The sequence below is a fragment of the Rhyacophila brunnea genome, unplaced genomic scaffold, assembly GCF_057557595.1.
Source record: "Rhyacophila brunnea isolate RB1 unplaced genomic scaffold, BYU_Rbru_1.0 scaffold_1, whole genome shotgun sequence".
NCBI classification, from domain to species: Eukaryota; Metazoa; Arthropoda; class Insecta; order Trichoptera; family Rhyacophilidae; genus Rhyacophila; species Rhyacophila brunnea.
In genome coordinates, this window is record NW_028232751.1 from 59,155,010 (window position 1) to 59,443,367 (window position 288,358).

The 288,358-nt window shown below is 31.0% G+C and overlaps 1 long non-coding RNA gene across 1 annotated transcript; it reads left to right on the plus strand.

Moving 5' to 3' along the window:
- Positions 1-49,460: 49,460 nt before the first annotated feature.
- On the plus strand, positions 49,461-228,001 carry LOC147080009 (uncharacterized). Its single transcript, XR_015072283.1, has 3 exons — positions 49,461-49,670; positions 80,013-80,087; positions 227,827-228,001. It is a non-coding gene; the product is annotated as an uncharacterized LOC147080009 (long non-coding RNA).
- Positions 228,002-288,358: the final 60,357 nt, after the last annotated feature.

Consider the following 288,358-nt stretch of genomic DNA (forward strand, 5'->3'; position numbering starts at 1 on the left):
CTAATAATAATAATATATTCATGACATGTTTTCTTTTTCAAGTAAATAGGTAACGTTTTTTAGTCATCTTTACACGATTTAAGAATGAATTCCCCCGTCGCCATCACCAAACAAATTGTCGTGTTCACAGCTCGACTTTCGCTCTCCGACTGCCAGCCAGTCCAAAATTTCGTCGCACCTATAGTTATAAATTATTTGCCGTTTCACTGAAGTACCGTCTTAACGTATGGTAAAAATAATCAAAAATCACAAAATTTTCCATAATTTTGCAAGTTACTTATAAATCAATACCTATGCATGTATTTTCAAATACATGTATAACTCCGTCGTTGGTGTGACGATCGGATATGAATTTCATTCAAAATAATATGTTGGATATTGGGCAAATACAGTAAACCCTAAAGGTATTCATCTGTCACGTCGGAACGTTTTTTATTCTTTGTTATTTTTAGATAAGAACATACAGATTCACACCACTAAGCTAAATGTAAACATGAGTGTACACCTTTACTCCATATTTTCAAATTGTAAAGCTTTTATCTAGACTCAAACTTCCAAAATGCATTTTCTCCTACATGAGCCTCAAGGAAAATGACATTTTTCAGAGTTAATATTTTATTTTCACTTATAGTGACTGCAGTTTTTTTAATGACCGACTTGGATTTGATGGAAATTTTATTTTCTCTGTAATTTATTCACCTTTTGAAAATCACTGAATCTGTTCATGTGGGTCTATGTGCGATCAACAAAAATCCTTCGAGCGATAGAAGCGTCATGCCGGGTCCACACTGGCAACATGTCGCGCGACAACCTCGTTAAATTTGACGATAAGTATGATAATTATCGTAAAATTTAACGAGGTTGTTGCGCAACATGTTGCCAGTGTGGACCCGGAATTAGACATACCTAGCATAGACGGATATTGCTAACAACTATTAAAAAAAAAATTACAAAGACTTACATCCTTACATGATAATATACACATTTTTTGTATGTATGTTAAACATTATTGTAAAATTATAGAAAAAAAGCTGATGAGAAAATTGACTTTTCCATTTTCCAAAATTGTGAGTTAGTGCTATTTAGTTTAAAGTGGCAGTACTTATACGTTCGAACTGTAAAGAATACTTATATAATTATAATAATACTATTTGCACTGTGAAAGTAAATAATTATACATAGATACAAAAAACTTTCTCTTAATCATAGTTGGCAAATATGGTTACATTATGGCTAACATGACCATTTATTTTTTTTCCTCAAAACGGAACATCTACTAATTTTTAAGTATGTATTCAAGAAAACGCATATATTTTCTTCTTATTTTTATTTATGAATGAAAAGAACACGAATGAACACGTGAATACGCGAAGTATATTTGGTTTTGATTTCATATATGAATGAAATTCTTGGTGGGACTTCTTAAAGTTTGATCTGGTAATTAACATTGCTTTAAGAACACTGTTACTTGCAACTGTATTTTTACTATCATTTTTTTGATTTTTCGCGTCATTTTTTGAAATTGTTACCGTGGGTTGTCCTCTTTCTGAAAACGGGACACGTGTTTGGGTACTGCGGGATAGACCACCTAAAAACGGCATAGTCTCATTCAAAACGGGACGTATGGTCACGTTAATTATGCCGTAAAATTTTATAAGTTTTATTAACAAAACCAACCGACCCATATAATTATTTTGGTACAATAATTGTACCAACATTCAAAACTCCTGCTTCAAAGTGATACGCTCACTATGCCCATATCATATGCCAACAAAAATCTTTTTAGATAGCTTAAGAGGAGCTGATTCAAAAAACAAAGAACCTGGAGAAGTCTGGTGCTATAGACATAGGTGCAGATATACTCAATTATAGCTCCCACGAGTCCAACTCCGCCGTAAATACACCACAGGCCTTCATACACTACGATTATTAAAAACTGTATTATGTGCATAGCTATAAAATGCATTATGTATAAATTAAATCCCTGTATTTTTTATTGTGAATGCCGAAAAATTCAAAAAACTGAGCCTGTTAAATTGAGACTTATATCAATTGCCATCAAGAAGTATCGCTATATTTTGGTATCGATGCTTGGTGGCGCTTTTAGTAGTGGACTGTAATTTTAAGGTGGTGGTGGATTACGGATATATGGGGGAGGGTTAACAGGATACTAGACACTGACCTTTTATGATGTTGATGATGAGTGCGATCAGTCGCGCAGTATTGTTTGTTGGGTTACCCGGTGCGCGGCAGTTGACGGTACACTGCTGATGGATGCTATATGAGGTTGACGAATGATGATGATAGGTTGTATGAATGATGAGAGCCTGTATCACGGCTTGCCAGGTATCCAGAAGCATCGCTTGGACGACGGTCACACTATATCAAGCTGCCCCGGCCGTGGTTCACTAAGAATTTTTGAATCAGTCTGTATTATCGAATTAATCAATAAACTGAGGTTAAGTGGTAACAGGCCTACATGTACTAGTTGTCTTGAGCTTACTGAATGTTATTCGCAGTCACGGTATGCTGATGACCCGTTATTGGTCTGGTCTCGCCTGGTCTTGTGACAATAATAAACAAGGTATTTGGAAGAAGGTGGGAAGAAATGAATTGTGGCTAGCATATTTGGCCCTACTAATTCTTTTTCTTTCGATATAACAACGCTACTAGAATCCTGTACCTATTTATTCTTTGATAAGCAAGCTATTAACGTTCTGTAGTTCAAAAATGTAGTTCTGTTGTCTCAACAATATTATGATTTTGCGCTTTTTACTGCGACAGAGCTTTTGTTTAATTATATACTATGTATAAGCCCATGCATTTCATTTGTACCTGCGTCACTGTCAAATGGATAATTTAATTAGTTCATATTGGGATTTAACGGCTTTGTAACTTAAACTAGAATTGATTAACTATAAGATTATACATAATTTTGAAAACACTTCTGAGAAAATATATTAAAACCAATAGAAAAAATCTTTTTGAAAAAAGTAAAACACCCCACCCCGCAGAAATCGAACCTGAATCTCTCGGGTATCGCGCCCACGCACATAGACTACTATGATAAAGGTCATACTTAATAGCGACAAATTTTGGTAATGGCTTTGAATACTCACTGAAGCGCTTTCCAAATTGAGTTACTATGTTTAGGCGATCGACTTTTGTATTTAAAATCAAAGTAGGTATTACTTTAATTACCAACCGACGTCACGGATCGCTCCAGATTTTTTGTTATAACTTACTTGAACTCGCTAATAATGTTTAAATAACTATATTTTTCGGGCGCGATACCCGAGAGATGCAGGTTCGATTCCAGCGGTGTCTTACTTTTTTCAAAAAGATTTTTTCTATTGGTAATAATATATAATTTTCTCAGAAGTGTTTTCAAAATTATGTATGTTCAATAATCAGAATGTTACATTCTTAAATCTTATCAATTATTATTCGTTGAATAATAAAAAAAGTTAATTAACACTAGATTAGATAAAAGTACGCAGAAACGCTTCCTTTATGCCATATTGAATGCTGACTAGATAATTACTTTTTTATTACCACATTTAAATAGCATGCCAATTGTATCGAATGGCCACCTTCATCGCTACGCGCTGGGCGCGTCTTTAGTAAAGAATTTTGTAAATTTGGCAGGTACATAGTTCTATTTCACGTCATGCAATATTTCTGAAGCGCGCGCATACCAAAAAAAACGATACGTCGTAAGCCGCGCATTATATGAAAATGGTTGAAATGTGTGAAGCAAACCATAGATAATAAAGAAACGCAGAGTCGCTGAGGTTTAGGTGGTAAGTAGGGCTTGCGATAGCTAAACGAGAGTGGAGACGTTTACTGATGGTAGGCAAGACTACATTAAGTTCTACTGCTGATGGTCATAATTAAAATATATATATATATATATATTATGCTATTTGACAAGATAAAACAGAGTTGACGAAATAAAGATTGATTGTTTTAAGTTTGATCAACAAGAGTCAAATAAAACAATTCAATTTCATTCGGTATCAAGTCTGGGTTTAGGAAATTGTACGGTGCACAGGTAAAAAGAAAGCTGTCATACGCAATCAACAATGCTGAGAACGTCTCCACGAGGCACTCGTAAAATGGCATTACCTCCCTGTACGAAAAGCTCGGGCTAATAAAATTTCAACACCCTACAATTTGTCGCCGTGTTTTATTATTAATCTGTTTTTCAAGACCACGTTTTTCCATAAAAAATACATTTTACACCACGATTAATAATAATAAAAATATTTTAAATATACATTATAATAATAATACTCATAAGGGGATAAACAACTCCATATGTATCAGCATATTGATCGGCGACATTAAATAACTGACCGCAATTATGAAGTCCTTAATATCCATTTCCCGTAGTGTCTAATTATAGCTTTACACACTGCAATTATAATTTCCGCAATATCCATTTTTCCACATAGTCAGCCATATCCAATGACATAAACTCCATATAGAGCGGCAGACTCAATTATTACAATACATATATCCTAAATATTCTTTTCAGTATATTATTTTGATTGTGAGTACGTCAATAAATAGCGGACAATAATACATTGGAGATATCAGTCGAATATAAGTTACCGGTCTGTTAGTATCTCAGTCTCTGTATTGCTCCGCACAACATCTCATTCTACCGTGACTCGGACCTCGGTATAGTATCATTAAGTATTGTGACATAACTACTGTGACATACTCTTGTACTGACTGTTTACGCTGCAAATAAAACTCGCTCCATCGGAGCAACCACCAAATCTCGACTTCCTCATCCTCAACATAATATAATAATACCCACACCTATATCATTAAAGCGGACCAAAAGACACGAGATATTAAAGCTACTATAAAGCGTAGACAAAATGCATACTAAGGCCACCTTTCTGCATGTGAAATATAATTAACTTTACGGTATAATGCAGAGACATCATGAAGATCATTTTTAGTACTTAATTTAAATAGCTAGGCTAAAGTTAAATAAGGGTTTGGGGTATAAAAGCAAAGGCAGCAATCTTGGAAAAATTGGCAAAATAACCTATGAATGCAGAAATATAGAGCTGCTCGTTATCCACATGGTAAAACAGTATTTAATGCGCAAACCTTGCATTCTTTCATACAAAAATGATCTTTAAATTTCACATTAGTTGCAAAGGTTTCATTCTTTAATTGAAATATTATTCCCATACAAAAAAGTCAAGTGAGAAAATGGCCGTTCGGTACATTTCACGTGTTCGCTGTGTTATTTTGGCTCCTGTTTGAAATCTTAATCAATAAAACACAATTTTTTAGTTGCAATGTTTTCCTGTAAGTCAATTTATATTAAATGTATTAAAATAGCGGTTAAGTACCTAACATAATTTGGGAGCAAACACAGCAAATTTTCAATTGTTTAGACGCAAAACCAGTAATCTTGATAAATTGAAAGCAAAATACAGCAATATTGACTTTTATAATTGAAATATTTTAATGAGTGTAACGAAATTACTGATTTTTATTATACAGATTATCATTTTAATCTTATTCCTACATTGAAAAAAAAATAGCACTGCATTAAACTTATCTGCCTTCAATTTCAATACCCCTCAAATATGCGTTATTAGAAATGAGTCATGACCAAGTAAATACTTAAACACCATTTTAATAATACCACGGTTGGTCGAAGTTAAACGTGGACCAAGAATCAAGTTAATTCAAAGAATTGGCAACAATTGCTTTTTAATATTGTTGATTTTTCCTACTACTGTATACTGTAAAAGATCATTCAGTGTAATGCACTTCATAAAAAACAAAAAATGTCGAAGCCAGTTGACAGAATGATGTAAACTTAAAAGCAGCCATGCGGCTTGCATTGGAAAGAAGGAATATAGACGAATTTCCATTTGTATTTTTTTTTAAATAAATAGGTATGTACTAAAATGTTCAAAATGTCGTTTATTAAATAAAATTGGCTATAAATAAATTTATTGAAATTATTTTAGTAAATAAAATTCAGCTTCAATTTATCTAATGACAACAAAAGTAAAATTCTGTGCGGCCACCAGACGTTTCCATAGAACTGTCGATGTCAATAATTGACATAATTGTGCGGCCACAGTTAAATTTTACGTGAGAACCACTGTTCTAGACTGATGCTTTTTGATTTAGCGACAATATATCGTTCGTGTATTCTGGTGGAGAACTACTTTGGTCGCACAGCGTTTCGGTCGACGGGAGATCGATAAAGCGGCGGAGTCAGGACGGGCGTCGTGCGAACTGGCGTAGAAAGTTTTTCCGACGCTTTTTTTATGTATTTTTTTTTCAAATTACTTCCGCGCCGGTTTACCTATTTACTTTTTATGACTTTACTCAAACAATCAATGCTCAATTACCTTAATTTGGAGGACGATACACTCGGTAAATATCAATTATTTTTGTCCCGTGGTACCAGCAGTTTTCTTCCAGATGGAGCGATCTGTGACTTACTGATAAAAACCATTGATGGCATTTCGACTGCCTAATCTGCAAACCGGCTAACTCCATTTGGAAAAATTGTTCAGGTAGGAGAAAAAACTTATAAATATATCAATAATCAAATAATAATTTAACTATCGAACGGAATTTAACAATTCCAAAAATACATTTGGAAATTATTTTTGTTTAGCTTTACTATGAATTAATACGTTATTAATGTTAAGCTTTCCTTTTATATATAAACAACATTTATATAAAAATCGGAGTTGTTCTATTCATGATATTGAAAATTTAGCACCTGCAGTTGGCTGTTTTATGTGAAGAAGGATATCGCATATATTTATAGGTTTAGGAATTAGAAATTTTTGTGTGAGCATAGAAAACATGCTTTATAACAAAATGCCATTAGAATATCATTTTTGGTCAATATTGCAGTTAACTGGTTTGCAGATTATGCAGTCAATTTGCAGTCAAACGTTTTTGCTCGTATTCTATGAAACAAAAAGTGTAATCCTTTATAGAGAATGAATTAGTGGTCCCTTTTTTCCCGTAACTTTTATATGTTTACGCTCTATCTATATAAAAAGAAAAGTTTACCTTTAACATTCTCATGTTGTACCTTTATTATTTATTTTTGCTACTTTCTCTCCAAGCAATTAATCATACCTATTGTCACATGGAAAATCTATCATATTATTGAGACATACAAAAAGTTAAAGAGCCGTAAAGATTAAATTAACTGATGAATTAATTAAATTAATACGTGACCATCATTATTATTTTTGGCACTACAACTTTTGGCTGGTCTTGACATTCCTAAATCTCCTATGGCGCAGTCCAGCCTTCTCAATTTCATCCGTCCATGTATTCTGTTGCCCTCGGGGGCTGTGTACATAGCTCGCCATGCTGGTATATCCTACAGTATTCTATGCACGTAGCCAATCCAGCGCAGTCTATAGATTTTCATACGCCACATGAAATTTTGTGTCCGGAAACTTGTGCATGTGCAGTTCGCCGTATCACACATCACCGTGAAATCTTCTATCGGAAATATATGGCCGTATATTAAAGACCATCGAATCTCTTTGCGTCGTATAATACTGAGATTCATGTCTAAATAAAACACGGTTCTTGTCCGTTTACACGTTTCTTACAGGAAGCCAACAGTAAACAATAGCCGATATCTTTTCTTTCAACCATGTCCGATCCTAATAGGATCATATGGGCCTCCACATAGTAGAGGTTTGTATTAATAGATTTTGTTTTTTACGAGAAATGGATGTCAGCCACTTGCTCAACCGATTAGGTCCATACCATGACAGACATGAATTGAAAAACAATATGTGTACTTGCCAGACCCAGGATTCGAACCTGAGACCTACGGCGTGATAGTCCACCGCTTAAGCCGCGTAAGATATAGCCGATATATAGCCGATATACTGGATTATTTGTTAGGTTTGGTAAGCTTTTCATTCTTGAATTCATAAATTTTGCCAAAATCAGCTATGAAAATGTAATTAATTACGGAATCTACTAAAATTGGAGACCGTATAGTATAGGATTATCTCTTTCCGTTATATGTGTGCCACGGTGAAATGATTTACGTACAATTTACATGTAACCCTGAACTTTTTGCCCAATTAAAGTGTATGTAATACGTGACAATATAACAAGTAATATCTAACAAGCTTACGGAAGTAGCTCATAGCTCAAAGATAGATACTAATAATAATGAAATTGACAACATGTACGACATTATACGAATTACTACGAGTATAACACAATATGATTTAAAATAAATGTCAATAAAGATTGTCGTTTTCTTATTGCTCAGCTTCGTTGGGTTCAATCATTACGTAGTATCAAATAGACATTATTAGGCAAAGTTCGTGGAAGTAAACTTGAGCTCAGCTTATACAGACAAAGTATCTTGTAAGCGACTTTCAATAAACAATAGTTCAATCAATACCATGTTTTCCTTTTCCAAAGATTATCTAATGTTATTATTCCAAATAAAGAATCTTAAGGGGCTAAACAGAATTCTTTTCATCCAAGATTCTATTAATATATCCACCTGTCCAAAAAAACAAATATGTGGTAAACACAAATCAACAGTTGTTTATGGTTGTCAGATGTGAAGCTTAATAGATACACAATAAAAGATTATCTAAGTATTAATACATTAGTATAATTATTATAGTTGCTTGAGTATTTGTAAGATAATATAATTTTCTACTGTAAAGCAGCACCGTCAGAAGACTCCGTAAGCAACCGTATACTGAGCTTCAAGAACAGATGTTTGCGGTGAATAATGTCTGTGTGGTGGTATAACTTTTGGAATAATAGGGAGATATAATACAGCAGACCAAGCAGTATATTATCATCACACTTAGAATGGTGTGGTGACGTTGGTCCAGAAATTTCATTCTGATACAAATAAAATAAAAAAATATTTTGGGAATCTTCTCTCTAATTTAAAAAGATAAACGTTTTTGTCACGTTTTTACCTTCAATTGTACCCTAATATCCCTATATGCAAATACTTACTTTACATTAATTTGCTATACCTACAGGTACTAACGTAGTGACAATAAATTCTATAATAATATTTGGAAGTGATCCGGAAGTCCTTCAATAGAACATAAATATTGTATCAGCATAACAAAGGGTTGGCTATAACCGAGGCAATTAGAACACAATATATATCGTCACCTTACCATTAAAACCTCGTAAGTCTGTTTGAGAAGATTGTTGAGGGGAAGAAAAAAACGTAATAAAAACAATAAACATTGGTTGTGAAATACGAAGTTTTAATTCCATGTTTGAAACCACGAGACCTACGAGTTTTTATAAATTTTAGATGGATGGACAGCATTCTAGTCGAGAGAACCGAGGTTTTGATATGATTTGAAATGTTTTTTTGTTTAAATTTTGCCGAACAAACTTCATTTTTCCATAATATTGGACTTACGAGGTTTTAATAGTAAGGTAACAATATACAAAAGGCTTTGACAAATTTGAAGCATTGTTGAAAAAATATAAATGAATAACGGAATTATTATGAACGAAATCAAATACGTGAGAGACTTCACGGTGTTGTACATATTTCTTTACAAAAAAATCATCAATTAGCATCATATTATGTAAAAGTGATCTACACCCTGCTCGGCTGACATGAAAAGAGTCGTGAGATGTAGTTCTATGCTCAGAGACTGGAGCCTATGCTCATATTATGAGGGCTATTAAAATATGAGAAAATAAAAAGTATCATTTTATTATTTAAAATATTAAAAAACTGATGGTTGACTCTGAATATAATGTAAATAAATAATGTCAAAATTTTACGTAATCCTAGATCATAATACAGTGTATTTACATAAATTATAGCGTTAAATATAATCAGAATAAAGCTTTATAACAGAGCTTTTCTGTTTCAGCGAAATTATCGGGTGTCCTGATTTAATTTCTCGGGATGCCCCAAGTTCAAAGCGATCTTGTCTCCCCCTCCTTCCCGCCCCTTCTAAGATGGCGACGTATTGTTCGACAACAACAAGTGGATTTCTCTCTACATAGAAAAATAAACGTCACACTTTTGTCACGCGATAAATTACCGGCTTTAATATCACAGAATGACAAATAGGCAACCATTGAGTCAAAAGTAATGCTATTTATTTTGTATATAATATTATGTACACATACACATATTAAAAAAAAATCATTAAAGATCTACTACAAAAGCAGGTACCGTTTACATAGACTTATTACAATAAGTAGATGTTTATATAAATATTAAACACTGTTTTACCAAGAAAATTCATTGTAAATATAAATTATAAATAGCACAATAATATTATTACTGACAAAGGTATTTTTTACTACCTACAATAATAAATAAGTAATACTGATAGTTTTCAAAAGGCAAAAGGCAAATATTTACAAATAATAATACATAATGTATTATCAACCAACAAAAAACAATACATATTTAATTTATCCTGTAAATATTTACCTACACTAAATGCAAGATTAGATGATTTGACACTTACCTCTAAAGTACCTGTAGTAAATAAAAATATTAGTGACAATAATTATCATGAATTTCAATGAAATGTTTCTTACCGTTCCAATGACTAATTAAATGCTTGGATCTGTCATTCACCCGGTCATTAATTGTTTATTTCACGAACATAATTATTGGTATTAATTATTGGTAACCAATATAATATTATTATTGTTTAATATTATTGTGTTTTTTTATGTATATTTACTTTATTAATTATTGTTATCCACGTCAAATTGTCTAATGTTTTTATTTGTATTATTGTTTATATGAAATGTTAATATTTATAGACATGTACTAGAATGTCGATTATATTATCAATGCCACTGCCGCGGGTAAATAATGAATGACACGATAGTTTTAAAAATGCGTAAATAATTAAAAATTAAAAAAATAATAAAGAAATAATATCACTATGAAGCACATTATGGGAATTTTTTCGCGATTTCTTTTGATGTTAGCCGCCCATGTCGGGTATTGCACAGCAACAAACACCGCGTGAACCTTCGTATTCATTAAAATGTGTCAGTAAAGTGACACACGGCGTGGATTGGAAAATCACGAATGGCCTCCGTACCCCTGTTAGATCGAGCGCCGAAACGCGACTGCTACGAGCATCTACGAAAGGCGGCGTAGACACCCCCTCCCCCCGTTGTAGCAACCCCCACACGGAAAATTCAGCGTCCGGCTTATATTATGAGCGGCTTGCGGACAATGCCTCATTCTGTCAGAGATCAAATAATACAACTCAATCTGTATTTTGGTATGATTAAATACTATTTGATTGTATATTGTATATTTTCTTTAATTTAAAAATGTATGTCAACATGATAGCTTAAAAAAGCAAATATTGTCATAATGTTTGTAATTTAATAAAAATCTACATATCGTCACCTTACTATTAAAACTTTTTAAGTCTGTTTGAGAATAATGTTGAGGGAGAAGGAAAAACCGGACCTAATGAAAACAATATTTTCAACACCTCTCTAATCGACGAATCTGCTAACACTGGTTGTGAAATACGAGGTTTTAATTCCATGTTTGACACCACGAGGCCTACGAGTTTTAAAAATTTGTCGATAAATGGACAGCATACTAGTCTAGAGAACCGAGAGTTTGAGATGATTTAAAATGTTTTTTTTTTGTTTAAAGTTTGTCAAATAAACTTCATTTTTTCATAATATCGGACTTACGAGGTCTTAAGAGTAACGTGTGTTTATTTATTCATCATAATGAAATAACAGTAGTGGAAAAATAGACGCAACAGTAGGTAGATTATTTAGGAAGAACTAAAACAGGCGTAGCCAAACCGTGGCGCATTGGATGATTACAAGTGGCGCATCGCTGAGTGTTCTCAGTTCAAGTCTCATCAGTTCGTCCCATTTTTGATAGCTTACAATTGTAGGAATAAAATGAAATTAAAAATGTTCATCTCTCAGTTAGAAAATGAGTTTTTGAGTCAATGTCCACACTTGAAAGAGCAGAATGATTGTGCTGCGGATAAAAGCAATTTGACCAAATATATTGAAAAAATCATGATATTGCAAGGGTCATTTCAAAGTCGTTTTCATGATTTTGCTAAAGAAGAAAACTGCATACTCGCATTTATAAACCCATTTTCACTTAGTAATATGCACATTGAACTGATTGATTTAAAAACAAATTCATTCTTGAAAATGAAATTTGAAGAGATTTTTCCAGATCAAAATGCTTCTGACATAATTAATTTCTCGCGTTCATTGTCCTGTGAACATTTCCCAGAGCTAAGAAAATTTGCAGAAAGTTATTTATGTTGCTTTGGATCGACATACAGACGTGAACAAGCATTTTTATCCATGAAATTGATTAAAAGCAAAACAAGGTCGCAAATAACTGATTCAAATTTGAAGAATTCTCTGCTGCTCTCAGTAACAAATTTAACACCAAACATTGAAATACTAGCGAAATCCAAACGCTCATAAGCTCTCAGTGCTCTACCCCGCTCAGAGCTCTCTATCTCTTTCATCACACCTAACAACTGTTGTCCGGAGTTATCTTCACCCAATGAGACTCTCCGGCAGCTGTAGCACCATCAGCGGGGTCGACGACAGCGATCACCCTCTCGTCCAAGATATCATTTCTGAATATTGCAGATTGGTGCTCCAATAAACGTGTGTTTTTTGAACAGGCATACATTAATTAATTTAATTGCGTGTTTGAGTTATTCCTTTTCCTCCCCTAAGCGAAGCAGATCCGATCCCTATTTTCCAACCCCAACCGTGAACGTAAGAAGGTAGAAAAGGTGCTTGAGTTGTACGACGCATCTGAACTTGTATGTGAAGAAAATTAGCGCATGGTATGCAACACGTTGGCCATCCCTGATCTAAAACATTTCCTGAAGTTGACCAATCAACAATAATTGATGATTTTGGTCAACTTCAGCCAATTATTAGTTGAAATATCATAAATCAATCATCATCATAGAAACTAAAATCTGACTAAGCCATCTCCAAAAAATATTTCTGTTTCTCATTATCAAGCTTCATCGCAGTCGATTCCGAAGATCGTTCGTAATATATAAAATATTTTTAAAGATATCCAGAATAATAAAATGTTATTATCACATATATTGTGTTATTAGTTACCACCAGTGAACACAGAATTAATGGGAACTGAAATACCTAACAGGCAACCAATCTCGAGTGTGGAAGAATATGTCATTCTACGCTTGTCCTTCGTTCTGACAAGTGCTCTCGGTTTATGCACTGTCGGTCATTTAATATTGGTGTATTTGAAGGTTGCGACACATACTATTGCACGTCTATAATGCGTGTTTCATCTTCGTAGAATTCTCACACATTCAAAATGTAGTGTATTGGGATATAGTCTATGTGAATTCTTTTTATTAGTCTGTTCTGTGGTTACCACAGTTGACTTGCTATCAATTATTGCGCAGTATAATGCCCAATAATTAAAAAGATGTATGCTCGTAATTATATATAAAAATTAAAAATAGGGTCAGTTTTTAATCTATTTTAATCACTTTATATAATAGAAACGATGTTGTACAAATGAAATATACTTTCTGTAAAGACGATTGTTTAAATAAAATATCCAAGTAATAAAATATTATTTCTGCGAAAATGTATCTAACTCAACCGCAACAAGTAACAACGTAAAACGATGAAAAAAATCTATTTTTCAATATTTCACCATAATTGTTGAATGCACTCTTTTAACTTCTCCTGGATGGAGGTTAATGCTCAGTTCAAATAAAAAAAACTCTCTCATGTCTACTTTGCATCATTCGGAAATGTGTCATTGGAAATTTTAAGACTTGCGATATAAAATAATAAAAGGGAATAGGTCAGGGGTATTAATAGGGTAGGTTAGTTTACCTCGTGAAATTTACATCCTCAGATGGTATATTGCGGTTTTATTGGCGTGCATAGTTGATTGAAGTTTTCCATACCTTATCTTCCGATAAGTTTTCTATAAAGCAATCATTATATTGACGTAAATCTACCTCTCAGAATTTGCTCTCTCCTGTTGTCTGTATTATGTAGGACGAACATGACAGTAAAGGTTTCAGTTACCAAAATATTTCTAGAAAGTTGTCTACCGTAAACTTTCAGGAATGAAGAAAGTCTTGTACTTCGACTGCATATATTTCATTTATTACCCACAATATCAATAACACACCCATGTCTAATATCCAGTTAACTGTTAACAAGTGAGTATTAATATACACTTACATCCTACTGAGTAACAAAGAACCTTCCGGTACTTCTGATATCAAGTAGCGCATAAAACTTTTCTGAAAAGACGTAAGCATTGACGGGACTCATCTTAGCTAAGACAACGGCTTCATATAAACTGATACTATTGTATTTCTCAAGTATAATTTCTTTGAAGATAATATTATACCCAATCAATCATTCATGAATTCTTATAAACTGTAACTTTATCCAGAACTCGCACACAAACAGTACATAATAATAATAATAATATATACTAAACTGCACTTTGGTGGAATAAGTATTCTTGAAATCGAATGATTTGACCTAAATATAATATATTAGCGTTTGAACCCGGCTTTGCTCGGGGTTTTTCCTTGGCATCTGCGTATTTTAAGCGTTCCATATTACTTTATGAAAAAAAAAAATTATCGATGTGTTGTTAGTGCTCTTGTTAGTTTGTTAGTGTCAATATTTTATAGGTTGTGATTGAGCATTTTCTTGGTACAAATTACATTCTTTTCAGCCTTGGATATTGAAAATTATTTTTGAAATTTTTCTCATTTGCCAGAACGTTTTTGGGTTTATATTGCGTTATAATAATTTTGTCGTAAGTTATTGCTTGTCACATTGAATGATTGACCTTATTACCTATTGTTATGGCGAAGGTAAGGAAAATCAACAGTCAAAACCGTTTGATGCTATAGACCAGGGATGGGCATACATGAGGTCAACTAGAGAAACATTCTAGATATATAAAGAGCCACACCATAGCCACGTTCTCACGTAGTATTAATACACAAATTCAAATTTTTATTACATTTATACACAAATTTTAACTGCTATATAAAGTATAAAAAATACATAGTAAAATAAGAAAATAAAAAATGAGAAAGAAAACACAAAATAATGAGGAAAGAAAATACCTATATTTGTATCAAGAGATATTGGGAGCTGCACTTAACCTAATGAAGAGCAGCATTTGCCCACGTCTGCTATAGACTATAGATTGGAATCAATATTATTATGAGAATACAATAATACGTCATTCACGTTGAACACCATTACGTAAGATTCCATTGATCTGCCATACATCAAGCCGTTTCGGAGCCTTCGAATTCCGAACAAACTGCGTTTTATATTTTATAGCAGGAGGAGCAGAAGCGAAGGGTTGAGATAGGCCATTTAGATTCGACATAAAATAGTGCACACTATACTTTGCCACTCAAACTTTTTTGTATTTGTTTCATTTAACTAATTTTACTATGTCGTTACCTTACTTTGAAAAGGTTCTAACTGACATTTTGGCCTAAAATGACTTTTCTTGGTGTGAAAAGGTTACATTAGCCATATTCTATCATATAATATGTTCATTTCAGAGTCATCTATTGTCAAATATGGGAATTAGCAGTATGCCGGAGTTCTATCTACATGTCTTTTTATATTGAAAATATGACCATTCCAAATTTCAACCGCTCATAGCTCAAAACATGGTCAAGTGCAATTAGAACCTTTTCAAAGTAAGGTAACAATGTGTAGATAGTGTTTGTTAGTTTTTTTTTAATTCAGCTAAATAGCTAAGCTATAGCAGATAATAGCCCAACATATTCGTTTATCTATAAAATATCTACATAACATATATACAGATTTTTTTATGTTTTATAAATAGAACAATATTTTATATCAATTATGGTTTGGTTAGGCAGTGCTTAATGAATTTAACAAAAACTAACCAGGACCATCTGTACCTAATATGTATTCTTAAATCAACAAAAACAAATAAAAGTATGACTGAAAAGTGTGCACAATTTTTGTCGGATCGCCCATGACATACCTAAACTATTATAGTTTAGTTGACGCAGAGTTTAAATACATTTTTAAAATTAACCAGCACAATCTGCAAATTGTATTCTTAGTTCAATAAAAACAAATAAATATGACTGACAAATTTTAGTGTTTGTCAAAACATAACAGCCTACCTCCACCCTTCGCCACTGTTTTATAGTATAGATTGACAATACTTAATATTACTCCTCTACCGAGGTTATGGTTCTGAACCGTCACTCTTTCAATAATTGCCACATTTATTTCTGCCTGAATTATATCTAGCATTAAATCGAATTTCAAAAAATTAAATCTATCACCAATAATATAGCAACACTTAATTATTTATTTTATAATATTATAAATTGTGCAACTTCACAATACTATTACTGATGACTTTTTCAGAGAACACATTCATCATGCTCACTGGTGGCTTAAATTTCAAGTCAGACTCTGCAGGATCGCTAAATGTGCATGATTGTTACCACTGGGATACTAGGTATTTTGTATATGCCTCAGTTTGCGTCTAGTACTCAATTATGTGTGTATTATTAAATTGGAAATCCCTCATTGTCGACAAGCCTGTCTCTCATTAGTTTGATCGCTTTGAACTTGTCTATTCCGAATTACATCTAGATGTCGTCAATACATTTGGTTGTTTGTTTGAGTAAACTGTGTTTGTCTGTAATGGAGCATCCTTTGAGTTTCAGGTCATTCATGGGTAGTAAGTAGTTCGCAATAGTACCTATATTAATCACTATGTAGACTAAAGTTTAATTCGCACGTTTTTATTCCCAAAAAATATCCTAAAAGGCTAAAAAAATCCGAAATATTACTCTGTTTATATTGATATCTATAATACTATAATTTCGAAAATATATCAGGATGTTTGTACCGTCGTGTCAGTTTTTATTTATACAAATCCACAGGCGCAGTTGGATTTCGACAAAATTTGGAGGGTAGATGGAGGCCGACGAGTCGAAGTGCGTGGTGGGGGTCTCGAATTTCAGATTTAACTCGCTTCTTCTTCTTCTTCATTCTATCTTATTTTATTCGTATGGTTCCCATAATATACCATTAATCTGATTGCGATGAAATTTTGGTGAGTTTTTGTGTGCATACCTGCGAAGGTTTCTGAATTAGTACACAATCTTCTTCTTCTTTTATTCTATCTACTTCTATTCGTGTGTGTTCCTATACGATTCATCCGATTGCAATGAAACTTTGGCGAGTTGTTGTGCGCACGCCCGCAAAGGTTTCTGAATTAGTACACTATCTTCTTCTTTTCGTATACGTTCCTAAACCATTCATCAGATTGTAATGAACCTGTGGTCAGGTATTGTACGCACGCCCGCAAAGGTTTCTAAATTAGTACACCTATCTTCTTCTTCTTCTTCTTCTATTCGATCATCTTATATTCGTATGCGTTCCTATACCAAATTTGGAAAATCCATGCTTCTCACATGGACAGCTGTATGTGGCCTGCTCACGCGTTGGAAAACCTTCTGATTTATTCGTGTACCTATGCACCAGATGCAAAACAAAAAATAGTGTGTATCCAAAAGCAATTCAATAAACAGAATTAAAACACAAACACTTTCTTTCTTTGAGTGGCATTACAACGCATGCCGGGTACTCGCTAGTTATGTTATAAAATACGAACGAATGGTGTAGGTACCCATATAGCGATTTTTGCACCATTATACACTATATAATTATATGCCTACACTATGTAAAAAAAAATATAAATGACAGATATCCATATCTCCACATTCCATTGTCATCAAGCTATTTTACACGTGAGCTAAATATATGAATGCTGCTTGTTAGCATTGAATTATTATAACTCTGTAAGAGTGTAAAAGAATAAAACGTTAGAGATAACATTTTTATTTTATTTTATAAAAGGATTTAATCCAGTACATTTTACTATTTATTTTCTTACCTCTGGATTTATATTTCAAGTTTGTTATTTCTGGATAAATTGTAAATTTAAAAATTAATTACACTTAGTTATTCCAAAAATATTAAAAATACTTTTTAGATAAAGAAAAGTACCTACCCACAAAGAAGAACAATTTATAAGTGTAATTACAAACTTTTGGCTTCACAATTTTTAATCAAAAAACTATATTTTCAGTCGATACTTCATTGTGGTAATCTCTTAAGTAGGTATGATTATAAACCTTTTGCAGTGAAGATGTTCGGTAAATGTTGAATAGTTGAACAAAAATACATTGGTAAGTTTGTACAGAATATAAACATTTTTCTAACCAAATATTGGCATATCTACAGTTTTGTTGTTTTTATTTAATGAAACGCAATTTTTTTGTAGTACTTATTCCACTTTTAATTAATAGATTAGGACCGGTTTCATCCGCCTCAGAGGGACATTTTCAACAATACAATGCAGTTCCACGATGAATTATTGACAGTTAACAAAAAAAAAAAAAAAAATATGTACAGTTACAAACTTTTTTCAATATTACCATAATATTATGTAAAACTACCTTCCACAGTGGCGAAGGATAGAGGTAGGCTATTAAGATCTGCTATACATAGTGCACACTATGCTTTGTCAGTCATACGTATTTGTAGACTGCACTGTACAGATGATGTTGGTTAGTTTTTTAAATTCAATTAAACCCTACGAAAACCTTGCCATAATAGATAATAGTTTAAAATATTCGTCTATCTATAAAATATGCAATTAAAGCATGCATAAGTTTGAATATTTTAAACAAAAAATTATATTTTTATTTACTATAATATGTAGTAGTTTAGTTTAGGCAGGGCTTAATGAATTTAAAAAATGAGCCAACTATATGTGTAATATTATGTAACGAAAACTTTTAAGTATGAATGAAAAAGTGTGCACAATTTTATCGTATCGCTCAAAATATACCAAAACTATTATGGTTTGGTTTAGGTAGGGTCTAATTGATTTTCAAAAACTAACCTATACCATCTGTAAATTATTGTAGCCTTAGTTCAATACAAACCAATACATAAATGTCTATCATAGTTTAGTATACACTATTTATGTCGGATCTTAACAGCCTATCTCCACTCTTCGCTATGGCTTCCCATAGTTAGATCGAATCTATTTTTAGAAACAGATATTAACAGAAACATTCATACATAATTGAATCTTCAAATCGCATGTATTATAAAAAAATGTCAATTTCGTTTATAAAATATGTAAGTACTTACCTACCTATTTAAAATATTAAAGTGACTAAAATGTAAATATTTCGATTTAACCCTGCTTTAGACGACATAATTTTATTTAAGACCCAAAGAAAATGAGCAAACTAACGATATTAAACAAGATTTATTAATTTTTAATAGCTTATATTATTATTCAGAACTTGTGGAAACCGCTAATTAAAAATCCCATACGTATTTTTTCACATTGAGACGACGTTCGCGAATCACGACAAACATTAGACGTTCCTTACCAGAAATAGGTTCCGTGTTAAATACGGCGATGGTTTAGATTTAGAGATATCATGCACGGAAATTCGCGGATAGCCTAAGCAATTCAGTCCAACATAGAAGAGACGTCACAAGGAAAGCGGAACCTAACCGACCACGTATACAAGCAGAGCCATTTTAAGACGACCACCGTAAGGTCACTAGGTCTAGAAACTTTCATTTTTAGAAGAATTTTCACGTATTTTTTTTCATTTGCACATTTATATTAATACAATAATTATGATTCTATTCATTATTCAATATTCGATTCGAGTCGACTTTTATTATTCAAAAAATGGGAACAATTAACACATTTGAAGATAGTTCTAATGATACTGATAAGCAATGTCTTTGACCATGCAAATGTGATAAAAATCCTACGAATAATGATTGTTTTATAATTATTATTGACCTAAGAATAAGGTAGTATTTTTTTGAAATACGCCATTTCTATAGGCATTTCCCTGTGGTTAAGCTACAACATACGGCCGTAGCCATAAATTGACAAACGATAAATAAAGTAGGGAGTAAGATCATTTCAACGCGCGTGTTTCAACATGTACCTAACCGATAAAAACGATTTTTCTTTCTTTATAAATCTAAGAAATCTTAACACCACTGCACATGGATGTACTGAAATATGACTATATTCTAAAACATTAGATCGAGAGGTTTAAAAGAATACTATTTTATGTAATAAATATAAATTCTAATGGATTCAAGCTCTGTACTATTCCGTTTAAGTCGTTTTTTGCGACCCGGGTTTCGCCTTTAGGCATCTTCAGGCATCGTATACACTCACCAAAGGTAAACACACACTGACAACGAACACTCTTAACTCTAGCTTATATAATAAATCAATACAATAAAGTAGGTAAAAACTCCATTACCTACCTATCACGTAAAAGCTCACAAAAAATACAATAAACATGCACCAAAGGAAAATTCTCGCTGTCGTTTTTCTATAAATTTATTTAATTGTGTTCACCATCAATTTTATTTCTGGTGAATATTACCCACTCAATTAAAATACTTACATCACAAAAGATATATTGTCATATTCTACACACTTATGAATACGTACCTACTGAATATTATTTACTAATATAACATAATGTACCTACCTAACACAACGTTTTTAAATTATGTAAAAAGCATTCCTAATAAGTTCACCAAATAGACATAATCTCTCTGTACTTAATATCACTTTTTTCAAAGTTTTTTCTTTAATTTTTCTTATGGACTTTCTATATTCTTTGTATTTCTCATATTCTGTCACGTTATAAAACTGTGATATTAGAATCAGATTTTACCATTTCGACGATTAAAAAAAACAGACATAAGCTGGACTTAAAACGATATTAATAATGAATATAAAGGTGAACGTAAACGTACTTATCATAAAAAATATTTATGTTATAATTATTTTTATAACAATCTAATTTATAATTTAAAATTAAACGAAACAATATTTTGTAATGTAAGTAAGTACTTATATTATTATTTATAATTTTTAGCGTAGGTAGTAATTTAAACTAGACATGCAAATTTTACTAATACGTCAATCGCATATTTATCCACCCCAGCACATAATTATATATAAAACCATCTAAATCCATCTAATGCAGCAATTCCCAACCCTGTGCCCACGTGCGCAGGTGCGCCCACGGACTCACGAGCTCACATCATTATTTTCAAGAATGAGCATTTGAATAATACAATTGAAATGCAATTGAAATACAGATCGCGACTCACTGATGCGAATCCAAATGATTGTTTAAGAATAGGTAGGTATAGTAAGTTTTTATACGTCTTATAATATTCCTAACTATGAAAAATTGATCGAAGGTACCTATCTATCCACCAGAATTGTTGCATTCGACGATCATACAATATAATTTCATTTATTTATCATTTTATATAATTAACATTTAAAACTTTACTAATACAGGGTTTTTGAGAAGGAATTGTTAAAAAAAGAACTAATATTATTTATTTGTCAAATTGAATATACCTACATTTAATATAATGAAGTTTTCTCTGTACATTATATTTAAGTTATAGGTAGGTACCTAATTTAAGTTTCATTGGAAACAAATGTGTTCCTGATATAAATAAGGTTGGGAAAATGCTTCTTTCCAAATTTTTCCACAGTGGCGATTCCATTTGAACAGGTTATTCTGTATTCATCATCGGTGTTCCTATCGTTCATATTCAGACAAGCTAGAGTTAATACGTAGGTATATACTCGTAGCTCTAATAATTTTACATGCTTTTCTTTCCTATTTCTATTGGAGTTTGTTCTTTTGTTCTTTGTATTTGAAGTTATTATTTTTGTAAAGATAGATAAGCAAGGTAGTCTCACAAAAGGGGGGGGGGGGGGGTCCGAACCCCCAGAAACGGAAAAATACAAATTATTTAGATAATATATGGAATATTACATCGTCAAGACTTCACCATTGCTCGGATGATTTGGCTATGAACGGCTTAGCCATACTCCTCTCAGCATTATACGACATGTAAGACCTATTGCCACTGGAAGACGCGTGGTACTCATAAATTGGTGCAACTATCTGGTGCATACAATGTTTGTTTTAATGGTATGTCTAGACAAGATAGACACAGATGGATATTAACGATCGTAATACTTATTATGACCATTCAGCCAACTGCATTCGATAACCACTTGAAGATGCGACAGCTCCAATAGATCGTAGGTATACCCTTAGCTAAACCTACAGGACAGGTATTTATCGCTAGATTTAAAGTGCGGAGAGTCTGGGTATGGGGAATGTATATTGAAGAGTGTGGTATTCATGCAGTATACTGATATAACTGCGTCTATCTTTGACAGTGGCGCACCCAGGAGGGGGGGCAGGGGGCCTTGGCCCCCCCAAAATATGAAAATCATCAGAATGATTTTACACTTTGAAATCGAAAGCCAATAAACTATACCTTGGGCTTAGACAAACAACACGGCAAAAAATGACTTGTAATTCTCCAGCATCCTTTTTAGTAAAATTTCTTAGATTTAAATTTCTAATACAAAAATTTCGAAACACTAATGTCAGGTTTTTTTAGAAACCCATCCCCAATGAAATTCTCGGTGTCCACCCAAATTCCGGAGTGGTATAGGTCATGGCTGGGGAGGGTTGACAGGGCTCTAGCCTGGGGGCCCAGCGTGTTGGGTTGACCAGATAAGTGAGATAAACACACATCATAAATTAGCTTTAATAGTAAAAAAAGTCGCTTGCGGCGCTATTATACTTCATGACTATGAACATTTTAATTTATATAATAGTCCAATATATTTTCTGATTATTATGTGTCGATACTCGACAGCTCTATTATTAAAGTAGATGTATTGAAAATCGCCAATAATTCACTGTATAAGTACCCTCTATTTGAACTAAAACACAATTTGAAAAACCTTAATGTAGTATTTTACACTGCCTTTAATCTAAGCGGTGGATATGGGGCCCGTCAAATACCCTATCCCAGTGGTCAGCAAACTCATTAGTCAATAGAGCCAAATATCAACAGTACAACGATTGAGATTTCTTTTGAGAGCCAAATTTCTTAAACTTAAATTATATACGTAGGTAGTAAGCAGGTACACTGCTAATTTACTTAATAAACTTTTGTTAAAGTTTTAAGTCCTAATTAAATTATAGGTAGGTACACTGAATAAAACTGAATATCATACGTAATAATGATCTTATTTATTAATAAAATTAAATTGTGAGTAAGGTATCCATAAAATTGAATCATGACAATGACTGACAAACTCAATGTGAATAATGGCCTAAGAAAGTTTGGGTAAGTCAGGTTCGTATGTTGTTGATTTAATTTTAAGCACGATTCCAGGTTCTCATCAATAAATCGATTTCTCAATTTACTCTTGATTTCCTCTCTTAGAAATCTTTTTACTAACCACAAAACTTGCAATATTAACGTTGTTGAAAGATTTTATTCAGTACCTAATTAAATACAGAACGTTATTTTTCGTGACTCTTCTCCTCAGCTGCTTTCTTCCTTGCATCATCGACAGAATATTTAGCGCAAAATTACGAGTTTTTAGTTATAGTATCTCTCTAAATTGGAATGCGCCAATTTTTCCCGACACATAAATATAGGTCGGTAAGCCATTTAAGTTTTGAATAAACGCGGAGTCTCGGTCTATTCAACATTACATTTTTACGGTTATCCTCTTCCATGTTCTTTGCTTCTTCTTTGTAGCCATGTCATCTGTGGCAGAGCCGCACTCAAGGGGCCAAAGAGCCGCAGTTTGCCGACCACTGCCCTAGCCTGAGGGCCCGTTTCAGGATGTGGGGGCCATGGTGTAGGTACACCAAGTGCAATAGGCAAAAGACCGATAAACGAGATATTAGGCTATGTTGTATTGAGTAGGTTGTGTATAATTTAAATGCAATAATACCTTTTTTTGTCAATTTTCAATTAATATGTTGGATCCTCAATATTAAAAAACCAAAAATCTGCGATAAACATTCGGCGAAAAGAACAACTACACCCACTACGGTGGTGGTGTAAATCAAAAGAACATTTTTTCGGTGGAATTCGGAATAAATATTGTAGCTCTCTAGACCAGTCTTCCCCAAACTTTCGACATCTGTGTACCCCTTCTATAATTTTCGTAACACTGAGTACTCCTCGTCAAAGAAAAATGCATATAAGTACTTTAATAACAATCAAAATATAGTTATATATTCCTTTTGTAGTACATAAACAAAATAATAATAAACGAAAAATAAAATTCATTCATAATAAAATATAAATAAAAGTATATTATAAAAAATAACATTAATTATAAACCATGAGAAGGATGAAATTATTTATGTTGAAATGACAGATCATCATAATTTGGTTCCCTGGTTATTAATTTTAATCTGAGATGCTGTTCCACACCCAAAAGGCTGTTCCTTTTTTTGACTTAATGTCTACAAATGCTGAAAAAGCAACTTCACATAAATATGACGTTGGAAAAGGCAAGATGTATTTCAGGAATTTCTCTGCTAAAACTGGATACACATGTTGCATTTGCAACCTAAATGATGTTTAAGTACACTCCTTATAGTTATTTTGCAAGAATCCGTCTGAAGTTAATAATTCCAACAATTGCTCTTCTTCCGCCTGAGATAAACCTTCTTGCATGGGTGTTGTATTAATGCTTGTTACACCAGGCGTAGCCATAAGCCGGTGCAGCGCGTACCCCCACCAAACTCTTCCCGTACCCCAGGGGGTACGCGTACCACACTTTGGGAAACACTGCTCTAGACCAAGTGGGTAGCACAGCCTATATTATTTAAGTAATGTTTTAGCATACTAGGTACACATGTTCATCATGGTCGCTGTTCACTTCCAATCCGCCAGTCGCTGATGACACGCTCAACGGTTACCGCCACTTTGCCTCCAATTTAATAAAAACTAAGAGAAACTGTACAAATATATCGCCGTATATTGTGAAAATATGTAAAAATATTTATATGAAGAAGAAAAAGAGCCTATGGGACTAATTTACATTCTCCTCCTTAGGACCCCCCCCCCCAATAATAAATCCTGGGTGCGCCACTGATCTTTGACAGTAATAATAAAACTAACGAATAAAGTATTTTCTGTATAATTTTGGTAAAGTGGTTGTTGTTTAATCTTCCAGCTGATTTTTTTAAACTAAACAAACTCAGTTTACTTAGATACATTTTACGTCATGAATATTCTCTCCTTAATTACTTTTGCTCGGCGAAGTAAGACGAAGAGGGGTAAATTATACTTTTCGTTCACACTTACCCACCAATAAATAAAATTATTGTGATACCTACTTGAAACACTAAAAAGTCAAAATGCGTCCAGTGATTTTTTAACCCCATTTTATGATCTTTTGGACATGGTCTTGAAAATATTCGTTCATGTCCACATTGACCACATTAAAAGATAATATCGTAAGGGTGATAATAATTTTATTTACATCCTTAGAATATTAAAAAGGGTTCGGAACAATGACAACATGAAACAATGCCTGTTGATATGCAAATCATTGTCACCGGTGTATCAACCTAAATTGTGTTATTTCGAAAAATATGTTTTTTGAAGGAACTGCATTGAAAAAGTAAATATTCTTCCGTTTGCTTGTGAAATTTTTTTCGTAAAACCGATTAAGGATACCTATTTGAACGATATATTGGAAAATCAATAATCCATAATAATAAGCAAAAGACACCCATATTAAATAGAATAGAATAGGTATAATAAATAATACTATTTTAAATCTTCATTGTATAACCTTGAAATTATATAAGACATTGGATTACAATTCTTATAATTTAATATTATAAATATTTTCTGCAAATTACTTTATAAATTAATTTATTAGTGATACTAATAAAAAAATATTATTTTTCATAATATCATCTTTGTTTTGTACGCCAAAACTACTTGATGGTTAAAAACTTTTGGGTTCAAAACTCTGCTAATTTTCTTTTTGCACAATGCAGTAAACTGGTGGCATAAGGTATATAATGATTTACAACTATTCGCACAGATGGTACTGTATCGTAAGCCCAAAACTTTTAACAGCTACAATAATAAAATTATAATATTATTTCATCGACACTCCATCATACCCAAATGACAAAAAAATCAGCTTCAATAAAAATCAAACAGTTATAAAAGAATATAATATTTTGAATGAGTTTATTTAAGGGGAGACATGCTCGTCGAAGGTCAAAATTGAGTTTTTATTGTATTTTCAAACCATGATCCTGGACACTCCTTAAACGTTGTAGATAATCTATTTATATACTTTTGAAGCCTTATTATCTTTTATAGTTATTTTAAACATTTGATGACTGCATAAAGTATTTCTGTTACATAAAATAGTATTCTTTTAAACCTTTCGCTCTAATGTTTTAGAATAAAGTTATATTTTGGTACATAACTGTGCAGTGGTGTTAAGATTTTTTACATTTATTAATTTTTAAACGCATTTATAAAACTATTAGTATAATTTATTACGAGATAATTTTTGTAAAATATTCACGATAAAAAATTATATTGATAATCTCTGTGATCCCAAATTTGACAAGAATTAGGCATTTTATTATTCAAAAAATCGGCAATCTCCCTACTTCAATTATAGTTTGTCAATTTATGGCTACGGCCGTATGTTGTAGCTTAACCACTGGGGAATGACAAAAGAAATGGCGTATTTCTCAAAAACACTACCTTATTCTTAGGTCAATAATTATTATAAAGCAATCATTATTCATAAGATGTTTATCACACTTGAATAGTCAAAGACATAGCTTATAATAAGTATCTTTAGAATCATCTTCAAATGTGTTAATCTTGCCAATTTTTTGAATAATAAAATGCCTAATTCTTGTCAAATTTGGGATCACAGTGATTATCAATATAATTTTTTATCGTGAATATTTTACAAAAATTATCTCGTAATAAATTATACTTATGGTTTTATAAATGCGTTTAAAAATTAATAAACGTAAAAAATCTTAACACCACTGCACAGTTATGTACCGAAATATGACTATATTCTAAAACATTAGAGCGAGAGGTTTAAACGAATACTATTTTATGTAACAATATCGCACCTCTAGTTTTAAAGTATGACAAGTCAAAAAACAGCATTCTGAGATAATTGGATTCAAAGATTCAAACCCTCTCAACTAAATCTAAAAATGTATGTACAAAACCGATTTTCTTGCTCAATGTGTATCAGGGCTTGTATTTTTGTATGAAATAATTATTATATTGAAAAATCATACAGAAAACATATTTTTAGTAGTATTTTTGAAATGTCATAGTCTAAAATTGGACTATTTTGATAAATTTTGAAATAACCCACCATGCACACAATACAAACTAATATGAAACTAAATAAAATCTCTTCAATATATTATGCATATCAAGTAAAATAATAAACAAAATGGTTATTTGAAATTTTTATTTCATAATAAAATAACTGGGACAGATAAACCATCACATACCTACCGATTTTTTAAAATATATAATTGTATAAGATTATCATTACCTATTCAAGATTCTTGACATTATGTAATGAAAATTATTATATAATTTAGAATTAATCAGAGTAATTTCCATCACTCTCTTCGTGCACCAAGTCATTTCTTGCCACTAGAGTACTATTAGCGACTTTCAAATTATTGTAAAAAACGTGGTACGTCATCGGTATCAATTTTTCTGCATGGTTATTCCTGGTGGCTCATTATAAGCTTTCAGTATAATTATCATATTCATGGGAACCGGACGACCCATCATGCGATGCCTTGTATTAATTTCCTTGTAGGAAGAATCATTAAAATTGGTTTTAATGAAAAAACTATACAGTAATTCTTTTTTTAAATGCATGACTTTGATTGCTTGCCATGTTACAATCGTACCTACGGTAGTTATAACATAATTTTGTCTCAGCTCATCGGACAACAATTTCAAGTCAAATATCTCATCAGTTGCCATTGAATTTACTCTATAAGGTTCATCATTCTTTTCAGCCATGGTTATAATGGGTATCCATTGAGCTGGTATGAAGACTGGAGCACTTTTAGTTTTCTCTTTTTTTCTTTTTCAATGAGTGAGTGCATCGCTATCCAGTATCCACTGATTTTGGGTGTGAACCGTGATCAAATATTTTTGCGTTATAGACTTTATATTTTCTGTTTCCAATAATAAATACAACGCAACTAAATATTTATTCTTATTTTGTCCAGCACAGTTATCGGACCAAAAATGCCCATTCTAATTTAGAATTCCCTTTTCAAGTAATGGTATATAAATACAACTACCAATTTCATTAGAACCTCTTTTAGCAGTCACTTCGTTCCAGATACAACAAAACCCTTTTTCTCAGCAATATCAAAGAGAGTAAAATATGTTGCAAGTATTTTGGTGTAATAGAAGTTTAAGACTTTACCACAGGGTTATGAAAGAACTGCTTGCAAATCGAAGCATGAAACTATTATATCTGGATCAGGGATAGCTCCATTTTTCACGTAATTTTTTCTCCTCTCGTGGTTTTTCTTTATTTGGGATATGATTATTGAACGAAGTTAATTGCTTTGTTTTTGTGTATCATTTAAATTTGTATATGCTGTGCTGACCATTGATCTTTTCTTGACTGAAAGCGCCCAATTTTAAATTCTGTGTTAGAGATCGTAGAATACTGAGATAACTTCACGAAAGGTCAATCATTTTGTTGGCACTTTCCTTTGTATAGCCTATAGTGTTGCTAAATTTAAAAAGCCATCAATAAATTGTCTGGTAGTTAGTCTGGTGTAAGCGTCGGACTATAGCGTCGTGGGTCATAGGTTCAAATCCTGGGTCTGGCAAGTACACATATTGTTTTTCAATTTGTGTATGAGTCCGAGTATGGACCTAATAGGTTGAGCAAGTGGCTGACATCCATATCTCGTAAAAAACAAAAATCTGTAAAATACAAACCTCCACACCGTGGAGGCCCATATGATCTTATTAGATCAGACATGGTTGAAAGTTTGAGCTCTCAGGAAGTGGGATTCTACCCTAGGAATGCAATTATTGTGATCTCTAACATATTGTTTTAATTCGGTATCAATTTTCTTATGATTTTCATGTGTTCCTCTGAGATCCTTTTCTATGATTCCATCACTGTTTGTTTTATTTATTACTGTATTTATCAACAAACTACTGTCAAATTGTCAATGTTTTCAGAATGACCAGTCACCAGTGTGACCACAACACAAGTTTTATTTACTTTGTCCATTCCTGACCTATGATAATTCAAGATGTCATAGTCTTAAACTCACTGAAATTTTGAATCCTAATTTAAGACTATAACAACTCAAAATAGCATAGTCTTCAAATATCACACAATACTATTTATAAAAATTATAGACTATTCTTTCTGTCCTGTATTTCTGTAGAATTTATTTAGACTTGTGATAGTCTTTGACAAGATAAATAATGATATTTTCAACCTTTCTGCATTATTAACTCAAAATGTCAAATTTTTGACTTGTAATAGTTTAAAACTAGGGGTGCGATATATAAATAGATTATCTACAACGTTTAAGGAGTGTCCAGGATCATGGTTTGAAAATACAATAAAAACTCAATTTTGACCTACGACGAACACGTGCCCCCTTAAATATAATTAAAAAATTACAAGATAAACAGAACTTTTTATATACTTACCACATTTTAAAATTTTCTGTTGAATCATAATCAACTTGACAATTTTTGACCTTTTTATTGTACTTGATAGAAATACTGAATAAATATGGAATACTGTAAATGTCATTTTGATATTTCATATTGATTTCCATAGTAACGCACGTATATATTAATAATTTAGTTGCTAGGACCCCCTTAGCAACCAACAATAATAACTTTCCATACAAAATAGAATGAACTGAAAATGAATTTTATTCTGCTTAAAAATGGCTAAAAGTATTAAAAGAATGCATTGTCGTCGTGTTCTGATATATTCTAAAAGTTTCAAATGTCTAGCTAGTTGGGAAGTTAGTTAAAAATCTTCAATCGTCTAATACAAATCTTGGACAAACAAGAAAAAAATGTACTAGACACACAAGAAAAAATTAGTACTGGACAAACAAGAATACAAGCTAATAAAAACGTGGTAATGAATAACTAAATTTAATATTTCGTTGTATTTCTGCAGTAATATTATATTATAATAATTATAATAATACTGAGTACAATATAATTTTTCACAACAGAATTAAAAATGTACCTACCTACAGAATTTTCAATTCCAAAATCCTAAAGCCGATTCTTATACCTACGGATTAATTAAATGACTACTGTCATTCACATAGAAAAATTAGTCACTTCACTTTTGGTTGATATGGATGTATATTGTGGGTAAGTACCTACTACTTAAGGCGAATGCTCCGCCAAACAGAGACACCAAATACAAAGCTTGATATTTCAATACTAAGGCCTAAACCAGGGGGGGGGGCAAACTTTTTGGATGGAGGGCCAAATTTAAGAATTCAAAATGAGCGGCGGGCCGCAAGTAAAATACCATTTTTAGATATACTTACACTATTTATTATCACGAAAAATAAACATTAAAAAAAATAAAGGAGAAGAATGAAACTATTGTATATTTTTTAACATTTTTTTAAATTCAGGTGTTAATTTTGTAGTTGATATTCTCAAAACTGCTTGTAAATGGGCATCGGAGATATTTGATCGTAAAGAATTTTTATTGAAGTTCATGATCGAAAATGTTTGTTCACATAATATATAGGTTGATCCAAAAGTAACGAACATTTTTCTTGCATAATCTTTAAGTTGATCGAATTTTTCTGAATTAAGGGCATTGTAAAATTTGGAGATTTCTTCACGAAGATGCAATTCTCTTAAATCAGTGTCACACTGCAGATCAATAATCTCAAGTTGTAGCTCTGTCGGGTACACTATCAATATCCATTGAAAATGGATCGCGTGCTATTGCTAAACAAATTTTAATCTACATATTGTCAATATTTTTGAAAAAATTATAAAAAAAATATTCGTAATCAGAAGTACAATTAATGATGGCAGGCCGCAAAAAAATACCCGACGGGCCACATGCGGCCCGCCCTGGCCTAAACAATAACGAACCATGAGTGCGAGTGAGAAAGCATTCGGTACGCTTATATTCTCCGCAATATGCGTGAGAGTAAGATATAATTTCTTCGGCGGAATTGAATATTTTGTGTACACGTCGCCGGTGAATATTGGTTTGGATGCTAGTCATTTAAAAACTGCGAGCACATGTTGCTGAAATTTATTGTTTTAGTGTTAAATAATTATATTTATAGTTAGTGGTAATTCGTTTTAGTTAATTTAGTAGAAGATATGGTAACTATCTTGTGTTTAAATTTGGTAGCCATACTGAGAAGCAACATACTGGTATAACGTTTCATAGGTTAATAATGATAAAATTGAGGTTCTACTGTGCATACGTAATATGGCCATAAGTCCCGTTTTTAGGTAGCCTATCGCGATATCCCCAAGCACAACTTCAGGACGCCAAAATGTCCCGTTTTCAGAAAGAGAGAAACCCACGGTAACAATTTTATTTCAAAAAAAGTCGCGAAAAATCAAAAAATCGATAAAAAAGGCACCGATAGAAAGGGACTTTCCTCTTATGAATAAGTTGTGGACGATCGAATAAACACGGTTGCACGTCGCAGTTCTTAACGCAATGTTAATTACCAAAGTAAATTTTAAGAAGCTATGCCAAGAATTTCATTCTTATTTGAAATCAACACGAAATATAGGTAAGTACCTACTTACTTTGTTCTTCAGAAAAAAATAAGCCACAGAATTAGTAACATCATGACACGAACACGTTTAGTGTGCCCCTGAGAGGACGCTCCCATAAGGAGTGGTACCATCCAACCGCTCGATCTGATCAAAATAGTCAATGTACCACTGGTTATAAAGTAATAAGCTTGCGACCCTCGACAAAGACAAGCCATATATGATGTATGAGTAAGTCCTACAGTTGCCCCGCAGGCCCCACTGCTCCTCAGGGTGAACTGTAGATGAGATAAGTCGGTCATAAGGACCATGAAGAGTGGTGGTAAGAATGTAAATAACGACGGAGTAATAATAAGGTAGTAATTAAAATTCAATTAATAAGATGCAGTACGAAGATTATGTGTCCTAATTAAGATGTTAGCAATAGGTATATAATGTTAGTAATAGATATTTTACCATATTAAATAAATAATTGATAGGTACATAAATATTAAATTAGCATAATACTGTATTGGACTTCGAGTAGATGTAATAATGTAATTAAGATAAATGGATCTAATATTGTATAATTGCGATGATTAGGTATTGTCAGCGTGTGTAATTGTAAACCGACATTAATATATAAATCTGTACCTGTAATTAGAGTATAATGTTGACATAGTTCGATCCACGAAATTAAGCTAGATAATAATTAATCAATATTTTAATTAATTTAATTAGACGAGAATCGGTCTAGACCTGGGCTCTGTACGTAGCATCTACATACCATCTAAGCCACTCACGAGGTACTGTATACCTCTGGCTTCTAATTTTCATCACTCCCATATTAATACCATACGCGTGATCCGCGCATCCAGCGCGAGATTGCCCCGCGGAATTTCTCGCGGATCATGTGTAACATATGAGCAGCCTTGGCGCTGCGTTCGCCAGTCGGTAACCGGACAGTTGTCTCCCTCGCACAACTGGATCAATTCCCTATCCCGACCGCGGCCGCAGCCGATTGGCTCATGTGTGGAGCGAAATCCCGGTTACGCAATTCATGACAGCCGCGAGATCTCCATACAAACACATTATTAATGATAGCTAGAGCTGCGCGTGTCCGATCAACGTAAAACTTAAAATGACATATGCGTCTACGGACCGCGGAGATTTTAGTTATTTTATAGTACGCGTAACCATAAAGGTTCGCGAGATATAGAGCTCAAAAACGGGTCAGATTCCATTAAATTTTAGCGCCCTAAATATAAGTTAATTAGATATAACATTTATATGTATACGTAGAGAATAAAACCGCGTATTTTAATAATTTTTATTTTTATCATAAATATATACGTAGCGCGTGGGCGGCCCGCTTATAGGTCCGAACTTGTGGCTCCCGCCATTCAATCATGAGGAGACTCACATCACGGGGTGCATACTCAAATGCTAGCGTAAGCGGTAACAAGCAGATTGACGTATCACACTCTTTGATACACTGAGTTTTCGCTTGGTTAATTAAAAACTAAAAGTACAATACAAGCTAAAAAACGCATTCATTGTAGGGAGAGCTATGTGAAATCGCGCTCTCAGCGGGATGTCGCGAACGAGATTTTATGCCGGCAGCCCGCGCCTACCGAACTCCGTTGATTTCAGCTCCCTCGCGACTTGCGGTTTCGCGGGGCAATCAATTAAGTCCGGATCTCATAGTGAAAATGATATGTGGATTTTTGACCCGTAGAACGCTCGCCCGAGGGGATGAAATCTCCCGATTCGAATAAAAACCCAGGATTTCCGAACCCGTCGCGAGCGGACGTCTCTTCCCGCACTCCGATACCTGCATACAACCGACCTTCCTACAACAAGATACCGACCAGGCCAATACTACCTACTTCAACCGCCGCAAGTGACCAGTCGACCTACCTGCAAATATCACCAGACGACCAAGCAAGAATTACCTACTTGCTAACTACACAAGCGACCAGACATCATACCTACTAGCTACCTACAGCTATAGGAAAGAGACAGAAGACTTCAAGACGACCAAGCAAGAATTACCTACTTGCTAACTCCACAAGCGACCAGACATCATACCTACTAGCTACCTACAGCTATAGGAAAGAGACAGAAGACTTCACAATGGAGAAAATCAACAATGAGATCAACAAGTTATATTCACGCAAACCATCCAGACTACGGGACCTCCTGACACTCCACCTACTTATCTTGACTGCCTATCAAGAGGAGGCCGAGACAGCTACCGACACACCCGCACGAACTCACTCCTGGAGGACAAACCACGACACCATTTTATCTCACACCTGGATCAACAGGAGCCGCCAGCCACACTACAAATCTCCAACACGCATCACCAGACGACCAGCACAATCGCCGATCAAGAAAGCAGACCCTGTTACCCTCACTACACGGGAAAAAGACCGGATATCCGTAGTCATCAGGGGCTTTCCGATCGGCGTGTCAACAGAGGACATCACCAACGATCTCCTCCGCAGAGGTTACCCGATAGTCAGCGTCACGAGGATGACCCGGGGCAGGAGCCAGCATCCAATGCCTCTTGTCCTGGTCAAACTCCTCGACAACGACCGAGGGCAACTGATACACAATCTGCAGTTCGCATTACGACGCAGAATCACCGTAGAAGCCCCAAGAAGCATCAGAAACACTCACCTCAACAATTCCAGCAACATGACGACAATGCGCAGCTCGACAACAACTACTCAAACACAGACAGACGCCGACAAGCCCATATTACACACGGAGCCCTCACCGGAAATGGACCGCACCATTGCTTCCGTTCCGCTGAAAGTGAAAGCAGACATCAGCCCGACTGAAGAAGCTATAACCAAGACACCGGAACCTAAAATTGCGGTCATATCACACTCACCGACCAGACCGATCACCACAACTGAGCCCCCGGAAATCATCATCATTAAAATAACAGAGACCCCGGAATCGGAAAATCCCGCAACCGAAGCTCCCGAGACACTGGAAACTGCAACTCCGGCAACACATAAGACCGAAAACTCAGAATCCCCGGAGATCAAATCTGCAATAACCACTGAAACAGAAACAAAGACCCCGGAACCGGAAACCCCGACATCCGAAGCAACAGAGACCACAGAAACGGAAACCCCGACAACACCGGAAATCGAAAATGCTGAGACCCTGGAAAGCAAACCGCTGCCGGAGGCTGACAACAGCAGCGAAGACGACGAGAACATGCATACTACACCGGAACCGGACTATACCACCCCGGAACTGGACTTACCTGAGTCACAAGATGACAAGTGGGAGCTTGTCTCCAGAAAAAAACAGACGACGACAGAGGAGGATGACTATGAGCCTCCCAACAGAACACAACAGATCCACAACAATTTCAAAATCATGAAAGAAAAACGATATAAAAGTCAAGACGAACATTACCTAAGATATGAGAAAACATACATAAAAGAGGAAAGACACCATATCGACTCCAAAGGCTACTGGACCTCAGAATGTTCCCTAACATTGAAACTTCTCCAAGAATACGAAGAAGAAGTAAACACCCGCCTACTCAAACTAGGCAAAAACCCAGATGAAGCTCCGAAAAAGAAGAAAGAAATACCGAAGAAGACGAAGAAAAACACAGGAAAAAAGAAGAATAATCGCCGATGAGCAACCACCTACGGAAGAGAAGATTGGAAGATCCATGTCGCGAAACATGGAAGCTGTGTCAGTCGGCGGACGCTGCCGAATGAAGAATGCTCCAAGCTCACTCTTATATGAATTAATTTTTGAAATTGCAAAAAATTTTAAAAAATTGAATATTTTTATACAACACTTGGACTTGAAGACAGCAGCCTCGCCCGGTCCTCATCAAGAACCGGGAAACTCACATCGCCACCCGAATGGATTGTACGGAGGAACAACACTTGACCTTGGAGACTGCTGCTTCCCCCGGCCCTCATCAAGGACCGGAGACTAACATCACCACGTCGAATCACGCGAATCCTTGCCAGCGACCTAATAATAGAGATGAAGGGGATGAGGCTAACTGCCGGAGTGCCCCATAAAACACCAAAGGAAGATCAAAAGTCAAGTCATTCTGTATCCAGTTTTCTACTGCTTCCGAGACCGGGCCCACGTCGGGTGTCGGTCTGATTTATTATACAAATTCATATAATTGTGCAAGTCTGCACAGGAGTTTGGGACCACCCAACTCCCCCTTTTCCTTCTGCGGGTAAAATACCTAAGTTGGACTTTGTCGTTTCGGCGCGAGTAATCGTCTATAAATACCTAACCCCGACTTAGAAAAATTTCGCGAATAATTTTTCGAATATAAATACCTATCTGGTACTTTAAAAATTTTCGAGTGAAAAGTATAATTTCGTACAGCGGTTCTTCAACGGAGGCCCCGAATCTTTTTCGACTTTTATCGGCTATTCATCGGGTCGTGTGTACCTGACTGTCAACTTAAGTTCGATAGTAGTAATCTTTAATACTTTTGAATAATTGTGGAACTTTTCTTCGAATTAATATTTCTTTGTTGCGAGTGTTAATGTACTTTATCATCTGACGGATGACCGTATACCGTGCTTGAACATTTATGTGAATAATATTAACTTTCTGAACATTAATAATTATAATATGATGAACCATTGTGAACTTTGTGAACTTTTGTGAACTTGAACAATATATGGACCATCTACCAACTATGAGTTTTTATTCTGACTTCCAACCATACGAAGACCTTGGCCTGTGACTCCTCTTGGCATTGACAACCTTCACTTCCATACCCTTGGAACTAGCCGCGGCAGTGGAGGCCCCGTCAATCACACAGTGTTCCGTCATCCATTTTCTTTTTCTGACATTCATTTATAAAAATTTATAAATAATAAGAAATAAGAATTATAGGCAAATATTTAATATAAACTTTAATTAATGTATCGGTTAATATATTAGTGATTGATAACTGAATTAATGAGTGGATTATGGATCCAGTATAGATAGTGAGAAAGATTTATACTTGATTTATTTTGCAATAAAATTAGTAGACAAGAGGACCGTTTGTTTATTTTATAAATATCACAATGCAGGTAATACATAAAGTGACCTGTTTTATACTGTTAATTATTGTTCATATTTGGGTATTATTAATCGATAATGTAAATATTTCAAACGTTCGCAAAGCGTTGTTGATCGTTTTTGCATGAATACTCAAGGGTCGCGAATGGCACAATATAATATCACCTTTCACTAATTCTATACACATATTATTTTACCATGCACAACGTATTTTAACATTTTTTTGCCATTCGTTAAACAGCATTTCTACAAATAAAATAATCCATTTGTCATGGATAAAACCAGGGATGGCTTTATTAATGTAGATCTTAACCTATTCAACAATCCGCTGGTTAAATTATTTAACACTCAATGGTATTTAAATACTTAAGGGGAGGCACGCCAGCAGAGAACCTAGCAGAGAAATTTGAAGCTTGCAATTTGAGATCTTTTTTTGATAATTTACAATTTCAAGTGTAATAAGTAAGGGGAGACATGCTCAGCGTAGGTCAAAATGGAACTTTTATTGCATTTTCAAACCATGATCCTGGACATTCCTTAAACGTTGTAGATAATCTATTTATATAATTTTTAAGCCTTGTTATCCTTTATATTTATTGTAAACATTTGACGACTGCAAAAAGTATTTTTATTACATAAAATAGTGTTTTTTTAAACCTCTCGCTCTAATGTTTTAGAATATAGTCAAAATTCGGTACATGAATGTGCAGCGGTGTTAAGATTTTTTACATTTATTATTTTTTAACAGCATTTATAAAACCATTAGTATAATTTATGACGAGATTATTTTTGTAAAATATTTACGATAAAAAATAATATTGATAATCTCTGTGATTCCAAATTTGACAAGAATTAGGCATTTTATTATTCAAAAAATGCTAAAATAAAATGGGCTCGGCGTAGGTCAAAATGGAGCTTTTATTGCATTTTCAAACCGTGATCCTGGACATTCCTTAAACGTTATAGATAATCTATTTATATAATTTTGAAGCCTTATTATCCTTTATATTTATTTTAAACTTTTGATGACTGCATAAAGTATTTTTATTGCATAAAATAATATTCTTTTAAACCTCTCGCTCTAATGTTTTAGAATATAGTCATATTTAAGTACATGAATGTGCAGCGGTGTTAAGAATGGGGAATGCCAAAAGAAATTGCGTATTTCAAAAAAACACTACCTTATTCTTAGGTCAATAATTATTATAAAGAAATCATTATTTATAAGATCTTTATTACAATTGAATGGTCAAAGACATAACTTATAATAAATATCTTTAGAATTATCTTCAAATGTGTTGATCTTGCCGATTTTTTGAATAATAAAATGCCTAATTCTTGTCAAATTTGGGATCACAGAGATTATCAATATAATTTTTTATCGTGAATATTTTACAAAAATTATCTCATAATAAATTATACTAATGGTTTTATAAATGCGTTTAAAAATTAATAAACGTAAAAAATCTTAACACCACTGCACAGTTATGTACCGAAATATGACTATATTCTAAAACATTAGAGCGAGAGGTTTAAAAGAATACTATTTTATGTAACAAAAATACTTTATGCAGTCATCAAATGGTTAAAATAACTATAAAGGATAATAAGGCTTCAAAATTATATAAATAGATTATCTACAACGTTTAAGGAGTGTCCAGGATCATGGTTTGAAAATACAATAAAAACTCAATTTTGACCTACGACGAGCACGTGGGCCGTTAACTTTAAATTTAAAAAAAAATTAAAAATCTGTTTAATGTTTTCAGATACATATTTATTAATGAATACAGTTGAAATTGTAAATTATCAAACAATAATGTCAAATTGCAAGCTTCGTATTTTTCCGCTAGGTTCTCTGAAGGCATGCCTCTCCCCCTTAAGAAGAGAACTACGCTACTGTTGTGAGCTTCACGAGTAATACTAAGATATTGAAATAATATACACCGTCTCGCTCTATCACAACCTTCCTAGATTATAAAAATGTTGTCCGAAACTACATCTTCAGTAACACTTTACCGTTCTAAAGATGGGTGTAGCCCAAAACAGATCTTAACGTGTTTTATCGACTCAGGTAAAGATTATAATAATAAGGTAATATTAACAAAACAATGGTTTCAAAACCACAGAACATAGAAGGTTTTTGGTAACAACCGATAAGGTTCACGTGAATACGTCTAAAAGGCCGTTCTTCTGATGTGTGGTTTGTAGTAGGTAAAGTGCACATAACAGATTAATAAATATAATTCCGATAGGCTATATTTAATATACTACATTTTGACGCAGGGTTTTGAATGTGTGAGTGTCCTACGAAAATGAACCACGCATTATGAATGTGCAATAGTGTGTGTAATACACCAATATTAAATGAGCGTCAATACTAGCAACCGAGAGCAGTTGTCAGTGTTCGACGTATGACGTATTCTTGACACGAGTTTAAGTTTATCTCATATTCTTCCGCACCCCAGCTCGTCTGCCTGCTAGTCCTTACCCATTAGATATTTCAGTTCCCTGGTAAAGTGTTATGGGAGTGCAAATGAATTATGTCAAATTTAACGGTTATTTATTTAATCTATGTGTTGAATGAATGCATTAATTAATAATGATCGGTCTATGGTGAGAGAAGAAAGATACATATTATATAGTACGAGTATATACGATCAGGCGCGCATACAATTAAAAGGTTTGAATGGGGTCAGGCTGATATTCATAATATTTTTTTTATATATAATATAAGAGACAGCGAGAGGGGGTGGGGTGAAGAAAATGCACCAGGTACCACTGACTTTCACATTTACCCGGCCTACTGCTATTTACTTATCTTTGCTTTAATCGCCGACCCTCGCACTTTTACAGATAAGTTCCCTGTACCCAGAAACACCGCACTTTCAGCCGGACAATAAACACCTGACCTGCAGGTTTGATAAAAGTGTTCACTCACGAGTTATTGCGAACTGTTCTGTTCACAAGTGGTTTTCGTGGTTATTTAATGATTAATTTTGATTTTCATGACCACTGTGTGGTGCATTCATTCATTATTATGTTAATATGAATTTAGCCTATTGGTTGTATGCAAGGGCTAATACTGTAACTACGAAAACTTCACTACCACTACTATCGTAATGTGAAAAATGTAATATTGTAGTCTTTGTGTTTTATATTTTGATCTGACATCCTAAATGCGTGAGATGCATTATTAATTATTATAAAAAATCATTACAAAATTATGTCGATGTTTACGTGCAGTGGTAGGTAAGGTAAGGTAATGTGGTGATACAGGTAATTTGGTGATAGTTTGTATTATTACGTGTATTCAAATAACCTGCCGTCCAAAAACTTTCAAGAATAAGTCATAGATGTATATACTATTCTTTGACTTGGAAAATTTATTTTCAAAGTGTTATCAGTTATAAGTTGACGTACACGTGTTTGTATAAAACGCTTTTCGGAGAATTGACACATTTTTCAAATAAAATCTTTCTTTTTCCAACATTTAAGCTATATCAAGGTAATATTTATACTATTTATGTTTTTATAATGATTTTTCATAGTGCATGGCCTATTTATATGTTTCCGTTAATACGGTTTTATTATTATTTAGTGAATTTAAACTTCACAGGCTTACAAATATCATATAAATTTTAGGAGATTTGTCATTATTCGACAGTTCATTTTGAGGCCACTATTAGGTGTTTTTAAGAATGAATAAACCAGTGAAAAAAATTACAACAAATTATTTTATATTGTCGTACGGGTGTTTAATTATGTTTTAAAAAATAATTCCAGGCTATATAGACTATCACCAAATTACCTACCACATTTTTGTTTGCACCTAAATAAGGAAAGAGAAGTGAAGGTGACAACAAATGTTACAGAATGTTTTCATTTGTTGATATACAAAAAGCGGCAGACCTGGTGAGGGATCAAAAATTGACATTATATAAAGCGGCAAAAGCCATGGGTATTCTATGGTCGTCTTTAAAACAACTTATTTCTAAGAACGAGGGAGAAGACAGAAATTCAGCGAAGAATTTTTCAAAAATAGGAAGGCCTTTTCCATTGACAGTAGAAAATGAGCAAAATTTGGTCACATATATAAATAATATGCAGGTGTTGGGCTTCGGATTGACCGTTATGTAGATAAGGGAGATGGCTCATAAAAATTCCAAGTCTGTGGGTCGCAATGCTTTGTTAAGCTCGGAAAGTAATTCAGCCAGTAAGTGGTGGTGGAGTCAATTTTAAGCTAGATATAGTTTATCAATGCGTGTGCCTGTGAAAAAGAAAAGATATTCTTCGGCAAAATGCCTAACTCCAGTTGGAGAGGAGCAGCCAGACGTAGCTGCAGAAGAACGAGTAGTTGTGGTAAAACAACATGGATGTCCTCGAGTTTCTTCATTTCCTCCGCAAGCGACTTCAAAAAACCAATCACAACAAAGTGACGACGAATGGATTTGTGGAATATCTGAGAAAAAAAATTCTCATGACACTAAGAAAAAATGGAGCAAAATGGATTGAATGTTGGTTTTGTATGGAAAAATATCATGAAAAATGACAAACTGGTGCCATTGACAACGTATTCATCTGCGATTTTGTGCAAATTATGATGCTGCATTATAAATAGGTAGACAGGTAGTCAAATCTTCAAAGAAACTCAAAATCATACAATATCACCAAATTAAATACCCACTATCACCAAATTACATATGCTATCACCAAATTACTTATACTGTTCTTAACTCCTTAAACTATAAAAAATCGTGTATTTCCCTGGCTTTTGTTTAATATGTATTTATTGTATGGATTTAATTATATATTGTCCTGATATTTCAACGTCTTTTATTTTTCTATACAAAAGAAATAAGATAGTAAATTGAGCTTTTTTAAAAATTATCACCAAATAACCTTACTTCACCTTATTCCTTATATTTTTTCCATTTGCTTAACTCCTATACTAAACGATTATTTAAATTTCAGCTTGATTAGTATTTTTTTTAATTTGAGAATACAATTACTCATTGCCTAGTGCCCTAGTATAATGCAGGTATAATTATTATGGGTGTTCACTCACGAGTTATTGCGAACTGTCGTATTCATAAGTTGTTTTCGAATCGTCTGTATCATCTGCGCTACCCTGTCTTTTAGATATGACGCATTTGAATATGAATGCAAACTTTGATGCCCCAGATAATTGCACCAACTTATGAGTGGCACGTGTCTTCCAGTGACCACTCGCCTTGCGCGTCGTAGAATGTTAAGAGGAGTGACAACAAGTTCAGAAGCTTGTCAACAGCCTAATCATCCGGGTCACGATCCTCAGGCATGAGGTCCTGGCAAATAATGAGAAGAAGTGATATTAGATTTACCTAAATAAGTCGTTTCTTTTCCGTTGCTGGTAGCGTCTTGTGTGCGCGCCTGTTTAAAATACATTTAAATTATACACAGACGATACATCAGAACAAGTGTTTTGCTTAAGTTTGTAGGTGAAGTTTCCATACAAATCAGATTACACTCAACTCACGCTTTATACAACTAAGCTACCGACTATGGATCTTTTCTGGGTTAACAGTGTTAAAAGTCGTATGTTTAGTTGGACTAGAGATCGTATTGCTTACGTAAGTGGTGGCGAACCTATGGCATGTGTTTGAAGAGAAAAATAACCTATAATAATAATAAATGACAGATCGAATAGTATAAAAAATAGCAGAAAATACTCTTCAAGAATAAAAGTGCATAGGTGGGACGGTAGGCTTTATGCGTTGTATATAATATTATCCCACTAACCCGATCAGGCGGCGTAGGATGCCGCGCCGCGAACCTCTAATTTTGGTTGTATTTACAATACTTAGACCACTATAGCGAATGCCTCGTGTGATCAGAGCAGTTCTAGTGTCAATTTGTGCATAAAATACCAAACTAATTTCTACATTAACAAACAATTTCATTCCTACTTACAACAATGGCTGCATTGAAGAAATAAAGAACACAAACTTGGTGGGGTTTCTGGCTGACAGTTTCAAAATTGATGGACCGAAATGTAGTGCGTAATTGAAAAAAATGATAAAGCTATAAATATGTGTGCTATGTTCTGTGGGTAGTATCTAGAACATCCTTACTTTTTAACTAGAATTCTTGAAAACTATTATTTCCCCATGAAAAACTACTAGGCACGTCAGGCAGTCGAAAAATAATATTTGGGAGATTTTGGCACGCGTACGTAATAAGGTTCGCCAACCCTGGGCTCACGTGTACTCTTATGTCAAGTTGGAGCAACGACAGCAGAGTTTCAAAATGAATTTATAATATTATAAAATAACATGTTATAAGTTTAATATTGATTATAGGATGAATATAACCCAGGCGCGTGCACAGAAAATGGTTTGGGAGTGTCCATTTCGAAAAAATATCCATAATATCTATTTTTTAAGGCTGTGTAAGGGGGCGGGGTTAACAAAATCTATAGGTGTCACTGATTTCCGCATTTACCCCGCGGACCACTGTACTTTTCTGGGTACAAACTTAATACCCAGACACTCCGTACTTTTAATCTAGATGTGAATATTGAAATTAATGGCCCCGCCAAACCACACCCGCCTCGCACCTCATGCAATCTTAATCGGGCGTATAATGAGAACCTACGTTTGTTTTGAAGTATCATTTTTTTAATGACTAGGAATATCTCAAAAGCAGTTATCCAAGACTAAGGTCACCATGTACTTAAATATGCTTTGTCTGAGTTTACATGACTTTAAATTGAGTACCGATGAGAGAGGGGCACGTAGAGACAAAATTAAAAATTATAGTAAGCAACAAAAAGTAATACAAAACTGCTGAACAATCGATTGAATAGAGATGTACAGCTGCAATGGGTACTCACCTTGCGGTTATAAATAATTGTATTTTTCTTATCTTGTCTAATATATTATCTTGTCAGAATATTAAAGCAAACATTGGATGCCTAGAATGGTTTCACCAATTCATATTATGTTCCATTGATACAGACCTTGGAAAATGCCAAGAAGAGAGGGGTTAACCCGTTGTAGAGGCTATTTGACAGACAAATCATCTAGGTCACGATAAATAAGAAGAAGTAATATTGTATTTTTTTCAATCCTGGGGGGAGGGAACGGACCTGAAACCCCCCCCCCCCCTGTGTGCGTACTTGACATCGCATATCTAATTCAAATGTGTATGTTTATTCTTTAAATTTATCAAGAATTGGTCGATTCAAAAAAAATATTAAGGTGTTCATAGGATTAAAAGTCTTATTGAACTAAGCTTACTAATAATAGTATTATTCCATTGCGACTGCTCTCTTTTGATTGTAGTCATTCACGCTTTGGTGGTTTTTGGGTTTAATTGTACTTGTATTAAATTTACTCTATTCAATGATGATCCGACATCTACATATACTCGAAGATGATTTTAGTAAGTACGTACTGTGATACTAAAGCTTAATAGCATACTTTATATTGTATGGCAGAAAACTGGACAATCAAAGTCTCGTATCGAATGGTAGGTAATTGATAACCAGCTCTTCATTTTCCAAGCACACACATTAATTACACATTCGAAAAAGTACATTTATATGATAATAATTATTCAATATACACGGTTATCGAATTGTGTATTTTGTTTACTTTATTGAGAGGGGTTCGAAATTACCTACACATTTTCTCGATCCGAAAAAAAACAAGCCTAGAGAAGCTACATTTTTAATGGAAACTTGTTCGTATTTGCTAGGGCGGATGACAACTGACCTTTTTTCAGTTATCTGAAATCGAGGACTACGTTATAAGTTTTCACCGCAAGGTTGGGTAAAAATATGCCAATTTCAAATAAAATCAAACTGCTCTGAATTGGTCAATCAGTCAATTAATTAGTGTTATCAATATGATACTATTACAATAGTAACATTTTCTACTGCGCTTCATTTTCGTTCATTGAATCTCGTCCGATTCTTGTTATCAATAGACCTTTTTACATTGGTGAGTGGCATATGTTTCGATTTATGTAGCTGAATCTAATCTATTGAATTTTAACCGATAGTTAGATGTTTGCTTGTACTTTTGAAGCATATACAGCGTTATTTTGATTTTGATAGCTCCGGTGTGCGTAAACTTGAATAACATTATTTTGATATTCCAATAAGTTAAAGTTCATTTCAAGGACATCAGAACACGCGTTTTAACGGTATGTGACTCCTGAGTCAATTGAGCGCATGGATTCATGTGACTTTTGATGGCTAATCAATTACAATTTGTCTCTCTTCCTCAATTCAATGGTATATCATCTTTGATTGGTACACTGTACGTAATCTTTGAAATGAACGTATTTTAAATTATACTCTCAGAGTAATGATATAAAATAGAGAGCGCCTATTTATTATACTCATTTTTGTGTCGCAAAAGCTTTCATATTGCCACCCTCTGATAGTGATTTTAAAAATGGAAATACGATTATAGTTCAAACTTGTATTACAAATATTGTAGAATCAACAAAAAACTGTATCTTCATAATCACTTTTCGTTTACTGCTTATATATATTAAAGTCAAAGATAAGGCATATTTAATTGTACTCGTACATTAAATTTATACATTGGTAATACATCGATAAAAACAAAAAAAAAATACACATTATTATTCATACTGGGTATGCACATAATATTATTTCATATTAGCTTCAACCATGTGGCATCATAATTTTATACTTGCATATTCAATTCTATCAGGAGTATTTGGATACTTGCATAAAAACGTTTTGATGTTTGGTTGAGCTATAAAGTAGTATTAGGTTGTAATTGATAATAATTGTGACTTCTTAAATTTTCAAGAATCCTTCGTCTTTGACCATTAAAAAGCGAACAACGTGATTTATATCTTCATTATCGCTTCAACATTGATATTTTGGATCATTTTATATTCATAGCTTTTTATAATCACTTTTACTATTATATTATATTATATGAAATTGTTTATAATAATATTATGTTCGTTACACTAATGTTGTTATATACGTGTTTCATTTTCGGCGTTTAAGTTCTAAGCTTTAGCAACTAAACTTTACCAACACTTTGTATATTCCATAATATATTATTGTAATTCAGTGACGTCCCGTGGGGTAGGCAGATTGAGCGTCACTTGGGGGCGGCAGTTACCCCAAGGGCGGCAAATCGAGGAGAATCATTAATTATACATAGAAATAGCTACCGTTACTAAATTAAGATGGAGCATAATACTTCCAACAATATCTAGCGACAGAATGTGAAGCATGCAATAATACATCTTTTCAAATAATTTAAATCATTCACGTACTTGTTTAAAATCATTGATTTATTAGTACATTAATTATTATTAAAATCATTGAATTATTAGTATGATTATTTTTGCATTAATTAATTCTATCAAAGATTATAATATTACGAAGATTTGTTGATAAATCATAGTTACTTAAATGTATTTTATAATATTGTTATACATACATCGATTTTTATTAAAAAATGCTTGAAATATTGTTTATTAAACTCGAGCTTGAGTATGGTGCCAAGAAAACAGGTGGTCCGGAACCCCACCCCCCCCCCCCAACAAAAAAAAATACAAATGATTTAGCTAAATGACATTAGTTGTTCATCTTCTTATTTTTCAAAACTTCATCATGTCATGATTGAGGATAGTGACTCGGATGATTTGATTGTCAAACAGCATTCTCCGACGAGTACACCACTCCTCTCGGCATTTTATGACACGCAAGATCTGTAGCACTCATAAATTGGTGCAATTTTCTAGGGCATCCAATGTTTGGTTTAATATGCTAATGCGGCAAGTCTAAATAGCAAGACAGCGCGGATGACACAAATAGACACTAACGAATTATGACAGTTAAGCATTCGATAGCCACGTGTGGATGTTAACACCATTACTTACATCTGTCGGTCACGAGTTTGATGCAGAGTATCAGGGTATGAAGAATGTATGTAAAAATAGCGCTATTCAGCATGTAGATGGGTTAATTAAGATTAAGATTTGAAGCTATATTTATGTAAGTATTATTTATGAGTAAAATTTTATATCAATAAATAAATAAATTTTGTGAATGTTGAGTTGGTAAATAATTCAAACAATGGTATGTTGTAAATTTACAATATTTAGACACTTCATACACAAAAATACATATTTTTATAGTTTAGGATAATATTTGTCGTATTTATTAACGGTTTATAATAATTGAAGACAATAATAATATTATGTTTAATCACAAAAGCCAGTATCACGTTTCATTTAAATCATTAAATAGGCTACGTTTTACTTTTGATTTGTAATAAATTATTATTGTTAACGAAAATAGTTATACAGTCATCTGTTTAAGAAAAGATGGGTGAAATAGCGGTTTGCAAAATTTTTCAAATACAGGTTTTGGGATTTTTTTCTTCTAAAGTTTGTAAATTCTGCAATAATATTATTTAATCGCATATTTATTGCTGCCGGTACCTATATCGATAAAATACCTTTGAGACCAAAATGAATATAATCATAATAACACGCCAATAAAATTTGATTTTTTATTAATTTATCATGTGCACTTCTGAATCGATTATAACCGCCGTATGGCAAAGATGAGTTTTTTGTTTTGTTACGCCAAAGAAGTATAACTTCTAACGCTCGTATATAAGTACACACATTGATTTTTTTTAAAATGGACCCTCTCCAAACGATTTCGCCACAATAACATACGTCGTGCTTATTTCATAACACATTGATCACTGATTAAATTATTATGTATCTATTGTTATAGTTTCGTGTGTTATGATAGTTTACCTCCATCCATAAGGCAATGATGCCCCATGTCCGATATTATAAAAATACGAAGCCATTCATCCCTTATTACCGCCCAAGATTCATTTTTCAACCCTCCGCTGTCGCATTATTTTGCACTCCGCGTATTAAATACCGCAGCGCACTAGTCACGCGGCAAGAGGCTGAGCGCAACAGGGCAGGAGGGCGCGTGGGGTGCGCGTGCGCGATTTTCAACTGGGCCCGCCGCTGGCTTATTCAGTTTATCGTTGGCTGCCGATGGTTGCTCGCGCGCCGTATAAGATCACTCTCGCGCGTACGAATTATTGCCACAAGTTTCGCAATGTAAATGTTGTGTGCCGTGCGATTTCCAGGGTTGCTTGCTATAACGTAAAATAATATAGGTATAATCTTAATAATTTAATTTAAATTAAAAATATAAGTACATACTTTATAATAAAAAAAATTTTTTTTTATTAAAATAAAAACATGTTTGATTTTGTTGTAAATTCTATAAGAACCTCACATATTCATATCAATAAATAAAAAGAAAACATTTTTTTAAATGTAACAATTACCTAAAACATTATTATTTTTCTCTATAAATTAAGTTTAAAATTTTGCAATAAGTACATATTGATAATTATAATATTTTATATTAACGTTTAATTGTGTGAAAATATTTTTTTCATTCAAATTTATCTTACAATATTATTGTGTTTTTTTATTTAAATCTAATAAATAAATTTTCGTTTTATTTTTTAACAAAATATTCATTAAAATACTAACCTAGCTGCAAATATTTTTTTCTTTCCTAGAAAAACCGGTCGCAAAAAGTGTTTTTTTTTTAATTAATGAAAATATTATATAACTCAATAAAATTACTATATTTTTCTTATATTATATTATTTAAATGTGTTTCAGCAAGTTAACGACAAAGAATATAAAAATAATTTAATAATTTTAGTCACTTATATTATGAATTGAATGTTAATTGTAGTATTTTTTATCGATACTCATTTATATTGAGTAGGCGCTGCATGCGTAATTACCGGGTTTTACGAACGCAGAATAAGAACACTGAAATATAAAAAAAATGTAAAACTTATATACCTTATTTATATTATTAAATACCCATCTAATATTTATTTGAAATTGTATTTTATGGACAATTTTCAAGATATAATAATATATATTTATGCACTTATATAATTTCAATTATATTGAACAATAATATTGCATTACTTTTATTTTAGTGACCTAAGAAGATGAGCATTCAACAGGTTCTCAAATGGTTCATTTCAAATGTTTTCTGTCATTTGTACTGTCCGAACAAATAAATTTACGAACCGACAAAACGGAAGATTACTTCCGCTTTAACGTCATAATAATATATCACGAGATAATATAACGGCATCATGCAAAATAAACTACTGCGCGTAAAACATGTTGAGAATATTTTGTTTCATGAAAAATAAAAAATATTTATTATTATTATATTGAAAAATCGTTGAATAAAAAAAATATTAAATCAATCTACGTTACTTACTAATATTTTAAAACCTAACTAAAAGTAACTAAAAGTAAAACTAACCTAATATATAAGTAATTAATTTATATATTGAGTAAACATTTGAGATAAACTCCACTAAAACTGAGTGCTGTAATCTTTTTTCAGAGTGTTCGAAGTAGTTTTATGTTATTTAAATATAACAGAACTGTGAAAAAGTTTCAAAAAAATTAACTGAAATATATTAAATTATACAAGTGGCCGTCTGACAGTGAATTCTAAATTCAGCTTTAATTAATTGAATATTCGAATGGATTCAAATTATGGTATTTGTTTAGATGTAAATATTCTGGACAAGTTAGTGATAAATTAGTGATATACATAAAAACATACTATTAAGGTACTATACTTATCAATTAGCACCAGGAGTAACATTGTTCCAAGAAGGGTGAGTTAAAAATATGATAATTTTCATATAAACATTTTTGCTTTTCGTATAATTATGTATCTACGAAAGAAATTTTCATATGAGATTTTTTTAAATAAATAAGATTTTTTCAAGAACATTACCTTCTATAAAACACATGCATATTATATACATTCACTGTAACTAATTGGCAACTGATATCTCAGATCTAATATTATAATGGAAACGATTTTCTAACTTAATTAAATTTATTAAACGTGACACAGTTTGTATAAAAAACTGTGAAATTAAATTATATAAAATATAAATATGCAAATTAAATTTGAGATGAAATAATTATCTCCCGTGTAATATAAGAACTTGTCAACATTGTTTGTATTAGTAATTATGAATGAAATAGGCAAGCTACGTTTCGATATTAATCATAATATAATATTATATATATATAATATATATATATATATATAAATACAATATATAATAAAATATATTGTATTTTTATAAAGAATTACATTGTCGAGTTTTATTGAAAACAATGTATGGCATACGTATCTTTAATGAGCAAAACGAAATTCAATGGTAAATTTTCATATTTTCTTACGACATGTTTTATGTATGTATTATTGTGTTAACTTGATACTCATCATATTTTTTTGTAATATTGCACCCTTATGCTTTCGTGGATATTTTGAAAAAAAAGTTAATCGGTACATGTTATTATTATATGATTTTATTTAATTACCACTTTACAATACAAGCATAATAAGAGTATATCGCATTGTTATGGTTTTTAACCAATGTGTATCATTTTACATGTTTTAATTAATTTTAAGTAGTAATACATAATGCTTTTATAATAACAAATATCGCATTTAAGAAATATGTGTAAAATTGTTTTTTAATTTGATATCTGACTGGCTTTATGGTGGATGGCACTAATGAAACATTCATTTCTATAAATGATGTCCAATTGCCAAAACAGATGTCCATAATTCAATATTGTGGTAAATTAAGTTTTTGTATTTCAAACGTAACTGGTTGGTTTAATTGTTTATTTGTTTTTCTCTATCGAATTTTACATTCAGATGAGAAGAATATGCTCATTTCTATTAGCGGATATTTTTATTAGCACCTTTGCAATAAATATATGAAAAACAGTCGAATATATAAACATTTATTTATAACTTTGACAAATAAAACAATAGGTGACTGTAATAATAATTAAATAGATTTTTTCGTGTGCTTTTGGCTCGGTTTAGAAGTTATAGATCAATATATATTGTGAAAGAATAATATATTTATTCGATTTTGACTATCTTATGTGTAACTTATCGAATCTTGTTATTATATGCTTCAAAATATGTACGATCTTCATTCAATAATACAAGTAAATTATAATACTGTTCCTTATTTACCATTTTATGCCCTAATTTCCATTACCATGCAAATTTGTTATTAGATTGTTGGTTAACGTAGAGCACAATTTTCAATAATTCGAGCGTAGTGATAATTTCATCAATTTTATTGGCTACATCGAAGGTTTTTTCTTTTTTATATTCTTAACTGCAATAACTATGAAATAAGTAAGAAATAGTTTACAGATTCTGTATAAGTATACTTAAAATATATGACATTGTTTTTCGTAAGCGATCAATATAAATATGTGACCCTACTTGCTATGACACCTTCACAAGCTATGCTCTGTTTTGGAGGGCGAAATGGTTATTTTAATTTAATTTTTAATATCATTACTTTGTAAACAATTCGGTACAGACATCTTAATGATGCATTTTACAGGGAAAGATTTCTTTAATAATTTAACTTTGCATTTTTGTGTAACGTTTGAGTGAATAATAAATACTTGGCGAACGGTACGCGCAACGATAAAATGTTTATTAGTTTTTCTACAGAGTTTTTTCTTTCATTTTCTCCGCTGTCTTTTGTTTGCTGCATAAATAACTAGAGCTTTGAAAAAAATATATGAAAAAGAGCGGTTAGGTATTATTTTAAGCAAGCGTTAAACGAAATATTCAAAACAGGATTTAAGTAATTTATTATTTTAATATCTTCAAGAACGATTATACACATTTTATGATACCTCTTAAAAAATCCCCACTCCGTAATTTTATTGTAATTGTATTGTAAGTAAGGATTTCCCAAATATGTTGAAAAAAACCTTCATATTATAACAAACTGGAACTCCTTTCAGCAATTTTGATACTTAAACCATATAAAAGTCTATCTTCAATAATTTATAACATCTTTGGATAGTGGACATAATTTATTAGAGTAGTAAAAACAGTTGTTGGAGAATTAATTAATTTATCATTCTTGCTCGATTTACCTGTCCAAAATACAGTGTTACTTCACCATCCTTATCTCAGCATCTTGATCAGCACTATTGGATGAAGCTTACTTCGTGTTGTATTTACTATTTTGTATTTAACACAAAGGTACCTACTTCCGCTAATATTGATTATTTCATCGATATAATGGGCTCTTGGCCTACTATTTTTTTTTTTAATACTTATCGAGTACTTAGATGATATTATGATCTGTTCAGTGATGTAGGCTGCCAATCTGTACATATACCTAAGTATTAACGCCTTTTCTTGTACGTGCCGAACATAGTAAAATCACGCATAATTTTGTAAAAAGTAATATTTTTCTTATGAAAGGAAGCTATTTTATAGTTAGAATCTACAGTATTTCAAGTTTTAAATATTCATAGATACGGTAAATTAAAATACGTCTTATTTGATTCTGTACAGAAGAGAAGTTCATTTTAATGTCCAATACAATAAATTAATTTATTTATCAAAAACATTTTTTTTACAAAGTACAGTATGTAATTGTAAGTATAAAATTGTTTTTTCACTATTACATAATAAATACTATTTATTTTATTTGTATGTATTTTTCATTTGAAGAGTTTGAATGTTATTCTCCGTGTAAACTATGAAAATAAATAAATGTATTTTTTTTTCGACCATGTCCGATCCTAATTGGATCATATGGGCCTCCACAGGGTAGAGGTGTGTATTAACAGATTTAGTTTTTTTACGAGAAATGGATGTCAGCCACTTGCTCAACCTATTAAGTCCATACCCTGACTCACACACAAATTTAAAAACAATATGTGTACTTGCCAGACCCAGGATTCGAACCTGAGACCCACGGCGTGATAGTCCAACGCTTAAGCCGCGCGGCCACCGTGGATGTCAATAGTAATTGTTACTATTACAGTGTTTTAATGATCAGTTACATGATCAATAGTTAAACCTATGTAATTGACATAACAAAAGGCTCAACATACTACTAATCATAAATTGGTCGAATTACATAATATATTGAATAATATTATACTTTGCTGTATTTTTTTTGATTTATAAAACATTTTTAACCAGCAATATTACATACTTGAATAAATAAAATACATACAGACTGAAAGAGAGTTCTGATTTCTTAATTATATGCCAGAATATTTAAAAATAATATTGGTTCAGATATACTAAATACAGAATATATAAACTAAAATTCATATCGTGTTTAAAGCATTTCTATAATATATTATTATCTTTATTATTGTACCTATCTCCCTACCCGAAACAAATGTTTCAGGATTGACTTTCCGGGCACGTCCTGAATATTTTGTATGTTCCGCATTCACATAAATAACACGGATTGGTTCATAGCTATCGACTTTAACGTCGCAGGGTAATATTTAACAATGGGAAATATTTTATGTTGACCTTTTTGGCAGATCAAATCAATTTAAAATGAGACCATTGGTACTTAACGTTTTTTTAAAGGTAGCCTTTAATAGATAGCTTATATTAATCATTTTATTTACTCAGATAAAATATATTTTGAAAGTAGGTACAACTTGTTTCATCTAACGTAATTAGCCCATTCGCTGCGAACCTTTTAATTAATATTTAATTACCACATTTAAATAACATGATAATTATATCTAATGGCCACCTGATGGGCAACGCATCAGTTGTCCATAAATTTCAATACAATTTGAAATTGTGACGATGCATAATAATTAGTAATAAACATACATAATTTTGAAAACACTTATAACACCTATAAAAAATAATTATTCGTAGGATGTTTATCACATTCTAAAATGCCTAATTCTTGTCAAATTTAGGATCACAGAGATTATCAATACAATTTTTTATTGTAAATATTTCACTATAATTATGTCAACATAAATTTTACTAATGTTTTTATAAATGCGTTTAAAAATTATTAAATCTAAAAAATCTTAACACCTCTGCACATGGATGTACTGAAATATGACTATATTCTAAAACATTCGATCGAGACGTTTAAAAGAAAACTATTTTATATAATAAAAATACTTTATGCAGTCATCAAAATGTTTAAAATAAATATAATGGATAATAATGCTTCAAAATTAAATAAATAGATTATCTACAACGTTTAAGGAATGTTCAGGCTAATGCTTTGAAAATACCATAAAATCTCCATTTTGACCTATGTTGGGCATGTGGACCCCTAATCGAGGAATATGAGTGCACGAATAATAATAATACTTATACTTAATCAGTTTTATTTTGGATCCCCGTCTTAAATGTCGCGTATAATATTATAATGCAGAGGGTCTATAGTATTCATACAGTGCCGATCTTAATGATGCATGTCATTAAATTTGGTACGAGAATATGCTGAGCTGAGAAAACTGAGTACCGCACCACTTTCCGCGAAATTTATTCCAGAGCGGTTGTCAAGTGGTCGGTTTCTAGACGAGTAACTAACCACTTGGCGGGAAGACGAAATTAAAAAAGAAAATTTTAAATTTCGAACAAACGTCAACAAGTTATACAAACATTTAACTCTTTCAATGTCTGTTAAAGACAGAAGACTGCGTTAATGCATATTAGTTATCCTTGGATAACCAAGCTAATGTACGGACATGGACAGTTTTAAGCACATAATAATATAAAATGTTTCTAAATTACCATAAGTATGTTACTTAAACATTTTCTATGCTGAAAATGTAAAGTTTTTTAATCCAATGGCACGCCGTTAGACAATGATAAACGAAGTATGAAAAACTTATAAAAGTTATTTTCACACTTCATAAACAAATAAGAATTGAATTTTGAATTCATTTAAAAATCGATTTATTTATTAATAGATATTATTATTATTACTGCCAAAAGTAGTACTTAAGTCGATAATTTGGGTAGTTAGAGTTAATAATGGATTATGTCTCTATATTTATATATACATAAATATACTAGAAAAAAACAAGGTCATCCGATGTATTAGAGAACATAAAGCACAATTAAATTAGCATTATGCGTGATTTTAGAGGACATGTCAAACTTCAAATTGCAATTAACCCATAACATGATTTCGAGACTTACCAACTTTTGGCAGTAATCAATGATATTATATTCATTATATCTGTAAAGCTGCATGGTTTTTGCAAAGAACAGTCGTATGAAGTATATATAGTATATACCTACTCTATTTATGCTACAACTATACGGAGAAGAATAATTATTATACTTCTATTAATAGTACAGATGTATGATATAATAGCTGATATTAGTATTTCATTGCCAGAATGTAACATATTAATACTATCGACCGAAGGTGCTTGATGGAATTTGAATTTAAATTCTAATCGATTTAAGTTTTGTACTATACCATTTAAGTATTTTTTTTGCGACCCGGGTTTCGCCTTTCGGCATCTTCAGGCACCGTGTACACTCACCAAAAGCAACACACACAAAAACCTATTAACTACATACAGCAATATAAAATAATACCAATTACATATTGTGACTATAAACGTATCCTCGAAATACTTTCTCCTGATAAAGTGACGCGTGAAGTGCGTTGTTTCAAAAGTCTCTAAAACGATGTAGGTAGTGCTGAGAAAAATGAGAAAAAATCAAATCTATTAAATCTGTGAACTTTATGTATTTATTTTTTAATTCGTTACATTCTAAAGAGTATTTTGGCTTTCCATTTTAGGGGTATTTGAAAAGCACACCCAACCATTTTAGCCGGTTTTGAAATATACCATAATTTTTGATCATGCAAATTGACGGTTTTTGGAATTTTTGAAAGTTCAATTTTTGGCCATCATATAGGTATTAAAAATATCCATCTAAATATATATCTAACTCCAAAATTTTCAAAAACTGTTTTAGGGGTTTTGAAACTAGGCGCTTCAAATGTTGGCATTATCAAATAAATAAAAACTCTGTAGTAATAATACTATAAAATTATGGTATTTTCGTCAAAAGTGTATCATTCCCCAATTGGGTATCTAAGAAAATATCAACAGTAAACGCAGCAAAAAAACGCCGCATGTCTTGGCTTAAAAATCTCCGTGACTGATATGAGTAAAGCTCCAACGACCAGTTCTTTGTGGCAGAAGATACAGCAGAAATTACCTTGATGGTGGTAGTTGTAGAAGAAGAATTATATTGAAAAACAACACTTGTGTTTCCCTTTGTTTTTCTTTTAACCATTTTATTTTTATTATTTTATTTTTATAATTCTAGACATTTTGTGCGCGGACGCCTTATAGTTTAAAATCTGTTGAGTTTTTTAAAAATAGAATTCGGAAAAAATTCATATTTTTTATATGTTTTGGCACACCTTCCTTATGGTTATATAATAAAGGCACCTTTAAAATGCCTACGCATTTATAAAAATGTTATTTTATTTACTTTTGAGATAATCTTATACCAGATACCTACAATCTGTACACTACGATACGTATGTGCCAGACCAAGAATTCAAATCTGGAACCCACATCATAATAACGGACACGTACACCGCTCGGCCATCGTGGGTTTGATTGACTGTACAAATTCACCAAAAAAATCATCATAATCCGGGTTAAGCTTAGCTGCTAAACATAAATGACTTGCTTTGATAAGACAGTAGGTCAACCTCCGTGTCGATGGTTATGTAATAATATTTAATAAATTAATTTGAAATAGCACAAAAACATAGCGACGTGTTGTTTTTTTTTTAATATTTGTTCAGAATCGGACACAATCATAACAATCACAATATAGGCGCTATGGTCTACCAATTAGACTATAATGAATCATTAATCACACTAACATTTACATAACAAAACTGAGGTGGCATTATGAATTTCGTTTATATTAGCGATAATGTTTTCTAATGATTTGCTGCGTTCCATTTTTTAAATTAATCTATTTTATACAATGAATATCACATAAGGCTTAAGAATGTCGTTTTCTTTATTGCCCATAAATAATTTGACCTCAGAAATACATAAATATTTGTACCGAACGGTATTTGAATCCACGGTGATTATATTTTTTCTGTAGATGCTATCACATGATAGTAATGTTAAATGCATATGTAATAATTCACATGTATACTAACAAAGTAAAGCTACAATCACAGAACACATTGTAAGACTACTTAAATACTTATGCATCTATTTTATGGTTTCAATATTGAGACCCAATTCACATTCAAATTTCAAGATAACGAAAGTTATGATAATGAAAAATTAATGGTACATTAAACGAGATTATATGAGCCATCAGATGTGTAAATACTGGATAAGATTCAGATGTGTATTTATAGCATAATATCTATACTTTGTAGCAAATCTTAATTTTCAGATATTATTAATAATTATCAATGGTTACTCACATTCTGAACTGTTAGTAAAAAAGGGTACTTGGCGATGTGGTGGATTGTTTTTTTTGCTATTTTAATAAAAAAAAATAGTTTCGTAACTCAAATTCAAATAGTGTCAGCGAAAAATAATTAATACAGTATTTTGATTATTACCATTTGAACACTGTTTAATTAATCTATTGTTATTTTGTATATTCTAATAGTAGTTTAATATAAGCCATCTAAGTAATTAAAACATTTTTTTAACAATGTAAAATGTCCTTATACTTACTGCCATAACTCAGAAATATAAAAATAATATCTCCATTTTTTTATTTTAAAGAAAAATGATAAATTTAGTTGAAAAGATATCATGTTTTTCCATAAAAATAAGTAGAGGAGAAGTGGCATGAAGGAGACAGTTTTTTTTCTATAAGCTGTAAAAAGTTTACGTGAAAATGTTCCAAATATTATGTTTTATGCTATATTGAACATATCATTATGTACGTTACAGTGGCAAAGTTTTCATACTATGCGATTATTTAAATCCCACCTTCTTAAGGGCCCATGTGCCCCACGTAAGTCAAAATGGAGATTTTATTGTATTTTCAGAACATAATCCTGGACTTTCCTTAAAAGTTGTAGATAATCTATTCCTATAATTTTTAAGCTTTATTATCCTTTATATTTATTTTAAACATTTGATGACTGCATAAAGTATTTTATTACATAAAATAGTATTCTTTTAAACATCTCGATCGAATGTTTTAGAATATAGTCATATTTCAGTACATTTATGTGCAGTGGGTGTTCAGATTTTTTAGATTTATTAATTTTTAAACACATTTAAAATACTATTAGTAAAATTTATGTTAACATTATTTAGTGAAATATTTATGATAAAAAAATATATTTTAACAAGAATTAGGCATTGTATTTTTCAAAAAATTGGCACGATTGACACATTTGAAGATAATTCTAAAGATACCGATTAAAAGCTATGTCATTGACCATTCAGATGTGATAAAACATCCTACAAATAATGATTTTTTTTATAATAATTATTGACCTAAGAATAAGGTAGTATTTTTTTGAAATATGAATATATTCTAAAACATTAGATCGAGAGGTTTAAAAGAATACTATTTTATGTAATAAAAATACTTTATGCAGTCATCAAATGCTTAAAATAAATATAAAGGATAATGAGGCTTCAAAATTAAATAAATAGATTATCTACACGTTTAAGGAATGTCCAGGATTATGTTCTGAAAATACCATAAAACTCTATTTTGACCTGGCGTATGTGGGCCGTTAATAAAAGGGATTTTAATAACCTCAAGACATTTATATAATAATATACCTAATACACAAGCAATATTAACAATATATTATTATTATTCACTTACACATAGATATTGTACTATATCCAAGTCCATTGAATCTTCTACTGGCAGACGCAAATAAATGCTCGGTGAAATTAAAAGTTTTTATGTAAGTATTTTAATACGATTTGTCCTTGAGATTTTTTCACGGTCTGTTTCATTATTCATACTATACATACTTCCAAAGACCGCACCTACCTTATCACATAAATATGATTATCTTATTATGCGAGCCGTTTTCTCACTCATTAAGGTATATTGGCTAAGAATCTCAACTATTCAGGCCATAGATTTATTAGCGTAAGTTCGATTCCTGGCTGGACAATACTTTTTTTTAAATATATATTTTAGTGCATTTTTTTAGTGAAATAATATAATATTACTAATATGTTTAAATAAGTAAAATATAATATTTTAAAATACTGAATATAAAATAACGAATAAGATTGTAGTAAAAAAATGTGAATTTGATCCAATTGTGGAATTTCATCTCGCAATCTATGAATGTAGATTCAAATATTCTATTATAATACAGTCGAACTCGGTTATTACGATCACGGAAATAGTGATATATCTGATGTAATGAGGAAACATTCATTGACATTTTGGTTTATGATTTTCTCCATACATTTATGCACTTTTATAACGATCTATTTCTCGGGTATACCAAGCAAAACTGTTAATGTGTCGATCGTTTAAAAACAACATTTTCGACCCTAAGCAAGAAAATCCGACCGGGCAGTTAACCAGACCGATATCGCCGTAATCGACATCATTGAAAAAGTATCCACGCATATGGTTGAAATTGCATATAAATATCCAAGGTTTGTGAAGTCAGTAGGTACCTACCAGCGCACGCGGGTCAGCACTTCATTACAATAAACAACTTCTTTTCTAGTTAATGAATGATATGCTTGTTACGGGGGTTTTTACGATGGTTTTCAGATTTTTTTTATTCGATGCTTAACTCATTCGCTGCAGACTAGATAATGATTTTTTAATTACCACCTTTAAAATGCACGTTAATTACATCGATCGGCCGCCTGGTCATTACGCGCCAGGTGCGTCTTCAGCGTCCAAAGTATTAAATAGAACGTGGCGGGAAATATGTTATATTACGAGTAATGCTTATACCGAGCAAATTCAGTCGATCCCATTTTCCTTATTTTCCTACCAAGTTCGACTGTATTTTACTATTATCGTTCAAAACCCTCCTTATAGAGAAAAAATCGAGAAGCGTTGACAGTCTGTTTTTTTGTTTCTTCTAAATAATGTCCTTCTATAGAACTGATTTTTAAAAATATATTAGTAAAAAATATGAAACCAGTGGCTAATAGAGAAAAGCGAATTAAAATGTCCAGACTTGTCTTGTATTTGGAAAGAATATTTGAAACTTCAAGCGGCTCAGCTACATTGCTTTATATTAGGACATTATTTTACTGGGAAGCATCAATATATAAAGTCAATATTATGTATAATCTGCTGTAGGTCACTTTTTAAAATAAGTAAAGGACTAAAATGAAGAAGATAAGCTAGGAACATAGTTTTTCCGTCAAATATTTACATGTTTGAACGTGAAAGAGGATTCAAATAATAAAACAGTTTTGTACAAACAAATATAAGCATTTAATTACCATCAACCTGAAACTATCCAGTGCTGGATGAAGGCCTCTTCAAGCTGAATCCACTTCTCTCGGTCATGTGCGTTGGGTTGCGACGTACTTTCGCAGAACTTTTCATTTTATCGATTTAGCGGCCTCTAATTCTACTTTGGGGACGTTTCCTACCTATTGGGTACCACTGGATAACTAGATTTTTCCAACGATTATCCCTTCTTCGATCTATGTATCAAGCCCATTCCCATTTGAGGTTTTTAGCAAACTCTATTACATCGCAAACCCTTGTATGTTTCCTTTTCCACTCATTCCTCTCTTTGTCACGTTGTGCTACTCTAAGTTTCTGAATCTCTCTTTTACTTAGGGACATTTTACCATATCCAATTAATATTGTGTATAGTGCAGTTATTATTTTCATAACATATGCATGTAATTTTGACTTTACTTGTCCTCCTTCAAATAATAAAAACATTAATTAACATAAGTATATATTATCAATATTTATAATGGTATAAATAAATGATTATTTGAAAATATTACGTAGGTACCATATTTAAATAGGTATGTACTGTATAAAATAACACATTTAGAACTAGAAATATTTCCATTTTTTTTAGAATTATTAATAACCATATCCTTGTTTTTTCGTACAAGGTGGTTGACAGTAATTTTAAACCATTACAAACATCCAGGCTTTGGAAAAATAAATATTATGCCCTCACAGGAAATCGAACCTAAAAATCACGGTTGGACACCACCAGAGCCACCAATTGCTTAATATTATAAATAAAATTTGTAATCGGAACCTAAATTATTTGATTTATTCTGGAATTTGTATAATATTATATACCTACTAACTCATAAATCGACCAGCTTGACCATTCCTATAAATAATAATGTACATATTAGGTTTATTAATTCCAATACCGACTATCTTTGTATTATTCTAATTGAACAATGTAGGGTCGGCGGTAGCTAGATCGGTAAAACAAAAATATTATTACCTTTTAAGTTTTCAATATATATATTATATCTATATCTTTAAGGGCCCACATGCTCCACGTAGGTCAAAATGGAGGTTTTATGGTATTTTCAAATCATAATCCTGGACATTGCTTACCGAACCGATTTTTTTTCCGGTTCGGTACATGTTCAAACACGCGCGTTAACATGATATTTTTGATATTGATATTGGTATTGATACTTTATTTATCGTTGTTTGTCAATTTATGGCTACGGCCGTATGTTGTTGCTTAACCACTGGGAAATGCCAATAGAAATGGCGTATTTCAAAAAAATACTACCTTATTCTTGGGTAAATAATTATTATAAAACAATCATTATTCGTAGGATGTTTTATCACATTTAAATGGTCAAAGACATATCTTATAATCAGTATCATTAAAATTATCCTCAAATGTGTTAATCGGGCACATTTTTTGAATAATAAAATGCCTAATTCTTGTCAAATTTGGGATCACAGAGATTATAAATATAATTTTTTATCGTAAATATCTCACTATATAATGTTAACAACAATTTTACTAATGAGTTTATAAATGCGTTTAAAAATAATAAATCTAAAAAATCTTAACACCACCGCACATGGATGTACTGAAATATGACTATATTCTAAAACATTAGATCGAGAGGTTTAGAAGAATACTTACATATCAAATGTTTAAAATAAATATAAAAGATAATAAGGCTTCAAAATTATATAAATAGATTATCTAGAACGTTTAAGAAATATCCAGGCATATGCTATGAAAATACCATGAAACGTCCATTTTGACCTACGTGGCGCGCGTGGGCCGTTAAAGACTTATTTTTTGGGTACCACTAGATAATGAGTATTGTCCAAAAATCATCTACTGTTCGAGTGATGTGTCTAGCATATATACTTTGACGTCGTTACACGATGAAAAAAATAGATGAATACCTATCTACATAAGATTATTATAGATGAAAAATCGAAATATACAAATGATTTTTTGACTTTATCAAAGATATTCTAAATGTTTAAAAAAATAATTATAAAAAACGCAAATGATATATTAATTACTTTTTGTTTTGCGATATATCTGAGCTTTCCAAAAATCCACATCCTTCTAAATGCCAGATTCGATCTAATAATAATTAATACTTCTTGCCTATCAAAGTTTTTGATAGTAGCATAGCAATCTATTCATAAAAGGGTTATCAGTTCCAGATTAATGGCGATAAACTTTGTAACAGAATAATGGCTTCGTTACATTAATCTTTACGTTACAGTTTCCCCCAACAATGGCCTCTTTGTGACATTTCTTTTTGAGCGAATCCACTGCGACGTAAACTCTTTATGATTTCCATTGTTACGACAAAATTATCTATAAAACTGAACATAACTGATATCAATCAGGTAGCGAGACTGCCACATTATTGTTTAATTAATAATAATATCCCTTAAACTACCGTATTAATGGATTACTAATAGCAATTTAAGATTTTTCATAATAATTATAAATGCCACGTCATCATAATAATATCGCATATCTCTTATCTCTTACGAAAGAACAAATCTGCAGCATGTATATTGTTCTTGTATCAACGCTGCAGAGTTCATTACGACGATAGTATCCATTTTTGTAATACAATTTCATTTTTTTTTATTTTTAGCATATTGTGGACATTACAAATTATGGTACTGTTCGGTTAATACTTTGGACGCGGAAGACGCACACGGTGCGTAATGACCAGGCGGCCAATCGATGTAATTAACGTGCATTTTAAAGGGGGCAATTAAAATCTCATTATCTATTCAGCAGCGAAAGCGTTAAAGCGGATACAGCGGAAAACGCATTTTGAAAATAGCCGATAAACTGGATTATTTGTTAGGTTAACCTAACCAAACCTAACCTAACCTAACCTAACCTAACCTAACCTAACCTAACCTAACCAAATCTAACCCAACCTAACCTAACCTAAACTAACCCAAACTTATAAATAATCCAGTTTATCGGCTATTTTCAAAATTCGTTTTCCGCTGTATCCGCTTTAACCGAACAGTACCCAAATTATAAGTTTAAGACGTTCACAACATGACATGAAACATTATTATAAAGAAGAATAAGAATAATATAAGCGATAAAAATGAAAATATAGAAAGAGAACATAATGTAAACATACAAAAGCAGTGACAATACTGACAATAAAATTATACATCTATAGAAATTCAAAGAAGTACACCGAGTTTGTAAAGGAGGCCCTATTTTAAGAATTTATAAAATAACGTCCACCTAAACTCATACTCTCACAAGTGGAATATATCAACACCCGTAGCAATTTGATTAAACATGGTTATCGAATAATTCAACGTTTTCGAATTTTAATAAAAAAAACTTAAATGATAACACACAAAATCGGTTCTATGTAGTAGTGACTATTGATCACTAAAGGATTAACATATAATTATTATTATGTAGAAGCCGTGTTTCAATTTTTCCTGATTTTTTACTAATAAAAAAGTAGTACATAGTGTAAAGTTGTGTAATACTGAAACCTTCTGTTGAATTTCTCAATCATACCCTGTGAAAATACCTTTCAATTAAATCGCATATAAGGCGCAATTACGCACATAAGTGACCTTAACTATTTAGTGTCTAATAACGCTACTAAATAGTAGTAGATTTAAGATGCTCAAGTGGAAGATGTGAAAATAGTTGAGTAGTAGCTATTTCATACACGGAATTCAGGAACATATTATGCTATAATTATATTTCGTTTAAATTTCAATTTAGAATAATTTTATCTAATGTTCGAAGTACAACACTATATTTTGTCTAAATTTGTGTACTATTAAGTTGGTTACTTTGACATTTTGTCAGATGCATCATTCAATACTGCCACTGTTCAGTGGTGATGTTACTTATTTATCTATGTAAGTACGACTAATTACCCGGCTCGCACTTAGGTCAATTTATCGGTTATCTCGGACTCTGGCCCTAATCTCTATAATATTAATATAAATAAAATATTTATATAAATATAAATAAAAAGGATTTCAAGTTATACACATTTATATTTTTTTATAAAAATCGATGTTTTTTAAAATAGATATAAAAAATATTAACACTATGAATTAGTCAAATATCTCTTAAGTGATGCTTAGAAAACTTAATAAACTAAATTTTAATAATAAATATGACCATAAAATATATGTAATAATAGGGTGCGGTCCGATACAGCAAATTCACATTTTATCACATTTTTTACAATTGTAAGTTTGTCTTTGACTTGAAATAAAAAATATTTTTCATTTTAATGTTTTCAGATATATATTTATTCATTAATATAGTTGGAATTGTAAATTATCAAAAAATGTCTCAAATTGCAAGCTTCGTATTTTTCCGCTAGGTGTCTCTTTAAAAAAGGCTCAGTGAAGACTTCGCCTTAAGTAATTTTATTTGTACAAAAATACCAAAATAAACATATTATTAATAAAATTAGGCACATTAATATATTTTGTATGACTGTAAAACATATAAAATTTACTGTTGATAATTTATTATGAAAATATATCGTATTTTTAATCGTATCGGATTAAGATTGACATATAATTTTATCATAAAAATTCATTTATGAAATAATATCATAATTAAATTTTTGTATTTTTTTCACGATCACAATTAGAGTAAATTTATATAAAGACATTGACTGAGTTTAAAATTGTTCAATGGTACCGCATTCATAGCAATCGTGGAGATTTTTACGCGAAAATTTTCTGCGTCTTCTTCCGTTGACCATCTTCCAGATCTTTCCTTGGATGCTTGTAAATGCTATAGGCAATACGAATACCGATACTATATTAGTCCTTTTGTCATAAGATTCTGGCTAATTACCTGGAGACTCTAAGTTCAATTCGCAGCTAGGTATCAATACATACATATTTGTGATTTTACCTAAATCTATGTGTTTCTGCAATTTTTTATATGCTATGCTACGTGTTATATTTTAATGCCAAAATTTAAAAAAAATCTGAGAATGCCAATATTACTCACTCTGTCAATGTAAAGAATTTTAAGTAGACATTATCATTATTTAGTCACTAAATTTACTCACACAGTATAATAACATTTTTTTATCATTCATTTAGTGGTTTATTTTTTCGACATTAATATTAAATTTCTTCAGCTGCTTTCTTTTTAAATGTTGATGAAATAATAATAAATTGCTCGGCCTTACAGAAACATCTTACTAGCCGAAAAATTATATAAATCTTGAGACAACTTATTGATACTTAATTTAGGTACTGTTTAATGTATTTTGATTAAACGATACGGTATAGTCATAGTTATAAATGCTAAGTTTTATCTTGCTGTGCTCTACTTCGCTCAATAACTTCATAAAAAATCGATTATTGTGCACCTATTTCTTAAATATATTTTACATCTAAACCAGTGGTAGGCAACTTATTACCCGCGAGTAATTGAATTACCCACTACAATATTTTGAGTTACCCGCCAAGAAAATATGATAATAGTTTAAAATTCACAGCTTCAGGGTAAAAACTTATATGTTTTCCTAAACGCGCCAATAGAAGTATAACTTCAAAATAAAATCTTCTATACCTGCATAGGTTGTATGAGTGCCTAGACATTTTCCAGTGTCTTTATAAGAATGTAGACTAAAGTAAATAGTATCATGACACCTACTTTTGTATTTTATAAACCATCATCTACTACCTACACTCTACAGGGATTTTATAAGAACCTCATACATTCGCCTAGTATGAAAATATCATTATTCATTATTTAAATTTAGTAAGAATGCGAAAATTCTAAAAGAAATTACCATGATAACTATTAAACAATAATTAAAAACGAATTGTCTTTAATTCATTATAAAGCAATATAACTACATAAGTTTATGAGTGCCTAATACATTTTTTCCAGTGCAACGATAATATTTGAAAAATAGAACATTATGGTAATTTTATATTTTTTCACAAACAATCTATCTTATCTATGAGCTTTATATTATGTGAGCCTAATACATTTTTTTAAATATGGAATATCAATATTATTTTTAGCGTTGTAATAAATAGGTGAAAATTGTAGAAGACATTGTCATTTCTACATAAACAATCTACTTGCAGGATCTTATGGGTGCCTAATAATTTTTTTTCAAAATATACGATATGAAAATTATTTTAAGCTAGGTGAAAATTCTAGAAGACATTGGCATTTTTTCATAAACTATCTACCTGCAGGGTTCTATGCGAACCTGATACATTTTTTTAAAAGTATGCAATATGAATATTATTTTAAGCTAGGTAAAAATTCTAGAAGACAATGACATTTTTTCAAAAACAATTTACCTGCAGGGTTCTATGACAGCCTAATATTTTTTTTTCAAATAGGCAAAACAAAAAAAGATGAAAATTGTAGAAGGCATTGTCATTTTTTCATACACAATCTACCTGCAGGATCTTATGACAGCCTAATACATTTTTTTCAAAATATGCGATATGAATATTATTTTAAGCTAGGTGAAAATTCTAGAAGTCAATGACATTTTTTCAAAAACAATCTACCTGCAGGGTTCTATGCGAGCCTGATACATTTTTTTTCAAAATATGCGATATGAATATTATTTTAAGCGTAGTAATAAATAGGTGAAAATTGTAGAAGGCATTGCCATTTTTCATAAATAATCTACCTGCAGGATCTTATGGGAGCCTTATATTTTTTTTTCAAAATATGCGATATGCTCCATTGTTTCAGGACTATTAAATATTTCAATAATGTGGTTGTGCGTTACAATTTGATGTGATACCTATATGATGATTGATATACTTAAATTTATGATAACTCCCGTGTATAATTTAGGAAACACTACATAAGAGCACCACACTACCCTTAACCTCAGCGATAGGTAAGATAGCCCACTTCAGGATGTGGGACCCATGATAGAATCCATTTGTCAATGAACGATGATGAATTTGGACTGACTACTATTGAAATTTATTGTGCCGTTTTGTGTAGCACATTCATCGCATGAAAAACAAATAAATTTAAAAATGAATATAGGTATAATATAAGTAGTAAAACATAAGTAGTAAAAATGTTTATTTTTATATATTTTTTTCATTTTTGTATTAGTATATTGTTACTATTTAAAAAGGTGTCTATTATTTAATGAAATAAAGGAGGAGGCGCCAAGATTAGATTTTTTTAAAAAGGGAGCGTAGTAACATAAAGTTTGGAAACCACTGGTTAACAGTAATTTGTTAGAAATAACTAATCTGTCCACAGTAAAACTAAGGCGGCAAATAAATACATGTTTAAAACCGTAAATTCAATTTTCGACAGGTAGTTAAGACCATTTTCACATTGATTTTTTAAAAATCAGCTTTTCTGTTTATTCTGCTTTCACCGAAGATTCATTCTATTTTAAATAGTTCATAGTTGATTCCATTTAGGCACTGAAGCACTGCATTAAATCATTTTTTACCGGTACCTATCTATTTAGCTTGTTTTCATAATATTATTTTCTTTCATTTGAGCACACACAAAAAAACGTTCGTTAACGGATTCCAGCTTAATATTAAGTACATGTTAATTTTTCGTTATGTTTATCATTTTGATTAATTAAGTTTTATTTTATATTATAAAAATATAATATCTGTATTTGATTTCATAAATAAATACCCACGCGCAACTTAAGCGTCGGACTATTATAGCTATAATAGCGTCGTGGAACCCAAGTTCGAATCCTGGGTCTGGCAAGTACACTTATTGTTTTTCAATTTGTGTATGAGTCAGAGTATATATCTAATAGGTTGAGCAAGTGGCTGACATCCATTTCTTGTTGTAGAGGCCCACATGATCCTGTTAGAATCGGAAATGGTCGAAAAAAATTAAAAAATTACGTACATTTATATAATTTAAAATAATATCGTGGGTCACGAATTTGAATCCGGGGTCTGGCATAATTTTACATGCTATTTTTCAAAATGTTTTTGAATCCAGAGTATGGATATAATAATTATGTTGAAAAAGTGACTAACATCCATTTCCCATAAAACAAAAACCTGTACAGAAATCACTCCGTGAGGCTGCCCAAATCCTCATAGGATTGTAGAGCAGTGGCTCTTACATGAAATTTAACTGTGGCCACATAATTGACATTGACAGTTCTATAGAAACGTCCGGTGGCCGCACCAAATTTCATTTTTGTTGTAATTGAAAAAAATTAAGCTAAATTTTATATACGAATAAATAAATATCCAGATGTTTTCCTAAACATAAAAAAAACAAACAAAAAAGACTCACTGTAAAATTGAACGTTTTTAGATAAACTCTTACTGAAGATAATCACATGATTACAACATGAATAAGCGTAGGTTATCGTCCGAAGAGTCCAACAAAAACAAATTTGCAAATAGTATTACCTCATGTTTGGTGAACAAATGCGTGAAATTATATACCGGCAGAAATTTTGTAAAGTCAGAAACGGACTATTTCACACATGACCTCATCACAAGAACACATTATGGAACATTTGAGAGTGGAAAGAAATTTAAGACAAGTCCATTATTCCATATTCAACCAATTTCATAATTTTATATACCTATAATTTTTTTGAAATATCCTGTAAAGCGCTGGTGGCCGCAGGAAAATACTCTGGTGGCCACACGCGGCCACCAGGTCTGAACATGAGAACCCTTGTTGTAGAATCAATAAAAAATGAAATCCTTTTTATGTATGTAGCTGTAGTATAGTAGCGATCAAATATCTATTGTTTAATGTATCAAATTATTCTGCAATAATATATTCCAAGCGAATCAATTTCCAGTAAACAAATCTTAGCTAGATCAGCAAGTTGATTGGCGATATTAGATACGGTATAATATTACATCATATCACAGCACATTATATCATTACGGTGTATTAGCCGAATAATCATTTTTCATGGTATCATATTTTCTTACGACGGTAATAATAAATAATATTTCACAAGCTACTCGATTTAAAACGCTGACTCTATAATTAGTCCAATATGATTATGTACCAGAATTTAATGTTAATGTATTACTTTTTATTGTATAAATAACGAAGAATAATTTATCTAAATGTCACTCGAATCCATGTACCTACTCGTAACTATCTCAGTAGATTATATGTACTATCATTGTATAATATACTATTGTACCGATACGCTGCTAATAAATCTCACCCTGCTACATCGTAGACTTCATTATCATCATTCTCAACCAACACATCGAACACCACCGTAGTGACCCAACATGTATAATATCGATTCTAGTTTTGCTATGCTGTCAATTTTGAAGTTCGATTTGTATTTTTTTTTGCCATGTGCCTATGGTAGGTTAAGAATTCACTCTAAAATAATATGTATTATACAAATAATTATTCTAAATAAATTAGCAATTTTGGTATTATTACAATATCATGACTACTAGTACGAAAATGAGTAATAATTGTCTTGTTTAAATTTTGTAGGAAGTTTTTGGAATAATGGGCTCGGTGTGATAAACTGTCACAATTATGACGTCCTTCACAATAAATAATTAATTCTGGAAAAGGTAAAAACCATTTAGACACAGTAATGCCTGGTAGAGTATATTTTCAACAAAAAATGCTTTTGTTTTATGTTTGATCGCCAAAAAAGCTGAGGGTGTGAGAGTCTCATAATAAAATAAGGGAGACGCAGGGACAGACAGGCAGACAGACATTTTTGCGATCATATAACGAGCTGAAGATTCACGTCACGCTTATTTTAGAGTTCTCCCAGTAGGCGCGAATCCCCTTCGTCACTATACCCGTGCACTATCCAGTGATTACTAACCAGCCATACCCAATCATAGGTCAAGTAATTCCCACGTTACTGCTGCAAGATTAAACATATTATACAGTCGAACTCGGTTATTACGATCACGGAAATAGCGAGATCTCGGATGTAATGAGGAAACATTCGTTTACATTTTAGTTAATGATTTTCTCCATACATTTATTCACTTTTATAACCAGGGTATACCAAGCAAAACTGTTAATGTGTCGATCGTATAAAAACAACATTTTCGACCCTAAGCAAGAAAATCCGACCGGGCAGATAACTAGACCGATGCCGCCGGAATCGGATTACGTTTATGACACTAGTTAAGTGTCTTAGTACCTAAATTGTGCTTTCGCCGATAACATTGAAAAAGTTTCCACGCATATGGCTGAAATAGCATGTACAAATTCAAGCTTTTTGAAGTCAGTAGGTAACTAGAAACGTCGGCGGCTCAGCACTTTATTACAATAAACAACTTCTTTTGTAGTTTATGAATGCCATGCTTGTTTCGGTGATTTGACGATGGTTTTCAGATTTTTTATGTTCCATGCTTAAATAGAACGTGGCGCGAAAAATGTTATATAACGATGTAACGAGTAATGCTTATAATGAGCGAATTCAGTCGGTCCCATCTTCCTCATAATAACCAAGTTCGACTGTAGATAGATTTGCATATCGTGGAGGTCTCTTTATAGATAAGAATTGGATTTCAGCATCAAACAACTGTGAAAATAATCAAAATTTACTCAAACCTAAAAATAAATTCGATTTTTTTTTGTTTTGAACTGTTTATTTTATATGGTATTTTGGTCAGTTTGATATTTATATCAAACGTAAATAAGCTCTCTCAGCTACTCCCTACAAATTAAATACATATTATTAAATTTCGCCCAGTAATATCATGAGATATTTTACAGGTATAATAATATGTTATTTTGAACAATTTTAAGTAGACTAAAAATACTACAAACTTATAAATCATGTTTCATCATTCATTACCGATTAGTAGTGTGTAATGAAAAGCTCTTGTCTATTTATATACCATTAAAAACGTATTAACGATGAATCATCTAATCATTCTTTGACATTTTAAATATATATTAATCTAAAATTATTGCAATAAATGTTTTTTTTTATATTAAATGAATAATACCTAAGATTGAGGAATGTACCTAGCATTCCTTACTAAAAATACGTAACTCATTAATATTCTTTTTCTTTTATTTTAGCTATGTCCGATCCTAATAGGATCATAATTTATGGACCTCCACATAGTATAAGTTTGTATTAACAGTTTTTTTTTTTTTTACGAAAAATGGATGTTAGCCACTTACTCAACCTATTAGGTTCATACTCTGAGTACGAACATAACTGAAAAATTGTTAGGATTAATACTTACGATCAGGAAAAGTAAAAAAGTTTGTAATATTATTACTATCGACTGAAGGTACTTAATGAAATTTGAATTTAAATTCTAATGGATGTAAGTTTTGTACTGTTCCATTTGAGTCGTTTTTTGTGATCCGGGTTTAGCTTATTGTTGTTTTTACTTAGGTTTTTTATTGTACCATTAATTTGTTATATAAGTTAGAATTAATAATTGTATTTTTGTTGAGTGCACAGTCATAGTGCCTGAAGATGCCAAAAATCGAAACCTGGGTCGTAAAAATGACTCAAATGGATAAGTATAAAACTTAAATCCATACGAATTTAAAACAGTTTGTAGTGGTTAACTTTGCGTATCACAAAATAATTGCGATAATACACATTATTTAATAATAACTTAAACTAACACAATATATTAAATGTATGACAGATGAGTGAATAATAAGTGTATTGTGGCTATATAGTATATTATTATTCCAACAAAAATCAATATGTGTATTTGCCAGACCCAGGATTCTAACTTGGAGCCCACGACATTATAAGCCGACGCTTACCCGCTCGACCATCGTGGGCCTTATCGTCGCTAATATTTCTACAAACACTTTGTCAGTTTTGAGTTGTTTGATGTAATTAATTCAGAGTTTGAATACGTACATATTCCACTAACACGTATCTCAAAACATACTATACAACATAATATATTTAAGCAATAACAAAAACTCGTATGACAATAAAAGACTTTTATAAATATTATAAACTGTATCTTGAGTTACGTGTTTGTAAGTATACAGAATTGAGAATACTGTACTCCGACAGATGATTGTACTGAAGCTCTTTCTCGTAAATCAAGATACGTGTTTACTGCAGTAATATTCACAGTAAAGTTTCAACGCATTCTCGTATCTCCGACAATATGACTGATCAGTTGAAAGTATAGTGCGATAAATTGGAGAAACATAAAATTTTTTTCATGAAAATATATGTAACTATACTAAATGGATATTTCATAGAAAAAAATTTATTTCTAAATTAAAAACTGAGAGAATAAAGTTATTATTTGCCTCTCCTGAAAAGTTGCGTTTTTTGAGAGACGTGTTTGTAGAAAATTAAAGACGATATGGCCATAAGAAAAAATATTGGAACCGAATGGAACTCGATCTGCATCCATTGGATTTATTTTTCAAATTAAGTCACTTGTACTACACCTAATAAGGTACAAAATACTTACATGTGTCAAAAGTGTTATATTAATTTCAGTTAATACGTGTAGTCGATTTTTTTAGAGATATGTTGCAAATTATGTATACCCAATAACTATAAAGCTATAAAGATTATACAATGAGTTTTTCAACAAAATATATTTATAAGTGATTGTTAATTGCTTATAGTTGTGTATCACTGCTATGTATTCTGGCAGTATCATTCGGCTAAATAGTAAATCTCTAAGGACTTAGCTGTTCGTGAGAGTTAAATAAAAGTGGATACATGTATGGCCACTAAGTTTCGCGGTAATCTATATACTTAGAATGTTTTACTGAATAAGAATTTACATAAGGAGATAATTAAATATTGTACATACATGCTTAAATACCCACCCAAGGAATATATTCACATATTATTAGTAATTATCGTGGTTGTACATCTAATATGAAATTGTAGTCTAATGTATAAATAAATTAATGGTGTATTATCGTTCATATATTTAGAAAGTGTATTATTATATCATTTATTATAATATACACTATAATGTATATAAAAATCTTTCTTTTAAACCATTGCATAACTATCTGGAAACTCCACCCTAAGACGTGCAAAATTCATAATTTTGAAACTTGCGTCACGTAAAATATTCCGTAATGTACAACTATAAAATTAGTAGGTACCTAATCCCATCGTCATTTTTTATCACTGCTAACGATTAATATCTCTGTAAATTCATAATTATTAATGAAATCATCCAAATGCTCACAATGAGTTCTAAAACGTTTCAATATACCTTCTTCATGATTTTTAACATTTTCTTAAAGAGAGTGACACTATTTTCATTTGCTTTATTTATCTATCATTTTGTCATAATTTGACGTAAAATAATGTTTTATTAATAATTGTAACTCAGCAGAAAGCCCGTTCACATTGCATGCTTCAAAATTTGTTAACGTAAAATTGTAATATAAAAACTCTATGAATGGTTTGACAGAAGCATAAAGGACAGAGCACTTTGTTGCGCAAATTTTAAAATTGTACTTATTATATTTATGCATGTCAGACGTTTAATCGACGTAGCATTTTAAGAATAAAAAGGCTCTCGTAAACGACATTACTCATAGACATCTGGATCTGCTAATATAACAATATATTTAGTAAATTGACACAAAATAGATATATACGATTGAAAATTGTTCGATCTACCTACATTGGAATACCGCATTCATGACGTTTTATTTTTATTGAAGTTATACTTCTTTTGGCGCATTTGGGAAAACACATCAGTTTATTTTTGGCGTGTGACGAAATTGCGCGCGCCGATGCAATACATAATTTATTATTATGATTATATTCATTTCGGTCTCAGGGGTGCATGCGCATGCGCATAGTATCATTTAGTTAGTCGTTCAATACAACCAAGTAAATAGCACGTGTTGTAAACATAACAAATATTGTGTTATAATAAATATATATGTTTATAAACAAATTTCTGGAGACTAACATTCTACACTGTTAATTTATATTCATACAACTTTATTTATATTAGAGTTTATATTTATTTTTCATTGTAAAACTTGTGTATCAAGATTTGAGGCTGTATTTATGTAAGTATTATTTATGAGTAAAATTTTATATCAATAAATAAATAAATTTTGTGAATGTTGAGTTGGTAAATAATTACAAAATATATTAAAATTTGGTTTTTTATTAATTTATCATGGGCACTTCTAAACCGATTATAACCGCTGTATGGCAAAGATGAGTTTTGGTCTAATACAATAATTAAATTAGAATTATCATGTGCTATATGAGACACAGATGAATCGCGTACGTTTTCATCAACCTAATCCACTGTAATATTAATAGACTCAGGTTACGGTTTATTTTGTTTTATTACGCCAAAGAGGTACGTACATAAGTACACACACCGATTTTTTTAAAACTTGAAATGCAATTAAAAAGTTAGTGTTACAATATTTACATTCATGACAAACATATTAGTTGTACTTATAAATTCTACGGATCATATCGCCATCCCAATACGCCATCGCCATACCAAAAACGTCAAAACAGATTATTACACAGCTACATGAAAAATTTGAATATCTTTATCCTGCAAGACAATCGTAACTCTAGGTGGCCTATATGAGTAGGTATTACAGTTATAATAGTTTAAACCTGCATTACTATTAAAATCTTCTCAGTGCACGACTATCAATGATTTTATTGAATGATTAAAATTTTTTGTATCATGGCAACTCAAATTTGATGTTATGTTGCAATGCTCCTTACTGTCATTTAGAGAGGTTGTGAATTTGATATTGTGTTGCAATAATTGAGTTTATCTATAGTTCTAATGATTATTTCAATTGAAAAAAAATATAATTTACCGTGGAAACCGTAAATGTCTATTATTGCTTTAGCGACTCCAGGAATATCTTCAATTGATATAATATATCAAATATATATAATAAAAAAACCTCAAAATATAAATAATAAAAAAAAATATCCGTGTGTTTATTTCTACTTTATAATAACGCTCACATAATTTTCTTTTCATCTCTGTTCGTAATTTTACAATATACTTGCTAAGGTACACGTTCACAAAAGACATATAAACTTCAGAGCTCATTATCTTCCAAATTGTTAGTTGGTATCCTTTTGTATGTGTTCACCCATTTCAATTTATATAATAATAAAGCGAGGACCTACATAATGTGCATATTAGATAACATAATATACTGGAAACACACTCGAAACTGGGACATCATTCATAAAATTAAATAATAACGAGTTATAGGTACCTATTTGAGATATAAAATAATATTTTAAGTAAGTATGGAAATGTTTTTTCGTCGGGCTTATTGCCACGGTTGAGTAATAGTTGAACGTCCGTATCTAAATCATTGTATTATTTTTGTGCGTATCACGCGTTTGGCATATTCAAAAAATTGTTTATTCAATCAATGGGTGTTTACATCCAGTAGTGGCGAAGACTCCATACAAGGCTATTATTTAAAGCCTACCTTCCTAATAAAATATATATTTTTTTAATTGCATATTGAAATTTATAAAATCACGTGATTATTTTATATTCTTTAAAAATAATTTAATTTGCCAACTACAGATTTCGTATAATATGTAGGAATGTATTATACAGATTACAAAACAATCTACAAAGGTTTAAAAAAATACCACAGCGCGCCATCTGTCTTGACGTAAATAAATGTAGGATTATTTGTCAAGGAATGGTGGTATTTTACCTATGGACCTTACGTCACGTAACCTCAGTCAATCTATCGAATTGTATGAAATATGGTAGACTCTTATCGAAGAGCTTAAAACGTTCGCGCATAATATTGTTGTCATGACTGCACTCTGTCCACAATAATTGACAATTAGATAATTTAAAAAAATAATATCTTTGGCATTTAATAGCATATTAATAAATATACTTAGACTGTTTTTAAAAATAAAAAGAATTTTTATCTAATGATTTTTGATGACGTGTATACATGTTTTGTGTCTTTGTCGTTAGTGTGTACCTATTCATTATTAGTAAGTTAGTAACATATTAGTACTCGTAATATCGTATTCTCTTAAGTACGTATATCTGTTGAGTGTACCTACTCTTTTTCTCAGATCTCCACAGCCCACCTCTTTCCAAAAGTCACCCTTCACCACTGAGATCCAAACCATGCACATAATGTTTTGAACGTATGGCTAACAACGTTCTAAAAGAAACATTTTTAAAAATCTTGTAAAAGCCTGAAAAAGCATTCTACGACGAATAGTATTATAACACAATAACTTATGAAGCATACCATTGTTATAGTTTTATATAATATAATAGATAATATCATTCGATAAATAATATAGACAAAAACATACTTCTGATTTCACACAGAAAATGGTTTTGCGACGGGGGCGGTAATTTATTCTTAATTTTTAATGGAGCAGAAAGGGAAGGGAGTATTAACAAGAGGTCTAGCAGGTGCCACTGACTTAAAAATTTACACCACTTACTAGCTTCAACCATGGACCCCTTAGCACTTTCCAGGTACTTTCATCATACCCAGACACTCTGCAGCTGTAACTAAGGTGATGACCTAGGAGTTATAGCGATATATCGCATTCACAGTTGATTATCGAATGCACGTGGCTTAAAAAATATAATAATTATTAGGATCATTCGCGTCCATTTGTGTCATACGCGCTGTCTTATTCTTTAGTTTGGTGTGTCGGAATATGAAAACAAACAAATATTATTTTTAATAAAACTTTCTATTGGAGTTTATAAATTAACTAATGCGTTTTGTATTGACTGTAATATATCTATAAATATTTTAAGATGTACAACAGTATTATTTCAAGCTGAAAATCATTCAATAAATGCTAAAATAATTAGAGAAAGATTAATTTTATATGATTGAATATGATTTTATAATGGAACGTGATTAAATCCAAATGATTAAATCCTAATGCCCCGTTGGCTCTTAAATTTGACAGATTCAGAACAGATTTAAATCAAGAAATGAAAATATAACTCTACCAAGTAAATGCTAACTCAATTAATAGATTTAAATCACTTAAGTATCTACATAAACACCCAAATCATTCAAATCGTTAATTTAAATGGCAAAATACCTGTCATATAAATTTAGAAGCTACATGATTATCACTTCTTATTCATTTTCACTTTAAATATGAAATAGTTTATTTTCAATGGGGTAATAAATTTTTCCTTTATAAAAATAATCCCGCCTGTCTTCTTACCGACGCAAACAATAGAATAATAATTCACGCAAGTATTTTTTCGATTACATTTCGTGTAACCAAATTTAAAGAAAATGATCCCATCTGTCTCGTGTCGGGTAACAATAATTATGTTATTTTTCTAAAGGTGAGATATAAGATGGATCAAGTTAGTCAGTCCGAACACTTTGTTATTCACCTTGCAGATAATAACTTATTGTGCCATAATATAGGACTGGCATTTAAATTATAATCATTGTCATTAATCTGATTAAACTTTGACAAACACTTTTAAACTATATTTCTAAAAATAATGTTAATTGAATTATCGAGCTATCCAAATTTTTATTGTGGCTCTTAAACACAGCATTGATATCGCCTTTTATATATCGCTATTGTTACTAGAGTTTTATGGTTAATCATTTTCGTGTTGAGAATTCTCAAGAAATAATGATAAAACTTGTTTTTCGTTTCTCAAGTTTTTACTTATAAATTTCGATATTTTGATATCTCGATAAATTTTTAACGAATTTATCAAGAATTCTAGAATTAATTCAATCAGTGAGATTTACCTTCGAGTGGAAAATATGGTAAAATACCGTATGGTAATACGAAATATTTTCCTCGAGAATAATTAACATTTCTCGTGAATCTTAGATAAACCTAAGAAATTAATAAACTAATCTCGAATTTTCAAGAATCGAATATTTTTATTTTCAAATTCTCGCTATTAGAAAATTGAAAATATCGAGAAATCACAAGCTTTAAATTTAAATATACTTATTGGAATCGATTAACCTTCAATTTTTAGTAAATCTATGATACTATTAAACTACTATGACATATGATAGTATCAGATGACTTGCTTCATAATTATTATCACACTCTTGTACCAAAGTATAAAACTAAACACACGGGCGCGTAATTTTCCTAGCTCCAGCGCTACATACAGTGGTTCTTAGCATGTGGAACTTGTGAATAACTGCTGCCTATGACTAATATAGTACTTGGAGAACTAAAAAATATTTTCCTTAATCGTATTTATTACTAAACAAATTAAACTCACTTTAAATTAACCGCTTTCACACAAATTGACAAATAGCTACACAAGGAATCTGTTTATTGATCGAAATGAATAAATCAGTTATGTGTGATTTTTTTAATTTGTCCAGTACTTGATACAAAAACTTACATGAATTGGCGGTCCCATTTGAACCCTTTTACTGTTATGTTTCATAATTTAAGAAAAAACCCGCAATCAGTATATATAACTTTCTTATCGATAATAAAATATACTTATAGATTTAATTATAATACTTATTTTATTTTCAAATTGCTAGGTTATCAAAATATATTTGTATATAAGATAAAAAATATAATATTTTTTATTATAAATTTTTTGGCCAACAAAAACTGCTCTATTTCATTAGACAACCAATGTAATAAATAATACATTATTTTTATATTAAAAGTATTATGAAAAATTTACAAAATATTCTTCAATCTTATTCTTGTAATTATACAAACATTTTTATAATATATTTTTATAGTTGTTAATTTTATTTAAATACTTAATTAAAAATATAAATTATTGTTTTACACTATAATAACAATGAATGAAAAATAAATCTCAATTATTCTATTATTTTAAATACGCCACATTCTAAAAAAAGTTCACGATGATAATAAAATCTTGACAATTGCCATCTAAGTGAAATATATAACCAAAAGTTTCGGTGAATGTCAATAATATTTTTTTCCGGGTTCGTTACCCGGTTAGGTCACAATATACATTATTTATATTACAATTTTCTCAAAATATGGTTGTTTGTGATGGTTTCACTACTTATACTATTAATAACCTCACTGTTTCATTGTAATACTGTCATTGGGACTCTTGGCCTAATGTAGTGTTGAAAAAAAATATTATAAATTATAGTATAACTAAAATTAACGAGATTAAATAGAGAGCGTTAGACATTTATTATATAATGGATAAAAATATACTAAGATTGTTATTAAGAGTATAAGTCACGACACTTACTTTTCATAATAACATCATAACAATTTTAGTTTTAATAAACTATGGCTAGTAATAATTAAAGTAATACCTTCTTTGATTTAAAATACAAAAGTCGATTGCCAATCGTAACTCAATTTGGAAAGCGTTTCAGAGAGTATTATAAGAGCCAATAGTTAAAATTTGTCTTGAGAGATGCAGGTTTGAATCCTGCGGGTTGTCTTACTTTTTTCAAAAGGATTTTTTCTATTGGTTATAAATACATCTTTCGGAAGTGTTTTCAAAATGATATTTCTTCAAATTTTAGTTTTAGTTTGTTCTAGAATCAAGTTAAATTTTATTTATTGTATTTACGTACTATAAAAATAGATATTATATTTTCAGTTATAAATATTATGCAGAATATTATTTAATTTGTAAATTTAAATCTGTGCAGGTATATACTTGGTGTCAAAAAATAGATTAAATTTGTTAATTTTTTATTCTTTTTCAGATTCTAAGTTTTGAGTCAATTTGAGAGAAGAAAAATCATCTTTAGGAAGATATTGAAAACTACACACACAATAAGGTAGGTAACATAATTTACATATATATTTAATAATAATACTGTATTATCTATTGCAGACTATGTATATAACTAAATTAAAATATTTTTATTTTATTTTAACATAAAAAATTCAGATTAAAATGATAGAATAGCGATGATTTTAGTGAAACATTTCAAAGAGATGTGTATTTTTAATAAATCCATACGAAGTGAAAAATAATTGAAAAACTATGTAAAATTTGCATATGTTGCAGTTTACGTAGTATCCAATATGCACATTTTCCAGCGACTAGTAGTTCTAGAATATGAATAGTCGTAGTGATTTTTATTGGTGAAAGCATTTCACTATAGTTGAAATTTCAATGAAGTTTTGTAGTCTCAATATATTCCGGAAGTGTACATAGCATATTTTATTATTGGAAATAAATCACAGAACTTTGAATCAAAAATGCGTTCACTGCAAGAATTCAATATTAAGTAATATGATGTTTCCAATAAATAAAATGGCAATATTAATCGTCTGTAATTTGAATCATCACAAATTATCTTGTAAAAGCAATTTAAAACAGTAAACATCTTTCACATAATACATAAATTGAATTTAAATGTTTTTAAATAGTACTTTATATTAAATCATCAATAAACCAAAAAATATACAGACTATATAAATTCGAAGACAAATTAATGTATTCATAATGATTAACGTGACCAGTTTCCCTCAATTAGATGGAGCATTGTCAACTGATTTATATATCGACCGTGCTTAGGAAAAAGGACGTAACCCTCACTGAACAAATTTTACAGGAGAGGCAAAAAACGTTTTTTGAGAGTTTTTAGTTTAATATTTTTAAAAAAATAGCCATAGACATTGGGTGCATGATGATTGATGATTTGGTGTAATATATTTTCGATCTAATTATAATTAAAGAAGTTATTACAGAAAAATCATTAAAATTGCGGATAAATGCTTTTTTCCATAAATTAAAAATTAATTAATCTCAATTAAAACCTGAATTTAGAATTCAGCATTTGCGGCTTACTTCCTTTTTATAGAACGTGTATTGAGTTGTATACATTGTTAATATCTAATAAAAGCACTTTTCAAAAAATTGAGGGTTGCGCCCTTTTTCCTAAACACAGTCGATATGTTGTATCAGCTGACAACGGCCTCATTGATGCAAATAAAACTACCCTTAATGATTATTTAATTATGTGCACTTACTGCATATTATTGTGTTACATTTTGATTAGTACAATGTTTTTCCATCAAGAATAATTGACAGTTGAAATCAATAAACATATGATAATGATGATTTTCATTTCACTTATTTTTATTCAAAGGAAACTACAGCGTGTTCGTATTAAAATAATGTATATCGTCATATCAATTAATACTAAAACTAGATAACTTGATTTTCACTGTTTTTGAAATAGCTATTGAGTATGATTTTACATTATTTCCTTCTCTACAAAATGATAATACTAGGTAAGTCAGAAGTTAATGGGAACTGTATTAATTTTGTGTTTGGAAATATTAGATAACTTTAAAACCACAAATGTATTAAATAAATAAAATAATATATCTACAATATTTTTTCATACAATTGAACATTATTTAATTGTTTCCAATTAGGCAAGCACAATTTTTCATTTTTATTTTAAATAATAATTATAGCCTAGATTTATGTTAATCAAGTAAAGTTTCAATTTCATTTCCTCAACAATGACCTAATCAGAGTTATCTAGTTGTAGTATTGAGGTAACGATTAATAATATGCTACTAATTAATTTTAACGGATCTCTTATTCTGTAGTAGTACTGTTATTATTTTAGTCAACAGTAGATCGTGTAGTGAAAAATTAAGCTCGACTATATATAAAATACTTATTTCCTGTGAAACCGTTTGAGCTTCGAGCTTTAAACTCGTGAATCACCGCAATTAATTATAATCTCATGGTTCGATTTCATCGGCAATTGAGCTGATAGCCTGAACCACTTAATTATGGCCGACAAGTTGGTACTATTTCGATAGCAGTGCTGTATACGGGATAAAGTGTACCCATTTGTGAACTGCAAACAGTATCATGTTACTGCGCCTCCAGGGAAAAGTTAGCCCACGCTGGAAACAATGCCAGATAATAAAACACATTCCGGTAATTGATATTGATGAGGCCTTCAAACACTGAAAAGGCTCATATCAACATATCTCTCCGGGAAATAATGCCAAAAACAAAGAAAGAACAGGGTTTATGATAAATGAATATTGAATGATTGCTTTGGGAGGTACAGTTTCAAACAAAGTAAAAGAAACAGAAAAAAGAATATATTGATAAAAGCTTAGATTAAGAATAAAATAAACTAAACGGAAATTATTGAAAATGGCCATAGGGATAATCGATAGTAATGATTGTAGTACTTATCAGTTAATCCTAATACATTTTTATAAAAAAGTGTTTTAAGTTCTCATTAATGTATGACAACTAACTGTGTACGAAATTTCTACTGTCACTGAAATTTATTTACATATTTACACTATGGTTTTTCGCATACTGACTTAAAGTAAACTTTATTGTTCACATCATCGTCAATCAATGTGGTTATATATTGCTCTTTGTCGTTCATTGCAAGCCCATATCACTAAGAGTTTGTACTAAGTATTAAACACTAAGATGACTGTGTCGTTTTACACAAAGTTATAGAAGAACTTTTTGGATGATTGGGTATCTACTGGTTTTTTTTTTTTAATAATTTTAAGATATATATTGCATAGTATAATGGTTCCAATTACATGTGTGGGACACTTAAGTTAATTATATATAATAATATATAAAGATTATTTTGATACATAATATAGGTACACATAATTTAATTTAAAAGTAAATCGCAGTGATAATTATATTAAATGAGAATTTTTGAGATATGATTTCATTATTAGAACGTTCATCTGAAAATACTAAAAAATTCAATTCTAATGTAAATTTATCTTTTAACTAGTTTATTCTTCATATTAACATAGAAAATTCAACTAATACTAACACCATAAAATTATGTTATAGGTAAGTCGTTCATACACCGCATTTAACCCACCCAGTACTTTACTGTCTCCCAGTTTTAATGGTGAGAGTAACGTTTTTGTGAGACTAAAGTTAATCACATTTTACTAATAAATTTCAATTTACATAATCAATACTTCTAATAACATTAAAAGCTTTTGTAGTTTAAAAACAAATCTACAGAATAAGCTGTGCGTATATTGGAAGAAGGTTTTTAGCAAATCAAAACGATTTTTCGAAAATTCGCGCTAAAAAAAGTTTTTTTCTATAATAAAACACATGTTGCTTAGAGCTGAAAATTGAATATTTTTCTCAAATTATTGTTGCCATTTCTGATTTGCCCATATATACGGCGGAGATTTTTTCTTTTGAGAATTCTTAATACATAATATTTTCATTTCATTCATTTCGATAAATTAACACAATCACGGCTGAATTTTTAATTACATTTTAATTATCACATTTAAATAACACGTTAATTATATCAAATGGCCAACTGCTCCAAACGCGTCAGTCGCGGAGTTAGCACTAAATGAGTTAATATCTAACTTTACGAGGTACCTATATATAATGAGGACATGCTTTATAAGATTATTCTAAAACATTATTTCAATTTCTACTATAGGTGGGACATAATATTATTTATTAATTGACTTAGTAGCCATAATATTGTTCATGACTGACATGATTCTCTTATTATTTTACTATACAATTATTATTAACAGTACAAAATTGAATTAGCTCATCACAAAATAACTGACTGTAAAGAAGTGATGTGCAACCGGTTACTCATGTAGCTTTGCCTAGGTTTGAAATATATATCTAAACGATTTCGTAAATTTAATAAATAGAGTAAAAATTACATTATATTTATTGTAATATATACCTATATGTTATAATTATATAACAGAGAATAAAGAAGTTTAAAAAATTAATCGAAAAAATTATTAAATATGACGTAATTCAATATCAGTGTTTTTTACCAGAGGGTTTCTTTAAATAATGGGGTCTAAAAGATTTTTTTGACACTCTTTTACTTTAGTAACAGCAAGACAAATATAAGAACAATGATTCATATGCCTACACCAGCTCCCAAAATCCCAAGTATAGTCAAATAATCTGGAAACAACAAGTACTTACAATGCGCTATATGTCTAAATAAGCTCTCAGCCTAACCCAGGGATCGGCAGTTTGTCAAGTGAGAAGAGCCAAATTGTCAAAAAAACAGGATAACAAAGGTACCAGAGAGCTGTATATATATATATAATATACATATGTATATGGATTTTTAAAAATTGTTGGCTTATGATAGTTATTCAATCCAAATCAATAACTTAGCAATTTTATACTATGGCTAAATATTACGACTAAATTTTACTTGAATTGAGTATCACTACCGTACAGTATCATAAACGATTTCCTGCCTAATAGCAATCCATCGATGCAGTAAAGCATTCATCTCCTACCAGAGTAATAAATGTAAATTTATGCACCATTTGATAACATGCTAACTTAATACCAGCCTATTGCTATTGGCCCGGAGTTCCGTCATAATCATATTATTATTAGAGGCTTCCACTAGAATCGAGAAGGATATTACTATGCAGTTATGGTGACGTAAAAATATGCGATGCCTCTATGAAAAGGGTGGAAAAGTATTAAAATTTCTTTTGTACTGAGGTACTGAAGACACACCGTAATACTTATCTAGTGGCATGAATCACATTGTATTCTTATTCATTGTATATCTAATATAATATATATTATATCATACTAGGTACTAAGTAAAAAAAATCCAGTTGAAGTATTTCTTTTTTTATATTCGAGACATAATATTCATATCAAATTATTGAAAGTACAAGTCATGGCATTGTATTGTATCACAAATACTTCTAAACGTAATAGATTTACGTTTTTTTTTATTATTAATAACCATGTCCTTGCTTTTTCGTACAAGGTAGTTGTTAGTTATTTTGAACAATCACAAACACCCAGGCTTTGGGAAAAACACAAATATTGTGTCCCCACCCGGATCGAGCCCAGAACTCTCGGGCGGAAGGCCAGCGCCTTACCCACTACACCACGAGAGCCGCAACAATAGATTTACGATTAATAGATATTCGTTTTAGTGTAGGTACTTAATGATTCCCCTAATTTAAAGAGGATAAATCAAACGGAGATCTAAATAATATAATAAAGTATATACTTATTATACACCAGAAATTCTATCCTTAATGTTGTCATTGACGTAGGATGTAACAAAATAATCTTTAAGTTTTATAGCAATATAAGACATGTGTATATAACAATGAATTATATCGATTTAATAGCATTTTCTAATTTGATATAATGTACAGAGGATCAATATTTCGTTCTTTGAGTAGATAAACCATAGTCCCCACATTCTGAAGCAGGCCCCCAGGCAAGGATGTTTGACGGCCCATCCTCCCTATCGCTAAGGTTAAGGGTAGTTCGATGCTCTACCGCAGCGGTGCCTAACCTTTAGTCTATCTCGAGAAATTTTTTGTAAGTTGCTATAGAGTCTACAGCAACGTTTTCCAAAGCGGAAGCCAATAGTTTTGCGGGATAAAATTAAGGATATTCTATGTATTTTTTAGTGATTTTTTGTATTTCTGAATAAATCCACTTGAATTATATCAGCATGCTGCATCATATAAAGTACTGATCGCGATTTCCTTTTGAAATAGCCAAGTAATATGCGACCTCTCGCCATATTGCATAAATAGTAATTTTTATTAGACTTAAGATATCCACTAAAAATAATTATAAAACAAAATTCTACATGAAGTGTATCACTTACTATAATATAACATCAAATTGCATCGCACAACCAAATATTTACTGACTTTTGTTTACTATGAGAGCAAAATTGTGATCTATAGGTATATCTGACTTAGCTGGTCGATGCCCAACACCGCCACCTCCCCTCCCCCAAGGCTAGAGCCCTGTCAGCGCCTCCCTTGTAGGGCCATAAGATATACATAATATAGGTGATATTCTTCTTAATGTCATTGAACTTTTCCAGGCTATACCATGGCCACCTTTATGGCAACGCTATCGATCCTTAACATGTCGTTAATATATCATAGTTGAATGCGGTATATCGTCATCTCAATACTACAACTAGATAACTCTGATTTGGTCATTGTTGGGAAAATGAAATTTAAACTTTATTTGATTAACATAAATCTAGGCTATAATTATTATTTTAAATAATAATGGAAAATTGTGCTTGTCTAATACTTGGGAACATTTAAATAATGTTTATTTGTGTGAAAAAATATTGTATTTTATTTATTTTTATTTTGGTTTTAAAGTTATCCAATATTTTCAAAATAAAATTAGTACAATTCTCATTAACTTACTTCTGACTTACTTAGATTTATCATTTTATATAGAAGGAAATGTAGAATCATATTCAATAGCTATCTCAAAAACAATGAAAATTAAGTTATTTAGTTGTAGTATTGAGGTGACGATATGAATGTAATGATATATGAATTTTATACATTTTAATATACCACATAATATTATTTTGCATGATTCATGAGCGTGCATGGACGATGTTCGTATGTGTATATAACGGTATTATGGATGAATGTTTGATGTAATTGTTCATAACCGCCATCGCATCCAAAAATTAAAAAGGCTCTTCTAGAACTGAAATATAAATTTTCCGTTGTTTTGAAATTAGGGATTTTCTCCATCATTTATTTGACGTTCAATTATAAGTGTCAAAGGCATTGACCACAAATTGATCGATAGAGAAAGGCCCATGGGTACGAATGTTAAAAAACCCTGATTTGGAAGGTTTAATGTAAAAGAAGGGTTTCTTCGAAACAAATGAAGAAAGATTTAAAACTTTTACTCGCCCACAAATAAAAACAGTTCTTTAAAAATATAATTAACAATCAATCAATGTTTGAAAACTTTTCTTTTTTGTTTGTCACTTAATAAATTTTACTCTCGTTTGTTCTCTTCTCTTCTCTTCTTAGCACAGTATTTCATAGTAGGACCTATTTATGCAGAAAGACACCAACCCACACCACAACCATACACATAAAATTTATTTTTGTAAAATTTTATATAGTCCTTTCTGACGAAATTATGTCTTAGTAAGCTCAGCGCTCGAAATGGAAAAGTTCACGAACCGGAGCGCTCGACAATTTTCTGAAGATATTACATAGTTATCAAATTTTATGTGTACTTCATAAAAATAAATGTGTTAAATTTTTTTTACATGACCTATCTAGCTCAGACGGTCAAAATATTTTTTCCACGAGACGGAGCGATAATTTTATCGATGTCACGAACCGGAACGGCGCTCCGGTGCGTTCCGGTCCATTTCGAGCCCTGAGTAAGCTCGATGTTATAGATTTGCGAATAAATATAACATAGATATTTAAAAAAAAAACATTTTTTTTCTATTCAACTAATAAGAGACAAGATTTGAAAATGTGTCAATCTATATATTGAATATACCTAATTTAAAAACATCTCATGCATATAAACATAAAAAATCATTTTGTAGAAAAAAATACGACACCCATCGGTACTTGAACCTGTATCTGGTATACTGGCGCGAATCCAGCGGTTACAGGTTCAAGTCCAGTCGTATTTTTTCTTCTTCTGCAAAATGATTTTTTCTAGTGTGTATATGGATGAGATGTTTTCAAATCATGTATAATTTAAAATAGATATAGTGAATTACACCTACATAGGCAAATTATTATAATTCAAAGTATATTTTTTTCAGACAAAGTTAACAAATATATAATAATCAATCAAATATATTATCATATAATAATCAATCCTTAAATATCAATAATTATCGCTTTATTTAATATATATGTACATATAGTAAAAAAAAAATTCTTATAAAAATCGAGTTGCTCTTCTATAATAAAATAAACCAATAGTTTATGGTTAAAAATTGAGCATAGAATATTATTTCATATTATGTTTATTTTTATACACATTAGTAAGTATTCTATACAAAAATATTATTTATCATTTTTTCTACACTTAACCAATATATTTTTATATACATGACGATACAAGGAAAATATTACAAATGTTAAATAAAGTGTCAAACAACTTTCAGAACCTCTTAGTTATAACCTATTAATATCATTATATTATATTTATAATTTGACTTTTCATTATTGGGAATGTATTTTAAAATATTTTTTTATATTTCAGTATCAAAGTGAATAAATTAGTAAATAATTGATACACTATGAAAACAATAATAATCGTGTATTTTTTCTAAGTATTTTTTATCAATAAAACGGTTTATTTACATTTTATATACAGAATTCTGATTCTAAAATTCCCCTTATATACACACCAGTATAGTATACCGTAAGAAATATAGGTAAGTACTAAGAAGTTTTATGTACCATTTTCACAACCCCTTAAAATTATTGAGCACAAGCCCATTGAATAAATTTCGTGAATCGACTTCAAATAAGAGCAATAAAAAAATATTCAGGAGCAATAAAATAAATTTTATATCGACGTTAAACTTGAAACCTTCCACATCATATTGGTCGTAAGGGACACTATAGACGCAAAATATATATATTCGAGGGGATCGAAATACGATTTCTCTAATATTGTGGAAGGTAAATTTAAGCGTCTACTATATCGGCGTACATAAAATTTCACGACGTTTTTAAAATAGTACAATATATGTTAATATAAATATTTATACAACATAGTATATTATTTACCTTTGAAAAATATGAGACTATTTTATTCATCACAATCTACACTTCCTTCCCTTCACCATCGGTTACACTTATTTTGACATACATCGCCCTATTTGCAAGACTATCACACTTAAAAAATGTATTTTTCTTAGTGGACTATAATAATTGATTGGTGGAATGATTATGATAGTGAATATGGATGCTGGGGGGGGGGGAAGGTTATACGTAGGATACTAGGCACTGACCTTTTATGATGTTATGCGGTAAGGCTGAAGCTGATCCCTGGTGCATGCTCTCACTAGGCACCCGCACTGAATACTTTTGATGAATAAACGCGTGTAATAAATAAATGTGTCAGTAAGACAAACTCAGGTGATTTGATTAACAGAGTTTGCATTGAGACTTGGATAAAATTATGGATTCCACGATGGTTGCACTGGATACGGTCGTGGTATGCACTTAACTATTTGAATCAGTCTGTATGCTTGAAATTATTCGTTAAACGACGGTCTAGCTGTGTGTTTAGTTGTCTTAAGGTAACTGCCTATTATTTAATCATGGTCGATTGATGACACGTACTTGCCAATCGCCTGGACTTGTGACAATAACTGGGGATTTGAGGTATCAAGGATGAAAGCGACCATACTTGACCCAACCCGTTAAGCATATTATATACATACGCACACTTTATCAGTACTTGCTACGTATAAAAAGATACAGTTTTATGATCCTTCATTATTATTTAACAATGAAAAAAATATATTTTAATTTCAAGACTATCATTTTTATAATATGATACTTTCGTATGAAGATTTTTTAATGAGGCAGAACGAAGTTTTTTTCGTTCAAAAGTATTACCGACTTTTTAATTACTCATATCTTTGCAGTATTACTTACTAACTTCGTGTAACTTTTATTGTCTAATCAAAGGAATGATTCATTATGTATTTTTTTTTATATTATAGTGTAGATAATTTCATACATAAATCATTCAGAAAAATAAAATGTATATCCTAAACAAAATGTATACGTAAATAATTATAAGATAGAATTCTGTTTATTGAAGTGCTTTTGGATACTAAATATTTTTTGTTTTTCCGTCTGGTGCGTAGGTACACGAATAAATCAGAAGGTTTTCCAACGCGTGAACAGACCACATACAGCTGCTGTTCATGTGAGAAGCATGGATTTTCCAAATATGTATAGGAACGCATATGAATATAACGTCACTGTTCTGGCAGAAAACACTAATTCGAAAAAATGACATATTGGGTTAGTACCAAAATGTTCCTTATTTCAAACTTTACCGTCTGGAAACCTTCTTAATAAATAAACAGTCTTTATTTTAAAGTCATCCTTTTTACGATTACCTAATAAACTTACACGATAGACCATTATTTCAAACATTTTAACACCTTCAAAATCAAATTACTCAAAACTAGTATTTTCCAGCTAGTGTGTTCTGCCAGAACAGAGACGATAAGATGATCGAATAGAGGAAGAAGAAGATAGTTGTACTAATTCAAAAACCTTTGCGGGTGTGCGAACAATAACTGACCAAAGTTCCATTACAATCTGATGAATGGTATAGGAACGTATACGAATATAAGAGAAGATGGTGTACTAATTCAGAAACCTTCGCGGGCGTGAGCAAAATAACTCACAAAATTTTCATTGCAATCGGATGAATGTTATAGGAACGGATACGGGACAGACAGGCATTCATTTTTATATATAAGACCTACTATAAGTTACTATGCGTATAACATTTGCGCAAGTGCAAGCAATAAGTTGACAAAGTTTTATCGCAATCGGATGAACGGCATGGCAGCGCAAAAAAACGGACAAACAAATGTTGATTTTTATATATTAGATTTATTATTAAATGGTAAAACTGTAACCTTTTCCGTGTCTTTATCACATAGGATTAATTTTATATGCACCGTGTTGAATATGTTAAATCATGACATGATTCACAGTAACCATGCCGTGCTCACGTAAGATTATTTTAATACTGATCTATTCCGGTTACGTCCACGGTGGCCGCGCGGCTTAATCGTTGGACTGTAACGCCGTGGGTCCCATGTTAGAATCCTGGGTCTGACAAATACACATATTGTTTTTCAGTTTGTGTGTGTCAGGGTATGGACCTAATAGGTTGAGCAAGTGGCTGACATCCATTTCTCGTAAAAAACAAAATCTGTCAATACAAACCTCTATTCTGTGGAGGCCCATATAATCCTATTAGGATCGGACATGGTCGAAAGAATTCCGGTGGACGCTCACATAGGATAAATTACGGTGCATGATTTTGGATGCTCTCACATAGTATTAATTTAGTATGGATTTTATTTGATGATTTAATTTTTTATTTTGATCTTTCCACAAGTGATATTATAATACATACGGTACAGAAAAAAAATGCGCATCACGTGGTATCAATAACTCATTTTCGTAAAAATTACCACATAGGAGGTATTTAATATACAGCGACAATATGAAAACACTCTCAATTGATGCTATGGGATATGAGTTACAGGAAAGTTATCAAATCGTGACTTACATTATTATGTAACTTAACAACTTTTAATCCCAAAGAAATGTTACACCTTACCCCAGTGTTCTTCAACCCGCGACCCTGCATACGCGATATACGGGTTCAAATCCCGTCGAGCATCGTATTTTTTTTCAAATGTTATTTTTCTAGTGGGTATAATAATATAACTAATTTATTGTTGAACATTCACCAAATTCCTTACCTCGATATCAAGGATGTAACTTCATATCATATTGACTGAAAAATAATTCACGCGTTTTATGTAATATTTAAAATAAAATATAAAAAAGTTTCACACTTTTATCCCATAATAATGCCATAAAAATATCTAAGTCAGCTGTCCTCTCACTCGTATTATGACCTGGCTAAAGTATCTTTTTAAAATTAAAGTGTTTTTATAATGAAGACAAAATTTGAAACGCGTCAAATGTAAAGCAGTATTTTAATGAAGCAAGGAAAATATGACAGAAAAGAAGAGTTAGAAAGCTATTACTAGGGCAACTCCTACTATATTATTTTTGCATCATAATATTTCGAAAAAATTTTATTACCATTGGAGTGATAATCTACTACATTTGACATTTTATTGTTTCGTACATAAATATTATAAATACATATTATTATGATTCAGTGTATTTAGTTACTTTTATTATTATATTGACATGCAACTTAATTTATAAGCTACTAATTCTGGCTGATTCCATTATAAATCGGTCACACATGAGGGCTCTGGAATCAAAAAGGGCAGTCTCCATTTTTGCAATATATTGGCGATTCATTAAAAACGTCTCGCATCTTTCTTATAGGTATAATTTCTGAAATTGATAACAGTGTAAAGAAGGAAGAAATTTTAATATAAATGTAGTATCACAAAAACAGTATAAAGAGTGAATAGGTACAAAAATTATAAAGCACGGAAGCACACCAAATGGTTTAAGTGGACCCTATTTTACAAATTTATAAAACAACAGCCATCTATATTTAACCTCACGCAAGTGCAATATATCAACACCCGAGGCAATTTGTTTGAACATAGCTATCGCCCTCCAAATTGGCATCATCAATGGCAGGTTAGTTCTGCACCTTGGGAGAACAAATAACTGATCCTCCCGATTTCTAAGATAGTAATCAGAGACACACAAGTCAATACATCCATGACTGGCAGAGTCCTCATTTACACCACGTTTAAGTCAAAAACAATACGAATAATAAAAAATACTGTATAATATTATCGAACATACATAATTTTGAAAACATTCATGAGAATATATCGATTCCTGCCGGGTGTCTTAAATAAAAATTATAAAAATTATGTATGTTCAATAATTAGAATGGTACATTCTTAAAATCTTGTGAATTATCCGTTGAATAAAAGAAATAGTTAATTAAAATAACATTATATATCAAATGTTAATACTCACTACGCGAAATGTTGTTTTTGTAGCACTTTCATAAAATATTTAACATAAAAATTCACTATATTTCGACAGATATTATTGTTTATACATTTATATTATTGAAAATTATTAAGAGTTTTTTTTATTGCAAACAAAAACTTACATATTTAATATATTACATTGTGAATTACAAAGAGAAATGTTTACAATATTTGTAATTTGTAAAAAAAATGTAAAAATAAATACTTTATTAACCAAATTAATAAGATAAAAAGAACTTTTTATATACCACGTTTCTAAATTTTCTGTTGAATCATATAAACTTGACAATTCCATGTATTAATAAATACTTTTTTTTTACTTGATAGAAAAACTGAATAAATATAGAATAGGTACTGAAATGTCATTTGACATTTCATATTGATTTTCATAGTAACGCACGTATATATTAATAATTTAGTTGCTTGAACTGGACACACAAGAAAAAATGTGTACTGGACAAACAAGAATACGAGCTAATAAAAACGTGGCGAAAATAGAGTAAAATATAAATGATTGGTGAAAGGGGATAAATAGTATTTACCTATCTAGTGGAAAGTGGCTTTCCTGTGTTTAATAATAGACTAGTAGGCAAATATTATAATGCTATATGCTATGCCTGGGAGGAGATTTTTCATTTAGTGGATTGAGACGGGAAATAATGATAGCATTACTAAACACAGAAAAGCACCCCAGCTTTTCTACCGAGCCAACCTAAATAGACAAAAAAAGAATATACATTTATAAATTCGTTGCACCTGCGGAGAAGAGATGCTATGAGAAGAAAAAAAAACATGATTCCTTTCCATGCTTTATGTATGTAATGTAATATTATTATTTTCACGAATAAGTAAGTCGCTTTCTCTTCATTCTGTTGTTAATATTCCATCAGGAAGATTAAATTTCATATTATGGAAGTAAAAACACTTTTTTCTTGTCTGTGTTTATATATTTTTAAATTACGTTGTTTATTGTCAAACATATTTCAAACATCTTGTACATATCATAATACAACAAATTAAATAAAGAATATATATTTTAATATAAATGGAGAATACCTGAGTCATCTGCGCTTTGCCGATGACATAGTAATTTTCTCGCAAGACTCAGAAGACCTCCAAAGCAGAATGCAGGAACTCGCTGAAGTAAGCAACAAAGTAGGTTTGAAAATAAATGTAACAAAGACGAAAGTCATGTTCAACTGCTTTGCAGGCCAAAAAGAGATCCTCATCAATGGCACTCAGCTCGAACAGGTGAAAAGCTACATCTATCTGGGACAACAAGTATCTATAGATGGATGTATATTTGATGAAATTGTTCGCAGAGTAAAGCTAGGCTGGAGTGCTTTTGGCCGCCTGAATAATGTCTTCAAAAGTGACCTTCCACTGTGCCTAAAGCGCAAAGTGTTCAACCAGTGTGTGCTTCCCGTGATGACATATGCGTGTGAAACATGGACCCTAAGTAAAAGAGAGATCCAGAAACTTAGAGTAGCACAACGTGGTATGGAGAGGTGCATGCTGGGCATAACGCGAAAGGACAAAAAGAGGAATGAGTGGATAAGGAAGCAGACAAGGGTTTGCGATGTAATAGAGTTTATTAAAAGCCTTAAATGGAGATGGGCTGGACACATAGCTCGAAGAAGAGACAATCGTTGGACAAATCTAGTCATCCAGTGGTATCCAAGAAGTACAAAACGTCCACAAGGTAGACCTAGAGGCCGCTGGATCGATGAAATGATAAAGTTCTGCGGAAGTACGTGGCAACGCAATGCACAGGACCGAGAGAAGTGGAAGCAACTTGAAGAGGCCTTCATCCAGCAGTGGATAGATTCAGGCTGATGATGATGATGATGATGACATTTTATAAAAAAAATCCTTTAGGTTTTGGGAAACGACAATAATAAATAAATTTATTAAGTAAAATAATAAAGTTCTGCTAGTTTTGTATTGAGAAGATTACAAAGTGATCTACAAAAAAGACAACCAGTAGGTTTGATCATAAATGTCTCGAAATCAAAAGACGTGATATTGAAATTGGCTGATCCAACGACAACTACTGTAATTAAACTCGACTAGGTCTATTACTACAGTTACATGTAAATTTTACGTATTACATTTCGTCGTAGGACAGTCAGCCATGAGCTTTCTTATCGAAAAGAGATGACCGCATGGCACAGTCATCTCTGATTTTGGCAAAATTCATGAATTCAAGAATGAAAAACTTACTTAACCTAACCTAACAAATAATCCAGAATATCGGCTATTTTCAAAAATTATTTGCCGTGGCTTCCTGTAAACCGACAAGTGTTTAATTAAGACATGAATTTTATCTCAGTACTCAACGACACAAAGAGATTGGACGGTCTTCAAATACAACCATATATGTCCGATATGACATTTTCACAATGAAGAGCGATACGGCGAACTGCATACGTACAAATTTCCGGACACGCTATTACAACATATATCTCGAATACCTAACCTCACCTAACCTAACAAATAATCCAGTATATCGGCTATTTTCAAAGCTTCCTGTAAACCGACAAGAACCGTGTTTCATTTAGACATTAATTTTATCTCAGTACTATACGACCCAAAGAGAATGGATGGTGTTTAAATACAACCATATATTTCCGATACAACATTTTCATTATGAAGAGCGATACGGCGAACTGCATACGTACAAATTTCCGGACACGCTATTACTACATTTATCTCGAATACCAAGTGTCTTTAGATATGGTATACATAAAACAACTGTCCGCCCAACAAAATTAGTATGGAGTGCTGCAGTCGGACGTTATTTTTAAGAATGACCACGCGTTGTATGTCAAGCGCAGGGTATTTAACAAATGTGTGCTTCCAGTTCTTTGTGGGTATGCTGAAAATCCTTAAATTAAGACTTGCATGACGTGGCATGGATAGGTGTATATTAGGCACCACATATAATTATACACACAAAAAATAGAATGGATAAGGGAGTAAACAAAAACCTTTCTTTCATCTTTACATAGTGGTTGCGCTTTTTATAGTGGACTGTTATCTATTTTGATGGAATAATTATTTTAAAGGTAGATGTGGATGCTGGGGAGGGGGTTACGTTAGGATACCAGGCACTGCCCTTTTATGCTGTTTAGGTTGGCTCCGTGGTCTGGTTGCACTATCACTCGCGCGGTATCATTTGTTCGGTTACCCAGTGTGCGACACTTGACGATACACTTTAGAATTTAGATGAATTATATATTCTATGAGGTTGATGAATGACAGTAGCCGGAATCAATGCTTGCCAGGTCTTCAGAATTATCGCTTAGACGATGATCACACTAGGTATATCAAGTTGACCTGGCCATGGTCTAATCAGCCTGTATGCGCTTTGAATAATTACTCGCGGCGGTCTATCTTTCACAAGCCTAGTAGGCGCGCTCGTTGTCTTGAGGTAACTGAATCACGGTCGACTGATGACCCGTAACTGCTGGTCGTCTGAATTTGCGACAATAACTGAGGATTTGAGGTAGGAGGAAAATAAAGGTATGAAAGCGACTATAATTGGCCCAACTACATATATATGATCTGACACACAGCTCGTATATAATATTATAGACACCGAAACAAATAAGACATTTTAAAGGGTACAACAAAGTATGCTAGATTGACGAAATATTAAGTTTCAGCAAAAATACGTGGTAGCAAATAACAAGTAACTCAGAAGAGTAAAAAAGAAGAGACCCTTTATCCAGTAGCGGATTAAAATACGTTGATAATAGTGTTTTAAATTAACACTGTTATGAAGGTATTTAAATTGTTGACATAATTAATTATGTAAACATTTATGTATAAATACTAATTAAGTTTATTTATAGTATTAATATGACGTGGAATAAAATTTTCCTCTAAATATTGAGGTTAGTATAATAATTATTGTTAATACATATGTATTTAAGGACGTCTGGCAATTGGTGCATAATTCCAAGATGAATACCAGCGTTGAACCTCTCTTTATGAATTCATTGTCTTGAAGACCACGAAAGCTAGCTATAATTGAAAACCTATTGTCGACTAGATCAATAATATAATGGTCTGATAATAATATTAGAAAGGCTGTAGAATGGTAACTAAGACAATTTCAGTCAGAACACCAAATTGATTAGTTGGGTGACCACTCTCACCCATACCATACTCCATTTTCTGTAAATAAGAGCAGCAGCTCTTACCAACATTGTATTAATGCATATTGTCACCAACTGTTTAACTAATGTAATCCTATCCGTGTCATTATATCATAATAAATATGTATTGCTTTTCCTTTTTCTAGTAGCCACTATGTATCAATATTTGCGTCCCGGATTTCTACTCTACCGTATATAGAAACACTGTATATATTTCGATTCCACCGTACTTAAAAACTAATAAATATGATAGATAACAGCTTCTTCTTCTTTTGACCATGTCCGATCCTAATAGTATCATAATATTGGCCTCCACAGAGTGGAAATTTGTATTAACAGATTTTTATTTTTAATAGAAATGGATGTCAGCCACTTGCTCAACCTTTCAGGTCCATACTCTGACTCATACACAAATTGAAAAACAATATGTGTACTTGCCACACCCAGGATTCGAACCTGGGACCCTCGATACGAGAGGCCAGCGCTTAAGCCACGCAGCCATCGTGGGTGTATGATAACAGCTTACTGTCAAATTTAATATTCACCGGCAGGGGAGACAACACAGTGACAAGAAAGAACAATACAACATGTGAATTAGACACTGTCAGATTAATCTAAAAAAAAGCAAAATCGTGAATAAGAAATGATTTCAAATTAATCGTCATTATTAGCCTGGGTTGATCCACTGATGGATGAAGGCCTTCTATCGCTTGTTTCACTCGTTTAGGTTTATTTTCTGCCACGTATCTACATCCACCGAACTTGTTAATACTATGATTTAAAAAAAATATATATATTTTTGGTGACAAACTATTATTATTGTATTTTAGTAATTAGCCGTGATTTATTCACTGCAGGATGTTGGCGTTCTTTAGCTACTGACGTTCTTATATAACTGATTTTTTTCAACGTTTATTCTCTTTCACCACTTTAATTACACAGACTAAGCTTATCTGCCTTAATACACCATTGGTTATTATTGTATATTACCCAACATGTACATTTATATGTTACATTTATACTACTTATCGTATGTATTTTTTGGGTATTGTGACGTATTTATATAAGTAAATATTAAGTACATATATAAAAGTTAAAATATGTTTGTTTGATTTTCTTCTCATACATTTGTCCTTCAATACATTTATTTTACTTGAGAGATATTTTGAGTCGGACAAAACCGGTCCAAATATAATTAATAAAAGAGGAAAAGGTAATATAAAATTTTGCGTTTTATTAAATTAAATTAATAATACATTGCATTTCCATCATGAATTGTCAGTTAACGCAATTAAAAAAAAATGAGATCTACATAATAAAAAAATACTGTAAATTTTGCTTATTCAAAATAATATGTTGAATTTTTACGACAGATAAATTTTTACATATATTTTTATTCGATTTTAATTTCTTGGGTGTAATTTTTACATGCTGTATGTTGTATGTTTTGAAAAAGATAAATTTGATTATTAATATTTTGTTAAATAAGACAAATTAAATGTTTATCGATCAATAAAGTGACCTCGTGCAAAGCCCGGTACTTACACTAGTAATAATATTATAAATAAACAAGCTTAGAAATGTTTGTTCTATAACTGTTGTACTTATAATATTTTGGAAAAAAACCGTAATTCAGCAGAGAATAAGATGTAAAACGTAGTAGATTTAAAAAAAAATAAGATTACTGATTCAGATTCCTTCGATAGGCTTTTCTAAGAATTTGAAAAATAAAACGAAACTATAAGCCCGGGTAAGCTCGCCGAAAAGCGATTAGGTTTATCAAATTTTCCTCGCCTTTGACCCGCTCGAGCCTTTGATATTTGATATTCCGGTAGGTGCGCGCTGCGCCGGTTGACAGAATTAATTACACGCGCGTTTGTGCTCACTAACCAACTGAAAAATTCAATCCGCCCAAAAATGGAATCGCCAATTGAAGGGTTAAGCTGCCATGAATTTTTGTTTAGAGCCTGTCAATCTTTATTTCTATTTTTGTCACCATCATCATCTCAATCACTGATCTCCAAACTTCTCAATCATAAATCTTATTGGCTATCTCATCTATAAAATACAATCAATAATATTATTAATGGACAACACACTCAGTACAGTAGCTAGCAAATAAATTCGTGCATAACGACATTCGCATATGTATAGGTAGACGTCACTTGACAGAATTTCGCAATTTCCATTATGTGATATCACGCATCGAGAATTTATAGCAATATCACCTTTATTGTAATGGCTTTAGAAAAGTGTTTATCGGTTACATACAATGTTACATATTATAAAATCCGGTGAATGAGATTAGATACTGATATGCTGAGATGATATTGATATTAAAACATGAATTATTCCATTCGGCAATTCCGACAAAAAAGTGAGTGTCATTTTTTTCAAAGAATACTATTTTATGTAATAAAAATGCTTTATGCAGCATCAATGTTTAAAAGAAATATAATGGATAATAAGGCTTCAAAATTATATAAACAGATTATATACAGTGTTTAAAGAATTTCCAGGATTATGCTTTGAAAATACCATAAAAACTCCATTTTGAACTATGTGGTGCACGTGGGCCCATACAATTTTTCCAGTTGAATTTAAAGCAAGTTGGCCTACGCATATACTCTAAACTTTGAAGACTTTAACGATGATACAAAGACTAAGTTTATTTACTTATTACCATTCCTATTTATTGTCATCCACAATGACTGACTAGTCACACATCATAACATATCGTGGGTCCCGGGCTAGAATTCCGGGCCTGGCCAATCAACGTGTTTTTTTTTCAACTGAATGATTGGGCCCAGAGATAGGATCTCATATGATGAGCAATTGGTTAACATCCATTAAAAATCGTAAAAAAATCTGTTAATACAAAATATTTATCTATACCTACGGTTTGTGCCCAACACGCATATTTCAAAATCAAATAAAATTGTGTGAATAAAATACTAACACTATCGACTATTATAGGATGGAATTTGTATGTAAATTCTGATTGACTTAGGTTTCATACTATTTCAATTGATTAGTTTTTACCAACCAGATTTTTATCTTTTGGCATCATCCAGTATGCATATTTACTTGTAGTATATACAACTGACATTTATTATAGTAAGTTATTCCTTATAATATGTTATTTAAGTATATCGCAGTTAAGGTTAACCATTTTACGTATTTTTTACATAACACTTATAAAATGATCTATACATTTTTTGAAATTTTAGTAAGAAATTTGAGTATTTATTTGGCAATAACTCAAAAATACTCTAATGTTGTGTCATATTATATACTGTACAAACAATGCAGTATTGTTTAATCTACTATGACTGAAAACTGCGCTGGCTAAGTCATGGGAACCATATGTATGAAAACAAATGACCCCGAAAAGATGCAAGTCAAAAATGATATATGTAGCTAACTACCTATGATTGGCGTATACTGGGTGTACCCAGATGGATGATGGCCACCTTAGATATAATAAACTAACGAAAAGAGACATTTTGGTGAAAACGAGTAATGTTGTTTACAATGTAATCTTTAGCATACTGACAGTGCATCACCAAGACTTATTCCGTGACGAATTTACAAAGTTTTTGGTTAAAAATATAAAAGATATTATAATGTTGAACTTATTAAATTCGATAGTAAATTAAAATAATCTACCAATTTGCTCGAAGTGAAATATGGACGGTAAAAATGATTACTATTGACCATCAAAATATTATTCCCTTTATTCTATTAGAACTTTCATATCACCTACTTCTGAATACATATTACCTATCTCTAATAGCAGGTTCACAAAGATTTTATATGTGGCGATTCGATTTAAAAATAAAATAATTTGAAATCAGATAAAATACGTATTACTGTAATGCATTCAAAGGTCTGATATCCATTTATACGTACTTACTGTATTTTGGCAGGGTAGTTTGTGGAAAATATACGAAGAAACCAATAAAATTCATTTTTCAAATTACCCTTCTGTGAAATTTCAAATTATCAGTTACGCCTTTTTGAATTAATTTAAATTTTCCCTTCCGTTGGCTTCGGCGTTTAAACGTCAAATCGTTCATAAATTTGAATCAATAATAACTATTGGACTATAGTAGTGGTGTGCCTACAGATATTGATTTTGGTGTATATTTATTTAAAATATAAGAATAAAACTGCCAAGTCAATACGTTTCCTAATCAATAACAAAAAAAAATCGTGATAAAATTAGTGACCGAATAATCAACAGATGGAGTGACGTGTCGCGATAACAAAAAAAAAACGTTTCTCAGATAAATGTGTTAAATATTGCGTGGCAAATAAACAAAACTCGGAAATGTTCTTTGAAAGATAGAAAAAGGTTGTTTTTGTTTGTTCTTTTGTTGTGGCTCTGCGGAGCGTCAAGGGGTGACAAGTGTCTCTTATTCCATGTTTTTGGTTCCTACTCACTCATTCCACGAATCGTTCGTTCATGAATTTAGTATTTTTACCGGTTCTCGACAAAAAAATGTTATAATGTATAAAAAAAACTAGACCACCTGTCAAAATTCTTGGATGTGGCTTATTTCTGCATATGTCAAACTATTATGAGAGTATCATATAATTTGTTTTCTTTCACGGCCCGATTAAAAATTTTCGTGTCAGTTTATTTTTTAAATTTAGAATTTGCATTGATGTGTAGGTATTTTTCTTTCACCTAATCCCATTTAACACGTCTTCTCTCTGTCGTCAGTTGATACTGTCATTCTAAGGAGACAAAATCAAAATGTCATTAAAATATACGTGTCCGGAAACTTTTACGTATGCAGTTTACCGTATCACTCTTCACCGTGAATATGTGGCCGTATATTAAAGACCGTCCAACCTCTTTGTGTCGTATAGTACTGACATAAAATTCATGTCTAAATAAAACACGGTTCTTGATGGTTTACACTTTATAGAAAGCCAGCAGCAAACAAATTTTGAAAATAGCCGATATACTGAATTATTTGTTAGGTTAGGTTAGGTGATGTTTTCATTCTTGAATTCATGAATTTTGCCAAAATCAGCTATGAAAATTGAATTAATGTTCATATTGAATCTAATAAAATTGGAGACCGTATGGTATAGGTATGGGCATCTCTTACAGGTAAGAGAGCTCACGGCAAACTATGTCATGGTGAAATATTTTACGTACAATTTACAAGTAACCTAAAATATATTATAATTTATATCATGTATATTGGTAATAACTAAACTTATACCATTAATGTTTATATATTAGAATAGTAATTAAATTTAATGTTATCACCTATTTGACAATTTTATAAATCGAAACCGTATATTACATTACTTGGAAAAAAGTTAATAAAAATAAAAAATATTAAACTGATAACTTTCCGCAGTCAAAATTATGGAAGTTTAGCGAGAAAAAACTATGGAGTACTTTAGATTACTGATACCTATGTAAAATCAAAAGTGGACATACTAGATATCGCAAGAGGGTTGTAGGGTGTGTTATGCCTATTAATTATTGAGGAATTACGTTTTAGATAATTTATTATTTTTTATCCTCTATTAAAAAGAAAAATTGGTCTTATATAAAATTATAAATTTATTGTTATATTTTATTGGTAAAAAAAGTTCTTCAACATAAATAAATAAATTAATACTGATAACAAAATATAATAAAATTTAAAATCACTGATATTTTCAATTTCAATTTATTTATTCTTAGCATATTGTGGACAGCACAAAGTATAATTAGTTTAAGACGTTTACAACATGACATGAAAAATTATAAAGAAGCGAAAAAAAGTGATAAAAGCGATAAAAATGAAAATATAAAAAGAGAACGTAATATAAACATACAAAAGCAGTGAAAATATAATTTATACATATATAAAAGTTCAAAAAAGTAGACCGAGTTTGCTAAGGAGGCCCTATTTTAAGAATTTATAAAATGGCGTCCACCTAAACTTACTCCCTCGTAAGTGGAATACATCAACACCCGAAGCAATTTCTTTGAACATAGCTATCCCCCTCCCAATTGGCATTACCAGCGGCAGGTTGGTTGTGCACCTTGGGAGAATAAACAACTGATGTTCTCTATTTCTAAGATAGTTATCAGGAACATACAAGTCAACACTGCCTGAGGAATGTTAGAGTTCTCATTTATGCCTCGCATAAGTCGAAAAACATACGTAACTCAATAAAGATCTCTTCTAAATAATTGCAGGCTGCAGTATGTAAGCATACCTAAGAGAAAGTCAGTTGAATAAAGCCACGGATAGTATACAAGCAGTCCTATTCATCGGAGTACTAACTTTTGACGTTTGATGGCATGAGTGTATTTTAAAATAATATATTATGTACCTACTTAGTATATTAAAAGCTACAAATACGTGGACGACACACTATATACTTTGTAAAAGTAAGTGTATCTTATAAAGAGACAAGTAATATGTATATATAGATTGATTACATAATAAAAAAACACAACGGTAAATTGACAACGCACTTTTTTTTAGATACTTATATGTATGTAAATAAGGAGCGCTTGAAGACGCAAAATATAACTCAGAGAAGAAAATGTCATTTTTGGCACAAAAGTTGCTCGGAACTATCCGTAAGTGTGTTTTTTATGTTGTCTGAACGAGTTTCCATACACACGTGTATGAAATTTTTCCGCAGCGACTACCATTGCCGCTGGTACATGATCTTTTGAATTTATTTTCAGTCGGAAAATGTGCCCAAAGTACGCTGAGTTTTCTTCTAGAGTCTTTTCCAATTTTTTCTGCAGATACTTATTTCACGTAACTTTGTTTCAAATTGAAGAGAAAACTGGATTATGATTAATATTATTGATAAAACAACAACAAATTTAATTTACTATTTCGTTTATTCAACGAATAATTCATAAGATTTTAATAATGTACCATTCTAATCATTGAACATACATAATTTTGTAAACACTCATGAGAAAATATAGCCAATAGAAAAAATCTTTTTTTAAAAAAGTAAGACACCCGGCAGGAAATGAACCTGCGTCTCTTTTGTATCGCGCCCTGTGCATTACCACTATGCTACGACTCATTAATTAGAATGGTATATTCTTAAAATCTAGTGAATTATTCGTTGAATAAAATAAATCTTTAATGAAATTATTAGCAAGTTCAAATAAGTTACAACAGAAAATATTTGAGTGATCCGTGACGTCGTTTAGTAATTAAAGTAATAATTAATACTTTTATTTAGAATACAAAAACCGATCGCCTACCATAACTCAGTTTGGAGAGTGCCTATGAGCAGGTATTAAAAAGGCCTACAGTTAAAATTTGTTGCAATTAAGCATGGAAGTCGTAGCATAGTGGTACAGTTCGCGATACCCAAGAGACGCATTTTCGATTCCTGCCGGGTGTCTTACTCTTTTTTTAAAAAAGTTTTTTTTCTATTGGCTATATTTTCTCATGAGTGTATTCAGAATTACGTATGTTCAACAAATTTAATATTTCGTGAGATATTAATTTATAGTATTGTCACTATCACCCAGGCAAAGTTTACCTATTATTGGTTGAAAGCCTTTCCACACTTCTTTTACTATTATATTTTTACAGATTATGTTTTTTGTATTATTAATATATACATATTATTATGAGGTATTTACAGTGATGAAGTTACCGTTAGACAGGGTCTATCCAATTCTGATTAAAGGCTTTCCCACGTTTAGTTACCAAAATAATTATTAGAACCTATAGAAGGCGGCAGGGCTTCGGTGAAAATTTTGAACGTGGTGCGACTACCCAACTAAAATACAATGTGATATAATACTGCAGTGGTAATTATGATGGGATGGAAGCGGCGCCTAATAAAGCCTGGTATATCTTTTTGCACAAGCAACGAGTGGTCCACTGTTCAGCTGTCAAAATTAGATCCCAGATTGCTTGACATATTGATTCGCCCTTTCTCGTTTCAAATTGAATTATGAAAAAATCTCAAATCAAATATATAAACTATCAGTGTTATTTATAAATACTATATATTCCTGTTATTTATCAGCTGTCAAAGTCAGACTAGTCCTTCACACAAAAACCGGTGGCAATATCGATTTCCAAAAAATTGTAGCATTGATCTATGCATTATGTTATTGTAGAAGTGTCTTAATGATAGTGTATTATTTATCAATATATTAAGTGTCTTAATGATAGTCTTAATGAAGTTGTCTTAATGATAGTGTATTATTTATCATGTAACTCATCTATTCAAATGAAACTATTCCCTGTGACTGTGTCTGAACACGACAGACGCGTCAGTATGAGCACTCTATAGAACAATGACAGTTTATCCATAAATAACAACGGGAGGGGCAGAAAAGGTAGGACCAGTCGTTGTAAATGTATCAACTTTCAACTTGAGTCGGCAATGGGTGGGAGACAAACACGGACCACTCACCTTACTATTTGTCTATTGGTCATATTTCCGCCAATAGATTTTTTAGCTGGCTATGCAGTATGGATCTGAGCCGCCTCATAATGACGATGTTTCTTAACAGATTTTTGTTTTACGAGAAATAGATGTAAGTCACTTCCTCAAACTATTGGGTCCATACTCTGAGTCTAAACACATAATGAAAAACAATGTGTTAATTTTTGCTAGACCCGAAATTCGAACCTGTAAACGCTGTGAAAACTACCGATAAAATTATTAATCGAATTAAAAGTAGAAGCAAAAATTTAAGACAGAACCCCACGGCGGCGGCGTAGAGAAGTGTGAATGTTTTTTACAAGACATTGCTCAACACATACAAAAAGTAAGTCATTTTAGCAACGAAGTATTTAGTAAAATAATTGTTTTTCATTATATTAGAAAGTAATTAGTTGTAACGACACCCACGATGGTCGAGCAGTTGTTTATCAGATATATAATATAATTCCAGGTTCGAATTCTGGGTCTGGCTAATGCACATTATATTATTTTTCAATTTGTGTTCGGAGTCAGAGTATGGACCTAATAGGTTGAGCAAGTAGCTAACATCCATTTATCTTAAAAACAAAAATCTGTTAATACAAATTTCCACTATGTGGAGGCCCATGTGATCCTATTATTAGAATCGAACATGGTCAAAAGAAAAAGAAAGAAAATAATATATTGTCTGCATTCAAAAGATTTATAAAGTCCTTAACATTTCTTGGTAGTATAGGTAGAAGTTTTATATTTACTGCCATGGATGCTAAAATACCTTGCAATGTCCTTGACAGTACCTGTTATAAATATGGCAAACCTAAGGAAATTTAAATTAGATGTTCGCTTAATTGCTGAGAAAAAATGTTTCTGCATTATTGCAAAAAGCTTCCGGAAATAGAGAAATGTTTAACGACCTATTTTTCCAACACCGAAACTTTCGCCAGCTTAATTTCAGAAGTATTCAAAAAATTCTTCCCTTGTATAGATTTCATTCTGTCTAGATATTTTGGGAATATTTTAGATGAAGTAAATCTGGTAAAGGAAATTAATTATGCCCTGCAATTTAATTTGAATTCATTAAGACAAATATTTACATTGTTTGTAATTTGTTGAATTGTAAATGATTATTTTGAAATGAAAAATATATTATTCTGACAAAGAACCGAGATATAAATGCTCTGTACTTACTTTGAAGGTTTTTATATTAATAATTATTATACGTAGAAATTTTATTCTTACCGTTTATTTTGATAGCATTAAAAACGTATTCTATAAAAATGAGGTAAATAATTCTTAAACTTTTTACCAAAATACAAAAAGTATAATTACCGTTTTCGTCACAAGTTGTATGACATATCAAAATATTCATAATACAGCGATTGTCTTCTCCACGAGTCTTTGAGGATGTATATTGTTATTGTAAGTTGCTTCTACTAGGCTACCGATCAGGTCTGAATATTTAATGCCTCGTTGTCTGGCATTATATCAAAATAGTTTTTAAATCTTTGCAGCCGACACAATATTTTATTTTTCTTCCATATCCAATCCAAAGATGATCGTATGGGCCACCACCGAGCAAAGGTTCGATAAATACATTTTTATTTTTACGATACATGGATATTAGCCACTTGGGTACTCAGCGAATTACATTCATACTCTAAGTCCAAATACACATTTAAAAATAAAATATTTATATGTTTTCCATTACTTGGATTCAAACCCGAAACCTACGACAGTATATGCCTAGACGTTACTACTTGGCCAAAGCAATATTAAAATATCAATGATTTAACGTTTGTTTATATTATTCGACTCATCTTTTTCTGTAGTGTGGTTAATGCAAACCAATATTTAGATTTTAATGACACACAATATGTGAAACATAGACACTAAGTAAAAGAGAGATCCAGAAACTGTAGCACAACGTGGTATGGAGAGGTGCAAGCTGGGCATAACGTGAATGGACAAAAAGAGGATCGAGTGGATAAGGAGACAGAGAAGGGTTGCGATGTAATAGAGTTCGCAAAAAACCTCAAATGGAAATGGGCTGAACACATAACTCAAAAAAGGGACAAACATTGGACAAATTTAGTCATCCGGTGTTATCCAAGTAGTATAAAACGCCCGTAAAGTAGACCTAGAGGCCGCTGGATCGATGAAATGATAAAGTTCTGCAAAAGTACGTGGAAATGCAATGCAAAGGACCTAGGTAAGTGGAATCATCTTGGATAGGCCTTCATCCAGCAGTGGATAGTTCAGACTGATGATGATGATGCTGGTTTAAGCTACAAATGTATTATTGAGTTATTTAAGGCAAACTCCTCAGACACGTTTAATCTGCTGATTTTTCCATTTAAATAAAAGTAGCTATTCGCCTCTTGAATATCAAAAAGAAAAATAAGTCTAAAGGCTATCTAGCCAAAGGAACCTCTTAAGATGAAAACATCTGTGAGGCAGCTGTCACGAAGGGTGGGTCCGTACATTTCGTGGGGAGGTAAAACAGATGTCAAATGACACAGTCAGGAGTTATCTAGGCGTGGTCATTGTTCAACGGGTTACGTCGTAAAGTAGGTAAGGAAAGGTTTTTTTTACATTGCCAATAAATGGATCGTGGTTTTTTGTTCCGTAATATTATTTTTTAACCGAAAAATAATTACATAAGATAGTTTTATTATAAGATCATGGTATTATACCTCATAGGTACTTAATTTTATACTTTATTTATTTTGGTCAATTATTTTTTCAGTTGACATAATATTACTCACAAATTATTTAATGTGTATACAAATAAGAGATTTCTGTATTCTTACTTCTGTATTCTAATATTGTTTTATCATAAAGATGCAGACTATAAATTATTGATATTCACGTTAGTATTTTTATTACAAACAAAATTTTCATATAAGATTATTAAAAAAAATATTCGTTTACCAAGGACTGGACAAAAATATACCATAACTGTGAGTGAGAAAATATTTGGCATGCTTATATCTCCGCAATATGCGTTAGAGTAAGATAGAATTATTTATACGGCTGAATTAAATATTTTTTGTACACGTCGCCGGTAAATATTAGTTTGAATAACTCAAACTGCGAGCACGTATTGCTGAAATTTAATATTGTTGTGTTAAATATGATGTTAGTGGCACATAATTATTTTTAGTTAATTTAGTATAAAATATGGTTAACTATGTTGTGTTAAAATTTGCTAGCCGTACTGAGAAGCAACATGGTGATATAGCGTTTTATTAATAATACAATAATTTATGTTCTACTGTGCGTTATATGCAAGAAACATGGCTTCATATAGCTGAGCAATACACACTCTCTATATTATTATTACTCTGAGGCTTTTACATTATTTATTTCTACAAAATCTTTACATTATTAATATTACAAAATTTGATTTTTTCAATATTATGTTTGAGACTTTTACGGTAGTTTATTATCGTATTTATAGATTTATAGAATTGTCTCTGCAATGGGCCTGAAACGTCGAGAAAAGAAGGAAAACGTACACAGTGAAAACCTATAAATCTATAAATTAATTTATCAAAACTACATGTATATCAGTTAACTTCAAAGTCGACTACTTTCCGTAGAAAATTTTTCGCCGATATACATCACACATCCCAAATATACAATGAAGTATTTCCACTGTATATATATATATATATATATATATATACCAGCGCGATCTCGCCTAAAATCTAGGAGAAGCTTTTGTAAAACATCCAAGAGAATTTTGGAGCTACCTTTGGTATAAAAAAATGACAAGGTGGAGTAAGAGATACAACTACCCAGCTTTCTAAATGCTGACTGATGAGCAGATTCCACCTTGAAGTATGCATGACTTTGAAATATAGATGACAAAAAACGTATACAAACTGTAGTAACTATATAGAACCTAGTGGGGATACTCCTTCAAACAGTGAATATGGCGCCAATGAAACTGCAGTATGTGCGGTATATATGCTCGTTGCAATGGCCATGGCATGGTTGAGATGAGTTTAAGCACTCTCTCGAACAGATACGGCATAAGAATAATTTTAATGTTAAATCGATATGTTCATTATAATTTTTTCGTTTATTATAATATTATTTGGTTGCGTTTTTAGCAGTGGACTGTAATTTGAAGGTGATGGTGGTGGTGGATTACGGATCTAGGGGGGGTTTACACAGGATGCCAGATACTGACCTTTATGTAGAGAAGACTGGCGCGTGCTGGGGCCGGTTTGGTGTTCACGCACTTACACACTGGTAAACGGATGATACACTATGATGGATGATATATTATGAGGTTGATGAATGATGATGATAAGTTCAGGATGGATGATATAGACGAGACGTTCACTCAAACCGTAACAGATTTAGTGCAACGATGGTCGAACAAATACGTTTTGAGTCACTTGGTAGTTAACGACAGCTAAGCTATCAGGAGCCCGCAACGCGACCGCTTACTTGATGTCACCCGAACTAACTTACATGCGGCGGTTATTTTGAAGTAACTTTTGAATAACTCTGTATAAAGCAGTGCGGCAACATGCACCTGTTCATTCTCTTGAGCTAACTTTTGAATCACTCTGTATAACGCGGTGCGACAACACGCGCCCGTTTGTCTTCTTGAGCTGCCTCAATGTTATTCCCAATCACGGTCGTCTTATGACCCGTAATTGCTCGTCGTTTGGTTTTGTGACAATAATTAATAAGGATGTGAGGTAGGTGGGGGAATATGGAATGACGGCAAACATTTTTGGCGCAGCCAGTATTTTGAAAATATTTAAAAATATTTTAGTAAAAAAAATATGCAGAAAAGGTTTTGATTATAATGACGTGAATATAAAAATAAGTTAAATACATATGAAAAAGACTAGAGCTTAATTTATGCTATAACTTCAATATAATAAAATATAATGGACATATATTCGCATAATTAATACACGTGTAATGTGATGTTTTAATTTATGTAAATTTTCAAAGAAAATAGTTGTGAATTTATAGACAAGCTTTTATTTTTCCTCAGTGACCTTTCTATTAATTTGAATGGAATAAAATAGAATTTATCGATTTTTTTTATGACGCTCGTGTTCTTAATATAAGAAACAACAAAAAGATTTAAAAAATACAGCTGCTAATAAAACGTAGGTAAGCAGGTACTTTAAATTTAACAAAACATTATTTCGTAGTAATGCAAATTTGCGAGATTAAAGTCAAACAAACCACTTGAATAAAAGTTTAAGATTTACCAAGCGCAGATTTACCGTGAATTATCCAACTTTATGAATCCACATTGCCAGAATTTATGATTCACGAGATTTATAATTCTTATAAACTTCAAATAAAACACTAAACAATAAAAAATTGATACTATCTTATGTTTTAAACATTATATAGGGTGTATAGTTAGAAAAAAAATGGACTATATAGATAATGCTGTTCTATTCAAACAAAATAAAAAGACTGTCTTAGTGATTATAAATGTTACTATACTATTTATAATTTCGATGAAGTCTTACAAATTGAGCTGCTAGGGTTTCCAATTATTTACATTTCTCGTTTCAGAGTTTATATTACAATACATTAATTATTGATGGTTTTATTCTATTAACTGAAAGTATTTGATGTAAATTGAATTTGTATTCATAATATTAGGACGCTTCAATTTTAAAGTAATTTACGACGCAAAATTTTAATCTCTTTTTTATATTATTTCATTGACAACACATATTCACTAAACCTAATGATGCAGGTACTACGGTTGCAAAAACTCAACTGCATTTTATTTACATCAAACAATATATATATGAATAAAATTTCGTTGATACATTATCTTTTCCGAGGTTTTTTTATTGAATTGATTAATTTTAACTTATTATTTTATTCAGCTATAATTAATTCATCTGATTTGTTCCCTAAGTCATCGAAAACATTTATTTTCTTAGTGTGAATACACATGTTCAACCTATACCGGAACCGATATATTGTTCTTTCAGTACCCATATAGCAATAATTTCATGTAAATGAAAAGTTTTTTGACTTGATACCAAATAAATTGACTTTTTGCTATAAAAAATATTTCAGAAACAAAACTGTCATATATACTTTATAATATAATATATATTAAAACCAAGTATGCCAAAAAAATATGACAGTTTCGAAACGGACATACAATTTTTTTACAATACTTTCAATTACAAATAATTTTGAAATACTTATTTGAAAAAAATATATTAAGTATTTAAAAAAAAATCCAGAAAAATAGTTAGACCGAAGGGATTCAAACTCTTTATATTCGATATCCTCTTATCGTAGCTGTCGTCCACAAAATAAACGATAAAAATAAAATTCAGTTCAATCATTCTTCTAAAAAAAAAAAGAAACTAATATTTCGAAATGTTCTGTGAGTATGTTTAACGTTAAATAATAACAAAAGTTAAATCAATTACAGAAAGTTCTATTGCTTTTGTACCAAAAACGTTCTGAAATTATTATATTATACATAATTACATAGTTTTTACCGTGAAGATAAGAATTTTGTAACTTTTTTAAATATTTAGTAAACGGTTACTACCTGTTTTCAAATATATTTTAAAGACTCTCACACCAAAAATATTTTCCATCTTAATAAAAGTGTTATAACATTGAGTAATATATTATAATGATTTGGTGAATATAATATATTATGAAACATGAATAAGGTATAACCAATAATTATTTAACATTAACTTTTGATTTTTGAAAAAATAACTCGATTAAAATATATTAAGTAACACAATATCTTTACATAATTATTTATAAAAAATATGAACAATACATCAAAGCATGATAATTAAATTCTAAAAATATTGACGGTATAATGACAAAATAAATTTTACGTAAGAACGTTTTAGTAGAAGAAGACATTATATAATATACATTAATAAGGTATTATGAGGAAATATAAAAATCTTTTCAATTATAAAACAATGCATAAAATTTATTGAATTTTTTATTGACAAGTAATAGGTGGCTTTAGCTTGTACATATTGTCTATAATAAATAACTAATATTTTGCAGTAAATATTGACAGTAAACGAATAAAAAATATATGTTGATTTAGCCTGTATTCAATAAAAAATTAAATTCGGCCGTATTTTTATGCCATTTTTTTACCATTTTATTTTTTCCACGTTTTCAAACTGTTCATGGTAATAGGTATATAGCTTAGTTTGCAAACAATAAGGTCTGGGTAAACAAAATATCAAAAAATCTACGAAAAGCTTTTGAGTGTTGATAAAATATAATATTTTCAAATTTGTTCGCGCAAACCAAAGTTGGAGGAAAGCTCACAAATGTTTGACACCTTTCGCCAGGGGGGTTCAAACTTTTTCGACGTATACAAATTATTGTTGATTTTCCGTACGTACTGTTTTAACATTATAAAACAATACTGAAATACGCCATATTTTTTATTATAATTATTAATATACATTATATTCTGTATTCTGAAAAATTTCTTTATCAAATTACAAAAAATGTAAATCATCTGCAGATAAAAAAAATAGATTGTTTTATTTCATACCATTTCTGTACCTTATATTGTTTTAAATTGAGAGCAGTTTATAGAAATTTAAATTGTTTATAATATATTCTTATTGTTCCTGTGAACATATTTTGGCATACAGATTTCAATAAGATATACTTTTTGGTGAGAAACTATATTCAATTATCGAATGGTATTTACAGAAAAAGGTATATTTTATGTCGATGTGATGCACCTTTTGTTAAAATCTGCTATATTGGTTGAAACTTTTAGGGTTTTTTATCATTTTATTTTATTAAATTTTGGGCCATCATCGTGTAAAAAGCTGGATATTATGACAATTTAAACGTAACTCATAATATTATGTTCTTTAAAATTATCAGATTTATGGGATATATCGATGGCTTCCTTCAATAAATGTAAAAATTGTCGCTATTCTCCTCGAAAATAACACACACATAAAAGTCCAGTTTACTATATGATTCTTCCTTTAAAATGGCATCCACTGTCAAATATTACTTCAGATCAACCTATCTAATAAAAACCAAAACATTGTGTACTATATTAGAATTGTTAAACCCAAATAGTGTAAGTGACATATTATGATGATAATAAGTTACACTTTATAAGAGAACATTAAGAATTATATCGCTATCGTTTTATATTTTCATTGATATGGGGATAAACAACTCAATCCGTATCAGAATATTGATAGGCGATATTAAATATCCATTTCCCGTAGTGTCCAATTATGGCAAACTCATTAAATAGCTTACTGCAGTTATAATTTCCGCGATATCCGTTTTTCCATATCGTCAACTATATCCGATGACGCAAACTCCATATTATAGTAGCTGACTGAATTATAATAATTATTTCATAAATATTATTTTTAAGAGTACGTTAATAAATAGGGGATTATAATTCATTGGAGATGTGACTCGAATATAAGTTCCCAGTCTGTTAGTATCTCAGTCTCTGTATCGCACCGCACAACATCTCATTCCAGCGAGACTCGAACCTCCGAACAGTATCATAAGTATTGTAACATAACTACTATAACATAATTTTGTACCGACTATTTACGCTGCAAATAAAACTCGCTTCTCCGTCCATCGGAGCAACCACCAAATTTCGACCAATTCATCCACCACACAATGACTCTCACAGTGATGATCTCCACAGTAACTATTCTACGAAAAAAAAAATTGTAACTTTGTCAAACAATAACTTCTTGCTGACGCTGAGGATGACATTCTGAAAAAGCTCTACCCATACATAGCGTCACCTTACTATTAAGACCTCGTAGGTCCGATATTATGGAAATATGAAGTTTGTTCCATAAAATTTGAACAAAAAAACATTTTAAATCGTATCAAAATCTCAGCTCTTTAGACCAGTATGCTGTCCATTTATTGACAAATTTTAAAAACTCATATGTCTCGTGGTTTCAAACATCGAATTTAAACCTCGTATTTCACAACCAGTGTTAGCAGATTAATCGATTAGAGAGGTGTTTAAAATATTGTTTTTATTAATATGTTTTTTTCTTCCCCTCGACATTCTTCTCAAACAGACTTACGAGGATTTAATAGTAAGGTGACGAATTAGGTAACAAATTTTGGTTAATAAATTTTATATGTACTGTTTAATTAGTAAACGTTTTAAAAGTCGTTTTATGGCTGCATAGTGTACGCGGGTGGTACAGAGTGATGATAGAACACAAGAGCAGCCATGTCGGTAATATAATTTAATGTTTTTATGTGCAAAGAACCTCAGTATGAAAATATCTGGCTTATACAAAGAGAGACTCGGAGAAGCCATTCGACGTTTTTGGCCAATTATTTTGCGGGCGAGATAGCGCACGAACTTCACATCGCGCGACGCTCAAAGCAAACCAACCTATTTGCTTTTACGCTGTTAGTTAATACAATATAATTATTTCTTATGGTCTAACTGAATATAAATATTTCATTATGAACATTTTTACGCGATGCTTACCTACGCCAAATATTCTGCAAAGGCGTCGCTTATTACAGCGACGCTCAAAGTGCACTTCTCGCTATTATTCAAGTGTGATTTCTACTACTACTACGATCACCTCTTCGTTACCATAGAAAGGCCAGGTGCATATTTATAGTGAATATAATGGCCCCCACATCCTGAAGCGGGCCCCAGGACAGGATCTATGTTGGCCCTCCTACCTATCGCTAAGACTAAGAGCAGTGTGATCTTCTACAGTAGTTTTCTCCAAGTGGTTTCCACGGAACCCCAGGGTTAAGGGTATTCCGTGTATGTTTATCGATTTTTAAATAAATCCCGATGATTTATTGAGTTGTCGGTACTTAGGATTAGATATATAATGAATTACTAATTGCAACCTCCTTTTGTGGTAACCAAGTAACATGCAACTCTTCGCGAAATTGGATAAAAAGCCATTTTGTAAGTCAGGAAACACTTAAGTTAATTATAAAATAAAATTTTACACGTAATTATCATTTAATTATATCAATCAAATATTACGTCAAATTACATCACACAACCACATATTTTTTAATGTTAATAATTATTAAGGAAAATAGCGCCGCCGGCGACTTTTTTATTATTAAAGAAAAATTATGGTGTGTGTTATTTTCACTTATTTACGTGGAGTCGACCCGCCATGCCGGGCCCCCTCTAAGCCGGGTCCTAGGCTAGAGCCCTGCCAGACCTCCGTTGTGGGGGCCATGGTCGATATATACAATCCATCGAGTAGAGTTGTTATCCCTTTGGATTACTCAATTTACTGCATTGTTTATCATTCTTATGTATCCAACTTAGTGATATCTTTTGATAGTTATAATTTCAATATATAATCCATATCATTACAGACACTTCATGTGCAAAAAGCTGGTGCCACCACATAATTATTTACATTTTGGTTAAAAACAGGGACCCCAGAAATAATAGGAACTGAAATACCTAACGGGTAAGGAGAAGCAGGTAACCGATCTCGAGTAAAGAATAATCCGGGATAAACTTTAACACGTGTCAAGAATACATCGAATACTGACAACTGCTCTCGGTTTATGCATTGACGCTCATTTAATATTGGTGTATTACACACACTATTGCACGTGCATAACGTGTGTTTCATTTTCGTAGGACACGCACACATTCAAAGCCCTGCATCAAAACGTAGCGTATTGAAATTCTATTTATTATCTGTTCTGTGGTAAAAAAGATCAATCACAATTTGTGACAACCAGTAAAGTACAGCATCTATATTTTGAGGCTATTAGTTACAAAGTCGGGGACTTCCATATTCCACACTTTTTGAGATATTAGATAAGAGCCGTCAAGTATAATATTTATGATTACTTAGTTAGTTACTTCATCCTGTCGTGCCCCGATAATAGGCCATAGGGTAAGTACAAGTTCGCGCTATTTCCCTCGATCCTTCACTAACTCTCGCGACTTCCAGCATGCCAGACCCGCAGCGCGTAGATCGCTTGTGTAGTACCTCTGCAGCGTAAGAGAAGACTTACTCTACCTCTTCATTATTATGATTTCCAATAGAATATTTTCTTTTTCCTTAACAGAATTAGAGAAATAGAATAGATACCTCAATAAAATAACGTATTATATGACATATTAATAATATTATTTTTAATTGTTAGATAAACCGATTTTGCAATTAATCTTAGATTATGACAATGTTACCAACACATTAAACTGGATTTGGCAGTAGTTTATGAATATACTTCGATGAAAAAGTGCTTAGAAAAAAAAAGAATCAAAAAAATATCATAAATATTTCAAAATAAAAACCTATATCTTTTTTAGTCCCGTATGACAGCAGCATCGGTCTTACCTGTCTTTTAAAGAAACTGTTCTATTTTAAATATTGACCTAATATAAGTATTTCTGATGTAAGAGCTGATGTATTTAGTGGTTAAATTGATAGTTATGATAACAATCTCAGAATAAATTACCTAAATCAATTCATCAATCAAGATTAGTATGAATTTTAAATAAAATCAATAGAATATTATATATAGATCGTAAATACGTCATGTTCATGCACATGTTAACTAAATAATATGATAATAGTTGTAGCATTTATATTCAGTTATGAATTGTCTCTAATATATTTAATCTTAACCCAACAGTACAGCAAAGGATAACATTTTATTTTTATTATGATTTATTATTAAAACTAATATTCTGGCAAATTTAATAAAAATAATTATATTCATTATCGAGCCACGAAATTATAATTAATTTCAAAATCAACCCTAGGTATTGAGAATGGAGAATAAATAATACACATGGATATTGCCAATAGAAATAGACTAATAGGTCCGGGACAAAGTACATTATGGAACCCATACGTTAATACTGTATGAACTGATTATCAGCAAAATATTGTATTCTGTGTTCCTCTGTCATAATTATTTGATTCTTTAGAAACAGTGTTTACCGTGATACAGAAAGGTTTGGAATTTAATTGTTTTGGGGCATGTCAAGGCAAACGCTGATTAATCAAAAGTCTTCACCACAAAATTACAGAGTATACAAAAAGTTGATAAAAAGTGCACAAATTCAATCATGCGTGCGCCGTCGCCTTAAAAAAGTTTAAGAAGCGGTGGAGTATTAAATATTTTTTTTGTACGGCCAATAAGATATAAGTGCTTTTGTTAAACCTCTTTGGAACCGAATACAGGTACACCATCCATGTATTTTTGTAGCCGTTTCCAAATTAGCATAGCCGGCTTAAGGGTACACCGATACACAATACTGATAACAAAAAGAATAGCATATTTTTCGTTTATGAGGTGGTTTTACGAACCGAAAAGCGATCGAATGGAATAATAATGTTTTTATGCGAAAAAGTAAATCAGATAAGAAAAAATTCATTGGTGCATTGAAAAATAATTTAATGCTGATGAATTTCAAGTATTTTTGTTCATCATTTTTATCGGATACTTTATTAAATACTAAAGTCTAGTCAAGAAAACTACACGTCTGCCCATAAACGAATAAATAATTATTATTGTTTAGAAACATTTGAAATATTTTTAATCCGAAGTATTGGACTGTTGATTTTCTTTGAAGCGGGTGAGAATTGAATTGAAATAATTGTTTTATAAATTTTCATTAAAAAGAGCCTATTATAATTTTTCTGGACAATGTATTGTCAAAGATTGTCCTGTACAATGCTGGCTTTATTAATTAATATAACTTTGTTGTACAAACAATATTTCAATTCTCATATTTATTTTAGACAGATACAACGATTTAAAAAAGAAACAAACTGTTTAAGTATGATTTGTACAGATATTATTAAAAAAATTGATATTATATATTTATTAGAATTCCAAAAATTCACTCATGCTATAATATTCAAATTTATAGCATGCATAGGTTTGGTTAAAATTCGTTTCATATAGGTATCGGAAAATCTATATAACTGCGCACTTCTTTGTGAATTGCATCCTGTATACATTTCCTAGAAGACTTTCTACCATTTACTTAACTGACTATAACGCGTTAACATAGATTAAAACCCTAACTGTACCCCTCTAGAACTATTTCTAACAATTTAATGTCATGTTAAAGCCATTAGTTTTGTTCACGTGATTCTATGTCACCATGGAAGTGAATGAACAACATTATGCATATCGACGATGGACCGTATAACCATTCCCAGTGATACGATATGTTCGGTGTATTGTTGGCATAGTTACACTGAGAAAGCCGGTAATGGTGGCATCTCATCAGTGACACATTGATACAACAAACAATGACGTAGCGTCGCGGCATACACATACGGGCATTGCATACGATTAAACTAATTACCTTTGAGTTCAAATTGCTACGTTTCTGTAACCGTAGAGGCGTAGACCGGCGTAGACGGCATTACAATACCAGCCATTATAATTGACATTGTATCTCAGTACGTTAATATCTACACATTTTAAACAGCAAAACTTTTGAACAGGCATTTCCAGGAGAAATTTGTTGAAATGAATATAACTTGCTTTTCTCTCAAACACCCGCCATGTCTCCACACAGGCGTTCTTTAAATTTGTGTTTAAAGTGTTCCAGGAGCAACTTCTCAAGCCTTTGGTTGGCATCCACTAGAGTGTGCGTGATTTCTACTTCGATATTATAATGTATTAAGTACCGTCAATTATCGATGAAAAAAGACCTTCTCGCTCGTCATAAAATGCCGCAAAGAATTTTCAAAGTATTAGAAGAAGAGTAATATTCCCTCGTAGATACCAAGTCGCAATGGCCGACCGGTCCAACTGAGGGTTGGACCGACTTGACAAGCTCTTTCGTTTCAAGCAAAATATGGGGACACTCCCAGAGGATGTGATCGGCATCCTGCAATTCGTCACAATATAAGCAAGTCAGAGATTCTATTAGGCCAAGCTGACAGAGCTTGAAGGCAAAACCACCGTGTCCGGTTAAGAACTGAGAAGTCCAATGGTCTGGAGACAATCTGGTTATCTCCATGCGCCACTTTAAAATGAATATAACAAAAATGCATATTCGTATAAATTTAATATAATTCAAGGTAATTCAGTCTCTCTGACAGCCTCTACGAACATGCATGCAGAATCGTGGAACTATAATGTAAATCTTACGTTGTTAACGTTCTAAATTTTTATTTTTTATGTCCACAATGTTTTGTTTTTTCAAATGAATAAATAAATATTCCCACTATTGAGTTTATAGCTTTGCGATCAAAGCTCAATTATCAACAATCTGTGGTCTTCCTATTAGTTTTATTTTACAATCGACATTACACTCAACAAGCCGTAAACCTATGTCAGTTCTTATTTTAGGTCTAGCGTAAAGAAGTTGCGATACTTTTCGACTTATATTTAAAAATTGCGTTATCGGATTCATAATTTTGTCTTCAATCGTGTGTTTATTCAACTTAATTTTTAAACTCTATCATAATTAATTATGGATAAATTTAGTTTTATAATGTCTATAAAATTATTAGGTAATGTGTAAAAACCCAATATAATAAATTTATAGGAATGTATGAATAGCTAAGCTACCTGTTTTTCAATATATTTTTATTTTATGGTTAATATACCTACATCAACAGAAAAATCACGTCGATATAGATAAAATAAAACCAAATAATTACAAGATAAAAAGAACTTTTTATATGCCATGTTTTTAAATTTTCTGTTGAATCATATAAACTTGACAATTCTATGTTTTAATAATTTAGGACAAATAAGGCAATTGTCAACAAATCATTTTTTTGCTATTTTGCAACAAACAAACAAATATAGAATACTGAAATGTTATTTTGATTTCCATAGTAACGCACATATGTATATATTATTTAATAATTTAGTTGGTAGGACCACCCCTTAGCAACCAATAATAGTGGATTGGATAACGGATTTATTCCGAAATAACTTTTCATGAAAAACAGATTTAACTGAAAATGAATTCAATTCGACTTAAAGATGGCTAAAAGTATTAAAAATGCATTGGCATCGTATTCTGATATATTCTAAAAGTTTCAAATATCTAGCTAGTCGGGAAGTTAGTTAAAAATCGATAAGATAAGCTTACGACGATGATAACTAATTATAAAAGTGATCGATTTAACAATATTTACTTAGCAGATAGATAATAATGTTCTTAAATACTTTATTGTATTATTTTTATATACTGTATTTATTCAGCCTCAGTTATTTAATCAGTGTGTATTCATTATTGGTGAGTGCGCATAGTGGCTCAAGATACCGAAAAGCAAAATCAGGGTCACATAAATGACTATAAATACTATAAAACTTAAATCCATTACAATTTAAATTCAAAGTCCATGAAGTATCCTTGGTCGATAGTATTAATAAAATAATATTTTTGAATTAATTTCATTGTCCAGTAGCTATATTATATAACCTATATTTTCCTGCATTTAAAAAAAAATTATACTTATTTTAAATACGTAATATTATGTTTTCTCTAACTATTCACGAGAGAATGTTTACCATTATTATTATTAAGCCAAATTTAGCAAACTAAAGTATTTAATAATTTGAATTTGTTTAAGCTCTTTTAATTGGTTCATTATTCAAATCTTCGGATGATTATTGGTTCTGGAATTTGCATGGATGGGTCGATGAAGTTGTTTATCAGCTTTTTTAAACAGGCGTAGTTGTTAATAGTATGTTTAACACGTCAGGTCAATATTCACGATATGTAACAGTCTACTACTTGTAAATATTAAGTAATAATACTTACATATTAAAAAAACTATGTTGTCCCTAGCAGATAATTCAATTTGAATGTTGAGGCACGCTGCATTAAAAGGTACAGTTGGTACATTGGAAGCAAGAGAGATGTCTTGTAATTATTGTTGATACATCTCAATACAGGCGAGCCTTAATGCATATACATGATGTCACGCATACCCTCAGATAGAGAGAAGGAACAGCATTTTGTAACCAATTGCTTGCATACCTAAAGTAATTGAAATGTGCAATAATTATTTATATACACTCACTCTGTAGCGCAGAACTATAAACGCATGCTTACTCTATACATACATTAATATAAAATGTAATAGATTAATTTTCTAACGTAATTAAGATGTCGAATCAATTTATATAATAAATATGGGTATTTGTTTGTCAGACAATTTATTTAGACTATATGAATTATCTACGGAATCTAAGCTCTCAATAATATCCAGTATCCAGGTTAGAGGTTCGATTGATGTTTTGTTTCTTATATTCTACGTTTAAAATATTTCTTATTTTGTTTTTAAATTACTTATAGGTATATAGTACGTTTTATATTCACTGGATGCATTATTACTCTCACATGATTATAATTTAAAGAAAGCAAATCGATGGAAATTTTTGAATAAAAAATGATTTATTTCACAATGTTTAGTATACATAATTCAAAGAGAGCATTGCCATCTCAACAAAAAATAAAACGAATGCTATAATAATTATACTAAACATACTGAATTTACTTTTTTTTTATTTTAATTAGAATTTAGATTTTTACCTAACATGCCATAATAATATTTAAAAAATGTAATATATTATTGAATTTAAGTTTCCTGTCATATTTTTGATCTGTCTACATCAATTCAAACATCCCATATTCACCCACTCATCAGTAGGTATCTAAAAGTCGTATTTCAATGAGTCAAAAATTTTGCAATTGGTGAAATTAAAATGAAAGAAAACTAGTATATATAATAATAAAATTGTAGTACCTATGTGGATGGATTAATAAATAGAAAAAACGAACACAACAAAAAAATAAATATTTTTCCATGTTTTTGTAAGTATAAATAAATTATAAATAATCAAGTATTTTTAATATTTGTAAAAATAGCAATTTTAGGGTGATTTGTTTTTCGTGAAAGTATTTTTTATTTATGGAAGTATATTTGCATTTTTGATAAATTTACCCGTACCTTTTAGTGTTTTTAATCCTATCCGTATTATCTCGTCCGTACCGCAATATTTTTTTAGCAGAAAAAAAATCCAAATTTAAAAAAATAATAAAAAAACACCTACTCAAAAAATATGAGTTACCAATTCATAATAAATTAAATTTGAGTTCTCTCAAATTATTTTGAATACTCACCCAGACGCATTTTTGAATGGAAGAAAAAAACACAAAACCAGATTGTCCCAAAAGTTTCTATTGAAATTAGTATTTTTGCAATAATTACTCTTTTATTTAGTTAGACTATATCTGCGTTCTTCAACATCTTTGGCTTTCTTCAATATTAACTAGACATTGACTGAATTGATTTAATTTCCTGATCACTGACAGAACCAAGTTAACTCGTCAAAGCATGTATGGCTTGTCAGGCCATGGACAAGTTAATTCGTGCATTCATTAAACGTCAGAACTTCTGAATAAACTTTTTGTGAATATTTTCTAAATAATATTTTATCATTTTAGTATGAGCATAATATTAACGATAAACTCGAGTAACATGTTGAATTGTAAGTTTTTACAAATATTTATCATTCTGTTCCTGTTTCATATTTTTAAGGGGCTTATTTTATTCCAAAAATAGCTGGTAGTGAAAAGGTTAAGGTTACAATAGTTTAACCAAATTCTGTCAAGAATTACTAGGTATAGATAAACTTCTAACACACATATTTAAAAAAAAAAAAAAAAAAACAGCTGCATCTACATAATAATAATATACTTTAATTTAAAAATTTGCAAAGAATTTTCCTGAAGGAAATTACATACTACCGTAATGATTTCATTTTTCAATAGACCCAGACGTCAAATTGGTTTCTTTTGAGAATCACAAAAGAATTTTGTAAGAAAAATATTAATTAAATACCAATGTTGATTGGGGAACGAAAGAAAGTCATCAATTTGATGATAACAAAGAGTATTTTCTTTTACTTTGTACCTCATTGTATCGATTCTTTCACCCTTGTTATCTTAAGCCAAAACTCAAGACATTCCGCCAACGGCGTAGTAATGACAATACATTAGGGGACTTGTCTTCTTGCACACAGCCTTTCACAATTGGTATTTTTTTGCTATGATAATTTAAGCGCTAGGTAAACTTTACTGCTGCTAAGTATAATAATATAAATAATTAAGTTCTTCACACAAATGTAAATATATATTATTTTAAATACCTTTGTGTAGCGTTAAAAAATAATATAATAAATATACTAGTAAATTTACATTATTACTTAAAGACTATAATATAATATATCGATAATTATTATATAGTCTAGAGTCGACCCCGCATCTATTGTTTTTTAATTTATGTGGTTATTATTTTTTTTTGTGGTGGTCCATATAATTATTATGTTTTATTCAGGAGGAAAAATGGTTTTTATTTTAAGTATGTTTTTTTTTATGCGAAAAATATGAACCTGCACAGATTGGATGTTACGTTAACATACATAGTTTTGTGCCCTTGCAGTGGATTAATCATAAATAATTGCAAAATATAATATTATGCAATTTTTACCCAACCATGGAGACAGCCGCTTTGCCAACTAGATCATGATTAGTTTGATATGTATTTTATGACAAACTTTAACCTTCATTAAATTTTATTATGGATTTTCATACAAGAGCATTTATTATGAGAAAATATAATCGACACAAATTAATAAAATAAATAAATCGCAGATGTTTTGTGCGACGAATTGTCCGTGGCTTTCAATGGACATAAAACAGAGGTCAGTAACATTTTGAGCAGGTGTTTCACCTGAGGTAGGCATTGGTGCCCGACCATTCGCTTCCATTAGCGTTACATATGGCAGTGCTGAATTTCCGCCACCATCTCTGGGCATAATTGTATTTTTCCCTCTCTTTGCTGCTCTTTGGGGATGAATCTAAGGGTTCTTTTTTGTATTACTTCCTAAATAAAATATTGTAAAGTGGCACTCAAACTACGGCACAACAAAATAATCAGTTTTTACGTATTAATTGTACCGCTATTGTATCGGTGAAAAAAATAGAAATTTAGAATACTTTGCTATCTAACAAGCATATACCGTACCATTTATTGATTAAATTTGTTAAGGTAATGAAAAATAAAAAAATGAAAATAGTTAGGTACATAACAAAAATAATATTTTATTACGTATTGATACTTACAAGTTTAGGTAGCTATCTTAATGGTTACAAAATCTATTTTTATACTATTTATAAATAATTTACTTTAACAATATAAGAGTAAGACAATAACTTATAAATATAAAATACTCGTGAATTCATGTTAATTTAATATAATATTTATAATTGCAGTGAAATGAAGTATCGGAAATAATTTAATTGGTTTTACATAACTACTAACTGTAGTATCATTTTTTAACAAATTAAAGACAGATTTATAAGTAAGAAAAGAGCGGATCTACAGCCAGATTAAAATTTAAAATAAATTTGACGAGAGTTTACTAAAACTGATGCAATAGTTTTTATTATAATGTTTAATTTCAATATTTTTTTTATGTATTGAAACACTTATATTATACTTACATTATTTTGAAATATATAAGGTTCTAAGAATTATTAAAAAATAAAAAGAGACAATCGGCGTTGAATTGGTGCCGATTGCCTTCAATGGATTAAATAATCAAAAAAATCAAAATTTACTAAAATACTATTTGAAAAAATATTCTATGATGTCGTAAAATACCTTAGTATGACATTACTACAGTAGGTATAAAATGTTAAACAAAGTTAATTGCATTACAGATTTAATCTCCAAAATTCTACTTTCGTACTTTATTCTAATACACTTTAACATCGGGGCATAGAGCAAGCACTAGCTCGCGCCATTATCCTCGATCTACGGCGTTCCGTTTTATCTGTTTCACGAGACTCGAGGTGTGTAGATTGATTTTCCAATATTGCCTGAGGGCGATGAAGGTTATATCATGGCAATGAAATCTCTAAAGTTGTTCCACAAAAGCGCCTGTCCTAGACATTTTGAACGTACACATCACAATATTTGTCAACAATAACTAACTTGTCAGCTCACAAATTAAAGTGTATGTAATTCTGTCATACCATTGTACCCATAAGAATTGATGACAATATAATTTATAAATTCTCAGTTCACAAAAGTCGATACTTTTAGGATTTCCACGTCTTATACTCATACAGGAGAATTTATGACAAGAACTCGTTGAAGGGAGTATTATTTTTCCAATATTCGATGCATGGCTCAGGGATATTGGCATTACGTTTGACAACAAACTGTTGTATCGTAGCAATATGTCAATTATTTTAAAAAGTTTCTTCAAGGTTGGGGTTTGTCTTATGTACCTAATTTCTGGGTCTTTTTGGATGTTACTTTATTAAAAATGCTTTGCAAGTCCTTAGTTAGGAGCCGGCTTGAAAATGGATCTATTGTTTGACTTTTAGATCCATGGTGTATAAAGTTAAAAAGTTTTTTTACTCCTTTACTTGATGGTTTATGTATACTTTGCATGGATTCGTTCAACTGTACGCGGTATAAATTATAGTTTTGCGATTCTTGGTAGTGTTGATTTGTGTGTTTCTGATAAATATCTTAAAAATCACGAGCATTAGTTGTTTGTTCTCCAGGTTAAAAATTAATCCGCCATCAGTGATGCCAATTGGAAAGGCAATAACTCTGTTCAACCAAATCACTGTAGATCTTGACATATTTCATATACATGATGTTGTTTTATAAATTTTTAACATAGGGTCTCCTTATATATTTGGAATACTTCCATGTATCTACATTACAATTTTTGTATTTACTCTCTGTACTTATTTCTAATACTGCATATTTACTATTACTTGTGTTTTTTGTACACTTTTGTTCAATACCATATCTTTGTTTTTAAATGTAATGCTTTAAATTTCTTGCATTTATTATTTGTATATTTTACTATAATGTAAATAAATTATTTTGATTTGATTTGATTTGTTCAAGCGTCATTACTTTGATCTTCATATTATAATACAGTTGATATTTGTTAAGTTGTTTGAATGCAGAATGATTCTAAGTTATCTTGAAAAACTGCCTTCGTCGAAAATTGTAACACGGTAAGGATTTAGTTTAATAGTCAGAAGCCAAATAATGTTTGAGAACCACTACCATATAGAGTACTTTTGATTCCACAGTACACATCCGTCTAGCGATTAATAAGTGAAGAATGCGAATGTATTTCGAAAGACGGCATGACGTAATTCTTCCCTTTTCCCTTTGTTGCCAAATTATTGCGTCCTACTGGAAACAAATTGTCAATTATGTATTATTTATATGAAAAACGTGCGGTTGCCTGAAATGAAAGAGATTATGGAACCTTGAAAGCGGCCGATTACATAAATATTATATTATACATATACATAAACCCACTGTATGTGATTACTGCGGCTTTAATTCAAATCAGCAAACATATAATAAGAAATACATGTTGCGTATATTATAATATGTACGTTTTTATACAAGGTTCTTTCATTTGTTTTATGAAATGAAACATTGGATTGAAATGCAAATCGCCCTCATAAAAATATCATATACGCATTATATGTTTATTAAAATAATGAAAAAATAATTTATAATACATAATTTATTATTTCGGCATGTTCTGATTGGTTGCTTTTAACTGTATTTTTTTAAGTGGAATTATTTTAGGTACGAATATATGAAATTAAATATTTGTGTAGGTAGGAAGGTATAAAAATTAAATATTGAATATTATGTTGATGCTGTTTAGTTACATCCTATACATCATTGTTGCTTCAAACCCATATTATATAAAGCCTTTAATAATACAATCTCATTATATTAATAATGATTATAGTACAAGGTGGGGCACAATTATTATCAACCCTACTATAAATAATCTAAATATCGCATTTGTTTTTTTCAATGTTTTATAATATAATGTTTTGCAGAAAAAATGAGAATAAATAATGTTTAAAAATTGAAATATTTATTTTCAAGTTGATCAAACGGGTTAGAATAGTATTCTTGTATTTAAGGTGGAATTTTGTGGTTATAATCCAATGGGTATGAAAAATGGAGGAGTATGCGTTGTTTCAAAGCGATGATAAATTACTCTGATCACTGTCCCTATTTTATTTTATAAGTATGGATGGTAAGTCTTAATTTAAACGTAACCTGTATCATTAAATCGTCCATCGGCTGGAATAATTGAGTTTATTAAAATGCCCGTTGGACCACAGTTTCTAAGTTATTCAGGTTAAACTACACTACTCAAATTGTTTGTTCATATTCATCCCCTTTCTCCTAAAAATATTTAATACTTATTATTATAAAAAAAGTGTTATAATTTTTTTTATAAATTTCCCGACCATGTCAGATCCTAATAAGATCATAATATGGGCCTCCACAGAGTGGAGGTTTGTATTAATAGATATTCTTTTTACGAGAAATGGATGTCAGCCACTTGCTAAACTATTAGGTCCATACCCTGACTCAAACACAAACAATAATATGTGAATTCGCCAGAATCAGGATTCGAACCTAGGTCCCACCACACTATAGGCAGACGCTTAAGCTGCGCGGCCATCAATATGATGACACCTTATGATATTGGTACCATGAGTTATTACTAAATAAACACTGAATTTTGTGAAAATATTAAATTATCCATTTATTGTGACTTTCATAGTAAATAATGTACCTATGTATTATATTTGTAACCCTCAAAAATATTGGAGAAGATAATAAAAATATTATTATATCCCATCCCATCTATAAAACATACATTAAATGTATCTGTTATTTAATAACTTTGATATTATATTAAAAGCAAAATATACTCAGGCCAAAATAATATAACGAAAATATTTTATATGAAAATATCATATTGCTTTGTAGAAATATAATTATTTTGACTCGGGTTTGACTTTCGAGACGTTTCCTCAATTATTCTATTCGCTTACGTCCAAAATGTCTCCGCTGGTGTACTTATGTCATCCATCAATTAAATCCTAGGTTTACCAGTCTAATTTTGTTTCTATGTTTTGGCAGCCATCCATCATTATCATTTAGCATATTGTCTGAAAGCTTCTATTACCGAAGTTTTACATTTTTGCTTAGATAATGTTATTTTATAAAATAAAAGAAGTTTTTTTTTGAATCTAAAAATAGGTTTTTTCAGTACATGAAAAAAAAGAATATTATTTTTGTCTCCCATTCTTTCCTATCATACTAATACGTAAAAACATGTCACTTATATCAACCTAACACACTATGCATATTATGTATTAAAATAACATAACTATTAAATAATTATGTTGGTACCTATAATATTTTCGTTTTGTAATCGACTGGAAAGGTTTTGCGTTTTGCAGCGTAGATACCTCTCGCACCTAGAGTTGGGTATTCCCCGAGAAAATTTTCATCTCGAGATTCGGGATTTCCATAAAAGAATTCTCGAGATATCGGGGAAATTAAAAAAAACCTGTAAAAATCCTAAAATCAATATAAAACAGTCAAATTCCAAAAAAAAATTTTTTTTTTTTAAATTTAAGAAGACAAACAAATAGAAGTAGAAAAACAAAAACAATTCAAAATATTACTTATTAAAATAGAATTTCAAAAAACTATTGCTGCGTCTGATAATCGCGTACGCTTTTGAGACACAAAATTCCCTGAGGTTGGAAAATTGCGTTCATTTTGAGTCGACGTTGGCTTAATTGTATTAAATTCCCCCCCCCCCCATGAGTCTTTGAACGTTTTGTGTTTTCTGTCAACTTTTTTCATAAACATTTAGTTCATAATCGTTTATCTATTTGAAGAACTAAAATCACACGATCGCACACTCACACTCACACACACTCGAACTCAAATTTTCTTAATTTATTTCAAATTTAAAAAAAAAAATACTTAATATTTGATAACAAAGAAATCCCAAATCTCGAGAAAAGATTCTCGAGATACGGGATTTCCCGAAATGTTAAAAATTTCAATTCTAGAGATTCGGGATGGAAAATCTCGAAAATTTCTAGAGAATTCCCGTCGGGAAATTCCGGAAACCAACTCTACTCACATCCAGATTAAAAAATATAAGTAATATAAATGTATACTTTTATATATATATATAGAAACTTGATATTTAATCATTAATATAATAATATATATTAATTACATAATATTATTTTGCTACTGACAATGTAAACTATACATTTTTTTTCCATAAATATAACTTAATCATTTTAACTTGATCACTGCCAGAGCCGAGTTAATACGTCAAAGCATGTATGTCACGTCAGGCCATCGATGACTTAGCTCATGGGTTCTTGTGGACGTCATAACTTCTGTAACATTTGTGCATATTTTCAAAACAATATTTATCATTTTAGTGTGAAAATATTCACGATAAACTCGAGAAACATGTTGAATTGATAATTTTTCACAAATGTTTATCATTCTGTTCCTATTTCATATTTTTAAGGGATTTATTTTATTTCAAAAATAGCTGACCTACAAAAGTGTCAACCTAGTAAAAATTGGCTAGCAATGAAAAGGTTAAATAAGTCATAACAATATCTATTAAATATGTAATATTTTAATGGCCAATTATATTCTTAAGATATTAAAAATTTCGTTCGTTCTAATTCTTCTTTGAATAAAAAAATAGTTTATTAGAAAATATCCCTCAATATATGGATATTGTAATGGCTAAATTATTAATGTACAAGAAATAATAATTGTATAAAGGTGGAATCAATAGAATATTTTGAATATACATAATATGATATTAAACATTTTGATCTTGTGCTTTCAATAAAATACACCACTAACAATTACCCACAATGATATATTTTCAAATAGAAGCATCACTTCTAGAATGCATGTTCTATTTCACATATTTTGTTCTTTATGTAATGATGTACACTCGAAATAATTCTGCGATAATAGTTTTGATTAAAACACATTCGGAAGCGAGCGATGCGTGGTATTGTAAGCAAATGCTTGTTCAAATTCCTGTATCGGTGCATAGTATAATTTACTTAGAACATCTCCAGTAGGGCTTGTGCTCGAAATAATCTGTTTACAGTTTATATTTTGGATCAAATGGTTTGCTGTTCACACTGAAACTCATCTGCACAATGAGTTCCCATGGTTGTAAATCGTGCCGCGCACTGTGTCGTTGTTAACTTATATTAACAATATTATTTATCATTGAGATTATTAAGTTAAATGGACGTTAAGGAGTTTGGAAAAAAAATACTTATTTATGTTGATAATTGTAACTTACGCTCTTTTGCCTTAAAAAACCTTAACTATTGCTCAAAAACACAGTACTACTATATTTTATTATAATTTATATTACTGACACTTTACTATTATAGTCTTCGTTTCCTACTCTACTGCCTGAAGGGCTCGGCCTTGTCTCCATCCTTCAATGCGCAGTTGTATGATATCATCTTCTTCTTATTGTGTCATCCCCTAGCGGAGGTCGGCCACCATCAAGGTTATCTTAGCTTTGTCATCTGCTATCCAGAACAATTCAGTTGAGCTGCACTCATATCAATAGCGGAGGTTTTTAAGCCACGAAATGCGACGTCATCCTCTGCTACGCTTACCACTGATCTTTCCTTGAATGACAAGTTGGGGAATGCTGTACTTTTGTCCTCTCATAATGTGGACAAGGTACTGTAGTTTCCTGGTTTTAATACCATACAGAACTTATCGGTCCTTTTCCATTCGATTGAAAACTTCAACATTTGTCACCCGGTCAGCTCAAGGAATTTTGAGAATGCGTCTATACAGCCACATCTCGAAAGCTTCAGCTCTCCGTGATATCTCTTGCTTTAGCGCCCATACTTATATACCATAGAACAAGGTTTTCCAAACCTTTTCTGCAATGGAACACTTTGCAAACCCGGAATTTTTAACGGAACACTTAGCTTATTTTTTAGGTTGGGTAATTCCTACTAGTAAAAATATAAAAAAAATATTATTAAAACACATCATTTATTTAGTAATTATTTTTAAATATAAAACTATGCGCACCGTGTGAGCAAAGATGGTCCTCCGCCTGTACCTAGATACTTGACGTCATAAACATCAGTGGAGATTGATTATCACTCGCCTATCAATATGAAGTAGATTCTTTACTTATTTTAATTTTACTTATTTTACTTCGAAATTTATATTAAATGTGTTGCAGTGTATAAAACCTTTCCAAATTGTCGTGGAACACCTAATCAGGTTCGGCGAAACACTGGTGTTCCACGGAACATAGTTTGGGAAACTCTGCCATAGAAAATAATTGAGAGAATATAACAACGTACCACACGCAGTCTCAATTCTAGTTTTCATCTACACATCGTATTACTATTAAGTATCAAATTAATGGATTTTATTTCAGAATGAATATATTTTTTAGCTTATCAATTATAATTTTTACTTTAAAACTGATATTATACAACTGGATTTTTCACTTTAGTTTTTTGTATGCAGAGTTATTAAAAAAAAGTAAATAAAACTTGACTATAATATGTTTATTTTTTTCTTGTGACATTTCAACTAAAATCAAGAATTGGACATCGCAATTTTCGTCAGTCTCTTTGGCAAGCAGTTCCATTACGCGCCCTTTTACTCTATTGATTAGGCGATATTATGATATTTCCAACATTCGTTTCCCACTTGAGTCTTTGATAAGAATTATTTTAAAACGATTATATTGTATAGCATACGGTGAACATACCTTGTATATATTATGTTAATTAAACTGCAGCAGTCTTTGTTTATTATAACTGTGGGATTTCACGGGTCATAATAGTTATTTTGCAAGAATTTTCAAAATCCCAAAATACTATAGTAAAAAAGGTTATACATAAATTCTTTTCGGCAATGAAGCATACAATTTACCTTGATCAAATATCACGTCATAGTAATCATTAAACAAGTGATAGTTTTACCTCGTAGCAAGGAATAATAATTGAGGAGCTCATTATCAAACATGGCCAAGTCATGTTCACTTATTTTTTCAGGAGAGGCGAAAGTTTGTTTGACTACCTTTTCGTGACATTTTATGTTTTTATGCAATCTTACAGCTTCCTATACTCCCAATAAGACAATTTAAAATATACAATTTTATTTAAGATGCTTAGTTTTGTCAGAAAATTAGCTTGAATACATGACTTGGCCGTGTTTGATACTAAGGTGTGACTTGGCCGCTTTTGAAACTAAAATGAGTTGAAATGGCATTTAAAATTAAAATTTACATATGGAATTAAGTCTTACATCAGTTATTTTAGCTCATTATCAATCATTCGTTTATTTTTATTAATTAAAAATAAATATATTCAAATGCTTTATCAAACAAAAAAACATTGAATTGTGGGCATTGAAGTTCCGTACCGGAATCAATCAAAAAATGAACATCGGCCAAAACATGACTTGGCCGTGTTTCATAATAAGCTCCTCAATTAAAAAAAATAGTTATCAGTAATGAACTGATAATTTTATTTCGGTAATAGTTCTTTTCAGTTTCTTAGTTTCATTCTATTAGTTACAGCAGTTGCATCATTATGAATTTGATTTATATCTACACTATTTATTGCTAAATGTGTTCTATAGGCATGTCTATTAGTTTCGAACAATTTGGAGATAACAACGTAATTGTGAATCTTTTATCCAAATTATGTATGCAGATTAAATAGGTATATGTAATGAATGATATTTCTTTATTTAAAAAAAATAATATAAAACAGGTATATCATTAATTACTATATACCTAGTTAAGTATTATCTGTGCCGGTACTGATGTTATATAAGTAGGTCATGTGCTCCGTAGGTTCTTTAAATATGGAAGAAGTGCGAATTAATAATACCAACAACCTTCAGCATGTAGAAATGACAACATATTCTCACAGACTATAAACAAATTTTAGATTTGTTTATAATTTTTTTTTTGTGTGTTAGATGTATCTGTTTGAAATAATCACACCACAGAAATAATAAAAATGTTTACTTATAAAATTTTGTAAGTATATAGCGGAACAAATTTATATAATATTTGAAATAAAAATAACATGGGGTGGAATTTTGAGTCTGCTTAAGAGTGGCACTTTGCCTAGATATGTAATTACCTAGTGGTTTGTAATTTATCTCTCTAGATCTTAACATGACGTGTCAGACGGGTAGGGGTTGCCTGAGATTTCACAAAATTATGTAAGGGTTCTACTACTTAAAAAAGGTAGAATTTATTTTCCCAGAGGCTTATTCTACTTTCAATAAAGAAGTTTAAACTGTTTTTGAATAAAAACAATAATTATTTAGGTACTTTATAATATTCGTCCTCTTCTTTTGTACCATAATTATTATAGAGAATAGTTTAATTGAGATTAAACTATTTTCTGAGATTCTCAGCTTGCACATTCATCTTCTTCCACGGCCTCGCATATGGGAGATCTTCTCTTGAATGATACGAGTAACATGCATAGGTTGATGTCTCTTGGGATAAAGTATACCAACTTTCTGGTTTTTATTATTTGTACTGTTAATTTTCCTTTTTCATCTTTGACATTCATTTTATTTGTCGTTCTAGCTGATACAAGGCATATGTCTGTCCACCCACATTTCAAAAACTTAAATTTGTATAGCGTTATACATGAAATAAGATGGCATTTATTAACTTAACATTTATTACATAAGAAAAATTAGTATCAGTAATTTTAATTCATTCGTATGATCTGTCACATTATATGTTATCATACATATTATAATAATATACTAGACGGGTATAAAATATGTTCTCTTTCAATTTTCAAGCAATAGTTTTTTCCGAGCCTTCTCAACCCGTTGCCAGTTTTACGTAGTAATATTTCACGATGACGTCACCGGGTCACGGAATATAAAAAAAAACCAGTGAATATTAAAATACATGCGTAGGAATCTGCGCCCGGCCTAAGTGTCGCTCGTGAAAATGAAATATTCACAAACGGCAATTTTACAACTCCTTGGAGCGTCAAAAAGATGTTTTGTTTGAGAGAGAGGGTAAATAAACATCACGCCATCTTACATTGAAAATGAAAAGATTTTTTCGACCTTCTTTGAGATAAAATTGAGAAACGGCGATACACAAGCAATATTTTGTATGTTGAATTATTCATTAGGTACATACGGTATGATGCTAATACGATCATACTTTCATAAACAACCTTCTCTAAGCCAAAGAGATTAAGCCAACTAAAAGAAATCATTTGAATATTATTGATTATAATACTCAATGATGGTTGAGTAATATTTTTAGTTTAGTTACACTGGTAAATAAATATAGATATAGCCATAAAAAATATTCCATACGTTTACGCATTAAAAGATGATGGCCAGTTTTAACATTTTGTTATAATACATGACATATCGATACATACTTATTGTGTGACGAGGTTCTGAGCTAGAGTCTGTTTATTATGATGATAGAATGTAAGGCTGTTCCAATAATCAACACATTGTAAATAACGGTGTTTATTTTACGTTTCTATGAGCTGCTATTTTCTTTATATACCTGAGTGGTAACTATGATTATATTAATTATAAATGACGTGTAGTCACCATATTTTCCATAAACTGCCATACGGTTCGTTAATATCTTTGGTAAAGGTCTTCCAATACTCTTTGATGGTGCTGATTGATCGCAGAAGATGTTTTTAATCAGTAATCACACATTTAGGTTGTGTGTACCGATCGCTTCTACGCTGCATACACCCAGTGGTGCATTCATTGCACCCTAAGAAATCCGAAACAGAGTTGAAATGAATGTAATATGGTAGTATAATTACTAATCAAAAGTGGCGAGGGGTGGAGGTAGGGTGTTAAAATTCGACATAAATAGTGCACACTAAACCTTGTCAGTCATACTTATTTGTTTTCATTGAATTGAGATAATACAATTTGCAGATTGTGCTGGTTTGTTTTTAAAATTTAATTACACCCTGATTTAACCAAACCATAATAGTTTAGGTATGCTACGGGTAATCCGATAAAAATAGTGCACACCTTTTCAGTTATATTTATTTGTTTTTGTTGAATAAAAATAAATAACATTATAGATGTATTTGTTTAGTTTTTAAAAATTAATTAAGCGCCGGTTAACCAAACCATAAACAGTAAAATATTATTTTATTCTATCTATAAAATATCAATAAATATGTATAGTGTTTAAAGGCATAATTAAAAATAATTTATAATATATAAACGATTTTTTTTACTATTATTCACTATGGTTTGGATTGGATTAATTTAAAAAAAGCTAATAAACACTATCTACAAATTCTAGTCTTAGTTGATTAAAAACAAATACGTTTGACTGAAAAAGTTAAGTGTGCACCATTCAGATCAGATCTTAACAGCCTGCGTCCGCTTTTCGTAAATGATAATCACAAACATAAAATATTGATGAAAGGAAATATTTTCAATTTAATAACTATAACCATAACTAAACTGAATAATTAAATATTAATAAGTATAATCTAACAATATTTTGAATTATTACGTACATTTTTTTACATTGCATAGTATCAAACTTGAGAGTGTATGCCAAAGTATAATAATATACCTACTTTATAGGTATGGTTTTATTTTGTTATCTGTTGGCTCTGGTTATTTGGCTAAAATTATACGTTAACAATTATTTATTAATATGTAACTAAATAATATTTAAGTTTCCATCAGGTACCAATAATTTATTTTGTATAATTCTATTAACATTAATTGTAATATACTATTAAATACTTAATATATTGATGATAGGCTAGAATTCTATAATCATACTTTTCAATCGAATGCTATAAAATAAGATACAGTAACAGGAGTGATTTAACACAAAGAATTATTTTCGTCGTTGATCACTCTTCTAAGTTGAAGTAGAAATCTCAATTAAAATTTACTGGCTTCTCTTTGCTTTAAGTGTCTTTTTGCTTGTTTATTAATCGGATTGTTTTTGCTACAAATTAATTAATTAATTAATTATGAATCGGAAAATTTTCGGTTTTACAAATAACTCAGATACATATTGTTTACAATTCAGTTATAATTATCTCAAGATAAATTTATTATTGATTCAATTTCAAAATAATTTAGAAATCACAAAGTCAATAAACAAATACACAATGATACTTATTATTAACGTTGATTTTATTTCTTTAAATTAAGCCAAATAAAATGATTTCCTAGCTTTTAAATAAATATATACTTACAAAAACCCAGTATAAGAGGAGGGCAGAATTTTTTGTATTTATTTATTGATAGGACACTGAACCTTCGTAGACTGGAGGTTTTTTTGATTGGATCTATGCAAGGTTTATGGAATAATGATGAATCAGGAGCTGCAAGACGTCTTTTAAGCACAAATTATTGTTATATTTTGTTTGTCACAAAGTGTGCAATATTCGAACCTTTAGGCATAAAGCCCACCAAAAAAGCACTCGGTGCGCTCACTACTGAGTAGGCCCCCTCCCACCCGCGCATTACCCTTCATCTATGTAATAAGGAGCCCAAGAAGCACAAAATAATTATTATTATCAGCGTCTCTCATAACAAAGCAATAAAAATATTATATTATTTCTCGGGGCTTGTAATTACGCAATAACTAAACAATGAGATCTCTGTTATTAAATAATGCCTTCTCGCCCATCTATCGACGATGCTTCCAGAGCGTGATTTTGCTTGCCGTGTTCAATGAATGGACTACGTTGTATTTTCGTTAATTCGTGCAGCTGAGAAGCCACACAACGGTGACTCATGGGACAGGCGGGCACAATGCGTCGTCAAACCCAGTGTGCACTCGCGTATTTGATTACGTTGTATTTTCGATGATTCACATAGAAAATGCGCGAGCGCCCCGCAAGCCCGCTTTAGTGGACTTTATGCCTTTGAAATAGATTTAGGTAATAGATTCCAAAATATTTTAACCTGTTAATGTTAATGTCCCATTAGAAACTACTTAAAGACAGACCATGAAAGACGTGGCTGAAAGAAGAAGATTGAAGAGGTACAAAAGCATGTGCAAAATTAGAGTGGGTTATATCATCAAACAAGTACACTATCTCAATCGATGTGGTATTCCATACGTGGAATCATTTCCCTAAAACCACGATTTTTTTCATCCACTACGCACGATTATTTTCATGATTGAAGTTTTATGAGTAAACTAAAATATATTACATATTTTTAGACCTTAAAATAAATTAAACTATACTTTGATAAAATTCTCATTACAGATTACTGTATCTAATATTTTTTTAGTATATTTTACAATCTTTAATGTACTTTTTTTAATTGAGACTTTTTCTTTAAACGTTTTGAATAATTAATCGAATACTTTTTAATTTGGAATTATTTCGTTAATTTATAAGTAGAATTAAATGAAAAATAAGAATCCAAATTATACCTACTTAATATAATATACTATGTAAAGCTTACAGAATTCTTAATAAGTATTTCATTATCCTTCGCATACATACTTAGAGTCTGTTCAAACACCAAAAGGCATACTTAATAATATTATATCCCCATTGGATCCCCAAAGTTTTTAATTATGTACCATATAATGTGGAGTTTCGCTAATTATACTGTCGCATTATTTCTTGATATTTATGCAAAAATTTTCGTAATGACCCAAAAATAAGAAATAGACGAGTAACAAATTCAAAAATCATTTCGAGGTCTTAGTGTCAAACAACACTATCTACAAAAGTGCAACTTTACAGGAGAGCCAAAAACCGTTATTTTAGATTCTTGTAACTCAACAAGGGAAATGTTTATTTAAAACTAATATTAATATTTTATAATTTATTGTGTATTGTACATTTATCTTGCTTATGATGATGTTAAAATTTATAGTTTTTAAAAAATATGAAAACAAAGGTAACTTACGTAGTTAGCGTTAAACTTTACTGACGATTTAATAAGAAATTAGAAAAGGTTGACATAACGTTGTTTGACTACCATGTAGCCGTAAATGTAAAATAACGTTATCTCAAAAAAAAAAAAAAAAACTTTTTTGTAGATAACGTTGTCTGACTTTAAGCACTCGAACTTTTATACGTTACTTAAATTAAAACTAATATAATAACATACATTGAAAAAATCAATGTACCATTATGACTCCAGTTATAATTAGTGTATTAATAAATGTAGGTATTACAAGGAATATATTTATAATCCATTATTTTTCCAACTCATTGGGTCTTTACTCTAACAAACATTAGCATGTGATTTTCCTCCATAATATGCTATATTTGAACTCGTGAACTCTGCCACTACTCTAAAGTGGCTGATAATATTATAATAATTATGTTAAAAATCATTTACTATCTAAGATATATCACATTATAGGTCTATGCCAGCGATACTCAACCTGCGGCCCTTTAAGCTTTTATGTGTGGCCCGAAACACATTTATTATCAGGAATTTCGTATATCTTGAGATTCGTTTCGACTTTTTCGACACCCGAAGAGGATTGTCATTATGGTTCACATCAGATCTGGTATAAGAGTGTTGCTATTGCACACGATTAATTTAAAAAACATGCATAATTTTTTAAATCCCAAAAATGTTTTGTAAAAAAGGGGGGGTTTCATGATTTTTTTCGTCACACCAGTAGTGATGCGACCCGCGTTACTTTACATATATATGTATTTGGCCCGAAGAAAAAAAAGGTTGAGTATCATTGGTTTATGCAGTATAGAAAAATTTCTTTTACGAGAAATGGCTAGGACATGTTCGCTTAGGTTACTGGATAGAGATATAAAATTATTAAAAATTCATATTGTGAAATTTATAAAAATGCAGGATTCGAATTCCCGATACATCGATCAAAATATGAGAGGGTCAGGCCACTACTCAACGGTGAGTATTATCAGGAAAATAATATGTTACCAATTTACGATATTATGAATATCAATCGTGTTCTTTTTAACAAATCATGTTTCAATATGTAATCCAGGCATGTTGCAGTAACTCATTCGCTGCTGACTAGATAATGATTTTTTAATTACCACCTTTAAAATGCACGTTAATTACATCGATCGGCCGCCTGGCCATTACGCGCCGGGTGCGTCTTCAGCGCCCAAAATATTAATTATAAAGACGTATGTGTGGGTACCTTATATTAGAATGCAAGATAACAGCACCAACATTGCCCCCACAAGGGAGGGGGGGGCTGAAAGGGCTCTAGCCTGGGGGCCCGGGCTCAGGAGGGGCCCGGCGTGGTTTGACGATGAGTTAAGTGAGATAAACACAAACCACAAATATGCTCTAATAGTAAAAAAAATCGCCTGCGATGCTATTTCACCAGTGAATTAAAATTTTTATAACTATTTTTAGTGTGTTTCTTGACTAATAAAAATGACTATTTATCCAGTATGGCTAAGGGTCACATGTTAATTGGCTATCACAAAAAGGGGTCGCGATCAGTGCTTCATAATAATGATGCCGAGTGCCGACAATTCAAGCGAATTTATTTAAAATCATCAAAAATCGCTTAAAAACACGGAATACCCTTTATTTTACCTCGAGTTCCACGGAATATTATTTGGGAAACACTACTGTAGAACATTACACTGCTCTGAACCAAAGCGATAGGTTGAGGGGCCCGCTTCAGGATGTGGGGGCCATGGCCACCGATATTAATTAAAGAATCATGAATGAATTTGTAAAAAGCTATAAAATTTTATTTAATAAATGCTATTAGAAAATATATTAAGTTCGTAGGCTTAAATTATTCATTTATAATGTAAAGTACTCTAAAAATCAACATCATTTATAATTTACTCTTTATTCAAAACTATTTAAAACGTATTTCTACAACACAAATATATTTCTTAATTTACTTACAGTTAGTAATTAAAATTCTGTGAAATACTATATTATAAAAGAATGTTTTATACATGTTCGTCTAGCAGGCACGTCCTCGTGACCGGGCAATTGCTACGTACGGTGCCGCAGAGCTGGGCATGCAGGTACACATATATACGAGAGTACACGAACGTGGACTAATTTGATTATTTATTATTTATACAAGAGGAGAGACTGAGAGCGGAGAAAGAGAATTCGTTGTGGGGCAGAAGCTCACAGGTGTTATAAAATCCATGGCTATGTACAGGAGCGGACTGGGAAGGTGCCCGTGCAACACTTCAAAGCCACGCCTACCTGCAAATACAACATGTTTATTTGATGAGGCTTCTTCGCCAGTCAAGGGTACTTTGAAGGTTGGTTATTGATAAACAGGATTCTCTTTTGGTTGCCTTATGAAGTTAAATTTCGTACCTTTGACTACATTAGTCAACGTGGTAATTATTTATACGTTCGTAGTAAGATCATTTTCAAAGATAGCTCCCTTTAATGAATATTATAATATTTTCCTCTTTAAGACATATCAGATGCTAAATCAAAAGACGTATGTACCCTTAGTTTCAGTTTCTAATTAAAAAAGTCATTCTGAACATATTTTTTGTGAATATTTCAAAAAATACGATACTAACTTACGACGATTACCATAAACATACAATTAATTCATAAATATTTGGTTAAAATCTTTGAAAAATTATTGTTTATCTGCTGTTGTTAACTGAGTACCTACCGTGTTATGTAATTTTCCATAAAAAAATAGCCGCCGCTATATAAATATAGTTGGGCCAATTATGGTGGCCATTATTCCTTTCTTCCCACCTACCTCAAATCCCCAATTATTGTCACAAAACCAGGCGACCACCAGTTACGGGTCTTCAGTTGACTGTGATTGTAGTTAAATTCAATTACATCAAGACAACGGACGCGCTTAGGCTTGTTAGAGCTAAGCTATCGTTAATCACAGAGTGCCTCATCTAAAACGCATCTTTTCGACCTCCATTGCGATAAATTTGATACGGTTTGAGTGAACGTCGCATTTATCACCCATCCTAAACGTGTCATAATTTATCCCAAAGCCGAACTGAAACCGTGAGAGGCATTCCGAAAAGTACGTGAATACCGAACCAGCTCCAGCGCGCGCCAGCCCTACCAAAATAAGAGGTCAATGTCTGGCATCCTGCTTAACCCCCCTTAAAAGTGCAGCCAAAAGGTATCAGATTTTTTTCGTCAATAAACATAATAATTATTATTATAAAAATATGTTTGTTTTTCTTGACAAATTAACACAATCAATCGGCGGTGAATAGGTGATGCAGATGAAAGACGGTCGTGGTTGTTCATGATGATAGAGAAGCGAAAGTTTATTTACTGTTACATAAGTGCAGGGGTACAATTGGTACTATATAATAAATACAATAAAAATACGATGCGATATGTTTCTACCGGACAATCGAATTACCTTTCAATCAATATTTTGATGCGCTATTTATTGACGTACTCACAATCAAAATTATTTTGTATTTAGGATATAACTATAATAATTGAGTCAGCTATTTTACAAGCGTCATCGGATATAGCTGACTATGACGTGAAAAACGGATATGCAGAAATTATAATGGCAGTCAGTTATTTACTGAGTTTGCCATAATTCTACACAATGGGAAATGGATATTTAATATTGCCGATCAATATGCTGACAAGGATTGAGTTGTTTATCTCCATGGATATTTATTTATTTTTTTTCCATCATGGAATCCTTAGAATGTGCTTCCAATAACACATCTTAAAATCATTAATCTATAGTCTCAGAATTATAAAAAACATGCTGCACAAGTAAATTTTAGTCCCTTTTGATATGGCACCTTTTCTGAATATTTGAACAAGTTGTTTTATAGTTCTGCAGTTTATCTCCTTTTCTTTGATTGAGATAAATACCCTACGTAGAGGTTTTAAAATAAAAATTTTACCGTTAAAACATGTACCTATGTCTAGCTGGACGAGACATCGTATTGCTAATATTGTGCACTCGTATGTCAAGTTGGACTTGGACAGAATAAATTTCTAATAATTATTATAAATTATGTGATAAATTAATTATAGGGTGTAAGTACATCGCCTTTCTAACTGTATTAATTTGATATACTTACGTAATAAATTAATATATTCTTAACATCCAACTTAAAAATAAATTAAAATAATCTTATTGCTGATAAAGTACGAGTAAAATATATTCACATTATTATTATGATTAAATTTGTAAAGTTCTCGCTGTTGCATTAAGTTTTCTATCCGAGAAACTTTGCACATTTCGGAAACGCCCACATCCAGGTAAATTATTATAACCTAGTGAAACACAACAAAATGCAGTTACTATTTATTGCAAAAGTAACGATATAAACCTACTAACGAAAAGGTAAATAAACTATTCCAAGTTTTTCCATAAACCCGTAGTTGCCAAACTTTCACAAAGCGCTTTTTACTCATACGACTGCGCTCTCGTTTCATTCCATTTGTGGGAGAGCTACTCGCCGTTGCTTGTATTTCTTAAACTATGGCTCGACATAAATATTTTTAAAATATACTATAATTAAAACATATGTATATATATTATTATATGTAATGTCTAAAAACCAATGAAACCATGAAACACTTATCTCAATATACATTTTAATACAGGTTTAACTAAATCACTATAATATGAGCACCTGACCGCTTACAATTTCGTTTAGCAATATTTTCCAAATCTATTTAACGTTAAAGCACATCAATATCTGCTTTTAAATGAATTTATACAATTTAAATAAAAAATAAAATAAGAATACTTATTTATCATCTTTATCAGTCTTATACTTAAGAAAAATATATATTATATGAAGTATTAAAATCTTTTTTGTCCGCTCAATTCGCTAAAATTTTCTCAGATCTTGGACCTATTTCGTTCAATTAATTTTTTTATTACAAATTGACATAGATAATTATAACATATTGGATATTTGTATAATTTTAGTCTTCTAAGTTATTATCGTTATATTTCATCAATCGACTGAAGTCTGTTACTTAGAATTCTACAATGAGTATATAATACTATCAATATCGTATAATATAGTTTAATTCAATCTCCATACAAATAAATCGCACTCAGAATATTATATTAGATCTGGAATGATACAATATCTATGTAACTATATTATTTAAAGATCTTTTGTAATATTTCGATTCATTGGCTAAATTAGTGCTATCCAGATGTCACCGCTATAATATTATAATATACACACATAACGTACAAAAATCAGACTGAAACTTGAAAATCGGTTTATCAAAATTATTTATCATTTGTATTTGTTTTTAGTAATCATACTTCTCAGCATTACAAGTGTGACACACTTCGATATTCATGTTTTGTTTTCAAAACAAATCAGAGTGGCGGAAGCGGTTGTCAGCAGTTTTTTCGATCATACAACAGTGTCTATTATGATTTATTTGATTGCGAAAATGACTCTTGTTGTGTATTTATTTTATGACTATAAATAGCGAGGATGATCCACAACTCGTTACTCCACTCGAGTCCAGTCACTCGACTCAGTCACTTAATCACAGTCTCTTACTGTCGATACTCGTCATTCGACATTCGCCTTTCAAGTACAGACTCTCAAGCTCGTCACCTGATCATCATTACTACTGGATATGTAACGTTAGCTTACTCCAACCATTGTAACTCTCTTATACTCTGCACCAAGATAATAAACATCTACATCCACCTACAATCAACTCACCTGCCTAAACACGTCGATACCCAAATTTTAGTGATTTTAATAAAATTCTTACTACTGTTGTATCGGGTCATGATGTACCTACCTAAGTAATGGATGATTTTTGAATTCTCAAGGGGGGGTGGGTCACGTAAAAAGTTGTATCGTCGCCAAGCGAGGCTACACACACAACGTCAATTTCACCGCAAATTTAACGCGGCGAAGTTATGCTCCAAGACTCTGTAGTCATTTTTGTTTATAGACGATGAAATTCTCAGCGCTGTTACAAATAAATGAATATCTGCAGAGTGGAAAAGATCTTCCTGAATTATTCACATTCTTTGTCGTTTAAAATTTAAATTTAACTTTTTGATAAAATCTGGTATAATACAAACTGACGACGGCAGAAAAGAGCATGCAATTTTTTGTTTATAGTGAAAATATTAGTCAAACACTCTTCACTTTAATATAAATAAAACATTTTAATACATATCATCATCAGTTAGAATCGAATCACTGCTAAATAAAGATATTTTTTAGCTCTTCTTATGTGTTTGGTCTTATACATTTTACCTAGATTTCAACTAGCGCTCTGCCGTGCGTCCTATCTAATTCTGAAGTGCTCTCTAAATTGCGTTAATTTTTGGTTAATTTATATCCTTATTTACGTTTTTCATAAATAAACCTCTACTTCTTCTTCTTTTTTGATGGCGCTACAGCTCAAGTCGAGCCCTGGCCTCCTCCACCGCCATCCTCCAGCCGGTTAAGTCCTCCGCACGTCTTTTCCTGTTCCTGATTTTTAGCAGCTGGTTGGCATCTTTTGTAACATTATCACCTCACCGTGTACGTGGCTTTCCCACTGGCCTTTTCCCCTCTGGGTTTCCTTCGAGGATCTTCTTCGGTATCCGTGACTCAGGCATGCGCTGCAAATGGCCTGCCCAGTTTAGCCTCTGGAGTTTTATGAAGGTGGAGAGTTTTGAATCTTGGTATAAGCGGTATAGTTCCATGTTGTACCTAATTCTCCACTCCTCACTATCATTCATGGGTCCGTATATCCGAATCAGTATCTCTATATAACTATAACTCAGAATCTTTCTCTCAAAGCAGTCCACCATTTCAGCTGCTTTCATATTTAGCATCCATGACTCGCACCCGTATGCAACGACTGTGCGTATGACGGTTTTATAGAGCCGGGTCTTAGTTTTTCTGTGGACATTTCTTGATTTGAATATGGGCAGCAATGAGAAGTACGGTACCTAGATAAGAACTTCTACTTATAACATTAAAACTAAAATGAATTAAATTATTTTGATTAACACCTGCGGACCAGTGAAAATAGAAGAAATATTACGCGGATCGCTACCACAAAATAAAAACAATGATTTATATAATATTTTGTTTATTATTAACTGATGGATATAACAGTTTGATTGTGAATACTAAATAAATTTATTCTATTGATAACAGGAATAATCAAAAACCGATCTATAAATAAATTGTTAAGTACGGAATCTGTTGTTGCATCCTTGCTAAAATAATAATTGATAACCGATGCTTCAGTGTTGTTTTAGTGAGACGAAGCACTCCATTGACATTCATTTGGTTTCTCCATTTAGTTTTTTTTTTATCACCGAAATGGTGGAAAAAGTCTTTATGAATATACAGTCGAAAATCCGAACAACAATTTAAATAATTTTAGTGTTATCTAAACTGAGCCAACATTTGTATTTTATGTCTGAATACCAGAGTGACATTATAAAAATAATAACTCTGTTGAATGACGATTTGGCATATTATGCATTTTAAAATTTGTGACAATACTATTTGCGGGGCTGTATAGTTTTTTTTTATCAAATTCCAATTGTTTTATTTTATGTTAAGATTAATTACATTTAATGTAATATCGTGGAAACATTTAAATCAGTAATTTTGTTGTTCACTATTCACAAATGAACATTTAATTGAAAGAAGAAGAAAATAACTATTTTCTACGTCTCCCTGTATACAAATTTCATTGATGTTAATCGAACACAAAATGTTTTTAATAACTCCTAAGTGAATTAGGTACATTCACATAATTTTATTGGCGTATTCCACAGTTTCCACTCTACAGTACATACAAAGAAAAAATATAAAAACATTTATTCAAAATCGAATATTCGATAGTAAACCTTTTCTTTTCCGATAATATTAAATAAAAAAATATTCATTTTAAAAGAATGAACCGATTTGTAATTTTTCACCTTATTTGTGATATTGAATAAAAATCTATACCTATTTAATAGTTAGATACTCCATCAATATGTTACATAACAAATAATAAAATATTGTGATTGAACGAAAAATATGAATGACAATTTCACAACTGTTTTAATTTGAATGCATAAAAAATGCTATAACCTTAAAATTTTCAGTCAGCACTAACGCAATTAGCAAAAAATTGTCATCTATGACGATGTGTATTTATGATCGGTTAATCACTGCTTTAAGTTTAAAATGTTTGTTCATATTGATTTAACCAATGCTGTTATTGTCATCGTATATATTCATTTAATAAGCAAAGATTTTTCTTAAACAATAAACTTTCTGTTTTCTTAGTTTTATTAGACATAAGAATAGTTTTTTTGAAATGATAAATAGACGTTTATTATGTGAATCCATATTTCATGATTGTATCTAAACTATAACGGTAATAGGTATAACCCAGATGAAAGTTTGTTATTTTTTTATACTATCATCAGATATAGCAATATCAAAAACCAGTTTACGACTATGAAAACTAACAGATAAAATTGTATGTATTTTAAACTGTATTTTAACCAAACTCTGTATTATACCCGATATTAATCAGGCGTATATTATACATGTACAGATTTTTTTATATATAAAAGCATGTCAGGATGCTTTTTTTAATATAGCATCATTATACAATATATAATATAGCAATATTTTAATAAAAAATATTATTCTCTGATCTTAATATCAAATTTATTATTGCAGTAGGTACACGCCTACATTGGGAGGTAGGATTTATGCGGCCGTTTCTACCAAAAATAAATGCACCTACCCCACATAAAAACTTTCTAAGCCCCAATTTAAAAGTGGTCAGTTCTCAAAAGAATCACCACTCGTAAAAAGTTGCGATGTACGTACTTAACTAAACGGTGGGAGACATCCCTAGGTACGCAAATTTATAGGGAGCATTTTTGTGGGAAGAAATCGCATTATGACAATATAACCGCATGACAGTTTATATTTATGTACCCCTAGTATCATTATCAGGCTCGACATTGCCGACTCTAGTAGAAAGCCGATACATTCAAAACGACTGGTCCTACCTTTTCCGCCCCTTCTGTTGTTCTCTATAGATGACCTGTCATTGTTCTATAGAGTGCTCATACTAACGCGTCTGTCGTGTTCACACACGGTTTGATTTGAATAGATAAGTTACATGATAAAAAAATAATACACTAGCATTAACATACCTACAATAATGTAATGCATAGATAAATGCTACATATTTTTTGGAAATCGATATTACCACCGGTTTTTATGTGAAGGACTAGTCTTACTTTGACAGCTGATGTATAACAGGAATGTATATTATTTATAATTTAATAATATATTTAATTTTAGATTTTTTTATAATTCAATTTGAAACGAGAAAGGGCGAATCAATATGTCAAGCAATATGGGATCTGATTTTGACAGCTGAACAGTGGACCACTCGTTGCTTGTCCAAAAAGATATGATCAGGCTTTATTAATTTAAAGATGGCGCTGGGCTCAATCAATCCACTACTAGATAAATACAAGTCTTTTCAAGTTGATTATAAATACAATTAAAAATGATTTAATATACCTAACACATTACAAACATGCCAATTAGAATAATGCTTTTGAAAAAAAACTTTCTTCGATAGAGATGGAGTCTAAGCATATTATTATGAACGTGAAGCAAAAAAAGACTCTTAAAACTCTTAAGAGCGACTACGGTACTCATTATTTGTTACGTAGAGAAATAATTGCAATTATGACAAACTGGAACTTTCTTCAGTGATTTTGATTATTGAAAAACCATAGAATTCACTATGCGGTAGAATTTACATTAATGTTGAATAAAAAATACTACATATATTTATTCTTATACCTACGTTAAGAATTATTCATTTGAATACAGATATAATTACAGAAAAATATAAATCAAACATTACCAATCATATTATTGTAAGTATTTAAAACGTTCATAAGTTCACATGCAAAAAACAAAAAAGTAACATTCGAAACAACATTTAAAAATAAGAAAAACAAATTCAGATAAACTTTAATCTGTATTTTTTTCATCAAACATAATATTATATCCATAATATTTTGATTCTATCAGATATATTTTATTTGGTTGTACGTTTTAATTAGAATATTTTTTTTTTGGTCAACAAAACAGTTTTTCTAAAGTAAATATTTTAGACAAAATAATATAGTATGACATGACGTCATCTAACTAAGCTTCAAAGGACTTGCATTTTCAGCTTTGAAAATCTTTATCTTCACCAAATCAGTACATTGGTACAAAATAGTCGAGTTCGTAAACGGACACAGAGACCTCACTGATTAAAATAATCTTACTAAGTACCCGTGTGGCTTATTCTCAATGGTGCCATCACCATAGCCGACTCTTCCTAACTGTACAGCGGTACTACAAAAGCGATTTACACCATGCAGATCTCAGGTTTACTGCCCAATGCCTCAATACTAAAACGTGTCAGGGTAAATAGTTTTGTGCTTAGCTGACTAAACGGGCCTACGCAGAGTGAATTAATTGTTTTCATTTCAATAACTTAATCGATACAAATTACTATAAGAAAAAAAAATTATCGCATATGATGCGAGCACACTATTTTGCTTGCTGTTTATTTCTATGTCAAAACCACCATGAATAAATTATTAATAAAAAATAATTGAATTTTAAAAAATACACCTCAGTACGTAACTGAATAATAATATTACTTCTACCAAGCAAGTTTAAGTGTCTCAATCAATTAATATAATATTATGAAATTTATTCATACAATAAAGAATAAATTTTATTGTAAGGTATTATTTTACCTTCCAAATTATATTCAAAATGTAATGGGAAATCAACTTGGTCTAAAGAACAAAGTTTGATATTGAAATAGATGTTATTATGTTTCCTCCGTTTAACTTGTTATTTCTTTGTTTCTGCTTCAAAAAATCTACCAGCAAAATAAGCTCAAATCAATTTTTTTGAACCTAATAAATACAAAATAAATTTGTGTTATATTTTAATATACGTTAGAAAATTGAGGAAAAGAAAGGTACACACAGTGTTTACACAATTATCAAATAATACATCAAAAATTCACTTCTAGATAATATTTGTCTAAGTAAATGTAGCCCACGGTGGCCGCGCGGCATAAGCGTTGGACTATCATGCCGTGGGTTCCAGGTTCGAATCCTGGGTCTGGCAAGTACACATAATGTTTTTCAATATGTGTGTGAGTCAGGGTATGGACCTAATAGGTTGAGCAAGTGGCTGACATCCATTTCTCGTAAAAAAAATCTGTTAATACAAAACCTCTACTCTGTGGAGGCCCATATGATCGTATTAGGATCGGACATGGTCGAAGAAGAATGTAGACCGGTACTAATAATCGTTAAAATTGGATTGATAAAAAAACTTTATTCATCCTCTTATAGTGCAGCATTGGATCATGGGGAAACCACAAGGTCGCGCCAATTCCTACATTTCATCGTCACATCTAGCGTTGTCTGTCGTTTAATCACTTAAAAATCAGTCAATGCGTGGAAATCATACTTGCTATAAAATATTTAATTTACGACATGTAGTTATATTAAAATTTAGAATAAAACTCTAAAATTTCAGGGAAATAAAATGTTCAAAAACTTTCTAAAATAAATTCGTATTAATATTGTTTGTATAATGTTTAATAAAGAACGTATTATTAATTAGATATGTGCTAAGTTATTATATGTAATTATATCATCTGCTTCGTCTAATCGCCAGTAGTATTATATTATATCTATTCAATCCGAATACATGACTTTGATTAACATAATATATTATATACTTATATAACTTTGCATGTATAACCTTATAGCTTTTCCGTTCAATCCTATCATTCCGCTTTATTCCGAAAATAATAATGTAGCCAAACTTCAATTGGCTTATTTCTAACTGGCTTTGAACCCAGAATTACGTGTTAGGGATTAGATACTCGAATATCAAAGTTCATAATATAAACAGGAGTATACCAATATTATACCCTTTGTATCCCAATCCTTTCTCCTCATTCATGTCGGTTGAATTCTTTGCGCTCTGTGCCACGGGGCCGGGCCGCCCGCGATGCAAATGAGAATTTATATCCGTCCATTGGAGGTAAAGTGCTTGAAATAATTCAGAGCGCGGGCAATCCGAGAAATCGAGAGCGTCGATAAAAATCTCTTGTCTAAAAAAAGCAGGATTTAATTTGATTATACTCTAAAGATGAGATGAAATAAAGCATGCTTGACCGGATCGTTTGACTGAAAGGAGAATTTTATTCGCGTTTTCCCTATTGCGGTGGTGGGAGAAATCCTGAAATCCGGCCCGCGGGCCAAAGTTTTTTGACCATTCAATGTCATTTTAAAAATCACTTATTATAATATATACCTTCATATTGGCGTTAATGCCAAAAGTTGATTAGCCTTCAAATCATATTATGAAGTAATTATAATTTGAACGTTGACATGCGCTCTAACATCAGGCACAATGATGATTTATTTGTGCTTTATGTGCATGTTTTATAATATATTAGATGTCCTTGATTTTTTTATAACATACTTATTTATATATCAATGTATAATCCGTTGTTACTCTAAATATCTTATAATATATTCTTTTTTAACATAACAGGCCTAAGGCCAATAATATAGTGAGTTATGTTAATGATGTTAGGTATTTGATACATAAATATTTCATAATTCAATAAAGAATAAGAATAAAGTTATTTTTAATATTTTTTGGAATTATATTATAGGTGTATAAACCACATTGGACAAATCTACCAGACGTCTTTTTATCATGATTTAAGCTCATGTAAATCAACCAAAAACTGTGATAAATTTCGATTATAATACAAAAATTCCATATACATTCATGTGTGGGTGTAGTAGGTACTGTAAAAGTGATTTTGTAGATTTTTAGGTAAATTAGGTACTTTAAAACGTGTGTATCAATAAATTACAATTTAATTTGTATTGCGTAGCGTATTCAGCACCATAGTACATATTTAAAAACTGATAATCAATCAACTGCTACATATTGGGACCATACCAAAATAAAATAAGTTATACACAATTATATTTTTATAAAAATCGATGTTTTTTTTTTAATTAAATATAAAAATATAAAAAACTATGAATAAGTCAAAAATCTCTTAGGTGATGTTTAGAAAACTTAATAAACCAAATTTTAATATTAAACATAACCATAAAATATATGTAGTAATAGGGTGTGGTCCGATTCAATAAATTCACATTTTATTACATTTTTTACAATTGTAAGTTTATCTTTGACTTAAAATAAAAAAATATTTTTCTTATTAATATTTTCAGATACATGCTTATTAATGAACACATTTGAAATCGTAAATTATCAAAAAACTGTCTCAAATTGCAAGCTTCAAATTTTTCCGCTAGGTGCCTCTGGTAGGTAAAGACATTACCTTAAGCTTAAATTCAAGTAAGTAACTATAAAACTATACTATAAAATGAATTAACTGAAAATAAATCGAATCAGACGATTATTATGGAAAAGGAAATTTTAGGCGGCCGTTTAAAAAAATGTAGGTGATCTTGAGTAAAATTATAAAGCGGTGCAATATTTAAAAAATAGCCATGAGAATATTATTTTTGTCTATTCATCGAAATTATTATGTTTCTAATAATTTATACAACATACTCAATTATATGTTTTCCTTGCAATATAAATAAATTTTGCAAATAGTATAAAAAAGAATTAACAAAATATATTGCGATTGCCTCTCTCACTTCTCCACAAGTCTGGTTGAATTATTAAAACAACCTTCGTAATATTATTATTACGAGGTTCAGTATTTCAAATTCGCGACCCCTGGCGGTGTTTTGCATGATGGATGGTACGAATTTTGCGAAGGCTATTTGGCATTCGGTTGAATTATGATTGTGTTTTAAAACTTTGCCAACTTCGGAGATTTTACGGATTCAAAAAGATATTTTTTACGGATTCCGTGTAATCATAAAACGGTCGGTGATTTATTTAAAGTGTACCATCAACTTTTCCTGTTTAATTATGTAACAGTTTGGGAATCGATTCTTTTATAATAAAGTTGGACAAGGACGTTTATATTTAAGGTATTTTTATTATCATACTAACCATAAAATTACCTTCCTTATATTATTAATTAAAAATGCCATTTAAATACCTAATAATATATTATATAGTATTTATATAATATACTAAATTATACTACCTTTTCACAAGCCTTGACTTATATTAATTTGATATCAGTTAACCTCAGTGTACCTTAGAGCTCAAAGTCTGGAAGTCACAATATACTCAATATTTTGCAGGAGAACAGTTTTAACAATATAGTTTATCTAATCCAGTTAAAATACTCACTGGCGTTCGGACTAAAACTCCGAATGTGGCTTAAAGTAAAAATAACTTAAATTGGACATCCACTCTTTCAGCTCTAAAGTATAATTATTGGACTACCGTCGTTTTAGAAGTAAGTATTTTGAAAATCATGTGACATTGGACTCCCAAACTCTCAGCATTAAGAGAACATGAATACACATTTAAATCTGCATAATTAACTTAAAAATGATAAAAATGTGACTTCCCCACTTTAGGTTCTAAGGTACAGAATTTTGCATAGGTACCGAATTGAAATAGATTATTTTTATACAACTGAAGATAATTGGAAAGATTCATTAATTCTAATGGATTTAAGTTTTGTACTATTCCATTTGAGTCGTTTCTGCGACCCGGGTTTCGCCTTTCAGCATCTTCAGGCCACCACTCCTGTTTCATACTAGGCCTGTTCACTCACCAACGGCAAACATACACTGTAAATGAACACTCTTGATTATTCTAGCGTATATAATACTATAGGTATCAATACAATAAATTAAATTCAATCAAGTACCTTTGGTCGATAGTATTAATATGATTCATTAGCTGATCTTTAGTAAACTATGATTTTCTAATACCTTTACATAATTTTTATAATACTTCTGAGAAAATATAATAACTTATAGAAACATACGAAACCAAGAAGGAATCGAGCTTGCGACTCGGGATTCGCACCCACGCACATCGACCACAATGCTATAAGGATCCAATCAAATTGCGACAAATTTTAACTAATATCTCTGACAATACTCTCTAAAGGAGCTTTCTAAATTATTGAGCTACTATTGACAATCGGCTTTTGTGTTTTAAATCAAAGTAGATATTAATTACATTAATAATTAATGACCGATGTCACGGATCACTCCAAGATTTTTTGTTGTAACTTATTCGAACTTGCTAATAATTTAATTACTATTTTTTTATTCAACGAATAATTCGCAATATTCAATAATGTCACATTCTTTTTATTGAATATACATAATATTTAAAATACTCCTTAGAAATTTTTTAAAAAATACGACACCCAGCAGGAACCGAACCTGCGTCTCTCGCGATTTGCGTCGAAAAGAAACTATTCATTCTTAAATCTTATGAATAATTAATTATTCGTTGAAAAAAAATAGTTATTTTTTAATAATTAGATTGTCTTAGAGATCACAATATTTTGATATTTTCATATTATCAATATTCAATCATAACATTTTCAAAACAAATATTATATTGCAGTCATTTATTTTGTATGATTGAGCGATTTTTAAAAATTTCTAGTATATAGCTGACTTGTCTATAAATTATTACTATCCACAATTAAACCTAATATACATGCGTATACGTTCTCTGGAGTAGTTTACCCCACCATTCGTATCTCTTGTTTTAGCCCTTATATGGACCGATCTACCATTGCCAAATTATATGACAAGAGTTTTTGACTTGGAGTGATTTTGTAATTGAGATGGCATTTGTTTTCGTTTGCAATTTTTTTTATTCTCTCTGTAATATTATATCAATTGAAAAGGAAAAGAAAATCACGTCAGTTCGAGCGTTGGTTGAGCTGGCTAGCTATTAGATATTGGTTCAATGTTCAATATGTTCAAATACGCGCGTTAACATCATTTTACTCCCTACTTCAATTATAGTTTGTCAATTTAAGGCTACGGCCGTATGTTGTAGCTTAACCACTAGGGAATTCCAAAAGAAATTAAACAAAAAGCGTATTTCAAAAAAACACTACCTTATTCTTAGGTCAATAATTATTATAAAGCAATCATTATTCATAGGATGTTTATCATACTTCAATGGTTCAAAACATAGCTTATAATTAATTCTTTTAGAATTATCTTCAAATGTGTTAATTTTGCCCATTTTTTGAATAATAAAATGCCTAATTCTTGTCAAAATTTTGGATCACAGAGATTATCAATATAATTTTTTATCGTAAATATTTCACTATAATAATGTCGATATAAATTATACTGATGGTTTTATAAATGCGTTTAAAAACACCACTGCACATTTATGTACTGAAATATTACTATATTCTAAAACATTAGAGGGAGAGGTTTAAAAGAATACTATTTTATGTAATAAAAATACTTTATGCAGTCATCAAATGTTTAAAATAAATATAAAAGATAATAAGGCTTCAAAATTGTATACATAGATTATCTACAACGTTTAAGGTATGTCCAGGATCATGCTTTGAAAATAGAAAAAAGCACCATTTTTACCCACGCTGAGCACGACCGCCATTAACTATTTCTTTTATTTAACGAATAATTCACAAGATTAAAGAATGTACAATTCCAATTATTGAATATACATAATTTTGAAAAACACTTCCGAGAAAATATATTATAACCAATAGAAAATTTTTTTTTGAAAAAAATAACCCACCCGGCTGGAATTGAACCAGCATCTCTTGGGTTTACGCCCCGTCCGCGCATTATCCTCTATGCTACAAGACGACGTACTAATTTCGACAAATTTTTACTATTGGCCTTTTTATTACCAGCTGCTCATCAACGCTTTTCGAAATCAAGCTACTTTGGCAATCGGTTTTTGTTTATTAAATCAAAGTGGGTACCTACCACTTTCATTTCTAGCCAACGTCACGGCTTTCACCAATATTTTTATGATGTAACTTTCTTGAACTTGCTAATAGTTTTTAATTAACTATTTCTTTTTTTCAACGAATAATTCACAAGATTTAAGAATGTACCATTCTAATAATTTAATTTAATACTTTGATTTAAGGCGAAGTCTTCACTGAGCCTTTTTTAAAGAGGCACCTAGCGGAAAAATAGGAAGCTTGCAATTTGAGGCATTTTTTTGATAATTTACAATTTCAACTGTATTAATGAATAAATATGTATCTGAAAACATTAAAAATAAAAATATTTTTTATTTTAAGTCAAAGACAAACTTACAATTGTAAAAAATGTAATAAAATGTGAATTTGTTCTATCGGTCCGCACCCTATTATTACATATATTTTATGGTCATATTTATTATTAAAATTTAGTTTATTAAGTTTTCTAAGCATCACCTAAGCGATTTTTGACAAATTCATAGTTTTAATATTTTTTATATCTATTTTAAAAAACATCGATTTTTATAAAAAATATAAATGTGTATAACTTGAAATCCTTTTTATTTATAGCAAATCAATTATTTTTATAAATATAAATAAAATATTTATATTAATATAAATAAAAAGGAAATTGTATCCTAGATGCCAAGAGATGCTGGTTCGATTCCAGCCGGGTGGCTTACTTTTTCCAAAAAGATTTTTTCTATTGGTTATAATATATTTTCTCAGAAGTGTTTTTCAAAATTATGTATATGCAATAATTAGAATGGTACATTCTTTAATCTTTTTAAGAGTTTTTCAAAATTTTATAATATGTTGTAAACAATAATTTAATTTGTGTCATACATTTTTCCTTGACTCCTATACCAAAACACAATATTAACTTAATCACGGAATACTCTCATTGGTGTACGTTTAGATAGATAAAGATGAAAAAAATATATAATGAGTCAACAAGAGTCTTAAGTTTGATAGGAAGCAGAGAATAGTAAAGTTAAACCAAATAAAATAGTAAGATAATCCGGATCTGGTCCAATAAAGTGTACTTTTATGTGAAGAAAATGTGATGTTTGATAATCCACTGGTGGCGTTTTTGGCAGTGGACTGTACTTTGAAAGTGATGTTTGGATTACGGATCCAAGAGGAGGGGGCAGTTTAACAGGATGCCAGACACAGATCTTTTATGATGTTGATGATGGCTCTGATTGCACTATCACTCGTGCGGTATGGTTTTTTGGGTTACCCGATGCGCGGCACTTGACGATACACTGTTGATTGATGATAGGTATATTATGAGGTTGATACATCTTAATGATAGGTTGCATGAAAGATGAGAGCCGGTATGACGGCTTGTCAGTTATTCAGAAGTATGGCGTTGACGATGATCACACTATATCAAGCCCACCCGGCCGTTGCCCATGAACAACTTTTGAAGCAGTCTTAGCGGTAACAGGCCAACACGCACACAATGTCTTGAAATAATTGAATGTTATTTACAATCACGGTCGATTCATGACTCGTAACTGCCGGTCACTTGGTCTTGTGACCATAATAAATAAGTATGTGAGGTAGGTGGGGGAATAAGGAATGTCGGTCACCGTATTTGGTGCAACCATCCACATATAAATTGTTATTTTATGAATTCTTTACCCTTTTAAAAATACGTTTATGCAAATATTCTGACGATCACAGATTACTTGGTTACTATAAAAGGAGGGCATGATCAAAAAGGATTGTAAACTTATAATCTAGCCAATATAGTCCCATAAATAACTTTTTTTTTCAAAAATCTTTATTACGACCTTATGGCTCCCAAACTTTATGGAGTTACAACAAAGACAATGAATGAGTCTGCCGGTGCAGTTTCAAAGCGATGATCCACTCCAAAATCTTCAGTCTGTCGGAATAAACTTAGCAAGTGCATTAAAGTTTCGCGCATAATCTGGAGAGGCAATACAATCGTCGCGCGAAGTTAACCCGCTACCGACTCACAGAGGATAAAACAATTAGTATGAGATAAATTGAATTAAGCGTGGACGCGCCGAATCAAAGCGAAATAACAGCTCGGCACCTGGGGCTAAAAGTCGGTATACATTTTAAAATACCGGATTTTTTTATTATAAACCCGGTTATTTTACCGGTTTTTTGTATTCTTATATTAATTATCCGGCATTAAAAAATAAGGTTCACTTAAACTCATAACAACAAAATAAATATTCATAGATAGTAAAAATACAGAAATTTATTTTTCAGTAATAAAAAAACGATTTTCTAAAATGTATAGGGAAGTAAAAGTTTTTTTTTGGCAACGCAACCACCGAAAATAGCACAATGTTCAATGCTTTGGTCATTTGGGGATGATAAGTTAAGTAGAGGGATAAAGTTGTGGTTGTTTGGATGTCGTGATGAGAGAGATTATTTATTTTATCGATACAAGAATAAATACATAAAATGATAAAGATAACAGAGTAATGTTATAATCGTGGGTACGGATGTACTGATGAGGTTGACTATATTACTGAACTGACTGGCGATGTACTGAGATGTCAATATAACTGAGAGACAATTCTAGTGGAATGACGATTGACTGTGTCGAGTAACCGGACTCGATGTGAGTGATGAGTTATAGAATGTCTTTGCTATTTATACAAATGCATTTTAAGAGATATTGTCGTAAATTAACAAACAGACCTTGCTGATCTAGTTATAATTAAAAAAATGCTGACTATCGCTTCCGTTCAATTGGTTTGTTTTTATAACAATGCATACATATTAAAGTGTGTCACCATTGTAATCTTGAATGGTATGATTAATATATTTATATTACTTTTCCTGGATATTTAAGAGATGTATCCTTTGGCAGAAGATGATACCAAAAGTTGAAAAAAACTAAAATTAAAAGGTACTTTTAAAGATTTTTTTTGCATTTAATAATTGTATTAATAACTTTACTTTGTATTGATACAATTTAAACTTAAAAGATAAATAAATTGGATATTGATAACCAAACCAAATAAACATGGTAATATCCATTGTATATTGTAGCTAATACAATCATTACTATGTTTTTTTGTTACGGTATAAATATGATGACTATTTAAATTGTAACCGAAAGAGAGTAAGTATTATATATATTTTTTCGATTGAAAACATTACATTTTTTGGTTAGTTCAGTTTACTACATACTCAGATGAAATAAATATATATCGGTAAATAATTATCAATTTAAATAATATATTATAACGTTATCTAATGTCTGCCAATAGGATATAATATGGATGACAGGAAATAATAATTCTCTGGAATGGTATATACCAGGATTTGCGAATCTTTTTATGTACGCGTGCCAAAATTTCTCAAATATTATTTTTCGACTCTCTGACGTGCCGAGCATTTTTTCATGAGAAAAAAATAGTTTTTAAAAATCCTATAAAATAAAAATGATATTCTAGATATCACACAGAATATAGCAGACATATAGCTTTATCACTTTTTTCAATTACGCCAAACATTTCGGTCCACCAATTTTGAAACTGTCTGCCAGAATTACTACTAGACTTTACCAAGTTTTTGTTTCTTATTTGGTGCAGTCATTTTTTGTTGGTAAAAATAAAATTGTTTGTTAATGTATTAATTATTAGTTTGGTTCTTATTACACAAAAATTGACATGAGAATTGCTCCGGTCAGATGAGGCTTTCTCTCGCTACAGTGTTCTCAATCATTGTAAATCGATCAAAATTAGAGGTTCGTGGTGCGGCATCCCCCGCCGCCCGATGAGGTTAGAGTGATAATAATATATATGACGCATAAAGTCTAAGGACCGGCCTATGCAATTATATATTTAAATTAAACGTAATGCTTATTCTTGTATTTGCTTTTTATACAATGCGATCTGTCATTTATTATTATTATATGTATTTTTTTTCTCTTCAAACGCCTGCCATGCAAAATCATCTCGCGTGCCACCAGTGGTACGCATGCCATAGGTTCGCCACCCCTGGTATATACGCAATATCACAGGATAATACAAAATATTTTTTATTGATTAAATAGCCTAAATAATATCAGTATTAGCTTTAACAATTAAATTATATATTTGTGATATATATATGACAATATGTAAAGTTTTATTGTACTTATTTTTAAAATGAAAAAAAAACCGGAACACTTTTGGTCACAATATCTGATTTCAATTTACTGTTTATCGGTGTTGCAATCCCTACCTGTGAATCTCGCCTTCGCATTCCCTCACAAAACTCCATTTACCAGGCTGCCATACCATCTACGGGGATACAGCAAAAAAAGAAGGGTTAATTTCAATTTATGTTACTTACCGTATTAAGCCGGCGCAAGTTTAAACTTTATTTCTTTACTATAAAATCGAAATTGCTCGCCGGGCTTTATACTTGCCCAGGAGTTTTGCCCACTTTCTTTTGTTTTTCCGTCCGCAGCGAAAGGAATTTCGACTCTCTTTCTTTCTTTCGCTAGAAACAATTTTCGTATTAGAAGCATAGCATGCCTTAGCTGAAAAGGCGTTCATGTAGTAACTAAATTTTCAGTTTCGACTCTGTCATAATCAGGGTTGGAGTATTATATTTACTAGTCATTAAAAATATCAATTAAAAATATGCACAAAAAACACTTTTCATTCAACACCAAATTTCCTCCTAATCCGGAAGTATAATATAATTTTTCATATTATACTTTCGAGGTTGCTAAGCCAAAATGATATAAGGAATAATTTGAAAATTCACAGAAGAGTAACTAATTTAAAATAAGATTTCATTTGGTTTCGATGATTAAGTATTGATTTCAAAAATTGCTATTATCTAAGTGGAGATGAATAAATTGATTACTAAGTATATTCTGCGAATCTAAAATATGATTTCTTCGGTTTCTTGGATCAACATATTGGACTTGAAGAGAAATATTATGAGCTGTCTGCATATATTTGAAGTATGGTTGCAAAGAATATTTCTGCTTATACCACGGACAGATACGGTTACAAAAAGCTTGCTATTTCGTAAAAAAAAAGAATTAATGACTGAAAAAGACAGAGCGCAGCTTTTCAAGGGTGTGTAATTTTCTAGAAGATATATAAATGAATGCATAACGCACACAGCTGGAGGCTTTTGCACTAATTTTTGCAACTAATAGCAATGTTCTAAAATGTTTGATTTTAATTGATTCATACTTAACATCCAATCCAATGCAATATGTATAAGATTGCACAATAATGATGAAATAGTCGCAGTACTTGCGTTATTGCCAAGTCGCATTTTGTGGGCTTAGCGCCTAGTATAAAAAAGCGCAAGGTAAAAATAATACTATCAGCCATGTTTTGTTAGTGAGAAGTTCATTTTCTATAGGGCATACAATAATGAAGGGGACTTTTTCTTGAATTATTATTCAATATTCTGGTTTTTGACGTAATATCAAAACATTTACCTTGATTTCACACACCTATTATAAATATTCATAGTATGTTAAATAAAAAGTATAAAATTTAATAACACTACTCAGTCAATACTGACAGAAATTGCTATCATTTTATTTTGTATCATAAGGAGACGTTAATATAATACGGTATTGCATAGTTTTATTAAATAAATTATGTGTTAGTTGCAGTGAGAGTATTATTAATTATATTTACCAGATGTGTTTTTATAATATAACATTAGATTAATGAAGTAAATACATGAAATCATATTTTTTTTAAAATATAAGTTTAACGTTTGAAACATTATGTTTTTACCCAGTTGCATATTTTATAATAATATGCAATGTTCTAATATTATTTTTTTTATTTTGACCATGTCCGATCCAGAGTGGAGGTTTTGTGTATTGTTATTATGTGTATCAGGTATTGTTTTTACGAGAAATGGATATCAGCCACTTGCTTAATCTATTAGATCTATCCTCTGACATACACAAATAAAAATAATATGTGTACTTGTCAAACCCAGGATTCGAACCTGGGACTCACTACGCTATAGGTCGACACTTAAGCTGCGCGGCCATTGCAGAATATAATAAGGAGTAGAATTTTAGAATGGATTAAAATAATATAATAGCGCCTACTATATAGAACGACCAAAACTACACACATTTGTAATAACAGATAATGGCACAAAAAGATTATGTAACTTTACAGCAATATACGATAATAAAAATACATTTTGTAATTAGCCGCTATTAAAAACATCCGATAAGTTTTAATAATATGTAATAATACATAATATAAACAATAAAATACGTTTTCACGTATCTATTGATTTGACACATAATTTGATGAATATTCAAGATTATTGATAGTATTTTAACACAACCAATACGTGGTATTCTCAATACAGGATCACTACCCTGATCCGGTACGTTCTGGATGCCAGCGAAGCGATAATCCGGTATTCAGATCGCCAAGCACTGGCAGACCAAAATACCTCCAAGTAGAAAAAAACGAGTTTCTAACTAATGCTTAGACCCGGTTTACGGAAGTATTCCAGTGATCAATATACGATTTTAACTAAATTAAAAACATCTTTAATATATTATAAGATACACTAAATTTTTATTATAAAATGATTAATCAAAATTATTTTGCTTACTTTTGAAAAACAATATTTATACAGAATGAATTAGCAAGGTTACGTTATTTAAGATTTTCAAAACTGATATAATAATAATAATATATTCAATGCACCTCAGTTCATTATGCAACGGTATATTGTAGAACAAAAAAATATCGTAAATAATATGCCCCAAAATTTTTTAAAATAGATTAAAAAAAAACTAAATAATAAATGAAGAAAATTTACAAAGATCATTTATATAATGAAGTTAGAAAAATTTAAAAATTATTCAACTCTTCATAATGTTTATGAAAGAATCCCGTTTGGCTCCCGGCTCCTTTGCCACCCTCAGTAGATAAGAACGGACAAGAGGGATGCGGAGAGTTTAAAAATGTGACTGGATATAGAGAGAGAACTTCTGTCAGAGATGCCTGTAAATAAGTTATTGTAGTCAGCAATAGACCTGAATAGACTATAGTAACCGTATAATTTGACTCCATATAGTGGTGATTACCTCGATAGTAGAGGTAATCACAAAGAGATGTTTCACGTGGCTGGGACATTATATGTTCCGGATGCCGCCATAGAATTCCGTCGCCGTGGCCGGTCCTCCCCACTCTGCAGCGGTGCTACAAAACCGACCTACGCGCTGTATATCTGACATGGCGGGAGGCGCGAGTGTTGACGATGACGCCATGAGGATAGCCCAATTTGAGGCTTATCTGCCTATTGACACGGACCATTCATCGTTACTCTCTGAACAGGAGATCAATCGCACCATAAGTACGTTGATTGCTAGCAAGGCCCCAGGCCCGGACTGCTTGACAATTTACTTGTCAAACGCATATGGGCCATTGCTGCGCCAGAAATTACAGCCCTCTTCAGTGAGTGTATTCGGAGCGGCACGTTCCCCAATTGCTGGAAGCGGGGCTTATACAAGGTAATACCCAAAGTCGGCGGTCGGGAACCATCCAGCCCCAAACCCTACCGCCCTCTCACACTTCTGCCCGCTCTGGGCAAAGTGATATTATTCCGTAGGATTGAAGTTCACCTGGAAGACCACTCGCCGCTTTCTGATAAGCAATTTGGGTTCAGACGAGGCAAATCAACGGAAGATGCCATAAGGAACGTGATTGCCATTGCTGAAAATTCTCGTCGTAAATACGTCCTAGGAGTTTTCCTGGACATTACGGGTGCGTTTGATAGTGCGTCCTGGCCTTTGATGCTTCAAAAGCTCCGGCTAAAGAGACTACAAGGAAATTTGTTCACATCAATTCAAAGCTATTTCACAAATAGATCGATCGATTTTCAAGTTGGATCAACCACCATAGAGAGACGCACCAGCATGGGATGCCCCAGGGCTCTGTCCTCAAGCCCCTTCTCTGGAACTTATTCTTCGACGATCTCCTTAGAATCCCGCTTCCAACCGACTGCACTCTCATCGCCTACGTTGATGTGCAGAGGGTCGGCCGCATGGCTGGCGATGGATTGGGCGTTATAATAAGGGCGGTTAAGATCGCCTACGGCGCCATTTTCATGGGAATCGCGGCTTACGCCGCAAGCGCGTGGTGCCCGCATAGGTATTCCCAAAAGTGTCAAACTTAGAAGCTCTCTATTACGAGGACATCACAGCGCGCTTCTGTTTATTACCAAGGTCTACCGCACAACTTCAACTGTTGCGCTCCTGTTCCTGGCCGACATTCTCCCACTTGACCTGCATATACAGGTCAGCGGCGCGTCAACAATGCTCCTCAAAAGCGAGAAGGCCGTTGCTGATGACTTTCACCTTGCCCCGCCTCCTCGGCTTGCTGAAAAAGTTACCTCGTTGAAGCGGAAAATACGTCTAATGACGCTTGACGCGGCGTGAAAGACCTGGCAGCGAAAGTGGGAAGAGTCATGTTTTTTCCAGATATATAGTGATAAATAGAGATAACCAAATATCTGACTCCTGACCATCACACCAGTCAATTTGTGACTGGACACAGTGGTTTTGCTGGCAGGCTATTTGAGCTTGGACTTGCATTCCATGCGGAGGGGAAATAATACAGGATGCTAACCACATCCTTTGGGAATATCTGAGAATGTGCTCCGAATGGGAGGATATATTCAAGTCAGTCCAACCAGCTGCTAGGCCTATCTGCTTGGTTGCTACTAAGGCCAATTATCTTGCTTTTAAAAAATTGCGGCGTCTTACTGCGGGCGTGAAGATTTCTTCACATAATTTTTGCTGTCCGTATGATTAGCTTCGCTTTCTTTTCGTAATTTCCATGTTTTTCTTTCCTTGGCACTTTGCATTAAGAGCATACTTCAGTGAAACGGCAAATCATTTTCAATTAGAGGTGCGACGAAAATTCGGACTCGCTGGCAATCAGAGACCGAAAGTAGAGTTGTGAACACGTCAATTTGTTTTGTGATGGCGACGGGGGAATTAATTCTTAAATCGTGTAAAGATGACTAAAAAACGTTACCCATTTACTTAAAAAAGAAAACTTTTCACTGAATATATTATTAGTATCACTAATAGAACAATAAACATAACATTAAATGGACGTGTGTTGAATTTTTATGGCAAATTATGTTTTGTTCTGCATGCGTCGTTTGCACAATCATCGCGTCGCGTAGTCACGATCGTTTTAGACCGTGCCCCGGCTGAAGTATATCCTTAAAATAAACTCACCAAGCTCAATCAGAGCTTACTTTGAGCGTAGCAACCGCATCTACTCCCAGGACACTCTCAGTCCAATTGTTTCAGATGATTCACATCACCAATTGTAGGGTCCCGCGATATGCTCGATTAAGACCGAGAGTGGTGCGGGGCGGGTTTTGGTGGAGGGCGATTAACTTCAATGGACCGAAAAAAGTGTCGTGAATGTATGTTTGCCATAATTGCCCCAACGCTTGGGCGTGACAGTTAATAGTATGGTGGTATAAACAAAACAATAATTGTTTTTTTAAGTTTTTTTTAAATCCAGTTCAATATATTGCAAGGGAATACATACTATATTAAAAGAGACAATATACGTGAATAACATAAAATACATAGATAAAATTAACCCCAAATGCGGTTCAGTCTTATTTGGTATATTATACCTTAAAAATTGCGACCATTATGTTCTACGTTATATAAAGAGAGGAATATTGATTGTATAATAGGTATATCATAAATGTAATAAATTAAATATTATGTAAGTGATAAGAATTCTCGGATGAAATAGTCTATATACCGAGCGAGAGAGCAAGCGCAGTGCAGATGCGATTAGACTCCCGACTGAACATTGCGGTCCCTTTTTCGATAATGGTCTTTTGCAATGAAACTTTTACTTACAATTTGATTGCGTCCGGCTATTTTGTTTTTAATTTACCAGACATTTTAAGAGGCCACTTTAAAAAAAATGTTAAGTAGTACATTGCGACGAAAATGAATAAAATTTTAATTTCGTCAAAAATTCGTAATTCATTAAGAGCTATGATTTTTTTCTTTTTCCTTTTTAATTAGTCCCGGGAGGTTAAGCTTTCTCGACAATTTTGTTAAACAGAATTTTTCATCTAAACTCTAAAGATAAGTTGAATATTATCCGTTTAAACTGCCACAATGCCAAACAAAACCGTTCCGAATACAGAATTGTAAAATAAGTACTAGATTATTAAAAAAATATCACTTAGTTTTCTCTCAGTTAATGAATACATACCTTCATAATTTAAAAATAAACATTTTTACCGATATTTAACTAGTTGAATACAAAGAAAATTATATAGACCATTAGAAATTTAATATCTTTAGAGAGAGTGCAGTAAGTTCTACTAGGGTTATCTAGTAATGAAAATACAGAACGTAGGTACAATATAACACAATTGAGGGAAATATTGTATTAATAAGTATTTTTCAAATCATTAAAAAGAAACATAAATAATTACAAGATAAAAAGAACTTTTCATATACCACGTTTTTAAATTTTTGGTTGAATCATTTATAAACATGACAATTCTATGTACGAGTATTAATAAAAACTTTTTATTGTATTTGATAGAAATACTGAATAAATATAGAATACTGAAATGTCATTTTGACATTTCACATTGATTTCCATAGTAACGCACATATATATTAATAATTTAGTTGCTAGGACCCCCTTAGCAATCAACAATAATAACTTTCAATAATGATTCAATTCTGCTTAAAAATGGCTAAAAGTATTAAAAGAATGTATTGTCGTCGTGTTCTGATATATTCTAAAAGTTTTAAATGTCTAGCTAATCGGGAAGTTAGTTAAAAATCTTCAATCGTCCAATAAAAATCTTGGACAAACAAGAAAAAAGTTATACTGGACACACAAGAAAAAATCTGGACAAACAAGAATACGAGCTCATAAAAACGTGGTAAAATATTGAAGTTAATTAAAAAATGAAATTACATTATTAATGTTTTAAAATATGTAGCGGCGTGACTGCAAAAATAGGCCCATAGATGGCGCGGACCATTGACTAGACGCCGCAAGCGCTATGTAGATGGATAAGGAGTAAACTCTATGTTAACTCCGTAATTTGTATCACTCACAGTCTTACAACCAGTCACCTAAATTTGATTAGCTCTGACCCTTTTGATCATACAGGTCCTCTATTTTGAAACTAAACACCTTACACTATCGAGATTCGTTTCGAGTGATACGTGTGGTTTCTAGTTGCCAAATTTGATACCTACCTGAACTGAAATAATTCTTTGGCAAGTTCATCTGGTTATTTGGTCGAGCGAGTCATCTTAACTTGTTAATATGTTTTCGTGTACCGCTTGAATTATTCACTGTTATTGTTGATTAATCTCTGTGAACTCTGAATAAATACTAAAACCGGAAGTTTTACGATTGTTATATATAAAAAACATACAATAAAACTGAAATATAATGACTGTATTTTGACAAAACCAAAAAAAATATAATATACTAGCAAGTACCCGGCATGCGTTGCAATGCCACTCATAGAAAGAAAGTGTTTGTGTTTTAATTCTGTTTATTGAAGTGTTTTTGGATACACAATATTTTCTGTTTTTCCTTCTGGTGCGTACAAGAATAAATGAGAAGGTTTTCCAACGCGTGAGCAGGCCACATACAGCTGCCTATGTGAGAACATGGATTTTCCAAATGTGGTATAGGAACGCATACGAATAGAAGAAGATATAATAGAAGAAGAAGTAGAAAAAGATGATTATACTAATTCAGAAACCTTCACGGGCATGAGCACAATAACTCACCAAAGTTTGATTGCAATCGGATGAATGGTATAGCGACCATACGAATAGAATAAGATAAAATAGAAAAAGAAGAAGAAAATGGTTGTTCTACTTCAGAAACCTTCGCGGGTGTGGGAACAACAACTGACGAAAGTTTCATTTGCTATCGCATGAATGGTATAGTTACCATACGAATAAAAGAAGATAGAATTTTAGAATAGAAGATAGAGTTTTTTTTTTAAATAAAATAAAAGATTTCCTTTTTTAAATATTCAAAAATCACTCTTCCACACTTAACACAAAAAAAAATTTTTCATTCAAATATATATATTTTTTACTTAAGTAGGTATGAATTAATTAAATATTTTTCGAGGTAAGACTTCAGTAAATTGCATTAATTACATATTGTGTAAATCCATCATAAGATGTCTCTAGTGGCAATTTACGTGATCTTAATTATACTATTCAGACTGCAGGATCTATGTCTGAATCTACAGATTGCATGCTTAGCTTAACCTCTGTTCTGTGTTGAACTGAATTACTTCAAATGAGTATTAATAGTTATCGCTCCTACGTTGTCCCAACCATAATTAATTAAAACATTGATTATATCCATATTATAAATATTGCTTAATAGGACGTTATGTCAGAAGTGTAAAAATATATGAACGAGGTAGTCGGTACATAGTCTGGTAGTTGTAATATTATAACCTGTGTGCCATGATTCAAGGCGGTGAATTGACTTGAAATAATGCATATTATACAACAGTACACTAATAAGACTATTTGTGTCGCTACATTTCAAAATCAGCCAAGTCCACCTTTGGGTATTTTTTACGTTTTTGTGAATTGCTGAATAACTACTGATTTCTAACATTTCTGCATTATCAAAATGTGGAATTTATTCATTTTAAATATTCTATACTCGAAATAATATAAACTTTCACCCTTGTGATTGTGTATTTGAGAAAACAAAAAGCTGTTTTTCTCCTATTCATCTATTATGGACTTGGCTGATTTTGAAATCTAGCGACACATTTGTGTTGATTTGGCTTGAAATCAGGGATGCAACGTGGCATCTTCGGTTAGATCAACTCCACAGACCTAACTATAATTACTATGACATTACAATACAATACAAACGTGCGTATTTTTCGACACAAATAACTTTTAATAATACGAATTGGATTATATCTTTATTCTTCTTTTTCTTCTTTGTTGTATCCTCATGACTGAGGATCGTGATCACTATTGATTTTTTCTATCCTTTGAGCGACCAAGACTTTCCATCACTCTAAATCTTCCGCTTCTCTCATGGCAGAATGAATGGTGCCCCAGTCAGCTCCTTCACTCGGTCGCTCCAGCTGCATCGACACTCTTCCTATATTCTGCCTTCACTGAAGGCCAGCCAAAATCACCATTCTCTCCAGGTTGTCCGGTCGGCGTCGGACAATATGTCCAAAAAAATGCAGAATGCGTCTCAGACATACTGTCGAGAGCCGTTCCTTCATCTGCAATATTTGAATGATTGATTGGTTCGCCCTGTATTCTGTCCAAGAAATACAAAGTATTCGGCGCCAACACCACATCTCGAAGCATCAATTTCTTTCCGCTCCCTTGCCTTTAGAGTTCATGACTTGACTCCGTATAAAGACATGGAGAACACTAATGTTTGCACTAGCATTATTTTTGGGGCCATTGAAATTCTTTCATACTTACATATAGTTTTCAGTAGTGTCATGGCATTTTTCGGAATCTGTGTTTATCTTCTTATTTCCGCTTCACAACCGCCTTTTTAACTATTGTTAGATCTCAGTATCTTGAGTAACGTTCAATAATTCGATCGTTCTGCTAATTAAACGACTAACAATGGTATTTTTTCTCTTTGTATTCATCTGATTAATACAGAAACCATAAAGTAACCAAAATAATACTTAAAATACAATGATGTTTTTCGGCAACCTTTTGCTCCATGAAATCGAACCGCTTTCAATGGCTGGACTTTGTACCTATATAATGAAGAGTGATGCATGACAAAGTATCCGGAATTCATTGTTGAAGCCGAACGGCAACCGAAAATATGGTCGACTCCATACAAGGTCGAGGGATCATGTCGTGTTGGTTTTAAATACCGTATGCATTTAAAACTAAAAATAAACGACTTGGGCTATATCTAGATGTATGCAGATGTTCACAAAGGACAGTAGTGCCAGAGAGAAGAAGAAGGATGTATTATGTTAGTAAATTGCATGTCCTAAAAAACCCTCCCTAATTTGAAAAAGAAAATAAATAATTCTAGGAAAAACACAATGGACCCCAAAACCCCGCCGTTTTTACGTATCACCGTATTCTCAAGCATGCATAACTTATGCTTAATAATTCACATTCCCAAAATTTATTTAAAACACAGCGTAAGAAGAGGGTTAATTGAGGGGATTTTTTTCAAGTGGCATGCAACATGTCTGGGGTGTTCCCGGCTTCCAGCTACAAGTCAACTGGGTTTTTGCTCCATCACCCCACAGAACCTTCATTTATAATTCATTCTGGGGAAACTGGGTGCGGTGGTCTCACAATCAAAACCTAGTATCAACCATTTTTTTTAAATACTTACTATAATAATAATTCACTTTACTTATGTAGATTAACTACACAAATAATAGCAATGTAAACAATCATCATTTGGTTTTTTTTTCAATTCAAAACAGGTTACATTCTTCTGGAATGGAAGCATTACTATCTACTTCCGCAGAACTTTACTATTTCGTCAATCCACTACATTAATTATTGTATGTTTTCTACCAAATAGATGCTCATATAAGATAACTCATTCAAGTTATGCGTCATGCTTATTTATATTCTGGAAAACTCTATTACGTTATATATAACATTTCCTGGTGCTATTATTTAATTATTCGGTGTTTTTTGTTGTTCACTACTACTTCACCGTGTTCTTTCCTAAAAGGTTCATAAGGGCCTCCACATAGTAGAAGTTGTAAGATTTTGTTTTTACAAGAAATGGGTGTTAGCCACTTGCCCAACCTATACGGTCCATGCTCTGACTTCAAACACAAATTGATAAACAATATGTAAATTTTCCATACCTAGGATTCAAACCCATTAAGCCACTAGGCCAGTGGTCGGCAAACTCATTAGTCAAAAGAGCCAAATATCAACAGAACAACGATTGAGGTTTCTTTTGAGAGCCAAATTTTTTAAACTTACTATATATAGGTAGGTACACTGTTGACGTGATATCATTCTTAATAATGATCTAATTTATTGATAAAAATTAAATTGTAAGTAAGGTATCCATAAAATTAAATCATGACAATGACTGACAAACACTTAATGTGAACAATGGCCTTGAATCTCCTTGAAAAGTTTGGATAAATCAGGTTTGTATGCTGTTGTTTTTAATTTTAGGCACAATTCCAGGTTCTCGTCAATAAGACGACTTCTCAATTTACTCTTGATAAGGTTTATGCTTGAAAAAGATTGTTCGCATGAATGTAGATCCGGAAAAGGAAAGAGGAGCAAACGCTAGTTTTTTCAACTGATCACATGAGTCAGGAATACTATTCCAGGTATTAAAAATCATCATGTCTCCCTTCTCCAGGTCTTTCAAAGCAGACTACCAAACTTGTGCTGTGAAACATGTTCTCATTTGTTTTTCTCCAATATGTCCATATAATCACAGATATGTTCAAATTTAGAACTTCATAATTCTTTATCGATAAGCTTTATCTATAATAGAGTTGATAATCTTAATCACCAATTCCATAACTTTGCAAATGTCTGCGCACAAAGCTCTTCTTGACGAATGATGCAATGGTAAGCAAGTATCTCGTGATTTTTTTTTCTTTCAAAACAGCAACAACCCCTATTCTTACGCCGGTCATACTTAACGCCCGCCTCATCTGTTGAAATTGACACAATTTTATCGAGTGAAGCGATCGAATATGATGTTTTTCCATACACTCAATTACAACATTTGCAATATCCTCTCTACGTGTTTGACTTCTTTAGGACCTGTAGGTAGATGAAATAAATCGTACAAAACGTGAAACTTGTGCGTATCATTTATGTCACAAGATTCGTTAACTGCTATTGATAAAGCTGAAACCAATAAGATCTCCGACTTGCTGGTTGGTTATATTCGAAGATATTTTGACTTCTATCTTTCACTGTTTTAGTCCATACGTGATCATTTGTGGCCGAGCCACACCCAAGGGGCCAAAGAGCCACATGTGGCTCGCGAGCCGCGGTTTGCCGACCACTGCACTAGGCTATCGTTGGCATTTTGTTTAATAATCAATATTCTTTTTAACACTGGAACATGCCATAAAGCCCATTGGCAGTAATTCAGTGAAACAGTAATGCAATAAGTACTCGTAATATAAGAGAAACAATCAAAAACACCCATGCTTTAAAAGTTTAAAACATCACATAAGTAGTATATTATGTGATTATATTTTCATCTATCTTAGTTTTTAATTAATTCTATTACATTCAATTTACACTATGTATTTTCTACTTTAGTATATAAAAATAAGACCAATATTACTTCAGGTCGTTTATATATTATTATGTTAATAAACATTTTGAATTTAAATATTATTACTACTTGATAATCTACGTAAACCATGTTGAGTGTGAGTTAAGTTTCACTAGAGTTATAATATTTATTGTATTATTATGTTTCTCTATAATTTATAATGATTTATAAGAACATATTATATTATTACCACTGTACTTATTTACTGTAAATAGTGATTTATTATTTTTGATTTAATTCAGTTTCAAGATTGAATTTAAATAATATAATATACTACATTAATGTTAATATATGACGCTAAAATATAATTATGCTTGAAAATAGTTGCCGATATATTAACATAATTACTTATAGTAATTCCTCTGAAGACAGATCGATACTACAGTATTAGTGATAACTAATGGGAATTCATAAAAATCATTATATTCTTATGATAAGCTTGAAATAGAATACTAATTATAATATAAATCCATAGTATTTACTGTTTATTGACATAAAATTTCAAGTAGTAAAAGTAATGGATTGTTTTAGGCATAATTTTATTGTGGAAATTTGAAAATCTTTCTTACTGGGTTTTGAATAAGAACATCCAAAAGTGAGGAGGCCGGGGCAAAATTGTCCGAGGTGCTAAATAAATTAGGAGCGCGCACGGTCAACACCGACATAAATAAATAATGGGTGGCCGAACAAAAAGGCATCGCCGAGAAAATGATAAAGCACAGTTTTATTCAAATGAGAAGGACTATGGCTCGGCTTGCCATACGTTCTACTTCTACCGGGAAAGCTCCGGCCGAAAGTTTACTAATTTATCTTGCGCACACAAGAAAAACTGATTAACTACTACAAAAATTAGTTTAGTGTTAATGGGAGTTTAGCAAGTGAATTAATTCATTATAATTAAATTTAATACATTTTCGGTGCCATTTAATTTATCAGCGTTATAATGAATATAATCGATTCTTGCTGTAATAGTACAAGGTCAAATTTTATTAAGGCTTATTGATTATATGGGCCTACGTTCATTTAGTAGTTATAATATACAGATACCAATATTAAATTTAAGAGTAGACAATGATACAGTTTTATAATATAATTGAAATTTAATTATCATTTAAGTATATCATTATAAAATTAGATACAAATAACTGTGTGTGTGTCGACATAAAGTTGTATGAAATATTTTCATATTTTGTATTTATATTAATTGTTATTGCACAATATTATAAAATAATATTAATAATTAATAATGTAATGTTATTATATATATAAATAATAATACAATCAGTGGTATGGTACCAAATTTACTTTATTTTTGTAGGTACAAATTTTATATTGCTCCTTGTATTACTTAAAAAGATAAGTTAAGTGAAATGCGATTTTTTTCACAAGATACTGGTGTTTAAAACGTCATGCTATTATGTAGTTTTAATTTAAATCATGAATATTAAATTTAAGACAAAAATTATACTTTAACATATAATCTCTAATGATTCTGTCTAACAGGCTTTTCTTGGATACGTGTTAAAACTCTGAACTAACAAGCTCCTCCCATTTTTAACCGCACTTCGATTGAAGCGCTTTCCGGTTAGCGACGAGTTGTCCACTCGTTAAAACTGTAAACTTACAAGCTCATCCCACTTTCAACCGCACGAGCAACTTCCAGTTATTGCCTAGATCTTTTTGTCGGACAGTAACCAATGATTTTACTAACCATATTATTATATCGCCCATTTTTACATTCGTACATTTACGACCACTTGAAAGATTTTTTAACGAGTAGTGGATAGCGTAAAGTTAACAAGTAGGCATGGTAACTGATATAACTTAACTGCCATATAGTAAAATAAGTTTAAAGCTAAAATATTGGCTGACTTTTTCACACGCGCATGTCGTGCACCCTTTCCCAGCGTGCCGATTAAGTATCCCTAAAATATGGTAACACCCAACACTTTGACCAGGAGCGAGTCTTCGGATTATCTATTCGAAAAGAGGCGGGGAGGGTGGAGAGACGGAAATTAGCTGCACGCGCCAGGAAATGGCGCTCCAGTCGCCCGGCGGAGCGGCGAAATATATTCGGCGGGAAACTCTGGCCAGATGTACGTTAATTCCCATTCGCTGGTTGTCGGGAACATAAATGTTGTTACTGCCTCTATAATAACACAGTCCTGCCAGCATAGTGTATTTTACAATTCAGTCAAAGCTATCGATCTCTGTCTGATATTTTATGAGCTGATGATTAATAATTACAAGATAAAAAGAACTTTTTATTTAACGTTTTTAAATTTTCTGTTGAATCATATAAACTTGACAATTCTATGTATTAATAAATACTTTTTTTGTACTTGATAGAAATACTGAATAAATATAGAATACTGAAATGTCATTTTGACATATAATATTGATTTCCACAGTAACGCACGTATATAGTAATAATTTAGTTACTAGGACCCTATTAGCAACCGATAATAGTGTTTTACTTTTTACGAATTTTTTCCGAAATAACTTTCTATACAAAACAGAGCTAACTGAAAATGAATTCAATTCTACTTAAAGATGGCTAAAAGTATTAAAAGAATGCATTGTCGTCGTGTTCTGATATATTCTAAAAGTTTCAAATGTCTAGCTAGTCGGGAAGTTAGTTAAAATTATTCAATCTTCCAATACAAATCATGGACAAACAAGAAAAAATTTGTACTGGACACACAAGAAAAAGTTTGTACTGAACAAACAAGAAGACGAGCTAATAAAAACGTGGTAAAATTATCCAAGAACATTGGTTAACAATATAGTACTACAAAACTATTTTTAAATTTTCCAAATGAGTTTTGTTTTTAAATGATCCCTTCATTGCTATTCCAATAATCTTGTAATAGTGTATGTTGATTAGTGTATTAATGGTTACATTTCGCAATGGGTATAACAATATTTTTGTACAAACGAGTACGTTGCAGTGGCGAAGGGTGGAGGTGATCTGTTGAGATTCGATATAAATAGTGCACATTAAACTTTGTCAGTCAAACTTATTTGTTTTCATTGAACTAAGAATACAATTTTCAGATGGCGCTAATAATTTTTATTAAATTCAATTAAACCCTGCTTAAACCAAACCATGATAGTTTCGGTATGCTGTGAGCGATCCGACAAAAATAGTGCAGACTTTTTAGTGATGTTTATTTGTTTTCGTTGAATGTATGAATACATAATATTTCAGGTGATGGTTAGTTTTTTTTTTAGTTCATTAAGCCTTGCATGAATCAAGCCACAGTCGATTAAAAATATTCTGCTTAATATAAAATAATATCTAAAATGATGTATGTTTTCATGGCATAATTTAGATATTTTATATATAAACGAACCTTTTTTAACTATTATCAACTATGACTTGGATTAGGCAGAGTTTAATTCAATTATAAAAACTAACAAACACTACACATTGTAGTGTTAATTCAATGAAAACAAACACGTCTGACTGACAAAGTTTAGTGTGCAGTATTTATGTTGGATCTTCACAGCTTACCTTCCGTAGCTACGTAGCTAAGAAAATTATAATATTTCAGTAATAAAAAAAATGTAGGTACCTACCTATGTGGTAACATTATATACTTATACCGTCACTCATATTACTGTAGTGCCTTATTTTTATTCTTCGATTATAATAATCGAAAATAGTAACAATACACATTTTAAAAGTTGCCAGTGTGTTATATGAATAAATAGTAACTAAACTTAACATAAAACGTATAGTAACTAATTTATTTTATCGTATTCGTCCTAATTTAAAATTTACATCATAAACTAAATATTACTTACGTGCAATAACTAAATTATTTTATATATTTAGTGCCAAAATAATGACATAATGCAACTTTAATATAATATTAAGTTACCTATGTTTACATACCAACTATTTTTTTTAGAATTTAAATAATGCAAGTCACGTTATAATTTTATGACTTTAATTCGCGTTATCTTACCTGTATCACTTAAATTTGATATCCTGTATAATAAGAATAGTTATAAGGAAGTCACTCAACATACTGCCTTGATATTTTTATTATTTCCGAAGAAAATGGCAGTATGTCAAAATGTACCACGAAAGAGTTTTGATGGAAACAAAACAGTTAATTAAGAAATTTAACCATTAAAAATTAGGCTGAAATCAATAAAAAAATTGAAATTTCAATACAGGAGAATAAGAATAATTTTTCAAAAATGAAATTAATTCTCCTGCAAAATGCCAAATTTTGACTTACTTCCGTCTTACTTGGAACAGTTGATATATAATTTATAGTGTACGCAGTACTTACTTACGGTCTCCAGAATCATATTACTCCCCTCTAAGAAATTACAGCGGAGATCACCCTGTCAGTCGCTTTCAGTATCTCGTTGCATTAAATTTAATCCCAATGTCAGGGCATACCAGCACTGTCATTCTCCATGTAACTACACCCTACGTCTTTACCTACGAATTAACGTGCACCACTATTTCAGGTACGTCTTCAACTTTGGGATACTGACTCTCAGCATATTCAACGCACAAAAATTAAAAAGTCATTTCGCGTCGCTTATGGATCATCTATGACATCTGTATGCGTTTTTTCAGTATGTATATTATGTGATTTTTATATACATTAGAAGACTATGGTAAACACGATAACATGCTGCAAATAATATAACAATATCAATTCCTTATAAATTGTCATTTAATTTTATACAAGATCAGGCGGCTCTCGCGGTGTAATGCGTAAGGTGCTGGCCTTCTATCCGAAAATTCTGGGTTCAATTCCTGGTGAGGACACAATATATTTATACGATTTTTTCAAAGCCTGGGTATTTGTGATTCTTCAAAATTACCAACAACTACCTTGTACGAAAAATTAAGGACATGGTTAGTATTAAACGATTTTTATTATATTATATTGTATAACATTGACCATTGTAAAATGAAATAAAGTTTTCAAAATAACTTACTTCACGTCATGAGGACTAAGAGTAATCAGCGCTCGAAATGAACCGAAACGCATTTGAGCAGAGATCAGGTTTTTGAAATCCTCGAGACTACCGCTCTGGATTGGGAATTATTATGAAGATAATTACATTTTTTTAGAGTTTAATAAGAAACTTTACATGTCGTACATACACACCAATTTCTATAAACAATAATAAGATTTTTGGTTGTTTATTTACAAAGTTTTACGGCAATATTAATATAAATTATGATTAAAGAGAGTTTTGTATAATTTCATAGGATTTGGTTTTAGTATTCTAGGATTCGCCTTCTGATATCTTCAATATCTATGGATGTGTTATTGAACTATTTAAACGTGATAAATATTATATTATTTAAAGTACAAAATAATGACGTCCCTTGGGGTACATAGCCAAACCATGCACTACTGCGGAAAATAAGGTAGGAAAAATAATTGCCTGCCAAAATATTTAGTAATAGTGCGTATATCAAATGTCTAAAGACTTTTATTGCATTTGTCCGTCTAAGGTAGCTAGATATGTCTAATTCTAATATAAGATATTCAAAAAAAGCTCGTACACTTTAATATTTTCAAACTATTATCCAGTTTATAAACTTTTCGATTTCATGCGCTGGAATACCTGCTCATCTATTCTATCATTGACTTGTCGATAGATAATGATGTTGCAAATACATGAATGTAAAAGTTTAAGCCCGTCTTTCGCAAAGTACCACAAAAAAAAGAAAAATACACAATATGAATATTCCAACAATGTGCATCGTCATATTTTTTTTTACCATGTCTGATTCTAATAAATGGATGGCAGCTACTTGCTAAAACTATTAGGTCCATTCTCCGACTCAAAAACAACCAGACCTAGGATTCGAACCTGGGGTACACAACACTATAAGCCGACGCCTAATCCGAGTGGTCACATCGTGAGTATATTTGGAACGTATGTCATCAAAGCCAAATTGAATACAGGAAACTTAAAAGGCTGTAAGTGCCAGAAATTATGAAAATGGTTTTATTTAGGAAATATATAGCATGAGCCAAGGCCAATGTCCTAAAGAAGTGTACAAATGCCGCCAATGCCCGGAAATAATTCTTAAAAATTCCAGAAGATGGCGTTGGTTGTACGAATTGTATGGTTGATGTATGAAATTAATGTTTGAGTGTATTTTTAAATTCTCTCTACCTTTTTTTGAAAATGGCACTTACACCCTTTTAAGTTTCCGGTATTCAATTATGTCTACTTGTATAATAATGAATAAAACTGCAATATAGCGTTAATGTCGTTGTTAACGTATAGACAACTTGTTAATCCAATCTATTCTTCAAAGTTTTATATATATCAGATTTTTATAATCCAGTCTTAGAGAAGTTTCTTTCATTTAGATTTGTAGATAATATTATTATTTTCAATAACAAATTTACTGATAGAAAACTGCATAAAATTTGCAGAAAATGGACATAGCCTGATACAATGCTGAATATCATGTTTATTTTAAAGAAGTAACTCTTTTTAACGAATTATATTAACAGTAATTTATTCATTCACAATAGACAGAGTCTCAAAAATTGCTTACAAAGAAAAGTTATAAAGCAAGCACACCATGACGCTTAGATAAAAAAAATGTCGGAAAATAAATTTAATATCACGGCAAGTTTATACAACAACTTTCCTACAAAATTAGGTCGAAAGTCTACAACCGTACACAGGTAGGCAGGCGGGTAGGTATACTTACGCCAAGTTTAAATTTAATAAACACCGTGAACGTCAAACACGGAAAGTATATTTTTTTTTAATATATTGTGTTGAGCTAGAGCTTCCTTCCTCCTCGTGGTAATCCCACATCCGGAATCTCTTCTCAACCCCTCACCACCCCCCACAATAACCGTGCCAACATCTCTATGTTTTCAAACAAAACAATTTAGAGCAGTATTTTCCAAACATGCGGCATGCCAGTTAGGTAGGTAATACTTTAAAGACATAGAATTTAACACCGTACTCGACTTTTGATGACGAATATTTTTTTATGTGCTACAGAGCTATTTTTTTTATATTTTCGTAAAAGAATTAACGAGTTTTGACATGTATATGTCTTACTGCTTTGTAACAATCGATCTCAGACATATTATACATGTTACAATATACTTCCGTGTAGCAGAGGTATTCAGCATCTGGCTACTGATGCATTTAATTTAATTGGCATTTAGCGTATTAAGATAAATAATTGACTCGTTGCCCGGAATAATGTTGTATCCAACAAAATTGTCAATGTTGAGTTATTGATGGAATAATGTTGGGTATGTTTTTTTTTTGTAATAAATATTAAACTTCATAATTAATTATGCTTTTTTTACATATACTATAAAATACTTTTCTAACAGTCGCGTTTATTAGTAAAACGGATTTTTTCAGTAGAACATGATCAATATGTATTCCTCCGGCAATAACGCGTGCATATAATTGTTATGTACCTAAGTTATAAACAGTTATTATAATAAATAAATAACCATCATATACCCGATAGTGTCATAAGTAGTATAATTTCATTTCAGATGTTATCAATTTAGTTGTTTATAATCGTTGAATCTACTAAATAACAATAATTTAGGTAAGTATATAGTTTCAGTTATAGACGATAATAACATAAAATATACTCATAATAATAAAACTGTACATTAGTAACGAATACAGTGCTACAATAAAACATACGGTAAATATACAAAACACAAGTCACCATGTGAAAAAATACTACTTAACACAAAAAGTTCATTTACTATTATCACTGTAATAATTGAGTGCCTAATAATGGAGATATTGAACATGTCATCATATGAATTATTAGAAAAATAAACATTAACAATATTATTTATTATTCTAGTGGGTCTTATGCCTCTTTTATCTTGGATATTTCAGCGCTGATGCTTTCCAATTACTTTGGCCAAGCATTCTTACTATTGTAGCGCGGTCCAGATATTTCTGGAGTTTAGCTTTTCGAGCACGTATATTGGTAATTTCTGCGGCATTCTATTAATATTTAAATACATAATTGTATAGTTGTTTGATTTAATAAAACGCAAATTTAATTTTCTTTTTTGTAGTACTTATTTCACTTAAATAAATTTGTAAGTATATTTTTAAATACAAAAAACAAATTTTGCGTTTTATTAAATTAAACAACAATACAATGCAGTTCCACTATGAATTGACAGTTAACAAAATACATAATTGTTTGAATACTAATAAGTCGAGTTGGCGTCAGTTTTATTGAAAATTTACAAATATTTGAGGATAAACAACTCAATCCGTGTCAGCATATTTATTTATTATTAAATAACTGTCCGCAATTACAAATTCATTAATATCCATTTCCCGTAGTGTCCAATTATGGCAAACTTACCAATAGGCTTACTGCAATTATAATTTCCACATATCCGTTTTTCCACATAGTCAGCCATATCCAATTATATTAACTCCATATTATAGAGTAGCTGACTCAATTAGAATAATTATTTCCTAAATATTCTTTTCAAGATATTATTTTGAATGTGAGTACGTCAATAAAGTTGATTGAAAGGTAATTGGATTATAAGTTTCCGGTAGAAACACATCGCACCGTATTTGTATTGTATTTTTTATGTGGTACCCCTGTAGTTATGTAACAGTAAATAATTAACTCTCGCTTCTCCATCATCACGAACTACCACGACTGTCTTTCATCTGCATCACCTATCCACTGCCGGAGTAGATATCTACAGTGGTCCACGACTATATTAAACTGAATTAAATATTTTAAGTCCCAACATAATTTCACTAGACCATAATAAAAATTATCATTTCATTATTAATTTTATGTGTAGGCGTTTAAAAAATTAAAAAATAAGTAATTAAAAAAAAATAATACAATTTGACAAGTTTTAATTTGGAAGTCTCGTGGCTTGGCACTTTTTTGTAAAATGCTATCCAAGACAATACTGTATTGGCTTAAACGTGATGCTGTGAAAAACCGACGCCATTTAACGTCGTCGCCGTAAAAGAAAATACTCACAACAGAAAAGAAAATGAAATAAAAATATTCTACTATATTTGATTCCACCAAGAATAAATTAAGGAATATTATTTATTAGTTCCATACTAATGGAAACGGATTCATATATATATAAATATAAAATCCTATGGAAATTTATATATAAGTAGCAATATAATATACTAGTATAACAATTATCAAGGATTCAAATTCTATTTTTTCACTCACCTTACAATCCGAAGTGGATTTTAACCGCCTCATGAAAAGGTTTTAGAACAGTTTTTTAATAGAAATAATTTAGCCATTTACTGAGTATATGACCAATGTTCAGGATCCATGGTATTAGTGGTATTGACCTGTGTTCCCTGATAATTAATATCTACAAGCTCGGGAGTATCAGCTGTTTGGTCTCCCAAGGTGCAGAACTAACCTCTATTGGTGATGCCAATTGGGAGGCTAATAACTGTTCAAAAAAATAGCTTTGGATATTGATTTGTATTTGTAAACATCAGTATCTCTACCATATCTTGCCTTTATTTATTTTATAAGTTACATATATATAACTAGCTGAAGTACCCGGCTTCGCACAGGGTCGCTTCGTGGTTATATTTATCTTAGATGTTTAAAAAATAATAAGAGGTAATTATTTTTTTAATATTAAAATATCTGTGTAATACAATATGGCAATATGAAAATAATTCTAATAGGAGTAAAGGTCAAACAAAAGAACACTAAATTTAAATCGAATCCAAAATATGCAAACGTTATTAATGTTATTAATAGGTATGTAGTTAAAACAATCAAAATTGGATGGAACAAACAAACGAAAAACTTTGTATTTTATATAATACTAATTTAGAAACCTTCGCAGGTGTGCGCACAACAGTTGACAAAAGTTTCGTCATCGCAATCGGATGAATGGTATAGGAACGCATACGAATAGAAAAAGAAGATGATTTTCTAATTCAGAAATCTTTGTGGGCATGCGCACGACAAATCACCAAAATTTCATTGCATTCGGATTAATGGTATTGGAACGCATACGAATGGAAAAAGAAGGAGATGGTTGTACTAATTCAGAAACCTTCGCGGGTGTTGGCACAATTACTGACGAAAGTTTTATTGCAATCGGATGAATGGAATAGGAACGCATACGTATAGAAGAAGAAGAATAGGATGGCTGTACTAATTCAGAAACTTTTGCGGGTGTTACCACAACAACTGACGAAGATTTCATCGCAATCGAATGAATGGTATAAGAATCATACGAATAAAAGAAGATATAACGAAGAAGAAGAAGAAGATTGTTGTACTAATTCAGAAACCTTTGCGGGTATTACCACAACAACTGACAAAGGTTTCATCGCAATCGGATGAATGGTATAGGAACCATACAAATAAAAGAAGATATAATGAAGAAGAAGAAGACGGATTTTTTAAATTCAGAAACCTTTGCGGATGTGCATACAACACCTTCCCAAAATTTCATCGCAATCGGATGAATGGTATAGGAACGCATACTTTTTTGGATTTTTGGAACTAGGTAGGCTATAATCTGCCCTTCCAAGGAAGAATGCGGTAACTTACTTTCACACACTTTCGAGATAAATGACATTAATGTATTTTGTTTCAAGTTTTAGTACTGTGAATTAATAAAAAAGGTGATAATTTTTGTAAATAGGATGTTAAAATACAAACAAAGTAATAATTAACTAGCAGTAACTACAATAAATAGGTGCAGTGACTATCTTTTTGCTAAGAAATGTGTATTATTTCAGCAGATGTCCATTTTTTTCTTTTAAGATTTTAACGGAATTTAGGTGATAATACTGATTTTAAAGTGAACAGATTATACAACTTTCAAAATTACCTAACGGATGGCATTCATAACTCAATTTCACAAATTTTGCGAGTTACCTCCTTCTTCCTTGGAAGGGCAATATGGGATAATAATACATGGATATGTAGATTGCGGTAGTTGTTTTTAAAGTTGTATTAAATTCTGAACACAAGAAAACCTTCAACGTTTGTGCAATCTTCTGATGGGTTACGATAGTTTGACGGTAGGTTTCACCATTTCTATAAAAATTATTATACATTTTATGTACACATTATTATAGCCTTTGAACGCACGAGTATTTATGGTATATTTTATTATACGTTGCAGCACATCTGTAGATATTGCTATAACTAACACATTATAGGTATAGCGCATCAATGCCTCTGTTAGTATGTTAATGATATAATGAAATATTACATAACAAATAAGTTTTAAAGTTAAAATAATTGCTTATAAAGAGTCTTTGCCACTACTATGAAGTCAATTAGTATGCATACAATACAAGCTGAAAAATTCAAAAGGCAAGACTTGAATCGCGAAAGCATTTTTTTTAAACTATAGACAATTTCACTCGGAGTGTGAAGAGGCGACGTTGGATCTGGCTCTGCCACGTGCTGCGAATGCCAGACGAGAACCTCAACCTGGCTTGCCTGTTCTTCAAGCCAATTGGATTCTGGAAGGCCGCTATATACTATCCATAGAGTGTATACGGTTAAGCTACTGGATGCTGGTTCAACCTGGAACGAAGCAAGAAGACTGGCAAGCGACTGGGATTCTTGGAGACGCCTCGTGGTGTCCATATGATCCATCTAAGGGACGGATATGGCCGAAGAATAAAATATGCAATTTAACGTATAATCAAACACGTGTTCATTTAATATTTTATTAATATTAAAACGTTTTTCACGAGACTGGTTTTCAATACGCAAGTTTAGTATCAAAATATTCAATATGCCGCAACCGGTAATTACTTTGCAATCATAGAAGGCATCTAAATTAATTTCCCATGCGCCTTTAGTGCTGGGAAATTCCCATTATATACTACGTATTTGTATTGGTGCACGTGGGAATTTGGTAATCAAGACCTATTGATTTGGCAGCAGGTAATGTAATAATTTGACCACGTGGTGTAGTAATGCGGATCAATTAGGATTAAATGTGTGTGGTTAATTTGGAATCCAGTTGTTATATTATGGTATGTTGATGTATTAATGCTTACTAAAACTGTTAATGCCAATGACGTATACTACATAATTAAACCTTTCAAATGAAATAGCACGTACACTCTACGTTTTGTTAGTGCGTAGTATTTTACCACGTTTTTATTAGCTCGTATTCTTGTTCGTCCAGTACAATTTTTTTTTTGTTTGTCCAATACAAATCTTGCAATCGTTTTTTTAACTAACTTCCCGACTAGCTAGACATTTGAAACTTTTCTAATATACACGATAACAATGCATCCTTTTAATACTTTTAGCCATCTTTAAGCAGAATTAAATTCATTTTCAGTTAATTCTGTTTTGTATGGAAAGTTATTTCGGAAAAAATTCGTAAAAACTAAAACACTATTATTGTTTGCTAATTAATTAATTTACTTATATTTTACCACGTTTTTATTAGCACGTATTCTTGTTTGTCCAGATTTTTTCTTGTGTGTCCAGTATAATTTTTTTCTTATTTGTCCAAGATTTGTATTGGACGATTGAAGATTTTTAACTAACCCTCCTGACTAGCTATACATTTAAAACTTTTAGCCATATTTAAGCAGAATTGAATCATTTTCAGTCAATCCTGTTTTGTATGGAAATTTATGATTGTTGATTGCTAAGGGGATCCTAGCAACTAAATTATTAATATATACGTGCGTTACTATGGAAATCAATATGAAATGTTTAAATGACAATTAAGTATTTTATATTTATTCAGTATTTCTATCAAGTACAAAAAAAAAGTATTTATTAATACATAGAATTGTCAAGTTTATAATATGATTCAACAGAAATATAAAACAACGTGGTATATATAAAGTTTTTTTTTATCTTTTAATTATTCATTTTAATCACGATAATGATATTTTATTTTGCTATTGTTTTTTTTTCTAATTATCTCCCTTTATATTTTCAAAGAAAAAATATTCTATTTGCAGTCCGACATGTGTTTGAAGGTTTCTTGCGATTATCTCAACTCGTAAATAAGGAACCTCACATCTTAAAGTTTAGCATTTGTAGTTAACAATAATTTAAAACAATAAAAAACTTTAAAATTTTGACAAAACGACACTTGGAACATATGCCACGGTGAGGTAGGTAGTATTAGGTAAATAAAAAAAAAATATATCATTTTTGCATTGCTGACAATATCATAACGGGTAAATGCAGTCTATGAACAGTAATTAAATAGTGGATAAAGTAAGGGTCAATCAACACTAATATTTATATAATACCTTATATTTTGAGTTTACCATGGCTGAGCAGGTTATCCCTTGGCTAACAATGTCGTGGATCCTAGATTCTGGCAGCAGCATTATTTTTCAATTTGTATTTGGAGTCAGAGTATCAACCTCATAGGTTGAGCAAGTGGCTAACATCCATTTCTCTAGAAAAAAACTCTTAATACAAACTTCCACTCTGTGGAAGCCCATAAAAACTCATTAGGATCGGAGATGATCAAAAAATAAATATTGCAAGTAAGAAATTATTATGGAAAAAAGTATTTTATTTTTGGCTCATAGCGTTTTTAAACATCCCACTATATAGTAGAATGCAGTTGTTATGCATTGTTTCGGTAGCCATGACCTATTTTGGGTGAAAGCTGTTTCCTCGTGTCAGGCTCACCAGGCACCAATAGCGAGGGCTGTGCGGCTGGTCAATGCACTCCCTAGAGATGTAGACATTTTAGCGATCCAAATTCTATTTTATTGTTTGATTTGTATTTTTCTTCTCCACCTTGTTTTTTCTCTAGTTGAATTACCCGTAATTTTTATTCTGGATGTCATGTTGTCAACGTCTTGAATTAATAATTTGTTATGAGTGCTCAATGTGTCGTTTTTAAATAAATAAATAAAAATAAGCTCAATGATTGACCAAATAAAATCTCCATCAATGTTGTACCTAATATAATTGTTACAAAGACGGTTCTGTAACATGATATAGTGTCATGATTCATTAGCGACTATTTCCGGCCGACACGTGAAATAACCGTCTAATTACATCCGTGTATTAAGTCCGGAAGTTTGATAATGATTTGATGTATGCAGATAATGTGGCAGAATGACTAACTACAAAGACGGATAGGCCGTATTCAAATTTCATCTGCCAGCCCCTATCTGTGCTCATATCACGATATTCTTCCCTTCATGCACGGGTTCATTCAAAATATTCTCCTTCCAAGCGGTATTACGAAGTTTGCTAAGTCAAAGTATCCTAATAATTGATGCTAGGTATTATGGAACAAAAGATTTAGTCCCTGCATTTATACGTGAGAGAATATTCGCAAAATGCGAGCGGTGACTTAATCACTTTTATGCATTACTAGAATGTTTCATGTCCGGAAAATTATACGTATGAAGTTTGGCATATCACAGTTCATCATGAGCTGTTGTATAGAAAGTCGATGGCCGTAAAATATAAGGCAAAGACAGAGGAGAGTACATGCTCGTAAGTATCAAGTCGTATCTATCAAATATCTGACAGCGTTATTATCAAATATTTGATATCAATCAATAAATTAATGTTCTATTTAATCTAATATAATTAGAATATTACTCCAGGAAAAACGCATCAGTTATTAATCTTAATACTATACGGCCATCTCTTTCCATTACTACAGCTCTCATTGGACTGTAATACCGCAAAACATAATACCTATGTACAATATACATGTAACCACAATTCTAAATAATATGTATCTATCCTTTATTTATGTAGGTATGTATTTTTATTCTTCATCTAGTGTAAAAGTGTGAAATATTCCCATTGGAAAGATAATATTAACGCATTATATACCAATGAATATTATATTAGAATACTTATCCCAATTTACACAAACCTATATATAATGCTCGGTGATATATTTTTTCGCACAGATAAAACTATATATTATATAAGCTGGACACATAGGTCGAAGAAGGGACAATCGCTGGACAATTCTAGTCATCCAGTGGTACCCAAGAGATACAAAACGTCCACAAGGTAGAACTAGAGGCCACTGGATCGATGAAATGCTTAAGTTCAGCGGAAGTTCGTGACAACGCAACGCACAGGACTGAGCGAAGTGGAAGTTGGAGGGGTCTTCATCCAGCAGTGGATAGATTCAGGCTGATGATGATATCGTCAGGAATATAGATCAACTGAAAGCAGGTTTACATTTAGTATGCCACTTGCACTGACTTGCAGAACTATATTATGACAAATTTAATTGTGTATTATTATGAAAAATTGCATCATGACTAATTATTCTGACTTTTGACGTGTTCAATGTTTACGATAACATTATCGGATTTGGTATCAATTTGTTGTTACTACATTATCAATGATATTATATTATTATTATCAATTTAATACTATTTTGTTGGATTTCGGTATATAAAAAGTCCATCTGTTTATTTAACTTAATCTGATATGTCTTACATATTGTTTTGGTAATTTATGAGTAGTCATGCTAAAATCCTATACTTAGTATAAATTTGATATTACTCTCTCTCCCTCTCTCCCGACTATGCCTTATTTTAATACATTTATCAGGCAATATTTAAAATTACGACGTAAATAAAATGTCAACTAGTATATTGTTATTTTTTTAATAAAAATATAAAATCAACTCAAGCTATTTAAAAAGCCTTAGCGTAAAACGAGTCATTCATTCATTATGAATCGAGTTAGATATGCAGTGGCTGCCTAAATTTGCTTGTACTTTGTTCTGAGCGAAAAGCACAAAAGGGCCCCTAAACTCTTCCCAGGTGGTGAGCATTCTCCAGGATTTAATCAAATCATAATAATTTTATCATCCAGCCTGCCTGACAGAGTTTTTGAAATACTTATGAGAGCGCCATTGCATTATTAACTAAAACGCCAGTTAAATTTATAATCTTCGAGATTTCCCAGTCTAATTTTTATTAACTCAAGAAAAGTTTGAGCACCTTCGTATAAATATATAAATGTTGGTGCTCAAACTTTTTTAATGTAATTATATTCTATATACGGAAAAAACACAAAAATACCTAGTGAAATAATTTTTAACTATTTTTTTAATTCAACAAATATTTTACAAGATTTAAGAAAGTAACATTTTAATAATTTATTGAACATACATAATGTTGAATACACTTCTTAGAATATATTATAACAAATCGAACCTGCATCTCTCGGGTTTCGCGCTCATGCACATAGGCCACTATGCTAAAAGCGCCATACTTATTTGCGACACATTTTAACTAATGTCTCTTAAAACTCTCTGAAGCGTTTTCCAAATTAAGCTACTATTGGCGATCGGATTTTGTATTTAAAATCAAGTAGGTATTACTTTAATTACTAACCGACTTAACGGATCACTTAAATATTTTTTTGTTGTAACATACTTAAACTTTCTAACAATTTTATAAATAATTTCGTTGAAACACAATACTACCATATTAAAACATTTCGATTGGTCGTCGCAAGTGACCTATTTGTATATTATTTTTGACTTCATTTTTGTGCAACGTAAGATACGACAAAGCTATCGCAAACATCAAAAAATATGAAATATTTATATGAAAATACTCAAAGGAGAAATATGAAATTCCGGCCAATCCGTAAATGGAATGGGAATTATGTTTATTTATTCTGCTACTGTTACAAACATAACCCAATACAGTCTATCCTTATTGTGAAATATCTACCCAGATAATATTGTTGTTATATATTATTACAGAGACCTGGAATATTGCACAAGCTAACTGGGAAACCACTTATTGATTGAACTACAATTTACATGTCTCAATTCTGTTAAGTATACGTAATACTTAGGAACTAATGTTTACTAATTTATGCAATAATAATTCTGTTACAGAAATGTAGCTTATTTACTAAGTAGATTCAACCCTTAAATTTGAAAATTGAAATATTTTTAGTAATTTATTAAAAATATATCGCATTGTATTTTTAAAATGGTCTCTTTATATAATTAATTTAATGTTGTTTACAGAAGGCTAATTTTTAAAATATTTCTCCAGACAGTGATAATATTTTTTAGTAATAAATCTAAAAACAAAAGCTATTACCGAAGGTCCTGAGTATGCATTGTCTTTCTGTAAACTTTATCGATTTTCAATGCATTTAAAACGTGCATACCTTTGTGTAAAGTCTACCCGCGCAGTGGTTATTATAATAATAAAACCTGATTTTGCAAAAAATCCACCGTGTGAGCTAATTTTTTAACAGTTTAAACATAAACTGTATAATAATGATTGGATGTAGGTGCTATCTCTGTAGCATTTATTTAATTAGTGAAGTATACTCTACAACTGTCTACCAGTAGCGAAGGGTGAAGGTAGGCTCTTATGATCCGCCATAAATAGTCCACATTAAACTTTGTTAGTCATATGTGTTTATTTTTATAAAACTACAATTTACAGATGGTGTTGGTTAGTTTTCACAAGTCAATTAAGCCCTGGCTAACAAAACCATAATAGTTGTCGATACTTTGGGGGATACGAAAAAAATGTGCACACTTTTTTTATAGAATACATAATATTATTACGTCTTGCATAAACCAAACTATAATAGATATAAAATATTATTCTATCTATAAATGTAAAGTTATGTACCTATGATTATTTTGCATAATTTTGGATATTTTATAGATATACGAGAATGTTTTAACTATTATGTATTATGTCTTGGTATACGCAGGATTTAATTGAATTTTAAAAACTAACCAACGCCATCTGTAAAATGTAGTCTTATTTCAATAAATACAAATTCCTTTGGCTGACAAAATTTAATCTGCACTATTTATGGCGGAACTTAACTGCTTACCTCCACCCTTCGCCACTGCTGTCTACCATACATTGGAGAAAATATCTCCGCGATCTGTGTAGGTTTCTCTAACCACGCAATGTTATTCGCCATTTCTGGCCCTACATTTTCCTTGCGATTTATCCAGTATACTTTTCATAACAAAGATTATAATATTATGTTGATTGATATGACCGAAAAAATTGTCGTGCCATACAAAGTCCTCAATAGTGCATATATTATCATCATCTGGATCACATCTGGATCTGTTAAAATATATGTTATTGGTATGTCATACTGTTGTCGTGTTTTTTATAGCCATTTGAGTCCTTGATTTAATAATTTTTTTACCGAAGTATTTCGGCAAGCTTAAACATGTATGCGGTAGCTCAGTGGTTTTTTGATAGCGGTGCTTGACAAAGTTTATCATTTCTAGTGCATTGGTATTTTATCAGCCTAAAAATATCACAGTTTCTAATGTGGTATATCCGTGATATATCCAATATGCACCTTTCTATACCACGTTGCGCTCCTCTCAATTTTGGATGTTTATTATATTTTCGACTCAACAACACTTTAGTTGATGGATCTTGGCAATCTCCAAAAATATTATAAATCCTGAAGGCGCTAAGATGGTCGCCATGGATTTCAAAATAACACACCAAATGCATACCTTGCTATCGATAAATCAATGTACCCTTATATTTAGAAATTTTATTGATACCTTAATATGTAAAACTTTCTGCCCGGATTGTGATGAATGTGGATTCAAATCTTATTGAATATAACAAAATCTAGCATGTTTTAATAAAGGTAGTTTAAAAAACCTAGTAAAGGTAGGTGTATTACATTGCAAATACCTACAAATAATGACAATCAATTAAAATAATTACAAGATAAAAAGAACTTTTTATATACAACGTTTTTAAATTTTCTGTTGAATTATTATGCTCAATATGCTCAAACCTGTACTGGATATGAAGTAAATAAAAAACAAACAAAAATATAGAATACTGAAATGTCATTTTGCGCACGCACGTATATATTAATAATTTTGTTGCTAGGACCACCCCCTTAGCAACCAATAATAGTCTTTTACTTTTTACGGATTTTTCTGAAATAACTTTTCATACAAAACAGAATTAACTGAAAATGAATTCAATTCTGCTTAAAGATGGCTAAAAGTATTAAAAAATGCATTGGCATCGTGTTCTGATATATTCTAAAAGTTTCTAATGTCTAGCTAGTCAGGAAGGTAGTTAAAAATCTATTGCAAGATTTGTACTGGACAAACAACTACCGGACAAACAAAAATACGAGCTTATAAAAACGTTGTAATAACATTTACAATTATTCCATATTATAAGACTCGAAACATATTTAACTAGAAATCTTCTCTGGCAGTGAATTTAAATATCAAAAAAACTTTTATAATACCTAATATTGTAGCGAATTTAACATTTTGGTACAGTCCTGCCTTTCTACGAAAACCCGAAACTCTCACAATGGACCGTGCTTTGATAAAATCAATTGTATATTCCAGGTATGGCGAACGTGTCGATTGCGGATGTATTTTGTATTTTTACAACATCGTATTTGTTGTGCTCTGTAATTTACAAGTCTTTTAGATTATTGTTTAAAGATTAATTTGGTAGAACAATAATTAATATAATAAGCATATAAAGTAAATTAATGCTTATAAAAATGATATTATTACACGTTGATAAAAATTAGCAACAAATAAAAAACATTAGGTAATTAATATTTCAAAAAAAAATATAGATATCTACAAAAATATTTAAATTTTATTTTAAAAAAATACGCTGTGGAAATAAAAAAAAATACAAACGACTTTCTTATATAAAACATGATAGTTTACATAATGTACATATTTTTCATATTTAAAGCTGACTCAAATCTGATATGCACATAATGCATTAAAATATTCATAATTAAAATACTAGCAAAGCGTCTTTTGTTCATTTCAGGGCTCGAAATGGACCGAAACGCACCGGAGCGCAGTTCCGTTTCATAAAATCGCTAACATTATCGCTCCGTCTCGTAGACATATTAATTTGACCGTCTAAGCGAGAAAAAATGGCATTAAAAATCTTATTTTTATAACACACTTATTTTTACAAAATACACATACTATTAGATAACTATGTCAATACGTTCGTAAAGTTATCGAGCGCTCCGGTTCGTAAAATATTACATTTCGAGCGCTGGTTCATTTTAATGCCTTTGACTAACCTCACCTAAAAAAAAGTCATTTTTTTTTTAAATACAATGTATATTCTCCCATTTAAATGCATGCTCTGAAAAAATATAAAATGTGCATACTTATAAAAACCAATAGGAATATAAACATTGCTCATCTATTATCCGAATTTTGGTAGTTAGCTGGAGACAATAATAATATGTTTATATTAAGAGTCGTTCGCAAGAACAAAATAGTTGATCACCTCTGGTTTATTCCGTTTCCATGTTAAATAATAATATGAGCGTCCGACTGAAGTGGGCACTTGGTGTTGCCGGTCAAAATTATTTACGTGTAAATAAATGATCGGGACGCTGGGTGGGTAATGGGGGGGAGGGGTTGACGGCGTTCACTTTTTGTGGGAATTATTCCAGAATATTTAGATAGGAGTACCCTGAGTACCTCACCTTGGTCTGTTTTGGTTTGCAGGGTACTCGGTGGCCATTTTGAAGAGGGTGCTGCTGTCATTGGCAGTGGCGTGGGTTTTTTTTTTTATTTTTCGAAAGTTATATTATTTATACAATAAATTTAATGATGTTTTATAAATAAGTACTGTTAAAAGTGAAGTATAATCGTTGACAAATTATTATTATTAGATTTAACAAACTTTTTTACAAATACAACTCATATCTACTGTATTTACATAATATTAATTATATTATTAATAATTACATAATAATATACTCACAGTTTTTATATTGTTTAGTTATGAGTTAGCAAAATTACTCAATATTTTTTGTCGTCTTGTATTATTCGATTGATTTAACTAGACACATAACAATATTGAATACGTGTATTAAATAAGGCTCTAAGTACCAAAAAGTAGTATTGCCTGTAGTTACAAAATACCGAGTCATTGCAGTAAAATTTCATGAAGCAGACCTTTTGAAAAATGTAGTTTTACAGTGTGAAGCAATCACGGCAGCTTCTATAATTTTAGGTATTAAGAACTCGCAAGTGTCAACACACCATCGTCAGCTATTTTATATTGAATGCCGTTGACCACTGCAGTGCTACTTACACCATTATAAATAAAACACGCCAACGGACTTACGACGTCGACAGGTTTAATTATTTTGCTGTATTTTTTTGACTTGCTTGAGGCACTTAGACTATAGTTGAAGTTATTGTCTTTGGTATGTAGAACATTTTTCTATAAAAATGTCAGTTTTTATGTTTTTGGTACTTAGCGCCTTAATTAATACACGTATTCATATGAACTATTTTTTTTATAGTAGGTACCTATATAGAGGATTTTTGTATTTTGAATGACGCATTGTGGCATAGATAGTGGAGTTCCCACATTTGGAGCCATGTGTCTTATTTTTATATTACTCCTAGAAAACATTATATTATACCGTCGAACTTGGTTATTACGGGGAAGATGAGACCGACTAAATTTGCTCGTTATAAGCATTACTCGTTATATCGTTACATAACATTTTTCGCGCCACGTTCCATTTAAGAATAGAACTTAAAAAATCTGAAAACCATCGTAAAAACCCGAAACAAAATAAGTTGTTTATTGTAATGAAGTGCTGAGGCACCGGCCCTGGTAGGTACCTACTGACTTCACAAAGCTTGGATTTTTACATGCAATTTCAACCATATGCGTGGATACTTTTTCAATGTTGTCGATTCCAGCGGTATCGGTCTAGTTAACTGTCCAGTCGGATTTTATTGCTAAGGGTCGAAAATGTTGCTTTTGAACGATCGACACATTTACAGTTTTGCTCGGTATACCCGAGAAGTAGCTCGTAATAAAATTGAATAAATGTATGGTGAAAATCATAAACTAAAATGTCAACGAATGTTTCTTCATTACATCCGAGATCTCGCTATTTCCGTGATAGTAATATTCAAATTCGTCAGTATATTGTTTCAATATATTATTGTGTTTCATCCAGAACCTATACCTCTTATCTTGGACGAAAGTCTTTTGGTATAATTTTTGTCATAAAACCTCTACTATATGCAGGGCCATAAGCTTTACACAAGAGCTGTGCAATGATATATATATATATATATATATATATATATATATTAAATATAGATCATAAAATAGCTATGTTTAAAAAATACGACTTCTCTTTTTAGTCAAAATAGTCAAACGCTTTGGATATACTTAGATATATTTCACTTACGTGAGGTGAGTTTAGGTGGACGTTGTTTTATAGGTTTTTAAGAGAGGGTCTATCAACTTAGTTCACCTAGTGTGCTTCCGTGTACTTTTATTATTTACTCACATTAGCCAGTATTTTTATTTCAATATTATTAACGCTTATTTTTTATCACATGACGTATCTTTGAATTAATAATTTGTGATGTTCATTATCATATGTAATATAAATATTTGTGAATGCGAACTAACAGTCAAAATAATGTTATAAATATGATATTAATATAATATTAGTAATATTAAATTCCTCATTTTTTAGTCGATAACTATTTTGGTAATAACTCCATTTATATTCTTCCAAGTAATTATTTTATTTTATGTTTATAGCTATGTTATAAATATTAGGTACAAATTATATTTTCAATACATTAATAATATAACATCCGGATTCTAGACATAGAAGAATAAAAAAAAGATTAAGATAAAAGATCACAAGGTACCTAACTCAAACAGTCAATACAAAAAATGTGTAAAGTAAAAATAGTGTAGATTATAGTAGGTACTATAAACGAGGGGTTTACCTAATGAATTAAACGTACTCTTTTTAAACATATAAGTATGTATAATACCGTTCACCCTATCTTAATATATATATATATATATATATATATATATATATATATATATATATATATATATATAAGTGGAATCTAAAGTGTTGTTAAATTTGTGTAATTTGATACTATAGAGAAAACTTTAATATTTATTCTACATTTTACAACGTTTTTATTAGCTCGTCTTCTTGTTTGTCCGGTGGTTGTTAGTCCAGTACAAATCTTGCAATCGATTTTAACTAACTTCCTGACTAGCTTTACATTTGAAGCCAAAAAAGCCATGGATGGAGTAGAATTTTTACTTTTTGCGGATGATTTGAAATTATATGCACCAATTCGCAATGAGTTGGACTGTTGCATGTTACAGAGAAATCTCTGTTCAATTGAAAGTTGGTCAAAAAAGAATAAATTAGAATTTAATACTGACAAATGCTTTTGTATTACTTTTTCTAGGTCAAGAACTCCGATTAAATACAATTATATTATGTCAAAAAATTCTTTAAAACGTCAATCTGAGGCGAAAGATCTTGGGATAATTTTTGATTCTTCATTATCCTTTCACTCGCATATAACTTCCACGGCTCTACGTGCGAGTAAGCTTCTAGGATTCATCATGCGACAATCCAAACCATTCAAGAATCCTAATGTATTACGTACACTCTACGTCTCATTAGTGCGTAGCATTCTTGAATATGGGTCGATTATCTGGTGTCCTTATGAGGTTTCCTATAAGCTTATTTTAGAACCCGTCCAGAAGAAATTTCTTCGATGTCTTTATTTTAAAACATTTAACTATTTTCCTTTCGATAATTTGTCAGATGATTATTTTCCGACTGCCTTTCTACAAGGCATGCTTACTTTTCACTCTCTTGAATCTCGTCGGTCTCTTCTGCTGTTGAAACACTTTTGCCTGTTATCGCGAGGGATGGTTTCCAATCCCGGTGTCCTAATGAATTTGAATTTCCATGCGCCTGTCAATTACCTACGTGGTCGCAGTCATGATTTATTCTGGATTGGAACCGTTTCCTCGCGTCAAGCCTATCAGGCACCATTAGCGAGGGGTGCAAGACTAGTAAATGCGCTCCCTAAAGACATAGACATTTCCAATGATGTACTTTGCATTTTATTTTTGAAACTGTATTTTTCTGTATAAAATTGTATATTTTCCGTTCTCAAAAATTATATTTTTCTGTATTAAATTATACTTAAGTATGTTTTGATTATATATATTTTTTTTGTTATTATTATTGTTATTATATATATATTTCTTTTTCTATATTCTCTTCTCTCTTGTGAGGGTAATGTTTGACTTATAATGTAAATCTCATGTTGTGTACGTCTTGAATTTAGATTTGTTATGTCCACAATGTTTTGTATTCTTAAATAAATAAATAAATAAATAAATATCAGAATACGATGCCAATGCATTCTTTTGATACTTTTAGCCATCTTTAGGCAGAATTGAATTCATTTTCAGTTAATTCTGTTTTGTATGGAAAGTTGTTTCAGAAAAATCCGTAAAAAGTGAAAAGCTATTATTGGTTGCTAAGAGGGTGGTCCTAGTAACTAAATTATTAATATATACGTGCGTTACTATGGAAATCAAAATGAAATTTCAAAATGACATTTCAGTATTCTATATTTGTTTGTTTTTTATTTACTTCATATCAAGTAAAAGTTTGAGCTTATTGAGCATAATAATTCAACAGACAATTTAAAAACGTTGTGTTTTTAATTTTTTTATCTTGTTAATTTAAAATATTTTAAAACTTTGTTAATTTAATCTTGTTAGAAATTAGCAAAAAGAGATTTATTCTTTATCAAAATTATTTTTATTTTATTATCGCTTTTATCTGATGCCGGAAATGAATTTTATAAATACTTTTTGAAGTACTTTTTTTATACTTAATTAATTAATTTTTCTAAAAAAAAACACATGTTATCTTTTCAAATTAACCAATTACGCACACACGCCACTGCATGTGGTGTATTATCCGCGACGGACGTATATAGCACAAATAGATTTTTTGTCGCCGATCAAACAAACAAGGGTCTACTCTAAGCGGTAGCTAGCGGGTAGATAAATAGGAGGTATGCCGGATAATTATCAATTTGAAATGCGCAGTCATGTGGACGGGCAGCGAGGACAATGAGGGAACACGACCCGTGTCCAATGCACGCGTCATACCGCCAAACTCTCCGCCGATAACACTCACTAATCCGAAAGACTTACTAAATTCACACGCCGACTTTACTTAAGTACTAAGTATCCATTGTACAATGACCACAATCAGGGTTGCCTCTTCGGGAATCTATTTCCTAAATCGAAGGGTATAAGATAAATCGGTCACAATATATATCGCCACCTTACTATTAAGAACTCGTAAGTCCGATATTATTTGACACCCACGGTGGGGGCGCGGCTTAAGCGTTGAACTATCACACCATGGCTCCCAGGGTCAAATCCTGGGTCTGGCAAGTACACATATTATTTTTCAATTACTATGTGAGGCAGGGGAGGTTGAACAAATGGCTGACATCCATTACTCGTAAAAACAAAATCTGTTAATACAAACCTCTACTCTGTGGAGGCCCATATGATCCTATTAGGATCGGACATGGTCGGAAAGTCCGATATTATGGAAAATGAAGTTTGTTACAAATTTTAAACAAAAAAATATTTTAAATCAAAACCTCGGTTCTTAAGACTAGTATGCTGTCCATCTAACAACAAATTTTAAAAACTCATAGGTCTCGTGGTTTCAATTATATATGTTTAATCAATATTAACAGATTTATTGATTAGAGAGGTATTTAAAGTATTGTTTCTATTTCGTTTTTTGCCGTCTCTTCAACATTCTTCTCAAACAGACTTACGAGGTTTTAATAGTAAGGTGACGATAGGCTATGGTGCTGCTAAAGGGTGCTGAGTGCTAACATTTGGCATATCGTTCGGTAGTTTGTATACTGTGGTGAGCGAAGTTCTAAATTTAAACATATGGTGATTTATATTGGCATTTCTATAGTAATTCATATTTGCGACTTGTAGATGATCCAGAAAAGTAGTAAAATACTTGTAGAGAATAGAGAATATACTCATTGGACGTAAATATTTGAACTCTTCAGCGTCCTTGTATTGCAAAATGACAATACTAACATTTTCCAGGCTTCAGAAAGAGATTCCAAAACCTAGAGTACCTAGCACACAAAACACATTAATAAGATATAAATGTGAAAGCCAGTCGCCATGGACGTCTTGGTTTCAATCTGGGGATTTCACATTTTAAGTCAGATGTGACTAATTACTTTATGACAGTTTGACTATAAAAAGCAAGCAACACAAAGCGCTCCGAGTGTCCTCAAATATGTCTGATATTGAATGCGCGTTTCGTTTATGTGACAATCTTTGATGCATATTTATGATACAGATGAAACTATTAAAAATAACATCTTCAGTTATTTTCATGACATATGTTAAGAATTAAGTTTAAGAATTAAACCTTATAAACCGCACAGAAAGTAACTAACTTCCCATTATCTGTGTGTTCTAAAGTTTGCTTGATCGATTACATAATTAAGATCTGTATCATGGTGTAGTTGCGTGGCAACGTAATGCACCCGAGTAAAAGGGGTAGAATTAGCTGGCAAAAGCATTCATTCACTGAAATATGACTAGGTATATTCTAAAACGTTAGATCGAGAGGTTTAAAAGAATACTATTTCATGTAATAAAAATACTTTATGCAGTGATCAAATGTTTAAAATAAATATAAAAGATAATAAGGCTTCAAAATTATATTAATAGATTATCTACAACGTTTAAGGAATGTCCAGGCGTATGCTTTGAAAATACCATAAATATCTCCATTTTGACCTACGTGGCGCATGTTGGCCGTTAATGGTTAATGCTATTATTTTGATATTTGATATTTTTTATATATTATTACATAAACCATTATCATACGACGGACATAATACGTGTTTTTAATTATACCACCTATTGACATGACGTTAAAGTATTTTTGAATATTTTCTATTATATTATGTATATATTATATAAATAATGTCCGGAGATTTTCCGTTGATAGCCCTAGATATGTATAAAGTATACCCACATAAATCGTTATTGTTCATGCACGTTGGCATGTCTTAAAATCGAAAATAGCCCGGGTAAAATAATATTGCAAGATAGATGGGGCACTTAATTCATTTTAACATTTTTGATAGATAACTTTTTTATCGATATAAAAGGATAAAGAATATTATTACCTAAATTAAAGTAATATTATTTATTTTATACGAAACAACGTATGTTTGACGAAAATAATTTCCATCATTTAATACATACTATTTAAAATTGAATCTTTATGAATATTAACATCGCATAAATGCGAGATTCTTCATCGTCTAAGTAGAATAATATACGAGTAAAGAAATTACGCAAAACCTTCAAGTATCTCGGAGCTAAATTGAACCATTCGTAGTATCGTAGTACTGACTCACTCTCCACCATGGAATCACCGTGGCTACGAGTAATTTTGAACATCCTTCCACCGAAGCTCAGGCGGGACACAGCAATTTAAGAGAGTATAAGATGTTTACAAAAATTCTCAACCTCATTTCTTAGCAAGTATTATGAATCCTTCGCCCATATAGCAACCAAGTCTAAAAACCTTTTCTTGTCAGTTGTCAGGAGAAGAACTAGTTGAAAGGAATGAAGACTATGGTAAACTTTGGCATGTGATAATAGATCTAATAGTTAAGCTCCCAAAAGACCAACTCTTCATATGCTGCGTATGTGCCTTTAACATGCATAAGTTTTAATCAAAGCAAGTGTAGAGAAAGACAATGAGAATTTTATTGAAATCTGATCCCTGTATGTCTTTCTTGATTCAGTTTTTTTATCCACCATTTTTTTTGATTCAATATGAATAATTTCTTGTTAGGTACATATCGAAATATTAATAGGTACCTAATTTATTATTTACATAGTCTACAAACTTTCTACTGATCTGCCAGTCTATCAATACCAAACATTTTTTTAAATATAGTTTTCCATGGGGAACTCTTTGCCATCCACAAAGCTGATGAGAATACGCTGGTAAGGATTGACGGTACCTCTGTAATACTGACAGTGTGATTTGTATTATTGTGACGTTGCCATTGTTAATAATATATTATAGCACGATGCCATCGCTAATACCCTGACATCATACGAGCTACAAAATTGACTGAGGGTATTTAATTAAAAAAACATAATTTCTAATTTTTTATGAAAGGCTGTCATACATAAATCTTCATTAGTAACATTTGAATATTTCGTAGCTCGAATATGTTTTTAATTGAACATAGTTATGTGAGTTTAAAAAATAAAACATAAGCTCCAGTTGAAAATATGTCTTAAGTAGATAAAAAAATATATTGCTAAACATAATTTATTTATTTAAGTGAACAAAACATTGTGGACATTACAAATCTAAATTCAAGACCTACACAACATGAGCTTTACATTATAACAAATATTACCCTCACAAGAAAGAAGAAGAGAATATAGAAAATAATAATAATAATAACAAAAAAATGGAAATAAATCAAAAGACACTTAAGTACAATTTACTACAGAAAAATCAAATTAATAAAAAATAAAAAAATAATTATTATTTGACATTTTTATTGAATTGGTTTTCAACTTAATAAAATTGAAAATAGTGTAGATTTACATAATATTATCTCCCCCTACTTTATTCGCAGATTCGAGTAACGAAATATATGTTCGTTAATACCATTAAACTACAGAGGCTGTCTAACTTCGCTGCGGTTATGGAAACTGAAACTTGGTTTTCTACCGGCTGGGTCTAAGCAAATTAGTATGAGTGCCAGAATGATGAAAGTCCAAACCGAAGGGGGGTGTTTATTCAATTATGTCGACATCCCTCAAGAGTCAGGGGGTAGCAAAAGGGGCGATTACATCCAGGAAAAGGATATTTACTCTTACTTATCTATTAACAAAATTGACAGAAGTGACCGTGACCCATTTATGCATAATATTAGACATTAGACAAGGAGAGTTTTCATAAAAAGTAGGACACACCGGGGATGCCAAAATCAATTTTATAAATTTAATTTTGAAATGTTTTGACAACCCTATGTTTTACCGGATAGGAACTTTTAAAAATCATGTTAATAATTAATAATACATGGCAATGCGTTCATTTTTATCATATTTGGCTGAATATGACGAATTATACTAGGTCCCGTTTTTTCTTAATAATTACTATCTATTCATAATTCATTCACTCGTATAGTGGCATAATATTGGGGACAAAATGGCTATAATCATAAAAAAGCACATTTGCATAAAATTACTTTGTCAAGGACATAAAGACACAGGTAATGCTTTAATCCAGTGGTCGCTAAGCTTTTTATTGTCGCGGACCGGTCAATGTTTGATAATTTTACCGCGGCCCGCTGAGGGGGGGACGTTGATTGTTTATATTTTAGATTGTTTTGATTTATTAATTTTAATTTAATTGTATTTAAACATGCCTTCAAAATAAAATACAGTTACACCAACAAATTAATATAAAGTGATTTAACATTTTAACTCACTAAAACGCTAAATCAATGAGAATCCTGACCTTGTTTCATTGCAACAAGATGATTTCATCTGGGGGTAACAGAAGACAATGACACCCGAAGTGTGTTGCTTGTGTACAGGTTATTCCGTTATTTTGTTTTGGTTGCTGTTATTGCCGAAAACCCCGCTACACACATATAGGATGTCGGAAATGGCAATAGGGATTTAAGTGCTGTGGTGGCAATCTCAGGGTATTCCGCCATGACTTTAATCCAGAACACCGGCAGAGTTGTTGTCTCGAACGCAGTTTTAAGGCAGGTATTGTTCTCTTAAGGGAAATCTCTCAGCTCCCGATTAACCTCTCGACCATGAAAGTCGCACAAACCCGAGAGAAATACACCACAGTAAATTAAATGCAAATAATTTAATGTTCCTTGGGCGGCCCAGTATCATTTGATTCACGGACCGGTACCGGTCCGCGGACCATGGGTTGAGGACCACTGGTTAAATCCATGGCAGTGTATTTTCATCAGCACGTACGGTGACAAAAAGTCTCCTAGTGGAGCCATATAAAAATAACGGATTTGTGTTGATAGAAAGGTAGATCAGTAGAAAATGTTGTAAACTATGTACCTAAATAATGAATAAAGCCTTAATTACTAACCTTCGTCCGTATCACTCAACATTTTTAGTTATAACGTACTTGCACTTGCTATTAATTTAATAAAATATTTCTTTTATTTTTTTTAAAGATTTTTTTCTTTAATATATAGAATGTTACATTCTCAAATCTTGTGAATTATTTATTAAATAAAAGAAATAATGACATTTATAAATAAAAATAAATATCTAATAAATGTAGAGCAAAAACTAGCGAATTAATTATGTATAAATGCAAAAAAAAAATGATTCTAAAATCTTATGAATGAAAAAAATAGTTTCTTAAATAATAATTATGAATGAGAAAAAAGAATGATTTTTTTTCTCACGAACGCATTAAATATAATATGTCATTTATTTTAACAAAACATTATGATACACAATATTAATGCGACCTTTGAACGCATGCTTTAATGCTCATTCTCTTTGAATAACTTAGATCGTGTAATCCAGCCATTATTAATTTAAGTATGCAGCGCACCTGTTCTATTCATTATAATATTATTCAACAAACAACCGATTTTACTGAAAATTTCACAACCGATATTATGACGTCATCATAAAATATATGAAGCTTGACACGAGCGTGAGGTGTGTGCTTTTCATTGCATATTATTTTTATTTAAATTTCAGCACACATTACGATGACTATACATAATATTATTTCCGAATGATTTTACTGGTATGAATGACATCAATCTATTTACGATATTTAATCATTTCTTGCTATTTTCTTTGTTGTTAAAATGAATCAAGTACTACCTCATTTCTAACATGTCGTAAGTGATAATAGCTATTATTTATCATAAATGTATATGTTTTTTCTTTCTCTTCACGTCATTACACAATATACTTTTTGCTACACGAAATACCACTTATACTAACATCGTACATTTTTTTGAATAAGTAAATCACAATTTTTATGGTAAATAATAACTCAATTGATGACATAAACTTAACTCACTATAAATAATAGAATATATTATTATTGTTATTATAATGGTGTTTTTGAAGCACGATAGATTTTTAAATAATTGTTTAAATAACACAAAAAAATAACTTATATTATTATTTGAAAAATCAGTTCAAGGCATTAAGGCATCTAGCGGACATTTTTTTGATAATTTATAATTTCAACTGTGTTAATTAATAAATATGTATCTGAAAACATTAAAAAAAATTTTTTTTATCAAAGATTAACTTACAATAAAATTGTAAAAAATGTAATTAAATGTGAATTTGTTGAATTAGACCCCATCTTACTTTTATATATATATTTTATGGTCATATTTATTATTAAAATTTAGTTTATTAAGTTTTCTAAGCATCGCTTAAGAGATTTTTGACTAATTCATAGTTTTATTATTTTTTATATTTATTTTAAAAAGCATCGATTTAAAAAAATATATAAATATGTATAACTTAAAATCATTTTAAGCATCATTTAAAAGATATATGTTACAAAATCTATCCACAATTTGATGGATAACTTGCTCAGATGGACGATTATATTGTGCACCATGAAAATTATCAAGTTGCGTGATTCAATTCAACCAGAGCGTTGGAGCGGACTTTTTTTTGAGTTGCTCCGCTCCAGCTCCGCTCCGGGACCTAATACTTGCTCCGGCTCCGCTCCAGGGTCTGCTCCGCTCCGGGTAAAAATTTATGTACCTATAAAAATGTTAAAAAAATAAAAAATAAGTAGTAATAATAAATAGTTTTAAAATAATCGTCACTTTCATTATTAATTCTATTAAAGGCCGACAGCAAATCGTCTCTCATCATTTTTCTCTTCTGTCAAAAAAGTGAGGTTATTTATCACTCAGTAGTTTTGCCATATTTCAAATAATTCCAGTGTTGAAAAGTGTTAAAATATACTATTTTAATTGGATTTTAGGACGAAAATTTAATAATAAAAAAAACATCCGCAGCAATGGGGCACTACAAATGCTCGGCGCTCCAGCTCCGCTCCTGCTCTGGGTAAAATCCCATTGCTCCGATGCTCCGTGCTCCTGCTCCGAGCTCCGCTCTAACACTCTGGATTCAACGACTGATTTTCTAAGTAAATTTCGATAATTTGATAGCGTTGTTCAAGCGTGACTCTATTCAGAATATTTTGTGAGACTATACTAATCATACATAATATCAAAAAATATGCTAGTATCACAGCTCGGTTTGACATTTAACACTTTCGTTAATTCTATTTAAGCAAAAAAAAGCTTTATTATGAATTTGTGGTGAAAGGCTTATGTAGTAAAATAAAAAAATGTTGAATTTGTTATTTTTAGTATGAAACGTAAAAAATAAACTGATAAAATTAAAATAGTACAAAAAGACGTATTGATGTTTCGTAAATAATATGGATACAATCAAGTTTAATTACAATAACATTTAATCCAAATACAATTTAAAAATATACAATACAATGAAGGTAACTAGGTATTTGATTAATTATTTTTTGGTCGTTCAATATAACCAAGCAATATAGGTTATGTAATGAAATATATTTTTAAAATAAATACAAGGCATTTTTTTATTTTATTAGAGAACAAACTTTTGAATAATGGATATTGCGCGAACATAAAATGCTGCACAATACTTTATTGATCTATCTAGCAAATATCACTATCGTAATGTGATTTCCCGCGTATTGCCAATATTTACAAAGCTAACTTCCAAACCTACTTCTGCAATGGGGTGGAGCTTAACAATAGATAATTTCACACCAAAAATTTATATTTAAAAAACAATACTCTTAAATCTAATTTAAGTAGAAAAAAATATATAATATTGCCACAATGGTAGTTAGGTGGCAATAAATATTTGGAAGCATTTTTGTATATAAGCAATATTGTGAAGCATTTTAAAATTAATATTGTGCATTTTTAGTATAATATAATATTATTTTCTTTGACAATGTTCTAAGAAGTTAATATGGGCCTCTACACAGTGGAAGTACCTATATATTAGGCGATTTTTGTTTTTTATGAAAACTTATTAAAAGATTTTTTTACGATAGATGGATATTAACCATTTGCTCAACCTATTAGGTTTATACTCTGACTCCAAACACACATTGAAAAATAATATAATAGGTATCTTGCAGACCCTGGATTTAAACCTAGGACTCACAATATTATAAGCTGACACTTTACCCGCTCGGATATCGTGGGCGCTAGATATACATACATCATAATAAAAATAGCATTTAAATTAGCTATTATGATACTGCCATATTATTATCAACTTTTAATAACTATTTGATAACTTGGCATATCCGGTATCAAATCTATAATAATGAGGCGGAGGTCAGCTTGTCATTTTTAAGTGGTTATGTCGGTACATTATACCAAAATACTCATTAAGATTTTATTATTTTAATTTTATATTGTTTTAAATTAAGCACATTTGAGTGCATGGCGACCTTACTCTTGGGTAACTACTCCTGAGACATTCCCAGTCATAAAATGTTGTTATGTTGCTAATGTTCACTATGCAGACGAAATATGTATAATTTAGGGATAAAATGAATAATTTTATATGTATATTATTGTGAATACCAAGTTAATTTAAAACATTGAAGTTAATGACCCCACCAAACCACACCCGGTCTTAATTGGGCGTATCACGGTACACTACGTTTGGATGAAAAGCATCTGTATTTTTTATTACTGAGAATGTCTATTACAAAACTGTCGAATAATCTAATTAAATAGATTTTGACACTGACAGTATGAAGCTGCAAATTTTCTAAATGCAACAAAATTGGCCTTTGTGGCGACCAGTTTGGACGGTCATGGGTCCAATAGCTATTGCTATATGCCATTATTGGGAGTCAATCCTACTACTGTATGGAAGACTCTCTTACCTCTTCCTAGTCTCTTCAGTTATCCGTCCTTTGCAGCCACCGTGAGTCCAACCAACTTCCGTGAGTTAGTTGAATTACCGGGCTATCAAGAGCTCGAAATGGACCGGAACGCACCCGAGTCCCGTTCTGGTCCCCAAAATTATCGCTTTGTCTCGTGGACATATTAATTTGACAATCAGCTAGATTTTCCATTTAATATAAAAATCTAAAAGTTTGTCCACACTGGTAACCTCATTAAATTTCACGATAATTATCAAAATTTGTTTGACCAAAAATTATGTTAATCGAAATTTAATGAGGTTGCCAGCAACTTGTTGCCAATGTGGACACGGCATAACACACTTATTTTTATAAAATACACAAGCAATTAAATAACTATGTTAACATATTCATAAAATATTGAGCGCTCCGGTTCGTAAAATATTCCATTTCGAGCGCCGATGCTATCGTATGACTGCATTTGTCTAACGGTTATATTTTACTTGATCACAAATACGCCCAGCCCATTAATTATTATTTCATCAACTCGGCGAGTTCTATCACTGTCTCTTGTCTGCCTTTTATCCTTTGGTCTATTTTGTGACCATATATAATTCCGTCCTATGTTAAACTATTTATTTTTTTCTTACATTAATAATCCATGTTTCACATTTAACGCCATAGAAAAAATACCACATAATATAAATGTGTTTAATTTAAATTTTTGACTTATATAAAGGAGCGTTCCCACTCCAGCCCATTATACAAACACAGACTAGTGCAGGATGGAAACAAGTGCGGTATAAAACTATTATTTGATATGGGGTTTCCAATTTATATCCCTTGGCTAGATGCATTGCTACGTCAGGATGTGGGACCAGGTGGGGACGGAGGGTCCAAATGTAATCCATTCTGTGGATGTCATACGAAATAGGGAATCGAAGACCAAGAGTAAACACGCCATGAAGTAGATAGTGTGGTTCAAATAGGTACATATAAGAGTTGAGAAAATAATATAAAGACCTCAGTCACTAACTCAAAATAATCGTTATGTCAAATTTAGTTAAAATATTTATTTAGAAAAAAAGAGTATTATATTGTCATTACAGAGATTTGCAATGCGCCATAATACATAATAAATACATAATATAAACATGATTTAATTATAAATAACAACCAATGTAACAATATTAAAATTTATAAATATTAAAGTAAAATGATAACAATTACAAATTTAACCTATTTAACACATCCACAAATATAATATAGTTGAAAAAAAAAACAACAATCAAACAGGTTAATCGTCCAATAATATCCAGCATCATGAAACATGAGACATCCGTCCAGCGACGGGGTATAATGAAGACCGCAGATTTACGAGTTATATTGGTGGGAAGATGAAAATTAATATTTACCAGTACTTATAGATGGATTGTAAATGACCTTCTATGAATATCGATTATTTAAATTAAATAATATAATTTTCTTTTGATTAACAGTCCTGGTGGGCAATTTTCGAACGAAGCACAACGAAACCCGTTGCTCGGTCTACTTCGATTAAAGTGCGTGAAATTTTTAGTTTTAAACCAAATATTGTGCGTATAGAGCTTTAAATGGTATGGAGGCATGAACAAAAACGAACCATAAGTGCGAGTGAGTAAGCATTCGGCACGCTTATAGCTCCGCTCTATGCGTTAGAGTAAGATAGAATTTCTACGGCTGAATTACAATTTGCCGCCCGTAGCTTTGGTGAAATACACCGATAAGTAACCATTTATTTCAGTAATATTGTATTTTTTAATACATTTAATAACAAGGTATTTTCCACTCATAATGTTAACGTTGCATTATTAAACGATTTAATGTTAAAATACGTAGCTAATTAATCCTTAAAAAGGCTAGTTACGTCTCCAATATTCAATACAAGAATATGAACGGAATTACCGATGTATTTTACAAACAAACATGTATTACAAAATCACAATAAATACTTAAATGAGAATTTAAATACAAAATGACACTTTTAACGGCAATAGTTATGTAAAATATATGTAATATATAAACAGTCTTTCTACAATATTACCTACGTTCCGACATTAAAAATCTGACGTTTAACATATTATGTCAAACCGACGACCTAATTTGGTTCTCGCCAAATATTTTAGTTATAATAATCTATTTGAACAATTTTTATTAATCCATTTCTTTTATTCAATGAATAATTCACTAATTCGTGTTTTCAAGTTATGTATGTATGTTCAATATATGAAATGTTAGACCCGTTTCAGACGGGACCCCGGTGTTGCGCTTAATATAATATAGGAGGCCTTTGTATTATGTTAATGAACGCCCCAGAGCTAATGAGTCTACGCATAATTTCGCGTTATAAATTAGAACATAAAACTGGCTGCGGTAATAAAAACAAGTTTATCGGCAGAAAAGTGTACCGAGCACGCGTTGTGTCCCGTCTGAAACGGGCTTTACATTCTCAAAATCTTGTGAATTATTCGTTGAATAAAAGAAATGGTTTATTAAGATTAATTATATTCAGTTATATAAATTCGGCAAACCTTTTTCTTAGAGCGAGAGTTTCGCCCTTTTTTAAAATGATGGAGTTGACCTAACTTAATAATGCTATCATAAAAAAGTGACCTCACAAATTTTGTGTGTAACGCGCGTAATTATTTAATGTCAGTTAACATGGACTTTCACAACTTACAGCTTTACTTTACTTAACGCGTTTCGTGTTGTTATTGCGCCTAATTTCACGCGACACAGCATGGCGCAACGTGCCATAACGTGGCGTAACTGGGACAGGATTTTACAACTTCGTGTCTCAAAGTGAGTAAACTAGTTGGACTTTGAAAAGACATACTATCACTGATTGTTGGAAAAAAATTTTAACAAAAACCTATCCGTATCCGGAAATTTTTACGTAAATAGTTCACCGCAGGACACTTATTCGAGTGCCGCAGTACGTGACACATGAGTTTGTGTAACATTTAATCAAATGACAAGTTCTTCGTTGAACATTTCACCGTGGAGTATAAATATACTGATACAAATGTACGTATGCTACAACGTGTGGCAAATTTTATGAGATGTCTTTACTAGGTTAGGTTAGGTTAGGTTAGGATTAATCTAATTGGAACAGTACTATTTGCAAACTATCGCCGCATTTTGTAGGTTACGTACAAATGTATTCCACGGTGAAATGTTCAATGATGAACTCGTCATTTATTTTGATAAAATGTTATACGAACTCATGTTTCACGTACTGCGGCGCACGAATAAGTGTCCCACAATGAACTGCATACGTATAACTTATATGTAACCATATACCACATGTCGTCAAAATATAACAAAAACATACATCTATTTTATTATGTTATCTGTCGATTCATGGTGGAAATGCATTGAAATATTAATTTTAATAAAAACGCAAATTTTATCGTACTCATTCCACTTTTATTATATATAACTGGACCTGTTTTTTCCAAAACGTCGTTCAAATTAAGCCAGCCCAGTTATAAAATTGAAAGCAGTACGATGAAATTTGCGTTTTTATTCAAATTAATAAAACATACATCATTAATTGCGTCATCACTTAATAGTTTATTCCATTTTACAAATGATAATATAAATTATAATAAATTCTACATGTGGTTTTTAAAATCGATAACCATTTTGGTTGTAATACCATAATCAAGGCAACAAAAATAAATGACTTGTTTTAAACTAATATGGTTTTCAAGTAAGTAGGATTATTCTTGGATAGTCTCAGGGTGAGAGATAGAGAGATATTTTTGTCTCATTATATGAGTTTTATACTTAGGTCGTTTATTGTTGTAGTCTTGATAATGATGTCACAACTAAAATAGCTATCGACTTAAAAATATCCCATAGAAGTTAATATAATTTGTATTATTATTTGTAAAATATACATTCTGATTATTCTTACAAAAAACTCTAAAATTTTTGACAATAAAATACGATAAATTAAAACCAACTAGTTTCGCTTAAAACACAAAAACGTAATTTCGCACTAATATTGAAATGTGTTTTTAATATTAGACGCCTCATTTTCTCTTATCGATCATACGTTAAATTATTATATCGTAAAACGTTGAAGCTTGATTATTATCTTTATGCAGAAAGCGTCTTAAATACTGTGAATGTTACGTATATACATTACATAGTATTATGGTGAGATTATGTACAATTAAAATAAAATATAAATAATCTGGTAGGTACAACGTATTTGTAGTAATAATAATTATGTAGCCGATTTTCGCAATATTAAATTAGTATGATTTACAAAATTTTCGTATGAATGCTATTATTATAGTCAGAGTATTTGAGAAAATATTGGCTCAATCAAATAGGTAGGGACTTAAAATGTCCATTTCGTCTTTAATAATAAATAATATTAAATGCGATCAGAATCTTTCAAATTCAATTTTTTAAAACATTACAAACTAGATAGGTGCATGGTAAATCAGAGGCACTAAACAGGGAGCAATAAACTATTGTATACCTACTTAGGTACATTATATGATTTTGTTTCATTTTACCATATTTTTTAGTTATTAATCTTGACAATTATTTTGAGCCATAAACCTAGAGTCCGTATTTTTATGCTGGCGTTTACGTCACGTCGTTCGCGGACGGAAAGCATTGTGTCATCGCGTTAGTGTGTTGCAAGTTTTCAATGGAAGGGAACGAGAGGGAATGCAGTGTAAAGATGCTGAAGCGGGCGGGGGGGGAACCGCACGCCAGCATAAAGAATACGGACTATATATCAATCTAATATATTAGGTATGTCTTTAATTTTGTTTTATGGTGGTTTTTTTAAGTAATGTTTATTATCATTTGTGGTAATAACAAAAAATGTGTAATCCCAATTTTTTGGGATACAATAATTATCAAAAAGTTACTGTGTTTTTCATTTTATAGTAATATTTAACTTTCTAAAACTAGTTAATTAAATAGGCGCATCTGCTCAATCTTAAAATGAAAACGGTGATTATCACTTTTTGAGGGACATCTCACTTTTTGACGTTATTTTGAAAAATCCTGCCCCTGAATAAAGTGACGTGGTGCGGTGTGATAAAAAATCTTCTGTCCATCTCTCTAATGTCACGCCACTCGCAAGATGAATGTATGTCTCGTGGCAAGGCAAGGCGACTGACGTCACTAAATCCCGCCAAGAATAATGCGCAAACTTTGCGGCGTGCGAATAGGGATGTTACAAATGCACTGAAAATGTCGGTATTCTTTCTTGATACCTGTAACTTCCGTTTCCGTGCCGACGTTTTATATTTACGCTAACGGCAAATCCGCAGTGTAGATTAATTAACACGATATAAATGCAAAACCAACTCGCCAAAGACCAAGACTTGGCGGCAGTTTTGGTTTATGACTTAATGAGCGAATGTTCTCAAATAGCGTCTAGGACGATTTGGCGCCGGAACAACTGGACTGGTTAGGTACTTATAGGTGCATTTCAAAAATATATTTAATATTATTATTTATATTTAACTTATTATATTTTGATTTAATAGTTGGCGAGAGTTTAAATATGCACACGTAAATAATGATTTAATATGTTTGAGTTCTAGAGAAAAAATAGTTTTTTTATTTTTATATAAAGCCTTAGGCATGATAATTTTCAATTCGTAATAAAAAAACATGATGTTAAGAGTAAAATTAAAACTACTAAGTAGTAGATAGAAACTGGTTAAAATTTCTCGTCTACATTCTGTGTGTCTACGGCAGTGCGGCGCCTAATTGTCCTGGCATCCAGTTGTCTCATTCTCCTCAAATATTACCAACATTGAATACGTGTTTTTTACGATTTACTACCGTAAAAACACATGATTTTATACCTATATATTTTATTAGTGATCATGACCACTTTCATCCACGCAGAGATTAATGTCAGTTCATAAAATACCTAAGAGTTTGAGCTTTAAATCATTAGATATCATTTAATAAGGATATTACGATGGGATATTAACTCAAAGAGTCATTATTGAGACCTGAGCAAAGTACCTACATATATTCAAGGACACCTGCCATCCATCGTGCTGGAGAGAAGGGCTCGGTTTGCATTATTGCTATTCCGACACTTTTGTATCCGTATTCTATTTTTGAAATATGTTATTTTTATCACATATATTATGTCACCATATTGCCATACGCCACAAAATTTTCAAATACCGATGAAATTTAATATTACATTACGAAATTTTATTATCTTACTCAAATAATTGTTACAACAAGTGTTAATAATTAAAATCTTTCCTACCCTATTTAGCTGCCTTAGCGGACTGAAAGCAGGCTTGTGTATATAATAGACCCGCTCCGCTGGTGTTCAATTATTGATACAAATACCAAATAGTTTTTCTTTTAACTAATTTGATATCAAATTTCAGACTGTTCAATACAGTTATCGATATAAAATTAGTATTGGAACCGCATCCGTACTAGACTGCATATGCCACGCTACGCGAATATCCATTAAGGTCCCGCGCAACTCCGCGACAGATACAGATCGCGTAATCCCCCCCTCACCCTACACTTTGGCGTTATTTCCTTTTTCACGCCTTAACCTTAAAAGTAAACTTTATGAATTTAAAAAAGGTAGCAGTTTACTTTTGCAAATACCGTCGTCGCCGTAGAAAAATACAACATTTGAAATAAACTTCAAAGTTTAATAGGAAAAAAAAACATAGTATAATTTCAAACGATAAATACCTAATCATAGCAATGTTACTACATAATATCTTTATCCAACATCTCATTTAATTATCAAAACAAAAATACCTACCTTAGTTAAGAAGTTAGAAAGTTAATCGTTTATTTTATGCTAAAAAAGTTCGGTAATTAATATTGAATCAATACATAATTATTATAAAAATAAAAAAAAGGAAAAAAAGTTCCGTAGTAAATAAAAATATTTTTTATTACAAGACAGATATACCAACAAATGAATATAATTTTACAAAAAAAATGTGAACTTGAGATTGAGATTGATTTTTTTTTAAGCCTTCTTTAATTATATTTTTAATTTAATTTACTAAAACGCAAAACTATCTACTTTTATTAATCAAATCTGGACCGGTTTCGTCCGCCTCATGGAAAATTTTTCAACTAAATAATCTCTATTATACAACAACATTAAATTTATCAAAACAAATTCAAAAGGTGTCACAAATAATTTACCAATCAGTGAATTATCCATTCAATAATATTTTGTCAATAACAATTAAATTAAAATGAATGAACTTGATTATTATTTCATAATGTATCATTAAGGATATTCTTCTTCTTTAAGTGCCGTCTCATCCACATAGCCATCATCGATTTATCTCCATATTGTAAACTAAAAACCAATGTTAGCTATAAAAATTGAAAAAAATACTCTGCAATGTTATAGTTAATAGAAATAAATTTATTCAGCATTTTATTCTTATGCCATTCCCTATTGGAATTTTGACCACCATCAGGAAAATTTTCGCTTCATTCTAACAGTCCATGGAGCAACGCTACGAATCATAGAGGTTTGTACACGAGGAATACTGTAGATTGGCGGCTCTCGTGGTGCAGTGCGCAAATCGCTGGCCTTCCATCACGAAGTTCTGGGTTCGATTCCCAGTGAGGTGAAAATATATTTACATAATCTAATATGTTAATTCCTCAAGCCTGGGAGTTTAATCACTATTATTGGGCTTCACGGCCTGTTGTGGTGTTTAATAAAGAAACAAATAATTAAAAAGACGTCAGGATTTATTCTGTCAGTTCATAACAATATTCTATGAAATCTGTAAATATCTAAAATTATGTAAGCTAAGTATTGGATATACATAATTTGGAATACGACAGAAACAGTCAGTATTCATAAAACGTAAACAGGTACGTAACTGGTGAAATAGTAATCACGTTAAAATTCCCTAAATTTACATTCGAGGTGTTTCAAATTTTGTTAATATTTTATGCAGAATGGAATCAACCGAATACAATGGATGCGGATTCAATTCCCGCTCGCTGAAAATATATTTTTCGATAAGAATGCCACATTTTTAAATCCTTTATATTATTTATTGAATAAAAAAAACTTTACTATATTATTATTATAAGATTTTATTTTATCTCGTTTAATAAAATTATAGCTACATGTTTTTAAAATCGGCTATAATGTTTGAAGTCTTTTTGTTTTCAATTTCAAAAAGTCACAATAAAATGATACTTTGAACTTCGTTAAATCATAACGAATACGTCCTTATGGGCGAGTTTCCTTTGTATCCCGCCGCAATGGCACGCGAAAAAGGGTCGAAAGAGGGAAACTTGTGTGTAAGCAACCAGGCATTGTTGAAAACAGGAAAAATCACAAACACCATCGTATATTAAATCCATAGAGCCTATAATGTATATACTAGATCTGCATACTTACCCAGACAACACTCATGGGGTGCGAATATATTGGATTTTTTTAGCGCTAAAGTGAATATTTTCTTTCTGTTTTTTTTCTGATATAATATATTTACTTACATAGGTGGATTCTGATGAAATGGAGCTGTGCTTTAGAGATATGTTCAAAAATTGTGGTTTAAGAAAAAAAATTTGACCATGTAATTGATCACATACAATATATTTTAACTAGGCATGTTTTTTTTAAATTTATTTCATTCCTTTATGGTTGCTGCGTTATTTAGGAATTTATAACAGAAACATTTATTTATATAACGCATTAAATAATATATAAATGAAAATGAGTAAAGACTTATAAATACACTTCAATCCGTAAACTTTACTTGTGGTGAAATAAAGTGGTCAATTTACAACCAAGTATTGCTATATGTATCTTATCATGGAGTTCTTCAATTTGTCGTACTAGATCAAAAACATAATATTATAAAAGCAACATGATTTTTTTTAAAAACCCGGTGTGTGAGTGCGCACGGCTTCATAGGGGGCTACTTTACCGTCTAGACCACAGTGGCGAAAAATGTCTATTGGGGGAAGGTAGACTTCGGGTAACTAAAAAGATAGTCATATTTTATGGGACTTGAAAATGAATTTTGTCTTATCTTCATTATTTTACTGATAGAATTTACTGATCATGTATATTTTACAAAAAAAAACATGCGTCATTTTTTGTGCATTTGATGGATCTTATTTACAATGCACGCCACGGCTTCATTGACAACTATTCTGTTTACTGAGCCACACACATAAACTACAACACACAGATGCTCTAAGCCTTTTTTTACTTTTTTCCGATCTTAAGAAGTTCATATGGGTCTCCACAGAGTTTTTTTTTTTTTTACGAAAAATGGATGCTAGCTACTTGTTCAACTCATTAGGTCCATATTATGCGTCCAAAAACGCATTGGATAACAATATATATGTGAATTTGTATGAACCGGAATTTTAACCCAGAACCCGTGACATAATAAGTCGTATGCATAACCGCTCGGTTATCGTGGGCGTTATGCTTATAAGCCACATGTACTCATTCAATCCATTGACCCTAAATTATTATTATAAAACTTACAAAGTAAGTTATTGTAAAGAAAAATAACGAAGGGATAGACAGGAGAATACGAAAAAAAGTAATTCTGTCTTTGAATTGTAAAATTAATTTATTTTTAAAAATAGTATTCACAATTGAAACTTTTTTAAATTACTTTTTTCCCGTTATAATATTTTCTCTTCGAAGTAAATACGTCCTATTTTTTAAGAATAAGGGTAGGTATATTTTATTCCCTCCGAGCCAATTAAAATTATGTCACAAACAAACAATGCATGTTTCAGAGAGAAAGTTCTCAGAACATTCCCTGTAATAAAATCAGGTAGATATATTTTATTGGCAGAAAAACTTTGCTCACTAACTTAGTACGAATTCAAACACAAGTTAGTTAGTCAGTAACTCAAGTTCCATGATAAATATTGTATTGTAGTCAAAAGTTATAATATAGAATTAATAATAAATCCATTTCAGTGTTACAATTCTTGGACCTGTTTTTGAAATAAAATAACGAGGTGAACCAAATTAAGCAGCCTTGATATTTAATTTAGTTACAGTCAAAAAGAAATAATAAGTATGCATTGTAATAATCTAAGTGTTTAATTGGTATAGACTTCTCGTATTGACAAATTATACAAATATGTACTCTCAATAAAAGAGATATCGAGAAATTTATAGTAACATAGCGTGCTGCTGGGAGTTGCATGCTTGCATAACTCTTAAAGACAACAATTAAATAATTTGATAAGGGAAAAAATCAGAATAAGCTGTATAATAAAGTTTGCTAAATAATAAAGAAATAAATGGGAAGGATACATATTTCGAAGAAAAGACAATTATTCCTGAACACATCAGTATAACACGTCGAAAAAGTACACCTAGATGCAAGAGCGTCGACAAAATATTTAAGGTTTGAAAACCTATGTGGCGATGAAATACACAGGACTGAGAGATATAGAATCAGCTTGGTAAAGCCTTCATTAAACAGTTAATTTATTCAGACTGATGATTTCAATCATTAGACCTATAATAATTACTAGGGCCAAATAAAAAGATTGTTATGTAAAACTAACTAATTGTGAACCCAACGTACAGTAAAGTAAAGTTGTTGATAATAATAATACAATTATTGTTAAGCAAAAATTACTCGAAATTTTCACTTTTGGTTACTGCAATCGGTAGCAGATTTAAACTTATATTTCCATGTATTTTAGAAATATTTTTAAACTATGTATAAGTATGAATAAAATTTTTCATTATCCCCAATCCAAAATGTTCCACTGAGGCGGACGAAATCGGTCCAGATATTAATTAATAAAAGTGGAATAAGTACGATAAAATTTTTTAGTTTTATTTAATTAAATTAATAATAAAATTATCGAAGACAGTTAAATGGTGTTTCAGCTCGTTTTCTATTTATAAAACGTATTCATTTTTATCACTCGTTATGCGTTATGTTAATGCACATATATTTATCTACATAACTATAACAAAACATAAGAATAATTTACGTGTTTGTAAAAATAAACTCGGAAAAAATTACATATAAAAGACGAATTGAAATAACGTGTGTTAAGTAGGTACTCAAATTTTCCAAGGCCTGCCTTAGTACGCTTCGGTTGCAATGCTTGGTAGCATAAAATTGTCGCATGTCGTCTGGGAAACCACTTTATAAGTTACACCGCCGGTGATGTCATGTAGCCAATGCACAATGTTTCAATTTTGGTGGCCCTTTCCTCCCTTACCACCCGGAATTGAATTATCTTTAGTGTCTACGCGGCTTTCTATTGAAAAGTATTCGGCGACGTGGCATACAGACCAGCAAATAGTCCCTTTGCCTTTCACGACAGACGTAAATGAAGCTAACTAACTTAATTTTATACAATTTTGAACTCCCAATTTGTTTCGCGATAACCTGATAAATAAACTTTCCGTACGTTCTGATATTCATCCGAGAAAATTGATATTAAATTAAATTTATCTTTTATATTTTTCTTGATGATAAAGTGACTTACTAATGGTGGAGGTAGAACAGTGCACACTAAACGTTGGTAGTCATTCGTCTTTGTTTTTATTGAACTAAGACTACAATTAATTACAGATGGTGTAAATCAATTAAACCCTGCCCAAATTAAACCATAATATACATAATTTTGAAAACACTCATGAGAAAATAATATAGCCAACAGAAAAAAATATTTTTTGAAAAAAATAAGATACTCGGCAGGATCAAACCTGAGTCTCATGGGTATCGCGCCCTGTGCACTACCACTATGCTATGACTGCCATGCTTAATTGCGACAAATTTTGACTATTGGCCTTTTTAATACCTGCTCATAAGCGCTCTCCATATGTTCAATAATTAGAATAGTACATTCTTAAAATCATGTGAATTATTCATTGAATAAAAGAAATGGTTTAATCAAACCATAATAGTTTTAGTATACTTTGGGTGATACAGCGCTCGAAATCGAAAAGTTTACGAACTGGAGCGCTCGACATTTTTCTGAAGATATTAACATAGTTATTAAATTTTATAAAAATAAGTATGTTAGATTTTTTGTTACATGGCATATCAAGCTCAGACGGTCAAATTATTTTTTCCACGAGACGGAGCGATAACTTAACCGATTTCACGAACCGGAACGGCGCTCCGGTGTGCTCCGGTGCATTTCGACCCCTGGGGTGATACGATAAAATTGTGTATACTTTTTCATTCATACTTATTTGTTTTCGATGGATTAAAAATACATAATATTGCCTACACATATTGTTGGTTCATTTTTTTTAAATTTATTAAGCCTAAACCAAACTATAATACATACAAAATATTATTCTATCTATAACAGATCCAAAGTTATATATGATTTAATTGTATAATTTTAGATATTTTATAAATACCTATACGAGTATTTTTTGACTATTATTTTTGTTATGGCTTGTTTTCGCAGGATTTAATTGAATTTGAAATACAAACTAACACCGTCTGTCAGATGGTAATCTTATTTTAATGAAAACAAACACGTATGACTATGACTGACAGAGTTTATTGTGTACTATTTATGGTTGATCTCACAACAGCCTACCTCCACCCTTCGCCACTGCTTTCTACCCACTGAAATCGAATACTAACGCACTGTGCTTGATAATACAATAAAATATTACAGAAAAAATAACAATTTATCGAGAATCTCTTCATAGATTCATAATTATTATTAGGCGTAATATGAATCTCCATTGTATGAAATTTATTGTAATGGATTTTTACAGGGAGTGATTATTAACTAGTTTTCCCCTCCCATTAAGTCCTTGCAATGGATCATAATGAAAAACCAATATTCTCAGATATCAAGCTTTGTTGATAGCCGTTTTGCCAAGCGTGCGTATACAGTATATCTATGAAAGTTCAAAACTATCTTTGTATAATCCATGACGCAGTTTTTAAAGAATAAATAGCCCCTGGAAACTTGTTCATGTAGATCTGAGTCTGTCCATTCAAAATTTATTATCTCTAAATTAGGTAAATTGCATAATGTTAATAACAAAAACTATTAAGTAAATTGCATAATGTAAAAACATCGTAGCAATTACAATATGTATTGATAGCATTGTATTGTTTGTAGATAGTGAAGAATGAACGCAGCATACATTGCAATAAAAGTAATTTATTGGAAATATACGGTAAGGGTCAGAGTTTTGGATGAAGGTCGAAAGTTAAGAATTTAGGGTACGTTTGCGAGTTTAATTGTAATATTATGATAGAACCTTGTTTTTTTTTCATTTTAAAAATTAGCATTCAATTACCACATAAAATATATTAAAACATATATATATATGATATTATATCTTCAATTTTCATAAAATTTAACAGATTATAGTCAAATACATTCGTTAAATTAATTATTCAATGGAGTTTATAATCGACTCGTAATTTTGGATAAACTGAAACATTTTACATTCCGTTTTTGCCTTGATGTATATTTAATAATATTATTATCATGGTGAAGGTCCATTCTTTCCCATTAAAAAAATGCTAAAATAATAATTAGAGAAAAGAATAATTTTATTCCAAAATAATATGATTTTACTAGCATTTTTCATCGGCGTTATATATGCAATCGCCAATCACATTCCATTTTCAAACCATATTTATTTTTTACCACGTTTTTATTAGCTCGTATTCTTGTTTGTCCGGTAAAGATTTTTTTCTTGTGTGTCCAGTATACATTTTTTCTTGTTTGTCCAAGATTTTTATTGGACGATTGAAGATTTTTAACTAACTTCCCGACTAACTAGACATTTGAAACTTTTAGAATATACCAAAACACGACGACACTGCATTCTTTTAATACTTTTAGCCATTTTTAAGCAGAATTGAATTCATTTTCAGTTACTTCTGTTTTGTATGGAAATGGTAATATTGTTGGTTGCTAAGGGGGTCCTAGCAACTTAATTATTAATATATACGTGCGTTACTATGGAAATCAATATGAAATGTCAAAATGATATTTCTCTATTCTACATTTATTCAGTATTTCTATCAAGTGCAATAGAAAGTTTTTAATAATACATTGGATTGTCAAGTTTACATGATTCAACAGAAAATTTTAAAACGTGGTATATAAAAAGTTCTTTTTATCTTGTAATTATTATAATATAAATTCATTGTTTAATTAAAATCTTATGAATTTTTGACATAACTTATTAGATTTCAAAATAACTTTGAAGAATAAAAAATCTGATATTCACTGCTATTATATTATGCATTGTTAAAATCTAAATTATGTTAATTACAGTTTTGACATGACAATAATATTATTATGTATCGATTATATTACATAAACAGTATAAATGTATGTTTTAAATATTATATCTTATGGCATAGAAAAAACTCGATGAGTCTCAATATCTGAGTTGATTTTTGCACGCGGGGCGTTTGCGTCTACCGATGTCCCTGTAGAGTCTAGCGGTTATTCTTATCGGTCTGCAAACTTTTCACCCAGAAAAGCATATTATACACCTTTTCAAAAGTTAGAAAATTTATTTATACTGCATATATTTCGATTATAGGATATAAATACAGAAGGCGGCTTTTTACGCTTCAAATACCTTTATTCGTTTAAAAACCGAATGATTTTATCTACAGTAAAATTATATTATTACAATACAGAAAAATAAACTTAACAATACTAATATAGACGTAGAATTCCGTCCCCTTTCATTTTGCGTTACTAATGTATGCGATTTTTTTTTTGGAAAAATCTTTAAAAAAAATACTGATTAGAGCATTTTCACGAAACGAACTCTCAAATAGCGGTTTTAGGTACGTATGTGCAGATCTGATTCGCTAACAAGTTTGTAGGCCCCCTTTTGATTTTTTTAAAACTAAGATATTTTTAGAAGTAATGATCGTATTTGTATAATAAAAATATATTTATAAAAAATAGGACGTTTGTCAATGTGACAGGCGATTCTAAGCGATAATAACTAATAACGTATTTATACTCTTCAGTCATTATAGAATACCAAAATCTGATTGCAAGTTTTTTATCAATAAATAGTATGGCGGTGGACCACTCGTTGCTTGTGCTCAGGCATTATTAATCTAAAGACGGCGGTGTTTATAATCATTTAGTGTTTTTATATTGTTATATCTACTATATAATTTAAAGTACGTGGGGTGGGTGTAATCGTTAGGTATCATGTCTCTGTAACTACGACATATATTTAATAATACGGAACTGGAAAATGAAGCTCCTTGTTACAAAAGCCCATAAAACGATTTTAGGTAGTTCTGAGAAAAATGGAAAAAAATAATTTTAGGTCGTTTTGAGAAAAATGAGAAAAACCATATCTAATTAATCTGTAAACTTTATGTACTTAGTTATTTATTTTTGAAGTTATACTTGTTTTGGCGCGTTTGGGAAAACAGATCAGAGTATATTTTTCACCTGTAACCGGCCGTTCGTTATTTGCAATTCGTCACATTATAAAGAGTATTTTGGTTTTCCATTTTAGGGGTATTTGAAAAGCACACCCAAACATTTTAGTGGGTTTTAAAATTTACCTTAATTTTTGATCATACGTATTGACTAACTCAAAAATTTTCAAAAACCGTTTTAGTTGCTTTTGAACGAAAAAAGGATTCGACGAGTTGTCTAGCAAGACGTCAGAAAGCCGTCCGCGAACCGACGTGTTTGCAAAAAAAGCGGGGGCCGGATCGGATTTGACGAAATTGAATTAATTAGTCGGGACGGCGGCGGAGGGTTCCGCGAGGGGCCAGCTCCTCTTTGAACGCAGCCGACGCGTAAGCGCGCGCATCACGCGGAAAAAAATTTGCGCCGGCCGCAACCGCGTTCCGGATCGCCTCTGAAAACACCGCCTGACTGAAAACCCGTAGGATGACGAGGCCTTTTTGGCTTTGTAGGCACAAAAATATGCTAATTTTGCAATCTTTACTTGTTCTAATAAATAGACGTTTGATCGGAGTAATTCTTTCGCCTCAATAACATCTGCTGTAAATCCAGTGCTGTATGCGACATCTTTAATTTTAAACATTAAATTTATTATTATTTATTTATTGAATTAATCGGAAAAGATCAATGACTAACAGTTATTGAATAATTTGAAATTATAAACTATTTACCCTATTATATTATAAATTTAATTAATCCTACTTTTTTATTTTTTTGACCATGTCCGATCTTAATAATATCACAATAATTATATACCTTCACGAAGTGGAGGTATGTATTAACCGATTTTTGTTTTTACAACAAATATACAGTTTTTTTTACAATTATCTCGAAATGGCGAACTTAATGATATGAAATTATATCACACTCAATTCAGCTTTTTTTCTACGATTGTTATTATAATATTATAATAAGTAAAGTATATTTTTGAGATATTCATAGTATTAAAAAATATTTTTATACCTAGGTACCTGATGCTTTACTTAGTAAGTCACAATGTTTTTTTACCTTATTTTATTATATAAAATTACTATATAACCAAGAATTATCTGTATTCGTTGTCAGTAGGTATTTGCCATTGGTGCGTGCACATAGTTCCTGGAATAATATTATGGAATACAGTAAGTATGGAATAAAAATCGTCGCCCATGATTTCCGAGCGGCTTACGCGTCGGTATATAACGTCTAGAGTCCCAGATTCGAATCCTAGATCTGGCAAATACACATTTTGTTTTTTAATTTGTGTTTTGAGTGATATGTGTTTTGTGTTTTGAGTGAGTATATTGCTAATAGGTTGAGTAGGTGGCTAACATAAATTTCTCTAAAAACAAAAACAAAAACTGTTAACACAAACCCCCACTTTGTGGAGGCCTATATTATATTAAATTCTTCTTAGAATCTGATATAATCAACAAAAAAAAACGCCGTGACCTAACACACGTTGAAGAAAGAATATGAGAATTTTACAAACGCGGGATTCGAACTTATGGCATTATTATACCGGCTACTCACCGCAAGCATTTAATAGCTGTTTTATTATTATTATTTTAACCAACTCAATGCGTCCAATAAAACTGAAATTAAGTATACTTAGTAAACATAATATCAATATTAACGGTGTTATCAAGTAGATCGCTATGCTTTAGATAGCATCTTGAAGACAGCAAAATCATTATGAGTAACGTTAAGGGGGGACATGCTCGTCGAAGGTCAAAATTGAGTTTTTATTGTATTTTCAAACCATGATCCTGGACACTCCTTAAACGTTGTAGATAATCTATTTATATAATTTTGAAGCCTTATTATCTTTTATAATTATTTTAAACATTTGATGACTGCATAAAGTATTTTTGTTACATAAAATAGTATTCTTTTAAACCTCTCGCTCTAATGTTTTAGAATATAGTCATATTTCGGTACATAACTGTGCAGTTGTGTTAAGATTTTTTACATTTATTAATTTTTAAACGCATTTATAAAACCATTAGCATAATTTATTACGAGATAATTTTTGTAAAATATTCACGATAAAAAATTATATTGATAATCTCTGTGATCCCAAATTTGACAAGAATTAGGCATTTTATTATTCAAAAAATCGGCAAGATTAACAAATTTGAAGATGATTCTAAAGATATTTTTATAAGCTATGTCTTTGACCATTCAAGTGTGATAAACATCTTATGAATAATGATTGCTTTATAATAATTATTGACCTAAGAATAAGGTAGTGTTTTTTTGAAATACGCCATTTCTTTTGTCATTCCCCAGTAATTAAGCTACAACATACGGCCGTAGCCATAAATTAAAAAACTATAATTAAAATAGGGAGTAAAATTATGTTAACGCGCGTGTTTTAACATGTACCTAACCGAATTTTATTTTATTTTTTTTTAAACAGTACATGTTCAAACACGCGCGTCAATATCATTTTACTCCCTACTTCAATTATAGTTTGTCAATTTATGGCTACGGCCGTATGTTGTAGCTTAACCACTGGGGAATGACAAAAGAAATGGCGTATTTCAAAAAAACACTACCTTATTCTTAGGTCAATAATTATTATAAAGCAATCATTATTCATAAGATGTTTATCACACTTGAATGGTCAAAGACATAGTTTATAATAAATATCTTTAGAATTATCTTCAAATGTGTTAATCTTGCCGATTTTTTGAATAATAAAATGCCTAATTCTTGTCAAATTTGCGATCACAGAGATTATCAATATAATTTTTTATCGTGAATATTTTACAAAAATTATCTCGTAATAAATTATGCTAATGGTTTTATAAATGCGTTTAAAAATTAATAAATGTAAAAAATCTTAATACCACTGCACAGTTATGTACCGAAATATGACTATATTCTAAAACATTAGAGCGAGAGGTTTAAAAGAATACTATTTTATGTAACAAAAATACTTTATGCAGTCATCAAATGTTTAAAATAATTATAAAAGATAATAAGGCTTCAAAATTATATAAATAGATTATCTATAACGTTTAAGGAGTGTCCAGGATCATGGTTTGAAAATACAATAAAAACTCAATTTTGACCTTCGACGAGCATGTCCCCCCTTAATGGGAACATGAAAATAATATTTATAGCGCTAGTAAGAACATCAATACCTTAGCTTAATAGTGAAGCAACTCAAAAAACTATTTATGAGATAATATCGTTTCAAAATTTTGCAGATGTTCTTATTTTAATTTTATAGCCTAGATTTTTAGTGAAAATGGGTATTCATTATATTTCCCCCAAAGGAATTTAGCAACCCATAATTCAATTATAGTTAGAAGAGATATAGAATCATTCCAGAAATTCCCGTATATACTTAAGAGATTTAATGATTAATAATTCGATTTCATGACTCATTAAAGAAAATACATATTTATACATCGAATGGCATTATTATTTATCTCAATATATAAAACATTTTGATTTGTTTCCCTAAGGAACATAATTATACAAATTTTAATGATACAAACTTAATAGAAAAACTACTGTAATATTATTTAAATTTTCGTTGGGAAGACTATATTTATGTAAATATTTTATGTAGTATATTTCCACCCATGAAAGACATTGCATATTTACATATTTTATACAACTTTAAGTGCATAACTACGATTATACTAGTGTTTTATGAAAAACTTGGTAAAACTTAACTGATTTATTTTTTTAATAGAAAAGTGCTTAGACGATTTCATTTAATTATTCTTCATTATCTTCATACATTTGTCTATCTAATCTGTTAGTATAGAAATAATAGCTGGAAGATAATGTGAAATATATTTTATCAGTTGATAACCCATTGAAGCGGATGAAACCGGATTTCATAATTATTGAGCTATGTGGACTAAGTGTATATTAAATATTGTTATTTTTGTTGAATATATGATGCCATTAAGTGATTTTTCAGATTTTTTTTTATACACAATTTAAAGCTGGATAAACAATAATGTATTTCACCGACATCATCAGTCGTCGTCAATGCTCTGTTACGTGAAAGCCACTTGTTTCCTTCTTCTTAGGCATTTGTGATTTTTTACTGATCGTAATCTAGCGAGTTAGAGCTGTTTTTTGATTATCAATTCCCTTGGTTGTCACTATATGATTTCAATTCTACACTCTATTTTTATTCGCTGAGCAACATGTTAGACTAATTAATATTTTATCAGTTTCACAGCCTCTATTAGATCGCATACTTTTATCTGCGATCTCATCTATTAGTTTCCTATGTAATCTTATAATAGTAGACACTGACATATTTTTTATCGTATATAATTATTAATAAACCATTTATTTTATTCATTGAATGATACACAAGATTTTGAGAATGTTATATCCCATATATTGAACATACAACTTCAAAACATCTCTCAATACCCAAAAGAAAAAATCTAATTTTAAAACAATACTATACTCGACGGGATTTGAACCCGTATAACCACTGATATCGCGCCAACTGTGCATTAACTAATTTTAACTCCTATCTAATTACAACAGTTTAAACTAGTAAGTCATACATGAAATTCTTATTAAGTAGCGTTATTATTGACTATCGGTTTTTGTTTATTAAATCAAGGAATATTAATTACCTTAATTACTAACCGACGCCCAGCTCTCACCAAATATTTAGTTATAACGTCTACTTGACTTTGCTAATAATTTTTAATAAACCACTTATTTTATTTAACGAATAATTCACAAGATTTTTAGAATGTAACATTCCATATATTGAACATACATGTTAACTTAAAAACACCCACTAGAAAAAAATCATATTTGATATATTCGGTCGCCAATTTATTAGCAATCTATTTTCTTTTATAGTAAGTACGCCAAGAAACATAAATGTATAAATATAATTATGTACATACACGATCTTAATAAATTATTTGATGATTTTAATGTTCAAATAAAAATCGGATGTTGTGAAGAATGAAATTCAGTATAATTAAAAGATGTTACGATTAATATAAAAGCTGGTATTAAACATGGTTGGCAAATTTTTTTACGTACGAAAGTGAAATTTGTATTATTAACATAGGCACTGTTATATATTTAAATAGTTAACGTTGAATAGCGGAGTTATAGAATAGTTGTAGCGGAGGTACTCAACATCAGGCTACTGATGCATTTCTACTTTAATCATTTCGTATTTTTTTCCTTCAACCCTCAGCTTTATAGATGGCTGGTTTGTTAATTCAACCACCGTGGGTGCAAATGATGACTTGTTGATTTCGTTTTCATTTTTTTCCCAGGTTTATAGGGTCATTGATATGTATAAGTGCTAATAGATGAAACAAAAATATTCGCCCCCGTCTTCAGGTGTGGACACTTTACCATCTACGCCACCGTAACGCTGTTAAAACATAAGACTATGGAATGCTTATATACTTTAAATGGTATAGATATCCCCGGAGATAGCGATTAATTGGCAATATTTAGTCGCGTTGTAGGTGCTACGCTGCGCCGCTGTTCCGTGAAATGAACCATTACCTCGTGTTTAGGCAACCGTAGCGACCTGGTTAAATGATTAGAACACCGCGGCCGACTGCTCTACGGCGAATAAAGTCTACGCCAAACAGGGTCTACACACCGTAGAAGAGAAAATCGAATGCCTCTAGCGATAAAAATGATTATTATTTTTTTCAATAAAGAATTCAATTCTGTGGCCATACATGATTTTATTCGACACAAATACGTAGTATTCGAAGTTAACATACATAGTATGTTATAATAATATTGACATGTTCAATACACGTACGTTGTGTATCAGTTTTTTTAAATATAGTTTTTGAATAATACCAATCATATCATTGTATATTTTCATATCATTTGAATAATAACAAGATTCCTGCAATCAATCTCAGAGTGCGCTGTACTGATTTAACCTTAATGTATTTTTAAATTATTATTTATTGTCAAATTCCACATAATGGTTTAATTTATCTCCCGATCGCCTGATGTGAAGTGAGAGACACTTAATTTACAATAAATATTTTTATTTATTTGTTACAATTTTACTAAATCAATACTATCATTATTTTAATGCATTAGTTTTATTTCGAAAGTATAAATTTAAAAAGTTAGTTATTTTCTATGACTTTCTATGACTTTGACATTATTAATCTGAGATATTTTTGATAGAATGTAATTTATTCAGTTTTTTTTACTTCGGTTCGCAGCAAAATTTTTAATTATATTATGTACCTACTCGTTAGTGTGTAAAATTCAGATTATTTTGCAAAAAAAAAAAACATAATAGAATTACCATTTATTTACCTACAATATGAGAATAATATCCTGACTTATGTTATAAAAAAAAGACGGTTAGTAGCCCAACCCACCTAGTCCTTTATAATGAGCTTTATCTATAGATATTCTGATATTATGTAATCTACCGTAAATATTCATGGAAATCAATTTAAATATAATGATATATTTATGTATTTTCATATTTTCCGGTTGATAAAATAATATTTAAATGTGTAATTATAAGATATAGGTGAAATTGTATTTGAAAAAAGAATGTTTTTTTTAATATTTTGATATTATTGAACAAAAACAATAAAATCCTAGATAAAACGTGAATTACTGTACATTTTCTTATATACTTTGTAATACCTAATAATATAATTAATTTGCATAATATTTTAAATTGAATTTTCTTTTTTTTTACAGATTTTACTCACCTGCACAAATGCACAAAGCGGAGAAAACCTAATCACACCTTATCTATGCAGACGCTATCCATATTAATTGAAAAGACAACTAACTCCAACGATTTCAACATAAAGATCCTTTCAAAAGATTAAAGGGGGGATTCAAATAGACGAGAGGGCAATACTTAAAAATGGTGGATAATAGAGAAAGACTTTCTCGACAAAGGGTAGTCAGCCGGTGAGTTGGAAAGATCGCGAGGATTGGGAGTAAAGAAAAGAGAAAGGGTTGATGATTAGGTTGTTTTGAAGATGGGGGGTCAGCTTTGGAAGACGCTGACTTGGTCCAAACATATGATTATGATCATATTCGTGATCATGTTTGATGGCAGACTGGGATCTAGAAGAATAGCGTTGGTTCAAGCATTTGAAAGCGGTGAGTACTCATACATAACAGTATGCCGATTTGACATATTAACATAATATTATATTTTTATCATTAAGCCAAAATATGAAATATACCTTTGAATGAAAATAATTACATCTTAAATACCAGATTCACTGCATATAAAATGGTTCTAACGGTTCATACAGAATAATTAATTACATATGTATACCTAGCTATGTTGTGGTGTGAATATTGTTACAAACTGTTATTTTTATGTCACTTATACTGAATCAATACATCAGTTATTTAACATCTAAATTGAAAGCTAGGTGCAGATAAATATGTATATAATATATACATTTATTTTTTCTTTACTACGTGTAAATAAGAATTAAACAAAACTATTATATTACTCCACCTACGCGTGTGATGTCAGCGTCGGCCTATAGCGTCATGAGTCCTAGGTTCAAATCCTGAGTCTGAAAAGTACACATATTGTTTTTCAATTTGTGTATGAGTCAGAATATGGTCCTAATAGATTGAGCAAGTGGCTGACATCCATTTCTCGTAAAAACTAAATCTGATAATACAAACCTTCACTCTGTGGAGGCCCGTGATATGATCCTATTAGGATCAGACATGGTCGAAGATGTGTGGAAATGTAAAAAATGTGAAATAGGCTTAGTTTTTTACAATAAATTAATATAGATTATAATATGATTATCGACGTTATATTTTCAACTTAATGGTTTTGGTAGATTTTTTCATTACACGTTATCTTCTTATCGTGCCACCCCCTAGTGGAGGTCGGCTACCATCGAGATGATTTTTGCCTTTCATCCGGTACCCGAAACATTTCAGCGGAGCTGAACTCGTACTAATCACAGAGGATATTTAGCCACAAAATGCGACATTGTCTTTTGCCTAGCTTGCCATTGATCTTTCATTGGATAACAACTTTGGGAATGCTGTACCTTTATCCTCTCAGTCCAAGGTATTTTGAAGAAGTGTCTATATAGCCAAATCTTGAAATCCTCAAATCTGCCTAATAGCTGTGCTATAGATTAATATTTTTCAGAAATTCGTCTTTTCTTTATTATGATCCATAAGCAGATATATGTTTTTTTTTCTTTTGACCATGTCAGATCCTAAGCTAATCATATGGGACTCCATAAAATAGCGGTTTATATTAACAGATTTTGTTTTTATGAGAAATGGATGTTACCCACTTACGTGTTCTATCAGGTCCATACTTTGACTTCAAGCGTAAATTGGAAAACAATATGCAAATTTACTAGACCCAAAATTATTTACACCTGGGACTCAGAATTTTATAAGCCGATGCGTCAGCCACTCGGCTATCGTGGGACTTTTTAGTACCATTATAACATATACTTTGAAATAAGTTGATATATATTATATACGTAAATAACGAATATTTTTTTATTAAGCTACGAATTCTCAACTAAGTCTTATTTAGCTTTACGTTTACATATACTCTTCAGCAACATCTTCTTGGCTACGTGTTAAAACTGTGAACTAACATGCTCCTCCCATTTTCCCATTATAAACTATCAAGCTCCTCCCATTTAGTCGACAACAGCGCCTAGAAGCGTAGCCAAGAAGATGTTGCAGAAGAGTACACTTTTAATACATATTATTACTCGTGCAGTTATCACAATTCAAATTTACAGGAGAAAAAAAAATACAATTTACACTTTTGTAGGCCACACTTCCTCAGAAGTTCTTGGTCACACTGGAATGCCTTGATATTCGGCCGAACAAAAAATATCGCAAGATCCAGTGGCAATTGTTACTTTTGTTTGATTAGTTCTTCAAGAATCCTCTGTCTCTGGGTATCATACAGAGGACATTGCCAAACAACGTGATTAATTTTTGAGGCTTTCACGGTTTATCGTAGTATATTCTTTGGTTTCCACCGTGTATCCTTCTTCCTTCTTTACTCGACGTTTAGGGCTCGTTGCAGAGGCCATTATCAAGAGATGATATGTTTTATGATGAAAATGTAGTGTAAGTATGTAAATGTAAACGTTTCTCTAAGAATGTCAAAAGGAATCCAATTAGCTAGGAGCAAACGTTGCTCAGAATAGTGTAGGTATGTCAATGTAAACGTTGCTCTAAAAATGTCAAAAGGAATCCGATTAGCTAAGAGCAAACGTTGCTCAGAATAATCTGTTAATCGTTAAGACTAAGGATACTGGCTCGAATATTAGATTTTGCTGATAGGGACGGAAGCCATGACGTTTTTAACCGTAATCCATCATCCCTATTAATTTTTTTATACGGCTCACGATTCCGATCTGTTGCTCAGTATATCCTTGTACAAATCCATTTAAGACTTTTAAACGAGTCGTAATTTGAAATGTTTATATTAGCCAAAGTAGCATTATTATTTCGGTATGTATATTGTATTATAATAATGAATAATGTCGTGGGAAGCGATCACGTAATCCCAGATGCTTGAGACAGTTGATTGATAAGATAACTAAGTTTTAGATGTTTTCATTCCAAGAAAATAATTAAATCATTCAAATATTATACCACTTAACATCACAAAAAGAAATACACCATAATAAAATACACTTACTATATACACATATAGTATTTTTACTATATATATATTTACATTATATATTACTAATATTACCGATTTTATTTTTATATCTATAACAACGGTTTAATGTTAAAATTTCTTGCTGAAACCGGTAGATTAGTTTACGTTCAGTTTTATTATTGGCGATGTTAATTGATTAAAATATGACAAATATTTGAAAGCCGCTTGTCAAATCCTTTCGACATAGCGCCATATTGATGTGACAATACGTATTAGCGCCTACGCTAAACGTTGCGAAATTACATCCGTCTCGCTCAGCGGTGAACCGATTACTAAATCACTCATACAATTAAACGGAAACAGTGAATTTACTTAAAATTATTACATTAAACCAAGAAATATTAGAAATAAATAGAGCAGAGCTGCAGAGCCAACCTATCTTGAATGATCAACTTAGGTTTCCTAATAGCCCATTCTGCTAAATCCTATATGATAGTTTACATGCGAGTCTATAATATGGTCAATGGTATTGATAGACAACATTTGTATATACATATATGAGGATGTATGGATGTAGATGTTAGTATGTATACGTGTGTATATAACTATATATTTATTAGGTTGGTTTATTTATGGATTTGTTATATTTAAAAAATAATAATTTAAAAAAAGTATCACGTAAGAATATTATTGAATATTACTTATTTAACTAAGGTAACGTAGGATAAGTGTGAACGCTTTTTCATATATTTGTACTTTGATAGGGCATTACATAAAATTATGTGATTTAAATTTATTCATATTTTTACCATTGAGCAAAAATATTATAAGCAACAGTTTCTTATGATCATAATTTTTAAAAGTGAATCCTACCTACATTCAAGAGAAATGATTTTTTATAAGCTAATAGCATTACTGGCAAAGAAGAGAAGTATTTTAAATAAAACAGATCTTAAACTTTGACATAATATATTTAAATTTTTGAAAATAAATTCATAAACTTCAAAGTTACAAACTTTTTTTATGTGGTAGAAAATAGAAATAAAAATCCCAATACGTTACCATTTTTCCTAGAATAGATGATTTTACACTTCTTGAGTGTAGTATTTTTATTGTTTATAATAATTACTAATGATCTATTATTAGGTGTAGATAATTTATTATACGCTTATAGAGTATATTATTATTATGATATTAGTTTTTTTACAAACACTTCAACTATTCATAATTTGTTTGTTATGTTTTTTTATTGTGACTCTTGACTTGATAGGTAGGTAATGGAATTTTTACCTACTTTATTGTATTGATTGGTTTTATAAGTTAGAGTTAATAGTTTTGGTTGTCAGTATTTGCCTATTTGCCTTTTGATGAGTGTATACAGTTCCTGAAGATGCCGAAAGGCGAAACCCGGGTCGCATAAAACGACTCAAATGGAATGGTATAAAATTTAAACCCATTATAATTTAAATTCAAATTCCATCAAGTACCTTCGGTCGATAGTAATAATAATATTATTATCTGTTTGTATATCGCAACCAAGTGATTTAAACTACAGAAGACATCGCTATTAAAAGTCTATTAATATACATAATATGTACATACATACAATACATAATATTATTTGAAATGAAAAAATATCAAGCACAAAGTGTAACAAGAATGTATGGTTAAATAAATAATTATTGTATTTACTTAAATTTTCTTTTATAAATAAGAAAGAACACGAGGCAACATATAAGACGTATGGGTACTTATTTTTATTATAAAAAAATATAAAGAAGTACACGGCTTGAATTTGCGAGTACGCAATGCCTTGGGAGAAGAAGGATGGGGGGAGGTAAAACCATGACAGGCGTTCGTACTAAAAGCCTTTGGGATGTTAGAAGCCTCCTAAGGTAGATACATTTTTAATGAATGTTGGCATTTTATTCCTTGATCCGAAGACTTTGAGGTGAGCAGTCACGCAGCATTTTGTGGCATTTACCTTTTTATACGCCAATTTTATTTTACTCGGGCGTTTTTCTTTCAATGAAATATTTACTAGATAAGGTATTTTATTCAGTTGTTGCCAAAGTTATTACAAATGAACGTTATGTTTACTGGGTCAGCGAAAACGAAAGATTTACTATTTGTTGTTTTGTGCACACTGTTTGTTTCTCCGTAAGTCCTTTATATTTTGCACATCACCTCCGTAATTTGAAGATAAGAGATAATTTATTATCATTTTTATTAAATAAATTGCTAACTACGTAAGTATAATGCCGGGTACTCATTAGCCAAACGTAACTGTGACCGTTTTAGAGACATTAACTAGTATGGACGTCAAATAATTAGTTCGCGAGCGTAATAAAAAAAATATTTCGCATCTAGAGTTGGTTACAGTAACAGTTACAGTTACGGCTCGCTAATGCGTACCTGGCTTTACATAGAGTTATTTAATATACGTAATTTGGAATATCCCAGAAAACTATCATTTGACAAAAAATATTTCAAACACATCACATTATTTTTCTGAGGCATTCTACATATTTTTATTATTATAACAATAGTTTATTTTAAAATATTGTGTACATGCATTGAATACAAATAGGTAGTTTAATTAAATAACTGCGCCAAAATTGTTGTATGTTTTTGGGTATATTATTTTTGAGTCATTTAATAGAAACAGTCTGAGCAAGGTGAACATATGCGGGAAAGATGCACGTATTTCAATATAAGGTAGGTAGAGAGCGGTGTTAATTTTAATTCAGACTGTGGTCACATGTGGTCGTCTCATGCAAACACGGTCTTTTTAGTCCAGTGCGTAATACACTGGCCTTTCATCAGGGTTCGATTCCTGGTGAGGTCACAGTATATTTATGTAATTTTTTCAAAGTCTGGATTTTTCTATTAATTACACTACTGTTTCACTACACTATTGTCATTGGGCCTCGTGGCTTTTTGCAGTATTAAAAAGAATTTTTGTATATATTTATTATATGGTAATTAATATTAAAACAGTATGGAACAATCCCTACACAGTGTGTGGCTAAGGCTTACGACTAAATTAATAATACGCTTGATATTATTTTGAATTACAGGTTAATTTTTACCGAGTATTACAGTAGCATGACATGTCTACTGAGATTTACTTTATATAACCGCACCCACGTTTAAATTCGTACGACAAACCTAATATAGTTTTTTTTTATTTAATTGGCCATGATCATTTAGAAAAACATTCAATAATAATTAATCATTTTATCGTCTATCGAAATAAAAAGTTTATAAACTCATGGAATCACATCCCGCATCTGGAAAATTCACATGTCGTTTTTCATATTACGTAAAGACATGGACCTGAGTAAAAGAAAAGTGGTTAACATCCATTTCTTGTAAAAAGAAAAGAATTTCATAAAAAACCTTGTTAAAAGGCAGCCAAAATTTGTATAGGATAGTATGCAAAAGGAAAAAATATTTTTGAAGATAAAAATTGTTAAATAATATTGAGCAATCATTTTGTTTATGAGAGGAAAAAAACACCCGCATACGTTAATAATTTAAGTGTTTAATTTTAGTTATGGATTAGGTGCGATCAACCCGGGAAATCCGCTAAAAGGTCTATTTGGCTTTTTACTAATATACATAAATATATCGTTTTCATTAAACACACCAAAAAGGATACACGCTTATTTACAACTTAATCGCTTAAGTAAAGTCTAGTAAATGTGAAAATATTTGAAAACAAAACATGTTTTTTAAATTATTTATTTAGAATATATTTTGTATATAAGTACCTCATTAATAGTATATATTGTGAGTACAGTATAAGAACCCTGTTTGACATAATTATAAATCACTATTTTTTTATATCTCTCCGACCATGTCCGATCCTAATAGGATCATATGGGCCTCCACAGAGTAGAGGTTTGTATTAACAGATTTTGTTTTTACGATAAATGGATGTCAGCCACTTGCTCAACCTATTAGGTCCATACCCTGACTCATACACAAATTGAAAAACAATATGTGTACTTGCCAGACCCAGGATTCGAACCTGAGACCCACGGCGTGATAGTCCAACGCTTAAATAGTCTGCATGGCTTATTTAAAAAAAATATTTGTTAAAATACTATACATAATATGTGCTGGAATTTATAACGTAATACAAGTGGTAATTCGTCTCGACTCAACGAGTAAATCTCAAAAACAGCGTTTAAAATTTTAAATAAATAATTAATATTATGTTGTTAGTACAAAAATACATTAAAAAATATATGATAATCATTTTAAATAAATATTTTATGAGGTTGTCGTTTTTTCTTTGACTTTCTTATTTAATACATTAACGTTACGTTAGAATTTACCTACATTCTATATAAATAAAAATATTTTATGATTTAGGTATATCTATAATACAATTTGTTTCTACCATATTATTAAATGTTACGAATTCCTAAAAAATCGAAAAACTGAAAGGGTTACAACATAAGTAGATATGTAATAAAATGAAAAAATGATTTAGCAATTAAAAAAAATATATAATATTAAAGTTTATATTCATCTGTACAAAAAAAAGTCTTTTAATAACGAATCAGAAATGGAATCTTATTACACGCAGAAGAAGAATTTGTCAGTCAAAATACACATGATAATTATTATAAAAGTTTTTATTTATATCAAATAAGTAAAAATACAAAAGCTAACTTTTTAAAACAATATCTTGGACCGTGTTTATTTGTAAATAATGATCTTATATGCCATTAAAAACTAATAAGAAAACGAATTTAAGCCAATTATTTTAAATATCATACCATAAAATACCAAATATTTTAAATAGACGATTAATTATCCCATACGATTTTAACAGAAACAAATTATTGGTAAATAATAGAACATGTTAATTTCATTAAAAGTAAGTCTAATTTGATATTTATAAGGTCTAAAAGAATATTATTTTATATATAATATATAGAATTAGTAGCTGTTTCAGTGAGTGTATTTTAAATAAAATTAAACCTATCATTATGCAATCATTAGTATCAGTGATGCCTTTCGTAACACAATACAACAACAATTAAAAAAATATCATGTTAAATTAAAAATACACAATGCAATTGACGAAACAAATGAACGGTTAAAAAGAAAAGAAATGTGTGTTTTTTTGAAGAACTATTTTACCACGTTTTTATTAGCTCGTATTATTGTTTGTCCGGTGGTTGTTTGTTCAGTACAAATCTTGCGATCGATTTTTAACTAACTTCTCGACTAACTAGACATTTGAAACTCTTAGAATATATGAGAACACGATGCCAATGCATTATTTTAATACTTTTAGCCATCTTTGAGCAGACTTGAATTAATTTTCAGTTAATTCTGTATTGTATGGAAAGTTATTTCAGAAAAATCCGTAAAAAGTAAAAGAATATTATTGGTTGCTAAGGGGGTGGTCCTAGCAACTAAATTATTAATATATACGTGCGTTACTAATGAAATGTCAAAAGGACATTTCAGTATTCTATATTTGTTTTTTTGTTCGTTTTTTATTTACTTCATATCAAGTACAAGTTTGAGCATAGTGAGCATAATAATTCAACAGAAAATTTAAAAACTTTGTATATAAAAAGCTCTTTTTATCTTGTAATTATTTATTAGTATTATTATATTTTATGAATATTTTTATCATTAAAATGGAGTTTGTATTCTGAAGATAACGATACTATTTTTTAAAGTTCATCGTTGTTTTAACGTATTTTTTAAATTTTATAAATTTTTTGAAACTAATAGTTTTACTTATATACTACCGTATGGTTTGGGTACGGTAGTTTTCTAGTTTTTATCATAATCATCACTTCTAGTTTCTTTCCCATTCGTTTGAGAACTCAATATATTTATTTTTATCATCCCGTTAGTACAAAGAATTTAGAGGATACGTTTAGGGTTACTAATGGTATCTTATTATTTTCTATAATCGCTCGCTGCAGCGTCAAAGCTCCACTACATTTAATATCATACCGTCGCAATCATAAAATGAATAAAACCACGTACGTTTTTTTATGATACAGATTAAAGCTCTCGCATATTTGGTGAAGATTTCAACAGAACAAATACCGGTCGACCCGCATGTATTTGTTCGTGCGAGCATACCCGACGTTCAAGCGTCGCAAAAAATACACACAGCAAATAATATAAATTCAAATGTAGATATTTGGCAATAAACTTAAATGCCAACATGCCTTGCCTGCGTCTTATATATTTTGTTACTTACTTACATTCTAGGTCGTTATTTTTGCATTTTAAGATTGTATAATCATAAAAAGTTCACGATGTCTATGAAACACTATATTTTTTTTAAATGCACGAAATCATTTTCATCATTATCATTATTATCAGCCGGGGACGATTCATTGCTGAATAAAGAAAAAAATCTTCATTACTATCAGACCGTTGCAATGAATCAATAAATCGATATATATTATTATATATCGTCACCTCAGTACTACAACAAGATAATTTGTTTTTCATTATATTTGAGTACATTATCTGCAATATTTTTTTATACACTTGAACATTATTTAATTCTTCCCAATAATTAGACAGGCACAATTTTCTATTTTTATTTTACATTATAATAAAAGCCTAAATTTATGTTAATCAAGCAAAGTTAAAATTTCATTTTCCCAAACATGACCAAATTAGAGTTATCTAGTTGTAATATCGAGGTGACGAATTATACTTTAAAGTAGTCCAGATCAGTGTCGCTTACTGTTAATACACTATAGGGTAATATTACATCGACATCTTATAAAAATGTATCATATCATACCATGAAGATTAAATATCGGCGGTTATGTCTACAAAGCTTTCAATATATAGTGAAATCTCGTGAGTGATGAGTAATGAGTGGTGATCTCAGAATATCAGTATTAATTAACAGCAAATCTAAAGCAAAACACAAATTAACACAAAATATTATCTTATTTGAAAATTTATAGCATTTCATAAAAATTTTTAAAAATTATTTCTGATTATATTAGTAGATACATGAAACACAATATGTAATTAAAAGCACTATTACCCAAAAATTTGAGTTAAGAGTTATTGAGAATTTTCTTAAAAAATCACAATAAGTCTGTTTTTAATATCTTGAGTTGATTAATTTCTCTTACTCGCCCAAAATATAGATAAATCATTTAAATTTCATGGGTCGGTGGATATTAACTATAAAGCAACACTGAAAAATTGATAAAAAAAAAATCATGCTGCCCTGTCATAAACGCAGGGCAGCATACATGACGATATATGTCGAAGAGAGGTAATATTGATATAACGAGAATAAATAATGGCGATGTATTTATACCTATAAATCTATTTTTCAGTGAATTTAATGCGGTTGTAACACCATTATCAATAATATACGCTTTAGTTTACCTAAACTTTATGAATCATTGTAAACGGATGACTGCTTTTATGATTGTTCAGTATTTTTCCTATTTTTCATTTTATCGTGGTTACTACAAACTGATGCCTTTTTCTCATTTAATATTTTAATATCTCTCAAATATATTATATTAAATTAAATTTGATTTTATTATGTATGTTTGTCCGCATGTTATTGGGACCATAATATTCTTTTATTTTATATTCTTGGTATGCTTATTCTTCTGTAGTTGGTACTTCTCGTTTATATATTGATAACTGCAGAAAAAGATGATAGCAATATTCTTATTTGCTATCCTAATTATTTTTAAAAAATACCATCATTTCTGAAACTTCATTAATGTGATATATTAAAAATAGGCATTAATTATGGTATTTTCCACCATTAGTAAATTAAAAGAAAAACCATATTAGGCAGAATCAAATTATCAAACTGTATTCATTTAACACAATCATTACAATAACTAAATAATATATTAAAGTTTATGTTAACCTAAGAAATGTATTGAGTCAATTATAAGGTTTCATTAATCTTTAATTAACTATATTTTTATTCAATGAATAATTCATAAGATTGAAGAATGTAACATTTTAATTATTCAACATACATAATTTTGAAAACACTTCCGAGAAAATATATTATTACCAATAGAAAAAATCTTTTTGAAAAGACACCCCGCAGGAATTGAACCTGCATCTATTGGGTGTCGCGCCCATGCACATAGACTATAATTGCGACAAATTTTAACTAATGGCTTTTAAAATACTATCGGAAGCTCTTTCCAAATTGAGCTACTATTGGCGATCGGCTTTTGGATTTTAAATCAAAGTAGGTATTACTTTAATTACTAACCGACGTCACGGATCACTCCAAGATTTTTTGTAGCTCAATTATTTAAAAGGAAAAACAGTAAGTAATATAACAAATTTGGATGTTTATCTTTATATATAATATATCACATTTTATTGGATATTATCATTATATTAGGCATTCTGTGCTTTGCTTTACCACTTTTTACGTTACGGGTTATTGGCATACTATATAGTTATAACATATTGTGTGTGCTATTAACAGTCATTTACTGGATATTAAATATTTAGTTTTTTTTAGGTTCTCGCATAATTTGTAAAAAGTCACTTACGGGATATTAATATTAAGCCATCGGTATTCTGCTTTATAAAATTTTTCGATAATGTCTTCACTGAGCTATTTAGAATACAATATATCAACTGAACTGTTATATATAACTGCTTATATCAATAATTGTTGTATTTAAACTAACATTTATAAGAAGTAAACTCGTCGGTACGTTTAAGTTTACAAGGACGAAGAAATTATTTCTTCTGAAATATGAAATCTGCATATTAATTTAAAATTATCTTTCTGCTAGATTTTTCTCGTATTGTCTTCAATGTTTTTGTTTTTCTCCTTTGGCCATGATTTTAATAAAAACTCTGAAATTATTTTTTAAATTAGTTCTTAATTGACTCTGCAAAAAATGTGAGATTGGAAAAAAAACTATAACTCGGAATGTAAACCACAAATGATTGTACCAAACTGGAAACTACATAAATTACAGTAGGTTTACGCCGAGTAAGATTTTAAAAGGACTGAAAGATTACATACATGAAAAATCTTTCTAAGTAGGTAACTATTTTTTTAACCTTCCATTGTATATAATATAAAGGTTGAATGGTTATAAATATTTAAAAGAGTTGTTATTTTATTGACAATACATGATGCGTTTGAAATGGATTTGATTATTTATGGATAATTTTACAATTCTTAATACCGATGTGAAATATGAGAATTAAATATAGGTATCACTATTTTCAACCTTAAAGTGGTACCTATCTATCATCATAAGCTGTAATGACTGTTTATTTGAAATATACTGAGATAATAAATATAAAGATTATTGCCCTAATTTAAGACAGTGTGGTATCTCTGCAAATAATTATTTTATTGATTTATTAAAATAACAGAATTAAAATTAATTATATTGAAAAATATTATGTAGTTGATAGACTTGTAATCAATATTCCGTTTCAATCTACTGCTGGACGAAAGCTTTTTCACGCTCCATTTGTCATGGTTCTTTTTTTTTTGCACGTAATTTCTCCGAACCTTATTTCGTCAATCCAGCGTAACTTAGGATAGCGTTTGGGTTGTCTTATATATCTCGGGTATAACTGCGGCCATTCTGTTTATATAGCAGGGGTAACCGATTAGTATATCGGACTTATATGAAGCCGGGTATACTGGGACGATCCCGTGGTTGGAGAGATTACAAAAAACGCATGGTATGCTTGATCAGAGTTCATAAAAAGTCATTTTTCGTACAAATAAATTAATAATCTATACCAGGGGTGACGAACCTGCGACCTTTTTGGGTCTCAAGAGCGGCTTTTTGACTGAATCAAAATTTTACAATTTTAATCCATTTATTGAAGTTATACTTTTTTTTGCGCGTTTGAGAAAATAGATCAGAGTGTATTTTTGGCATGTGACGCCGATGTAACGCATTTGGCGTGTGACACCAATGAAATGTCTTTGGCCCCGTGTGACGGAAATTGCGTGCGCCGATGCAACACAATTTATTATTATGATTATTCATTAACATTTTTGAGGCTATATTTATGAGTAAAAGTATTATTTATGAGTAAAATTATATATCAATAAATAAATAAATGTTGTGAGTGTTGAGTAGGTAAATAATTCAATCAATGGTATGTTGTAAATTTACAATATTTAGACACTTCATATATAAAAATTTATATTTTTATTATAGTTCAGGATAATATTTGTCGTATATCCCATGTCAATTTATTTACTAGCGGTTTATAATAATTGAAGACAATAATAATTATTATGTTTCATCACAAAAGTCAATATCACGTTTCAGTTAAATCATTAAAAATAAACTTTGTTTTACTTTTGATTTGTAATAAATTATTATTGTTACCTAACGAAAATAGTTGTACAGTCATCTATTTAAGCAAAGATGGTCGAAATAGCGGTTTGCCAAATTTTTCAAATACAGGTTTTGAGATTTTTTTCTCCAAAAGTAGGTACATTCTGCAATATTATTATGTATTCGCATACATAATATTATTGCTGACGGTACCTATATCGATAAAATATCCCTGAGACCGAAATGAATATAATCATATTACCTAACACGCCAATAAAATTAGATTTTTTATTAATTCATCATGGGCACTTCTGAATCGATTATAACCACTGTATGGCAAAAATGAGTTATTTGTTTTGTTACGCCAAAGAAGTATAACTACGAGTATTAACGTGCGTACATTAGTAAACACATCGATTTTTTTTATTCTTTTTATTTTACAAATGCAACACGGCATCGGCAGTTTCGTAACATGCTGAAGTCGAACGATGAGATAGTCAGTGTGGATTTGCCTTATCATTCTAAAGTACGTTGGATATCACAGGGACAGATGTTAACCAAAATTTTGATTCTGCGAGAACAGATAGTAAGTTGAATTTTATGAAGAACAGAACCTGCAATGTGAGTTATTGATAGTAAATTTCCATATGAATGTTGCTTTTTTGTCTGATTTCATGTTAAATCAAAATGACTTATTGTATATTTTCTTGCAAGGTTAAACTAAATCCATATCATCATCATCATCAGCCTGAATCTATCCACTGCTGGATGAAGGCCTCTTCAAGTTGCTTCCACTTCTCTCGGTTCTGTGCATTGCGTTGCCACGTACTTCCGCAGAACTTTATCATTTCATCGACCCAGCAGCCTCTAGGTCTACCTTGTGGACGTTTTGTACTTCTTGGATACCACTGGATGACTAGATTTGTCCAACGATTGTCTCTTTTTCGAGCTATGTGTCCAGCCCATCTCCATTTAAAGCTTTTAATAAACTCTATTACATTGCAAACCCTTGTCTGCTTCCTTATCCACTCATTCCTCTTTTTGTCCTTTCGCGTTATGCCCAGCATGCACCTCTCCATACCACGTTGTGCTACTCTGAGTTTCTGGATCTCTCTTTTACTTAGGGTCCATGTTTCACACGCATATGTCATCACGGGAAGCACACACTGGTTGAACACTTTGCGCTTTAGGCACAGTGGAAGGTCACTTTTGAAATATTATTCAGGCGGCCAAAAGCACTCCAGCCTAGCTTTACTCTGCGAACAATTTCATCCAATATACATCCATATATAGACACTTGTTGTCCCAGATAGACGTAGTTTTTCACCTGTTCGAGCTGAGTGCCATTGATGAGGATCTCTTTTTGGCCTGCAAAGCAGTTAAACATGACTTTCGTCTTTGTTACATTTATTTTCAAACCTACTTTGTTGCTTACTTCAGCGAGTTCCTGCATTCTGCTTTGGAGGTCTTCTGAGTCTTGCGAGAAAATTACTATGTCATCGGCAAAGCGCAGATGACTCAGGTATTCTCCATTTATGGGGATCCCTTTGTCATTCCAGTCAAGTTGCCTGAATAAGTCTTCAAGGGTAGCTGTAAATAGTTTAGGTGAGATTGTATCACCTTGTCGGACTCCTTTGCTGATAGAAAATCTGCGCGATGGTTTATGGAGATTTACAGATGCTGTTGCGCTACTGCATATATTATTGAAAATATTTATATAGCGCCCAGGAATTCCTTGTTTTCTGATAGCGTCGAGTATTGAACATTCCTTTATCGAATCAAACGCCTTCTCATAGTCTATAAAACCCATGCATAGTGGCAGTTTGTATTCCTGGTACCGCTCTATGATTTCTCTGACGACTTGGATATGTTCCATAGTGCTATATCCTCCTCTAAATCCGGCTTGTTCTCTCGGTTGGTTCTCGTCTAGTACATTTTGCAGACGGTTTGAGAGAATTTTTGTGAACGTTTTGTAGAGAATAGAGAGTAGACTTATTGGATGATAATTTGCTAGGTCTTCTCTGTCACCTTTTTTGTGAAGAATGACAATGCTGGCATTTTTCCATACCTCTGGGACATCCTCTTTGCATATGCAGGCTGTGAACAATTGTGCAAGTACTTCATTTGCATCCTTCCCCGCTCTTTTGAGGATATCTATCGTTAAACCGTCTTCCCCGGGGGCTTACCCACTTTTCATGTAATTTAAAGCATGGGTTACTTCCCAGGATGTAATTTCGGGCGTATGGTCTTCCGAATTTCCATTTCTCTGAAGATCTAAGTCTATAGTCGTATTGTCAGTGTCATCACTGAAGAGATCGCTGTAGAACTCTTCAACTCGGCTTAACAAGTGTTCCCAATTTCTGACGATAGAACCATCTTTTGCTTTTAGTGCTGTGATTTGACGTTTTCCTATCGACAAGCATTGCTTGTTTTTGTTTAAACTTCTGCCTGCTTTCACAATTGCTTGTATGAGGTTTACATTGAATTTACGAAGGTCTTCTCTTATCTTAACTAAATCTATATAATTAATATGATATATGGAAAAATATCCAGGCATTTCCTAAAAAACTCTCTTTTTTAAAAACACTTTTTCTTCCAAAAGACATTTTGAATGAACATTTCCCCCAGTTAGCGAAGAGCATTGATGAGTAGAATAGTTATTTATTCGAGTCATTTGAAGAATAAAAATATTGTAGAATACCAAAATGAAAGGTTTACCAATTTTACCGAAAATAAACAAAAAAAACGCATCTTTTTGATTTTTTTAAAATCATTTGCAACCCATCTACCGTGTAAATTTAGGGATTACTGTACATGCATTTTACGTATGTTTTTCACATGCGGCCTTATTTGATTTAAGATAAATGAATGCGGCCTTACGACAGGAAAAGGTTCATCACCCCTGATCTAATACTCTTCGTAAGGTCATAATATGCTTCCCTTTAGGAAAAAAATGACAACAAATAAATCAATCAAACTTTCCTTACTTCTTTAAAATAAATATTTACTAAAATTGCAATATAATACGTTAGGTATACCTATACCACAATACAAATAAACTTAAATTCCCTAAATAAAACTTCTTTACAAATGGTAGGTAGCAATCAACTTGGTTTTCGCATTTTATTATACCTTCATCGGGTCCGGTCTATAAATGATTCTTTTTTCTGACCACATTTTTTTCTTTATGCCTATGAACAAGATCTTGCAAAAACTTTTTCCAAAATACTACGACAGTATAATTATTAATTCCACTTACAGTTATAATAATTATTTAAATATATGTAGATATATTATATTATGTGTTTGTGTAACATAGTTAAAAGTTAGTAAATCTACGGGTCTACGTTAGTCGTAGAAATAGCTACGTTAATAGGCCTGTTTTACTGCGAAACGTTATATATGCGCTCGTTTGAAATAGTAATATACAATATGGACAAAAGTATCTTCTGGTCATGAAAACTGGAACCAATTAGTCTAATTGGTTATTCTGATCAATCAATGGGAGAGCATAGCGGTAGTCTTCGCTCAAGTTGGAACGCCCGGAAGTAAGACCGCAAGTTTTGACCGGCTGTATTTTGACCACATAGAGGACCCTGGAGTCGACAATAACAACATTTCAATAAATTTTTATATTATAAGAGAAGAATTCTTATATATATTTAATCAATATTTACTTTATTTAATCATACTATAAAATGGATGGAAATTATAATGTTAGCTATTAATTAGATCAACATATTATTTATAATACAAGTATTAATAATTATATTTTTGTTATACATTACTCATTATTTAAATTTTCATTAATAAAAAATATCATGCACGATGATAAACAGTTTATAACTGATTTATTACAATGTATTAATTATAATATTTATATAGTTGAAGGCGTCCCCCTAAAAAGTGTCTATATGCAAAAACAAATTGTTCAGGAGAGGAAAACAACGTTTATTCGATCATGGGGACTTTTGGAGTATATCTGTGATAATAATTATGTTCATGAAAGCACTCTTTATCATTGAAAATTTTTTTTTATTATTTTGGTTAATAAAATAAATCATATAGACCCCTCTTCTGCGGTAAGTATTTTAGTATTGCTAATATCTCAAAAACTGTGGCAAATAAAATAATAAAACGTTCAAATAACGTGAGCAATGCTATAAAGACCTGTTTTAGTCAATACAATCAGTTTTTGATATGATATATTATATAGAACCCTTTTCGGGGGATGCCTTCAATTATATTATAGAAAAATATTGTAACATATTTAAAATATTGGTATTATTTTGTAAAAGAAATATTAATATTATGATCAAAAAACATCTGCCGTACCTATCTGAAGTCTATTCATGATCGGCTGAAAATAATTGGTAGAGAAATCTAATATCATATTCTCTAGTCATTGTATACGTGATTGTGATGGAAATATTGATACAATATAAATGAAATATTATGAGTTAAATATGTCTTTTGAAACTAATTTATTTGATTTTGCATATTCATTACCAAACGCAGCTTTTGAACGTCTTATATTATTATGAGGTGATTTACTAGTACCAGTATTTTACGTTAACAGATTATTTTTTTAATAATAATATGTACTATATAAAAATATGTAGGTATGTCTGTTGAATAAAATATGAAATCACACGTTTGAGCTAATATTTAAAAAAATATATATATAATGCAACAATTAAATTCAATACGCATTTTAATCCAGTATTGAGGTAAGTATGGTAATTAGCCACTTAAGATGGATATAGAATCCAAAATCTACATCACAGTATTGATGTCCATATAATGATGGCGATTATGCAGGTCTGTGTGATTTTTTTATTAATTAATCCGTAAATGAATAAAAATACTGAAACGTTCGTATCGTCCCTACAATCCCCTATTAAATACATACAACATATATACTAAATACATCTATTTAGAAGTCAGTTGCCAACAACTTGCACATAAATGAGCCTAATTAGGAAGCAATGTATTGTGAATGTACTTATTGACGGTTTCTAAGAAGTTGGTAATGGCCAATGTCTGTATTGTAGACGGTTGCATATTTTGTATTGTGTAGGGGAATCTTCTTCAAAACAAAATAATACATATTATATAAGAAAGCGGTTTTTATATTTTGGTTTTAGTGGTGAGACCCGGTGAGAGCACAATATTATATTTAAATGATTTTATCATAACTTGGGTGTTTGTGATAGTTTCACTTATATTACTAAATACACTTCTGTTAAACTACATTACTGTCATTGGGAATCTAGGCCTATTGTAGTGTGAAAATAATTATATTAATATGGATAACTACACATACAAAATTAATGATGAAAGGATGCCAATATTTCAGATGCCTCTCAACGGCAAAAATCATCGAACGCCGGTGTTCCGTTAAAATAATTAAATTAATTTCGAGACAATTAAAAGTAATAAACGACATTACAAAAAATAATTTGTAATACGTAAATTAAAAAAACGTACCAAAGTATGGTGTTGGATAGGAAATATTAATTTTTTTAAATGACATCAAGAATTATAAAAATCCGCGTAAAATTCACACGATGTCATTTGAAGATATTTAAGAAATAATCTTCTTAAGACATCACTGTATAAAAGTTCACTACTCAAATTATTAATAAGCAACAACTTTATTATTAACAAAATGTGAGATAGCTTATAAAAGCTTTACGTGAGCTTTCATTTAGAATGCTTTATTAAAATTTGTGATATAACAATATTTTTAGTATTATATTATTATTTTCAAAAACCTTCATAAATGTATCGATGAATAATCACGTGTATTTGTTAATAGGCGAATGCAAGTCGGCGCTTGGTATGGAGGAAGGCAAAATACCTGACCACGCCATTACTGCAAGCTCCACATACGAGATCAAATCCGTAGGCCCGCAAAATGGAAGGTAAGTCATTTATTTTCTCTGTTGTTTATTATCAATTTTTTATGACACTAACTATAAATATTATTATAAAATGCATAGGTACTACAACGTTTTATAGATATATAATATGTAAAACATTCCCGATTAACATCAATTACGGAAAGGTTACTTTACAGGTAATATACAAAAAAATCATAGCCAGAGTATAGGTAGACACCCTTTGTAATGAAAGAAAAATATTATGTTACACAGTTAAAAATTTTATTAGGTACCCACATATAAAATAAATAAATGTTGCTTAAGACTTTCATGGGTAGTTAGTATTTTATTTCTTGTGGGCTGTCACAGTATGTATTTTCTATCTCTTTTCTACATTAACGGTTCTTCAACAAGTTTCAATCATTGATAAAAGAAGAAAGCAGAACACGTGATGGTGATCGCTAAAAAATCAAATACAATTAATTAATACAGTGCAAAAATTCTTTTACACCAAAGCTGTTAATTTGTTTTCCGCTCTCTGAGATTTCTTAATCTTGTGAAAAAATGAGAAATCATAAATTATGGCGAGCTTTCGATTTCAATCATAAAATAGTATTTTATTGAAAAAATAAAAGTTTATTTTTCGACATGTGACGATAAAAAAACACTCTCGTTTATATTATCGATTGAGTACAAGTATTACTTATCGATATAACTCAAGTAGAACCGCTTTGGCACAGTACTTTAAAATACATCGCCTCCGCTTATTTTTTCTACGTTTTGCTCTTACGATTTACGAACATATCTTTTGATAAATAGCACCATTCCTCACGCTCTCTGACCACGCATATTACATATTAATACAAATCCACGTAGACCTTTAGACCCTCTATATACAGGTGAATGAAAAATTTATGAAAATTATAATAGTATAATTATAATTGTTATAAATAATAATATGTTATCTAATTATATATCTGTTCATCAATATACATTATATTACATTATTTTTTTATTTAACGAATAATTCACAAGATTTAAGAATGTAACATTCTTTTCTTAAACATATTTAGTGTTTTAAAAGTATTTTCAGTAAAAGAATGTTACATTCGTAAACATTCTTAATTATTCATTGAATAAAAAAAATGATACCGGTTTAGTAATTGAGCTAATAACAATACTTAATAATAAATAATTTAAAATACAAGTGCCGATTGTCAAAAATTAACGCAATTTTATTTAAAAATCGCTTGAGTGAGTATTGTAAAAATACTAGTTAACTTCGTTGCAATTAGATAGGACACGTATAGCTTAGGCATAAATCCCAGGCGACATAGGTTCAAATCCTTCTGGGTTTTTTCTTAAATACTTTTCTTTAGTTATATATTTTTTCTCATAAGTGTTTTCAAATCATGCAAGTTACATAATATTAAATTAGATTTAGGTACCCATCTTAATTCTAAATGTTAAATATAAATAGGTAATCGATATCTACTAAACCTACATAAATTATGATATGACAGTAAATTGGCCCTATCCATCAAAGCGATTCACAAAAGTATAAATACTCAAAAATCGAATGCAAAACGTAGTGATCCATATACCTAATTAAAAAAAAAATACTTCACAAAATCGTATCGTGGCAGGATGTACCTAAGCAGTATACTTACAGTTAACTTTAGAGATATTATATATATATATATATATAAATTTTTTAATTAGATTTTGGCAACAACTTAAGTATTACTGAATGATTATAAGATTAATTCAGATGTTGCTTATCAAATCTTTTCGAGACACTGCCTCGCCGTACAACAATACATTTTTATGCGTCCCGAGTATGACGTATTTACGACCTGTTTTTCCGATGGTGAATCACATACTTCATAAAACTGACGATTTATCTAAAAATAATGACGTTGAATTATGTTAGAATTAAATGAATAACACGTCGGCGATGATTTTAGCCACATTTTCCTATCTGCCACTGCTTTGAACAATGGTAATATACTGAGTTAAAACCAGTTTCTGATATTATTTAGCTAGACAACTTTACTTGTGTCAGGGCTTTGCTTATTGGTAATTATATCTCTAATGATGCCGTATTGTGCGACTAAAATATGCCGACTTTTTTTCGATATCTGTAACAAATATTTGATAATAATTACCAGTGCGTATTTACATACTTATATACCTGTTATCCCGTATTACAGATACTTAAAAAAATTTCATAGTAATTTAATTATTTTAATTTCCTACTATTTGGAGTAGCAAAATATCGTAGATAATTGCCTACAGTATTCTGTACGGATGGGTTATTGTGGATTTGCATTGGTGATAGATTTTCATTACAATTTTTGTATCACACATTCCCAGGATTTCTATAAAAGTGTCACTTTAAAAATACTAAATTTATTAATTTTGATTGCAACAATATTTCAGGATCGCCCTCTGTTTTCTTTCATTGTAAAATATTCCATTCGGTAGGCTACAACGCCATCATTTAACCCTACACTGTACAGCGTTTCCGTACACCTATTTGTTATAAATTATTTTAATGCTGTTTTCATTTTCATAAGGACCATTTAGAATTGTAACACTTAGTCTGTATTAAGCATTTAAATCGCTACAAAAATAAAACGAAATATATTTCATTTCAACTAAGCTGCTTTAAAAATTGCTCAATTCTAAAAGAAAGCTAATATTTTTATTATTATTCATAATACTTAGAATAAATGTTGTATTTTTAAATGATATAATTAATACCTACATTAATAAGCTTTTAAATGGTGCTGTTTATATCATATTGTCTCTTCTTGGTCATCCATGTCTGAGGATAGTGAATACTGCTGAATATTGGATCAGCTTTTTCATTCTTTCCCAAATACGTTTTACAGTGAATTAACATAACCTTTAACTCATCTACCTGGTACACAGCACAAAAAATATATTTTCAAAGCTTTCTGGATCTCATCAATGTGTTTCGTCTGAGTTGTGGACTATATTATTTTATTATGAATATATTCAACGTTGAAATTATCCTATCTACAGAATAAAGCTTATCTTTATCTTTATTACATTATTTGGAATGCTGATATTATATTTTATTTAAATTTTAAATTCAATTTTATTTATTTTACATACTATTATGAACATGCCAAATTTTAAATTTAAAGCTTTCATGACACCACATATAACAATATAAGTTTTAACAATATTGAAATAGAAATGCAGGGTACAGTACCTACATGGAAGCATGCCGAGTGAAGTAGGTTGATAGAGCCCATCATAAAAACCTATAAAACAACAATAACAAACTAAACTCACTTTCGCGTAAATGGAATCTATCAACATAAAGACAGTATAGGTATACCAACGATTGATGTATATATTAAATTTGAATAATTTACAAAATGTATCAATAATTAAATACCTAGGTACTTCACTGAACAAAATATCATATTCTCATACCATAATTAAATATTTTTGGATGAAATTTCAAACTCATAATTATTTGATAGAAGGACGCTTGGTTTGGTAGCTTAAAAATGCCTTATAAAACTCACATGAAGAGTGAAAATGTGTGTTAAAATCATACTTGGGCGAAGGTTTTCTAGAATTTTCCTAATGGTTATGATTTTCAATATCATTAATACTATATCAGACTAACATAAACATCATATTAAAAATTCAATAATTATTGGACATATTTTTTTGTAATAGAACATTATTAATATAATATATTTTTTTATTTAAACACATATTTACACAACGACAAATAAAACATTAACATCTTTACCAGTTTTCCCGCTGTGATTGTTATGATAAGTCTTTTAACATTCGCCCTCGTATTGATAAATTACCTAATATGTAAAACAGATCATATTCATAGCTCTGATATTATTAAAATATGTCATATTATTTGATGCATATACGTATTTTGTATAATATTTTTTAATATCATGCTATTATCGATGCGATTTATTATAATTCGATCATTTTTCATGACGTGTAAACATATTAGCTAAAAAATAGAAGTTACTGTAATGATCTCAAAAAAATGACGAGTAATTCTAGGGAAATAAGTCATGTATAGCAAAGCCAGCAGGTGCATCAGCTAGTTATGGAAAGAGATAGGTGAATTTTTCCATGATATGATCGCGTGGAAACAGCGACAAAATCCCGAAATGTGTACATCATTTTTTTCTAAATTATAAGACTCATAAGGATGTGTCGTAAAGATGATCTTTATATTATCTGGGGTGTGACGCTATTATAAAAAAGATTAAGAATGCCTGTTCTTAACCCCTTTGCTCCCGCAATGACGATATTTTTCTTCCTTTCAAGCGAGATATTTAATTTAGAATTTACCTGCTGTGAACGGTACGACCTCAATTTGAATTAAATTCTGACATTAGTCTTATGATAAATATCCTTGAGCTCTCGTAATGTTGAGGAATGTTTTATGTTTAATATGTCCCCCATGAAAAAAACGTCCCCCATGAAAAGGCCCTTTTTTCTGAACACGGACAAGCTTTTCGGAATGTTTTTAGATTTTTTTTCCGACGAATATAATAATATTAGTATGTCTAACATGGATGGAGCAGTATTACGTTTCAACAAAAAGCTTTTGACCACTTTATATACATTTTATCTACATAAAAATTATTATTATGTTAGTAAGGAGTTATGTTCCTATTGTTTTCAGGCATTATCTTTATATTATATAAGTTTTTTATAAGTCTGTTAAAATAATTAGTTGTTAAATAACCTTAAACTTATTATTATAATGACTACCTATTAATTTATAATATATTTTTTTAGATATAAGAAAATTTTACATGAAAAATATGGTTACCGAAAAAATAATGAGACCTAATTAGTAATATTCAAAAATCTCTCTGTGATTTCTTTTCAAAATCTAAATTAAAATTATTATTTTTATCAATCGGATTAAAGAAATTATTTTTGTTATGTGAATTGAAATGATTAAAAACCTCTTCTAGAAGTGATCAAAATCGAATGTCAAATAAAAAAAAATCATTAGCATTATCATTCTTAAAACATACATCTGCACAATTCACGGTTTAGGTTATATCAACACTTTTTCTAATGAGAGAAACGGTTGTTAGCTATTCAAATAATCCTTTTTCTGTTTTAAATACATATTGTTTTAATCTCTAGGTTTCAGAGACAAGTGCTCTACCAATTACTTCACCGTAGGTCTCCTATTAAATATATTACAATATAATACACTAACTAGTACCTTTATAAATAATCTTCAATTAGATTTAAGTTTATCTTTGACTTAAAATAAAAAATATTTTTCTGCTAAATGTTTTCAGATACCTACATACATATTTATTAATTATTACAATGATTTGAATCTCCCCACCTCCACCCGCCATGTATATGCAGCCGCGGTTTGTGCACGGCCGCCTTCCATGATGCTATAAACGTGGCAGAATGAAAAGATTTTAGTGCCACACTTCCTTGTACCGAAGCGATGTTGCACGGGATTGATGTATCAACCTTAGTAGAAATTATAAATTATACAAAAAATGTCTCAAATTGCAAGCTTCGTATTTTTTTCCGCTAGTTGCCTCTGATAGATAAAGATTTCGCCTTAAATCAAATCACTTTAACAATCTAACTGCCTAAATGGTAGTCTTTTGAGAAGTATATATTTCTTAGGTACCATTGATTTACTGAATTTGTCTAATACTTACGCCTTTTCAAGTGATTTGTCTATACGACCTATTGCCAATTAATTTATTATGTGAATTATATAACTGTATGTAACTATATTATTTTCTTTTTTCTGTACATATTTATATGTCAATATTTTTTTTGCCTTTTCCTTGTACATAAATGATTTAAACATAGTTAAGAAAAGAGTACCAAGGTGGTCAATAATTTCCCCTTAGGTAAAAAGATGCAAAAGAAGACACTTCATCGGATGATACACGATTTGGTCAAAGAAAGATAACTTTCTAGTGTTTAACTTCTCTGATTATTTGTTTGGCTTTTTATTCTCAAAATCACTTCAACAGTATTAACATTGTTATCCCAGCTAATATGAAACATACGTCTTCTACCCACATTTTAACAACTTGATATTTGTAAGTATTATTTCTGTAAACATCAACGCCTCCAGTCTACATATTAATAATATATAGCATGAACGAAAAGAAAATAGCATCTTACTATTCTTCTTTCTTTTTCTGATTCTGATTCCCACTTTGGGTCATAATCTTGTAATATGTTTATATTGAATTTTATTTGCATATAAATATACGCTGGAATTATAAATTTGGAAGGAATAATAATATTAAGTATATTCAGAACCTGCAACATATTGTTGGTTGATAATGTTGAATAATATATAATATTTGGGTGAGAAAAAAAATTTGAATAACATCCCATTATTAAGACTTACAATGTGTGTTTTTCTTCATACCGCGTAATAATTTGTAATATACTCACCTATTAAATAAAATATGCCGTATTAGTGAACATATTCAAGCGAAAAAAATAGAAATGTGCGGGAAACACATTACGCTGCAGAATTTTCAAACATAATACACTGTTTTCACCGTGCTAACGTCGTTATAAAAAAAATAACACATATCGAGTTTGGTAGACCAAATGGGCGTAAGGGACATCTTTGATGAAAATAAGTTACTTATAAGTTTCAAATGTTTACAATATTATCTTTAGCATCTTAAAAGCGCATCGGCAAGAATTTTTCGTAACAAAGTCACAACTGCTTTTTGGTAGGGTTCTTCTTTTATAGTCATTATCTTCACTGCCAAGGATTTGACTACCACTAAACGGAACATTGGGTACGTAGGCTAGCAAAGATATTTTATTTAGTGTTTGTTTTTGTTTAGTAATATAGTTTACAATAGATAAGTAGTGACGTATTTGCTTATGAATTCAATGGTCTCTGGTTTGAATACCAGTTATAGTAAATTAGCATTTTATTTTTGTGTTTGGACCCAAAGCATAGATTTAATATATTAACCTTATTGCTAATATCCAGTTCTCGTAAAAAAACTGTTCCCAAGCCAAAATTTATATGATTCCTAATCCAAAAGGGCATTAAAGCGATTTTAATGTAAATGTGTTAGTAAGAGTAGGATTTTTTACAATTTTATGTTCATATCACAAATTAATATTAGTCAGAAAGGGTTGGTTATTCTACAATGAAGCCACATTTTGTAGTAAAGAATTTAGTGACAATACTATGCTAAGAAGAATATTATTAAAATTTAAATTTACTGTATTTTAAAATCACAAATAATTATTGTCAGTTGTGCACTTTCGACCGAGCAGTCTTCATTCGACGAATCTAATAAAAAAAATATACCAAATTACTCTTAAAAATTTGCAAATATTTATCAGTTACGCCTTTTTGGATTAACAATCTCGATATCCCTAAATTTCGGTCCAGTCAGGATGTTTCTTATGAAATTGGGATATTTTTGGAACAGGAAACTTCACATATTATTATTATTTCCTTTTGATCGTTTCCTTTTTATCTGTAAGTAACCAAACGAAAAAAAAGTTCCCGGACCGGGTTTTTTCCTCTTTTTCTCATATTTTCGCCATGAATTTCGATTAATCGTTTTCCGATTGCACGCATTCGGAAAATGAAAACAAACATCAGATAATAGCGCGCTTGTATATGTATGATACCTGGAGGGGTTTTTTCTGCTTTGAATAGACCCAACCCATCAGACCACAGGTTTTTGACCATATACACAATTATGTAGGTAACTACGGTAAACCCGGTGGGCTTGGACTAGGTATTGTGATTCCGGACAGAATTATCAATTTCAGGATTGGTAATTATTTCGACCCTAAAATCCTGAAATTGGCAAAATTTTTTTTTCATTATTTATAATATGTTGGGTAATATAGAAATATATACAATTTAGTTATGTATATAAATATAACTTAAAGCTACATTCCTTAATTATTACAAAAGTAATAATAGTTAGATATATAAATGTTTCATAAATAATGTTTCACAGTGGATTATATTTTGATATATGTAGCTATATAACGGTGACGTGTGATGACTTTTGCTTAAAAGGATGCTGTTGAATAATACCTATGTAGCATTAATCTTTTATGTAATATTTTAATGTATTTATGTTTTTTAGCAAATTGAATTTTGACGTTTGGTCGATAAATTATTATATGTTTTGAAAATAAGTAACGACGTAATATTAATAATATTGAGAAGTAAAATTACTGGTACTATATCGATTATTTCTAGGTATACAAGGCAACAGCATGCATGTTTTGCCTGCAACCGGTACCTACATAATAAAATTTATTTATATAACCCATTTCGCCGATTTACATAGATCGTAATATTCGTGTTGTCATTTTAGATCTGTCATGTTATTTAGCCCATTTTAGTTCATATTAATACAATCTCTCCACCGCATCGTCACCCTTATGTCTGAGGGTCATTATCATTCTGGAATGGGAACCTTAGAATTCAGCTGTCTTCAACTTTTTTATTCTCCGTGACGTAGTGTTTCGATTTTGCAAAGAATTTTTTCACTTTGGAGTTTTTACTGCGGCCTAATCTGTAGCTATAAAAAAATAATATTAAACCATGACAAATTTAAATATAGTAATTTTACATAATTTGAAGTTATTCTACGTGTTTGTGAATGTTCATCAACATAGGTAGTCTAAATTAATAATAATTTGTAACACTAATGCAAGGTAGATTTAAGTGCGATTCTGGAAAATATTTATCAAATCAAACGTGTGAAAGATGATGCATAACGATTATTTTTAAATGCAAAGTGACCAATAACTACTAACCTTTATTCAATTTTAATGCCAACGCAGGTTAAATCTTTTTTTTTTTTTAATTATGTTTTTTTTAAGTTTTCTTCAGCTTGTATTTTATGTATCTTATTAAGTATATTATAAAACTGATATAATATAAATATATATAATAAAAAATATGGATATATTTTGATATATATATATTATATATCTAGGATGCTAAGACAAAAAACCATGATTGTCAGTTTTACGGAAACTAGTTTTTAATGAGGTAAGATTTTTAAGTATCATTTTAGTATATCAGTTATTGTTACTATGGAAAAGTGAAAATTATTATTTGTTGGTAGAGAATATTTTGTGAAAAATATATGAGGGACCTATTAAAATTCTCTCTTGTAATATTGTAAATTCTCACTTACGACCTTTTCGTCCAATAAACACAATGGCTACTAATGTTTCTAATTATTATTGTATTTAACCGTTTGTATTTTTAGTGATATTTATAGCACCAAATTTCAGCAGCGGCGTTACGCATAACAACAAAACATCATTAACAACCGTGACTAGGGGAAGCCCAATATTGAATTACATCCCCACTCAATATTCTTGTAATCAATAATCAAGTAGTTGATCGAACTCTAGGGAATAAATCTCCTACCTGAAGTTGTACGTACTGGCATTGTTATAATTCTATCCAATGAACAGGAGCTATTCAGGTTAATGGGGCCATTTCTCAAAAGCGCCAGCTAAGAAAGGGAACCGCTTTAAAAATGTATTTATCATTGTAAAGACTTGAGACAATCAGATTGCTGATTATTGTTCTGGAACGATTTCCAAGTATTGTTTTATCCCGTGGCGGCATTAGTTATATTAACGAGGATATTCAGCACCGATGAATTATTTATTAATACGATTTATAAAAAAGTATCTTAAGATTTATATCATTAATGAAAGAATTACATTCGCAAACAGGCTAAGTCCAAAATGATGAATAATTTATTGTCATGTTTAAAAATAGAATCCCATAGAGCACTGATGGATAACTCGTGACCCGCGAGACGTAAGAGACTCGAGATATTGTTTTGGGGCCAAGGAAGGCTTTTTATTGTTTTGTAATCGTTGATTGAATGAATAATGCAATATAATACGCACATAAATAAGACAACCATGAAGTTGCCATGTAGGTATATCACTGCAACGACCGTGTTATATGATGATTAGGTAAAAAGAATACGTTGACTGTACCACTAACTTAATAATGTATTACATTATGTAGCATTAACATAATATTTATTGAGAAGTTCAAATAATTAGTTATCCATTAATACAATAAGGGTACCTGTAGTAAAATTTTATGTCCGTAATGTCTATAAAACTATAAAAAAAATCATGTTTAAAATTAGTTGTAAACTATTTAAAATGGCGGCTGATGAATATAAAAAATCTTTTAATCAACCTCCTATTTAATTTTATTTAAAAAAAATCTAGATTTTTTATTTTGTGAATATACATACGATGGAAAAGTATTTACAGAATTCAAGAAAAACATTTTAAAAAAAGTAATAATTACAAGATAAAAAGAACTTTTTATTTACCACGTTTTTAAATTTTCTGTTGAATTATATCAACTTTACAATTCTATGTATTAATAAATACGTTTTTTGTACTTGATAGAAATACTGAATAAATATAGAAAACTGAAATGTCATTTTGACATTTCATATTGATTTCCATATTAACGCACGTATATATTAATAATTTAGTTGCTAGGACTGGACACACTAGAAAAAAATTTTACTGGACAAACAAGAATATGAGGTAATAAAATCGTGGTAAAAATGGAGGTTACCGGCTTCCGACTAAAGATAAAAGGTAAATATATCTATAATAACACGTAACGATTTTAACTAGTTTAGATCTGATAATACAGTTTAACGTAATGCTATGTAATAACCAAAGAGAACTATTTGTATTTATTGTGAAAAAAATAATTTTTGTTTTTATTTTTAATAATTTATTTAGAATCACCATCAATATTTTGAATACATTTAAACGATACAAATAATAATAATTGAATCGACGAAGTTTTATTGATTGCTTTACTAAAACTAAAAAGTTCAAATGCCAAACGTTTGGAGAAAGCATTTACTCCATACATTTATTTCTAATAACACGCGCGACTGGTTTATTGGGTGGTAGCGGTCATTTTTCTCGGAGGGGCCAAAGAATGGCCTGGAATCTCCGGCATAATATTTACTTGAAAGTCATTTTATTGTGAATTTTGAGCATACTAAATAAGTAGGTATATTTAATAAATAATAATACATGTAAATTGATATTTTTTTTAAATTGCTTAAACATACATAACTTGAAAGCAACTCAGATATACCCACTAGAAAAAATCATATTTGAAAAAAATACGGTGTTCGACGGGATTTAAACCCGTATAACCACTGGTATCGCGCCAACTGTGCATTTACTAATTTCAAATATGATTTTTTCTAGTGGATATAATATATGTTTTGCATGTTCAAAACATAGAATGTTGAATAGATTAAAAATTTACTTAGAAAATTAAGAATTATACAAATAAATTCACATAATTACGGTTTATAATTTTTCTAATAGACTTTTCTCAAAGAAAATTAAAATAAACGTTTACAAAACTCCGCATTAGGTCCATATTTAGCAATGGATCAGAGATACGACGATAATGTAGTAAGTAATACAAAATGTTTAGATTAGGAAGGTATAGCTAGCTATCAATTATAATGTCGTATACGTAAAAGTGATGTTACTTTGTTGGGCACGACATGTGTCAAGAATGGAAGATACCCAACCACCCAAAAAGTTTTATATCCAATAGACAAGAATAAAAAAAAAATGGTTAGTAGACCTGAACTGTAGAAGTTGGACGAAGACGAAGAAATACAATATCTTTAAGGTTGAGACTTAAAGGTTTTTTTTACACGTAGACCGGATATTGTTAAACCTACCGGGGATTTTTCTGAACGTAAAAAAAAATGTTAAAAATTGTTAATATTAATTCTTATTTTTTAATAGTCAGTGCATTATAATATTGTGATAAACAGTCATATATCACATTCTGAAAATAAGCGCATGATTTATATGGTGATACGCATGCGCGTCATGTAGCAGCGTACTCCGTTGGAAGATGACATATCCCCGCAGGTCTGCTTTTCGAAAAACATGTTTCGTCAAATTGGTTGCATGTATTTCTGTTACCACCGAAGCTTCTCACAAAAATCAGTCTTTTTTCCCCGTGTCTTTTTCGATACAAAATAAAAAAAACACATGAAGGTAGATAATGTTCCCAATAAAATTGTGTTCGATTCTCGACAATTTTTTTCATTATTACTTGATATTTTGGAACTTACAATTAATTAATGAAATATATAATTACAAGATAAAAAGAACTTTTTATATACCGTGTTTTTAAATTTTCTGTTGAATCATATAAACTTGACAATGCTATGTATCAATAAATACTTTTTTGTACTTGGTAGAAATAGGTACTGAATAAATATTATAGAAAACTGAAATGTCATTTTGACATTTTATATTGATTTCCATAGTAATGCACGTATATACTATTAATTTAGTTGCTAGGACCATCTCCTTAGCAACCAATAATAGTATTTTACTTTTTACGGATTTCTTCCAAAATAACTTTTCATGCAAAACAGAATAAAATGAATTCAATTCAACTTAAAGATGTCTAAAAGTATTAAAAGAATACTTTGGCATCGTGTTCTGATATATTCTAAAAGTTTCAAATGTCTAGTTAGTCGGGAAGTTAGTTAAAAATCGATTGCAAGATTTGTACTGGATAAACAACCATCGGACAAACAAGAATATGAGCTAAGAAAAACGTGGTTAAAAAATATGCATTCATTATCTTTAAATAACAAAACAATGTACCTACTATTATTCTATTATGTATTATTGAAAAAAAACATTTTATTTATAAAATTCAAAATTCAAATTATATTTATTTTTACATTATAGTGAACAAGAAATGAAATTATAATTATTATTAAATTCAATTAATTATATTTTCATTTCATGTAAAATGGAATTCTACCAAGTAAATGCTAACTCAATTAATACATATAGTAAACATTACAAATTATTAATTAAAGATGTTCACAATATGACATTTAGAAACAAAAAAAATATTATTAAAAGAGTACCTATTATATTATAACAAATATTGCATTATAATTTGTATTATAATTGTATTGTATTATTATATTATAATAAGTATTGTATTACAATAAATAGTAGAAGACTGTAAATACAAATTAGATACGAAGAAGTACACTGAATGAGCTACGCCGACCCTATTTTCCTAATTTATAAAACAACGTCCACCTATACTCATTTTCACATAGGTGGAATATATCAACATCCGAAGCGATTTGGTTGAACAGAGTTATTGCACTCCCAATACGTCTGATGTTTGCAAGAAAAAAAATAATATAAGTTATTTAATATCTTAAATCGCCCGCGACGATGGCCGAACGGTAACGTATCCGATTAATAAGTCATTAATCTCGGGATTCAAATCCCGAGTCTGGCAACATTTACGTGTTGTTTTTAAATGTATGCTTTAACAAATAATATAAGCATAATAGGTTGAACAAGTAGATAACTAAAAACTGTTACGAAACCTCTTCGGATGGCTTCGGATTGTAGAGCCAATGGAAAAAATATATTATAATCATACTTACGGTATAACTCAAAACTAACTAAAACTTATTGAAATACTCGGTCTAAGATTGTAAATATTTTTTATAATAATTATAATTCTGATGTTTTTAAATATTACAGATTTTCAATATTAAAATATAACATTGTTAAATCATGTGTATATTATCGTCGTTATTTTGTAAAAAGGGCGAATTAACCAAAATGTTATTTTACAGGAGGATTTTTAACTTTTGACATTTATTTGTTTATTACCTGTAGATGATTATAAATATCTAACAAGTTTATAATAAAGCTTATAAATAATACTGTCATTATAATAGGTATTATTATATAATATTTTAAAAGGTACTTTAAAATAAATAAAAAAATTTAAAGGGACTTTAAAATAAATAAAAAGCAAATGTCACATTTGCTTTTTATTTCGTAATTTTAATTAATTTAATTTTAGTCGATTATCGTAAGTACTTTCCTGTGGAGATACAAATTCGCCGTTTTTACAAAACAAAGGTAGTGGGGTAATACATAATTTCGCCAAAATGGTTGATTCGCCCTTTTTACAAAACACCGACGATATTCACTAGTGAATAAAAAAATATACGCAAAAACATGACGTCATAAATAAGGTTGTTTAAAACTTCATATTTGAAATACCTTCATAATCGTACTCATTAGCTGGCTCTCACATCTAAAATCGCCCGTCTGTCGCATAGCCATAAATCAAACCTTCCAAGAACGTCGATCCTATGTTGCATATGACTAACGCGCAGATCTACCTAGCGACAGTCGCACGTAACCTACCAAACGTATTGATATTTGGATGCGGCGATCGGCGAGCTGGTATAAAAATGACCAATTCGTAGGTGTTTGTATGATTCCTGGCGTCTAAGCCTCGCAGCCCGAGAAGCGGGCAACTTGTCGATTGCTACAGCAGATTTTTTTTTTAAATAAACAGTCGTATTTGACCTATTTGTGGAGCTTCATTTGGCAATGTGTGATTTGTGAATAAAGATGACGTCACATCAACGTATACGATGTATTTGACACGTTGCAGGCGAGATGAGTTTTGATGTGAGAGCCAGCTTAGAATAAATTCGCAAGAGTCACATGCGGATCGATAACTCAAACGATAAGAGTACTCAATCACACGGAAAAGAATATTATGAATTTATTCCAACTTACTCAGTCTAACTTTTTTCTATGATTTTTTTTTTCAAAAATGTTTTGAGTCTTTTCAAAATGTAAATCGTTATTTTCAGTGATATTTCTACATACGCACTTATTTTATAATATGTCTATATCTCGAATAAAATAGCCTTATAATTATTATTAAAATGAAAATATTATCTACTAATGTCATGTTTAGATATTATCTTAAATTGCTATGGCCTTAATTCCCTCATATATTATTCTTAATTTTCAATAAGTAGATATTTTTACATACTGTTATTACAAAACAACTCGAAACGTACATGTATCATCCCTCGGGACATTTACCTGACAAAACATTTTTTTAAGCGGTCTCTTTGTAGGAGTACGTTTTAATTTAAAAAATAAAATAATCACGCATTGTTACCTGAAAATTTTATTATTCGTTCCCATCTGCGCTTAGGAAACACCTGTTCTTTTCTCAAGGGCTTAACAATATTTTCTCCACGTGGTAATAAATAAATTTGTCTCTCAAATAAAATTCGCGTTATGTCAAACAGTTAGGAGTCGTTGGGTGTGTACTAACTGTCTAGTTTAAGACAGTGACGCAGCTAGATGTCTCTACAATATAATATTTAGTAAAAAAAATCGTTCTATCAAATAATTTGAATGATATATCTTTCCTATAAGGCTTTTCGCCATCCACTATCTCATGAAAACATACATAGCCAAATTAACGATTAAAGGTGCTGGGTTCAAAGGAATATAGGTACGTCTTTACTGCTTATTATTAAATAATTACAAGATAAAAAGAACTTTTTATATACCACGTTTTTAAATTTTCAGTTGAATCATAATTATAAACTTGACAATTCTATGTATTAATAAAAACTTTGTATTGTACTTGATAAAAATACTGAATAAATATTTTAGAATATTGAAATGTCAGTTTGACATTTCATATTGATTTTCATAGTAACGCACATATTATATATAAATAATTTAGTTGCTAGGATCCCTTAGCAACCGACAATAATAACTTCCCATACAAAACAGAATTAACTGAAAATGATTACAATTCTGCTTAAAAATGGCTAAAAGCATTAAAAGAATGCATTTTCGTCGTGTTTAGATATATTCTAAAAGTTTCAAATGTCTAGCTTGTCGGGAAGTTAGTTAAAAATCTTCAATCGTCCAATACAAATCTTGGACAAACAAGAAAAAAAATGTACTGGACACACAATAAAAATCTCTACCGGATAAACAAGAAGACGAGCTAATAAAAACGTGGTAAAATATCTTATTAAAACTTGATTTTTTACAACAAATAACCCAACTTGATTGTATGCAATGTATTGAGTAATTTCTAATTCTTTACAACATAAACATTGAACGTTTTTTTTTGCTATGGTAATCAGTTGCAAGCTGATAATTTCCCAAACCTAATTATACATTCGAAAAGATAGGGTACTTACTTAATAAATTATTATTTAAGGTTTGATTACTCTATTTTTTAATTGTGTGACGTTTTTTTTAAATTATGTTTCGGGCCTATTTATTAATTTGAAAATACTGGTCTATAATCATTTAAATATTGTGATAAATTCAACCCAACTGGTATGGTTTCCTACACGTCGCTCTCAACTGAATAATAAAATGATGATAATGCTATTTTGTATTGGTAGCTGCGGTTTTATTTTTAGTAATTTTTTTTGTGTTTGCATCTACACTCTTCCACCGGATGAGTGAATGAATGATTTGTATCTATAACTTTTAATTACCTACGTGAAACTGAGTTATATTCAATTGCAGTTAGAATGTAAACTAAATAGAGAATAAAACATTACATAAAACTAGATGGTCCATACGAATTTATCATGTAATGCACTCTAAAGATTTTTTTTCATAGCAATCAAATTCATATTTACAAATTTGGCTCAAGAACCAAACTTCCTACATATTACATATATTAAAAAAGCATATAATTCTACATAATAATAGTATATCAGTCAATCTTTCAGCAAGCATCAATTATTTAAGTAGGTACTTTTTCAAAATATATAATCATAAAATAGTAATGCTGGTTAAAATAAATATAAGCCGTATATTAATACATAAATTTCTTTAATTGATTGTATAAGGAATTATAATATAGTTACGCGCCTGACTCGAAAAGCTTTCACCTGTTTTGTAAACTTTTTGTTAGATATAAATAATAAGATGATAGGTACATAGATTTCATTTTAAAAAAAGCGATTCTCCTATCTCAAATTGTTGCGATCCATTTTTTTAAATAAATGGATATGAAAGTACTCTAAAAAATTAGAAAATTTAATTTAGCTTATTTTTAAAATAAAGTATAGGTATTATTATAAAAAAAAACTGAAAAATTTGATTGCATAAAATTTTAACTACCTTTAATAAAAAATATAGGTGTTCAGTAAATTTACTTTCTTAGAATGTTTAATTTTTTCCCAGTATTTATAATAATATATTTTTACTCTTTTCTGTCAGCTTAAAAATGCCTCAAGCAAATGCCGTGGTAACGCTCCTGTTTGGTTTGTTTTGTCTGATAGCGCCTGCCGTGTTTTCTTTTAATTAGCTAAAATATCAGCTCAGTATTTTTATGTTATAGTAAAAAGAATTTGTTCTCAAATGTTTCAAGTATAAATTAATACAATCTAGGTAGCCTAGTACCGCATTTCAGAAACAAATTTGCTAAACTTTCATTTTATTTTACCTAATGAGATGGAAGACTACCACTGAAAAGTTTTAGAAAAAATATTTAGATATTTTAGAACGATGATTACTGAGAAGAATCCACGATAGGCGTTGGGCAACTTGTCCGTGTATGAAGTCATTGATTTAGGGTGTGAATCTTAATATTTTGGCCAATATTGACTTCTCGTAAAACATTGTTTCATATATCTACACTTTCTACACATCTACATCTAAACATTAAAGCAACTATGACCATAAAACCAAAGAAAAAAAAATGCAAATATTTTTATAATTTTAGTTATTTATACATTACATAAATTTAATTCTCAGAAGTAAGTATATCTTGAATGAAAAAAAAAATTGAAAGTAATACTTTCAATAAGAAACATTGATTGGCAATATTTTAGAATAATATCGCGACCGGATGAATGGTATAGGAACGCATACGGGATAGCAGACAAACAGACAAACAAACATCAATTTATATATATATTATAGAAGATGAAGCCAATTGTATTGCTTGAGTTAATGTTGTTTTTAAAATAAAACTGGTTAAATTCAATGTAAATTTTCAGTGTGTAACTACTCTTATATAAAAGTTTTATTTATTATAATTTACATCTCGACTGATTTAAATAATAAATGTTCATACCAATATCTTCATACAAAAATAATTATTGTTTATTCATTTATTTTCAACCCAGCTATGGCACTTTATTTATATAATATATTATAATATATACGAAATAGCATCATCATAATATTATGACTGTAGTCATGTAGTGGTATAGAATGAGAAGTATTATATATTGACGTGTTTAGTTGTATGTATGTTTCGTAAGGCTGACGCGTGGGTGTGAGCTGTCAGCTATTTTTAAGCAAGTTGATTCAAAACCATACGAGTGATAAGTAATGATTAATTACCATACATTATAACATTTCAAGCTACGACCAAAATTCCAAACGTCCGATACATTTAACCTGAAATTTGAAAATTATATTGGAATTGAAGTTATATTTTGAATAATTAGATACATATTATACTTATACAAGTACCTAATTAATTATTTTTGCTGTTATATTAATTATAGAATACAATTTGTCACACAACTAGATAACTTGATTTTCACTGTTATTTATATAGTTATTGAATATGATTCTACATTTTTTTCTCTACAAAATGATAAAACTTGGTAGGTCAGAAGTTAATGGGAACTGTATTAATTTTCTGTTTGAAAATATTAGATAACTTTAAAACCATAAATGCATTAAATAAATAAAATAATATTTCTGCAATATTTATTCATACAATTGAACATTATTTAATTGTTCCCAATTAGACAAGTACAATTTTTTGTATTTTGAATAATAATTTATTATAGCCTATATTTATGTTAATCAAGTAAAATTTAAATTTCATTTTCCCAACAAAGACCAATTCAGAGTTATCTAGTTGTAGTATTGAGGTGACGACTGATAGTTCAATAAAATAAAAATAAATGTCATCACCCCTAGGTCCTGGCTTATTTAAAAAGAAAGTATGGGAGTAAGAAAAATAGACAGCACATTTAAAACACACTTGAGTTGAAATTCGCATATTTATTATAAAAAAGGATATGTGAATTGAATTCATTTAAGTAGTTAAGATTCAAATCTTGGCCAACTATTTATAAGGACAATATGTTGAGCTTTGCTTTTCAATATGCGGCAGTGAATCAATACAGAAATAGGAAGGGAAAAATGTCAAATATTTGTAATACCACTTTGAAAAATCAGGTCGCTTCCAAAAAATAAAATATCAATTAATTGAAAATTGGATTTATAGCGACAAATTTTGTAATAGAGCTATCCTGCGAAGAGACGTGGAAGAAGGGGGAGGAGAGTTTCTATTAAGGGGTATGAGTGGCACGCTAAATATTAATTTTGAAAAATTCCGACGCAGCGCTTTCTGCTGCTAAAAATAACTTTATGTTTAGCTGGTTGATGGGGAGAGATAAAAAGCATTTTTCGAATAATAACATAGGGTGCCAAGTCACAAAAATGAGAACCACTGTTTCAAAAAGTAATTTAATTAATAGATTATCACCAAAAATTTTAAAGTTCACGTTATAAATATTTTCATTATAAACTTAATTTTTATAATTATTGGATATTGGATTAAAAATATCATAAAAATATAAAGTAAAAAATAAAAAAAAAACATACCATCATAAATGGTTAGGGGTTTTAATTTAGAACTAAGCTCACGATAGTATAAAAAGTATTGAATGATACTGTTAAAATGTTAGCATGTGGCGCCCTCACTCAGCTGACAACTTATACTGGTGGATCTATAACATACTATCGGCTATACATTTGTGAAAGTAAATATAAATAATACTTTGCTATTTATTCTGGTATTAAATATGATTAAATAAACGGAAACTTCAAATATTTTTATTAATTCAACTTTGTTGGTCAGGAGTAGGTAGGTACAGATTATTATTTTCAATAATTTCAAAATAGTTAATCAATAATTTGTATGACATGCATTGAGTATCTTATAGTTTTTGTGTTATATATATATATATATATATATATCGTCACTTCAATACTACAACTAGATAACTTGATTTTCACTGTTTTTGAGATAGCTATTGAATATGATTCTACATTTTCTTCTCCACAAAATGATAAAACTAGGTGAGTCAGAAGTTAATGGGAATTGTATTTATTTTGTGTTTAAAAATATTGGATGACTAATTCAAAACTATAAATGCATTAAATAAATAAAATAATATATCTACAATATTTTTTCATACAACTGAACATAATTTAATAATTGTTCCCAATAGGCAAGCACAATTTTCCATTTTTATTTTAAATAATAATTATAGCCTAGATTTATCTTAATAGAGTAACCCTTTTTTTACATTATACGGTTTTAACCGAACGGTAAAAATCCGAATCAGCAACAAGTTCACTCTCTTTTTTCACAATACGGTTTATGCACGGTGATGTTTTTTTTTGGCACAAGCTCAGTTTGTGGTGCTGTTTTGTTATAATGAATTGACTGACCGTACGATTTGAAACAGTCTTATATTATGAAAGCGTGTATTAGGTCACGTATACCACTGAGTCATCGGTGACCGTCCGGGCGCCGTGCTTACAGTGGTAATGTACGGCTGCTATACGGCGCCGTTTCGGTTTTTAACCCTCGCCGTGTAATGTAAAAAAGATCGTGCTCTTCTTCACGCCACTAAAAGAATGTCGCCGTTTGATTTTTACCACGTTTTTATTAGCTCGTATTCTTGTTTGTCCGGTACAGACTTTTTATTGTGCAGTAAAAATTTTTTCTTCTTTGTCCAAGATTTTTAACTAACTTCCCGACTAGCTAGATATTTGAAATTTTTATAATATATCATAACACGACGACAGTGCATTCTTTTAACACATTTTTGTCATCTTTAAGCAGAATTGAATTCATTTTCAGTTAATTCTGTTTTGTATGTTTCGGAAAAAAAATCGTTAAAAGTAATATTTACTACTCACTATTTTTGGTTTCTAAGTGGGTCTAAGACACTTAATTAATAATATATACGTGCGTTAATATGGAAATCAATATGAAATGTCGAATTGACATTATTTAATATGTATTCAGTATTTCTATCAAGTACAATAAAAAGTTTTTATCAATACATAGAATTGTCAATTTTATATTATGATTCAACAGAAAATCTAAAATGTGGTATATAAAAAGTTCTTTTTATGTTGTAATTATTTTTCGTAAGTCAAAACCGTATAATGTAAAAGGAGCGTAAATTTTAAATTTCATTTTCCCAACAATGACCAAATCAGAGTTACCTAGTTGTATTATTGAGGTGGCGATATTATGCTCTAGTGAAGAATATAATATATAATCTTAATCTCTTAACTATAGAGGCACGTTAACCTATAAACTACCATAAACGACATCCTAATACTCGTATGTATTTTCCATGAAACAACCTCGCGAAAATCTTACATAACACGCCAATACTTTCAGGATAATTTATACAATATTAAAAGGCCTTAAAACTTCCGCTTTGGCCTTAACATGACGTCCAATATATTTTCCGGCTCTGTATGGAGGCTTCGTTTCGCCTCCGCTGCTACCCCGCCACCCCCTGCGGTGCACTGCAGGCCGTACAACCACGTATGCCCACTAATGACGTCACAGGCCACTAATAGCTGATATACGCATGTGAAATTTTCGTCGGAAAAGGACCACTAATTTCAAAACGACGCCATCTATCGTGTATGTTATTATTTTCATTATTACCAAAATTATCATATTTAAAACGTATAACTATTGGGTCAATTATTTTAAAATTAATGGCCCCACAATGGTGTATCACAGGACCTTACATTATTTGATGTGAACCATATTTTTATTGTTGTTTAATTTAATAAAATTGTAGTACGTATTCCACTTTTAATCAATAAATTAGTATAGGTTTCGTCCGCCTCATAGGGACATTTTCAACTGTTAAACAACAATACAATGCAGTTCCACCATGAATTGACAGTTAACAAAATAAAAGGAACATATTTTTTATGACTGGGAATGTATCAGGAGTAGTAACCGAAAACTGAGGCCACTATGCACTAAAATGTGGTTTGACTGAATTTACATGACTATAAGTTAAAAGTACCCATGGGAAAAAGGAACACTTAGAGGTAAAATTAAAAATTGTAATAAGTAACAAAAGCCAATTCAAAACTGTCAAACAACCTTAATGAAGATATATTATCCACGTTGGCAGTATGATACCACAAATTTTCTAAATGCAACAAAATTGGTCATTTTTGCGACTAAGTCCGACGCTACGATGGGCCAAACAGCTGATTGAACTGACTTGGCCAGGAACAATTTAATGGAGCTGTTTAAAATGTACTTAAATTGCGGGCGATACGGTAATATTCAGATAAAACAGGTTTTTCATAGCGAATAGAGGCCGCCACCCAAAAATGTTTCTTGGGATATATATATATATTTTATAATAAAGTATACAAGTTGACCAATTGCTCAACTTATTAAGTTTATATAAGATAATACTCAGTTTAATACTGGAACCTACAATTTTTCGTTCGTCATGATATTATATTATATCATATACTTAGATTAAATCTAAAGTCGTGGTCGGTACAGAAATGTCGGAATTATTTTGAACGATTATTTTTTCTTCTTCATTTTAACACTACAATTAATAGGCCTAGAGGCCCAATGACAGTAGTCTATTTAGTAATATAAGTGAAACAATTACGAACATTCAGGATTTGAGAAAATCACATAAATATAATTGTGTCTTCGTCGGGAATCCAACCCGGAGCTCCTGGATGAAATGTCATCGCCTTACGCACTGCACCACGAGAGCCGCATTATACACTGTATAAGGAAGGCACCATAAAATTAATGGTTAAAGTAAATTTAATGTGACAGAAATATGACTTCTGGAGATTTAACTTAATACAAATTTAGATTTTAAATGTTGGTAAATTGACTTTTAATTTTATGTAGGTAACTGAAATCATAATTATATTGAGTGAAGTGAAGAAGTGAGTTTCATAAAAAGTAAGAGTTTTAAAGTACGTATATAAAAAGTCATATATTATCATTATGGATGATTTACTCGTTGTTCGGTAGATTACCCGTTACGTAACCTTGCAATTTGGAATAGATTTTTTTTTAATTATGTTGAATTATTTTGAATACTGAAACGTGAGTTAAAGGTTCCAGGTGCTTGGAATTTACTAATACAATCATACGAAGTGCGTATTACACACAAATCTCGTCACTGTGTGCAATTGCAAAGTTATGTGGAGGGTACTATACATGCTGCTACACAGGCATTAGATCTAAACGGAAATTGTCAAAAAATATTTAAAGAATATTTTTCAGACGCCAGATTCTCATCCGCGATCCAGGATTCCACGGTATCAGTCAGTTACTAATCAGCTCATTCTAGTGAAGATGCAATATCAACTGTTTGAAAAATAATTACATAGAGCCCGATGAAAAATTAGTTCGTGTATGCCACACCAAAATAGTAACAACATTCCGCCCCTATTTATTACCCCATAAGTCCGCGTGAAATAGCGCTCCGATGACAAGATCTTTGCCCCATAAAGCTAGTGCAAAACAATGTTTGTCACTAGTAGCACTATTTTGACCGACACGTTGGCTTGTAGTCACCCGGTGTCCATTAAAATGGTTACAGTTAGGTACGCGTATAGTTATCTACCAACGCTGTCACTTTAAATAGTGCCGGATTCAAATCTTTATCGATTGTCACTTCTAAACAAACTATGTAGATCTATTTTAATGAAAACCATAAGTACTAGTGTTTTATATCAATGGATCATCTCTATTGTCCTGTCATATATATATGGGTGGTTCATAATAATTATGGATCAAGTCCATCAAAATAGATCCTGAGATATTTGAACCGAAAGTTAAAACTCCCTTTGTAAAATTCAGGAATGTTTTCAATGTATAATACATATAATATTTTGATAGTACATAGATAAATTTAAATAAATATTCAAAACATAAAGTATATTCAGGTTTTATTAATATTAGCAAATTAATCTTAGCAAATATCTCTTTAAACTGCTGAAGGAACCTGTCAAAATGGACATGATTCACATTGAATTTGATGTCTTATCAATACTAGTATTACCATTATGGGGGAAATTGTTGAGCTATTATTGTGATATTAACATACAATATAGAAATCTGTTTTATCTAGCCACTGAAACAAAAAAAATGGTTTGTGTACTTATGTACGCGCGTTAGAAGTTATACTTCTTTGATGTAACAAAACAAATAATTATTGTATTGGACCAAAACTCATCTTTGCCATACAGCGGTTATAATCGATTCAGAAGTGCCCATGATGAATTTAAATTTTTATTGGCGTGTTATTATGATTATATTCATTTAGGTCTCAAGGGTATTTTATCGATGTAGGTACCGTCAGCAATAATATTATGTATGCGAATAATTCATATTATTGCAGAATGTACCTACTTTGGAAGAAAAAAATCTCAAAACCTGTGTTTGAAAAATTTTTCAAACCGCTATTTCAACCATCTTTGCTTAAACAGATGACTGTACAACTATTTTCGTTAACAATAATAATTTCTTACAAATCAAAAGTAAAACATAGCCCTATTTAATGGTTTAACTGAAACGTGATATTGGCTTTTGTGATGAAACATAATAATTATTATTGTGTTTAATTATTATAAGCCGCTAATAAATAAATTGACATGGGATATACGACAAAAATATTATCCTAAACTATAAAAATATGTATTTTTGTGTAATTAAATAAATAAGTAAATGAATAAATGAATAAATATGTCACCGTCATTGATGAGGGTTTTTATTTGCGCACTTCTTATATAAATATCGAAAACAATAAATTATTAGGATTATATAACACTTTTATAATATTCCGAATTTATTAATTAAATCTACGATGGCCGTGTACGCTGTCCTGCGAGTATGTAAATGCTAGGTGGTGATATTATCTCTCTTATGAGATAATTATATTTGTTAATAATATTCTTATTAAATCAATTCCAATCCTACTTTCAGTTTTTTGTACTCATACCATTACCCCCAATTTTAACGTAACAAAATATTTCTAAAAACTATTTCCTCTGACTTGTGACCAAAAATCTCACAAATTGTTTAAGTTTCTATTAGCGTATTTTAATCTCCAACGTTTTTAGTAGAGTAAAGTAAGCTATCTGAAAAAATAACACCGTAGCGCCCTATGTTAGTAATGCGTCTGATATTTGATATTGCTAATTGTATAATATGGGTCTCATATTACATGGACCGTAAATATCGTCAATTTACCCTTGAAACAAGGGAATATCCCATATTATGCAAATTTGTCTCCAGATAGGACGCATAAACTTTCAACTTATGGTCTTCATTGAGATTATATTAAGTTATATTCTGATACCAGACCCATTAGGGTAAATCTGACATAATGGAATTAATAGATAGACTTACAAATATGGGAGGGAGGCTCATATATTATAACATCTAGGTGTTAGTTCAGGGATCAGCACGCAATAAATATGCTCAATATGAATTATTGAAAACTGTATATAATACACATTATTCTTAAAAGTGAGTATGGAAATTTATTTTTATTTTTGTTGCAATCGTATAAAGCATATTAATATATTACTAAGAAAACATAAAGACAATAAAACTTACGTTGCTTTATATAGTAAATAAACTTTCAAATGTGCACACACTCTTTACATCATTAATATCACTTTCGTGTATGTTAGGTCACTTTTAACTGATTAGGTTTTTTTTATAAAATCCATTTTTTTATATTAATACTATCGATATAAGGTACTTGATGGAATTTGAATTTAAATTCTAATGGATTTAAGTTTTGTATTATTCTATTTGAGTCGTTTTTTGTGATCCAGATTTTGCCATTCGGCATCTTTAGGCACTAACTCAACCTAACCTAACACACGAAAGCGATATCTATTAATCGTGTATAAAGTGGGTGCATATTTTAATGCCTATTTACTATATAAAGCAACGTACATTTATGTTTTCTGAGAAATGATGTACTATATAAGCGAAACCCAAAATCAAATAAATTATTGCTTAGCTGTATTTCAAGTATTTTATAATTATTTATAACAGTGCTAATGACAAATTCATTTTATGGTTCGATACCAGTTAGGATTTCCGGAATCCCAGAATCCTGGGATTATAGTCCTAAAATCACCCTCGGCATAAACTTTATTATGATTTTTTGTGATAAAAACTTTTGTCAACTAAAAAGATATTTATTTTTGAAAAAGGGTAAATTCAATCATGAAATATCAAGAGCCATGTTATCATTTTTTTTCATCACTAGTTACGGGATCGACATAAATATTATTCATAATCACAATACTTCGAATAATTTATTAAAAATTATCAACATTCAACAACATTGTGCCAGTTATGGTGAAATTAAATCATTTTTTTTGTATTGCCGTGTGAATTAGATATTTACAGACGCTAAAAAATGGGAAAAATTTATTGTCTTATCTTAGAATTTCAGGATTGCAAAATACTAATAATACAATCTCTTAATAAATGAAACATTCTGTCCGGAGTTATAATCCTTTCTGCCAGTATCCAGCAAATTAATTATATTATAATTACGTATATGTGACCAAATTAGACATTTGTAACGAAAATGCTTTTTGTAAGGATTATGAAGATAGCTACCACTGACCAATTCTTTACACGTTTAAATTCAATTATATACTATTAGAACTCAAACATGATAGAAAATTTGAATCCGTAGAAAACGCTTCAGACCCCTGCATTAACTCATCTATGATTTATGCCATGCAGTGTTATATATTATAGCAAGTGTTACCTATTACATCCTGAAAAGGGATTGGACATACAATTCACTTGTATTATATATTATGTATTTCCTATTTTACTTCAATCAATATTATCGCAGGTTTTTTAAATAATATAATAATTATATAATCTTAAATATGGATAGAAACAAAAGAAACTAGACACTTTATATTCCATGTATCTATTTAATGGAATTTATATTTAATTAATCCTTTCACCATGCATCATATCGAATGACCACCTTAATCGTTACGCGCTTGGCGCCTCTTTAGCGTCCAATGTATTAATCCATAAAAAGATTAGATGTGGTAGGTGATAATTTAACTTGTTGGTCGAGTTTGTCCCAAATCCGCCTGCCGTTAACTTCACTGGCATGAATTATGATAATAGTACCTAACACCAACATCCAACACACTACAACCGCTTTGTTTTTACCAGTTTGGATAACTAACGAATATTTATTACACGTCCATTATTTAATCATCACTCATCTTTAACTACTTTAAATTTTTATTGGTGTTTTTTTTTTCAATGAAGTTATATATTTTAAATTGTAAGTAAGATCGAATTCAGTTAGTAGGGATTGCAATACCGTATGAAAACAGTAATACCGGTATTTCAGTATTTCCTATTGAATACCAGTATTAATACAGGTATTCCAGAAATATATAATAAAAACAGAAGTATCTACTGATAAATATATATACGTATATGAAGGGTATACGGGCCTAACAAGAAATGTCACACAAAACTGAAAATGACTTAAGTATGGTAACATAGTTCCACGTGTATTTTTATCTGCATTAATGAAAAAGTATCAAACAAATCATAGTTCTCAAAAATAACGATTTTTCAATACCCCTGCCCCCGTACATGTCCAAAAGTGGGAAGGTCCTATGACGTGAATGAATTGTCAAAGGAATGTCAAACGTTAAATTTATGCTTTGTTTTTACCGGTTGGCAGTTGGTATTTTATATTGTGTATTTTCGAAGTATGTCGAGTTTATAATTGTTGTGCATTAAAATGTCCGATATAGATGCAAACTGCAATACAAGTATTACAAGAAAGACACAAAGAATTAGTTCTTTTCACAATAATACAAAACTAGGAATGTCCAATGTGTTCAAAAATTAAATTGTTAATTATGACAACTTTTGGTTTTGTGACATATCTTGTTTTGCCCATGTACCCTTCATACGAAAACCTCTGTAAAATATTAATATTTTATAACACAAGGGCTTTAAATGGCAATAGAAGTAAACCAGACATCGCGTTACCCGACAAAAAATATGTTCATGTTAAACCCTTTATGTTAGTTAATACATTTTGTTTCCACTTTCAATACCGATACTGTCTGATTTTAAAACAGGTATTTCGGTATCGATGTATACTGGGATACAGGTTTTCAAATACCGGTATTGCAATCTCTAGTTACATCGTCATAATATAAAATAGCAATTAGAGTTAATTTGTGTAATACTAATTAGGAGTATTCCAATTTCATTAGGAAAATCCTTAGATAAGCCTTACTACAGAGATTATATTGGAGTTTTTATATACCTTCGATGAAAGAAAATTGGATTTACCCGTATTTAATATACCGTCGTTACGGGAGGTTTTTAAATCCCTAAACTGTGGGAAAATTATATCTTGCTTATTAATTACGTAAACAATTTTGGAAAGATCAAAGAGATGTTGTTAGATTGTTCTTCATTGTATGATGATAAATAAAGCTTTGTTTTGTAAGTATTCCCAAGCCTTAAAAGTATTGTGTTCCAAACAAAACCCTACCGACAAACAAAAACTCATATTGTATTTTATTAATTAAAAGGTACCTACCTCCATCTTTAGCATAAAAATGTTCGCTTCTTAATTTTAATTTCAAGAAATTTATTTTTTATTATTTTTTAGCCAACCTTTTGACTGGGTAAGAAATATTTTAATATAAAACTGACTCTGTAGTAATTAGATTAGTTATTTAGGTTACCTACGTATACAGAAACTTATTATATGTTAATTTATTACCAACAATAATTAAAACTTTAGAAACATACATAGGTAGGTGGAATAAACATTTACTTCTTTTAATTTTTATTTATTATTTAAGCCATAAATCCAAGTGAATTATTGTTTTAAATTTCGTTGAAAAATGACTATTAATTTTGTAATTTAAATTAGTTGGTGGTCAAATTTAAGTTCATGTTCATATACCGAACTAACTGTATTAAATCACCATCGACTTGGTTATCAAAGCTTGGAAGAAGATTAGGTAGGTACATATTAATATACTTATTAATAATATTTTTCTTAGCTAAATGACACATCTCTCTACATGTCGTAATCGTGATCAGCCTAAAAATAAAGCTTGCCGATTTCTACAGTCGCACCTCGAAAACCTTCAGTTTTTCATACTCCATTCATTTAAAGTGTATGTTTTGACTTTGTATACCAATATACATAATATAATGTAGTATTTAGTTACCGTATAGATAAATTTATATCATACTCTAGGGCGGCTGAACTTTTGAGTAAGATAAAAAAACTCTATTTATTTATAAATTATTTTATTCACGTCTTCTTTTTATTATGTAAAAGGTTTTCTTGCCTTGTTTTACTCTCGTCATTTATACAAACAGATTGTGCCAATTTTTAGACATGCCTCTTTCTGGTTACGTATTTAAAAAAAAATCCACAGTTAGTAATAACTAACATTAATTATTAGTAACTTATATTATCATGAGCCTATAAAAGCTACATTTAATCAACGCTGTCGATTTGGTAAACTTATTATACATTATCAAAAATAATTTTAAGGAACTACATTCAGGATAACATAGTTAACAAAAAAATCTATTGGTACGAGGGTGGGTCAATAAGTCCTTAGAAAAGCCGACAGGTGGCGCGACTAGTACTGTAAGCGGTTTGTTTTCATGCAGCGGCACTACCGATTCAGTATGCTGCAAAGTTTCAATCAGATTGGTCGGGTTGTTGTGTGTTTCTCGTACATTTAAAAAAAAAATTTGCTTGTGGAAAATGGAAAAATGGAAAATGGAGAAAATTGAGTTTAGAGCTGTTATTAAACATTTTAATATAAAAGGCTTAACAGCAAAGGAAATAAAAAATGAGTTGGATTTAGTTCACGGCATATCTGCTCCTTCACTTGCAACTATTTATAACTGGTTAAATGAATTTAAACGTGGTCGTACATCAACAAAGGATGAACCACGCTCAGGACGTCCTGTAGAGGTGACTACACCAGAAATGATCAATAAAATCCACGATATGGTGTTAAGTGACCGAAGATTAAAGTTGAGTGAGATAATTGAGGTTACAGGGATCTCAAAAGGTAGCGTCATTTCTATTTTACATGACAAATTGGGCATGAAAAAAATTTCTGCAAGATGGGTGCCGCGTTTGCTCACAGTCGACAATAAACGCAATAGGGTGGTGGCCTCTAAAGCCCTGTTGTCGCTCATGCAACGCAATCCGGATAAATTTTTTCGTCGCTTTGTGACTGTAGATGAAACATGGATACACCACTATACTCCCGAGACGAAAGAACAGTCAAAGCAGTGGATTGCGAAGGCAAACCATGTCCAAAGAAGGCGAAAACCGTAAAATCAGCTGGTAAGGTTATGGCTACTGTATTTTGGGATGCACGTGAAATTATTTTCGTTGACTATTTGGAAAAAAGAAAAACAATAACAGGGGATTATTATGCACCTTTATTGGACCAGCTAAAAAACAAAATTGAAGAAAAACGGCCTCATTTAAACAGGAAAAAAATCCTCTTTCATCAGGACAATGCCCGTGTTCACACATGTTTACGATCAATGGCTAAAATTGAAGAATTGAAGTTCGATTTGGTCGACCACCCACCGTATTCGCCAGATTTAGCCCCCAGTGACTTTTTCCTTTTCCCAAACTTAAAAAAATGGCTAAGTGGACAACGTTTTTTTTCAAATGAAGAAGTCATCGATCGGACAAATGCTTATTTTGAGGACCTTCCGAAAACTTATTTTTCTGACGGTTTAAAAAAAATTGAGAAACGTCTAACCAAGTGTATTGAGCTCCAAGGAGATTATGTTGAGAAATAAAAAAAAAATACAAAAATCAAAACTGTTTTAATGCTTTTTTCTAAGGAATTATTGACCCACCCTCGTATCTAAACCCAAATAAATTATCCGGAATATTCTGATGATTAGTTACCAATTTAATTTCAAAAATATATAAATAAATGCAAAATATTATTATAAAGAAGACTATGATGAAGTAGGTACCTAAAACATTGAATGCAGCCACGGTTCGTTATTTAGAGCGGTTGTCTCCAAGATGATGATCACCATAATGGAAGTCAATCTCCGTCAACGATAATAATTACGGAGAATAAGAAGAGATGTATTTGAAAATTATTATCATAAAATGTTTGTTTATATATTATTATTTGATTATCTTAAATTAAGGGTCCACGTTTTACATATACGTTAACATTGATAGCATATTACGTTGGTTCAACAACACAAACGTAGACCCCTCCAAGACAACCCACCTCATACAGGTTACATATACATTGTGTGTATACAGTTCATCGTGTGACACTTATTCGTGCGCCGCAGTACGTGAAACATGAGTTCGTAGAACATTTTATCAAATGACGAGTTCTTCGTTGAACATTTCATCGTGGAATACATTTGTAAATATCTTACAAAATGCGGTGATAGTTTGCAAATATTACTGTTCCAATTAGATTAACCCTAACCTAACCTAGTAAAGACATCTCATAAAATCCGTATTGAATCTAATTGGAACAGCAAACTAGCGCCACATGTTGTATCAAATGTTCAACGAAGAACTCGTCATTTGATTAAATGTTACACGAACTCATGTTTCACGTACTGCGGGGCACGCATAATTGTCCTGCGGTGAACTGTTTACGTACAAATTTCCGGATACGCCTCATACCACACTTGGTCTTAATCAAACGTGTTATGATGCCCTATGTTTAATGTGAAGCATCAGTAGCTTTTAGATACTTTCTAATAAAAAGTGCCCATAAGGGACACGATGAGCTAACAAAAATAAATAATTCTAATGTATATAGATATATATAAATAGTACAAAAAACAATACGGACATACAAAACTATGTGAAGAGATCTTCATTTTCAGTATAAGATTCCGCAATGTTTTTGTAAGCGCAACAATATTGACATTTTTGGCGACTAAGTTGGACGGCTCGATGAGCCCAGCAAAAATAAATACTTTAAGCATCTTTGTCACTTGTCACTTTTGAAGATACTATTCAGTTGCCTAATCCTACTCCAATCTGTTATGATAATTTTGATTTTGAACCTTTTAGGGAAAGATTCCATCTTTAGATTTCTTAATTACATCTTTGTTACTGATTTTAACAAGAATGATATGATGAATTCAAAACAGTTTCTTTGGAGGTTCTTGAACTAAAACCTTATACTTCAGCAAGGGATTTACTTATCTAAAGTCTTCCCTTGAATGATAAAATGCAGAAATCGATACCCCTCAGCTTACCACATGATATGGTCAAAGTATACCATATTATAATATGATTCGACTCCTTAATATTTTTTTCGGCTATTTTATCGTCAATATTTATAATACAGCCCTACCAACTGGTAAAGAATACTTTATATACCCACATTTGAAAACATTTAAATTTTCTAAACGTTTACACATAATAGAAAGACCTAAACGATATAGCACGAATCATCTTACCATTGTCATTATGATTCTCAGATATCGCTACCGAAAGCAATAATGGAATAAGTCAAAAATACTAGTTTATAAATAATTTAACTTTAATGTTTTTTTCGTACAAATTAAATCGTTAAATATACAGATGTTTATTTTGTTTTTTCTGCGGCCTATTATAATAATATGATAATGGTACAATTTTATAATTATTATATAATATTATTAACAGTTGGTTATTTCAGTTATTTCACTGTTGCCTTGAAGTAACTGGACATTTTTTACTGCAAAATTAATATTTTACCACGTTTTTATTAGCTCGTATTCTTGTTTGTCCAGTATAATTTTTTTCTTGTTTGTCCAAGATTTGTATTGGACGATTGAAGATTTTTAACTAACTTCCCGACTAGCTAGACATTTGAAACTTTTAGAATATATCAGAACACGGCGACAATATATTCTTTTAATACTTTCAGCCATTTTAAAGCAGAATTTAATTATTTTCAGTTAATTCTGTTTTGCATGGAAAGTTATTTTGGAAAAAAATCGTAAAAAGTAAAACACTATAATTGGTTGCTAAGGGGGTCCTAGCAACTAAATTATTAATATATACGTGCGTTACTATGGCAATCAATATGAAATGTCAAAATGACATTTCAGCATTCTATATGTATTCAGTATTTCTATCAAGTACAAAAAAGTACTTGTTAATACATATAATTGTCAAGTTTATTTGATTCAACAGAAAATTTAAAAACGTGGTATATTAAAAGTTATTTTTATCTTGTAATAACTCCTTTTTAAGCGGGGTATAACATTTTTTTTTAAATCTTATTGATTCATTGTGTATGCATAGCTTTCAGAAATCGAAAGGTATACTTATTTCAAAATCGACGTTTTTTCACCTTATCTCACCTTGCTTTCAGGTTTCGATATGTATCATTGTTACACAGTACCTACATATTATTATTATTTTCCTCAGTCGTGTAAAAGCCGTCCTGGCCTTCTTGACTGGTTTCAATACTATAGTGTCAATTATCGTCCATAAGTAATATTTATGGTGATAAAATAGACAGAGAAGCATTACCCTCTCAGGTAAATACAGAGTTTATTTACTTAAAAATGTATTTAGATGAGTAATGAGCACTTTTAGCGTAATAGCCCACTCATTCCTATGAAAAATGCATACAATTTAAAAGGGTTGCTTGTCACAACAATATACTTTGCAAATTATGATATCCTTCAGAGGTGAATACGCTTTCATCATTGAGAGTAATGTGAAAGATTAAAACAATCCAAAAATCCACTCGGGCCATAATTGAAAATAATACATCTCATTTCTCTCCCGGTCTCACTTATTTAGAGTCACCTTCATAAAAATTAATTTACCAAAGACAATATTTTTGCGCGCGTACAATACTCCACGGGCCCTCCCCGTGCGGCGGGGACTGCTGAAATATAAATAGAACAAAACATAATTGGATGAAACCGGTAGATAAAGTTCCCGGCGACTCAAAGTGGGAATAAAAAAAAATTGAAAAATATTCAGCGCGATATCGCGGAACCGGGCAATCTGTTTTAATTATTGAAAAAACTTTTATAGCACCGGCATCTAGTGGCCGGTTTGTAGCACCATATTTTTTAGTCAGGATATTTATTATTACATGGTCATCTCAATACACGTTCGCTCTATTAAGACATTTTATGATTCGGCTATCTCATCGAATTAAAATCATGTTTTAAAAGACACTCGAATAGCTTGTGGTTACCTACGCCTCGAAATTCTGAACGTTATCTCGAATCATAACGTCAAGATCGAATTTTATGTACTGACAATGAAAATATGTAAATTAAATATTATTATTTAAAATGTAATACGCTTTAGTGATAATCGGGATCGATTTCGTTTACTTCAACTGGTCCTATTAACGCGAGCGAAACCGTTCGTGTTCATTATTAATTTATGTGAAATAATTAGCACTTATCGATTTTATTTTATTTTTATTTCTACAATGTTTTTCTACCAGGAACTGATAGTAAACACCGGTAAAGAGAGTATTTATTTTAATCCAATAAGTCATAGACTATGAATATAGATAATTTAAAAACATCTCATGCATATTATACACACTAGAAAAAAATCATTTTTTAGAAAAAATACTACACCTGACGGGACTTGAACCCGTATCAGCTGTATTCGTGGCAGTATGTTTTTCCAATTAAACTACGACCATTTTAGTTAATTACGACGATTTTAACTAGTAGTTGTTACATGAAATGCTTATCGAATTGCGTTATAAGGTTGGCAATCGGTTTTAGTACCTATATTAAATTAAGGTAGGTATCAATCAATTCGTTAATTAGTAACCGACGTAGCGGATTACTCCACTATTTAATTTTTATAATGTACTTGGATTCGCGCCAGTATGTTATCCCAATTAGAATATGCACACCAATAATTCTCTGGCTAGATAGAGATACCAATGTAAACATACCGCATATGTAAGTGGTGTGTGTTCTATATAATATATGGACAGGTAGAGGGAATTGTTAGCGAAAGCGAGAACCCAGAAGTCATTGTGAAATTGATATTTTTGACATGAATACAACAACAACTGGATTATTTCGATTTTGACATTGTTCGGTAAAATAAAATATGTTGCTGTTATGTCTCGAAAAAATATGTATAACTAAAATAATTTATACGTCGAGCATTGTTTGTGCACATTTTATATACAGCTATAAGCATACATAGAATGTATCACATAGATACCTTAAATTTCGAAGAGTTACTAAAGACCTTTATTTAATCATTTCCAAAAACTTTATCTTTTTGGTACACACTTACTTATCTATATTATATGATCTGAAATACTTGGCTTTATTCTTGTGGTATTTTATATTAAATTTAACAGTTTTACGCTTTTTCTTTGAATTCATATTATAATATATTTTTTGAGATATTGAAAATCAAGGGTTATTTTTCATAAATCGAATTATAAAATGCACATAGTCAATTATCTCAAAAAGTATATTGATAATATGGCTGATGTTTTCTTCGTTTTTATCTGAAAATCGATCATAAAAAACATAATATGGATTAACAAGATTATTTTTTCTAAGTTACAATGCTTGGACCACCAGAAAACAATAAAACTATTTTAAATTGATGCTAATAATGTAGTTGTTGTGTAAATTTCATCATACTACTTAATTAGTTTTTGAGTTATATGTAACTACTCCTCTATCGCGTTTAAAGAAGTTAGTTTTTATTAAGGTTCTATAATATCCCACGGTCAGACCCCAAATAGAAGATAAAACTCCACTTAATTTATACCATCAAAATAGTATTATAAGTCTATGCGTTGTTGGTGCAATGATTTTTATAAATTATAGCAGAATAAACAGAAATGGAAAGACAGTCAGATAATTATATTAAGTAGATAAATTTTACTGGTTTACTGAAACATGTAGATAAACAAATAGTAATAGTGTCGTGTATGGTGACGAGGGTCACAGGTTCAAATTCTGGGTCTAGCACGTACATATATTGTTTTTCAATTTGTGTATGAGTCAGAGTATGGACCTATTAGGTTGAAAAAGTGGCTGACATCCATTTTTCATAAAAATAAAATCTGTTAATACAACCATGATCCTATTAGGATCAGACATGGTCGATAGAAATATTATTTACCAAGAAGGTGAATGAACAAGGAGAGTTTCTTGACAGAGTTATAGAAGATTTTCATGCGCCTATAGATAGGTGTCTTGTTACATTTTACACAATGGTGCATCGTAGTAGTGAAATGGCATTCCTCCTATTTGTAACAAATACACAAGTTTTACGCAGTGCGCACCCTTGTTACAGGAAACCCAAAGGTTTGTGTCAACAACCGGCTTCTAACGCAACCGGATGCTTACGTGCGGTTTTTCGCAGATTTGAATTCCCTTTTGTTGCAATAGTTATCAAGGATTCTGCATACCACCCACAATATGTCATATAAGTTGTTATGATTCGACCAATTCTGGTATATTTTAGATAACGTATTATGTGTATTAAGAATATTGAATTCAAAATACAATATATTAAGGTATTTTATTATATTTTTTAGCTATTATCGCTTACAAGCAGTGTTTCCCAAAGTATGGTACGCGTACCCCCTGGGATACGGGAATAGTTTGGTGGGGGTACACGCTGCACCGGGCTTTGGCTGCACCTAGTGCAACAAGCATTAATCCGACATCAAGACAACATCCATGCTATAAGCTTTATCGCATGTGGAAGAAGAGCAATTATTGTTGGAATTAGTTTCAGACGGATTCTTGAAAAATAAATATAAATGTTCTTTAGCATCATTTTGGTTGCAAATCCAACATGTGTATCCAGTTTTAACAAAGAAAGTCCTGGTCCATATTTTCAGCATGACGTGTGGACATTAAGTTTAAAAAAATAACAGGCTTTTGGATGTGGAGCCGCATATCAGATTAAAATTAACAACCAGGGAACCAAATTATGACGATCTGTCTCAACATAAACATTTTCATCCTTCCCATTGATTATAATGAATGTAATTTATAAGAAGTATAACTTTTATTTATATTTTGCATGAATTTTATTTTTCGGTTATTATTATTTTGTTTTTGTACTAAAAAAAGGAAAAAATAAATATATTTTGATTGTACTGAGTATTTTTTGCACTTCTTATTACACTGATACACCTATTTGCCAATTACCTCACATAAAATTAATAATAGTAATTTATAAATAAATAGATAATATTTATGAAAAATATATATTTTTAGAATATATCAATCATTTTCATCCTAGAAGCGGAGTGCAAAGTTAAGAAGCATATACCTTTTCTTTACTAATGTTGTATTACATGTTGATGACGTTTTGTAATATCACTGTTTAATTCATCCCTTCTCCCGAAAAACCGATAAAGATCATTATAGCCATAACGGCAATTGTAAATAAATCAGTTCAAATAATGTACCATATATTTATCTATATCAGCAAAAATTTCTCATTGAATCTCAAGAGATGGTACCAGATGTATCATTGTGGTAACGCGGACTTTGTATTATCTACATATTGTTTCTTAAATGTTATATTCTCAAAACAAAGATTTTAGAAAAGGCTACATTCTATAATATTTGTTATCGCAAATATGCGTAATTTTGGTATCGGGGTATGCTCTTCTTTGATTTATCATGTAACGTCTGTTCTACGTGGAGCTGCTGTTTATGTGCCCTGGAATCAAACATTCAATTATTTAGACTGATAATACATCATCACTATCATCATTATAATTCATGACCAATTCCCTGCTAGATAAAGGCCTCACCAAGATCCCTGATTTTTTTCGATCCCAATATAGTTTTTGCAACGTACGATGTAGCGGAGCTTATGAAAGCCCTGTAGTTGTTTTTTTAGGACTTCGTTTATCCACCTGTTATTCACACGAGCGATATTTATGATACATTTTAATATCATTAGTTTGGCGTACTCGTATCTGTCCCATTATCCATCCATTGGTTTATTTTATGGTCTTTATTCAACGTACCACATTATGGTAGGTACATATAGATTTTTATTACATAAAATATAGGTGCTTATTTAAAATAATAACGTTGATTTTGACTCTAGATTTATAGAAGAAATGTAAATTTGATGATAATATTATTTAATTGTGAATTAAGATTAAATTTCTATGACAATTTCTATGTTTACGTACACGAGAGCTAAAACTAACAAATTCCTGGAAAATTAAATTTCAGTTAGATTATGCTGCTCTCAATATTAATACACTTGGATATTTTACACTACAAAAATTAGTAGTATTTAGTTGTCAATAGTCCCAGTACATAAATAATTGATTTTGAAAGATATGATAATTTAAAAGAGAAAATTTTTAGTTAAATTATTTTCAGCAAAATTATATATGACCCAAATTGGCCATAAGAGGTATTCAAATTGGTACTTTCCCTGTTTTCATCAATTTTTTACCAATAAATTAAACAAACAACGCCCTCTGTTATGAGCTTATTCAGATACTTGTATTGTATTGCAAATTTTTCACGTGATACGTATAGAAAAAAAAACAAATATGTTCATCTAAAATGAACAATATTAAATAAAACAAGTTTTCTTTGTTGAACATCAATTAAAACAACCTTCAATCAAGTTACTTAAGTAAGTACATATTTCAGGTTTCTACAAATTAATACAATAATATTAATAACATATTTTATACTAACTGAATATTGATTAGTTTCTGTATTGAAGTTTATAGTAATTGAAATAAATTCTTCACGTCGTGTTGTATGTATATAAAAATATAACTTTATTAAATTTCTTAAAATTTTATCAAAATTATCCAACAATTTTCAGTAAGTGTTTTTTAATAAACGCTTTAAATTTTGTTTTGAGTACTTTTATATATTTCCTCAACATAACTTAAATTATACTTAAGTATGTGGTAACATGATATTTTTGAAATATATTATGTAAATATATACTTAACACAAACTTTTTATTAATTTAATAAAAAAATCTTTATTGAGTAGAGAGTCAATCTTAATGGTAAATAATTCATTCCTCTTTATACTGTATTTTATAACAATCAATTAAATGTAAGTATAATATCGGTCACATCAAAAATTTTGCATTTTCATCACCATTTTCAACATTTAGACGATAAAGTTTATTATAATTTTAATATCTTAAATTTTTTGTTCTATAATACTAGACAGATAATATTGAACTGCGTCATCTGCATATTCCAAGTAGCACAGTCTTTCTTCGCATAGATCGGTTATGTCATCATGATGTAGGCGTATGCCACTGTCGGGGCGAACCGTCTTACGCAATATAGAATCCATTATGATGATAAAAAGAAAGGGCGCAAGTACACATCCTTGCTTGGCTCCTGACGTGATTTCAATGAGCTCAGAGGATGTTCCGGCTGCTCTCATGCGACACTCTGTATTGATGTAGAGAGCACGTATTACGGCACTCACGGCAGTTTCCGTGAGACACCATAGCCTAGCAGAATTTTCCACAGAGATTCACGATAAGGGCTGTCAAATGCCTTTTCATAGTTGACAAAGCAGCACGTGACAAGTATATTCATCTCTTGATACTATTGCAGGAGGCATCGGAGAGTTGAAACATGCCCTGAGCAGGACTTCCCCAGGATAAAGCCACTCTGCTGCGCACGCAAAACCTCTAGCATAGCACTTCTAACCCTGTACAGAAGAATATGCGCTAACACCTTCCCGGAACTATAAGGAGAGTGATACTTCTGTAATTACTACAATCTTGTGGGTCACTCTTTTTGTGCAGAGTAACCATGGTACCATCCCTCCAGGCCCTGGGGCACTATTGCTTCTCCCACACCTCGCGCAGAAGGACACACAATGACGGCAATATGACGCTCAGTCCGCAGAGCAGAGATTCTGCATGTATGCCATCATCTCCTGCGCTTCAGTCTTTTGACTGCCTCTTTAACTACAGCAGTTATCGGAGGATCTTTGCAATATCCCGACAGTAGTGATTCCGAGGGCGATGATCTCCGATGGAATATCGAAGGGATGCAATGAAGGTGGGTGATTCAGGACACCACGGAAATGTCGGCGCTATAGCTCCTGAACCTTTGCAGGTTCAACCTCCGTCAGAGTTGCGTAATGCAGTGACCATTGGACGTTTTTACGGTAAATTGGTGATGCGGAAGAGAGCACTTGGTTTATTCTTGTAGGCAGCAGATTCCGCAGCCCAAATGAGGTCACCCAGGCGTCGGCGTTTATCGCGGTGGGAGAATGCTTTACCATGCGGTCCATTGTCTTGTATTCCGCGCTGCGCTGTGGGTCGTATGAACCATTGTCCCGCAATTCTTTCAGGAGCTTCTTCTTCTCAATCATCTCCCATGTATGCAGTGACATCCAATCCGGCCTGTGTGTATGCCTCTCTCCTAAGGCAGTAGTTGCAGAGGTCATTGTGGCATCCCGGAATAATGTCCTATTTCTTTCCACGGTATCCGAGTCGATGGAAGACGTACCAGAAAGAGTCCGAGCATCATGTAAGTGCTTTTGCAGCTCTAACTCATAGGTGGCATGCATACGGGTACTGTTAAGTTTTTCCACATCGAGTCTGACTGTCCTTTTGGGTTTTGGGACTCGTTTAAGGTGTATACGGAATTTCCCCACCTAGAGTTCATGGTCACTATAGATGTCTGCACCTCTAGATTGACATTAGATCCATTAGATCGACAAAATAATTATGTGGAAGTATAGAGCAACGTAGACCACAAACCGATAGAAGTGAAATAAACTTGGAGGACTTTTTATACATTACCTAGTGGAGAGATTGAATATGACGATGATAATATCTTTTATAAAATGACTCATTATCATCAAATGTGGGTTGGTTGCGCTTTTTGCAGTGTACTGCAATTTGAAGATGCTTGTGGATTACGGATCTAGGGGAGGGGTTTCAACAGGATGCCAGATACTGACCTTTTATGTTGAGAGGGCTGGCGCGCGCTAGAGCTGGTTTGGTGTACATGCACTCACGCATTGATAAAAGGACGGTTCGGAATGCCACTCTCACAATCTCACTTGGGTTATGGGATAAATTATGATGACAAGTCTAAGATGAATGATTGACGCGAGGTTTGGTCAAACCGTATCAGATTTGGCGCAAAGAGGGTTAAACAGATGGGTTTTAGATTAGGTCACTCTGTGGTTAACGCGGCCTCGGTCGTATTGTATCAGATAGAGTCTTATTGTTAAGAAG